We start from the raw sequence: 288,358 nt of genomic DNA, 5'->3' as shown, positions 1-288,358 counted from the left end.
GTACTGAGGTCTAAGAACTGTATTGAGGTTTGTACAAAAGGAAACAACAATTCAACTTCAGCATTGCACAGTCTTTTTATGCTGTACTCAGAGTAAGTTATACCAAAAAACAGACATACTTAGCACCTAACACCACCAGAGAAATCAACACAGATATAAACAAACATCACTTTGCACTATTGGATGTCTTTTGGAAGTTATATGGAAATCACTTCTAAAAACTGCTTATCAAAATAAAGAAAAGCTGGCAGAACATTCAAAAGCCTAATGAAAATGGTAAAAACATGCCACAGTTGATAAAAAAATATTTGTACTTTGACAACATGCCAGTGACTTAGAGATCCCATCATCTCTGACTTCCTGGGATTGTTTCTTTTCTTTGTCTTTTCTTGGCAATTTGAAGAAAATTTAAAGTGCAATAAACTGGCTAAAATGGAGCAGTCAAAAATCACTCAAAATCTAATTTAAATACTTTAAATACCAGTACATGTACAAAGGAAAATATAGCACAAAAATAAAAGGATCTCTTCAAATATGAACCTGTAAAATTCTCACTAGTGAGACTGATTTGCTGAGGAAGCTGTCACTTCTGGTATGTTTTGGTGAAAGCCATTCACAAGCACAGGGAGCAGACACTTCCAGGGGACAAAAGCCACTGCACATCAGCCACGTTTGTGCATGAAGTGCAAGCAGATGCCACTGAAGAGCCAAGCTTTGTACTAAAGAAGAAGAAATTAATTGGGTGCCTCAATTCCCTTTTTCCTTTCTCCTTGTGTGTCAGACTGGTTGTTAGGAAGCAAGCTGGAACTAGCAAGTAGTATGAGGTGCTTGTTTTCATCTCTTCTATCTTTGTTCTATTTTAAGACTTGCCAAAGTGGTTATTACTTATGTTCATTTAATTTATATGCCATCTAAAGTATGAAGAGTACTCTGGGTAATAAAAGTTATACAATCAGAGATCTAATTCCTTTGTCACACAGTTTACATTAAACTGCTGCTCCTTCTCTTCTTGGAAACAAAGTCAACATTGGACTGGCCAATAGCCCTGGGGAGCAGAAACGCTGCCTGACTCATGCCTGTGGGTGCAAGGCCAGGGCCTGTCCTTGATTATCATCTGTCCACTCGTGTCCTGCAATGCTGCTGTTACCTGGCTCTCAGCCAGCTGAACCCAACCTCCCTTCCTGACACCTGAAAAGTACTGGAAAAATGCTTTTAGGAGGGTGCCTCAGGTGTGCTCAGACTCTTTCCTATCCATACGCAAAGCTCCTGCTGGAGAGTCTACATACCAAGAGGGATCTGCAAAGCTGGGTGAAAGTTTTCAGCTGAAATTTTTTAAAGAAAAAAAAAAGATTCAGCAACACTGAAATGTTTAGTGAACTGATACCTGCTCTGACACTGGTAGCACTTTATTTAAAACTGTCATTCATATTCATTGATATTTTAAGAAATACTCAAGCTAAATTTTGTCCTTTAAAGATCGAATCATAAACTTTTAGGTTGGAAATAATCTTTCATCTACCTTAATAACTTGAAAAAATTATAATTTTTTAAAAATTATATTAATATTTTTCCATAACTATACTAAGTTCTGCATATTTCATTACTTATGATACAGAATCTGCAGTATCTAAAGGCCATTAGCTGTATTGAAGACTTACATAGCTATCTTATATGCAGCTTTTTTTATAAATATACTAACACAATCAGCTGCAGTAAAAGCAGCAAGCTTTATTACTATTATCATCTTATCATCATCATCATTATTATTTTCCTTGGAAAACTCTCATAAACAACAGGTTTTTGTCCTAGATTAGGTTTCTTGCTTTTTATTTGGATTCTGTTGCTAATAGTTCTATTTCTAGCCAAAAAAAAAAAATTACTGAAAAAACTCTCAAAGCTTATCTTCCCATTCACATGTAAAAGTCCTAATAAGATTAAAATAATTCTCTAAATCTAATGCTTCTTTGGATTCACTAAATGAACCTTTTTTTAAAGTCAGCCTACCAAAATCTTATCATCAAAAGTATGATTTTTAAAAATGTTCTATAAATGAAACAAGAAACAACCCCCCCGAAAAAAACATAACTTCCCCACAAAAAACATACAAACAACAACAATAAACCACCAAAAAAAAACCCAACACAAACCAAAGAAACCTTCAAGATTTTTTACAAAGTCAGTTTTATTTCCTAAAATTTACCCAACTACATAATTTCTTGGCCCTACTGAATTTAGAGATATGATACCTGTATCTGAAATATTGTGTTGAACAGGCTATCTAAATTAAAAAAAAATAAAAATCAAAGTTTATGTTAGATAAGAAAAAGACTGCTTCTGAATGGAAAAAAAAAATCAGGTCTATCAAAATTAAATTCAGTCATCTGACTCTAAACAGAGGTTTATTCTTCCATGACAAAGGAGTGAATTCCTGCGCCACAGAGGAAGAGCATTTTTCCTCTGAATCACTACAGGTACTCTAAAATTCTACAAGTTCCAGAACACAATCTGTGGATCTAATCAGGCATGAAGTATATGAAGAGTAATAAAATACAAGTTTCAGACTGACATTCTCTTAAAGAGAGGCACTTAAATAGAAATTTTTAATATTAAGATAGTACAGTTTTCTTCCCTCTTGGTAGTCCTTTGGCACCACTCTATTTCCTTTTTCTGTCATAACTTTGGTATCATTTCAACTCTGTGTTTATACTTGCACAAAGTAAAACTTGTGAACATAGTGTGAATCAGATAAGAAAGCAAATAAAAATCTTCTTTAAACAGAGCTCAGTTAAATATAGTCATAACTATAAGTAGGCCTTTTCCTAAGACCTTTCATAGAAAATACAATGTAAACATAGCAGTGAAGCTACGCTTATTAAATACATTTGGCATATTTTGAAATTATACAAGACATGCATAACACAGTTTAGGCATAATCAAGATTATACTTTTGGAAAGCTATAAGTTTTCCTAAACCCCAAGCTACTTACATATTGGAAATAGCCCTAAGAACAGTTATGGCTGCAGTTATATCTGTATTTAAAAATCTAGGGAGAAGCTGCGAATACAAAAGCGGAGCAATACTTTTGAGTACAAGTCAGGCAACTGCATAATAGGAGAAGAAGTCACAATTTGCATTTCAGGAAAAAGGAAAAGAACCACATGTAGCACTAATTCAACAGAGCAGCGGGACTTTGAAAATACTAGCCCTTATTAGGAAATCTTTTGGAAGATGAGTAACTGGAACTGAACTGTGTTTCTATTCAGGGTAGTGAATTCCTCAGCAAGACGGCAACAGTAAATAAAAGAGAACATGCTTGCATTCACTCAAGAGTTTCAAAGAATTTAGTATCATTACTAGAAAAAAGACTTCCTCTCATGAAAATAATTTGGCATTTTTATTTTTTTTTCAATATTCTTCATCTGTTTGCTCATTACCCTCCCCTTCTTCCCCACCCCTTGCTGCAGAAATATTTGGGTGCAGCAGCAGCTCAGAGTTTTTCTGGGACCAGGGTTGCTCTTTCCTATTGGGTGTCAGGTGCAGAGCCCAGATCCTGAAACCATCCCTAAGGCACCATGACCATCCCTGCTGCCTCACTAAAGACTTTTTTAGATTGGCTGAAAAGACAAATCTTTCTAAATGTCACTCTTCCTACATTCTTCTTTTTGTGAAACAGAGCCATTTTCCTCATAGATCATCACAACTGCGCAGAGCAAGCTCTAAGGGCCTGCTCTGGCTAAAAAACCCGACCCAGATAGGGAAGACTGCCACAGAGATAATACTGAACAGACAAGCAAGGCTAATGAGGGAGCTGCAGGACAGACCACCACACTTCTGCTAGGCTGCTGAAACTTACTTTTCAAGTACACACAGTCTAAAGTTAAGGAAAAGAGTTTGAAACCCTATAGACTTAATGAAACAGAGATGGCTGTAGGTAAGGAAGCTTATGTGTAAATATGAAGCATTCTTGCAGAGATCAATGCCCAACACAAGCAGATACTTGGAAATGCTCCTCTAAGAAAACAGAAAACAACACTTGATTTACAGTAGACCAGGTTAAACCTGTGAGGTAAATCTATAGCTGTAAGACTCATGTTAATTCTGAATTCCAAGCTAATTTTCTGAATCTGCCATTAGAAAATCTGGTATCTTGTAGCATTCCACTTGGATTAACAAGAGATGGCAATACAAAAATGTAATATCAGAAAAGAAATCATCCTAGATAAGAAACAAACAACAAGAAAAACACGGTGCTTTCCCTATTGTGCTAAATGCTCTGAGAGGTTTAAGATACTTCTCTCTCTCTTCTGACTGTTAGAAACTTTGTTGTAATTTTGATACAAATATAAAAGTTATTTGTAAACAATTTATACCGATTTGCTATTATAGCAGTTTCTGATAGTGTTGTCCTTCAGATTCAAAAACTCTTCTGCATTTTTTTTAATCTGAAACTTTTCATTACTCATTCCGAAAGGAATGAACTTGCAATCTAAATTGACACAGCTTTTCACTCAGCTTATTTTGTGAACATTCTGTGATTCAGTGAGTGCTACTCAGAAAAACTATTCTACCCTCAAGTTCACCCATCACTGAATCCCAGAATGTTCACAGAATAAGCTGAGTTGGAAGGGACCCACAAGGATCATCAAGTCTAACTCACGGCCCAGCACAGGACCATCCCCAAGGGTCCTTCTCCTGGATTACCAGGAACTGATATACTTTCTAAATCACTTTCATCATCATATTCTAGCAGCATAAACACTAGCTCTCAATCAAATATCAACAAAATCTGCCTGTGGGTTTTATCTTTAAATTCAACTAACAGACATTCACTGGCTTGTTTTAATAAATGCAGTTGATGCCTCCCTCCTTGCTAGTTTCTTCTTGACATCCAGTATTCCCTACTGATTCCCATGCTTTCTATCCAGTCTAATAATAATAGATGATTTATTGAATTCTAGATAAAGTAAGTATTTTAAACTTTTGTCTAGCACTTATTTCTTATCAAATAAGCACAATTTCTTTCACTACAGTAACAAAAAAAATAGTCACATTATGAGGTAAAAGAATCATGGTTAGAAATGCATCCTTGTCATTCAATCAATCAATCAGTCTGAAATGTCAGGAGAAAATAAAGCCTGACCACTTCATGAAAAGGTTGCCACAACCCTTGTAAAAAAGAAACAGAATTATGCAAAGAAGCAATGGTGTTCTCAAAAAAGACAACAAACAAACCATCCTTATCCCAAAGGCCTTCCCCCTCTAGCACATTTTATTTCTTATTTATTATCTGCTTTTTGTGTCCATACTATCTAGACCTGTAGGAAACCTCTCATTTTACCATAAAATTACTACAAGGATGGACAGAAAAATAGTTCTACCAACATTTCCAAACAAACAAACAAAAAAAACCCTGAGAAAATTAAGAACTGATTAACAGACTGGGGGTGGGGGGGGGTGTGGAATGTGTGGTTTTGACTGTTTGTTTGATTGTATTTGGTTTTGTTTTGTTTGTTTGGCTTTCATTTTTTTTTTTTTTTTTTAATGCCAGTGTCTACTCTGAAATGAGGTAACTCTGAGCCTGGAAGGCTCAATTTAAGCATTGCTTTGCTTAAATTTCCATGTTTCCCAAGCAAGGGGGTTTTTTTGCACAACATTGACTGCTTGTTAACAGTCACTAAGTACCTCCAGTGAACGATCACAGTCTCCAGAAACAGAGTAATGGATGAGGTTTTATTTTCTAAATCTTTACCTTAACTTCAATCATCCAGCCATGAGAGAAAGCTGCCTTGAGACCAATCTTGGAAGGTGAAAGGTGGGACAATCAATTGGATGAGGAAGAGCTCTTTAAGCTACAGTGAGCTCACAAAAAGAGCATAGATATGCTGTGGGATGCACCACTATCAGAACTTTACTGCTCAGCAACAATTTCCTCACTTAGATGATACAATTTTATCTGAAATTGGGAATTTGGAGCTTAATTCAAAAGAACATAGAGTAAGTCACTTCTTTATAGAGCAAATTACAGAAAATGACAGAAAATATACTTTAGCAGGAAATTCTAGTTTTTATATAGGGAAATATGTTCTAAGATTGTGTTTTTGCTCAGGTTGCAAGTTACTTCCTGAGGGAAGCAGACAAACACTTCAAGATTCCCTCCAAGTATCCACTTCAGAGACACACACAAATGAAAAGAATTTTTCTTCATTCTGTTTTCACCTTGTGACAACACTTGATTTCAGTTCTGCTTCATGGTATGTAATCTGTCTCTGAAACATTAATGCCTATGGCTTCATATCAGGTTGTTGACGTTGAACTTCACCAACAGAAGATTGAAAGCAAATAACTTTGGTTCTTACACACAAAAATCTCATTGTGGTTCACACCATAAACATGGCAAGGTATGTTCATTTAGAAAACTGACCTGGTATCAGTGTAATGTCAAACTAGAAATGCTGCCCATTCTTCTAATCTCCTTAGCTCTCCTTCTCTACATCTCTTCCACCCTCATCTGTGTCAAAATAGTTGCAAGCCACTGCTGGCACTTAAAGAGAAGTGTGCTTCTTCAAATAGATGATCTTTCTGAAGCACTATCTGATGACCAGGGGGTAGAAAGCAAAAGGGAGGAATAATTTTGCTTTCTTAAGGTGCATGTCTGCACGTAGCAGGAGAACTGAAAGGGATCCAGGGATGGGAATACTTCTTTTTATCTGAGATGAGGGTTTTCCTTCTCTCCAGAACTCATTTAACTGATGATACCCCCCCATATTGTCTCTATCCACTTTGAAATGCATTATTATGTCTCTATATATGGTACAAATTGTGTGATAAAATTCTTCCCTCCTATTATGAAAGTTTTCATCTCATTCAAAACAAACCCAGAACCCCAAATCAAAATGGGGTATGATCAATACTGTCACTCATTGATATGGAAACTACAAGGTAAGATTTTCTGTAGAAAGGAACAGTGTTGTAACACAAAATCAAGACAACTAATGATGATTTTTTATTCTAAGCTAGTTCCCTATAATTTTTCTGTGATTTAAAGTTTAGTTGGTGTATTCAGAAAATTGGCAGTTACGTATTTCTTCTGTATATATGTGTATATTTATTTACCAAAATAAGGCTGACAAAAAAAGCTAGAAAAGTTGCATTACAGCTAAAATGGTTATGTATGCCTGGAGCTATTTTCAATTTTCTGTGGTCATTTGGAGAGTTTTGCTTCTTTTTTCTTCCCTTTTCCTTTTCTTCTTTGTAACTGTGATAACATAAGAAGAGCTGGATTTTCATTATTGTCAGAAGAAGATTAAAAGCTTTTCCTGGTGAACTGTCTAATCTATCCAATTTGTAGGCACAACGAACAAATACATAGTAAGTAAGGATTTCACAGAACAGTTACTACAAGTTTTATGAAATCTTAAACATAAAAGGAAGGTGCAGCAAAAATACATAATGTCATTGCAGGTTTACATAAAAATAGAAACCAATTCTTTCACTAATCATTTATAAGGCACATATTCTGAATAAATATTTTCCAACAGCACTGAACAGGGTGTGTAAAATAATGATTACTGGACCCTCTAACTTCAACATGCAAGGATCTGCTCCACATGTGCAAAATACACGTGTGTATGTGTAGACACAAACATGTATGCACAGGCTCACGCACACACACTCCTTTTTCAGCTGAATAGAAAATCAAATCTTATAAATAATAGCTACCTTGCAGCAGTTCCATACACACCACTTCCAGTTTTATATAACATCAAGCCCATGCAGTATGTTAAAAGGAAGAATTAGCTACAAAAAGTCAAATTCAGCCATTATTGACCATTTCTTCAAGTGACAAAAGCAAGACAGTGTGCAGTATGTTAAAAGGAAGAATTAGCTACAAAAAGTCAAATTCAGCCATTATTGACAAAAGCAAGACAGTAATAAACTTTACTGGCTTTGCAGACAGCAGTAAACTAGAATTTCAGATAAGAAATAAGAATATAGAACCTACACTTAAAAATAAAAAAATCAGCGTTTTTATTTCTGATCTCCTATTTTGAGTTTTCAGAAACAAATAACTGTTTGTCATGCTTCCCTTACTTACAATCATGCAAGTCATATAAATAAAATCTGAACAACCTATGGAGGGCACATATTTACTTCTATATTTTTACACTTCCTTTAAAATACATATATTGCATCAACAGAACACCTCCAGTTCCTGAAAATTTGTCCCAGAAGTTCCTACTTGGCACCACTTTTTGAGGCCCATAAATTTTCACACCAGTTCCAAAACTTCAGACCTTGACTATTAGAAAGAATTTTCACATAATAAATTTAAAAGAAGTACCCAGTATATTTTATATTGCCAAAACAGAAATTTTCTATGTCTTCTCAATAGTGGAGACATTAATAAGTTGCACAACACATTGAAATGAAATAGACATTTTTAGGTTTCTCCTCTCATCTTGTATAATATAGGAAGGAAGGGAAGTGGGTCCCTGATTTAGAACATGAGTACTTATCCATTTGGCTAAGTACTCATGTTCTAAATGAGTTTTCCAATGTCATTTGGAAAATCTATCAAGTCTAATGTGCATATAGTTCTAAAAAATGCATTAATTTAGTTCACTGATTTTTGACAAAACTCAAAATTAGTGACTGACAAAAATTGACACATTTTTATTTGCTCTGATTATGCCATAGATAATACTCTTAGCCTGAGTCAAAACAAGACAAGGTAAAGATGATTCTGAACTGTTTTACAATCATGAATAATACATAATCATGTTTTTCATATTTGATTTGCTCTTTGAGTTTCAGGAAAACTTTAGAAGTTCCATTCCTTGCAAAATTCCTATTGTTTTGAAATTTACTCTAAGCCAAACTTGGAGAGCTATAGTACCTTTCTAAGAGGATTAGGAAAACATGAGCTTTAAATAGAAGATACTGTGAAGTGCTTGGAAGTCACAGCTCAGATTTTAAGTGGATCAAAATATCAGCATAGAAATCCTTTCTACATGACAACACCACTTTTTATTACTTACAGAGCACGCCATTGATTCTGATACAGCTAAAATAGCATCTTACTGTGTACAGCTATCTCTATTCTAGTCTCATACTTAGTCACAGTGCATTCTTGAACACAACATTAATTACAGTTCTGGGCTTCAAATACACCAGTTTCATTTATCATTTGGTTCAACTGCACGATTATATACTTTGTGACTTAAAATTCATGAGTAGTGTAGAAAAGTATAACAATCTTCTTATTAGAGCTGACCAAGCTTTAATTGTGAAAGGATCAATTCCACTGCTCACCTGGCAATCAAAGAAAACCAGGGGAAAAGGGGGAAATATTTGATGATATAAATAAACAATATTGTTACTTACCTTATTTTAGATACCCTGACTATGTGAGAGGCATGCTGAAATATGAGTGCATTGCATGCTAGGCTGAAACTTTTCCTCTTTGTTTTCCTTCTCTTAGTAAGAAAGGACCCTTAGGGTCAGGTCCTGCTCCCAATGAAGACAAAAGCAGAAGTCTTCACTGGGGTTCAGGAGCAGGACAGAGACTTTAAACATTCTTCTTCCCTTTTTTATCTTTCTGTATGGGCTTTTGTTCCTGGAGGCTATGCTGATATGAAGCTTTTAAGATTTCTGGAGTCACAATAAAGAGTTGGAAGGCTTATGCTCCTAATGAAGCATCATGTTATCATCTAATTTATCTGAAATCACTGACCCCAACTTGCCAGTATTACTCACAAAAAAAAAAAGTATTCTATTAACTCTTGACTTAAAAAACAAAAGTAATCTTTAAAAATGTATTTTATGCCACTACAGGTACAACCTCTGATCCGAGTTGCATAACTGCCATTCATTTGCTCAGATTTCAGTTCCCACATTCATACATAAAAAGATGGTCTTAGCAAACCATCATCCACTGCTGATACCAACATGTTGTCTGTTTGCATTTCCTGGCCTACCTGTAAACAAGGCTTCTAAGAGACAACAGTTTCCATTGATCAGGACAGAAAGTAACTACACCACATATTCTAAAAGACATTTGTATATTGTTTCTTGCAGATGTTTAATAATCAAAGAAAATTATTATCTCAGAAATTTATTTACAGCTGGAAAATCTTCTCTCTTGAGTGGTCTATACGCATATACATGTAACACAGATGCCACAGATGAAATTATGGTAAACCACGTTTGGTGAGAGTCCTGTTTCCAAAGAGTGTGTGTCTCACTCACCTGTTTGGCTAAGTTGAGATGTGCTTCTGCTCCTTCGAGACACTATGGCAACCACCTTGGCACTAAAGCTGGAACGCCTTTTCTTCCCACCTGTTCCAACCATGCCGACAGCCGTGTCCGACTGGCTCCCGTCAATGTGCTCCAGCTTGTACATCTCTCCGCTCACACTTGTGCTCTTTGTGATTCTCCCTGAAGTCCCCATCCGTCTGCCTTGCATTTTAGGAGTAAATGTACTACAGTTACAAAGTAAAAACAAACATGTTAATTTGTCTGCGTAACAGCATTTGCAAAAGCCTTACTTTTTTTTAATCAGTGAATTAATTTTAAGCCTTGATACATTTCCTTTTATTTGGTTCTCAAGTAAAAGCTTAATTTCATGCTCCTCGGAGTACATATTTCCAATACTATTGTTTGTCCTCCACTTTGAGGGGAACAAATAAAATGAACACTTCCCCATGTTTTTCAGAGCAACAGAGAGACACTTAAAAGTTATGAGAAGCTTTCCTCTCTATATCCCCACAATACAGAAACAAATAAAACAGCAATTTTACAAGCAAAGAAAATTAATGTGGGGCAGTAGTTTAACACATGCATCTTATCAGTGCTGTTCACCAAAGCCTTAAGACCTAACAGAAATAAAGATATCATCTAAATTTTCATACTTTTCACAGAGATTATGTAATATGTAGTATATTTTAGGTCTTCAGTCTCTCACTTAATTAAAGGTAAGTGCAATAATCACAGTATGAAGGCAAAATAATTTTGAGGCAAAATCCCTAATAACCCACTAGAATTTTCATTGATTGACAGAAAAATGAATCACTCTGGCAGTTCTGTTTGAGTTCCTTTAGCTCTTGCATTGCATTTGAATGTTTCTATACAAATCCTTTTTCTGCTCCACTGTATAGAGGCAGGATAAAGTGTTCACAAACACGGTTTAGAGAACAGTCTCAAATACACACAGGACATACTAATACCCCGTCCTAAGTCTGCTGTGACCAAGCAATGCCCTAGTTCTAAAGGCAATATAAAGTTAGTTGCCACTCTGTAGACATGCAGAAATTTAAGTTGCAGCTGGACTCACTTCAGATGCAGTTGTTAAATCAGCCAAGCATGTAGGAAATTCCTTGACCTTGTATTGCTGATTAATAGACCTACTGGTAACATGATATTTTAGGAAATATTTTTTTTCAGTTTTTCAGTATTTTGAAGTCAAATTCATTTGTTAACCAATAGTCCTGTGGTCTCTCCCAGCAAGTTCCGTCCCCAGCAGATGCAATGACCCGCTTCTGGCCCCATTCCCATCCACCCCTCACTACCTCTCCCCCAGTCAAAATTAGAAAGAGTGGAGTTAGAGGCTTTTTTGTCATGGCAAGTTTCAGACAGACAGGAAATCAGGCCAGGAAAAAATGAAGGGTCAATGAGAGAAAATATGATATCCTGTAACTTCTATGGATCTGGGCCCTGGTGGAGTTTGAATCGGTCCTGTCCCAAGACAGAGCCAGGAAAGTATAAAAAATTGTATCCCTAAACTACAATTAAAACAGTGTTGCCCTGTTTTACTGGCAGTTTCCAAGAGTTACTAAAGTATGACCATAGGTAAGAGCACATAAAAATACACAGTATTCTTTGAAAATTAAGTCGGAAAAGTTAAGTCTTTGACTAGACAACACTTAATAGAAAAATCACTATCAACCTCTTCATAGGCTTTTAACCATCTTCAGCACTTAGAATCTGCTATTGTTGCCAGTATTACTCACAAAAAACAAAAAAAAAAAAAAAAAAAAAAAAAAACCAAAAAAAAAAAAAAACAACCCACACCTATACCATCAAGAAAAAAAAAAAAAAAAAAAAAAAAAAAAACCAAAAAAAAAACACCTACACCATCAAACAGAAAAAGCTGCTTGATGCACCAAAGTATTCAAGAACACATTTTAGTGGCCAATCTGAGGTACACTGAGCTTAAAACAGGTTCTGTTGTGTTCCCTCCTGTCCCAGAGAAACTTGATTGACTGGCTTTTGGGTTTGAAAGGCAAAAATATAAGACATATGTATTTTAAAGTTTCTATATAGAATTCCTTTGTTTTATCACCATTCTCCCCACCACACACTCTCTCACATAAATGTGAGCGCAAACACAAACATGTTCAATCATTCTAGGAAGAATTTTAGATGGGGAAAAAAAAACCCTTCAAAAAATGCCATCTTCCACACATATGTACACAAGTCTCAATGAAAAGTCCTCTAGGGTGAGAGAAGGCAACACGGCTAAATGGTTTCTTCTCTGGAGCAAGAGACACTTCACTGTTTCAAGGTTCTAGGAGAGGGCAGAATCACATGGGCCTCACTTTGAGAGATCTTGCTTCCTACTTTGATTGGACACGGACAACTCCTTTCCACGTGGATAATTTCTTTCCAACAGCACTGGGAATTGTATTTCAGTGACTGCTTCTAGGTTGCCAACAATGTCCGCTCCACAAAGCCCCTCCCCTTCTGTAGTCGTTTTGTTCCCATTTTTGAGCCTTGGGGTTGTCAATTCTGTCAATTCTTGAATTTATGCATCAATATGTCAGTAAGAGAGAGGAAAGAAACTGAAAATACTTCTTTTGAGAGCATCTCTTGCTACATTAACATGTGTTTTGCTGACATACTAATCTATAAAGCTATAATTTCTAGCACTAAAGTTCAATGGACTATAAAATCTGCCATGCAAATAAAGAATTATTTACCGTATTATTGAATTTGCTCTACTCAATTTCAGGTGTTTATGAATACAATAAATACTAAAATAATGATGTTTTTATGCCAGCCTTCACTTTTTTTTTTTTTTTTTTTTTTTTTACAATTTACCTGAAATACTCTAATCTCACTTTATTTAATATGTATTTAGGAGGCAGTGATCAGCTGAGATCATCAGCTGAGAAATAAGAAAAGATAGCATGGTAACTTTTGGAAAAAATATTTTTGACATATGAATTCACTAATTCAGGGAACACAGAAAGCTTCTGAATAATAGAAAAACATGCTTTTTTTCCAAAGACTCATATAAATTTCATTTTTGATTCTTTGCAGGGAGAGGGAACTAGAAGATTTATCTTAATTTAAAAAACTGAGAGAAATTTAGAATTTAAATTAATCTTGTACTTGTTTTTACCTTGCAAATATGAAGTCCTACTCTCCTAGGAAATATGTTCTAGTGTACTAGTACAAAATGGCTATAAATTTACTAGACATGGGCATAATGGGATAGTACCAAGGATCCTTCAGCTTCCTCTTGTCATAACAAAGCAAACAGATTAAGTTTTCTTTGTGTTCATCTAATCCCTGTGCTAGTTTGTTATTTTTCATTAACTGAAACAGGCTCAAAAGAATGGGCATTTAAAATTCAGCATTCTTATACCATCTAATTGATTACCCTTAGAATACAATGTTTTACCATTACATTACTGATTATCACATGAATAAAAAGATCCTTCCTTTATTCACTACTGTTAGAGCTTAATTTATGAAGCACAAACAAGAAAAGGACCTGCATTAATATAACCCTTTGCACTTAGCTGTTTTAATAATAACATACCTAAATTTTTATTTTGCTTTCCAGACTTGCTGGGATTGTTAAAACATTAGTTTAAATGCAGATGCAAGCTTTTGCAGGCTTATGGCTAAAATTGATAAATTATTAAATTATATTTAAACCTAATTATCCTAACAAAATAAATAAATATTGTTTTCTGCAGAAGTATAATGAATATTTATCAGCATAAGTCATAAATTAATTAATTCACTAAATTTTAATTTACAATTATTTTATGATCTTTAGCAATTCTTCTGATGAATGGTTCAGCAAAAGTCTTATGTTATTTCTGAGAATTTCTAATTACAGTCATAACAAAATAAGTGACGTGCATATTAAGAATGACAATCTATATGGACCTGTGTATTACTTCACAGATATTCAGCACAGAAAAAGTGTAATTGGATTTCTAACTTATTTTTTTTTAATTTAAGTTAACTTCTAAAAAAAAACTTCCCTCTAACCCCAGCAAGAGCAGAGGATCCTCCCCAGCACTGGGGTCAGACACTACCCCCAGGTTCCTGCATCAGCAGGGAAGACACTGCTCCCTCTACCAAGAGAAAAATGCTCATATTTTCTGCCAAAACTTATGCAGTTGAGACAAATCCCATCTAAAGTTGTAGCTGAACTACACAAGACATCAAGACTGTGTATTCATGTCAGCCATCCGAGTTCTGAAAGAAAGCAACACATTCAGTTTTGCAAGCTGCCCCTAACTGAAAGTTGTATCTGTGGGAATGAAGAATGAACTTTTAAAACAAAAAACTTAATCAAAGAGTAGTTTGAGTTACAAGATAGCATAAAATTAACCCTGAAACAAATTTTATGAGCATGCTATAAGAGCATTGTGGATTATACTTGCTTATATTAAAGTACAGCACACTCAACTATTTAGAACGGACATCAAGCCAAGCACCTCTATTAAATCATTATATATACATTTCTATGTACAAAGAACTACTCTATACATATTAAAGATCCATAAAGGCATACTGGACAAATCATTTCATTTGAGAAAATTGGTGTATAGACATACACTCAGTATCTCTCAGTAATTACATAAAAAACCTGCACATTCCACCTGAAAAAGAAAGATAGTAAGACAGTGGTAAGAAAGCTAAAAAAATACTTGTCCATAAACTCACCAATGTAATATCTGGAAGTATATCCTTTCACAGAGAAAATCTGAAATTATTAGTCATTGCTAAAATAACAGCATTTCCTTCATTCTCTGAGAATTACTGATGATATATAAAAGAATATTTTAGGTGTTTATTTTCATGGGCCCTCATTTTTACTCCACCCATTTTCCCAAGAATGCAAGCCATGAGTAAATAAGTGATGCTCTGTATTCCTTGCTGTGCAGATGATGCTGTAAGATCTTTTCAGGCAGTTGCAGCAACTTGAATCTTCCAGCAGAATCCCTGGCCCCCACCAGCACAAGCCACTGAGCCTCCCCTCTCTCCTGCCGACTGCAGCACCACGTTCTCACTCACAGCCCCTGTGGCACCCTTTTGCAATGAGGTAGCTCATGAATACTAATAATCTCCTAAACACATAATAGCTCTGGACCAAAGGGAAGATATTTTTATAATGAGAAACATTACATTTCTAAAAATGAGCATCTTGTTATTAATATTATATGATATATAATCAATAAATACAAACAATTAATTAATTATCTATTAATTTATCTGGCATTCTAAGAAAATATTTATACTTTATATTATGTATGATATATTGCATTTGCTGCAAGATAAATTACTGTAAATTTTAAAATAAATATTTATAAATATTCATTAGCATTTAATAAATTAATTGAAGCATGGTGCTTTATGAACCAAAGGACAAATATATATCCTATATTATAATTCTCTCTAATTAGTCAAAATAATATTTTAGACTATAAGAGTTAGTTCAATCAAATAATAATTTCGTACAGTCTGTACCTACTGGAACTACATATTGATTTTACATGCACATTGATCATATATTAGATTGTCCTAAGGTGAAATATGTCCTATGAAATAGCTACTAAAATCACAAAAAACCCCTTGCTTCTGCTGCCAAGTCACCATATTAAAGTCCTATTGGTGTATTAAGATCAGTAATTTGTAAGTTCTATGTGTTATGGACAATATTCCTATATTGCATGGAAGTGCCTCTCAGTCCCTGTGGGATGACACATCCCCAGCCCCACTGTGTTCAGTGTGCAAATCTCACTGAGCAAAGGGCTGGAGAAGATTCCATTGCAGCAGCCTCCTCTGGGAGCTTAACTAGTTAAAATCCTACTTTGGAAGATCAGGAAATTTCCATATTGGAATACTGTATGCCAGAATCTGGGCTGTGACAATGCTTTTCTCAGGAGCATACTGACTGCTGAACTGCATCAACTTCACAGCTCTGACATATTTCTACTGCTTAAACTTGGAAAACTAGCATTTCTCTATGAAACAAAATAACAATTCAGAAAGTAAGCCTGAGCATTGCGAAAGATAAGCAGATCTTAACTGTTTACCATGCAAAAGATAAGAAGATTTTTTATTATTTGCCATGAACATTTCAACTTAATTTATACTCTCTGAAACAAGCAGAGCAATTGTCTCTGTCTGTGGGAGCCCGTGTGTCTGCCTGCACATACCCAAGGCACCATCAGCCTGAAGCCAACTAATGGCACGAATCATAAAATGAAACCAACACAAAAGCAGCCACTCCAGGGGCACTGCTCAGGGTTAACCATTGCTCTTAAAGCTGATGTGGAAAGGCTCATGTGAATCAAAGGACAAACAGCTCAAATGGCCCAAACTTGACTGCATGTAGCCATGCATATATTCAGTTGAACTCTACCAAACATAGAAAGGATGTAAATCTGTATCAAGAAAATAGATATTGGGGGGGTGTGTGCGTGCATGCCAAACACAAAGATGTGTAGGTCAGCACTGAACGAAGCTTTTTTCAGTATCAAGAAAGTTGAATTCACCAGTTTTTCTTTCTCTGCATGACATTCAGGAATAATGTTATTTTCCCTGTTGTTTTTTTTCCCCCTCTAAAACACGAGGTACTGAAGTACCTGTGGTGTAGCTGCTCTTCATGCAAAAAATGCTACATCATTGATAAGAAATAGATTGCTCACGGCTTCTTTTCAAAAGTAGATAACAGCAACAGGCAATAGCAAAAGAAAGGAAATGCAGGAGGAGAATCTGAAAAGCTGAAAGTGCAAGGTCAGGACTAACAAAAAAAAAGCAGACAAAATTTTAAAAATATAGTAAACTGAGATGAAGATAAAGCAAGTGAGAAGTACTCTGAGGTCTGAGCCATGGCTAAAACTATTTTGCTACATTTCTTTAATCTAAAAATAACAAGTACTGCCTGTTTAAAATATTAGCATAATGTACTTAAACTAAAAGTTTATGGATTACACTTCATCTTTATCAACTGCAGTAATTAAATGAAAAATCAATTAAAATAATTTTTCAGTCTTTTTGAAAGCATTAAGAATGACTGCTGGGGATGTGACAGTTTCTTTGAAAGAGGAAACATAATTAGATAATTAAAAATGCAGAAGCAATGCTCTGTAGTACATTTTTCATGTACAGATGTTCTGACGGGATTAAAGACTCCATCTCCCTCCCTCTCTGACAGATATATAAAGCAGTTTATAATGATGGATTTTCAAAAATCATTATCTTTAGATAATGAATAATTAGAACATTAATTACTCTGGTTTCACCTTGGTGTTGTATATAAATGACCTCAGAACCAGAAGTTTCCATCTGTAATAGACTCTTTGGGGGAAAAGAGGATACATTCTATTTTTTAAGCAGCTTATCTAAAATGTTTTCATTTATATTGCCTTCATGGTAATAATTTGGAGGCTACTGCCCTCTATTTCCCCCTGAAAAAAAGCAAACGTTGTGACTCAGGTTACATCAGAGTGCCTGTCCTTGCCCCGAGACAGATCACCTGAGCAACAATATTAACTGATCACATTACATGCTCAAGGTGTTTCTCCCTAATGAAACTGGGAAGTGCACAGTTAATGAAAGTTTTTTGGAGTTTGGTTTTTAGCTGCAGTGGCTTGGATAATCAGAAACAAAGTAGGATTGGCAATTGACTTCAAGTGTTGCAGTGGATGCTTGCACTGTGGGGATTTTAGACAATAATTGCCTTGCCTGTTACCTCTATCTCTTCTGTTTGTCAAATGTGAAAAAATTAGGTAGAAATTTTTCATACCTGGTTTCTGCCATGGTCGAATTTCTTCTTTAATCTTTTCTAAGTTCCAGCTGACATACCATGGCAAATTGCCTAACCCTTTTGAAGGAAATTACAAGAAAAAAAACCCAAAACCAAAACCAAAAAAAACACCCCAAAACCAACAACAAAACCAAAATTACCAATTCACTTCACTTTGAGAAGTGGCCAATGCCTGACTGAAAGATTCCAGTGAGGTGATCCTTCTGTTTGGCACAAATAGAGTACCTGCCAGTTCCTTAGAGTACCTGTCAATTTGGTAAAACAACCTCTTTAAGTGACACCTCTCATGTTATAAGATTTCAAAGAGATCAGCTGTTTAGATAGCAGGAAACTTTCCTGTTACGAAGTGACATTGCACTCACTCATAGGCCCTATTGCTAAATAGAGCATACATTTCCTGAATATTACTATTTTGCCTTCAGGTCAGAGGCAGAAAATCAGCACCTCCCAGGAATTGCACCTCTTGTCTGCTCTGCATTTGGGAGAAATTAGCTGGACTGTCCAGGATGCAGGGAGGCTGCAATTGTTGGCCATCACGCATGACTCAAGACAAAGTCACCTAACTGAAGTACAGGGAGTATAAAGGACAATAATTCCTGGGAGGAAAGAGTTCATGGTGATACTGAAGTAGAAAGAGAATAAGAAAACTGAGGAATAAATTATTTTTATCACTCTTTCCAAAAACAGTTCCTAAAAATGCCTGTGGAAACTGAACAAAAGAAGTCTCTTCTATGTCCTATCACAACTATTTAGTATATTATGACCCCCTCAAAGGATGGCCAGTTTATTATTTGTAGCCACAAAACGCTCACTATGCTCTCTGCTTTTGCAGAGAAAGCTTTTTCATGTGCCACCGTCCTATTTTGCATGCTGAACTCAGCAACCATGCAACCTCTTACTCTGTCATTGGGTTAAACAAACCAAAACCCTGAAGAATCATATGTGTGAGTTTTGCTCCAAACTTCCCTCATGACGGGAATGCTGAATCCACAGCATCAAGACACAATAAAGCCCCATGCAAGAGGCAGCATATGAGCACCAACAAAGACATGTCTGAAATGACTTGTCACTAATCACATAAAAACTATGGGGCAAAGAATGACTTCCCAGAGCAGTAATAAACTAGGCAAGTGAGAAGACCATTCTTTATCTTTCTACAATTCCTGCCTCATTCTCTAAACAAGTTCATACAAGACTATCCCTATGGCTTCACCTCAAAATCTTGATCAGGCTTTTTGCAATGAAAATACCCTTTTTTTTTTTTTCTTTCAAAAATGAACATTATTACCATTCTGAAGTTTTAAAAAAACCCTCCTCATTTACCAGTTTTGATGACAGCTGAACACAATTGTCCACATCTCTGAAGCTCTCAGTCCTTGCTAAACCTGCTAGGGAATTTGCAGTAACTACAAATTACATTTTGCACTGTAATAAAACTGCATTATATTTCAAGGCCTGCACTGTTTGCTCTTATATCCATGTTTCTTTATTTTAATTGTTGTATTTTAAGCAAAAGAGCAGTCATACTATTGCTACTCAACACTGTTACATAAAGACTGACAAGTTTTCCATCAGCTCAAGCTTTTGGTGTACATAAAAACTAGACAAGGAGTATAAAGTTTTGTTTGAAATGCCTCTCTGTGTTGGCAAAGATCATTTACTCCTCCAGGAGGAAATTGAATTAAGGCATCAATTTGTTAAGCACACACAGAAGTCTCCCGTCCTTGTTTTTAAATAAAGATATGAACTAGTCTTCTTTTTAAACCCAGATTTAAAATGGTACCCTTATGCCAATGTGTTCCACAGCATGTTATTAATAACCATTAAAAGTGTATTAATTATTGAAAAAATGTATCACTGTCTTGAGTGTAGACTTGTTAAAGAGCTTAATGGGCTATCACTTTCCTGTGAATTCACATTGTTTTTTGGCTTATACATTTCCAAAAATCCAGAAAAAAAGACTGTTATTTGTACATTTTAAAACAAAAGAAATATTGTATTGTAAATATACAAATTACTTTAATTAGTGTAGACTGGTTCTAGTATCTCTCTTTCTTAGAAAGGAGGAATTCCAATTTACATAGAAGAGGTAGGATTTCACACTTATGAGAAATATAGCCTAATCATCTTAAAAAATCTTGCACATTAAAATTGCAGGATCTACAATTTGTCACAAGAAAGAAATACCCAGGTCAATAAATACTCTTAAGTCAAGTTAAATTTGCAGAGACATAGTTTTAAAAATAAATTGGGAACTTAGTATTTTGACCACTAAAATTGGAAACTTCAGAATAGAGAACAACAGCATTATGTCCCCAAAACCATACCAGTTCACATTAAGAAAAGAAACTAGTAACTTCTCAACGAGCACCATTGCACTGGAGCTTTGACAGCTGATTAAAACCAAATCATATTGAAGCATTGATTCTGGTGACCCATAGCCCAGCAGATAAATTGCAAGTGCAGCCGTCTATAAATTTGCAAGACCTTAGCTATTCAGGCTTTGAAGCAGGTATAATATGGAAGATTAATGGCAGATGAGAACTTGGATCAAGATTCTTTAGAAATGTGACAGCTGAAAAGGTTGATCTGATTCATGAGTGAATCTATATGCAGCAGAATTCATAAATTCTGCTGCTGCTGCAGGTATGTAATTTGACTCTGTGGTGCTTTAGGCCTGAGAAATATGGAACAGACCTTCCACAGTGATGCTTTGAAATGCTGCACATGGCAGAAGTTAAGCAGAAACCCAGGAAACATCCCTTTGAAAATGCCATTGAGGGCCAGCTTTCAACATGATACAGATTGATATTGGACACCACTGCCTGTGCAGCTGTGGAGATTTGTAGGATCTAGCTCTTCATATATTGCTAACACCTACTTCTAAGCAAGAGAGCCAGCTGCCAGAGCACTGTGGTCATGGTTACCTGATGCACACAGCTAGGCATGCAGGAGGCACGCAGGGGATTGGGTTTCTTTAAGCCTGCTTGGCAGTGCCACAGCACATACAGCACACAAGGTGATCTACTGTGCCTTCTCCTGTGACACCCTGAAGGCTCTCAGGATCCAAGAATGAGGAACCACCTTGACTTCAAGTATATGATGTCTCCTTTGCCAGACAAGGATCTGGGTTGATAACACCTTCAATAATTAAAATAGTATTTATTTGTATACAGAATACCAGTAATGCGAGCTATAAACCATAGGAATTTTACCTAGTATACACAAACAGATCCCTCTTATGCTGGGCTCCAGAACTGCACATTCCACTGCAAATTTATATGGCTCAATCCTTCCTTTATATAATGTGAACTTACACTGGTTCGTTAAGAAACATGGGATCAAACTTAGGCAGGGTACAAAATATTTGTTATACTCCACACATTTTCAGGATCTTCTCCCGGGTTTAGATAATGAGTGTGGCATAGTGAATATCCTCCACAAAGCCAGTCTGAAATTACTTGTGAATTTGTTCCTATTTTCCAGGAGATTTACTTTTATTGATGAATAAGTTTTAGTGTTCTGTTGTTGCCTCCACTAGTTCTGCTTGAAATATTTATATCAATAACTAAACTATTTTACATTTCATTTTTTTCATGAGTAAAGTGTCTTGACTATACCCTTAGTCACTGTAGCACAAATTCAATATAAAGATTTTAATTACTTTTGTAATTAAAATGAAATTAATGGGTTTCTTTATTTCAACACAGACCTCAGTCTGATCAAATGCATGAAAAACCTTGGTGTGTTGTTTTCCTTCACTGTTATGACATGAAGTATAACTTTGTTCAGCCAGTTCTGTGGTGCAGTAACGCTGCATTTTAGTGAGTCAGTGTGCTGAGAAGGGTGGCTGCAGACCTGGTCTACAGAGAGGGTGGGAGAAGGAGTGAACAACTATATTGCACAAGTCACATCACATACATTTATGATGTAACAAGCAGCATTATTGGCAATCCTGAGAAGAGGTCAGAAGACCCTTCTCTCTAGCCCCTCATCACTATAAATTGTATCAAACTAGATGTACTACATGGGGGGATGGAAAACCAATGGGAGAAAATCTATCTCCAATCCAGAGAGTGATCTCTGGCTAAATCATCCTGAGAGATCTGTAGCTCAATGCTGCTGTTTGTCCTCAGCGAGATGGCAAACCTCCAGTCACTTCACCTGGCTCCAAACTAAAGACACTGAGCATTTTGCACAAGAGAACAGCATAATAAGCAGCATGAAATGAAAATCTGAAAGAGAGTCACAGAACAGGTGAGGGTGGAGAACCCTTTTGGAGATTGCAAGGTCTGACTCTCCTGCATACCGCAGCTGTGGTAAGAGCAGGTTGCTCAGGGTCATATCTGCTTGGGGTTTGGATATCCCCAGATACTGGGACCGTGCAAAATCTCTGTACCACCTGTTCCAATGTTTAATAAATTTTTGCAGAAGAAAGGTTTTTCTTGTGTTTTAGTGTGATTTGCCTTTTTCAGTTTGTGCTCATCCTCTGACTGAGAAGAGTCTGGCCTTTTATCTCCAGTCCCACTCTGCAAGCATTTATGCATGTTGACAAGACCTCCCTTGAGACTTCTCTACTCCAGGGTGGACACTCAGCTCTCTTGGCCTCTCTTTGTATAACAGACACTCCAACCCCTTCACCATCCTGATGGCCCCTTGCTGGACATGCTCCATATCCCTTGTACCAGGGAGCCAGCACGGGACTTAGAACTGCAGAGGTGTCTCACTAGAGCTACTCAGCTCTAATGAGTGGGAAGGATCAGGTTCCTCAGCCTGCTGGCAACACTCTTCAGCCCAGGATGGTATTGGTCTTCTTTAATGCAAGGAGGCACTGTTGGCTCAGGTTCATCTCAGCCTCCAGAAGGGTTTTTCCTGAAAAGCTGCTTTCCAGCTGCAAAGCTGTGCTCTAGCTGTGTGTGCCCAGTGTGCAATGGCACGTGGGGTTACTGCTCCCCAGGCACAGGATTTTTTTATTTCCTTTGTTGAACCTAATGAGGTTCCTTATGGCCCATTTTCTCCATCATTGGGGTCCCTCTGAATAGTGTCACATCACCCTACTATATCAACTATTCCTATCAGTTTTCTGTTGTCCGGAAACCTGCTGAGGATGCATTCTGCCCCATCATTCCAAACACTAATGAAGATGTTAAACAGCACTGCCTTAATACTGACCCCAAGCATACACCACAAACTATTTGCCTCCAGGTGGACCTTGTGTCACAGGTCACAATGCCCTGAGCCTGGCATTCACAGTTTCCAATCTGCCCCACTGCTTGCTTACCTAGGCTGTACTTCCCTAGTTTGGCTATGAGAGTATTTTAGAAAAGTGTGTTGAACTTAGCAGAGACAAGATAGAGAACATCTGATATTCTTCTCTCACCCATCAAGCTAGCCAACTAATGAAACAAGGCCATCAGGCTGGTCAGGCTCGATTTGCCCTTTGTAATTTCATGCTGACTATCCACAATCACACCCTTGTTCTACACTTATGTTTGGAAATAGTTTCCAGAATTATTTGTTCCATCACATACCCAGAGAAGGAGCTAAGGCTGACAGGCCTAAAGTTTCCAAGATCCCTTTCCCTTTTTGAAGATAGTAGTGATGATTTTTCTTCCAGTCTTCAAGAACATCCCCTGGGTGCCACGTTACAAAGATTATGACTGGCTTTGCAATGCCATCAGTCAAAACCAGCTCATTTAGTATTCATGGGTATACCTCATCACATGTCAATAAGTTTTACATGTCCAGTTTATTTAAATGTTCCTTGATCTGATCATTCTCTGCTGAGTCCTTGCTCCAGACTTTCCCTTTGGTCATCAGTGTACTACAGAAACCTCCTGGATTACTTGTGCCCTACTGCATTGCTCAACCAGCAGAAACCAGGATGATTTACGTTCTCCATGAAAACCAGAACCTACAACTGGAAGAAGGCTTCATCTAATTCTTCCTGATCAAGAAGTCCATAGCAGACACCCACAATATCATGGCATTGGTTGGGCCTCTAATCCTGACCTATAAACTCTCAGCTGGTTCATCACCCATCTCTAGGCAGAGCTCCTTTCATATTCTCCTCTCTTACAGAAATGGCTTGCTATCCTGCCCTGTGCTTCCATGGATTGCAGCACTCCAGTAATATCAGCTATCCCACCACTTCTCTGTAATCATGATGAGACCATAGCCCTGCAGCTGCACAACAAACCTCTAATTCCTCTTGCTTGTTCCCCATGCTTTAGAGCACAGGCCATCCAGAGAGCCACACACTTGTGCTGATTTCCCAGAAAAAGCATGAGAGCTTTCCCTAAATGCTCTTCTCTCAATCACATCCTTATTCAATGTGCATAACTCTGGGTGGCTCCTCCCTGCCCTGTTTTGTTGTTTATGAGGTCCTGGCTGTCTCCATCTCTGCACCCATTGCCTATCAACCCATCAACCACTTCCTCACTTCATCACAATCATCATTTCTCTACTCCTTCATTCCTGTTTTAAAGCTCAGGTGTACTGGAGTTAAGTGTCAGTGTACTGAAAGAACAACAGCTACACAGAAGTTGTATATTCTGTTCTGGAAATCAGGGAAGAAAATGTTTGTCAGGTAGAGTCTGACAGTACAAACTTCAGTGACATACAGAGAACACAAATCCCAAAAACCATATACGAGTTTGTGATACAAGCTGTTCAGTGGCATGGCATAACATGTGAAATCAATTAGAACTGGTTTAAATCCACTATTACAACACATTACATTATCCTCTTTCCTTGATAAGCTCATATAAAATATTTTAATTATACTTAAGAATTCAATATAAAAAAGCATGCAAAAACAGATTAAAATTTGGCACAGACATAATGATATTATATCACACATTGATCAAGATAAAAAAACATAATTCTTAATAAGATGTGGCTTTCAAATTTAAAATTACAGATAACAGTAATATTCCTAATGCAGGGGCAATTTGTTTGAAATCCAGATACAGTGAGGCACATTCACCTTAAAAAAAAGTTATTTAGTCTTTCATAAATTTAGCAGATTTTATTAAATCAGATTTAAGTTAAACACCTTATGGTAGCTTGTTATTCCTCCAAAACAGAAGCCTCCACCTCACCTTTACCATGCAGGACAGCTCCCTACTTAACAGCACCAAGAAGTCCAGGTATCTTTGCATAAACAGGCTACAAATGAAAAGTGATGCAATGACAGACTCTGGCATGATTTTTTATTAAGTCAGTAAATGTCCTTCTTTGTCTGATCAAGTCCATATGGTGCTGATTAATTATCATGGGTTCTTACTTCTCAATCATTTGCATTAAACCACATTAAAAACATTTCCTTCACTTCATTTAGGATGTGAGAAATGTTTCAGAGCCGTACACAGTGACATCTCCAACACACGCAGGCACAAAGTACTGTGTGACTGTATCACAAATCCATAAAGACGATGATCAATAAAAGCAAATCTCCATAAAGAAGGACTGACTTCATTCATTAAATACACACCAACTCCATATTCACAAATCTGATTCTGATTAAAACCAGAAGTCCCAGAACTTTTTGTTCACACACCAAAAATTCCTGGTATATTTTTCTGCATTTCCAACTAGAGAGCACAGCAGCTAACCAGATTTCCCAGAATGGTAACAAGAAAAATGCTTTGAATATTTTCATATACAGAGTAGCTTATCCATGCAAAGTCATTTGTTGTAACACATACCTGAAAATGCTAAACAAATTAGAAAGCAAGAAGCTATTTTATATACTTATATTTAGAATTGCATCAATCACTTCAGGTTACTAATCTGAACCCCAGACTACTCTTCAAGGTGAGGATACTTATTGAATGACTTAATTTATTGAAATGGCTAGAACTGAGCTACTTCATTTGAGTTTCTATATGCTTAATAACTTCATCTCTAGAACATATCTGGAGAGCAAAAGTAAATGCATAGAAAAGGCAGTTCAGCAAACTTTGTCCTTAAACATAACATTATGCTCACAGTTGCCATGGCCACTGGCCTGACACACTTCCAAATGAAGATGATTCTGGATAGGTGATTTCAAAATGACAAAAACAGGTAGACAAAAAGTGCTACCCTCCCTGCTCAACCATCCCACCCTATCCTATCCCATCCTATTTGATAGATGTTAACATTGGGTTCTTTGGAGGCAAAAAAAAAAATTTGAATTTCAAATTACTAATCAAACTTGAACTTAAAACTTCTAATTTCTTGACCTCAAAGAAACTTTAGTAATTGAGAGAAAGAATCCTTTTAATCTTAAATGTCAAAAATTAAGGCAACCAATCTAAATAAGTCATCTAGGGTTTTTTCAACAATTAATACTAGAAAAGGATGATTCCCCTGCCTTTGACACCCGTCTGAAGATGAGGGGAACCATCCAAGATAACGGAGGCTTACGGAAGCTAAAAAATAATTTAATAAAAACCCATTTTTAGGTGAATTCCACTGAAGATACATAGCTTTTAAGGCTGGATTTACACAGCATGAATGTTAAAATGAAAAAAATTGTTCCTAAAACAATCAACACTTTCCCCAATCTTTCAATTTCTTCCTCATATTTTTACTAAAGGAACTGCATTGTATGTTATTGCTACACATTTTGTTCACTATGGAAGTACTACCTGAATTTAGAGAAGATCAAAGCAAGCAACCAAAAAGTGTCTAATTTCTGATTATTGATTCTGATTATTGATCCTGTGGACAGTATCAGGAAGGAAAGGCATCTGAACTCCTATTACATCTCACTTTACTGGTCTAGAGTGAAGCTGAACTGGAACTCCCACTGCAGACACTTGGCTTTGTGTACTAGGTCACCCAATCCTGCACCCAAAGTGCTCTGCTACTCCTAAGAATGGAAGAGGTTGAGGATTTGAGTCCAGGTTTCACCCTTGCCAGGCTCACACAAGGTTACTGGCTCTCCCAGTCCTGATATTTATGATCAGGTATTTGGAACTCAAGGACAATTTCTGATAAAATCTGTTAAACATATCTATGGGAAAAAAAATCCCATTTTTGTTGAACCTGACAAACACACTGTGAGAGAATCACAGAATTTCTAGGTTGGAAGAGACCTTTAAGATCATCGAGTCCAACCCACATTCTAACACCTCAACTAGATCATGGCACCAAGTGCCACATCCAGTCTTTTTTTAAACACATCCAGGGATGGTGACTCCACCACCTCCCTGGGCAGACGATTCCAGTATTTGACCACTCTTTCTGTGAAAAACTTCCTCCTTAAATCTAGCCTGTATCTCCCTTGGCGCAGCCTGAGACTGTGTCCTCTTCTTCTATCTTTGTTCCCCGGAGAAAGAGACCGACCCCCAGCTCACCACAGCCACCCTTCAGGAAGTCGAAGAGAGTGATAAGGTCGCCCCTGAGTTTCCTTTTCTCCAGGCTAAACAACTCCAGCACAATTCTGAGTCTATGAAATAAGGTATTTTGGTATGAAAAAAAACCCTTGTAGGAGTCAAATACTGAAAAGCTAAGACATGACCAAATGCAGCTTTTAAAGACATGAATTGAAATTACTTTAAATGTATTTATGGTTCCACTGCAGTGTTCTGCTGGATCATGGATTACTGCAGCTGTCAGCTTATACCTCCACCAATCTGAAATATGACTTTAAACATGCTTGTGAACATTCCTTGAAAAGAAAATGAGGTGTATCTAGCTCAAACACAGAGGCCAGTTTCTGAGTTTTCCTAACATCCCCTCCTTTTGCATAAACATACCAAACTCCTGCAGCTGATCTTCTCAGACACTGAGTCTGTCTACAAGTGTTCTGAGTGGCAAATGATGCCTTCCAGACTTATATTAGGCAGATTTCCTGGTAGGGATAATTTTGTTTTTTACAGTTCATAATTCTTCTTGTGTTTTACAACACCTAAAGTCAAATTTTTGACAGTTCAGGAACTGGCAAATGTAATCAATGACTATCAAGCTAACCCTAGAGCCGTTGTAGTTGCTGAGAGTTTTGTCATGAAGTTAAATGAAAACAAAAACCAATGTGTGCATCCAAAAAAGCCCTAAGCCCAGAATAGAGTAGTATCAAGGATGAAAGATGTATTTGATTATTGATAATGGAAATGAATTAAACTACTTTTGAACAAGAAATATCAAAATTACTACATGAATAATAGTTTCAAATCTAGTAATTTGTCACGCACATGAAAACAGCAAAATAAAGGCATGTAGATAGCGAAAAATATATTGAGGAAGAAAAACCAAGCTTTTATGAAAAAGCTGCTTAACCTAAAAATCTAGTAATATTTCTGGTGTAATGCCTTACTGACATACTGATTACTCTCATTCTTAGCCAACAATGAGAGGACAGCCTGTGTTCAGGTTCAAGTGGGATATATACATTAATCTATCATCTTCTCATGGAAGTTTGCTTTCTGTTTAGGATGCACAACTGCAAAAATATTGTCATCTTAGGCCAGTCATGGAAGACAGTTTATATGTGCATAACATTTTTCACAAATTCTCATGTTGTGGTTATCCAGTTTCAAGAATTTCTGGTTGTGTTCTGGCACTCAGTGAAAGCAGGAGTGGGATGCAATGGAAGCTGCATGGAGAACTCACCTGATCCTGCCCCGAGGGCGCTCAGATTGCTCTGACATAAAACTTGTGCTGCTGAGGCGAGAGGCACTGCTGGTTCGGGAAATGGCTGACACGTCACTGACATCACTATCTGATGATTTGGCAGAGACGTTATCACAACTTCTGTACTGATCTGTTTGTATATTATACTAGAGATCAAGAAAAGAAAGGGTGAGCAGTCTCATCAAAACAGAAAGCATTCATTGAGACAACACATGACCTAGGTATGACAATTCTCTTTAACTGCTTTTAGATATAACAAAATTGTATGAGATTCAAAGATATGCCTACATTAAACAATGCCTTTATGTCTAGTGCAGAAATGAAACATGTTATTTATGGACAAAAGAAGATACTCGGAGTAAAATAACACACTGGAAATTAAATAGGCTGTTGGTTCTTCAGCGCACTAGAACTACAACAATGAAATATTTATATGAAATATTTATGCAGCAGACAGACATCTCAAGTACATGCATACCATCTATTTGGCTATAGACTATTTTTTTAATTTTTAAAATATTAAAAATATATGCTATGAAATACCTGTACATAGAACTGCATATGAGCCTGAATTAAATGTAATGCTACATGAAGGTATTAGGGACTGATATCAGTTTCTAAGCGCTATAGAAAAATAAATTACATTTTCTATGTCAAAATTTCTCTTTTGTTATGTGATACTAGAGGATTAGTTAGGCAGAATGCTAACTCAGTAAATACAGTATTCTTTTCCAGGCAATTCCCTGATCTAGTTGCTTTTACATCTGCACATGCCTAAGAGCTAGAAGGAGGAATATGTGGACAGATATAGAAGGTAGTTCACTTTTCAAATCAACTGTGACACCATCAGTCAGACAGGTACAAAAGGAAGCTTCAAGCCTAGCAATGTCACACTTACCTAAATCTTCACTCATACAGATATGAGGACCAAATAGTTTTCAGGCTCACAAAACTAAAACTCACTGTCATTAGAGGAAGGTAGTCTTGGCTGGAAAGCAACTAAACCTGTGATATACTTCCCAGGGTATATTATGGGAAAACTATTAACACATAGGAGCCCTAGGCAGTTTTTGACATGACACTCTAGGGAGTTCATTTTTTAGATCTGTGCTCTGTAAAATTACAAGTCATAAAAGTTTATTTGAGAATAATACACAAATCGGTGGCTGTCTGTGAGTATACAAACTCCAACTAGGCACTGGGTTGCTGGCTGAATCACTCAGCAGATGCCATAACTTAATTTCAAAAACCTGGCAAACACAAGCTTGAGTTTGTACAGATGAATGTATCAGGTCTCCTTTCCTTAAGCCAGGTTTATCTTCTCTTGCTCCAGTGCCTTTCAGCAGCTACGCTTGTGCACACTCGGAAACCTCTTGGTAAAACATTGAAGATAAAATGAGGAAGTCAATAGGAGTAGAGAATGGGAAGGAATAAAGCAATTCTAAGCACCAATTGTAAATATAGACATCTAAAGGACAAATGGAGGTTATATACATTTACTGTCTCACTGTGTTTTTCAGGTGTGCATTAGAACACTGCTTAGCAGAAACTCTAAGCAGTACCCAGTGAAGGGTTTGCAGTGGCTGAGTAAAAACATCTGCAGGAGACAAGGCTGTGAAAGGACTCAAGTACCATGATGTTCAAAAATGTTTTCAACTACAATGGGAATTTATCGGGAGGTTCTCTTTACAAGTGACTTCTGACTTTACTGAATATAAATGCCCAGCTGGGTGAGACTATGCTGATATGTTTATTCAAATCACCTTTTGTTAATGGCTTGTAGAGTCTGTTAAACAATTTTGCTGATTGCTATCCTTCAGACTGCAAGATAAAATGGTAACTTCAAAACTGAAACACAAAGTATACTAAGTCTTATCAGACCTCTTTCATAATAAGATATCATGTTTTCCTTCTAAAGTCTAAAAAATATTCAAAGCAAGAATACAAGTTTGGAAACTTTTTACTTAGGCTAAATATAAACATTCAGAGTTTATATTTATGAATGGTGAATTCTCTCCAGCTTAAGTTAAACTGCCCCAGTCCTGAATCAGACTTGATGTTTTCTGCAAAATTCCTAAAGAATTCCTAAAGAATCCTTCAAGCTACTCTAAATGAGACATATAAAAATATGAAAACCATCTGAACACATGGAATGATCTGGCTTTCCATTAAGCTAAACAGATTTGCAATCTGCAAAATCATCTCATTAACTATTAAATTTCTGTTGATTTCAGTGAAATAAGGATTTCACCCATCCCACATATTGAGATTATATCTACAATTATTCCTTTGAAGTTGAGGTTTCAAAAATTCTTTGTTTAAAATATAACCAAGCAACCTCTCTCAAATGCATGGGGTTTCTTAGATATAGTATCAGACTGTATCAGAAATACCTCCATGCTTTTTTTTGTATTAGCTGAAGACAATCTGACTTCTTCTCTCTACCATTGTAATGTCCAATTACTTCTATTCCTCACCAATAGTCCATATTCTCTTTGTGGCTTTTTGTTTGAGAGTGTGCACAGTGAACCTGCAGTGGTAGAAGACGTAGGTGGTCCCTGAGCAACCATGACAGGCTGCTGGAAAAGGCAGACTCCCCCACCAGAGAACCACCAAGGCCAGATGCAGCGACTTCTGGAAGCTGTCCTGCTGGAAGCATTTCTTCTACTTATTGAGGGAGGTTTTGGCTGCTGGCCTTTTTTCCAAGCCACACCTGAATCTAGCTGTTAGCACTCAACTTATGATTCAACAGATGGACTGGGTATATCATGAAAAAGACTCTCTGTTTCACTTGCACTGAATTTGTTCCACCTTTCATGGGGTAGCTAGGTGGGCTGGGGAAGATGGGGAGAGGGGAGAGAGGGAAAGCATCAAGCATGGTTGTGCATCTTACTGGTTAGAATACTGGGAGAGAAGTTAGAAGTACCAGTTTGTGTATCAGTGTTTTTTTAGAAACTCAGCCTCATCAACTGACTGTTCAGTATCAATATGAAACCATTTACTGGAGCAGAGGTCTTCAGTCCTTTATGGTATCATCCTGTAAGTGGGGGCTAGGTAGATACCCTCACTCTGTTTTGCTCCCTATAGTCCAGCAGTCTGAAAAATTGAATTGTTTTGTAGATATCAGACTGGCTTAAAAGACAGTTTTTAATATTTTGGTAAACAGAGAATTTTACAGTGAGATGGGACATAAAGAAAAAACTGAATCCATGTCTTCTACTTGCCTTGTATTGCAATCACACAGCTACTGCAAAAAACATGGAGCATCCCTTCCTCAATGAGATTTTCATGGAATGGCTGAGCTTTTCCTATCCCTTTATACTGTATGCTGTGGCTGTGATTCCCAAGAAACTGAAAACCTTTCCCTTCACAGAAATAGAGATTAGCACAAAAAGTAGTGATGCTGAAAATTAATGCTGAGTGCTACAGAGTTTACATTTTACTACCACTGCTTCTGGATTTAGCTTTTTCTTCTTATACCTGCTGCTCCTAATTAATTCACAGACTTTTACAGGAGGCATACAATTTGTCCTACTGATTTCCTACCTACCTCTGATACAATCTGACAATCAGTCATCACAGCTAACAGATGAACAAAATTAAGGCAATTTTGAAGTTACCCTTTTTTCCCTTCAAATACAGAGAGAAATAAATAGCACTATTCCACAAAGCAGTGCTCATTAAACTGAGAATATTTTACTGCTGCAATACACTTGAATGTATAATTCAGAAGAAAAATAACATGGGCTAATATCCTCTTATATGGTACCTGCAATGAAGTAATGCTTGCAGGTTTCCAACTGAGCTCAAAAATAATATGATAAAGTTCTGCTGCAAAGCAAAAAAACTGCTGCTCTTTGAAACCGCTCATATATTTGCAATAAATTTCCCTGAGATGTTATATTTAAACATTACATCATTTTGAAGTTTCAAAATGAAGTATATTTTCAGTGTGACCACTTCTCTTTCAACTCTCTATCTTAAAGCTTATGTAACATTTCTTTTCCAAGGTGTGCAATTCATCACATTAGGAGAGTCACTGAAGTTGGCAGCAACTTCAATGGCAATTACTAAAGAGTAGGTCTGTTTTTTTAAACATTAATAACAGCTAGTTTCAAATGCCAAAAATATCTGTGCTTTCCTTGCCTGCATTACAAAAACAGACATTTATAAACAGCTGGAATGCAGTTCTTCCATTCACTTTACCACCTGTGGAGCTGCTGCTTCTTGCCCACCAGCAAAAGGAGAAAAAAGGGGTATGATGAACTGCAGATGTGTTAAAATCAATGGAAAGAGCATAGACACAAACCGAAAGAATGTACTTCACAGATTATTTTACAGCTCCTTCATGACTAACAATGTTAGCAATTTTACTGATTATAAGGCACATCTTAGAAGTCATTTAACAGTTCATTATAATTGGATTATCTTTTCTATTAGAAAGTATTTCTAGTATGGAAGTATTCATATTCCTAGATTTAACTTCCAAAACCATGAAGAATACAAGAGTTCAGAGCTTTGAAAATTAAATGAGTATGCTGTCCTTTGACTGCAAAAAAAGCCCAGGTGACTAACCTTGACAAATATATACCTCATTATGTGCTTAAAATGAGGAAATGAAATGAGAAAATAAAATGGGTTTAAAATGAGGTCATTAACATGAGGAAAGGGAAATACAGACCAGATGCACAGATTCATCCAGGGACTACACAAGTCTTGAGATCGCAGCTATCTTTTGAGGCAGTCTGATGAGGAATTTTGTCAGAAAACACTGAATCCTGCACAAAGCACCTTCAGCTTTATGATTGCTCACATGGGGTTGCTCTGAATGCTGCTGGCATTCACAGCCCAGCAGCTGGCACCTTAGGGTGTTCAGGACTCACCACTGACTCCCACCAGCTTCTGTCTTAGGAGCAGCTGATGCCATGGTCCAGAGGCCACTAAGCACCAGTGATTCTAAAAACCCTTCCTACAATTGTATCCAATTCCTATGAACACAGCTCAGCTCCCAAACAGGGAACAGTAGAATTGAGTAAGTCAAACTAGGAGGAAACTCCAGTGAAGCTCACAGGTCAAATGAATGGAATTCACTACATTCTATGAAATCCAGCCAGCACTGGAGTGACTGTCATCTTAACACAACACATATTAAAGATTTTTTTCTTCAAGGTGGGTGAAGGGGACAAAAAGAAGATGTCACATCCATGTCCAAAAGCATTTTCTGTATACAGCCCTAGATGCCTTACCCAGCATGATGTAAAACTTAATACAATCAGCCTCCTGTCAGCCCAAGTATCCTACCCAGCTTTAGACATTAACTGTTAACACATAAGCTAAGACAGCAACTATTGAGTTAAATCCACATTGCCACTGAACAAATGCCATGATTACACTTTTATGCTACATGCTTTTCAATCACATATAGTCTTAAACCAGTACTGCATCTAAATATAGAGTGATGTCCTTTTTAACTACACGCTACAGTGCTCTAATCAGTAACTCTCTTGAATAAACAGAACTTCCAAAAAAATGTTAAGCCAGAGCCGCTGCAAGCATCGTGTTTGTGTTCTATGTGGGGCATATAGAATAAAAACACTTACTGTATTTTGAATTAAAAGCATAATTGAGTTACACTGTAATTCACCTCTGTGCAATTCCAGAATTATGCCACCAAATGTTTTGATTCTTTCAAGCACTGAAACAGCACAAATATGTGCACACTAGCCACTACAGCCTCACCAATATATAAGAAAGAAGGCAGACATGTATAAAGCTCTTCTTTGAATGCTTTTCAAAAATCCTCCAACATCTCTGTTTAAAAAAGGCTTGTTTCAATATAAGAGAAAATTTATTTAACTTTCAGGAATTATTTTGTATATGCATAATTAACCATTGCAAATATGATCCAGTCCCATACTGAAGGAAAATTTTTGAATGGTTTAGAAAATTTTGTGTGTAATAAAACAAGCATATTTGCAAATACAAATTTGCAAAATTATTGCAAATTTTGCAAAAATATTGGAAGAATCAAACCCATGTGAGCTGATTGCTCTGAAATGCAGAATGAACTATTTTCTCAATGTTCAGAACAGTATAATTTCTCTAATAAATATATCTATTTTCTGGAGCAATGGGAAAACACTGCTATTTAGGAAAGAAAGAAACATTTTGGTTAAAGAGGGAAAAACTCTACTTGCAATTGCTATTTCTTGAATAGTCAGAAAATATTTACTTTTCACTATTCCAGAATGCCTATTATACCACTTAATTTTTTTTCTATTTTTTTATTTAAAGTTAGTCTTGTTTCTGCAGCTTTCAAACATTTTTCACAAATTTTGGCATCAGAAATTGGGTACAGTCTTCAATTCTGAGAAGTCTCAGTCATCAGCTTTACCACAATAGCCGATATAACATACTACATTTTCAAATGTCCAAATCTTCATCTGTCTTGGTTATTTTCTTGACTCTTTCACCATTTTCTCAGGATAGAGAGACAGTAGCATAAGGTTTGCTTTGGTAGCATTTTTAAAGTGATGACTGTCACCATAGTGAAATGAAGCAAAATTCTGAATAAAATAATTTCAGTGTTCTTTTGATTCAGTACCCATCATGATTTCTCTTTTGATTTCCACATGCATTTAAAACCAAAAGAAGACCCTAAAACCTCAAGATTCTAAGGATAAGAGAAATTTGTAACATTGCAGGTTGATGTTTTCTAACAACTATTTAACCATACATTGGAACTACACTGATCAAATAAGAAAAATATATTGGAGGGTCAAAACGATGCTTATCATAAATATTAGAGAATTAGGATTAAAAAATATGTTTCAGAATGATAAATACAAAAATTTTAATCAATCTGTAACATATAGTCTAACTCAGAAACCTGGCCTTTGACTCTGAACAAAGGTCTCTGATCATCCTGGCAAAAGTCTTCAGATTGCATATTGCCTCTCTCAAATGAAAATTTTATCAACCCTGTTTTGACTATTTTTTTACCTTAAGTGGTTAAGTGGTAAGTTTACCTTAAGTGGTAAGTTAAGTGGTTGGGAAGTACCACAGAGACACTGCATCTCACCCTCTTACCCTGAGGACCTCTTTTGAAGATAGCAGCAAACCCAGCAGCAATTGAGTTGTTTTAATTAAACAAATTTCTTCTCCTGAGAGAAGATCTCATTGGAAATTTCTACTGTTGAGTTTTTTAATAGCACTGATATCCCACAATTTGGCCATTCAGAACTTAAAGCCTTGTTTCTCTTGTTTCTCTTCTTTTTGAGAACTGTTCATTTAAGTTCTTTTTAAAGTTGTCCGCATATTTAACTGCAACAAGATCTTGAACCAATCCTTCAAATCTGTTAGGTATTAAAATTTAGCTGTCAGATTTCCTATTTAACCATTCCTAAGTAAATTTGTGATTTTGTTTTAGATGAGTACCTCAGTTATACATTATTTTAACCTGTATCTTCAGGAGCATCCAGCTCCTCACAGCTTGATTTGTAAGCAGCAGTGCAGATGTGCAAGACATTTTCATCAGTTTGCTTAGAACCCTATAGAGTTTAAATTACAAAGTTATGGTCTATCATTTTAGCCTTATCAAGAAAACAAAATCCCTCTTTACAACTTTGTTAACGTAATTTCAATATATGCTATTATCACAGAAATTCTTTATGCTTTTATTAGAAAAGGAAACCACAGTAATCAGTAGGCACTTCAAGAAAGGAAATAATTTATCTCTGACACTATTAGGATGCAAAAACATTATACAAATATGTGAACATCTGCGTGAGATTGGACCTTGTTCTGTCTAGCTTTCTCCACATCAGACAGGAACAAGGGCCAACCTACTCCTTCATGGCTCTACTACTTTTCCACACTCCAGGGATTGGAAGTGTTCTGTCTAGCTTTCTCCACATCAGACAGGAACAAGGGCCAACCTACTCCTTCATGGCCCTACTTTTCCACACTCCAGGGACTGGAAATCTAACAACTTCATAAGCTAGATGTGATAAGCCTCTTTTTAACAGCTGTTGAAGGAACTTTCTTTCCTGAACTTTTTAATTCTGAAAAGCTTTCCTGAAGTTTTTAAGCACATTGGTTTTTCCAGATTCATTTTAGTTGATGTCAAAGACTAATACACATCAGATGGGGGCACAAGTGATGCTAAAAAGCTGTTATTTGAAAACATTTCTGTCAGGATTTAAAATACAGTGTTCTTGAAGGTTACATAATATGTTAAATAAACAAGTCTATGCCTTCAATTTTAAAGCCAAAGTATCATTCCAAGACTACTGACTTTACCTTGGTATATTGCTCACGCTCATGTTCTTGGCTAGAACCAGACCCTGATGTCTGATTATAACGGTGCACTTTCATTTTCATCTGTCTCGTTCGCTCCTCCACTACTAAGCTTGCTGCAAAAACACACAATGGAAATCAATTAAAAATAGAGAAAAAGTTTTGGAAAAAGCAAATGGTTTTAGCAACAATTTTAGTTCATTTCCATTTCAACAAAACAAAGAAATGTACAAACATGTAGAACAAGCAGGGTGTAAGCACAGAACAAAGGAACACTAATGTCAAGAAATCAACCACTTTTATTGCGCGAGTCTTTACCTGAAAATGGGCAGACATCCCAATTTCTACACATAATCAAGCTGGTGCAACAGATATGAAAAGACTGAAAAAATTTAAGTGGCAGGCTGAATGATACACCTGTTAAATATTCTGGATGCAAGGGATGTAAATCCATGATCATCTAAGCATGTGCTTGTTTAAACATAGAAAATATTACAGTAGCATTCTAACAATTAATGCATGAAACAGGTATTAAAATTTATTTTTGGAGTAATTAACTCCTCCTACTATCTTGAAACACAGCTAAGACTGTTTGAGAGGAATAATTTCTCCATTCAACCAGTCATATCAAAACCACAGTAATCTTCTAGTAGTTTGGTTTTTTTTAACAAGACCTCCTTTAAAATCACTACTTTGTTCTGTAATAATCACCTTTACTTCAAATAATTATTTGTTGTGTTTTCAACTTCCATATGGCAGTGTTTCTTTAAAAACAGGTATCTTGCACCTTTCAAGGAGTTGTGGTGCTATAAAGAGCATCTTCTTCAACTTGAACAAGTTATGGCAATTCATATTGGCTGTGCCTGCCACAGGCATTCGACCTTGCACTAACAGAGAGAGTGCTGCAAATGCCCCTGGGCCAAGGCTTCCTCCAAGCAACTTAACCTATGTGGTAGCAAATAAATTTCAGAGGGATCTATATATTCTGCTATTCTTAAGCTTCATAGCATTTTAAATTCAAAGCAACACAGGTAACATCAATACCATGAAAACTGTCACTTTTTAGCAGTTCTATAACTAGACCAAAATATTTATCAGCAACTATTCTAAATCACAGGAATTCGCTACGTTCATTGTGGTTTAACAGGTTATAACATCTCAGAAAAACTTCTTTTAAGTTGGAATTTTTTATGTGTCACAAATTCAATTTTATTTGAGGCAACGTCCACAAAATCTTCTGCTTTTGTGCCAATCATGGATTTATATTGCTCTCTACAAAACAACTATTTTGTAAGTGAAAGAGCCCCTCCCCAGATCAGTGACAGGAGAGAGACACCTATATTAAAGCTGCCTGTAATCAACTTGCAATCACAAAACACAGATAATTTTAAATTACTGGAAAATAAGTACTCCATGTATTTTCAGTTAAGAAGTACTAAAGTTCTCATGTGTGGCTTTTATGGTGTTACTTATACACTTTGTCCTTTCCCAACAAAAAAAAAAAAAGAAAAAAAAAAAAAAAAAAAAAAAAAAAAAGCACTACACTCAGGATTGGATATTTTGAACTATAAGCTACTGCACAAATCATCACAATTGTGCCTGCACATACCATTTGTAACATGCTCGTGGAAATGATAGAATGTCTCTGTGCTGGTTGGGTATGAAAATATATACAAAGGCATCATTGTGAATTTCTTCCACATTTCTTATTTAAAAATAAGAAAATTAAGTACTACAAACTACATTAAAATTCTACTACAATTACAAATCTAAGGCATGAAATAAAGTTATCATTATCTTCAGTCTCCCATAATGCAGAGTCCAATCTAGCAAATTCTGCACATGCAGAATGTCACACTGGGCCCAGCAATTATTCCAGATGACTAATTATGCCAGTAAATGTGTACCTTAATTGCAATGAGTCCAGTTCCACCATCAGATATGCAGGCACAGCTCCAATTACTTCAATGGAAGTTGCATGGAGGTATCTGAAGGCAAAATTGAGCACTTTAGGTGAAATTTTTAAAGATGGCCTCTTATTTTAAGGACAGATATGAAAGGATTAAGATAGATCAATTAGGGACTGAAGTAAAAAATTTGGTATCTTAATCCTATCATACGTGCATGAAATAGACTGAGGATATGAAATCAGAGGGAAAAATGAGACCCCTTTAAAAATTTAGCCCTACATGTGTATGGTGCACAGATTAGAGTTACTCTCTAATTTCATTGTGTGAATTTTAGGTCCTTTAGTCTGTCAACTGTATGTTATATTAAATAATTTATATGATATATTATCCTGTATTACCTATGGTACTTGGGAAAGGATATTCTGTTATGTAATTTAATGCTATTTCAGAGGTTACTACTTCAGTCAAGACTGAGTAAATATTCAGTCTCAATTCTGTGATTCTTGATTTTTGTTATGTTTAAATCCTTAAGCTTAACACATTTATGCTCTGGTTTTCCTTTATATATATATGACTATATCAAAGAATGTGAGAACAATTAATGAGCACTGTGAAGTAAATCTAAATTCTCTAATGAAGAAATTTGATTTTGTGAAGTATAATGCAATTTAGCACCAATTAGCTGTGAATTTATTTCTAAGCATGCAGTTGCATGAAACTACTCTAGAAAATCCAGCTGTGCTCTTTCCAGCTTTATTTACCATCTGAGTATATGTTAAATGTAGCTTAGTTGAGTGATGGAAAATTTTATCTGCCTGACTAGTGGCTTGGGAAAACCTTTACAGGTTAATCATGAGAAGCAGAAAAAAGTCTAACACAGGAGCAAAAGCACATTAGCAAAACCGTAACAACCATAGGTAACAACACCATATGATCACATTGCTTTCTTGGAACATGGCTGGTTACCACAGGTAACAAAAACTTGACATAAAAAGTACTTAACTTGTCTCAGAAAAATATGGATCTGCTTTCTTTTAGGGCATCACTATTTACAGAGTGCTTTTCCTGGAGGTCTTGAGAGGTAGAACTACACAGTAATTTACAGATCAAAGCACTGTAATCTCAAGACCTTTAGAGTGGCTCTAGCATTAAAAAAAAATGAAGATTTACCATAAGTTTCTCAAAATAGTGGTACAAGTACAATCAGTACCAGTTGTGCCAATGTGTTATTCTCTGGTGTCAGAAGTCACACTTCAAAGAGCTGTAACTCTCATGTCTTCAAGGGCTGATAATTCAGATGTGAGATTGATCAGTGTAAAAGTAATTGACAGAACTCATTGATCAGACTGCTTAAATAAAGGGTACAACTTTGCAGCCAAAGCTTACTACTAATAAACCACGTGAAGGTTAACAACAGGATGTACATAAACAATCAAGCCATGCAGGAGAGAAGAGACACACATATGAATGGAATCAAAATGTTATATTTCAATTCCATTAATCTAAACCCATCTGACTCCTGTAATCCCAGGGGTACTGGGTCTGGCTGGGATGGAGGCAGTTTTCTTCACAGCTGCCTGTTCTTCTAGTTGTGCCTAAGTGTTGATAACACACCAGTGTTTCAGCAATTGCTGAGCAGTGCTTGCATGGCACCGAGACCTTCTCTGTTCCTCATGCTGCAGCCCCCTGCCCTGTCCTGGCTTGCCCCTGCCCCCAAGGAGGCTGTGAGAAGAAAAAGGTGGGACAGGTGACCCCAACTGACCAGAGGGACCATTCCATACCATATAGCATCATACTCAGCAATAAAACTGGGGGTAGTCTATTATATACAATTCTGTAGGACACTACTCAAAAGAGTCATGGAATAAACTAAAGAAAATAGCTACAGATCTTATTTTCAGCCTGCAATCTACTCTCCAAGAAAATGAGGACAGACTAACAATTGTTTTTTCTTAAAGGAGATAGCCACTTAATTTTTCTAAGACTTCACCTGTTTACTAAGATTTTATGTGCTAGGCACATTCCTTTTAACATATGACTATAATGTTAAGATTTATAGAGTTATATGTGGTGCCACTAACTACTTGACAGCCCTCACCTTTATTACTAACCTCAGAAAACTACCAAGGGCATGTTTCAACCCCTAAATGATGTTCAACTGAGGGAGAAGTTAGAAGTGGCTAGAATCCTAAATGCTCAGAATATACACTACCTTTTCCATTATGTAAAAAATAACACAATAATCAATGTACTATACTAATATATCAGATGTAGTAGGGCAGATAAAGTTTTCCTTTTTTCTTTAATGAAACCTTTCTAGACAGATGTGTCATATGGCATATTTCTGTTATCCACAGAATATGAATCTAACGATTCAAGAAATATGACTTTATAAGAAATTAAACTTGCATTAGCATCAACAATAGACCAACCCTATGAAAATCATTGAGAGCTACAAAAGCAGCACTAATAGTAGTGGCCAGTGCAAAAGAAAGAGAAGTAATTTTAAGGTCTAAAGTTCTCCCTTTAAGGTTTAAAAGGAGGTTTAAACTCCATGCTAGATACAAAATTCCCAAACGACATGATGCCTTAAACATCCATCTATTAGGCTAACAGCATAATGCATGAAACTTATGTGGGATCATTTAAATGAGGATTGTATAACAGACAGCAACAAGGAACTAGCAAGAAACAGCAAAAATGCTGTAGCTGCCTTTCTAGTTCTAGTTTTTTATTCTTGAGCTCTAACTCTTTGTAAATCCACTTCTTTCATATTGCAACATTCATCAAAGAGACTCTACATTCTGAAAATTTTGGAAAACAGTGTATTTTGTCAATAAATAATATCTAATAAGAATCCCCTCATACATTTCAAAAAGGGTAGGTTAATCAGATAAGTAACAAGATATATGTTTAAAAGTCAGGTGATTAAGCCCAGGAACAAATTTCCATCCCTTGCACTCATTAAGTGAAAATAACTTTCTAAAAGGACATCCTTGCTGAAAGCAAGTATGGGCTAAATGCCAGAATGACTGGTGACATTACATGGTCTGTGATTCAAACTGGTAACCACACTGTGCTTTTCTAGATGGTAGAAAACCTATGGATGTCTTAGCACTGGCCATACCATTTTCTGTAACGATGAAGTCTGCAAAAAAGGCAGACTTTTCTCTTGAGGCACTTCATATTCAAGATGGTCAAGACAGAACAAGGAGGTGCAGGCAAACATTATGACTTGGCAAACCTCCAAGTCTTGCCTGCACTATTGAATATCAGAGTAAGCCACATAACAAAGAAACTGGCATCAAGATTTCAGATAGCTGCAACTCTTTCCAGAATATACCATACATCCATCCTTTATGATGCAAACTTTAAGAGAAAAGGTCTAGAAGTCTAAAATGACACAAAGATTTCTTACATAATGAAGTACTGAAAATTAAGTTGAAGTTAAAATTTATCTCATAAACTTATAACAACAATACTTCTGAGGCAAACCAAACAGGTTCAGGTAGGGGAACAAAGAATGCACTTATTCCAGAAGACAAGAGATTTTGACCTATTCTTCAATTTCAGTCTTCATATTAAGAGGAAAGGTTGAACAGTGACAAACAGCTACAGCTGTAGTGCCATCTAGAAGCATGCACACAGACTTTCTACACAGCAAAAGCTAGGAAATTAATCTGTCAACTTAGATGCTCTGTGGATGGGAATCGGGGGGAAATAACTATCTGGTTTAAGGAATTATATATAAATAATAAAAAATATCTGGTTTGAGAAGTGGCAGCTGAGGAAGAACCTAGGCAGAACTTATGTCCATATCAAAGGCAAGGAAATAAAGCAGCAACAAGATTTGGATGGGAGAGTTCTCTAGTGCAGAGATGGCTGTGTGGCACAGAAAAGTCACACTGGTGTTGGACCAGGATGATCCATTTCAGAAATAACACAGAGAGTCTCTAGTTCATTTCTACTGATCCTGCAGGATGAGATTTGCAGTATGCACACACAAAATATCCTTGCAATACATTTCATGGCTTTAAAAATTCACAGCAAACTCTACCATGAAATTTAAAAAGCACACAAAATCACAAGCAGATAAATGTTCTGAAATATAAGGTAAGTAAAACTGAAAAATCAGTTTGTTGCTAAGATGAAGAACTTTCTACGACTTCTTTGAGTAAACAACTTCAAAAAATAATAGCAACATGCAGATAGTGAGGGAGATGGCTCTGAACCCTGCTCTTCCTGACCAGAACCTACTGTAGCTACTTCAAGACTGTGTGCATGGATTTCCTTTCCATAGGAGCTGATAGTTCTCTGGACCTCCTCCCAGTCATAACTAAGGCACAGCAAGGCACATAGTCAGATTTCCAAGCTGGGAGATGAGCTCAGATCTCTCAGTACACACAGAGGCATGGTGGCCACCTTGAGATTAACAACTCACTCCAGAAGGAAGATATAGAAACCTGAACTGGATGATGCAACATTCAGTTCTTTCTCAAAGAGCTTCAGGGGTGATCCACAGAGAAGCTTCTATGTAAAAGGAAACAACAAGAAAACAAACACAGACCTCTTAAAATTAGGGGAAAAGAAAATCAAAAAAGCAAAACAAAACAACAAACCACTGGTTTTGGCAGCAAAAAACCCCCAGCATTTTCGTAATCTGCTGAAGACTTTATTGCAACCTTTTCCATTGATTACATGGAACAGATGTTTGCTGTGTTGCAGACTCATATGGTCAGTGTTCACTTCTGTAGTATATGCTCTCCCTCACATTTATGTCTCCTTTCATAAAACATCCTGTAACTCCCCCATCCTCATCTCTAACTCACCTGTCTATTCTTTTTACCTCTTGTAAGAAGTTACAGTGGGCTACTAGTGTAAATCAGCTCAAATTAAGATATTTATGGTCCCCCAGATCTGCTGGCACTTCACTCTTCTGGCTGCTCTTTTTTTGCCCAGCTCTTTTTAGCCCCTGGGTTTCATCTGCCATCAGCTCCCTTGAGCCAGAGGAATCTGTGCATGTAAATATCCCACCACTTTCTACACATGCCCAGATATTGAGCCAGATCCAACCAAATCTTGTGTAAACAAGTTCTTTTACAAACCTGTTAGAGACAGTCTAGTTTGTCTGCATAAAGTCCATTGTTTTAAACAAAAAAAATCCACTGCAGCCCAAATCTTGACAGAGGCATAATCAACAAACAGGTAAGATTGATTTGTACTGTCCTGTTTGAGAGAAATATAAATACTGAGACAGAAATAATTTGAAAAATCAACCACTCTTAGCACTTTCTTAAGACATTTCATAGTATATTCGAAACACTGCAAAAATAACATATAATTGCTAACACCTAAGTTACATATTTCTTTTTAATCTCTTTGTAGCATTATCATGAAAACATACTTCTGTATGTTTGACATGGGTGTTGGAGTTCATACCTAGTGGAGAAGTTGCTTTATTTTTACCTAAACATTCATCCCTTCAGAAAGTAAAGTAGTTGCAGGAAATACTTTGATTCAAGTTCAACTCAGCTTGGCTGTGACCCACCCAAGCCTGTATTCAGATCAGAATTTCCCAAGATGAGCAGGACTCTGGTATAAAGGTTAAAAATGTTAATCAGTGCTAGTAATATTTATGTAGCATAGTATTTTGATTTTAACATTAAAAGGGTGGGGTGGGTTTTTTAAATTTTTTTTCTCTACATGCTTCAATTTGGATTTTGAAGTAATTTCTACCTTCAGCTAAAAGGAAAAAAAAATAGGACTTTTCTGCAATGTGGCTTGGACAGAGATGTAACAGACTACAGTTTCCACTTTGTGGGACAAACCTGTTGTTTGAGCTCACTAATTCTCTGGTATCAGCACAGGCATAAATTCATAGGAGGTGAGCATTGTATGTCTGCCCCTAGAACCTGCCCCACAACGGGAGTAACTTTCTGACATGGGACTTGCAAGTAGGACACAGCTCATTCTTCAGAATGTCTCTGCATATAAGAAATAGTTTCTGACCATCATCACCTTTAACTATTCCTAAGCCCACACTTAGGAAACATCCTTCACTGCTGCCAGGGACCATGGCTGCATCACTAGAAACATGTGCTGTGCAGAACTCAAGAACAGTTTAGGAAAAATCTGAAGTCTTTGAGTGAACATTAACTCAATCAAGCACCTTCTGAGCTGTGTAAAATATCATGATTACCTTTGTTAAATCCAGTATATTGCATTTCAATAGGAGCATGAGAAATCATGAGAGAAACCATTGTCAGATTCTAAAGAGGGGCATCAGATAGCATAGAGATATTTGAGAAACAACCTTTTTGTACATTAATGCTGTTAATTAAAACCTATACCCTGACATGGAGTATAATGAAGGAAAAGCCAGTCTCAACAGTTGCCAAACATTTGTAAAAAATTACATAAATATTTACCTTTTGTGGAAGAGTTAAAATTCTCTTGCTCTTCAATGAATTAAATGCACGGAATGATGGAAACAGAAAAAGAAATCAGCAAATTTAAAGTTAGATAAAGAAATGTGTTACATGTGACAATGGCATGTACAGTAGGCAGTACTCCAGCATATGTAAAAGTAATGTAGAAAATTAAAGTGATAAACCATGACAAATAATAAAGCCTATGACTTTTTCTTTAAAATTAACAGGAACAATGATGTTACAGAGAACCAGATTGTGGAATCTTTAAGTATTCTACTAGAGAAATATCATCATACCCAAATTTGTGAATGACATAAAAACCTTGTTTTAAATATCACTCTTACTTCTGAACCACACAGCACTATTTGGAGCCTCTTCTCCAATAATGAGTATTACAAATTTATTTTCTGTTAACTGAAATCTATAATACTCAAAAACCACCAGACTATTAAAAATCCATTTTTAAGGAAAACATAAAAGATTATGAGCCTTGAACTCATTTGTGAAAGTTAGCAGTGCTGAGAAAAATACTCTTCAGCATGAGTAAAGATTCCACAAGCTGCCTCAAAATATGCAGTGCCACCTAATAATTTAAAAATAAACCAGAAATATGGAGACAAAACAAACAACACTGATAGGCTGAAATCTAAAACCGAAAGGACTTATTTTTTTTCTTCTGCCACTCAATTTTTATACTGATAGATTTGAAAAATTTTTTGACTGAAAAGGTTTGATCTTTTACCATTACCACAACCACACTCTCACTGCAATGACATTTCAATGATCAAGTACACAAACACAGAACTGTTTTCACTATCACTTCTTTTTCTTTTGGGATCTTAAATTGGTTAAATATGAAAAATGAAAAAGATACTTGCAACTCAAGGTATTATTTGACAACATACTGATTTTCTGTATGAAATTCTGATTCTTATTTGTTAAAAGAAAAAATACTGGACATCAAAACACCTTGTTCCTCTGTGACGTCACCATTGTACAAATATCACACACATGAACTTTATATATGTAGTCCCCATTCAGCCCCAGCAGAGTCTTTATGTTCATGGAGTTTTCCCTCATGTAACAGCAGCAGCACACACACACACATACACTTCACCTTCCATACAAGTGCTGTTCACAGCTTTTTCCAACATGAGCTAAGGTACAGCAACACCTAACGCCGGATGCACGTTTGCTTCGCTCGGTGCCCCCACGTGAGCCCTACTGCTGCAAGCAGATGCCACTGGAAACACACACAACCCCACTGCTCCAGTCAGCTTTACAGATGCTCTTTACATGGAAACAGACTGCTACTACCACAAACCTTACTTTCATTATGTGGCTTCTGAAATAGGAAATTACATTGTCAAACCTATGTAACAGAAACCCAAAGACCTAAATAGAAGGTAGATAGAGGGAGTAAGACCTGTTTTGCACAAATTACCTCTGAAAGATTGTTGCTATACTACAGCCACTGCACATTTATATTGCTGGTTCATTAATTTCAACAGTGTTGTTTTGTTTTGTTATTTACTTGCTAAAGTAATAATATAATCCCTACTATCTGCTGGTGTATTCACTTCCTTGATCAATAGAACAATCAACCATTATGCAAAAGTGCAGAAACCCACCCTCAAAGCATATTCAAGCAAGAATCCCTGTGATGTTTGACAGCTGCAATGACAGAGGACGGACTGAGTAAAGATCACAGATGTACCCTTTATACGAAAGTATAATTTTAAAACCATGCAGCTACACCACAAAGTTGTTACAGAAACAGCTAAAAAGCAAAGTCAATGCAGAATGCCCATCCCTCTTAACAATTGCACAGTTCCACTCAAACGTGATGCAAATAAAAATACAGTGATGCAAACCTCTTAGAGTCTAGCACAAAATGATATCTTGAGAATACACCATTGTCCTTACCATGGCTTAGAATTTCACTGCTTTAGTCACTGAGCCAAAACATCTTCATAGGATTAGGTCCTTTTTTAAAATCATCCATTAACACAGGAAAAATCAAAACCACTTCTTTAGTAGCATAAGTTAGGGAAATTACTATTAAATTGTGATGTCTTGAAAACACACACAGACACATCTATACAGGATTAATTTTCCATATTGAAACTTCTCAAGACCTTTCAATACAACAGCATCCCAATCTTGCATTCTAAGAAATACTGCTGACAGGGTTGCAAAGGAAATAAATACAACTATGTTTTCCTTGAATATGACTGTAATAAAAATAAAAATCACATTGCCTAAAAATGACAGACGCCTACAGTCTTAACTGCAACCACTTTTTAAAACTTGCATGCCCTCAAGTTGCTATTATTTAATTTGTATTTTCTCAAATATAATATAACTATGCCTCACTTGCACTCTAAAGTTATACAAAGTTGCTCTCCTCTTCAGAACATAATCACCAAGAAAACCGCTATTTTTTTCACATTTTTTCTTTCCAGTGTGAATTATAACACTGTTTAAAGGTTTTAGTCCTTAAACTTGACCTTTTCCTCTACATTTAAGGTTGTTTTTCCATTCCTGATCAGTAGAAACTCTGTTTCTATAATGGAATAAAGATCACTACTTTGGTCTCCTCTGTAACAATTACTCCTGTGAGTTAGTTGTTTATTTTTTTTTTTAAGAAAGTATGTGTATTATTCAGGACCTTGTAAAACTACCTTGGTTTCTTGTAAGTTGAATTTCTATGATTCTCAGACTGCCAACCAGAGTAGTAACTAAGACAACATAATTTGGTAGAGATAAGGAAACCAGCTTTTGTATAGTTCTAAAATCGACAACAAAATGGAATGTCTGAAATACGTCAGCCAAGCCAATTGTAAGTGATTGTGAGCCAATCAATTGTAAGTGATCATGGATATGATCACTTAAAATTGATAGTTAAAGATTGGAGATTAGCACTTAAAATACCACTCTGTTTCTCCACATGAAAACTGCTACCAGTCAGTCGCTCCTTCATTAAATCTCATTTGTTCCATAATGAGGACGTTAAAGAGTAATAAAATTACTTCACCGGATTCTTCTATGTCTCCTGAATGTGCAAGAGAGCAAATAAGAAGCCTATTCTTGATATATAAATATGCAATTTTTATTCAGCAATCACTATGCCTTGCATAACAGACTTAAATGCATATATGTATCTATATTTAGATTCATAGATGTATATATTTAGATGAGTATTTGACCCTCATAAAACAACATGATTCTTATGGAACGTAAATAAGTACTTTACTATAAAAATGACACTTTATGGCATATCATACAGGTTTTCCTTGAAATGCATGATGTCAAGATGACCATCAGAATGTAGGAAGAAAATGCATTTTGAAATATTTCCAATGACATTTGGATATTGCACTAGATTTTGACATCATCTGTATCTACAGTGACTGTGAATTTAAATCAATAAGGGCGCACACCAGTTCCAAGCACAGTTAATGCAAATCTTTTACAGACCTCAATATGTTTTGAGTTCAATACTACATTAAGGTTGGATCACTTCTGGTCACTACATTTGACCCTGGTACCCATTTGTCAGGGATTATAGAGGTGAAACTAATATTAAAATCTGGTACTGTAAATCAGAGCAAGTACTGCGGTCTTGTGGCCTTAGTGAATTTAATTTCTAACAGTAGTATTAAGTTAGACATACTAGTATATGTACTTCAACACATACTGACACAATTTTTTAAACACATATTATAAAATCTATTCAATTTAGTGCTCCTCTGCAAATGTTCTGAGCCTGAACAGAGCATTAAACATGGGTAAAGTAAGAAAAGTTCCCTTTCAGAAGCAAAGTCAGTCACGCAGACGAAACCAAATACCATGCAGAGAAGGAAATGTCTTTAAGCACTGATTCCATGTGCTGTGAAACAGCCCCAGTGACAGGCGGCACGATTTGCAACAGCAGCCAAAGCACGGCGCATCTCACCTGCTCATTTCACGTGAAAGGCACGAGCGTAGTAAGCACAAGTGTAAACAGGAGTTCACTGAAACAGCATTACTTTACACGTGTTCATGCCATCAACAACTTTATAAACCTAGAATAATTTTGGCCTTCTGCTCAACTTTCATTTTTTCTTTCCTCTTCAGTACACATCCCATTTCTACTCATTTTCATGGTAAGTTCTACATTCATGTCCAATGCCTTCAACAAAACATAAACTGGTATTTTACTCTCACACACCAGTTACCAAGACCAGCAGAAAGATGATATATGAATATGCAAAAGAAAGCCAAATTAAAATTAAATTAAAAGCTAATTCATCATTATATATTGTGCCAAGTTCTGAACTGAAGTAGAAATATTGAAGAAAGTTGAAATTCATTACTTATTACATTTCCCTATAAAACTTCCAACTTGCTAATATGCAGAAATAGAAACTCTGAATGTAGTTTGTAACTAGTCTATAATTCAGACAGTACTAGAGCCACTACAAAACAAGAGGACCTGAATAGGAAGTGTAAAGTTAATAAAAGTCACTTATATCAGTATATTAGTCATTCAAAATAAACACATTTATAAAACAAGAGTACATTTTATATGTGCTAATTCAGGGGTTTGTATGTCATCACAGCTCAAAGCCTTAACATAAATGCAAACTGATTGCAGATTAATGCAAGCCATCATACAAGAAAACCTCATTGGTAATCTGCCATGATAAGGTGGTCATGGTCAGCAACTTTATCTGCTCGAGAATGTGATCTGCTAACAGTTCTGCAAAGCATTACAATATTTCATCATTATAAGCATTTCATCAATTTCCACAAAGAAGAAAACTTCTAGTATGTGGCAATCTCGATTGTTGCTTGTAGTCAATGAGAAAACAGGATTTTTTAAACACAGAAGAAAACATGAATGTACAAATACTATCCATTGTGCTACTTCATTTTACCATAACAGCTCATTCTCTGTGTGTAGTATGTTGCCATAAAAGGAAATAGCAATGTACATCCTTATTTGATCTTAGTATGTAAGAAACTTCTTCCATAACCATTGTCTTTTTCAGAAAAAAAAAGCAGCACTCTTTGCCTGATCAGTTTATTCTTAAGCAAGAAAGAACTGGTGACCTGTGCTTTCACATTTCCCATGGTAATTGTTTTCATTGTTTATTCAGTGAACTACGAACCCCAGAAGAAAAACAGATCTGTGACATTTATTATTAATCTATGTTAATAATGCACAACAATAAATATAAATCACAAAATAAGAAATTAGTAAGACTGTCAAAAAACCTTGCCCCAGGATTTTGTTTGTTTGTTTTTGTTGATAACATACTAGACATGTTGGAAACTACCATTACTCAAATAGAAAATTTAAACATGAAAAGGTACTAGAAAAGTAAGGCAATTAAACCACATGTAATAACACACCAGTCAAACTTCACTGGATTTCCCAAACTACAAAGAAGCCTTCATTCTCTTCTATTGCTTTACTGGTAGAATTATAGCATTGGACATATAGATATGCAAGAAGACTTAAAGAAAGGTAAGAAATCAAAGAGTCTGAGCTATCACAAGCTCATTATTTGATACCTTGCTCTATACTGCCACTTCTTACTGGAACTTGTGGTAGCTGTCTTCCCCTACGACTGCTGAACGAGGTGTCTGCAGGAGGAGACTGCGTGGGACTTCCTTGCTGATGAGTTCTGCAAATGAAATTGAAATGAAAACGAAATAAGGCAAATGAAGACACATTTTATATTCTGATTTTTAAACACAAAACAAGTTGCAGGTACTGAAGATGGGTTTGAAAAAGTTCGCATTTGGTCTATGCCATATGCACATATTCAGGTCTAGATACCTAGTGAACTTATAAGGTCTTACATTTAATTTATTTAACTACCTTCAGCCATAGAAGATCTACTTTCTTTCAGTTTTTTGTTTGTTTAACTTATTCATTTATTTGTGGGTTTGCTCTGGTTTGGGTTTTTTGTCATTTTGGGAATTTTTTTTTGATAAAGTAATATTGAAAAACCATTGAATGGAAAGCAGTTTTCTAAGAACCACTTAAGGATTATTACTCACAATTTATACACATTCTCCTGCACTGGTACAGGACAATATAAAATGCCACTTTTATGTTTTATTAAATTTAGTATTCCCTTTACAGTGATGCAATAATTGCACAAGGCCACTGGACAGCAAGCATCTATTTCCATAGGACAGCATATGTTTTTTCCCAGAACAAAATGAAGGAAAAAGACATTTAACATTTGTATTGGGGTGGGGAAAGGGAGGGTGTGTGTGCATGCAAAAGACTTTTAATCTTCATATCTAAGTAAATATCCTAAATCACTTTGGCTGAATTCTAGCTAGCACTGTTTCAGAACATTTTGGCTACTTGATGCCTTATTCATAGATACAGTTTCAGAGTGTAAAGCACCAAATACCTTTGGAACCTTAACATTTAAAATAAGTATGGGCACTTATAATAACTATAGGGAAAAGGTTTGAGAAAGTAAAACCAAGATGAGAAGCAGCAGGTTACTGAGGAGAGCTTACTGTGAAATGCCCTTGCCAGTTACAGTAATGTCACACTCACTATAGTGCACAAGCACTGTTTATCCCGTTGCAAGTAGATAATTTGTAATTTAAAGTAGCACATTTGTGCAACTTCAAAATACTGTTGGCTTTCACTAGGTAGATCAACTGATTTTCTCTCAGCCTGTAAGATCAGAGTTTGCTGTGTGAACACAGCAAACACGAGCTAACAAAACATAGAACAAAAGCAGGAGCACAGAGTAGGCTATGAATACCCGGGTTTACCACACAAGCATTTCTGTTTCTAAAACACACTTTTTCTTTTTATTAAAAATATTAACTGCACTTCAGTTACTGACCTAAAAAAGGACAATATGGAAGCACACCTGTGATTTCCTTAGTTTCCTTTACAGTTTGAAATAGAAAATCTATTTAAGTACCTGTAAGTACTTAAACAGAAATATAGTTCCAAAGAACATCAATGAAAGTATAACTAATATTATGCAGTAAAGTGATTGATCACGTTAGTATAATAGACCATAATTATTACTAGTTCCATAGACTAAAAGATAACCAGAAGCATTTCTAGTTTGTAGAGTGCCAAAATATTCTAACTGTACCTTTTTACTCTTGTTTGGCTTTCCAACAGGGCAGCCTTTTGTGAATGGTAATACTGAATCAGAAATTACATCAGAAATTTCAATCCTCATGCCGTCATTTGGGGTGGTGTGTTGGGTTTTTGTTTGTTTGTTTGTTTGTTTGTTTAATTTCTGCTGACTTATGAAATCTCCCTTCAAACACCCAGCACAACTTCCCCACAAGATACAGTCAAGGCATCCAAGGAACTGTCTGGTTCATATGACTATCATACACTAATAAGTAATCCTAAAAAAAGCCCCTATATATGAAATAACACAAGGATGCCTACCAAGGATAACAAACAGGTTTGGATTCAAAATAATTTCATCAGTAACAGTCCCTGTGGAAGACCAGTCACAATGCATAAAAACCGAAGATTCTGTTGCTTGAGCTTGTATTTTCTCTTTGAAATCCTAATATTTCTTCAGCTAACTGCTGGCTTGCCCTAGTGATAACCATAACCTTCTTGCAGATACTGAATTTCCTGATTCTGAAAGATGCTTACAATAATAAAGATGACCTGACTTCTGAAAATTTCTGTTTCTCTATGCTGACTACAAAAGTAATCCATGCCAACTATTGCACATAACCAGGTTTTAAGCATCCATCAGATGTCTAAACATCATAACATCCATAAGGTAAATATGGACCTTACTCTGCGCCAGAAAGTTCTTGTTTGTTTTTCCTATGGATAAATGCTTCAATCTAACAAAGTCATCATGTTATCAGTTCTGATGTTTTTCCTTTGAGAAGCTAAATATCCAGGAATTTATGTGAGAGCCCAACAAAACACTAGATGTCTGTCCTGCCATTACAGAACAGGACAGGACTTACCTGCAACTCAGAAACTTATCTCCTTCTCCAGTAATACTCTTTTTACACACATGCCCCCCTTCCAAGAAAAAGACAGAGGATCTGCTTAACTCAAATGAAGACAAATCAGGCATAAGGTTTGCATTACCTGGGGTATTACAACGAGATTAATATGCCTCTTGGGGTGCAAATAAAAAGAGAGACAAAAGGCAATTGAAGAATAACTAGAACGGCATTAAGGACTTGCTGCCCTAGGAGAAAGATCTGTTGCTTGCAGGAAGAAGCCTGTAAATGGCTGATCAGAGGAATGAGACAAAGAGGAACATGGAACAAGCATGGAAGACAAAAGCTAGCGAGAAGATGAGACAGAAGCGAGATAAGAAGTAGAAAGAGAAGAGGAATCTGGGAAAAAAATGCTACCTGGTGAGCAGTGAGACTGCAATGAGCATGTACATGTGTTATCTCCTGGTTCCTCACAGAGGAAGGAGACACTGCAAGCAGCAAACCTATTAATTCAGCTGGAAGTGCCCTACAGGGGAATCCCAGAGGTTCCAGCTCTGCAAGTACACAAGAAAACTCAAATTCCTTTCCTTTCAGATTGATGCCTCAGTGGCATGCTGCTACCTAAGAAACTCTAAAGAAAAACTAAGAATAAGTGAGAGTCACCAATCCAGCTCAGCCCTGGAATAGTGTCCTATGCCAAATATAGAAAATACAGATCAAGACTGCATGTATCCTAAAACATGGCAGGTAATGTCACATATGGTAATTCGAGGGTTAGGGCTGAAAGAAAACATTTTTGAATTGGGATAAACAATTTTTTGCTCATTCATAAAAGAACAGAAAGTTATTTTTGTGTAATCAATTCTACTCCTCCAGAACAGATTACTGAATCCTATCTAGAAGGCTTATCTCATTGAATTAGAAGAATTTCTAGGCTTTATAAACTATATTCAAAAGGCAGTTTTTCTCTCTTTTATGTACATTTCCTAAGCAATCACACTACACAGAAAACTTAATCTTACATAGCATGTTGAAATGCCTTATAGAGAAGCTGACAGCATGTTGATAGGTTATTCCAGCAATCTGCTTAACTAATAGTAGACAGGATCTGCAAATGGTAAAATAAAGCCCAATTGTAAGAGAAAAATGAATATTTGAAGAAAAAAGAGTCTCAAGTTATATTTGACAGGAAAATTCATTGCCTATCATATTATTAAAATTTTCTGGCACTAGTGCAATATTACATCTATGATGGAATACTGAACTACAGAATTCAGACTTATTGAAACATTTTTGTCTCACATCTAATGCTAGTGAATCATTTTATGGAAACAGAAACCTACACCAGGTACCATGGAGATGTAAAAAGAAGCAGTACAATTTGTGTTTCCCTATGCTCTTGTTCCCTGGATTCATTGCTGAATTACCAAGAGCCAAACCCCTTAGGCATCATTTAGTTTTCAGAAGTCAGAAAAAACAGTGAAAAAAGAAGTTTTTAGTAATCTCCATGGCACAAAAGCCCCTGATTCAATCATAGCAAGGATTTCAGTCATCATTTAGGTAATCTCTCTGACTCAAATTGAAAAAAGCACCTGGGTTGTTGTGACAACAGAGTCATCTGACTCAAGGAAAATGTAGCCATTACTTTTGGATCAGGAACAATTATCTGGGACTAGGAGCAGTAAACTAAAAAAAGTGCTTAAGTTTTGCGACATAATGTGCATTTTCATTGAAAATAGAGATGTCTGTGTTGTTCAAGGGAGTTTTAAAGCTCTCACAATGTAAACAGATGTACTCTCCACCTGTGTGAATCAAAATAACATCAATCAATTTCTGACAAAGGCAGGATCTCATCCCTCCTCCCTGTATACTTCAGTCAATATACAGGGTTTAAAAGTTAACTAGATGTACTTATTATTCAGTATATACCTTTATTTTTTCTACACATATATCTTTATCATTTCTATATATTTCTATTCTATTTTATTAATATATTTATATTAATATATTTCTATTCTATTTTATATATCTATATTTTTTCTATTTTTCTACTTTTTCTAAAGATTTTGAACATGTAACCCCATACTACTGTAACATCAAAGTTAAAAGATATAATGACAATATAAATTCAGAAAAATTCAATTAATTAAAAAAGTACCAGTCTTTCTATTAATTTTATGAAGTTATATATTTAAATGTGTAACTTAAAATTTTTATACATTAAAGTTGATACATTGAAATTGATTTGATCAGGGGCATTTTGAATTATTTATCTGTTATAGCTGTCTACCTATTTATATAATCAATTGTGGTTTTTCATCCTCAAAGTTAAATAAGGATTTTTTTGAAAAAGAATCAGTGTTAAAGTGCAGAAAAGCACTTCCAGTCTTTGCCACTGAGCTTATCTGCAATGATGGAAAATGCCAGAAAAGTTCCACATGTATGCAACAAAGTGATAATAATACAGATACAAAACATATAATACTGTAAATTATAGCAACATAGCTTTCTGTCATAGATGTTCTAAAAAAGCTGTATTAGAGGTGTATTCCAAAATCTGGGATCAGACTGATAATAAGAGATGCTTACACATCAATCAACACTCCTACCTTTCTGCTTCAGCTGCAGGGCCTTTCCTAGCTTGTTTTTGGCTGCTATATCTTTCCACTTTTCTGGACTGCCTGCGAAATGACATGTCAGAAAAGAAATAAACAGAGAAGAAAAAGAATACAGAAACATGAAGATTATTTATAAAGGTAATAAAAGAAACAGTTGGCAGATGAGAAAGTGACAACTATCATCATAAACAGGCTGGTGAAGTCTAGGTTTGAGAGACATTGCATTAATTAGGTTTGATTGAGGCTCACAGTGTGCAGCTTATGAGGTACCAAACCAGGGAAGAAAACATTAATCCTGACTGAACCTGCAACTAGCTTCCACTTCACAGCCTGCATTTGACTATAGACAATGACTCCTCATAGCCCTATAAGGCATCTCTCAACAGCATGAGAAACAAATTCAGAGTAGAGAGCAGGAAAAAAACCTTACAGAAAGAAAATATTATTTGAAGGTTTAAATTGATTTAAAAATTGTTTTTAAATCTAATTATATCAGATTTAAAAAAGGCTGTCACCATATTAATAAAAACTTGTTTTTTTCAAAAATCTCATTCCATTACCTTTTAAAGTTTTTAAAAACAGATTAAACCAATTCTATTTTCTTCTTAGTCAATATAAGTTAGAAATTATTTCACTCCTTCATTCCTTTCCTACACAAATCTTTTACAGAATTCATCTGACATTTGGATAATGAGGCACTAGTTACTTCAGACAATCCAAGCACTCCCTTTGATATTAAATAATAACAATGAAGAGGAATAGAAGTCTACACATATAAGAACAAAGGTAAAGCCACGTTTCACCATTATTACCCAGGACTATAAATATAATAAATAAATCTCTGCAAGTCCTGTGTTCCAAAATTTTCTGTACTATCCATAGTAATGTTAGTATTTACAAATTAGGATTTACTACTTTAAACCTCAGAAAATCACCAATATGTATTATTTTTTTCAGAACTAAAAGTGCATACAGTGTTTCAGGGGCGGTAAAACCAGGGAGTGATGATTATTCAATCCTAGACCAGAAATGCTGACAAACTTTAATACATGCATGATCTTGCAATGATACAATCAATGTCATGTATTAGGCTAAATAAATTACTGTGGGCAAAACAGAGAGACAAAAATAATATTTAAAATAGTATGTTTTCCTTTTAAATCTTTGTGGCTATAAAGAGTAATCCAGTGCCTGAAGGGGAAGAGACCTAAACAGCTGTGACAGTAAACTATGCCCAAAGAACATAATCACACTGTATTTTCATTATTTTTACCCACTGCAGTATTTGATGAGCATTTTATTGTGATGCAGTATATTCTACAAAAAAAGAAAACACTGCATCAAAATACAAAATACTTTCTGCATGAGCAGAGGTCACTACCTGATGCTTGTGGGATTTTAAAAAATGTATTTTCTGACAAAAAATAGTATGTCAGATTAAAACCAGAAATTCCTTTTATCCTCAATCTATTTTAATTTTTGTATATTCTCATTGTTTTTCAATTTTTTTTCTTTACCAGGACAAATATAAATTGGATACAGAGGAAAATGCACATAATAAATGCTGCAGCTTTACTTAAAGCCTATAGTTAGCAAAGCCCCTAAAACTTATGGCTAGATCCACTGTATGCAGCAGCATTACCATTCAAATTATGTCACCCTCTTCATTTTCTGTTCAGTTGGTTCTGTTTGGGGCTTATTTTTCTCTTACTCCTTATGTTGCTCGCTAGATTGTGACATTGCATACAATGGAGAAAGAGCTCATAGTGAGTGGTTTCAGTTGGATGGAAAAGCCAAGAGCAGGATGTGCTTTGCTGTGACAAGTAACACAGTAATACACAGCACCAATGAGCTGAGTACATTTATTTCTCTGCTCTCAGGGCTGCCTTGAGAGCAGCACATACTAGAAATTATTGAAAATCAGTTTCCTTTTTGGTTCCTCCCTCTGGCTAAGATGATGCTGTGTACATTTCCAATTAGCTCAACATGCTCTGACTTACTTCCTAAACATACTTCATAGGAGAAAAAAATATTATCCATGAATGACACATGCACATATGTACTAGTACATAAAACCAGGGGAAAAAAAAAAAAGAAAATGCGTGAGAGTATGCAGAACATATGAAGAATATGCTATAATCAATACCTCTTTTACTTTGATCTATGATTTGAGCAAATAAGGATACCTCTGTGCTGCTCCAGGTTTAGCACTTAGGTGGTCTACACTGTCCTGTTTTGGAATGCAAGACTCCAGCGTCCTTGTTCTTCACAACATTTGGAAACATGGATGTGAATTTGGACGGAATGAGCAGAAACAGAGAGATGGTCACATGCAGTGAAGGTGGAGACATGCAGGCAAATATATAAACAAAAAAGCATTAAGTCACTATCTACTGAAAAAAGCTGTATTTTTCATTTTCCTATTCCAAACACTATAAAATTTTAGATGTAAGATCAACACTCTAAGGTGTAATGAAGTATAGAATGAAAGCCATGACAGTATTATTTTTAAAAACCTTTATGCTCTACATGCTGAATGGCAGCACTGTTATTTAATAGGTGCTATTAACCTTCTTGAGAATATATAAACATATAAAAAACCTCTTGCTTAAGACAATGCATATTTTGTCATTATATTGTGAAATTCTCCTGAAAATGCGAGTAAATTTCCTAATTTCATGCATTTTGATGACACCTTCATGTTCTATTGCCACACAGTCTGCTACAGTAACAATTTTCAGTGACTCAAGAGCAAAGTAGAATAACTGAATCAGATTTTCTTCTAATAAAAACTGTATAGGAATATTTCTGAATTTCCATGGAATTTTAATTTCTGCTGAAGTCACAGAATTTCACAGCTTTCAATCTGGCAAAAAATACTATTATCCTGTCGGTTTATTATTGCTTTTTAATGAAGTATATTATAAGATCTATGAAGGGAATATTTTTTTTTTCAAATACCAAATTTGGATTTTAATGAGAAAACTCAGCAATATTTGTGGTTCACTAATAATCTAAGTTTTGTAATATATTTGCATCTATACCTCCATTAGAGTCAGGAAAGGCTAAAATTTCTCTCTAAGATAATAAATCCTCCAACTGTCACACCAAATCACTGAACAATATATATCATATTTAGGCAAGCACTACATATTGTTTTCTATACAGACAAGCTATTTACAGTTCATGTTCCAAAGTTCTATGTGCCTCAGTGTATTTACCAGATCTGTGTTAACAAATCTACACAGAGAAATTTGACAATATTCCTACTGAAATGAAAAATTAGTACTTGTGAAATGAAAATATAACATTTTTATACAATTCAGTGTCCAGTATTTTTAAATTATTTATTTCTGTATTGTAATTGGAGGAACCCTCAGTGGTTTGCAGTGAGTGTTACGTTATGTAGCCTTGAAGCCACCAGGAATGTCATGTTCAACACTTCCTGACTTTTACTGAGGTTTTCTTAAAGGCTGGGTCTGCATGGTACCTGCAAGTCCCAGGAGGGCATTTGCTCTGCAGCTGGCTTCAGGAACTCTGGGACAAGCATTCTTACACATGCATGCATGACTGACAAAAGCTACTTCTCCTAAATGAAAATATATGAGAATTCCTTTTTAAAAAAGCTTATTTTATCCAGTCTTGGTTATATGTTGATATTATATGCAGATTTTTCCAAACAAACAGTCTGAAAAAAAATTTTACCTACCATTAAATGCTTTCATTCACCTTGTTTTTATCATCACTTAAATTTCACAGACTCCAGATACCCATCTGTCTACACTGTAGGCATTAGACATTTAGACTTCTTAATTTCTAATATAAAAAACCAAAAAACTTTCAAGGAATTATGCTATCAAATCCAATAGAAAAAACTATCTTTCAAAATATTTTATAGAAATAAATTATACCAAACATTTGCAAATTTTTAACATTGAAATAATACATAACTCATGTCTTCTTCTCATCAATGTATCAAGGAGTCACTTCCTGATATGGCAAGTGAGCAAATTTCAGAAGAACAATTTTGCCAAAACTTTTAGCAAAACTTATGTTCATAACTATTAGAAATAAATACAATGTTGCAAAAAATTAATTTATCAAAATTAGAAATAATGCATAAGTCATAGATTTAAGAAATGTGTTCAGAAACAGATCTTGATTCCACTCTATATGCAAATTGGACTTATTTGTAATATAAATCTGTAAGGTACTCAAATGAAGAGTAAGATGAAGTCTGTCAAAGTCAATTAATCCGTGAAATGTAATTCAAAAGCTGTGATAAGCAGTTAGTTTGTTACCCCTGCTGATCCATCAGTCATCCCCCAACAGCCACTACACTTCAGTTGTCAAATTGATATAAGCATATCTTGAAAAAACTTACATTAATCAACTGAGTAGTATTGGCCCACTGCAATTACTATGTGAATTAATCAGAACAAATGTAAACTTACAGAGTAGAGAACAAAGGTAAAGCACCTTTGATTCCCCCACTGATGTTCTCTCTACAGATATGCAAAAAACTCAATGTTCTCAGAACATCTCTTAATGTCGGAGAAAATCTGGAACTCACAGGCTGCAAACACTCATCAGCATTGAGGGTAGCTTAAATTCCTTCTGTGCTCATCAGTGCCTGACTGCTCAACACTGGGTTTTGGTGACCAGATTGCATGCAAGACTTGCAAACACAGCTAGGCACTGATTTCACACAGAAAATTAGACTGCTGTCTATCCATCTCAAAAACCTTGCCATTTACAGATTCCATATCCTACAGATGTTTCACTGTAAAAGGTTTGCTGGTGGGTGTTAGATGATTTCAGCCTTTCTGCACAAAATTTCAGCTGATGTAAAAAGGCTTACTATTTGGCATTGAGAATGGCAGCATTTAGATTAAAACCTTATTTCACTGATTTTTTCAAGTCTGATACCCTGAAGTCAAAGGCAATCTTTCAATTGACTCAAAAAATGAGAACCAAAATTACTTAAAAATGCCTAAAAGACATAAAGTACATTTCCAAACTCTTAATAGCTGTCCCATCAAAGGGATGTGTTGGCAAAATTTCTGGAAATGCAGTATCTGTAAGGGAGGACAGCTTTAAAACCATGTTTCACTACTTTAATTCTGTAATTTATAATGCTGTTTAACTCAAATTAAAAAAAAGGAAATACTACCCACACACAGTTACACTCTTCCCACCTGGTCTGAGTGGAATATTTCCAGTATCAAGCAAACAAGATGAATCACAGTACAAATATCAGTACTGTGGGTAGACTTTAGCAGAAGGTCAGGACTGGCACCACTGGTATTTCAGTCTTACGGTTTTAAATGCAACTCCATAAGCTCATGTACAGATTATTTACATTCACCTGTATTTACATTAATCTGTGTCCTGTCACTTACTGGAATATAAAATACTTACGAAAATTTTTGAAACTGCACTTAAATAGAAATTAAAATTTCTGCTTAAAATAAAGCCAGATCTATCTGGAAATAAAATAACAAAGAAAAAATTACTGCTGCCAAAGCAATGGGATACCAAAACTCAAGTGATTAGAAAGCTTGTGAAAAGTAAAAAACAAAGGTGCTTCTGTTAATCACAGGTGATATTAAGCATAAGAATTTATTTAGAGCCCTGATGTTCTTAATCAAAACCTACCTTATTAGGGAACCCTGCTCCATGGAGGTCATCCTGATTTGGACAGAATTTACAAACAGTGCCAATTTTTACATATATCGACTAGAAATTGTTAACAAGACCTCCAACATATCAGCCTGTGGGGTTTTTTTCCCATTAGGAACAGTTTGAAAAAAGGAAAACCAAAACCAATGAAAACAAACATATATACAAGAATATGCTCTAGCAACAAGTATTTATCACATTATAAAGCACCACAGTGAAAGCACCAGCACCATTTACAGAAGCAGGTAAAAACAGACTAAAGAACATTAACACAGATGATGTTCTGTTGCATCAGACATCATATTTCATGTCTTGTGACTATTAAGACAAACAGAAAACTTGGAAAGATGTTCATTCTTCTGTGCTTTATAACAGTTCAACAAAATGCAGAGATGATATCTAAACTGCTGTTTTATTTTGGGCTTCTGGAGGTTGTAAGTCTCCACACAAATGCACACTTCTAAATGTCAGTGTACTCCACTGAGAGTGCAAGATGCAGTAAGCCATTTTTCAACTGGGAGGAGTTGACTAGTACCTGTCATCCTCCGGAGATGCATGCTGGATATGAATCCTGGGACTAGTAGGTCGTCTCCTCTCTAGGGAGGGGGACCATCTACCCCTGTTTGCCCGTTCAATAAAACAGGAAAAAAATACGGTATTTAGTTTGTGGTAAAATTAAATATATGGGATTTGGGACTGGAAAAATACCCCAAAAAAGTAATGGAAGAGTGTAATTTAATTATTTTTTCTAACAGCTTTCTAATACCCAAGTACACTTTACTTAAGGCTGCTTAATGCAGACACATCACATTTGAAATGAAGAGAAGGTGTGCCCAAAGATGCAGAATTTACACCAATATAAATCTGCTATATGGTGTACCATTAAGTTTTCAAATAGTCTCAAATGCTTGACTACCTAAAAGCCTGCCATTTGTGTAGGAAGTTGCAATTCCAAATTAGCAAATACTTTTAAAGACTGTATGATGATCATGATCCTGGTATTTTGCTAATCCCATCTCTCCTAGCTATTTACATGGGAAAATGTAATCTCAGTAAAAATGTAGGACTATTAATTATTATAAAAGTTCTAGGGCATAAAGTCACCTTTTTCTGGAATGCAGTGAAAGAATACAGGTAAATTATTTAGCTAAAAGTAAGATACACACACTTGTGTACAAGTACGGGGGTAATTTTTTATCTTTTGTAAACATATACTGAAAGTGTGAAAGTGCAGCCAGCTTCCTCTTCTGTTCATTTCTCTTCATCCGCGCAGTACATGCAAGGACATTATGTTACACTACTAAAGCCAACAAAAAGGACCTAAATTGAGAATGAAAACTGATGTATTATGAGATTTTTTTTCTCAAAAAAGCTCATTCAATTCAGAATTATATATACTATATTATGGACTAATGCTTATTTTTTTGGGATGTCGTGTTTGTAACGCAAGAAGTGTATGCATAATGATTTACAATAACAAAACAAACTGATTCATTGACAAATAACAAAATGTTTGCATAAATTCAGCACAAGTATCTAATATTTCCCTTTCTGAGGCATTCTTCCAGTCCATGGAATAAGGAAAAGGGTTTGATTTATGGAACATGCAAATAACAAAGGTTTCAGGGACATGAACATTATTTGAACATTTAGGTAGGTCTTTCAGATGTTTTAAGAGCAAATAGGTTGTTAGTAGTTAGTTTCTTTTTCTCTCCAAAGCAAGAGTTAAAGAAAATGTTAATGCATCAGTGCACTCAGTCAAAGCCCTTAATATGCTGATATCCACCACAGATATTAAAGAGCATTTGAAAGAATTAACTAGGTAATTCAGTAGGAAATTTCAGAATATGCTCCTTTTCCTTGAATGCTGAATGACTGTGAGCCACAGTACAACACCAACATGTAACTACCTACTTCTTTACATGGTTGGAAAGAAGCAGAAAGACAGTATGTCACAGACCTAATGCAAACAGTTATTTCACTGTAATTATTTTAAATGGAAATGGGGGTATTCAACATAACGGTTAAGGGCATGCAATATTAAAATCAACATGAAATCAGGACAAGCTTTAATTGGATCAAGCTCCCTGGTATCTGTTTATGATTAGGTAACAGGTAACTGCTGAGCTTTGTCTCTTGTTTAGATAGTAGTGGCCAGCTGATGGCAAACATCCTGTTTTGATTCCCACTGCAGTGAAGCACCTCAGAATAAATCTAACACAGCTGTGGGACCATATTTTGCAGGTTTGCTGACCCTTGTACATGACCTAATCTCTGGGCGTGCTCCTCAGTTTTAATTGCTCAGACCTCCACTAAGTGATGTCTCAGGCCAAAAGCACACTAGAAGTACAAATCAGTGCAACTTTCTTGTGCTAACACACATACAACTGCTTGCAACAGCAGAAATTTAGAGGGTAAATAATAGCCACACTACATATTATTAACTATCACTGATGCAATCTTAAATCAGTCTGGGGAACGTGCTATTATGATGAGAAATCATTCCTAAATCAGTTCAGAGTCTGCCCTTGAACCTCAGGTCTAAGTGTTCTCCTGAGCAGAGACTGGGTGTTGAAAAGAAATTTCTCCATTCTAAAGAAATAGCACTCAATTTACAAGAAAAAAAAGCAGAAATTTTGAGACGCAGAGAAAAGGATAATAATGAAAAAAAACCAAAGCATAATGAAGTAGTAGCAGGAAAAACACTTTCAATGGCAATATTATAAACTTAAAGATGCCTTGCAGATCATCAAAGGAACTTCAACCACAAATCATTTTGGAAAAAAACAAATTAAGAAACCAGCTTGGAATAAATAGAGGGTAGATGGTCGGAAGAGAGGAAAAAAAAAAGGCAGGCATGGTGCAACTGCATAGAGGTATTAGTAGGGGATCAATATTTTTGAGTGTCCTGGAGTATACTGTGCAAAAGAAAAGTACATGAAGGATTAAACTCTGTACAAAATAAGTCCATTTAACAAAAAACTTTATCAGGCATGTGTCAAAGCAAGGTTAGTTTGCCAGTCAAGTTATATGGACTTGGTCAAATGATGGAACTTTTAGGAGGATAAAAGGATTTCTGCCCTCGTTGTTTTGGTTCTGCTATACTGAAACTAACTAGACTTTCATATCACAAATTCAAATATAGAGCTTAAAGTAGTTTTCTGCTGGTATAAGCAAGTCAATAGAATGACTTTTACTGGCAAAGCAGTGTATTAAAAACCAGTAACTATTCTGACCATTCCAGATGACATGAATTATATTGTATAAACTTCAAGGATCAAAACTGTTTCCAGAAAATCTGTGAGAGAGAGAAATAGGGCTCTACTGTCCATCTGTTATAACACTACCATTTTGTTAAAATGTGGTTTACTTTAGCTCTTGTTCTCAAATATAATCTAATTCACACCCTCTGAGTTTACAGGGAATAAGCAGAAGTAATTTTCCATAGGTAAGTATATTCCTAGTTTTGTAAAAGAAAATACACACATGTGTATTTAGAAGTCTTTATTTAGAAGTCTAGACTTTTAAATAATACCTACAATGCTGTCATTCAGGGAGGGGAGAAGGAAGAAGAAACAACATGAAAACAACTAACAACGTCTTCAACACAAGTGTCTCAAATACTGATAAAGGGCTGTAGATTGGACTTCACAAAACCTTAGAGTGCTTCTCTTTGATGGACCAATTCTAGACCTGACAAAAGTCTCATCTCCTCTAAGTGTCCAGTAATGAAACAGCCTTTTCCATATTGTCTATTACATTCCAATTTTTATTGTGTTTAGTATTACATTGTAATTACTTTCAAAAGAGATTTTTTTTACCACTTAAGGTAAACTTGTCTTACTGTAATTTAAATCTTCTTTTCTTATCTTGTCCTGAACAGAACCAAAATGCTTTCTACAGACCCTGAATTTAATTCTGTGTTCTTCAGACTGAAGATGACTCTATCATCACATGCAACTGAGGACTAACTTCACGTTCAAGTGTAAGCAGTTCCACATTCAACAGAGGAGAATTAAATAATCTAAAATTTATATTCCCCAAAACAAAAATATTAATTTGGTGGGGTTTATATATTAAATATAATATCCTCCTCCCAAATTTGGGCTGCATAGGAAAATCTTCTATGTCACAAAAAATGAAAAAAAATCCTCTGCCAAAGCCACACATACCTTATTATTTTCAATTAAATGATCAAGAAAAAATTGAATATCAACTTCCTTAACAAGAGCTTTTCTGCTCTATAAAGGATCCCAAGTCAAAACCTCCTATTTAGGACTTCTAAAAGCTAAGAAAAAACTTTCACAGTGATGGGGAATTTTTTCTGCATCAGATACACTGATGATTTGGCAAAACCACATGTTTAGTAGCACCAGATGCCACTTTACTTTATGAGGAGCTCGTGCAAAACTATGCAGATTCTGCACAGTGCCCAGTGGACAGAGGTGGACATGAATTCTAAAGGCATGCTAGAACTACTTCACATCAGGACAGATGTAGTTTTGAGTACAAAATTTTTAATAGATAGTTTATAATTACCAGTTAGTGTTTCATTGAATATTCAACTTGATGGGTGGCATCTTGAAGCAAGTACAGAACACACTGCTCACATTTACACGCAATTACATTAAGTAACTGCTTGTAGATGAAGGCAGCTGTATGTATATACACATTCAGTTATTAATATGATGTTACACTATTTTTTAAAAAGATCTAGAAAAATACCCATATTTCATTCATTCTATATCAGCTGATTTTTTTTTTGGTTGTTTTTTAATAACCATGTTCATAGTGTCTGTAACGTCTTGAGCTCAGACTTAAATAGGAATAAACTACTGTAGATCTATCAGGGATAACTCAGCAGAACATTAGTCACTTCTCTGTAACAGGAGCACAACTTAAGAAAAAGCACAGTTCCAGCCAAGGAGCAGCAGGAAGTGGGGAGAAAGGAAAGGGAAATCATAAACAAAAAACTCAGGTGAAACCCTATCTCAAAGAGGAAAGTGCATTCTTAGTGCTTTTCTTCAGGCATCCTGCCCCACAATAAAGAAAATAACACAACTGTTAAAACCACCAGTATTGACTAAAAAAGCACTATTAAGTTCCATACTAGTTAAACATGTACTGGACAGAATAAAATGTAATTCTGTCCTATTCCCACTCAAAGGGAGCCTATTACTGCCCTTAGTGAGCCTAAAATCTCACTCTAAAGTGGTATAATTCTTAGCCAAAAATATGGATAGTGATGAAAAATTCTCTTGTGGAATCACCTTTTTTACACCAGTAGTATTTGATTCACCTAAAATTTTGAATCAAGCTATTGTAATTGTGAAAGTACAGAAAGCATCCATAACATGCCTGCACAATGTATGTGACACAATAATATTTCATTTAAATTGTAAACATGTCATAAGACTTATGTGCATCTTAATATAATATCAGAGCAAAAAAACCTTAATGCAGTTATCCACCTTGCAAAAGCAGATACAGCAGATTAAAGAAAGCAATGATGTTTGGCTGTTTTGTAAAAAATATATCAGTATTGATACAGTTCTGGTTTGAAATGTGAAAGCTTTGTTGTATTTCCTAATTTATGCCACCGCTTTATTAGCAGTCCATAGAACAAGCAAGGAACAGATGCAATGCTTTTTGGCAAATGATGATGAAGATTCACAACCAAGTGGTAGTTTCAAAATACTTAACACTGCAATGCTATTATCAGCATACTGAGGACTTTTGTAAACAATGAACATCAGCTTGAACCAAAACAAAGGAAGTAGCCAGAAGCAGTCATAAACTCCAAGACACAGTTTACATGACATACATGAATACAGGAGCAAAAATGTCTACAAATACCAAAGCAGACAAGAATGTACAAGAATGTGGAATACTCATGTGAAGAAAAACAAAACTTATAAAGATCACCAGCACAGATGACAAGAAATTCATAAGTTTTTATTTTATACCTTTCTCGTTCTGGTGAATGCAAACTAGTATCTGGTCTCAAGCAGTTGGTACTAGCACTCCTAGCCCTGTCAAGGGAGGGCTGCAGTTCACTAGTGCCAGTGCATTGCATCCAATGGTAGAAGAGAAAGAAAAAGAAAACAAAGAAAGGAATACAATGTTAGATATTAACTCATAAAATAATGCTCTCTTTACAGAAAATGTAGAACCACAATGAATTAATTAAGGAAAACGTAAAAGCGTTGACTGGATGAGAGTGTCAAGATTTGTTTAGAAAATAAAAGCAAACAAAAGGCTGCGAGAAATTTTTTGCAAATATCATTGAAATGTTTAAAACTGAATGAGACAGAACAGCATCCACTTGTAAGAAAAGTGGAATGAGAAATACCAAACAATAAAGTTATATCCTTATTAACAGCAGTAAATTTTAAGCCAACATAAAATAATGTGATCCACTATATGTCATGTGAAATCCCTTTACAGTGAAGCTCATTTATTCTGCAAAATCCATATTAGATACCAAACAAGTTGGGGGATTAATCCTCAGTGTCTTACCTAACCAGTAGATCATCTCCAAATTTCGATATTCGTAAGTTAAGGCAATCATGAAGGAGTGAAATATCCTGTCTAATCACGGGTTTGGTCTTAGCACATGCAGGAAGAGTTGAGCTTTGTAAATTAAAATTATTTAAACAAAACGAAAATAAATTTAACATGTAACAGAAATCTCATACATAAACAAAAGAATGTAATAGAGAAAAAAATGCAACATATAATTTTAACAGTGCAGACAACTCCAACCAATACAAAGTAGTTTGGTTTAGTTTTTTTTGTAACATAGGTGTTAATTTAAATAACTACATTATGTTACTTTAGGATTTTATTCCTTATCTCTCAGTCACAAAAATGTATTAAACATTTTGGTTTTTTTTTCTTAGCAAGGGAAGTCTATTTATTTTTTTTAAAAAAGAAGCTAACTACTTAAAGGGGACTCTAAACACTTCTTACCTGTATAGGTTCCAATGAGTACCATTTTCTAGTAAAGGCATCTTGGGTGGTAATGTTTTATAGTGCCTAACAGAACTTCTGGAATGTGGTGGGTCAGAAAAGAACACAGGACAACACAAAAAAATGCCAGAAATAAAAAGACAGGTAAAGGCAAGCCAAGACTGACCAGAACATAAAATAAATGCATAATATTTTTTATATTGTATAGCTGTAGGAGTAGATATCTCATTTACATTTTTCTCAAGTAGCGTGACAGCTATTAGGGGAAAAAATTTAGTATTAACACTTTTCTTATTAAAGTTCATGAACTTAGGCCAATGCTAGTACAGCTCAGATGTTTTCTTGAAATGGAAGTAATATATATTCCATTTATAGATACTTTTAATTAAAATGTACAGACTATTTTAAGTTGATATTAAATTTCCTCTTTATTTCTCTTAGTGATGCGTTACTTAGACCTGCAGAGATTTTTACCTCTTCCGTAGCTACGCATGAAATTCTCATTAAAATAGGGATATATAGTATCAAAAGTTTAATTACATATGTATTAGCAGTTGGCTTTTTTGAATGTGGAAGTCTTTTGAAAGTGGCATATCAGCTTCAAAATTTACCAGTAATAAATATTATTAATTATAAGCTAATTAAAAAACTGAGGAGAAGTACTACATCAGCCAATACAGCACTAAGTTGTCACATGACAACTGTCTAATATCATCACAGATTTTAGAGAAGGAAATGTTTATTTTATCAGCCAGCTCTACCCATTGAACCAGAGAGAAATTTAAAGACAGCAGCTGCTGAATGGGAATTATGGCCGTTTAATGGCTAAGGGTTAGTAACAGCATTCTAACAATTTTCCACATACCCTACTAGGGCACAACTATGGAACTACTAGGAGAAGAACCAGCAGGCTTGAGGATTTTGCAACAGTCTGTCCTGATAGGACATTTGATTCCTGTTAAGCCTTGGACCAAAGCACAGCAGGATCAACATTAGAAACGTGGCTGTGTCACAGAGAGATGAATCAACTCTCTGCCTGGAAATATCAGTGTTTGTAAAACCCTAAGGGATTTAACAGAGGAACTTTGACCCTTCTTGTATGGGTTTAGTGGTCACCACTGGTGAATTCTCTATCAGAGGTCACTGTAACATTGCCCAGGAGGAATAAAGGAATGGCTGTCATCAGGCCAATCCTGGCACATGAGCAGATATTACCAATCAAAGTAGGGGTGATCTAAGACATGGAATGTGGCAACCCGTGATCTGTAGCATAGGTACACACCTTGCCACCATCTCTATTAGTTAATAATTGCATACAGAGCAACAGGATGGATAGCTAGGACTAGTATTCCAAACTAGTGCATTAAACTCACCATATATCTTAACTCTGTAGCTTGTACTACCCAATTTCTTTCATTTAACATGAAACCATTAACATTTCTTTCCCATTTTAAGCTGAAGCTGTCTCAAGGACTAATTAATTAGCAAGCTGTCTAGAAGACAAGGATAAAGCCTTATAAAATTTCTAACATTAATAAATGTCGAGTCACTAGAAATAAGAAAGGACAGAAGATGGCATAGAAAAAATTTTTGCTGAAACTCTTTCCAAAACTATTTTTTGAGAATGTATATTGCCAGTCTCGGGGTATTATTTGGAATTGGGGTGTATAAGCATCAGAGTTACATTTCAAAGAATTAGTCTATTGTCCTCTATGGCTTTTATATTCATCTTCAATACATTATTATAAGTACCATTCTGTTTTATAGTATAACACTACTATTACTTTTAAAGGGTGAAATTTTTGGGTTTTTTGATCACAAAAATGCTGTAACAATAAATGGAATAAAGAAAAAGGCAAGGAAATGCTGTAGGCTCTGAATTCAGTGTAGCTATTACCTAACTCTATTGCTGTCCTTGCAAAAAGGACACAGCTTGTGAAAAGTTGTGCATAACTGTTTGCTCTGACCAAAAAAACTGGTTTGGTAGATTTGTAAAACTATTGGAAAGCTAAAGGTTGGGCAAAGTGCACCAGAAGTTTATAATGCTGTATTTACTTCATTAATCAAGACTTTAAGCAATGTCATTGAAAAACTGTATTAACAATTATAATCTTTAAGAGGGAAAGGAGAAAGCACAAGGCTGGGGACAGGAAGAGAATGAAGCTACAGAAGATGGAGCAAAAAGGACATGGAAAGGAGGCAGGAAGAATTGCTATTATCTGACTATAAACAGACATAAAATAACAAGAATTTAAATAAATTATTAAACCCTAAAATCTTGAGGAAAAAGCCTTTTTAGCTGAAGTACAAGAATGAAAATATTTCTACTGATAACTTAAAAAAAACTTAATTTAGCAGCTTCACTGGTGCAGATTTTTTTGAAAGCTTACATATTTATTATTTTAGTTTTATACTACTCTGCTTTATAACAAAACCCTATCACAGCATCTTCAATACTGCTTCAAATTTGATGATGAAAATTAAAGCAAGCCAAGACATTTTAGAAAAGAAACAGTACTCTGTAGGAGAAAATCCTACATTAAATAAATGAATAATAGCACTAGACAACACGGTTTAACATTTGATGATTTTAAACATTTAGTACTGACACAAAACTCTCATCAACACCCAGATCCTGAAGGAACAAAGGACAACTACCTGATTGAATCAGTTGAATGGTTAACTACTTTAACTTCAAACAACATTTTTACTTATTGTAAATGAAAGACGTTCTACACAATGTCATGGATTTTTAACACAGTTAACAGACATGGTGAAAAAAAAGGTGGGGGAGCAGACTTTGATTTTTTAGGTAAAGATATTTCAGTCCTGTTTAGTTTCACAACTCTGGAAAGTAGTAAATCAGGGAGCTCCTAGCTTTGAAACAAGAGATTAATGGGCCCAAACGACAAAGTTTACATGTGGTTCCAATTTATAGAACAATTTTTAGATGTAAAAAAAAGTGATACAAAACCCCTCAAATCTGGGACTTCCAGTAAGCCCTTGTACTCAGTATTCCCCTGCAAGTGACTAAATCAGCATGAGATTAGGTGTCACACAACAAAGATTGATTAATTGTGCATGGCTGTATATAAACATAAAAATTCAAATAAAAGAAAGCAAAACCAACTAAAAAGCAATGTTTGAAATTATTACAGTGCTGTCATGCATTGGGAGATCAGGACTTTTGTGACTAGACAGAAAATCTACCACACAACACAACTGCAAAACCAAAGTCTCTTCAGCTCCTTTAGTCCTTACTTACTGAGGTTCAAAAACAGATACACACATCTGAATCTGAATTAAAACAAAGACAAAAGAATGACTGACATCTAGATCACAATGTACTCGTAAGTTCTTTACGTACTGGGACTAAACAGCACCATGGAAAAAACGCTGGGCACACGAAGTACGCACAGCTACCCAGATGTGTTTGTGATTCCCACACTCCTGTATTTACCTGATGGTGTGTAGGCACTCTGCACTTCTTCCTCGCTTTGCTCTGGGCAGCATAAGAAGCTCACTGCACAGACAGGATGGGTGGTGAGTGAAACAGATATAGTTATGAAGCATTAGATGACATGGGTTATGCCAATGATAAGCAAATGAAAACATCAAAAGAAATGACAAGCATTCACCCAGATAGATAGTCTGATAAGACTGCATGTCTCAAAAAATGAGTCAAAAAATGCATAAAATAACTACATTTTCAATAACAACATTTTAGTGTGGCACCTCCTTCTGCGATATTTTTCTTTTAAATTCAGAATTACTTTTCAGAGCTCTTCATGATGAAACAAATAACATAAAATGGCTGCAGTTTTCTAATAACCTCCTGTCTCATGAATTAATTAATGGAGAACTGCTTTAAAAAAAAAAAAAGATGCCTGTTGTTTGTTTTGTGTTGGGTTTTGTGGCTTCCTAAGCTGCAAAACCATACATGTAAAAGCAGTGAAGGTTTGATAATGATTTAGTGCAGGTTGGTTTATGGGAAGAATAACCAGTCACCCTTTAGGGAAAATCAAAAATATATGTTCATTTGAAACATTGTGTTTGGCCAAATATAAATTCTGACTCGTTTCTCTCAAGAGGTATTTTGTAATGACAATCCTATTGAAACAAACAGAAAAGCTAATCAGCCATCAGACTTTTTGTTTCTTGTTCTTTCAAATTGAGGAAAATCAGTCATCTATTCTACTGTAATTACACTGTAAGCAAACACGTACTATAGCCAGCAAGATGATAAAATTAATGTATATTTATGCCTATGGTAAATATGACTATGACATGAAATATTCCTTGAATTAAGCCTGTAGTTTTATGCACTTCAACACAATCAGAAAGACCAAGCTCCAAAACTCCTATCACTGTAAATATGAAATTAAAGATAAGCTTCATGGAAACATGCTAATTTTAAAAGAAGCAGGGAATCCCATGAAGTACTATGGCAAAAAAAAAAAAGGGAAACCCAAAAAAAAAAAAGGAAAAAAAAAAAAAAAAAAAAAAAAAAAAAAGGAGAGAAAATATTACAAAACAGATAAAGCAGCACTTGTTCAACGTGTTTCACACTTCATGTCATTATAAAATAATGCATTTCATTGATACACTATAGGCATTATTTACCTAAAATCTAAAATTCTAAACAGGTCAGATTGAAATAATGCCTTGTGAGTCATATAAGATTTAATTACATCTGGAGCCACTAGATTGATGCAACAATACTAGAGTTGAACTGAATTTTTCAATTTTCTTTCTAAGCCAAATTTCTATTCATAAGCTCAGAGGACTGGCAGAATTTATATGCATCTTTCCAAATTAGAAACAACCATGGATTTTAGGAAAAAAAATTACTATTTTCTTTAGAGTTGCAAAGTATATGCAAAGTCAACATTAAATCATTGGGTACTTTCTTAATATTTACCTTTCCTAAGCCAAAGAGTATCTATTGTAATTGGCCCAGAGCAAACACTAATAAAAAAGTCATCCTGAAAAGTGATATAAAATAACAAATCCACCATGAAATCTTCTAGTTAAAAAAAAAAAAAAAAAAAAAAAAAGTAAAAGAATCCATCAAGAAGATTACCAGTATTGTGATTGTGAGAATATGCAGTTCTCTGGTAAATTAAATCTGTTTTGGGAGACATTTAAAGTAGAGATTACTATTCCCAAACAAATGTTTTCTATACTCATAATTAAGAGATTTTACTTAGGAATAAAATCTTTACTTTTAGGAATAAAAGAAACACAAAAAAAAAAAAAAAAAAAAGGGAAAAAAGTGTCATGTTCTTGAAAATTGGACAATGGTTTTCTAATAAAAAGCTTTTCCTAACAGTTTATATATATTCATATATGTGTGTGTCTATGTATATAAATATATATAACACTGTTGAAGTGGACAAATAAGTTCCACTGGAAACTTATTGCAACAGATGCTTCTGTAAAAGAGTGGTAGTAACTATTTTTACAAGACCTATGTTATGATTTAATATTGATTTTGAACCATTAACAGATCATCGAGAAAATTATTGAAACTAAGCAGCAGCCGTAATCTCTGGCATGCAATTATTGGGTAATTCCTCAGCTTTCAAGCCAAGTTTACATTAGATATTTAAGTGAATGTACTTCTTTAGGTGAAGGGTTCAGTAAATGCACAACACATAATATCTACACTACTGATGCTAATCCATAATATTTGATGAAGTTGAATTTTTTCAATTCTTGGATGTGACAGAGGATCTTTCTTAACAAAACCTGGTTTGGATCTTTCATATGATGCTATTCTTTTCTACTGAAAGCTGGCAAAACCTGCCAGAATTAAACAGTATTCACAACTGATGAAATCTGGAGGAAAAGGTGAAAAGGGAAATGGGGAAAAGGAGACCACTGCAGACAGCATTATCCAAGGACATAAGGACATGGACCCATCTTTAAATCCTACAAATAAGACACGTACATCCCTCATGTCTGGTCTCTAAACTTCCAAAAAAGCTTTGTGAACACTGAAAAGAACTGAAGACTCTGAACAAATCCAGCAGCTCATTGCTCATTCCCAAGAAAGGCTCAGTGTAAACCCAGCTCCTCTCCAACCATAATCCATGCATATATCACCAGTTATGTCCAGGTTTGAGGCTTTACTAAAAGAGAAATTTCTAGACAGCTAACTGTCTATATTTATACTGACAAAAGCTACTTTTAAAAGCCTTTTTCTCTTCAAATCTGATGAATATCAAATAAATTCAATAAATATCTTCAGGAATCTTTTGAATATATCACTGCCCAAAATAAATAATAACAGAAAAAAATTGCAACAAGTGGATCTTACTTGAATTAGCCTAACTATAAATCTGACTACTATATCTAAAAACAATTTTAATTCACTTCTGAAAGAAAACTCAGTGCAAAAATCCAACTTAGTCAATTCTATACACACTTCTTGCCTATTTGAATTTTTAATGTACCAGATAACTCAGTAATTCCCACACCTATGTTACCACTACAAAGGTAAAACAGGCAAGATCATATACAAAACTGAACTAGCTGAACTACAAGAGCCATCTATTATTCAGTCTTTCTGTTGCTTCAAATCTGGCCAATGATTTCCAGAAATTTTTATGATTTAATGTTTACATGTTTTCACGTCACTATGAAATGTATGTTCCATATGGAATTTACTGGATTTTAGGGAAAGATTTTGTTATACTTAGTTCTAAAAGTAGTTACTTACTACCAAGAAAAAAAAATCAAACACATTACTGTGACAATTGATCTTATCTGAATGGTAAGTTTGCTATTATAGTCTAGATATGATTTTTTTTAAAGTAAACAACATCCCATAAAGATTGATAATCTACGCGACTGTCATTATTTTTCACAACTGCTGAGCTGAAATACCTTTCTAAGCTTTTTTTTTTTTTTTCAGGTATAAACTAAAAAGAAATCCTAATTTCTTCAATTTTATCAGAAGACAGACACAAAAACAGTGCCTACGAGAGTAGGCCAAGCGTTCTTTGGGTGTAGCCACTCTGTGTATTCCAGGGAAAGATGTGTATGTGTCACACATCTAAGACTGGAAATCTTTACACACTACAACTAGTACTGCAACTATCCTTGCTATGTCTGGGTAATGTACAAAATTCACCAGAATGTTACATAAGATGCAGGGAGACTGCACTCATAGGTGTACAAAATGTGTAAGCATATGAATCCAAACTAGCATGCCTCCAACTCCCAGCTAGGAGGAATTAATGTCTGGTAGTTTGCTGGCCAGCACAAAGAAGAGCTAGAGCATACATGAAGATGCATGGGTTTCTAGCAAAAATCTCTGGGCTTCATTTGGGAAAAAGCAATAGAATATCTAGAAAAAACAGACAAGATTAATTTGTCTAGATACCTGCAATTACTGTCAATCCAGTACAGAGTTTTACCAAAAAAAAGGTATAGATAATTTAACCATGGCACTAGATCTATCAGTTATGATGAATTCTCTCCCTTCCCCATTGCTATCAGTCACATTTCTAATGAAAATTTGAAAATTAGGCAAACTGACAACATTTCTAAACTTTTTTCCATGTTCAGGCTGACAATGTACCTTTCTTGATCAGACAAATACTGACTATCCATCTCTCTGGATCTGTAATCAACTGGAGTTCTGGAGGCATCATGGTGTCTAGTTGGAGAACGTGATCTTCTCATCTGATGAATTTCATCTAAACTCCTGAAAAGCAGAAGTATGTTTTCTCATGAATAACAATGGATCACAGTACAAGTTGGTTGAAGGAATTCTTTAATCATAAATTATTAATTCATGATTTCTGAAAGAATGCCATTAAAAACTACGCAATTTATACATGCCACTATTATCCTAGAAATATTCTTAAGTGGCTTCATACAAGATTCTGCTGCTGAGTGAAAAAATTTCCAAACCTATGTATCAGTTATAGTACACAGATGATGAACCACAGATAAAATACAAGTAAAAAGAGGTAAGTCTCACAAAGTTATGATTTATCCCATGAGTGCTCTTGAGTGAATAACGAAAGCATATATCAAGTTCAAATACTAATAAATTCCGATAGAAAAACCAAGCTATAAAATTGGGAAAATTCCGGAACAAGAGAAAAGTTAATAATGACACAAACAATTATACAAACATGAAAGCACGCTGAGTTCCCCTTGAGGTGCCTACCTCTGTAATGGCACATTTGGTAAACGTGAACGGGGCCTGCCCTGATCGTCACCACGGTGAGGAGACACGGAACGTGAACGATGATGCGTCGTTGTTCTTTGCTGCTCTGGCACAGTTAGCGTTGTGGATTTACTTTCTCTAGTACTAGACCTATAACCTACTGGCAAGAGGGTAACAAAAGGCAATTAGAGAATAAAGGTCTGGCTTTAGAGAGAATTCAGATGACTAGTCTTCCAGGAGCAGCTATCCAAACACTTACACAGCTTTCAGGTCATCACTCAGCTGTTGTGCATCCCGATGTATCATGCAGAATAAATCACTAGCATTACCATTAAATGTCTACATGTACAGAGACTGAAAAAATGAGACTTCTTGATGTACTGGAAGATGTGGAGCGGTTTTCTTATTTGGGGAAGAATATTCTTGGTATTTTGCGTATATAAAAAAATAATTGAAAAGAACCTAAACAGTGCAGGTTTACCTCATCTAAAAAATGGAGAAACCACACTTGCATACAACAGCACAGACTCACACAGGGCTGCTCATATATAAAGGATTTTTCTGCCTCTTGTTTTAATTAAAGACTGAAGCTGGCCACAGCCACCTACTTTTAAAAACTACCAGGATTTAGAGTACATTGTACTGAATAGTGGGTGTTGCATACTGTGCAGAATGATATTTTCCAAATATTGTGATTAAGCAGAAAAATTTCTCACAGTATTTTTAAATAGGATTAAAAATCAGTAGAATGCTAGCACATTTTCAATATTTCAACATTGTTGTGACTGTTTCTAGGTAGCACACTCTGTGCCTTGTTATACATTTTGACTCCCATCCTAAAAAAGACAATGAAGCTCAGTAAGATAACAGCTTTCAAAAGGTACCTGTTAATTTTCCAAAAGAACCTAAGGAGATCTGCTCAGTCTTCACTTGCTCATTTCTAGACATTTAAATGAGATTACAAGAATCCCTTGACAGAAAATCCCTTAATGATACAGAAAGTCATCCCTTTAATCATCCTTTAATCACTTGACAAATTCTTGCTTAGCTATTGAAATAATAATTTTTCTTCTTCTCTGAATTTGTCCAGAATTAAAGTTACTGTAATACGTGATTTTGTTCAGCTAAAAAAACAGCTTCTATCAGAAATGTTCTTTTCATGCAGGAAAAGACTACAATTTTGCCACCCAACTGTCAATTGGAGAAGTTTAATAAATTAAATAAATTGCACTTTTTATGTATCTCATTACAGGGTTTTAACGTTGGGGTCTTTTTCATATTTTATAGAATTTGTGTAATTCTTCTAGTTCTTCTCTGGTCTTCTAACAAATTACAAACAGTCCCTCTTTTAAAAGTGTGCCCTCTATGCAGAGTCTGCATGAGTCTTGATCATGTATTCAATGACATTTAATAACCTCTTTAGCTGCAAGTTTGAACCCTGACCACAAACATCAAAGTAGCATTCACATTTTTTTCCCAAAAAGAGTAGAAGTTTATCAATGCATCCGAATGGCCTCTAGAAGTTGACAACATGCATGAAACTATCTACTGGGGTTTGTCAACCATTTAACAAATTAGGACTCCAGTGTTCTGCAGGTTTTGATATGTTGTGACGCTAGAGTACCTTACCTGCCAAAAAAGTGTTTCAGAGTTCTGTAATAAAATTACAAAGAAACATGAGGATTTCCCTGATCTCAGGACAAGGATTGGGTGCAAATTTTGAAGCAAAAGGGGAGCTCCCTCAGGACTTCAATAGAGATTCATAAACCAGAAATTGTCTGGGTCTTTTGTGAGAGGAAGAAAATATGACAAAAGGTGGGTGTATTCCCTTTCCCAGGATAACTAAATCTAAGCTGTATTTGCAAAAAAGATAATTCATTTTCCAAATAAGCTTGTGCTAGAAAACATCCTGTCATCTCTTATGAGTAGGAAGAGCAGTTTACATACATTAAACACTAAAACCAAAGAAATCCTAAACATCTTTTCAATCTTTAGGCAATTCTACTAAAACACATACAACTTAATTTTAAAAAATGAAACACAAATTTAAATTTAGAATGTATTTATAGAGCGTTTCTAGTCTCCCTAAAAAAACTGTACATAGGATTATTCTGTAAACCCAGAAACCTAGTATAGAAAGATGATTTTATGTTATATACTTTGCACAGTCAAGCTATCTCAGGAACAATACCTGACTCTTACGCAGTGTGTGCACACAAAGCTTACAGAACAGAGACAGTAATTCATACTTATCCCAAGTATTATTTCTAGAATTGTCAAACTGGTCACATCACACCCCTACTTTCAGTGACCATGACAGTGACAGCAACAGTAACCTTTCCTCATATCCTCAAATACGAAGGCTCTGTGCTCTTCAGGGTGATGAGAGAAAAATTTTGCATGGACCAGCATGATAGCAGATTACCAAGATGATGGTAATTTATGCAGAAGTTTCTCACTTGCTCATGGGAAACTGTCAGGTGTGATGGGAAATGAATAGAGGACAGATGATGAAAATGGATCTAGCAAATGTTCAATACCAGAATTATATTATTTTTTCTTAAAGAAAATACAGACAAGGAAAAGGTAGTGCATTGATGCCACCCTGCTGCTACAGGAGGAAGGCAAATACAGGTTTATACATTTATACAGGTTACATGTGACAGAAAAATAAACTGCTCTGAAGAGTTACCCATAGAATAAACAATGCAGCTTGTTAAAAATAGCACTGGGGATAATGCCAGATGTATATCAGGGTTTTGGATTTTTTTTTGGTTTTTTTTTGTTTTTTTTCTTAATTAAGGAATCTGAAGATTTGGTTAAACAGATTGGTCTTAAAACATGTACAGATTTTATTAAAACCTTCACTGACCCTTATGGAGTACTGGGCTGCCCAGTACAATACAGACACAGAGTGACTGGTGTAAGAACAGCTCAGGACCACAAACTTACTTAAGAAACTTGAGCATCTCTCATATACGCAGAGGTTGAGAGACTTAAAAGAATATTTTCTTTGTGTAAATGGATGTCAGCATACCACAAAAACACTGTCAAAATCATTTTTCTTAAATCTGAGCTTCAAATAAAGTTACTTTCAGCTGTTGATATAAACTTTTATGAACACATCTAAGAGCTGATTAAAAAAATGAGATGTATATCATTGCAAGGTACTAGTAATAAGGGAGGCTTGTATAATTACATGAAAGATAAGATTTGTTAATTAGTGATATGACAAAGGAAAAATACATTTTTTAAATATTTTGGAATTTATTAAAGTAGCATTTTTGATGTAATGATCTTTACTTTCACTGACAAGAAGTTATTCTTTACAGCTGCTGAAACTTCTAGGAAAATAGTTTTCTTTGTTATTTCTAAATTCTAATACTGCAATTGCCTTAGCAATTGGTAAAACATTTGAAACTATAGTATTATGGATATTCAAGGTTAGTTAAATTAGGAAAACTATTTTCCTTTATATTTTTAGCTTGCATGGAAATGAAGTGAAAATTTTGGTTTTACATTTTATAGTTATGTGTTTATGTATTAGAAAATGAGCAATAACCTTTGTGAAAATCTTGAGATATTAAGGGGACTAAATAACTTCATTTTTTTCTCAATACTTCAGGAAAAAGAGCAAATTAATAATTTTCAGGAAGATTCTGCCTGACTAGCCTGATCTCCTTCTATGACAAGGTCACCTTCTTAGTGGGTGAGGGAAAGGCTGTGGATGTTGTTTACTTTAAATTATTACAATCTTGTACACTGTTTCCCCAGGATTCTCCTGGAGAAGCTGGCAGCCTACAGCTTGGACAGGTCATCAAAGGGAAATATTTTCTTAAGTGTCAAGTGTTGCAAATTCAATTTTGATGTTCGTACTTCCCTTGAGGAGGAATATCTCGAAACTAGACTAATGTGGTTGAAGCCAATAAAGGCTATTCCAAAATGGTGCATCACCATATTACGTTAAAGGGAAATACGGATATTTTCTGTTCCTTCCCACATGCACGCTGTGCAAGAGATTGAGTGAGAAATCTGAACCATACAAGAGCTGGGCTTCACTCTGGTGAGGACCATGGTACTGAAGGGCAGGAGGAGGGAAGGGGTAAAGGCCCTGCAGAACATGAAGGAGCTTGCATAGAGCTTAGTTTTAACAACAGAGTCTGTTTCATGGAGAAGATACTGCAGTGCTCATTCAGTGCAAACAAAGGGAGCAGTCCAAAGGCTTAACAATTTAGCCATTAGGCAAGTCAACAAGGTTGGACAGGAGGGTAGAAATGCATACATATGAACTTGATCTCCAGTCACATTTGTGAATCTCTGCCTGCAGTTCTCAAACAATTTGACAGACATTGGGACTGGAAACCTTTCCCACGTCTTATTGCAAAACACATTTCCATGCACCGTCCAGGCTTTCATAGATTTGTGGCTGATGACTCAGATTTTCTTTATCCCTGTGCCTAAAGTCTAACTCCCTTTAAAGAGTTCAGGTTGTATATGCAAACAAACCCCACACACATATGCATTTTCACTTCACACAGGAATCACGAACAGACAAACTCCACTTAGAGCTGCCAAACAAATGCATCAATTAAAGTCACAATGGACAAACTTGTGCATGGTCAAGTGAACTAGCAGAATGTTTCTGATTAGGCGGACTTCAGAAGGAGCTTCCTCACTATGCTGTTCCATTTTTAACTTGGAGACTCTCAGATCATTGCAAATCTTGTTTTAAAAATTAAATCCTGCTATTTTTACAGTGATCGCTGAAAAAGTTTGGATTTGTGCATTCGTCAAAGGCACACCTGAGCATGAAGTCCAAAGAAATGTCAATAAGACTCAGTTACTCAAATCCTGGCCCAGCGAACAAAAGTCCAACACACGCAGCTGGACCACTTTGAATGCATCCTGAGAGGTGGAAAATAATATATTTCAAATGGATGCAAGAAAGGACTGGCAGCGGAAAAAAAGCCCCAGTTCTTGAGAGAATATACTGAAACTTTAAACATAAGTAAGTCTACAAAGATATACCAGTATCTACATTTTCAACTACAAAAAAAACCCCAAAACCAAAAAAAGAAAAAGCCAGGAAAAATATTTAGAGCCTTTTATTTATATTTAATTTTAAATTCTCACTCTCTCTGTTGATGTAAAAATATCAAATATCATAACTAGGCATACAGGAATGAATTTCTCTCTTAGCGACTGAGGTGCAAAGTATATAAAATAAGAAAAGAACCCAATCAGCATCAAAGGAAGGAGAATTTGTCCCAGTTAACATCAAGATGATATAGCATTAATAAGAGATGTGATTTATTTGCACTGTTATATCATGGATAAATAAATTTTGAGATAATCTTAAGCACAGATTGTGAAGATAGAAAGCTTTCTGAATCCAACCACGATTTAATTCAGTGGTTTTCATCAGGAAGATCCACAGAAAAACTGATTTAGTGCTGGCAGTGACATAGTGACTCTTCAGTTAGCTTGTGACAATTGAGAAATATATTTATCTGACTTGTGGCAACAGTGAATGAGAACTAGAAGAATGTGGTATCCAAGATAATCGTCAAGATTTTCAGTAAGTAGGAATGCTGAACTAAAAGTCAAACCATGACAGTCTCTACAAGTAAATATTTGTGAACATTTAGGGTAATGATAGTTCATGAAAGCTTATGAAAACTATAAAAAATATAGCCATGCTACATGCATCTTAATCTATAGCCATGCATTATCAATAAAGTCCATGGAAGACTGCATTAAATCTAAGTTTCAAGCAAAAAGCAAAATAATTTTAAAAATGTTTTCAATAAAAACTGAAATCTTAACTATTTTAAAATGTGGGAGTCTTTTACATTTAACTTGCATTTTAAATAATGCTTGGAGCACTACACAGTAAGAAATTAACCAGTGCGTCCATATAAAGAGTGAGAGGCAAAATAAATATAAATGAATGAATAGAATCTTTTTAATTTGCCAGGTATGGGACAGGTACCATGGAATAATCAGGAAAAACTGTTTTTTCCACAATGCACTATCCAAAACCAGTATCCTCAATATTCCAAAATATTATAAAGAAAAATAAATCTAAACAAGCAAAAAAGAAGAAAAAGAAAGCAGGACCATGCTGTTCATCCACGCACCTGGAGGAACAACTCCAATACCATCATCAACATCAAAATCTGAGATGTCACTATCACTGATTGGCCGAGATCCTGCACAACAGTAAGGTAAACAAATACCTGAACATCTGGTCATGTTATAATATGTAAGAATATGTTCATTCAACATAATAATGAAACCAAAAAGATGATTTTAAGTCAAAACAATAGCGAAGGAGAACTCAACTGCAGTGACAAACTGATGCTTCAGAAGATAGCTGAGACAACTTAACATCTTACAGCTGCTGCAGCCTCCTTTCCCTTTCTCTGCCTCTCCAGTCCTCAGTAATCCTCTACTAGGATAGTTTATCTCTGTAAGCCTCCAAAAGCAAAACTCAAGTAAAGGAAAAAAACCACTTTTGTTCTACTTCAGTGAATATGCTGAATCAGCTTGCTGAACAGGAAAGGAGATGAGGCAGCATATGGTGAGAGAGAGGAAGAGGAAACAACACTGCCAGCTTTTAGAAAAGCTCAAGTATCTCACAAAAACTAACCTCTCATTTGCTCTCTTTATACACATCCTGCATTTGGGCACCTATGCAGCAATTACAGCAGTAACACATATTTACAGTTCATTCCTGAATATGCACTGTTTCCCTACACATTGGCTGGAGTGAATGACTTTCACGTTTTAGAAAAGTCAGAAAAATAGCTTGGAAATCCATTTTAAAATAATTCCCTACATCTTTCATATTTCTAAGTAAATCTTAGTTTAAATGGACAGAGAAAAACTACAATGTTGATATATCTCCTTTTAACGTGCCTGATACAAACCTGAAATCAGACTCATGAAAACAACTGTACCTCCCAAACACATTCATTAATAAAATTTCTCTTTTCTGCAAAAGTACACTTTAATGAGCATATTGGAGGTTAAGACTAACTTTATGATGAAAAGTGGTTTTAAGCCTTGTAAGTCTTTAAGGACATTTTTAAAAAATAAAATACTTTAATTTTTTTTTTAATTATTCAATAATTATGAATTTCATCTTTCTATTTAAAAAGAAGTTTATGAAAAAAAATCTTTGAACAATTTTTTTTTGCTAATGAAAGCCAAATCAAATCCAGCAGGTTTCACGCACTTGAAATAATAAGTCACACTTGTAAGGCTGACATGTCATAATGTCATAATTTAAATTGCCTTTCTGCCACACATTTTCATTACTTTCATTACTTTTAAAGACTATGAAATAGTATATTTTTTATTTTATTTAGAATTTAAGTACCATTACACCATATCCAGAACTTCTAATTTAAAATTTAAGAGACCTTAATGGAATTTGGACCTACTTTGTAATTTTTTGCTAGTGCTCTCTCCACCATGAACATGTCTTCTTGGCATGAATGGTGATGGCTGAGGCAGAGGTAGTGAAGATTCATCATGTGTCTGTAGCTTATACCAATGTGGTTCATCATCTAAAAGTGCTGTCTCCAGCTCTATAAGAATCTAGCAGAAAAATCATCAGGTTTCAATTTTACTTTGAAGTCACACAGAGAAACACACACACAAAATACATATGCAAATATACTGAAAACCAAACAATGAACTCAGAAGAAATGTGATTGTATGCATCACCTCTCCAAGAAATTCACTCTCTTCTTCTTGTACTCTTGGCTGATCCCATACTGTGATTTCAAGCATTCGTTCTCTAAAATCTCTACGATGTACATGTGAGTAGAGAAAAGTTTGATTCCATTTTGGCTCTAGACTTTTCTTTACTGTTTTGGTCCTTCTTTTACTTTTATCACTGAAACATAAATATTTTTTGTTAGTTATTCATAGAGATAAATCCAAAAATCCATGTATTCATCAGGATGTAACTGTTTTCATTTTCTGTTAGGTGATAATGCCTAAATGAAGTAAGCATTTTCTGCACAGTGGTTCACATTCTTACAAAAGACCACAAAGTTAAATTGATACTGACTTGCATGATTCAAGTGTAATTTTTTGTTATAAATAATCTAGCTATAAAAAATTGTAAAAAGGAGTTCTTCATAAGCATTCATTAAAAGTTGATTCAATATATGGTATATTAAAACATAATTTTATAAACTGGAATACTGTTACCTTCTGTCTGGAAGAAAATACATTTTTACATAGGGATTTCTGGGGCGTCCATCTACTCTTGGTGGCAAATCTGTTGCCTGCAGAACATTTACTATTAACTGATGTCCCACTTTGTCATACCAGAGTTTAACCTATAGGAATCAAGTTACCAGAAAACATTACTGAAAATATAGAAGAAACAGAATTTTCAGATTGTATCAAAAATAACCACAAAGCAAAAGTAACTGTTGTTTCCTTTTTTTTCCCCAGAGACAATGAGATATATTGCATTTAAAATCCCTTAATATTTAATTAGGTTAGATGGAAAAGATGATGGTATATACCAAAGCCTGTTGTATTTATCACAGTTGAATAATATTATGGTGCCTGATTATACTTCCATTGTTTATTGTACTCACTGCATTATCTTGTAACTGTAAGTGCACCTAAACCAGCATGTCTTAGCTCTGCACCTTAAAAGCTACATTAAATAGAAATCTCTGCCTATCTTATTTCAAGGCATAGTTAAAATCTACTCAGATTTGTGACCTTTACAAAAGTGCTTATGGAAACTATAATATAGAGCTACATAATTTCTTAAGAGAATCATAATGTCAGGAAATTTTTAAGCCTGCTGTATGCTCCTGAATTAATATGATCAATATAAAAAAATAAAAGAATGTAGAAAACAAAGTTTAAGTATCAAGAGTATATTTAATAAGTAGGACTTCAATTAATATTACGTGAAAGTTTCGAGATGTATCTAAATTAAAATGCATTACTGAATAGTGTAATGCTTAACAAATATACAGGCCTTTAAATGCTCCCATAAAGAAAACAGTGATACTATGCTTGAATCTGCAGATTACTGGACATGTACAGCAAAGTCACTATTCTCAATGCAGAAGCTACAAAATAACAAGTTTCAAGGCACTTTTATGGGCTCTTCTCAATGTAAATTCCTGCACTCTTTGGTGTATTAAGACAATGATTTCTTATGTCTGCTGTGATTACAGTCATGGCTTGTTAGTGCATCCAGAGGCTGCTAAAAAACTTTTGAAAGATGTTAATCTTTACCAACACTGAACATTTTTCTTGGCCTCCCAACAGGCCTTGGGAATGTGCAGGGCTGAGGGACCAGCACTTCATAGATTTTCATTAAAAACCCAGGAAAAGCAAAATATGCTCACAGAAAGCTGCCCTGGTAGGACCTGAGGTGCATCCCGTAGGGCTCCAGGGCTAGTTGGAGATATAACAGAAATAGAAGGCCGTTCCATCTTCTGAGATTCAAAAGAACTTGAACCTAAAACCACATGAGAAACACACGAACTTACCATCCAAAATTTGGATAAATTGTGAACTGTTTTTTCTTTGAATTGTATAAAATTGATGTTGAAAATAGAGTGAAAAGACTGGGTTTTTTACCCCTACAACCCAGATTAAGCCTGTCATTTTTTGGTTTATTTGAAAAAACATACAAAAAGAGGGTTCCTCATACATCATTGACGACCCATAGCAGGTGTTTTAAATAAAAAAGTACTGTTTTCTGACTGAATTACACATCTCCCTCCCCATGCAAAGTACTCTGATTCTATGATCCTAAGTTTTTGATGAATACACCACATCTGTTGTATGGATTCTACTCCCAGTAGCCTCTGATATTTTAATACGAAGAATGCAGGAGATGAATCTGGCATGGAGGATATTTCAGCAACTGCTGGACATCCTCAGTTCTTCCCTAGTGAAACAGAGCCCTCACTAATGATATGAGCTTGTGACATGGGATCACAGCTTCCCTCTCCCAGGGAAGGTTTTTAGTTGCATCTCAGGAAAGGCTCAGATGGGAAAGGACTGGGAGCCATGGCCCTCAAATACTCTGGCTGAAAACATTCAAATGACATAGTTAAAAAGAACACCAGTCTTCTGAAGTATCAGCAAAAAAGTCACCTAACCAAAGTTTTCTTATTAAAAAAAAAAAAGAGAAACAACAACTCTGGACTTACTCTGCTTGGTGCAGGAGGTGATATCCTGACACCATTTGTACCTTTGGCAGTCCCTTATATCTGTTTTCTCTCTTATGTTAGGGGAAGTGAATTATTATTTTGGTAGTAACAACACAAGATACAGAATGAAAAAAATAAGAGTTCTGCTAGCATTTGAAATCTGTATATGTTTAATAAAATCCATATTGCTTCAAATTTAACACACAAGGCCAAAACCCATTGAATTTTGTCACACAAAAGCCTCAGAGCCAATGCAATTTCCACAGATCATCTTCCAGAAATGTCACAGCTGAAATAGTTTTGCTGGGTACAAGATCATGTTTAAAGAAAAGAACAAGGTGTGTACTCACTAGACTCTAATGGGGGGTGGGAAGTCTCGGGAATCCGTGGAATATCACTAAAATGTGAACACATAGTAATTAGAAACAACACAGACTACTTTTGGCTGTGACAGATACACCACTGGGACATTTTTCAGAAACATGGATCTGTTTTTGTTTTAACAGGCTACAAGGAAAGAAAGAGGAAATATCTAAAGACATACTTTCCACTACCATTCATGAAAATCACACTAACACAAACTACGTTCAAGTTAAGGAACTAGCAGATATAACAATATGAGCACCACAATGTTAACATTGTGGATGGATTACTGGATACTTTTACAACTGGAACAATAAACAAAGAAAAATTTTAGGAAGAGAAAAATATACAGTACATAGCTGTACTTCCTTTGCCAAAAGGAATGACAGCTATGGTTGTTCAATTATTTTTTGGAAGAACAAAAAGTCAAAAAAACAAGACAAAGATTAACTCACTAGTAATTTTTATATAAACGTCTCAAGGAGTTCAGAGAATGAAAGTGATGAAAATGTCTTACAATAATAAAAAAGGAAAACAAAGATCATTAGCAATGTTAAACAAACAAGTGAATAATGCATTTCTCCAAAGGATAAAAGAAAATGAAACCATATTACAACTGGGTATGGACATTTTTCAACACATACATGTCCAACACATATACAGATATAAGTAAGATAAACTGATTAAATCCACACGCATCTATCAGTGTTTTCTCATTAATAAATTTATTCTTCCATCAAAATCTGGATGATGCTAGCTCCTGGCTCTTTCTATTCTCAGCCATCATTGAAAATACATTACAAGAGCAACAATCATCTAGTAATGCACAAATCTTAACAAAGCAGCAGAGCAGGGAAATGAAAACAAAACTCTTCAGTGAATTACTTGAATGCATTTTCATCCACATAGACTAATCCAGAATTGGAACTGTAATAACATTTCTGAAGAACATTTACAAGATTTTAAGTCTGTAGTTGAGAATTTTAAAGCTATTCAGGCAGTCTGCTCAGTGAAACACAGAAATCTTTCTGACTTGGAACTCAATAAAACTAAGACTCCTAGGTATATAAAAGTCACTTATGAAAAAGAAACAGACACTTGTATCAGAAAAAGAATGCAACAATGCCCAATCACTGAGCCTTAAAGTCACTTTTCGTGTCCTGAAATTTAAACTTGTGGTGCCTGAGTTTTAAAATAGACTATTTCAGCTCTGCATTAATGTCTCAAATCAGCTTAAACCTCACATCACTAAACAAGAACGTGCTTCTCCCTGTCTTGACTTCATGAGTCAAGAATAATGTGCTTTCCTCAAACTCATGGAATTATAGCTGAATTAGTCATTCTTGACACGGCACAGTACTACTCTACAAACACGTGAACAGATTAATGACCTGTGGCACAGCAGGGCTGCTGCGCAGTCTTCTTCCTCTTAACATTTTCTCTTTTTCAGGTCAGACTTTCCAGGGCATTTCTCATCAGTCTGAAGTATTTACTTACCATAATCAAACAGATTTTCCTGTTCAATACAATGTTAAATTTGCAGTATTTTCTTGTGCTAGAATATGAACACTCCCATCTGCAGTATAGCACTGTTTGTAATACCATCACTTTTAGCATGTCTAAACAAAGGTTCACATGTGCAAGGACTGTTTCAACGTGGAAAGTGCCAGCCACAGTGCCAAGTTCTATAGTCCTGGTGTGATTAAAGAAAGACACTAAAACTAATTCTGTTTGGATTTTTTTTCTTGTATTGTCAACAATACAGTAGGGAAAAAAAAGGCTAAAAATAAACTTCAAATATTAATTACACATTAATAATAACTTAATAACTGATTCAAATTTCTGCTAAGGCACAGTCACACTGTTACAACCAATATAGAAAAATTTAATAATAAATCAACATGAGAAACATATCCACACAGTTTAAAAGAGGATTAAATGTTAGCATTTCAATTAGAGAATGAACATTCTAAAAGGAAATTATAATCTAAAACTTTTCATGCAAGAAAACTAGTCTTATCTAGCCTGCTTTTAATTTTGCACTGCAGAAAATATTCTGATATATGATTTACAAAAAAAACTATTTAGAAGAAATAGTAGCTCATTACTTAAAATATTCAAAATTAGACTAGTCAAAGAAAAACAAAGTGAAAAGTTGCACAACTGCTTATCTAATACAGTAACAAAATTTTACACCCCTTTTGGAGCAATATGAACTTGAGAAAAGTAGTGTCACACACACCTCCAGCAAAGAGGTGCCAACTTCAAACTCTGTATTTCTATCTCTACCTTGTGTGGTCTTACATGATATTACATATTGTTATCTTATGTCTGAGCCTTTCACGCCTCAATGACTATGTAAATTTAACAAAACTGTACCTGAGGTTGAAACTCCTCTGTGCAGCTATATGGTTTGTGAGAATCACTATTTTGCACAGGAACAGCCATAATTTCTCTGAGGGATATAGTCAAGAGGTTGCTCACTGAGGAAGAACCAAATTCAAATGTGTTTGTAACCCACACTTTTTCAGATGTTCTAGGAAGAGATGTATCACATTCTTCACCCCAGACAGCTTCTAAAGAGTTTCTGAGTACCTCTCCCCAGTGCTCATCCTGCTATTTCCAAAACCATTCCTTGCCATCAGAACCTGTCGATCAATCTGCAGTTTGCACTAATTACTTGGGCAGCTCTGGAGTTCAGCACTGCCTGGTTTATGACAGAGGTTCAACCTCCTTGCCAGGACCTAGACCACAGTAACCAACCCTGCACAGAGGCACTGAATCATATCAGAGAAACAACAGTTTTGGCAGCATTATCTGTGGAAATCTAAGCAAAGATAGCTAGCATCTGACAAAGAAAACAGAGACAAATGAAAAAAAAAATTGTTTTACCTGCACTATCCCATAGAGCACACAAGAGATGGTGAGTTAGTTACCATGCCACGCTCCTTCTCCGAAAAGTATACTGCCAGAGGACTTTCTGTGCTGTCCTACGTTAACCACCTCTCACATTGTATGCATATTCATAGGTAATTCTTCTCCTCATACTGAGATAGCCAACCCATTAATTCTACTTTTTATAGGTTTCTTATCTACCTTGTATTGCAGCCATTAGAATTAGTGTCAATTAGTTTCTATGGACTTTCCCCGGTACTATTGTGGTTATACTGTTTATTGTTGTTATGCCTTTAGCTGCTAATAGTGTTATATGCTTCACATTTTTCTCTAATAAACATCCTACAATTATCCCTTACTTAAAATTACATTTGCTGGCAGAGAGAGAAATCCAAATTTACAAGACTGAACAAATTGTTTAGACCGCAGTTTTGTAACTGGCAGTCTAATTTGTGGGCAGTCTAATTTGTGGACTTACAGTCCTTCCATTATTCACTTAAGGCAAACTGTGTCATGTTTGGGCTTTTTAGACCTAATATGCTAGGAATTTTTAAATCAAGACCATTAAAAGTGCTGGTACATTATTTGCATTATTAATACTGAGAGATGAAAACACTTCAATTATCTAGATGAAACACCATTTTCAAGCCTTTCGGGAACTTATTCCCTCACAAGAATTTTTTGCTGTAATGGATTATCATTTAATGCTGTATCAAGCAACTTAAATTTTGCTTAGTCAGCACCTAGAAGTACCCACCAAACTTTGACAAACTAGATGTGTTGGATGGGATGAAGTAAAATTCCCTGTCACGAATCTGAAACCATCACACAGTTTGGAAAACAAGACAAAGTGGAGCTAGGGACAAAATCAAAGTAATTTGTTAATCAAGCAATTAATTTTCCATTATGCAACACAATTACATAAATCATAATTATTAAGAAAAAATATAAAAAGGGAAAAAAGACAATTCTGTGCAGCATGCTCTTTCTTTTGATAACTACTATTAGGATTTTCTCTGTTGTACAATGTCTGAAATTTTTGGCTATTCTCAGATGACAGACAGGTAAATCCCAATCTAACATAAAACAACTGGACTTTAACTCATTACTGCAGGATAGAAGGGGTCTGTCTAAATTTTAAAGTTCTGTTCTCTAGAGATATTTATTTGTTCTCATAAAATCCCCAAAAAACAACCTGATCCTCAAGCAAAAGAAAAAAAATATTAAAAATCTATAGAGACATAACTCTACAAGAAAAATGTTGTTCTAATATGCAAAAAAAAACCTCCATGCCAAGACTCCATTTATCTCAAAACGAAAGCAAAATCTAGTGTGATCTACTTTCGACTACATATTATGTATGAAAATATATGTATGGGTCATCCAAAGAAAAGCTTTACATTTTATTGGTCCTATTTCTGGGTGCACTATTCTAATGTAAAATCCACTGTTCAGATTCACAAACATTCTTTGATTTTCAACAAACTTCAAAAAAAGGGTGATAATTTTTCAGTTTTTCTTCAGGAATGTGGCACTGGAATGCAGTCACCTTGTACTTAATTTTTCTAAACTAATAGATCTATCAAATTTGTAAACTAAAGAATATATTTGGTTTAATACCAAAGTTATCTTAGGAGTTTAAGGGCACACAAAATTTGCAATATTGACAGCAATAAACATGTCTAGTCCATTGTTTAAAATGCTAATCTAGCTCTTTCCTTTTACATCAGTTCTACAGTTGTACAAATACATTTCCATGCTTTCTTCAACCGAAATGTGGTATTCAAGCCATGTCCAATATCAAGATATTTCTTTTTTGCTGATTTAAATAGAAAAACTAGACTTCCTAAAATCTACTTAAGGCATATTATTTTTAATAACAATGCGGCACAACTGAATTTGCAATTTTCTTTTAAGAGTATCTCCTAATTTATCTCAAAAAATGCAAAATAAAGCTTCTACTTTCCCAGAGTCTTCAGCTGGGAATGGTAATTATAGCATTTAACAGCCACTATTATTGCATCAGATTTTCATTTTCCATTAGAAGGTCAAACTGATAGGTAGAATTACCTATTAATGTCAATTTTTTAAGTACTTTTAATAGAGATTTCCATTAAAAAGGCAACATTTATTTGCAAAATACAGCTACACTCTCATAGCACAGACAGAATCAATAATCAAAACATAAAAGGATATTTTAGTCAGAAAGAAAATGAATTGTTTTTTGTTTCTAATACTGAAAAAGTATCATATTTGAGACAAGCAAAAACCATAATTAAGATGAAAATAGCAAATTTAAAAGAATCACTTCTTATTGTAAATCATGTGACTCTGTTTCACAAGGTAAATGTGAATTTACAATTAATTATTCATATTCAATTTTGTAAGACCTAGCTCAAAATATTCTTGATATCACTAATGCAGGGCCAATCCCCCTAATTTTATCAACTTGAACAGATATTATTTTCCTTCTAAGGTGTATTCGGGGAAACTGAGACTATTAGAATTGTTGTCACAAAACTCTGAACCTCGGTTCATAATTTAAAAAATAGAGATTATAAACATAACACATTTATGCTTCCATGTTTGACTTCAACAACAAAAATTTAAGGGTAAATACAGTCTTTTCAATTATGAGTTTTGTGTTTCTTTTTTTTAGCTTTTTTAAGAAGGCCTGTTTAAAATCCTACTAGTATTGGCTTACTACAATCCTGCAATGCTTCCCTCCACTCATGAAGACATTTATACTCTGATCTAGGAGACTGAAAGCCTGAAAACGAAAAGTTTGTCATGCACAGGTGTACCTAATCCACTTGGAAAAAGCCTTTATAGTACTTTGACCACACAGAAAACAATATTCATGCTTATATGTCACTGCAAAGGCACAAATGGTAGCGAAGAAAACAGACTATACAGAATGTCAGTAACAGAAGGAGAATTGTATCCCATTTTTAAGCAATAAAAAATAATTAACTCACAAATAATCCTTTAAGTTTTCTATTAACAGAAGCAATAACTATGCTAAAGAAGCAAGTCTTTAGCCTTACCCAATAGGCCTTGAAACAATGATTTCAACTTGAGGTTCTGATTTTGATTCTAAAATAATGTTGTAAACTTCTTCATTTGTAGCTCCAGGCAAGGGTTTACCATTCCATTCTAGAACTTCATCCCCTTGAATTTAAAGAGAAGTTTATCTCACTTTCATATTCTTTCACAAAGAATGAAATCTGTATTCTCAAGTAACATAAAAATAATTTAAAATCATGAAAGAGCTGTACTGAAACCTTCAGACACTTTCCTGCCAAGGTGGTTTTTAGCTGGTTGGCTCCCAGTGCTTACTCTTGCACAGGGATGTTCTGTTTCTTGTGCAAGACTTCCTATTTGCAATTATTAAAATTATTGAAGTTTGTACAATTACTCCAAGTTTTATCAACTACCCAAAGTTTGGATGTTTTTTATAAGGAAAAAAGTGTTTTTTCTAACTGCAAGGATTCATCCATGCCTTTTTTGTATGCTCTAGTCCCATGCAATAGGACTAACAGACTTTAACTCATCGGAAACATGCAAAACAATATATTTTTTCTGGGAAATAATTATGGCTCTAAAACTAGAAAAATAGCTTTCATTTAAAAAGCCCCCCCCCAAAAAAAAAACATAGACCTGAAATAGAAAATTGGGATTTCAGCCCAAATGGTTTAAGATTAGTGGAGACAAATTTATTTCCTATAACTGTAATCTGCATTTAAAATCTATAAACAACTATAACAGTTGATGCTGGCTTGGTAAGAAAGAAAGAACTAAAAATGCCAAAAAAAGTAGAATTTTGTTAGAGACTCATCATCCTTTCTGGTTCCTTATTACTATCTGCTTCACACAATTATCCTGAAGCCATCCACATTGGCATTGGAGCTTCTGCGTTATTAAGGCACTACATAGGTACTTTGGTTTGCTAAGACAACATTTGGAAAGTAGTCGCTTAGAGCTATAGTAAAAATATAAACCATTAAGAAGTGACTATGAAAACCAAATGCTGTGCATAATTCTCACTTCCTTTAGAAGCATGAAAAGTGCCATTAGCACAGTCATTTATGTGTAAGTGCAATATATACATCTAATAGAAATGAAATATTTTAGGACCATTTTTTTGGCTTCTTTTCCATTTTCATTTGTAACAGTTAACACCGAAAGGAACACTAATAAAATCCACTGTGTATGCAGTGTGTCATCCTTCAGTGATGTGAATTTTGTTTGCCACAATCAGTTAAAAAAAGAAAGTTTGCATTGCTTCTGTGGCATGTAATAAGCAGCTCCTGACCTAGCAAACAAAAATCTACCAGTGTCACTCAGTCCTCTTACCAGCATTCCTCACGAGTGTCTTTTGTTTTGCTCATACATCCAAGCAATTAATGTTCATAATAAATTAGAAATGCATGGCATTTCATACTAACATTACAGTATTGTTCTGTATTTAAAAAATATTACCATAACACATGGAAAATGTTTGTATAAATGAAAGGTTGCATGCAATAGGCCATTACTAAAAGACAGTATATTTCATATGCAACTGATTGATTTACCTGCTCTGAGATGCCCCACCACATCAGCCAAGCTACCTTTCTTCACTTTGGTAATGAAGGCACCGAGTCGTCCTAATTCTGTCATTTTTCCTCCAACAACCTAGTTAATCACAAATTTGTGAGTCTCCAAGCCACCAAGCAGATGTCACATAGAGCACAAATAAGTTTGTATGAAAACTAATCAGTTTTCACATTATTTTTTAAATTACACCTGAAATGTTCATAGGCAAACTTACTGTCAATTTGAGTTTTAGAGAGGCTTAAAGACAAAAAGAAATAAAGCTGACACAGAATAAAATTAATATTCCTTTTACTGTGTTTGACAAATCAATCTTATGCAGTTTGCTAAGTACCTACATTTGTTGCAGAAAGAACACTTCTCAATAAATAACCAGGCAAATGCACTTTTTACAAATAATTGTCCGTCATGTACTCAAATTTAAATTGCAAGTGCGCATCATTTCAAGCGTATGAAATCCCAAAATGCAGCTGGCACATCAGCTGAAAACTCAGCAAATACACTACCATTAAATATGGGCAACAAGTTCACAAGAATGCTGATGATGCTAAAACATAGGCACTCTCATCCAAGAACATGACAGGACAAACCAGCAACTTCTGGCTTTAGTAGAACAGAAGAGAAACTAAGCTGAAGATCTGTTTTTGAAGATGACTACAGGATACAGAGATGAGGACCAGAAAAAAAACACGTGCCCTCAAGAGGGCCAGATTTTAAATAAAATACAAAGAAAATGTAGTCTTGATGACTTGGTATCTCTTTAACTGTCTTACTCTCTCCAGTCAGGTGAGGGTTTTTTTGTTCTGGTTTATTTTTCATCAGGAAGATCCTAGAGGAGTTTTATAATAAAATGAAAGAGCAGGATGATGGTTCATTAGGTATTAGTTCCTCAGGTTGCAATCACAACAATTAGCAGGAGATTTTATACCAAAAAAGTATCCAGAAGCCTATCTGCCAATGACATTGTCACATGATAGTGTGTAAAATTTATCAGTGAGGGCCTTAGACCATATTACATACAACTGAAACTTGAAAAATCAAAGAGAAACAACTCCACAACCTACATTTGATTTGAAAAATCAAAGAGAAACAACTCTACAATCTACATTTCCTACTTGGCCCAGCCTTTTTTTCTAACATATTGTTTGCTGGCAGCAAAGATGAGCTTTGTGCTATAGACTACTAAACATTTAGTAGAGTGAAGTTGTTTTCATCTTTTGTATTACCATGCCACACTATCTCATTCTAAGGTGGGAATATTTCAGATCTTGCATTCTCTCTGTTGTTCTCAGTGGAAAGGGGAAGGCACCCAAATTAAATTCCATCAGTCATCTTTGTTGCCCCATGGATTTAAAAATATACACAGAGAGAGAAATGCTTGAACTGGTACACTGTATTCCCCGCTAGCTTCAGAAACAGAACTCTCTTTTAAGTGTTCTGGCAATTTAGACACATGAACCTAAAAGTCCGCTAAAAATGTAAATCAGGGATTTAAATCAATTGGACAGTGTTGCCAATATATCAATTCTGGAGTACTAGATTAACTGGAATTACATTTAATATAACCTCTACTATGATTTAAGAGGATTTTTGTGTAAATATTTGGTTTCTTTCTACAACATTTCTGTTTTCAAATGGCTGTGTGGCTTTTAAACACTGACCTTGTACGAATTTGCATCCAGACGACATTTATGTATGTGGATTATAAGATGAATTACTTGGCTAAATTGCAAACAGCAGAGCTAGAAGAGGCAGGACTCAATTAATGCCATGTGTAGTTACATGTCTTGCAGACAGGAAGCTAAATAAAGGTACCCTTTTTAATCAAAATGGTTCAGCTCCTTTGCCATGGATGACTGAAAACTGTATAGAAGGAGTAAATGTATTTATAGTCATAATTTATCTGTATAACTTTCAAAATTTAGGAAAAGAGAGGAATACATTTTTTGTCAAAAAACCATATGATTGGAGAGTCCTCTGATTTAATGTGTAAGTCTAAGGTCAGCGACACTTTTTTCATTTAGCACATAAATCATGTAATACTTACTTTTAGCCCCAGTAATGCACCTGATTCTTTGGGCATGGTTGTTCTCTTGTTAAGAATAACACGCCCAATTAAGCGATCTCCCTCTTTGGAAGGCTGCCACGTTACGGGATGCTGTTAAAAAACAAGCAATTAAATTGAATTGGAATTTAAAAAGTGTGACCATCCTCCAGGATTTACATGCACATGTATAAACCAATAAAATTACTGTATCATCATGTCACAGTTGACACAAACATCCTTCAGATGTGTTACATAGTGCACCTGAGTTTTCTATGAGTATAGCAGTTGGACCCTGGCTACAGTAAACATTTATGCCTCTTCTAAGAAAATCTCTGCATTAAGTCTACAGATAGAACTATAATCCAGTTCAAACTTCAATACAATTAAACATTTTTAAAACATCTTAGATAATAAAATTAAATATTTATTTTTCAATTGCACAGCTCTGAAAAGCACATTCAGAAATTCTGTTCTTTAGAATAAGACATGGTATGCAGGTCTACTGTATGAGGGTTCATTATATAATAAAATCAAAATGATGCTTTCCAACTCCAAGTCTTAAAAAAAATCACTAATCTTTCCCAGAGCAGCATCACATTCACAACTGCTTTTTTTTTTTTTTTTTTTTTTTTTTTGGTTCATAGTGAAATTAAGTGCCATATTTATAAAGGAATTAAAGTCAAGTTAAAATTCAGGCAATTTTACAAATATGCATTTTGATAAAACTTTCTGATTTCCATTTCCTTGGTAGTCTAAAACAAATTTCCATATGATTTGTGTAGAATATTTTTTACAATCAAATATCTATGCTGAACTGAAATAATTAGAAAACATTTTAATTTATACTTATGAATCCCTATTTTTCTATTTCTTACCGAGCTAATAGGGGACGTCTCCCTGCTGTGCCACGTGGCAGGATCCAGCCAGTAATAATCCAAGTCACCTGGAAGAATATGAATAGAAAGAAATGTGTAATCTCTCAAACAGAGAAAAATGTATGAATGATTACTTCTGCATGCATGAATTTTAAAGTGCAATCATTTGATGAAGCAAATACAAAACTTTTACTATGATTCAAATCAATATATCAATTTGAAAACAATATAGTGTATTAATATAAAATAATGCATTTATTTGGACCTCTTCTTTTTCATGAATTGCACCTTAGAATTGGTTGTGCACACTGTCTATTTTTACCTTTTCTCAGTCCAAGAACGGACCCCAAAGCATCACATTCACAGCCCTCCTCCTCCCCACCATCTCCATAGTAAACACACAGGACTACAGCTAATGATGACACGAGAGGGAACACTCCACAAAATGGGCACTCAGCTATAGTTAAGGACAGAACAGTCAGCCACGCTCTAGAATCTGCAGAGATCAATGTTGTGACAACAGGTACTGTACAAAGAGGGAGAGGCACAGGAGCAGGAAATAGAGTGCCAGAGGCAACAGCCACACAAATACAGCAAATAGTACCAACTGCAGGTACAAAGCTGCAATCTTCTCTTTCACTTGGGACTAACTTATATGCTGTGTACCTCAAGAAAAAGACCATGAATTACAGTGGTCTGGAAGCTTATCAGGACAAGGTGGGCACTTTTGGCAATATATCTTAAATATCTTACTTTATAGAACAGATCTCTATAACACTATTGTTAGATGCCTGTGTTCTAGTAAGAGCAGTGACCTAATAGAAGCCCAAACAGACCATGCAAGGGAGAAGAAGATACCTTTATGTGCAGAGATTTTTTTTATTCTTTCTCTACAAATTCTTAGATGCAAATTATGAAATACAAGTTGTAACATTCTCTATAACTCATACTACCTTTAACAGCTTACCATCTACATGATCATATGCCCACGTTTATTTTTAAACAGCATATTACTATCATATGCATAAGTGCATGAGGCAGTTTGTGGTTTCATTAGCTACTGCAGTTCTGCAGATTTGGAAAACACATTAAATCACATTAAAGATGTTTCAGTTTTATTTTTAGGATCATTCCTTGTGCCTCTATAAACTGCAAAATTACAAGAACAACAACAAACTCACAAACTACCCTGACACCTGCAGTGCTGGCAGTAAGCTCAAATCTATGGTACAGAGCTCCCCAAGTTTCAGTAATGGACTCAACAGTAACACCAAAAATCAACAGTCTCCTGTGTGGGCTGACCTGCCACATACCAAACACAACACACTTTTTCTTCTTGTTTTAGAGTTATTTGCTTAGCAATAGAGAAATGTTCAGGAGGGAATAAATGTCAGCTCCAACATGCAGATGAATGTATCCAAGTCCTCAAACACATTTCTGCTGACCCTCCTTGTTCCCTGCTTTGTTTTCCTCCCTTCCTAGATTCTTGCTCCTAGTTTCCTTGCTGGTCTTCCTCCTGGTTACTGCAAATCCAAGACCATTTAATTCACACACCTAGCATTCTTCTCCATCAAGTCCCTGCTGTAGCAAGATCCTCTCATACATCTTCTGTCTTGTCTAACCTGCTGATTTTCCTATTCTCACCATCTACCTACCCTCTGCTGCCTTTTCTTCCCTGCCCATTTTTTTCTGTCAACATCTGCTTCTGCTTCTGGCTTTAGTGTCCTTTCTTAAGGTTCTGTATTTTAATCCCTCTTTAACCTCAAATCCTTTGATGCTAAGCTACATTCCTGCACCCTCCCACCCACATCTAAACCGTTAGGTGTCTGTCCCTTTCCCCGCTTCTCTCTGCAGAAGCTCGCCACAACAGCAATTCCCTCACCCTCTCCTTTCAAAAGCTGAGAGCAGGATCTGCACTGCAAATGCAGCTCTGCTGAGCTGGAACATGAAAGATATACTCAGAAGCTATAAAGACAGCCATCAAATCAAACATCTTGACTGAATGTCACTGAAAGTGGTAAGTCTACCATTTGGTGAATACTCTAAAAGCTGCAAGAATATGTGAACTGGGGAGAGAAAAGTACACATTCTTTAAAAATTACTCAATTTTAAGATTACCATTGAAATTCAGTATGATACAGACCACTGGCACACAAACATCTGGGGCAATTTACAACTATAAAAAAGATTATACAATGGAAAATGTCAGTTAATCTATTCATAAACACTCTTCAAATAGAACATAAAAGTTAAGACACAAATGAAAAAACTCCCCAAATGGGCATTAAAAATATTTTATGCCAGCAACACTGATATTAGGGACATCTGCAGTTCAGTACTCTATTATATCTTTGAAAATAATTTCTCCTTGGTCATCCTATGCCATCGCTGCTTCCTTGCCTAATGTCAATTTAAGCCATGCTTGCACTGCCCTACTCCAGAACTCACTCTTTGTTTAACTACGCAAAATATCTTCACTGCAGCAGCATTACCAAGATCCAGGAATAGGCAAATAACATGCAAAAACTTACTAAGAGCATAGTTTCAAAATTTCAGGTTTTCTCAAAAAAAACCCCACTAAAACTGAAAACAAAAATCCCTACACACAGAGAACACTCTCCACTGGTAAAAGTCATTAAAGTTACCAGTAAAACAAGAAAAATTTAAGACACTAAAGAGAGGGAAAAACTACTTTTATAAGGAGCAAATAATAGGCTTAAACTGCTTTTCAATATTTTTTAAACCATTCTATAAAAACATGAACAACTTAAAAATAATAAGCCCCCATGAAAATATACATATACTGTATCATTATTTTTATACATTAGTGATGCATTTCTAAAACATATTATTAAAAATGCATTTGAAGTTTTAATGTTTGATTTCCTTAACACCAACTGAGTAAAACAGAGTATTTGTAAATATTTGTAAAACCTTATTTCCTAAGGGAAGAATTAAGAAGTTGTATCCTAACAGCAAGGAAATGTATTTCCTATTAACATGCTGCTGCTCAATTACTTTACTCTTGGATGCACATGGATGCAATAATAATTTACAAGACACAAATGTGTGGAGCTTTTTCCATAAGTCTTTTGCAGCCTACCATCAAAATTCAAGATGGAGAGTAAAACTCTTAATAAAATCTCATTGTTTCTATATCCACAATAAGTGTGCTTTCAAAATAAAGGGAAAGCTAACTCATACCACCAAAAATCCATTTTCTCAAAAATACTTTGTCTTCAACAGCACTCTCCATACCAAAAACTAATGCTGGGATACTGTGATTTCAAGTGACATGCTGAAAAGCTGAGAAGTTCTGGAAAAAACAGCTTTGCCCCTTTTGCAAAGCCAAAACAAGCACAAAATATGAAAGGGTCTGTTATTGTGTATGAACAGTCGTGCTGATTTCCAAAGAGTCTTGAATACTGGGGATAAAATACCCCAAGATGTTTTCCCAAATCCATCCAGACGATATTCAGAGACTACTGATAATCAGCAAAGAATGTGCTTCAGTGATTTACTCAAATCCCTGTGTGCTGGATTTGCAGAAGTTACTTGAGACAAGAAGCAGAATCTAATGATAAGAGTCAGCCTGTGTTATGTACTTAATTGACCATTAGCAGCATGTATCTGCTAATTAATGCAGCAGTTCCACCAGATAACTAAGAAACTTAGACAAATATTTTTCAGAGGCTACATCTAAAATTACTCTGCAAAGTGAACAGTCAGACTACGTTTCTCTAACCCATAGAATAACAAAATGACTTGGGTTGGAAAAGCTCTTAAAGATCATTTAAATCATTCCAACCACATCTTCCACTAGACCAGGATGCTCCTAGCCCCATCCAACCTGGCTTTGAACACTGCCAGGGAAGGGGCATCCACAACCTCTCTGGGCAACCTGTTCCAGCACCTCATCCCATTCACAGTCAAAATCTTATCTAAATATGCCCTTTTTCAGTTTGAAGCCATTCTCCTGTGTCCCATCACTACAAGTGCTTGTAAAAAGTTCTTCTGCAGGTTTGGTGTAGTCCTCCTTTAGGAGTGAAGAGCTACTAGGTCTTGCCAGAGCCTCCTATTCTTCAGGATGAACAACCCCAACTCTCTCAGCCTGTCTTCACAGGAGACATGCTTCCATCCTCTGACCATCTCCATAGCCTTCTCTGGACTCACTCCAGCAGGTCCATGTCCTGCATATGTCAGGAGCCCAGACCTGGATGCAGCACTCCATATGGTATCTCATCACAGTGGAGTAAAGGGACAGAATCACCTCCCTCAACCTGCTGGCCATGCTGCTTTTGAGGCAGTCCAGGATGTATTTGGCTTTCCAGGCTACAAGCTGCCAGCTCACATTGAGCTTTTCATTCACCAACACCTCTCAAGTCCTTCTCCTCAGGGCTGCTCTCAATCCATTCCCTGCCCAGTCTGTACTTGGGGTCTGTTGATCTAATCCATCTCTCCCCAGTTTAGAGGTAGGGATGCCATATATGAGACAGTGTCAAATTCCTTGCACAAGTCCAGGTAGCTGATGTCACTCTTCCTTTATGCTGTAACCTCACTGTAGAAGGCAGCTAAATTGGTCACACACTATTTGCCTTTAGTGAAGCCTTGTTGACTGTCACCAATCACCTCCTTATTTTCCAGTTTCCTTAGCACAGTTTCCAGGATGATCTGCTCTATGATCTTGCTGGGCAAAAAGGTCAGGCTGGCCTGTAGTTCCCAACATCTCCCTTTTTAGCTCTCTTTTTAAAAATGAGGGTTATGTTTCCACTTTTCCAGGCAGTGGGAACCTCACCAGACTGCCACAACTTCAGAAATATGATAGACAGTGGTTTAACCATTTCATCTACCGGTTTCTCAGGAGTAGCAGATGCATCTCATCAGGCCCCATGGGCTTTTCCACCTGAATGTTCCTTAGATGGTCTCAAACCTGGTCTGCTAGAGCGGGCACTTTCTTGATCTCCCAGTTCCTGCGTTTGCCTGTGGCAGCCTGGGCAGTGTGGTGGGAGCACTTCTCAGTGAAGACTAAGGGAAAAAGTAATTCAGTACCTCAGTCTTCTCCATATTTCAGTCAGGTCTCCTCCTTCTTTCTGGAGAGAGACTACATGTTCTCTAGTCTTCTTTTTATTACTAACACACTATACCCACTTTCTTTGTTGCCCTTTATGTCCCTAGCCAGATTTAATTCTAGCTTTAATTCAGCTTTCCTAACCTGATCCCAGGCTGCTTGGACAATCCAAGTCCTTCTCCTCAGGGCTGCTCTCAATCCATTCCCCGCCCAGTCTGTACTTGGGGTCTGTTGATCTAATCCATCTCTCCCCAGTTTAGAGGTAGGGATGCCATATATGAGACAGTGTCAAATTCCTTGCACAAGTCCAGGTAGCTGATGTCACTCTTCCTTTATGCTGTAACCTCACTGTAGAAGGCAGCTAAATTGGTCACACACTATTTGCCTTTAGTGAAGCCTTGTTGACTGTCACCAATCACCTCCTTATTTTCCAGTTTCCTTAGCACAGTTTCCAGGATGATCTGCTCTATGATCTTGCTGGGCAAAAAGGTCAGGCTGGCCTGTAGTTCCCAACATCTCCCTTTTTAGCTCTCTTTTTAAAAATGAGGGTTATGTTTCCACTTTTCCAGGCAGTGGGAACCTCACCAGACTGCCACAACTTCAGAAATATGATAGACAGTGGTTTAACCATTTCATCTACCGGTTTCTCAGGAGTAGCAGATGCATCTCATCAGGCCCCATGGGCTTTTCCACCTGAATGTTCCTTAGACGGTCTCAAACCTGGTCTGCTAGAGCGGGCACTTTCTTGATCTCCCAGTTCCTGCGTTTGCCTGTGGCAGCCTGGGCAGTGTGGTGGGAGCACTTCTCAGTGAAGACTAAGGGAAAAAGTAATTCAGTACGTCAGCCTTCTCCATATTTCAGTCAGGTCTCCTCCTTCCTTCTGGAGAGAGACTACATGTTCTCTAGTCTTCTTCTTATTACTAACACACTATACCCATTTTTTTTTTTCAGATTTAATTCTAGCTTTAATTCAGCTTTCCTAACCTGATCCCAGGCTGCTTGGACAATCCCTCTGGTGAGCTGCTGTTACAGATGTGGTGCATCCTATTGTTAAGCAGGAAAATATCTCTACACCCAGGAAAAAACATGGTCTCATTTTATCAGAAAAATAATTCAGTGTATAAACAACATATGCTAAAATCATTCTAGGTCAAGCTGCTAACTAACCCCATAAAGAGAATATGTGAGTACCCTGCCTTGGCAAACAGCCCTCACACTAATATGGCAAGCAGAGAATTCAAAAGCTACCTACTGCCTATTTATGTAGAAATACAGAAAGCTTCACAAAAATGCTCATTATCTCTTAGTCTCAAATCAACCCACTTCAGATGTGTACAGTTAAGAACTTAAATCCTTGCAGGACAAGATCTGTGTTTTATCTTCATAGTTCGAGGATTCAAGGGCAAGCTGGCTCATTGCAGTTTGTGGGAAGAATGCACCACAAGGCTGTGAAATGTAGGATTTTCTTTTGTAGTGAAAATACATAATTGCACTGGACTTTAGTTCCCTGCTGGCAAATGTCCTAAGCACTGAATATTAACATGCTGTAAGATTCCAAAGTTAAAATAAAGACTAGTACTCCTTAGAAGTGACAATTCTTATATATAATACTCCTATTTTAGATACAAATGTGGCACACAGCTCTCAAAACGAGAACTAGCCTCTTAAGTTGCTCCCTCAATTCTGTATTTATTCAGATATTTTCATTTAATGATCAGATATAAAATTACTTTTCTGTATCTTAATTAAATTTCAAAGTAACAAAAAAAACAATTGGAAAAGGCTGTACACAGCTTTATCAAGCTCTAGGCTTTCAGATTTAGATAACTGACAACTTGGGCTTATTGAATACAAACTGAAAATAAATGGTTGTTGCTTACTCTTGCATTTAGAAGATAAGGACATTTCATACACTTTCTCATACAAAAGAAACACTTTTTTATTTTGAAACAAATCCCTTAGTTTAGAAATTTTTTTTAAAGTGGTAGTACATTGTGAACAAAGTGATGCTTACTGATATTTTCAAACAAGAAATACAGAAATAGTTAGGCAAGGAAGTAGTGAACTTATGAAATATTATGTAGATATTTAAGGGCACTAATATTAAGCTAAAATCTAGTGAAAAGGAAAATCCATTTGACTTTTCCCCTAGCTACCATGGCAAAGTTGATCCTTTACAAGAGTTTTCAAATTCATAACTATTTTTTATTTTGTGAAGGAATGATTTGCCCATGGCTGATTATGAAAAAGTTTTTCAATGTATTCTTTTTTTGTCTGGGCATAAAGGACAATTTTCTGTGATCTCTTTAAAATGAGTTTCTTATCCAGATATTTATTCAACAAAGAATTTTTATGTCACAGACTGTGGTTTGCTTTTAACTAGGTGTACAGGTTAGACATGTACTTTTTTATATTGATACTGCACATGTTCATTGATGAATGAAGCTTTCTCTAAAGACAGATTTCCAAAAAACCTTCCAACACAAACACAATTGGGCCCATTTCTATGTTTCACAAAATGGACTTCCCCACCTAAATTATTTCAGTGTTGTTTTAAGGCTTTATAAATTACTGAAAACAAGGGTTACTAATCTTGCCAATGGAAGCTTAAAACAAAAAATCACAGCCTATCTAGTAGTAAACAAACTGAGGAGATTTGAATGTTTCCAAAATTTTTAACATGAACACAAGGGACATAAGGAAGCTGTTCTAAGTTTCTTGAATGTCTAGGGAATCTTCTCATGAACTCCCTGAGCCAACATTTAGTAACTTCACTCAAACACCCAGAGTCTTCAAAAGTTCATCAACCCCTTCCCAGCTAGATTCTTATTTTTACCTCAGAGACCATCTAAACTGCTATTCTGAGGATGTGTGAGTCTTATTGAAAGCATGTGAGTCCAAGAATGTGTATGATTCACAGAGGGATGGTCCTCAAAAGCATATTCTGTAGGGTTATGACAAAGTGTGACAGAATTAAAGATGTAAAATATTAAGCAAGATGCATGAACTTCTATTAACCTGAAAGTTATTTTACAAGTTTCATTAAAAATATTTTCTTGAGGATACCAGAAAAATGGTTAGCATTAGGAATTTAAAATCAACAGGAAAACATTTTGATTTTGATACTGTGGAATGTAAAGATTTAAGGAAAATTTTGCTATCTAATTGTTGTCTCTGATTTTGCTGACTGAGATCGCTCTTTTGAGTGGAATCTAATTTTGCAGATGGATAGAAGAAGATGTCCTTCTGGAAATTTAGAGCTTCTCTGAATAAATTCATTATTTCTGTTTAATTCCAATTCAATATTGACACTAACTTGTGTCAATAGTTTCATTGAATTCCTGTTTCATATAATTAACACTTTCAGTTTTGATATGATTTTTTGATAACATTTTTGTTCAGCCGATAATGAAATTTTTAAAATGTATAGCAAGTCATCTCAAAAAGTCGCATGGTCTCATAATTTTGGATACGTATGTACACAGCTACCTAGTACACTAAAGGCCTGACAAGTTCTTATTATTTTTTCTGCTGTTTTGAAAGAATTCCCAGCACTTCAAATAAACCATGCTGTTCTTCAGCATAATGCAATTTTTTTTTCCCCCTGTGGGTTGGTTTAGCTTTTTTTTCCTGATCTCCTGTGCACATTAAAACAATTGAGTAGGTTTTGATTGCAAAAAAGGTAATATTTCTATTTTAGTCTCCTTTGGTATTTTTCCTCTGAGAGTTTAAAAAATCTTAAGTTTTTGTTTATTTTTTTTTTTTTTAGTATTTGTTAAAAACTGATTTATTAAAAAAATTATCATAAAATCAAAGCTGAAAATAAACTCTCTTCAAACCCCAGGCTGTTTCTATACTCCCAATAGCTAGAAATTTTAACAAGGATGAAGAAAACACAAAAGAAAATGGCTGTAAGGCTGTAAAGCAGCAGCCCACGCATTACAAGTACTGTGGGGTTTTTTGGTTTAGTTTGTTGATTTGGGGGTGGGGTTTTTTTGTTTGTTTTTTTGTTGTTGTTATTGTTTCTGTTTGTTTTGGGTTTTTAAATAATCATTCATGAGTATCCTCAGTTATGCTGCATTAGAAGATAATAAGAGGTTTTGTTTCTTCAGCTCAGAGGGGAATAGTGCAGGGAGAATCTTTTGGAGTGCAGTCTGAGGGATCACTGGCACTTGCAAAACAAGGAGCAAAGGATCTTTGGAGCTTTGCTTCCCACCAGTAGAGAGGAAATAGTTAAGAATGTGATCTTGAATAAGCTCATGATCTTCAAAAAGAGAACGAAGCTGGGCAGAAAAAAAAGCCAAAAACCTTCCTACACAAAAAAACTCCAAAACCAAAAAATCCTATTGCCAAATAACCAAACAAAAACATTCCATCCTGAGAGAAAAATAGGAAGCAGCCACAACAGCAAAAGGAGTCCAGCAATCATGGAAGCATTTAAGAATTAATATCAACATTAGAACTAGAACCAGGCCAATTCAGAAGAGGAAGAAATGCAGTCAAAGACTGGCCAACTAAATCACAAATATTTCATTTTCTGGAAGTATCAATGGAAAGTTCCCTTTGAGTGTGTACCTTACAGTGATCGAGTACCAGGAAGAACACAAGACATAATTAGAGACACAAAATACAATGTAAACAGAGATGTATACAAAAACAACTGCGATAATTCTGCAACTATTTAGTCCCTACTACTTAGTATTTGGTACCAAGTAGTTGCCAATCAAGAATACTATGTAAAGAACCTGCTACTATTTGGCTGTATAAGCAGGTGTCAAATACATTCATTTAAGCAGGAGTTTTGTTTATGAGCATGCCGTGTTAAGAGCCACACCAGAAAAAGTGTCTAGCATAGGGTGAAAACCTATTTAGAAAATAATATTCTAAATATATTCTAACCATATTTGGCTAAAATTGGTAACAAATACCCCCTGAAGTATTCATTAAGCAGGGTCTGTTGTGTTTGTCTGGAACACAGTAATAGTCAACACTCACACAACTGTTCCATGTAATAAAACAGAAACATATTAGACTTGTAAGCGACTTGACTCCAAGGACAAAGGAATGGCTTTTTACAGTAGGCGAGAACCAGACTTCAAAGCTATCCTGACAAACAGGAAAAAAACAATCTGGAAATAGAGGATCAGGTTCAGAGTAGCCAAGGAAATGGCTCCACACTCAGATCAGGATAAACAAGTGTAGAAACAGGGAGAAATCCACCAGTTGAGAACCAGCAGTGCAGAAGAGGATGAGGTGGATATAATTGGTCTCAATGGTAACAGGAGAGGATGGCACGTAAGTCTGGCTGCTGTTGGAAAAGCACTATCCTTGCCTTTTGGGAGTTACTGGGTTGGCCAGAGACCAAGACTCCAGGCCTTTCCTACTTTTGCTACAAAAATACCTTCAAAGGTCATACTGGTGAGGAACTGAAGGTTTTGTTGTTCATTTTGGGGACTTTGTTTTGTTTTATTGTCCATCATGGTTTGTCTTTTGGGAAGCCTTGTACTTAACCAATACCCTGACATAAGAGCTGACCTTGATGACAGCTCATTCTCTCAGGTTCTGTCCTTCCAGCACACAGTTCAGTATTCAGAGAGGAATATTTAGGATACTGTGTCATTATGGGGGAGAGCTGATACAAATTTAATGGACAGAGAGCTACAGATAGCCTGGTTTAATAGTCCATTATAACACTATAGTCAGGGGGTGTGGGGCTCAGTGTGATTTTGAAGCATCTTTTAGATCTGCCAGGTCCATGCTATTCCAAAGGCTGGAGACATGCTGCTGATTGTCCACTGCCCACAGCACAGCCTTGAATCACGGCAGCAAAGGCTGTCACTGCTCTCTATTTCTCAATCCCAATCCTATTTCACCCTCTTCATCCACTTTGCCAAGATGTGCAAGAGACCTCTGGAATGCAGTTTACAGCCATCTACAGAGTGAACAGCTTGAAGAAGAAACAGGGATTTAGCTACTTTACGTACCTATAAACAACTTACTAAGTGTGAGAGAGTGCAAGGCTTTGACCTTAGCCAAAGGTGTTCTCAGTCTTATCCTTTAAACTCCATGAAGAGCAAAGGCTGACCATTGGCTGTCCCAACCTCAGCATTCTGTCTTCCTGACATTCCTGCTGCTGCTTCTGTTCCATCTCTGTTTTGACTGCTGTTAAATCACATTTTCTCCAATGCATCCCTCAATATTCTACCCTCAGTAAACTCTAATTCTCCTCTAAACTCTGTTGAAATTACATAGATTTCTAACATATATATTTTAAAATATAGTACCTGAAACTTTATTTTCAAGAGCAAAACCTCTTTCATTACTTATTCTATCATGCATCTTTAGGATTAATTCTTCTAGTGAAAAAACTGCTTTTCAAAATCAATTTTTATAGACAGTGTTTTCAACTACTTAGATGTAGGATTTTAAAGGTATTTGTTATTCTCAACACACTGCATAATCCCCAAGGAACTTGCAATGGTGAATCTTTCCTCTCACTTTCCCCTGTGACCCTTCAGTGATTTAGCTGAGGATCTTATTTCAAATACAAAAGGGAAAAGCTGATGTCCTTCCCTGAGCAGAAAGTGCAATGCATCAATATGATCATGCAGAAATAATGTACAAAATAACCAGAACTGTACATTTATTATAACCCGTATATTATTATAACCATAACTGCATCTTATGATAAACAAACATATTTGTATTTTTGTATTCTACATACATCAGTTTGATGATTTTTCCCCCTAAATAATATGCAAAAAGAAAAGTAACAGAATCACATTCCATTCTGAACTTTTTAAAGCTCCTAAGAAATGAATAATTCAGGACACTGAGGACTTGTCATTTGTCTTCTGCCGAAAAGAAATAATACACAGGAATTTCCATTTGTTTCCTGAAGTAAATTTCTAAATTCTTTGTCCTTGACTTCTCCAAAATACAGAAGTCATAATGCAATAGGACTATTATTATTACTTTTCAGAAACACATTTCTATTTTGATGTGCACTTTCCAAATACAGATTTTTGTTTAAAAGCTCATTCCATATAGCATCGCTACTGTCAAATTATATTTAACACAAGAGCTTTCAAAATATAAACATAACTGAAACACGGACTTAAAAGCAAAATGGTTCTTTATTTCCTCTTTAAGCTGAATATATGCTACAATTAACACTTTAACATTCTGAGGATACAACATCTCCACTAAAACTGCACAGCTAAATAAATCTGTCCATAAAAGGATATAATTTTGTTTAAAAATACGAAATATAAAATTATAATTAAAACCTCAGCACTATATAACTCTTTATTTACCTGTCCCTGAATGCAACGTATGGAGCAGAAACTGAAGAAACCCAGCAAACATAGCAGCTTCAGCAAGAGAATGTTTAAAGCACAGCTGGCATCTAGGAGGTTGCTGAATCCAGCCTGCAACTGTAGCAAAACCGTAATGCCAGCAAAAATCCACTTCAGTGTGAAGGAGAGGATGGAAAAGAAGTCATGAGGTCCTTGCGTCCTGACTCTAAGCCAAATTGTTCTGCAGTGTCAAACACTCAACACCAGTGCCACCAAACAGGGCTAACGAGAGCTCTTGTCAGCAAAACAAATCTCTGCAGTGTAGAGCAAGCATCGATTACTGCATTAGTTCCCTGCAATGACAGGGACCTTCAGCCTTTAGGAACAGTTAATGGTTTTAGGAATCTGGAATCAAGGAATCCTCAGGAAACAAGATAGGGGGGAAAAGCTCCTTCCTCTCTGGATAGAACAGGAAAGAAGTTTCTTAGTGCTTTTAAGCCTACAGGGGACACAAGCTCAGCCACCTAAGTAATCAATATCACTGCTGCAGTTATTATTTATATTCAGCAGTGGTGCACTGAACAAGTTTAATCAACTGCATAGACGAAGCAATTGTGTTTAGGAAATGTGGCTTTTTTAATTTATGTAAAACATCCCAAGCTGCAAATTTACTTCTAGCACACTGAAAACACAAACGGCCCTTGAGACAAACTTACCACTTTTTACAAATTAATAGGACAATTTAATTATTTTTCATATGTAACAGATGTGTGCATGGGAACATAATTTTATATAAGAAAAATATACTCCAAACAAAAACCCCCAGGAAATAATATTTTGTATTCCAAATTACATGTTCAAGATAAAAGAGAAAAGCAGAACTTCTATTTGCAAAAGCCAGATGATTAGAGAATTATGGCTAATAAAATTTACTAAAGTATTAAATCTACTGTAATCGTATCCAAATGATACAACAATAAAACTATTTCTGTGGCAGAGATAGCCTTCCTCTGCACAAACAGATGGTTTTCTGCAGCCTATCTACATACTGCAGGACTCCCAAAATACAATGCAGGACATCCAAAATACAAAAAACCTGCTATTTAGAAACTAAAATGTGAGAAGGCAAATAAAGAGAAGCTTAGAAGGGATAAAATATAAACAGTAAAGCTAATGAGAGCTTACAGCTCTTTCATACTCAACAATATATGGATCTATTAGTAATAATTAAAATAAGCTTTTAATCAAGTTGTTTCCCTGTAATTCTGGACCAAACCCAAGGTACTGAACACTCTCACATTCCCACATGTCAGTCAACAACAAAAGCCACAGAATAGCCCTGGCCACTGCTGACTTTAAGTGTAGCACTGTATCAGCAGAAGGCAGAAAGAACATTCAGCTGTCTAACTCCGCTTTATTCACAGACATGTCCTTGTTAGGAGATGTTTTTTTTGGAGGAGAACAGTGTCCCATCTTTATATATTTCAAGAGAGAGTGATCATCTGCTACTGACCAAGGAACATATACCCAGCTTTCTCCTAAAGCCAGAAACATTTCTTGCAAAAGAAACAAAAGACCGTGTACGCCAAATGCCTGATGCTTCCACAGCACATCCACTGACCCTTCTGCATTCCTCATTGAAGGATGACCTCCTCTTCTGCCAGGGCAGGATTGAGGGCTTTGTGTCACTTTCAGAACACAGCATACCTCTGTCCTGAATACACACCTCTCCTCACCTGCACGTACTAAACAAGGCAGGGGATTTTGTCATTACAAAACTCAACAGATGAAAAATTCTTGCTTGCTACAAGCTCAGAATTTGTAAATGAGACTGTATTGTGTGGGGCTTGTTTCCTGGCTTATTTCAAGTTTTACTGTCATTCCCATGGCATACATGTGTCTGTGAAAAAAATAATGAACTGTTTTCCCAAACACATTTATAAAGATTGTCTGTGCCTCATGGTGTTGTTAAAGCTCTCACTGTCTCCCACTCCCCTTTGTGATAACTCCTCCCTGCTCCTCCAGCAGGCAGTTCTCTGTGCCCATTTTCCCCACTGCTATCCCTAGCCATGAGCTCTGCCCAAGTCCTGCCTAAGTAGCCCAGCCTAACAACTTCAGATGGCAGAGGTGTCTGCAAGTATTTGCTGAAAATATGGGAAGAGAGGAGCAACAGAAAAATGTTCTGAGGTCAGAAAGGCATTTTGCAGAGAAGAACAGTACCACCAACTCCTGCATGCACTGCTCATCCATAAGGGTGGATTTCATTCCTCCCAGCCCCAGAGACATCGAGTCTTTCTGGCTGCCCCAAAGGCTCATCTGACAGCTTAAGAATAAAGTGCTGATAATTGGTCTATCTACTTTTACATCCATTAATAGCATCAAAGAGTAGGAAACTAACTGTAAAACAGGACATCATTCCATTTTCCTAGTAAAAATACATAATTATGTTATAACACACTTTCAAACTTTGCACTGCCTTTGTAATCTCTGCAGGTTTTTACGCTTGCAAATGACTTTATTGCCACTATCTTCTGAGGCATGTTACACTACACATCTGATAGTTAGATATTGACCACCATATTTTGGCTCTTCATAATCTTCCTGCTAATAGCTGGTCTAGATCTTAATCTGTGTATGGTACTCCTGCAGTTATAAAAATTTCTAAGACCATTAGAAAAGCATGAGATTGTTCAATCTCACACAACTCTACCATTATTCAAGTTTTAAGAGAACAAATTTCAAGCTTTAAACATACTGTTCAGCTTTATGCATGGGTGAAAATGCAACTGTTCTCTAAACCAAAAGTTTTACAAATTTTTTGGAAAGAGGAAAGTCAGAGAATGGTCCCAAGCTTAATTCTGTAGCACAAAAAGACCAATTCCAGTAAATAAACCCCTACGCTTAAAGTTGGAATTTAAATTAGAAAATCAGAGAAGCAACAAAAAAGATGTGTTGCAGTCTCCAGACCTCAAAGCCAAGTGACAGTGGGGAAGATATCAGGAGTCTCAGAAACAATATTATGTATTGTGTGTGACATTTTGCACTCTAGCCCTGTCTGATCTGCTTCAAAAGGTTCTGGCTATTGTGGGAGATGAACAGGGACTAGACAAACCACATTCCACACTTCTACAAGCAGGGAAAGAAAAGGACCTGGGAAACTACACACTGAGATGGTTACGGAACAAATCCTTCTGGAATGTAGTCCCAAGCACGTGAAGGCCAAGAAGGTGGCTGGGAACCACCTGCACAGCCTTACCAAGGGCAAGTCTTGCCTGACTAGTATGGTTTCTGGATGTGCAGGCAAAGAGGCAGCAGCAGATATTGTTTAACTGTAGCACAGCTTCCAACCAAGGCTCTCACAATATCCTTCCAGCCAAATCAGAGAGCTATGGATTGACTGGTGAACTGTGAAGTGGATGGAAAACTGACCTCACCACTTGACTCAAGTGATGGACTAAGGACTGGAGTTTGACTGGTGTAAATTGTTAGACACATAAAAAAGGACTAGAACAAAGATGCATGGGGCAGAAACAAGGCTTTCCTTTGCTCTGCTAGCAGCATGCCAGACCACAAAAAGCTCCACTGAGATCATAGAAAACTTGAAGTAGTTTTTGGCTTTGCATCCAGAATTAAACTCATTAGAAAAAACATACTTGCTTCTAATAGGCTTAAGTACATGTTTAGCTAAGACTGAGCTAATTAAAATCCAGCATAAGTACATCTTCTCTTCAGTAAAGTATTGCCCAGTGAAGAGAGTGAATGTTTTTCATTCTTTTTTTCAGATTCTTTGGCAAAATAGTTACAACTTTGCAAAGAAAATGTTTGACCATTTACCAGAGAAAGACTTCTATACATAAATATACAAATATATAAATTCACACACTTCTGAAGAAGGCGTTATGGATTGACATAGGATCAATTGTGAATTTTTTCGTAACTACTGAAAAAAACAAGAGGTTAAGAACCTCTGGTGAAAAAGACATATAGCTCCCTAAAGGAATGTCTGCCTTTAAACACACATCAAACTTCTTAGAGCTCATCAAAGTTCCTCTTCTTTCAGGCATGAGCATATTCTGTTTATATTCCTAGCCAGGTAACAAAAAATTTTAAAAAGCACCAAAGGAGAAATTAGGTTTTCAAATCAACAGAGTAATATGCTGAAGCCAATAAGTTTGATCTTTTATTTAGCTTGAGCTAAATCTATGTCACGCTGTTGTTGCTCCACAGCTTTCAATTCAAACCTTGATCCAAGCTAATCAATTCAAAGTGAAAGTGAAGTAACTTGGCATCCATCTGAATAACACCATGTAAAAGCACCCACTGGGAGCAGGCTGTGGTGTGCCTCCCACTGGCATCCCAGAATAAGGGCTTAGTTACCTTATCTACTAAAAAAAATCAACAACTCCTCAGATAGATCATTTTGATAACTGGCCTTGACTGAGGAGAATCTATGGACAATCAAGCGAGAATATCAGTGCAAATCTAACAGTGTAGCCACTGCCAGATTTACAGATTTCTGGACTTCTTCTGACATTCGAGGATGATGAATTGACCTCTGTGTGTAAGGAGATTTTGTGGAGTATTTTTGTTCATGACAAGGGCAGTAAGTAACATATTAACTTACAATATCCATAAAAGATCTTCTGGATAGCATTTTTTAGAGCCAAAGGTCATTTTAAACAAACCTAATTCAAGCAATTTGCTCAGCTATCCAACTTCTAACCAAAGCCAGATGTTTTCACTTAAATGGTGATGAATCTGCAGGCACTGACTTTACAATTTACTGATCAATGGCATCAAAATATTATTTTTGTTCCCAGCTAAACTACTGTTTGTAGTTGTTGTGTTACTGTACGCACAGAGCCAGCTATCCTCCAACTTCCACACCCCACAGCACAATGGATGTGGAAGACCCATATTCCAAGCCCCTTCCCTGCCTGATGCAGGATAAGCTGGTTTGAAGGGTTGGTATGCCAGCACCACTTTTGACAGCCATGCTCAAGCACAGGCTTGAAGTGACAGAACCAAATTGCTGCAATCCATTCTGCCTGTAGGAAGAGGCTGCAGGCATCCACCTGCACTTGAGTTTTCCTGCCAAAAGAGAAGTTGAGCAAAACGCATTCCATTCAAACCCAACCACAGCAAAAATAGGAGCATCAACCTAAGGTGACAATGTCATTACAGCTTATTTAATTCAGCCACATAACCTTACAAAAATTCCTAAACCCAACATTTTTTCCCCCTTCAAATTCTGTTTCTGTATTTCAGGATAATTTTGACAATTTAACTCACATTATTTCCTGTTATTTTCCTTACTAACTAAGTGGATGTAGACATGGTTTAATTTCTGAATCCTTCTACAATTCAGATTTCTCCCAGATCCTTTAATTCTAGAAAATGTCTAGAAATTAAAGGAGCAGTACCATATGTACTGACCATTCCAAAATGCACCTCTATTAAGCAGAATTTTCTATTACCTTAAATGTTATATACCATTCAGACAAACAAAAAATAATTGCTAAACCACACATTTAAATGCAGGGTTTAACGGTGACCATGTCATTTGAGCATTGTCAGAAAATTCACTCCTAATCCTTATAAAAATTTTCTAGGGCAAAGAAAGATTAGGTGCACAATAGCACAGATAACTGATGTTATGATGGCAACATGCCTAAAATTCATATCAATATTTGTTGCAGCTTTTTTTTAAGGGAAACTATGCTGGTATATTAGAATTTTTAAGGATATATTTGAAGAGAAGTCAAAATGTAAATGGTACATTTGTTTAAGAATAAAACAACTGCAAACTGGAAAAATGAAATGTCTTCCTAAGTGTTTCAGTGACTTGTAGGAATAGTCATTCCCTAAGACTTTCCTAGCAGTGATCTTTAAAACTTGGTGACAGGAACAGATTAACAAACTTGTTTTATAACTGAATTCAGAGCAACCTTTCTGTGGAAAAGAGCCAGCAGCAGCACAACTGGATTTATTCCCAAACATTCAGTTCCAGTTCCATTCATAGGGGACTGTTTTGCCCTTCCCCAAACATTGTCTGCCTAAAGAGAATGACAACTCCCCTGCTGCCAAATCAGTAATGCCTCTTCCATGGGAGATAACTGAACCTACCTGGGTACACTGGTAAGGTTCAGCGTGTTGCACAAGAACTGGCAGAAACAGCAAACACCAGAAAGTTTTGAGAATCTACATCTATTTAAAATTGCATTTTTGAGTTCCTTTGTAAGGTCCTATTTTATCTGTAAGTGCAGGTCACTGTTATACTATATTTTAAGTAAAATCTGAGCCTGTAGAGAATACAGAATTCCTAGGCATACCATGTACTTTGATATAAACTGATACCAATTTGCTGTGGTAGTGCTCTGGAACACGACAGGCAAGAGCTGGTATTACAGTGCTCAATGACCCAGGGCTTGGCAGAGTTGAAAGAAACGTGGCTATCACTAGCCTGAGCTCATGACACTGGTTAGGATTCACTGCCAGAGCAGAAGTTTTTGCTCACCTCGTAATTCAGCTGAGAACTGTACGAAGTGCACGTGGGTTAAAGGGAGCCAGCTGGGGAGCACTGCTTTGCAAGCATGAGCTTCCTGCTCTGCAGTGCTGTGTGTCACTCCTACCCAAAACTGACAGGACACCAGTGCCTGGTGATATTCCCACCTCAGAGGTGGGAGCAGGGCTGAGGCACTCCAAGGACTGTATCCAGCTGCTTCAGAATGCTTCAGACCTTTCCTCTCTTGTGACACCTGCTGACGATCTCTAATGCAGAACATTCTGACTTTCAAAGACATGACAGAGGCAAAGCATAAAACAAAAATCTGCAGGATTTTATATTCAAGCATAGCTCTATTCCCTGCCTCTGGGATAATGCCCTGTTAATTACATATAATGATCCTTGAAGTATTTAACTGGAACAGACTCACTGGAGTGCCTTCTAGTAGCACACATACATTCTATTTCATATGAATATATATATTCACAAACTTGTGCAGCTCCCAGAAAAATCTTGTCTTAGTAATGCTATGAAACTGCAGCAAAACAAAGAATATGAATACATTCCTTCCTATACATTATTGTATATTTTCTTTTTGCTCCTGAACCCACTTGACTGCAGCATTCCTGAAGCAGATAATGTGGTCTCCTTAAACAAGTGTTTCTTATGCATTAGAAAATCAGGTTGGAAGGATACTTAGGGTAAGTAGGAAGAGAAGATGCAGCTTCACAAGATTCCTTAAGCACAAACATAGAGAGTCATGTGTAAATGTATAACTCTGAACTTCACAAATTTTGAAAATCTGGCTTGTGATCCTCAAACATGAGTATGTTTTCCTTGTTATGTTTTGTGTTTCTTCCCTGAGGATAGGACTTAATTCAAGAAATGAATAACTGCTTCCATAGAGCTATTTGAGTCAGTGTAATTTCCACATGCAGAACATGTCCCATATATCATTTGCAACATTAAAGCTGCAGGACAACATAAACTTGCCTATGGAAAAAAATGCACATACAGACAAGAAGATCTGAAAAAGGATTTCAAATTACTGGTTCAAATACTAAAGTGTGCTTGCATTTGCAGATTCTCTCTCTGCTGAGAGAGAAACTGTCTTGCACAGAGGCTGACAAAAAGAGTGAGATTTGACTGCTCCATCTGGTGGCTCATTAAGCACAATTTTAATGGTTTAAGAATATGTGGCCTTACAGTTTAAAAAGGGCCACCTCTGGAGTTTTTGTTTTCTCTGAGCAACAGAGCAATTCTTAAAACAAATTCTTACAACCTAATTATTTTAATAGCATAGCATAAAAAATGTAGAAATATTTACCTACTTTTAGAACATAAGTATATTAAACTTTGATATAGTCTTATTTTATATTTTTAGATTATTTCTATTTATTAGCTGATTTATGCTATTTAGTTAATAAACTTTATTAAAATCAGCAAAGTTTTACAAATTGTTCCTTTGAATTTATAGCAAGTTACTTTTATATTTGAGCTTACATTTCCAGGGAAAAGGTACCTATGTTCTCACTAAAACAACAAAATTAATAACAAGCCAACCATTAAAACATATACACTACTGACCTGTTACTACAAGAAGTAAATTTCAAAGCTCACATCTTATTCATCAAGTGACTTCTATTTGCGACTGACAACTTCTAAGCAGATCTAGAGTACCCACAGAATTTTAGAGAAAAAAAGAAGTGTGTGCCCTTAAGTCCACAAAAATCTATTCCATGAAAATTCTAAAAAATACTGAGGACTTGGGTTCTTTAGAAAAATAGTAAAATAACATGACAAGTTGCTTTAAATAGAACTTTTTTTCCCAACAATCATTTTGAGAATAGCTAACTAGACTTGAAGCCCATATTGCAGAGGAAAGAATTACAAAATTGAGGACTAGGTTACAAATACTGGAACTTCAAATTCTAGAAATTATTGTGTATCTGTTGCTGCATGTCTGAAAGTATTTTGTCTTGAATTACACATGCCTGAGAGGCAGTCAAGGAATATAAGATAGAGGGAGAGTGACTTTTTACACAGGCGGATAATGGTAGGAAAAGGAGGAATAGTTTCCAACTAGAAGAGATTTAGATCAGATGTTAAAAAGAAATTCCTTACTCAGTGGGTAGTGAGGCACTGGAACAAGTTGCCCAGAGAAACTGTGGATCCTGCAACCCTTGAGGTTCAAGGGCAGGTTGGATGGGATATTGAGCAACCTGCTCTAGTGGGTGGATCCCTGCCCATAGCAGATGATCTTTAAGGCCCCTTCCAACCCAAGCCAGTCTGTGAATAGAACCATTTTACTCATTCCTTTACCACACATAGTTGCCCCAACTAATATCATATATATTAAGCTAGGACCCGATATGCCATCAAAACCTCTGTGCAATGGAATTTAAATACATCCTTAAATTCTCTGCAGACCTGCATTGAAAATTGCAAAATAATCCCATGCTAATTATGGCCCAAATGAACCATACAATACACATTTCTCAACTTGCTCAATGGAACAAGTTAGACTTGGTCCAGTTTGCACGTAAGGTACAAAGACAGTGGTGATAAAGTAAAGAATGCTGATATTTTCTTTTTTAAAATAGAAAAGGTCATGAGAGAGAGGAAGAAAATGCAGGAAGAAATTATTCTAAATATAATGTTTTATTAGCAGTTCCTTCATGGCTTAAAAGAATGTGTAATAAAATATTTAATTTTGAGGGTCTAAAACAATACTGATGTGAGCATGCATTTACTGCACAGCATCACAGTATTTCCAAGACATCCCCTCTCCTACAAAAAAAGGCTGAAGTTGTTTAACAATTCGAAAGCTCTTTAAATACAGTTTTAGCAGTCAGTCAAGGGTATATGCTGAGGAGCTCATGCGTAAGAGAGAGGTATTTTTAAGACATTAGACATGTAAAAATGCAGAGATTTAAAGTGCTGGAATACCTAAAAAAGTAACAAATTCAACTCTTAACATCTACAGCAGCTGGGTATCTACAGAGGTAATGGTGAACTGACTAACAGCATGTTGGACCAGGTCCTGGCTGTCTACTGTGCTTTAGCCAACCAATAATTACTGTTGCATATTACACTTTGCACATGTCGTGCTTGCAGACTTTCTATTCTCACAGCAAACTTACTCAGGAAAGACAAAAATGCCTATCAAACTGAAAACTGAACTGCAAAACTCTGCCCCCTCCTTGTGTGTATCTTCAAGCTGAACCCTTTGAACTAAAACCTTAGAAGAGTCATTTTTTTGGACCAGAAAACAAACATGATAAGTTGTCAGAATCATTATCTTAAGGTCTTAAAAATTGCAGAGTGGGGGTGTAGAAAATGAAAAGAGCAGAAAGGTCCAATGCATACAAATATCACACTGTCCTATCTTTTAGAGGTGGCTCCATCAGTAAAACAAACAAATCAACAAAGTCAAAACAAAACCCTCAAGCACATTTTTAAATGGCCCACAAAACCAAAATAACCAAAAACAAATGGAAAAGACACCAACCCAAAGAATGAAAAAGGTTGTAAGAAAGAGTTTTATATTTATAAGCATAGAAATATACTTAGTATACATATATTAATCACTTTGATACCTGGTAAGAAAGCCAAACAGGCAAATAAAAGGGTAATTTAGCTGATTAGCAGCAAATTAGTATGTAGTGAAAACAGGTATCTAGGCTCGTGGAGGCAACCTGCAGCTATCTATGAGAGAATGCAAGCATGTCAGAGGACACTAGAAAGTAACCTGAAATTCTGCTGGCTGCTGATAAATGGACCAAAAAGGTACTTAGCAATTATACATCCTTGCACTAAATAAAGCATTCTAATTTATTATCATCAAGGCAAGTTGGAGTCTCAATCACGTACTGAAATCTCACAGAATTAGACAATGTGCAATCATAAAAAGAAAATCTGGACTCCACCAAACTTACCATTTAAATGCAAGGCAATAAACCAGCAGACAAATAGATAAGGAACAAGTGACTACAACTTATACCATTGTGTTAGCCAGTGCCAAATGGGTTGTCATTCATACTGTGCCTTTAGAGTAATCCCTGGAACAGCTGTGCCCTGGCCCACTCTCTGTTTACTACTAGGCAGGACACAGGCCAAGAATAAACCCTAACAGGCAGCTTCCATACACTCCTCTCTTGAGGAGCTCCAGAAGGCAATTCATTACTTGGCCAAACCACTCAAAGAACAGCCCTTTCATTTGCTAGTCAGTAAATATCACCAATGGGATGGGCATATTTGAAACCATAGCACATGTTGTGCTTATCATCATGGGAGAAATGGAGATAAGCTCCATCCAGCTTAAGAGATTACAAAGTGTAAATCAGGAGTCCCTGATTTTGAAGCCCCTTGAGCTGATTTTGAAGCTCACATATTGTACAGGAGAAAGAAGGAACAAAGAAACCATCAGAAGAATACAAAAAAACACATGAGCAGATATGGGAAAACAGTTTTCAGAGGGATATTCAAAATGGACAGTACAGGATGAAACCATGCATATTTATTCAAAGAAAGCACAGGCATCTCATAATTATTAACCTTCTTTCTGACACAATCAAGTTTTTCCTAGAGCTGTTTATCATTATACTGATTTTAGAAAACTCATATAGACCAGTCTATCTATTCAAAGCAATGCTTAAAGAAAGAAACTGGAATGGTTCCTGTGTATTACAGTAATTAAGTGTGCTATTGTACACTAAAAATTATATGGAAAGGTATCAGAAAAATATTAGCCAATAATATTCAGTACCTCACAGTATAACCCTATGTTTGGGTTCAATAGCGTGATCAGAAGGAGTACACTAAGAAAAGGACACAGAATGAACATCTTCAGAAAATAACAGAATCAGATGCTTGTTTGTTCTTAGTTAACTCATTAAAATTAAAATCAATAAGAGTGAACATATTATTCTAGAAGCCAATAATTAGTTTACCTTTTTCTTTCAAAAGCTTTCATTTTGCACCCAAAGTGGGACAGATACAGGTGGAAAAATGCGAAGGTTTAGATTTCAGTTCCAAGACCACAACTCATCCTTCAATACACTGTACAGACCATCCAGTTATGCAGCTTTACCAAACTCACTTTGGTTCATCTTTCACATTTCATCTTTTTCTCTGTGTTCTCAGGTCAAAAGAGTACCAGTAAACACTGAGTTCACATAACTTTTATGGTATACAAAAAACACATGCATATAAAAAATACTGAATGGCAGAGGTGCAGGAAAGAATTAACCTCTGGCTATAACACCATGCCATGTATCAAGTTACTGAGTTTTAAGTCCAGTTAACTTCATAGCAGTACTCTGAAAAGTACTGCTCAGCAGCTCAAATTAGGGCAAGCTTTACAAAAGCTTTTCCATTCTCTCTCTTAGACCCTTAAAAAGTGCTCCATGACCCAGAGCTCATGCTCACATTCTCATGCCTGCTACCTGCCATGGCTTCTCTATTGAAAAACTGACTGCTGAATGCTCTTGAGAATTGATCTTTCATGGGGGAAACCTACAGAGCCCCTGGGTTTCTCTACATGTTCAAACACTCTCATAGCTCCTGAAAGTAAAGGTACCCTGATGTCAAACATTAAGTGTTTTTGAACATAAGACTTCAATCCAACCATGCTTCAGTATCTGCCCTCCTGTAATGAAAATAATCATCTTACTACTGGGAAAATTACTATCAGGACAAATTTGTAGGTTTTTCATGAATTAGATGTGCAGAAGAAAAGTAAGTGACAAAGAACAAACAACTAATAAAATCATGAACTTGTGAAAAATCAAGCAACCCAGAAGACAGGGCGTATTAATAGTAATGAAACATAAGGTCTTGCCAGCTGTGAAAGATATGAAAGAAATCTAGACTTCATTATTTGTGACATCATCTTGATAAGTCAAAAGGTGCATTTCTTTTTTCCTTTTCCAAAATCAGATTATTACAGAATTTTTTTTTACTGGAAATGGCTCACAGGCTGACAAAAAAAGAACAAGATACAGATAGGGGTACTGTGAATTTAGCTCCAGATGTTCCCAGCTTAGCTCAGATCCTGCCACAGGAACAGTAGCAACATTTCTAACATAGAGGAATCTCAGTGCAGGCTCTTAAGAAAATTATTTTCATTTTCAGGAATCCTCCATTTCAATTGAGTAAGCAATTATGATTACAGTTTTTCTTAACTTTGCTTATCTACCCTCAGGGTTAACATAGTTTCTGGCAGCAAGCTTCAGCCTTCCCAGCAGTAACTCAGCCTTCCAGGGGAAGAGAGCACTCACTCAACCTCTCTCCCTCTAGCTACTTCTTTCTGTTTTCTTTTTTTCTCCCCCACTTCTTTCCTAAACTATTCAACCACAATCCATCCCACCTTTCCTGATTTATCATGTTTTATAGACCTAGGTGACACTTTGCTCCTTCCTCTGAACTTCCTCCAGCATGCTCACAACTCACAACCTTCTTAAGGTAAACTAGAAAAACGGCTGTATTACGATTTTTGAGGAAAATTCAGCCACATATCTTCCACGACATCCTCATTTATAAGGTTACATATTTCTCTGAAATGCAGGATATCTTGGAAACAATTTAACTTTTTCCACCCACTCATGTTCAGCTCATCTCATTTGTATATGCACATACTTTAAGTAATTTCATATACACAAACCAGATTTTTTACTGTCCCACTCTAATGCAACAAGCACTTATTTACAGCTCCACAAGCACCGTAAATGATTTCAGGTGCTCAAAAAGACTGTATACTGATAGCATTAAATAATGTTAGCAATGAACAAAACTCTGAAATTAGAGCCATTTTAAATTGTATTTCCATTAAAATCTGAATCAGATGTAGGTCTAAATTACTGCACAAGGACTAGAAGATAAATTTGAACTAATTTTTAAAAACCAGCAATCTTCCTAGGAAGGGCATTATATTTTACACTAAGTTAAATCTCAGCCGCACTTTTAAACAAATTCTGCTCCAGTTTTCAAACTCTATGCCCAACTCTCCAAACAAACAGATGTTAAAACATGATCTCAGCCGCACTTTTAAACAAATTCTGCTCCAGTTTTCAAACTATGCCCAACTCTCCAAGCAAACAGATGTTAAAACATGCTAGCAGATGTTACAGTACAATTTGACTTGCCTACACTCCAGACTGAAAATACCTCAGTCAAAAGGTTTAACACCATTTCAACCCAGCCTCCTCTTCTCCACAGCCCTTTCCTGAGTTTTTTTTGGTTCCTTTACAGGCCCTGCTGCACGTGTGTGGTTTCTCTCTTAGCCCCCAAGCTACCTTCTGTGTCAGCAATGCCTACAGAGCTTGGAACAGATCCTTGGGGCAAGGATATAATTTATTCTCTCCTTCCCCTGGGAGCACCCCCAAGCACAAGCACCCAAAGGGACCCTCTCAAAACACCAGAAAAGGATGGAGAAAGGGGCCAGATCCCTTCCTCCTGGAGCTGAGCCAGCACTGACATATTTGTCAGCAAACCACAGCATCCCTTTCTGCTCCTCACCTCCATGTCTTCTCCTCCTGCTCACAACCCCGTCTCACAGCTGGGAATAAACAAAGAAAACACCAAGATCCCTGCCCATTACATTTTCTAACCAGCAATTAATGTCTTAAGAATGAAATCAAATTAAATTGTGTCACCCTGTTCCTCACAGTACCGTGAGAAAGGCATTATGAATGAAACAGTCATGTCTTCACTGAAAGGAAACAGAAAGCCATTTCAGGACTTTGTTTTTCAAAGAAGGTGCCAATTCTATCATGCTCTCCTCACTCCCAAATAAATCCATTAACAAGTACACAGAGTGAGTTTTACTTAGGTTTTCAACATTTTACTAGCAATTTGTGAGTATTAATCGTCATTTCAAGCCTAAAGTGTGTGAACAAATTGCACATGTAGGCAAATATGAACAATGAATGCAAAATGTAAAGTAATTAGTACATTTATTTACATAAAAGTACTGGAGCAGTACCTCCTCCACACTGCTCCAATTTCCAACAATATCTTATCTTCCAGGTTTAAAGGTTGCATGACAAATTCTGAACTATCTCTTGCATCCATCAACGGATATAACAACGTTTATACAACTTCATCTGGAGATAAATCTACTATTTTTACACAAATTCTTATTTTTCAACTTCAAAGAAAATACGTTTCCTCAAACTTATGCCAAATACAATTTGCATTCTTCACTGGATCGCAGTAGACAGAAACTGTTACTTTTAAAGTGAGGTCTGGATTTAATTTTTAATAGTCTGGTTTATGTTATTCTAGCTTGTCTTTGAAGAAAGTATGAAAGCAATTTATGCCTTCTACAAGGATCTCTTTCACCTTGTTAGGACTTCACTGGAAACACAGTCCACCTATTGTTCAACTATTAGAGATTTCAGAAAAAGGGATTCTACAGCCTCTATTAACAATAGAATAAAAATGATTATCAGCATTCTGTAGTGTCCTGTAAAGGGTGTAGATAATTTAATAAGAATTTGAGATGACACTCATCAATTTTTCTTTTTGGACACTGCAAAGAGCTCTGTCTCTAGATTTACTCCAACAAGGAAACAATTTGACACAAATCTTTGGATCTTCCACCAAAGAAGTAAAATCCCAGCAAATTTCAAAAGACATTTATTTTTTGGAAAGAAATCTCCCAGTGCTTGTGCATAATTTTTTTGACAATTTTGAAGAAATACATATTAAATGATGACAGTAAATAGCAGGGGACATACTAGCTAGATTAGGTTGCTTTTTTGGGCTCAGAAGATAAGGTAATCAATATTAATCTGGGAGATTTCTAGGAAATGCAAATGTTAAAAAATAACTCTTGCACAGTATCTGCTTTATATGACATTTTTGGCTATTGATTTTCAATACAGTCTTATACAGTCTTATCCACTCTACCTGTACTGTATCTTTCTCTGGGGCATCATTTGCCTTTAAACATCCCTGTAAGCTGTTTCTCACAGAAACTTCTATTTTATTTGTTCAACAGAGAACTGAAAATAGTACATCTTTATTACTTAGTTGCAGATCATTTCACATTGGCATTCACCAAATGGAAACATTACTTTTAAGATCTTGGGGTTTTTTTATAGGGCCATTCAAAGTTTCTAGCTTCATCTATATTACTTTGGCACCAGGTTTCTGACTGAGCTGACATTTAGATAAGAGAGGATGGATTCCAGACCCTCCTGGGCTTATAAAGTAAAGCGCTATAACTTTGAACCTGTGCAGTATGTCTCCCAAGTTACAAGCAAAGAACTGAAGAAATTCTGGTGAAATTTGGTTTGGAACAATGCTGTTAAATTGCAAAGAATGGGATTATGACCAGGGTTATAATAGCAGCATTTTAAAATTATTTCTATATATATATACATCTTTAAATCCTTGTACTGTAGCATATTTTTTTAAGACTAGTGGGAAATTTCTAAAATATTTTCTTAGGTAATAAAATCTCCTGCCTTTCCATCTATTTTTATTAAATACTCCAGAGTAATTCAAGTACTGATGAAAATATAACTGTAAAAATAATTGGATACTTTACTATCAAAATTGTTTCTGCTTTCTCATTTCTATTCATATTTCCTATCTCTTTTTTTACAGGCTATACACCCCCATCTTCTAAGGCTTTCCATCTACAATCCTTGTTATGGAAAAGCCATATCAAAAATCAGGCAAAAAAATTAATGGCTAAATATCATAGCTATTAAATTAATAAATATACCTCTGTAATTAATGCACTGAATACCCCTCCATATACACACATCCACACACATATACACATATTGATGTTGACAATTAGATACAAAGTCCCAAGGAACGCTCAACAATATAAATCATGTATGTGGAAGTCAGTGGTCAGGCAGGTCCTTAACATACCCCTATCAATAATCTTTATCTAAATACAGTGAGGTAGCACTCTGATATGATACTATCTAAGGTCTCCACTCTGTAAAGGGGGACCCTAAACATGTGCCTAGGAGGTAACCAAGAACACAATCCAGTCATTGAGAACATAAGCCTTTACCAACATTCAAAATTCTCTGGAATTCATAACACTAAATGAAAACAAATCCAAGCCTTAATGTTTTAACAATACACTGGGAAATTGGTCAAAAGCTGAGATCAGTGTCATGAGCCTGAAAGCAGCTACTGAAAGATTTTACTTATGAAAGACTATTACAACACCAACTATATCAATGTAATTCTATCAGTATAGTACCTTTCAGCCTGGACTTGACTTACATAACAACCTTTCAGTTTATAAGAATAACCTACACTGATTATGGGAAATTCTGTCTACTTCATAAGCAACCTCAAAAAGATAAGCATAATGAAAGCAAAAGACAGAGATGAAAAGAAACACTACATTACTGACTTCTACTACCAACAAATGGAGTCAGGGAAAATTACACAAATGCAAATGTCAACTTAAAACATTGCCACAAAATGAGGGAAAGAGATGTATTGTCTCAGAAAGACAGAATAGTTGAGACTGGAAGGGACATCTGTTAAGTCTCCAGTTCAAACACCCTTCCTCAAAAGTTGTGTCAGCAGAGCAGATTGCTCAGGGCCATTTGGGTTTTGAGCATGTCCAAGAATGGAGACTGTACAAATCTCTGTACAAATCAAATACATTCCAGTATTTGACAAAAGTCAGTCAAATAAGCGAGATTTTTTTTAGTGTTTGAGTGGAATCTGGAATAAAGTTTCAGAATATGATCACCTCCTTAGAATATGATCACCACCTTTCAGAATATGATTCCTCCTTAAAAATGAGCAGAAAACCAAGTTTCCATATTTTGAATGGAAAAACTCATGCTTAGAAAGTTAAAACAAGTAGTTATTCAGATGGGATAGGAGAGAAATCTGCTATCTTTGCTATGTACTCCTGAAGCTTTAGGTGATGCTAGGAGACCACAACAGATAAAGACAGACAGACAGGTTAGCATATACGAATCACAGACACATCAGGAAACTAAAAGGCAATGCAGACAAGCCTTTGGCATTTTCAGTATAAATACCAGCAATAAACTTCCAAGGTACAAACACAGATAGTTAAACTAAGGAGCTAAAAGCCAAAGACACAGAAAACTTTCAGCTCACTGTACTGTCACCTAAAGACAAAGCAGGATTCTAAGACTGTTGCTAAATTCTGCCACAGTCTTTTCTGACAATGCTTATTTTATCTGCTTACAGTTCCTAAATTTGATTAACTTCTTCAGCCAGAAGAAAAACTTTGTTTAAAAGCACACAGTGTACTACAGCTACTCCTTGCTGCTGAGTGTTACCATCAACAGATGAAGACAAACCGAAATAGCAGACTTTAAACATACTTCTTAGCTCAAGAGAAAATTCATCTAGACAACAACTTTGTCAATTCTCATTTCTTTTCTACATAACACTCCCTTTGCCCCATATCTGCTTGTCCTTAGTAACAATGAACTCTGGCAGATTTTTGATATTTTATTAAATGTAGTAAAAATTTGCATATCTTATGATGCTTTATAATGGTCTCCTCTGATTGTTACAGAAGTCAGTTTTAATTTCAATCCATCCACAAAAAACCGTTCTACATACAGACAAAAGAATGAAGTAACGACCAAAGGAGTACAGATATAATCAAGAGAGTAGACTAGAACCCTTGAATTCTGTCACTTCCAGGTGAAAGAGGGAAGAGAATGAAAAGGAAACTCATCAGCTGATGCTACCTGTAACCACCTCATCTAATGCAAAAGGAAACATTGTAAAGCACATGTAGTCAGGTATAAGACACTTCTCAGTTGGCAAAAAAAGGAAAGGCAAGGGGAAAAAGTGTATGATTAAAAAGAGGAAAAGAGAGAGAAAAATACAGATTTTTTTTTTTTTCCCCAAATCATGGCCATGTGCAGAATATACAGAAAAGTCCTTACCTTTTTCACTGACACTTTCACTTTCTATCTCCACATCTTCACAGCTAGTATATTCTGGTGTTGATGCCCCTTCTTCCTCTGAGCTACTAACTGACATCTGCCTTTTCTTTCCGCCTCTTTTTGCTCTATGAGGCTTTGGAGGGGATGGCCGCACTGATTCCGACTGGTCAGAGCTAAGGGAATCATTCCTTAGCATGGTCTCCATTTTCTCCCGCTTTGCTTTTCGCATGAGAATAGCAGAGCTAGGATCAAGGCGGCTCTGTTTTATAAAGGAATCGTGGTTCTTGTATTCTACGTGTTCTATAGGAACTGGACTATGCCTGGGAGTTGGTGGGCTATGATTAGTTAATTGTTTAGAAACAGAAATTCTTACATCACCTGTTCTGTCTATAGAGTACGACCTCTGAGTTTCCACAAGAGATTTTCTGTCCTGAGTTCCCTGTAATTGTGAGCGTTTTCCTAATTTATTCTCAGGTACCTCCGCTTCCTCCATTTCTGTGTGTGGCAAAGCTACATCACTGTGTCTTCTCTCGTGTCGTGCTTTAGAAACTTTGGCGTGCATGCGCATCTGCTGCTCCTCAGGGTGTGGTTTTACAGGGTATCTTGCCAGATTGGGGTCACTCTTGTAACGGGTATGATATTCATCTTCCTTCCTTTGTTTGTCATCATCAGGCACTTTGCCTTCCTCAAGTTTCTCTGGCAAGTCTGGGTAATCCTGTGACTTGCCTTTCTCCAGCCTTCTACCTTCATGCCGCTCTTTACGCTCCCTGTCATCTGTTGGTCCTTCTTTTTGAAGTGAGGATTTTGGCACACGCTTACGCTCACTCTTTACACCTTTGCCATTCTGGTCAGAAACCAATACTGCCTTCTTCCTACAACGAAAAGGAGTACAGTAATATGAAGAATTGATTGGAAAATAGAAATATTCACATACAGTTATGGAAAACAAATTCAAAACAAGGGTAAGCAATGGCAAAACAGAAAATACTGAATCCATTACTACAAATTAAATGTATTAATCCTTCCATCTTAATTTTATTTTTCAATAGCAAACAACTTCCAAAGTCCACAAAAACATAAATTATGAATGGTCCAATTAATGAGTAAAATCAAAAAAGAATATTGACATGCATAATTTACCCATGTAAGCAAGAAGACCCAGAGCTGTCTTTGTAGTAACTGCAGCATTATGACAGAGTACTAGAGTATGTTCTCCATTTTAATGGCAGCAGTCATGAGAGTTACAGACTAACCACACAATTCACTTCAAGTGCCCTGACAGCATAGATAAAAATACCACCAAATGGAGTATCTACCACAATAATATCACAGAAAGAAGTAATATAGATATAAAAAAATGCAAAAGATAATATATCCAGAAATAATATTCAAACTAGTTTATCTTTGAAACTTTAAAAGTTTCGGAAGCATGCAAAGGAAAGCAAATTGATTGCTTGAGATAAATTAATGGTATTCCTTTCTCCAGTAATAAAAGAGGATGAAAGTTTATTTCTCTATGCAGACATAAGTACAAAACAATAAATAATGAAGTTGCGTGATTTTTTTTCTCTTTCATATTCTGCAAGCCAATAAGCAAGCCAAATAATCATAAAATTCCCTTATGCTGGATATTTTTATTTCTCTCATCATTCCGACTGCCCTTTCATTTAGCAGTTCACATATGAATCCATTGATTTTGAAGAAGGAGGAACACAGCTATACAGCGTATTTGAGAAGAATCCACACCAGGACAAAGTCACTAGGACTATGTTCTGTGGCACTGAATCTTGCCTTCCACAACTGACACATCTTTGGATTACATATCAAAGACCCTCACAAAGTTGGACATCATCCACATTAAGTTCCCTTCTCTTTTTTTTTTTTTTTCCCCATCTCCTGTTCCTCCAGAATTTTTGGTAATTAATGGGACCTGAGCTTACTATAGATAGTCTTTAATCAGAATGCTTGGAATTCATTTGAAATTCTCAGTGACAAGTAAAGAACACTAATTTTGTATCATGAATATGAACATCTCAGTTTTGGACAGCAAAGCAGAAATCTAAAGTGTTTCCCTGCCCTAGAAGTTACAGCTGCTCCGGGTGCCTTTCCTGCGTTGCGGGACAAAAGTCAACAGAATTATGGGAGAGCATCACTTACACAATACATATATGTAACACTAACCTGAATTTAATACAGTTAAATCCAGACAGATCTCACCCACACAGTAAGTTACTAGCCACTGCTCATCACCCATTTTCAGCTCCAATAGCTAGGGGGAAAAAAACCATCAACCATTCTGGCCAGAATCTGGAGAATCTTCTATGGCAGACTCCTGTTTTGCTGTCACAGGCTCCCTCCTCAACTGCTCTGCCATCTGCCAGCCAGCAGCCAAAGGAACAGCAACTGTTTCATCGCATTAGCCTCTGCTGATTTGCTACTCCTCAACCCATTCATCACACGGAATGCAGCTCAGGAATTACTTCTTTAACTCATTTAAAATAGTTTGCTTCTGGTTGCTTGCTGTTCTACACGAATGTTAACTTCACACATGTAAATGAGGTCTTTTAACTGTATTGTTTCTAACAATAAAACTGGAAATATTATTGATGACAAGATAAAACATAAGGTTATCTGAAAGAATTCCACAGGGTGTTTTCTGATTGCTTAGGTGCGGATTTTTCAGGAGAGTGTTGCTTTAAAAACTCAAGAACGCTAAAGGCTCGCTCTTTGCTTAATAACATTGAAATACCAGTCAAATTTAAAATTTAACAGTAACCTACAATTCTATATTCAAAGCGCACATTAAAATGCATCGAAGTATATAGGAATATCCACAAAATACTTTTTTCCCTCATTTTTGTTGCACAGACCAAAATAGACAATGTATTTGCTAGCAAAAAATTATCCTTCCTTGGTCAGTAAATCAATTTACTTTTTGGTTTGCCACAGTACTAAACATATAGAAGGCCCAGCTGAACTAGCACTTAGCGTTGTAGGCTCTATCTAGACAGAAAGCATTACCTCTCTTTTGGAGGTTCACTTCTAGACCTTGAAGCTTGCTTTTGGTCCGGGCCCATAGCTGGCTGCGACACTTCTGCTCCTTTCCTACGGTCAGGCTGCACACTGGAAGAAGAGATTTCCTGTGATGAGGCAGCTGCTGTACTTAGGGGAGTCTGTGACCTCGATCGCTCTTGAAGTCTTGCTTTCTTTTCTCTGGGTGCATCCGAGCTCGCGCCCGTCGCCGTGTCACTCAGCGTTCCGTCCTGACTGGGCGACGGCTGTGGTCCGCTTCCAAAAAACCACGCTCCAGATTTCGTTAGGATTTCTTGTTGCTTTCGACATAAATTGCATACCCACATAACCTAGTTGAAGACAACAAGAAGAGTCAGTGCAGCTGCCTCCCAGAGCCCGGCATGCATGCTCACTCCCGCCGAGCAGGTACGACCTCTGGCTCTCTGAGCTAGCGAGGCCGGTGCCATGACAGGACCCAGAACATGCTGCTCCACTGGCTAGAGCCAAGCATCCTACAGGCACATGCTATGCGAGCTTCTCCAAAATGTGTTGTCAATATACATCAGTCCTACCTGTGGCAATCCTCCCTCAGCCCAGCCCTAGTTCTCCTCTGAACAGACACCATGAGCAGTGCTTGTTGGGGGGGTTGATGCAGCGGGGAGTGAGTTGGGTTTTTTCCACTGGTGTGGATCGCTGTCAGGACAGACAAGCCCACCAAACTGTAAACAGGACTTGTACCTCAGGGAGCAGTGTCCTGCCCAGCTAACTCCCAACTTCTGTGGTCACAGAAAATTGACATGGTATTTTCTTGTGAATTAATTTTCTCTCATTAAGTAACTCAACATTATCCTGCAAATAAATTCATTACCGTGAATGATTTTAGCTACACCTACTGCAACTACTTAGAGGTGTAAAGTAAAACCTTAAGACATCTACTAACAGAAAACCAAATACATCAATGAAAAGAATGCAAAAGTACCATATCTTGTACTACTTGCAAATTATCATCATTATCTCTTTCAGTGATAGCTGCAAATAATAAATTAACAAACATGTGCCCCTGTAAATCACAATTTAACTAAACTGTGGTGCCTAGGATTTTTTTAAAAAATTGGGGGGTTTAATTCCTTACACACACATACACAGGAGCACACACATTAAAGAAAGACTCTGTGTTTCCAGCCTGTATACTGTAGAGACTGTCTTGTGTACAGGAGCAACTCAGCAGAGAAAAATAAATAGTTAATCAAGACTGAAGTATGTGAAAATTTAAGAAAAAATTTAGACAAAGAAAAAAGCAGTTTTCAGAAAGGAGAAAAAATAGGCAAAATGTATGAAGGATGTAGAAGAGAGAGGATTTTTTGTCAAAAAAAATAGAGATGAGAGGAAACAAAGCCGATTATTATTAAGGAAAATGGTAAAGAAAATCTCTTCATTTAATATGGAAGGTATATAGGAATGGGTAAAATTGCAATGAAGCTAAGAAGAATGGCAGAAGTTGGAAGGAAAAATATGCTTGAATTATTTTGTAAACACAGGAATGATGCAACAGTCACAAAATTGTACACTGCTGAAAATTAAAAAGAAGAAGAAAAAAATACAATGGAAGAAACTGAAACAGGACAAAGCTCTGTTACTGAGCTCTTTTACTTTCTGGCCTGTGGAGGTAAGGCATGGCTTACAAGGCACAATGAAAACTTTAAGCATTTCACATATTTAAAATAATAAACATTTATTTAAAACACTCCAGAATAGACTATCTTTGTAGGTTTGAAAACTACATCAGAACTTCCAAGTGCATTCCTACACTGTTTGACCAAACCACACAGAGAAGACATCCAACTCTTTACCCTCTGTCAGGATTGTACCTTTATCAAAAGATGACTGTTATATTTCTTCTTTTTAAGAAGGATAATAAAGTATCTACTAATACTTTAATTAAAAAAGACCCAACTTAATCAAAAGCTACAGTTATTCCAACAGGGGCATAAACATATATCATGATAAAAACAAACAACACTCAGTAGGATAATAGAAATGACAATTTTGACAAAGATAAATTCTAGACCTTTAAAAAAACAAAAAAAACCCCTCGATTCCAAAATGTCTAATTGATTTCATCTAGTACACCTTGAAAACCAGCAATTCAGTTTATTAGACTATGTGTTCTAAATAGAACAGACTATCAGATTATTATAACAGGTATTCAAAAAAGCCAGCAAGGCTAAAAGGAAAAAAGACATATTTTAAAATGCTTTTATGGGATCTGCCACAGCTGTTAGTTCACTAGACAGCAAAAGTGTGCATGCAAATGTGTCTGTGTATAAAATCTATGTCAATGTTATAAACCAAGGTCACTAACAAAAAATGTCATTACCTGAAAAAAGTGTTAATAAAAAAATTAATCAACTAGAGTTTGTTTAAAGGATAAGGAATACTTAAGTAAAAGTAAATTATCCTAATTAAATTGTATACATGTGTATATATGCAAGCCCAGTAACATACTTCCTTTACAACTTAATGCATTCAATAATTTTAAATATGTATAAATTATGTAACAAACTTCAAGAAAATACTGTAATTTGCATAATCACCCTTGATACTGTAATTAATTTTATGCAAAATATTATGAGATGCAAACAAATGAGAATAGCTAATGCACAAAGAGACTCGGAAAAATACAGAATACTGAAAGAAGAAATACTAGACAAGTAAATACAAACCCATTTTCTTACAGCTATTTTTAAACTCTGCATCTTGGACACAATACATAGCAATCACCACAGATTACACACATAGGAAATCTGTATTATACTCACATAGAAGCTATACTACCACCCATGTTTAGGAATCTCTTCAGGAATTAAAAAATGCTACCGTCGCCTTGAGAGCTATTCAGTCCAAAAGGAAAAATAATAAAAGCTCTTCTTTGAGAGGAAAAAAAAATCAAAAATTGAGGTGACAGAAGAGTTTCAGTGACAAAACTGTATATTGAAAAACATTTTTAGAGAAGTATGTGGAGCAAGCAATTCAGCAGCATGCAGGAATTATATCCTGATTGAATATACTGGGATGTGGTCCAAACTAATCTAAACTAAAGCAAGTCTGTGTAATAATTTATCTTAACAATCCACAGATGTTAGGCAACCAAACAAATGCTCTGATGAAGGATTACAGCTCTCTAATGTGGCTTCTGGACCTCCACGCGATGCATCAGTAAAATGAAGAGTGTAAGACAATTTTACTCTGGCCTGTCACTCCAAAAATAGTTTCTGTTTACTCTCCTTTGGACAGTGAGCTCTGATGAAGTGCTACAGTAAGTCATTCAAGACATCCAGAGTCTGGTTTTTGTTTCTGCGTTTGTTTCTGGTTTATTGCATCCTTGCACATGTCAATGCAAATTCACATGTGAAGCTATTAAAAAGAGCCAGAAAAAGGGGGTTCTTCATTCAAAGGGTTCATATGCATGGCTCTGGAAAAAGGTGCATTTTCACAGCATAGCAAAGGGTTCTGGGCTTTACTGCTGCATAACAAAAAAGACCAGTGGCACACACAGGACTCAGCACACGTGGGTCAACAGTTCCCACACAGATTCATGTGGAAACTTGACAGGCTGCGTGAAAACATGCTAGAAGGATCCCATGCTTGCCTTCATGTGGAATACAGAGTATTTCATTCACAGAAAAAAATATTCCTCAAACTTACTCTTACAGGTACTGCTGAATGTGATCCACAATGAGGAGGAACAGTATTCCTGTACTAACACAACATGAAATTCCAACTTGAAAGAGCCCATAGTAAGGAATATATATATATATAACTATACACACAGAAAAAGCATTTTCAGTTACAAAAATAAGAACATTTCTACATAATTACGTATTTCAAACCTGCATTTTAAGATGCAGAAAAAAGGCTTTTTCCCAAATTCAAATTTGGAAACTTCCAAACATGCACTGGTAAGCTAAAGTCATGTTGTGGGGGGGCACAAAAGCTATACCAAATTTATGTGACACATGCCAGGCAAAATTCAGACTGAGGTCAGAGCAAGTTCCCCAAATCCTTCACCCAAGCCCAGATTCTGAGGAGGGTCCATAAGGAGGTTTATGCTTCCTGAGTTTAGAAATTGAAATCCCACAGTTAGTATGACTCCCATGCATCTTGCTTCATCCTTGTGCAGCAAATTAGGTAACAAGTGTGCTAACAGAGCAGGCCACAAGCTATTCCTTACTGAACCTTCACACTACTTTAATTATAAATGTTGTACATACAACATTTTTTCAGGTTGTTGATTTAATTTACATTCCTTCTATGCACTTTTGGAAGGCACTAGTTATTTCAGACAGACCTAATTAGGCAGACCCTCTTCACTGCCTGAGGCACCTTTAACTTCAGCAGAGCTCTGCCATCACCCTACAACTTATTTCTTGAAAGTCAAGAAGAAATTATAACAATTACTTCCTACAAAATTTTCACTCACAAAATTAAGTTAAATTATGCACCACTTAATGTTTCTGAGATAATATAAAAACATGCAGCAAACCATGAAATTATTATACAGCATTGCATTTATCTCTTCTGCTATATCAAAATGATTTTTGTAATAAAATCCTAGCTAAAATGTCGTGCTCACTTCACTCCATTAAAATATAAATAAATAAAGCTGAAAATCTGCTTGAATACTTACATTAGTCCAAAATCTTAATAAATAAATAACTCTGCCTTTCTAATGAATGTGTGCTCACGAGTCCAAGTTTACATTAAATATATTTTTCAAAATGTACAGACAGCTGGGTGCATCCAATAGCTCCTGCTCAGCAAAAGGGAAGGTCTTCTCCCCAACTCCCTCCTCTCTTGTTCTCCTTTCTTCCTGTCTGGCTTTGTTCTCTCCCTTACTTGCCCACAGGAGGGTTCCCTGTGCCACACACTCACATGTATACTGTTTCTTGGTGGTCAGGTTCTCCCAGGAGCCACTTGTATCCAAAAACATTGCAGAAACCTATCTGTATTTTCTTAAACTGGTTTCATTCTCTGTCACATCTATTTTTTTTCACGGAGGGAATGATGAGTAGTGAAATCATACGACCAGAAACAGAGGCAAATGGGGATAAGGGTATGTTTACCTACAGTCCTGTCTCAGCATCTCCCATTAAACTACATCTTGAAATGACACCAATACTAGCACACCAGACTTGCACAGAAACATTTTTGAGCACTGAAGCCAAATGACACAAAATAATCAGTATCTGGCCAGGATCTCTGCTCTATTTCAAAGCAAGGTGACTTCAAACAAGTTGCTTCCTGGAGGTGTACCACAGAACACTCCAACTCTCCACCGCCCAGGAAAAGCTGATAAGAAAATGCTAAAGGCAGAAGACCAAGAGTGTGCCAAGTAGCCTTGTGTCAGTTTACTCACACTGGTATTCTAAAACTTGGGAATAGTCCCAGATTATGTTTAATTTATTAGTACAGAAGCAACTGAGGAGTTTAGGTTCTGATTTTTCTAAAGCCTCTCCCAAGACTGAAGTGTTCAACAGGACTACGCAAATTCTCTGCTGCCCACCTCTCCAATCAGGGAAAGGCCCACTTTGCCCATGCTGATGGTCATCAGACATACAGGGCTCAGCCATTTCAGGACAGTGACAATAAGCCATTTTAATTTAGTACTCTGTTCTTCCATTCCTATGGAATCTGCTTCTTCCAGAGGAGATTTTCTTCAGAACTTAGGTTTTCAGCTAGATATTTTTATTCCAGTTTGGCAAGAAAAGGAAGATTTTGCAGACAGCTGATTGGGCTCTTCCCTATTTTCTGCCCACACCCTACAATAATGTGCTACCCCACTGGACAAAGGCAATAAAAAATTGCACAGGCATGGAAGTTTTCAGGTCATTATATTCTTAAAAATTACATAAAACATGCAGCTCTATAAAATTCCTATAAATATTTCATTGGTGCAATCTCTTTTGGTGTCACAGAATTGACATGGCAATTCAACCACAAGACACGTTCATAGGAAATGAGGCTGCTCACAGAACTACCTGTTGCCTTAAAGCCTGTGGTGCAATTTACAAGCTTAACTGAGAGCTTCCAGGAGGGATGTTTAGAAGACTGTCTTACCAGAATTTTCCACTTGCACAATTTTCCTACACTTTTTCTGCTTGCCTTTCAGTTATTGAGATGTTACATTTTCAAATGAGATTCTATGTGTACAAATAAGGATTGAATTAAGATCCCTGAATTGTTTCTGTCTGCACTAAAATGACTATAGGCATGTCAGGTATTTAGGTCTCCAGCCAAAGGGAGTCGACTCACTTTCACGTAGAAACAGTGAAATAAAATAAAATCCTATGTCTAATGAGTGCCTAGAGCCTGGAGCAGTAAGTCAGCACATCCCAGCTCACTGCCACAGGAGTCAGGTCCCATGTGCCAGTCACATGTACGTGTCTTATGTACGCAGGGCATAAGAAATGGCATTGGATGCCTACTTTTAGGCAACTGAGCACAAGGCTCATGTACTGATCCTAATCATGTTCCTGGCCTAGGTTCCTAAATCCACAGCTAAAAACTGCCTGTAGGAGAGGGAAGAGATGCAGTGGAGCAGTGATTCAAGGAGTTAACATCAAAAAGGCATTTCATGCTAGTTTTGTTGCCATTGCTGTTAGCAACAATGTTACTAGTCATTTTAAGATTTAAAAAAGACAAGAAGAAACACCTGACTTTCTTCACATGCACTTCTGCCAAAATCTCTCAGCTACTGCTGCCAATCTTTCAGAAAGCTGCCAACAACTTTCCCAGAAATCAAACATTACTAGAATAATCCTGCAGCAAACTGAGTGTTGGAACTCAGACACTTAGGCAACTATAAAGTAACAATATGAAATATCACCTCTAAAACAGCACACTGCCATGTTCCAGACACTATAGCAATGTACTTCTCTGAGAATATCGTTGGAGTTCAAGGAAGAAAACAAAATCACTAGTGGTGAAGGTGGTAGTTGTGTCTAAAAATTCACACCAGCACATTTACATACACTAATTTAAATATTCTTCCCCTGCAAGTTCTTTTCTAAATCTGCTACACAAAGAAATTAGTATTAACAAAATACCACCAAAACTGCATTGGCATAGTTACAGAGTGATCTTCTAAAGAAAAGACTATAGCTTTGGTCTCTTTCCTCACAGCTTAGATACTTTTTCAATTTTATTTCTCTGGCCTGAATTTCCTTTGGTTTCTTCTGATAACATAGTAGCCATGAATTGCTAGTCACATTTTCTGTAACATCAATCTCCATTTTTCAAAGACCATTAAGTTACCCTAGAAATTATTATCTCACAGATAATTTTTGTGTATTCTTCTAACCTTCTTAAAAAAAAAAACCTAAAAAGTTTTGTGTATCTATTTGAACATTTGGCTGCCTTGATGAGCCACAGAAGCTGTTCTCCTCTTAATCACTGCATGGTTCCCATAGTTACAAATACACATAGAACACAAATATTTTTTTTTTTTTACATTACAGAAATCAGACAAAATAAGATAAATGGCATGAAACAGCTTTACAGTCAGGATGGACATAAAGTTTTAGTTGCTATTCATAAAACAGAGACAACTCTGTTTATCCACTTCTACATTTACAAACTGCAGTAAAAATATAGAAATGCTCAGAACTAGACTGTCTTTAATTGTGGATGGGTATGTTCATCATTTCTGTGGGAGCTTTCATTACAGCACCATTATTTATCTTTTTATACTCTTCTTTTATATAATACATCTTTTATATATATAAACATAATTATTTATAAAAAGCTCATGGAAAGGAAAGCAAGTGAGTCATGGACTGGTGTAGGTCATAGGGGAATTGATAAACATTAAATAAATTTTGATTTTTTTATTGTTAGTGATACACCAAAAAATATTAAAAATAGCATTATGGATTCTACGTCTTTGGAAATATTCAAAACCCAAAAGAACACAGTCCTGGCAACCTGATCTACTTGGACCTGCTCTAGGCAAGTATTTGGACTCGATGATCTCCAGAGGCACATTCAAACATCAAAAACTCTGTGAAACTCTAACGAATAAAGCACTGATAACAGCCTTATTGTTCTTCAGCTATGTTACATACTTTACTGCTAGAAGGCCTGCCTCTTTCTTGTCTCACTATCTTACACAGGTTTCTGCCCTAAAGCAAACCATGCAAATAACCTGAAGATCTGAGTGGAGAGGCTCTGAGTTCACATGAGGGACTGTGGAAAGCCCATAGCATGTTGTCCCATTTTATTCCCAGAGTACACACTATGATATATGAACATAGCTACAAACAGAGTTGCTTCCTCAGCCATCCATGAGCTTAAGATTACTTCTACCAAAAGCTGGTGGAGTGACTGAGTGCTGGAAAACTTCCAATATGGTATAGTGAGAACCAAGTCATCTTATATTTATATAATATACGTGCCTGTCTGTGTATATATATGCACACATCTCCAGAGATTCCAGAGGTTAGGTCTCTCTATCCTGTGCTGAAGTAAGGTGTGGACAGCTGATGGCATCCCCTCCAGGTTTGAGAGGTTGTCTACCTAAAACAAGTATTTGAGGTTCCCAACCTGTACAATGCCTATCACTGCTGAGTTAATGAGAAGAACACACTGGCCTTGACAGCCACCAGGAGCATGGGGTCACCTGGAGATCTCTGCTGACACCTCTGTCTGCAGAGGCAATTCGGGGAAAAGGAGAATGAACACAGGAAAGGAGCAACGCTTACAGACACTGCCTGGAACCACAGGAAGAGACGCTGGAGCTCAGACTAACAGAGCACTATGAAGACATGATGCAAAAACTCAGGGGCTGTGAGGAAGAGGAGGATTATTACTGGCTCTAAATAGGGATAGAAGGCAACAGAGAATGGCTGGCAGTTAAGGAATACTCCTGGTGGGAATGAGCTGAAAATACAGCAGAGTGACAATCATGCTAAGACAAAGATTTTTATGGATGATGTAACAAGCTGCCAAAGGAACATAAGGGAGCATGTGCAGCACATTTGGATCTGTCAGTTATAACAAATGCCCAAAATCCTCTTTGGAAGAACAAAATGTTTGGGAGAAGAAAAAAGCATGCTTTTGACATATTGCAGGATCATCTCATTGCAGAGATCTCTGCCATGCAGCTTGACAGAAATCTTCACTTGGATTGATCATCTTTCCACTCACAGAGAATCATGACTTATGAACGTGAACTCTGCTCAGACAGAATTTTCCTCTGTTCCCCACCAATTCCTGTGATGAGAAGTTCTGGCTGCTGAGTTTTCTTAGAGCTCCCACACTCCCAAGTCCACACAAAGCCTAGAATAAGTCCGTCAGAGCCTTGCAACCAGATTGTGAAATTAGGCATCTAATTTGTGAGTGATACAGTGGGAGGAGAGTGGCACCAAGCATATGCTTCCTCCTGTGCCTGGGCAGCTCCACACACAGCCCTGGCTCATCACCACTGTCTGGGACAGTCCTCCTGAGGCTGAGCACAAAGATGTGAAATGATTTCTGATCTGTTACAAACACTTTTTTTTACATCACATAAAGATAACAGTACTAAACATAATCCAGATAAACCTGGAAATGTAAGCTTAAACAAAATCATTTTAAATCTCCACCAGATTGATCCTGCATGTTTTAACTTTTCTTGAGAAAACAAAAGAAAGCTCTCAGTGAAAGAAAATAAATTCTCAGTGAAAGAGCAAAACTCACAAATTAATATTTGTGAAATATTTTGTTTCAGGAAAAAAAAAAGGCATCATGGTGTAAATTAATTTAGCTGAACAGAGCTTTTCATGTTGAGCATCATATGGTACCTTCAGTATTTGGCACAATTACTACTACCCAGCAGGATTTTGACAAAGAACCAAATAGGATTATGCCCTATACATGTTATATATATATTTAGGTTTCACCATCTATCCTTAAGTTTATAGGTTTTTTTACATAATTAGAAATACTTAAGCCTGACTTTTTGTTATGAATGTAAATGCTTATATCCTTATAATTATGTAAAGCATAATTATATGCTTATAATCCTTATAATCCTTATAATTACAGAAAGCAGATTCTTCCCACTGATATCATCACAGCAACTTCTCATATGTTTAAAACCAACACACACTTTATTTGTACAATATTCTACCTTACATGGACCAGCAACCTGATCTCCAAGACAAAAAAGCTACCAGAGTATCCTGAGGAAACACAACATTGAGTTTGCTCAGCATCTGATTTCCCTTACCAAAAGGATGACACAGGTTTTTTGGCTTTTTGTGGTTTGGGTTTTTTTAAAATTTCATCTTTGTTGATCCTACCTTCTGAGATGTCCATGGTCCTTTCTTTTAATTCTCCCACCTCTCGCTCCAGGTGCAGAGTCTGAGGCTAAGTTGATTAAGTCTGTGCTATCTGTGCTACCAAGCTCGAGCACAAAGGAACCTCAGTAAATCTGGGATGGAAGATTTGAGGAAGGGGAAGAGAGAATATCAGTGTTCTACAACAACTCTGAGTGGATATTTCAGATTTATTAAAAAAAAATTGGGGGAAACAATGTTTTTTCGTATGGAAAAATGTAGATTTTTAGGAAAGCAAAGACCATGGGAGACTGAGAAAGGGTTAAACAACTGTGGGTCTGAATATGGTAGATTCCAAAGATAAGGTAAAGGAAAATGGGGCAGGAAAATGCACTAGGAATTTTGTGCCAGTGTGAGAATATTGCAATTTTTTAACTGATCTAAACAGCACATTGTTGACAGCAAATATACAGACTATACTCAGTATTAATATCAGAGGTTTACTGTTCCGAATTTGCAATACTACTGGCAGGCCACACAGGGAAAGAGGGAAATTTCAACAAGGTAAGATGATGTAAAGCAGTGCAGAACAATACACTTTGAAAAGTCAAACAGGAATGACATTTTGTTATCTGATGAAGATACTGTTACAAAAGCAGGTTAAAATTTCAGATCAGAACTTTGCTAGATGGGGAGAATCATTCTGATCTTCTACACTTACCTGTATATTCTCAGATATCTAAGGAGGCTTTGTAATTCCTAAACAAATAAAAGGCATATAATGCAGTGACAACTTAAGGCCATTTGGGGAAGAGGCAATAGTAAAGGATATTTTGCCTCTTTATCATCTGAAATAGAGGGATGCCTACTCCATAGTGGTACAAATGCAGGGACCATGAACTGGACTTGTGCTCACATGCCTGTTCAACAGAAGCAAGCAATCTTTTTCATCAGGTAAGGCATTTGTGAGTTGCAGGTTTCTGTGTGTGTCAGGAGTTAAATTTAATGGCTAAAAGAAAGAGAACCACATCAGCAACTAAGAGAACTTTCTTATTCCCTGCTTGGTAGAAGGTAGCTTTGCCTTAGCAACATCTTCCAGAGCTGATGAGGTCCATCTACTGTTGCCTAAACTTGGATCACCTTTCCTGCATACTGATATTTGCTCAATATTCAACCATATTTGATGTATCTGAACACTAAACACAAACGTGGAGTTTGCAGGAAGCAGGAGTACCTCTGATCACGTTGTATATCAAAAAACAGCTTTCAGATACATCAGCCTTCTGCTGGGTTCAAACACTGTCCCCCTTTTGTGAACTGTAAAGATCATTTTCACCAAGATGTGTGATAAATATTCTATGCTCAGTTACTGCTCCTCTTAGTTTTGATTTGATCCTTGCATGTTCTTGTGACTCTATCTTTGAGCTTTTTTAATTCAGATTATGTAACACTGCCAGCAGAATTATCTCAGCCAAACAAATCAACTTCAGTTATTTAAATCCAAAACAGACATAATAGACAAATCAGACAATTCCACCCTCATCCACAGTCACAGGGAGAGGTTTTCAAGAAAATATTATTTCAGTAGTATCTACTCTTCCCAGAATCTGAGTTTAATAATTGCTTTGTATTTCTCTCGAGTTTATAATTAATTTTAACTTTACACTGAAATCAGGTCAGTAGACTACATATTTATAAGGTTAGTTTTATTCTGGTTGTCTCTGTAAGTTTTAGGTGATTATACTAAAACCAGCGGTTTATCCCAGCTTAAATACAACTGGTTTACTGGAGGTCAGGCTCTTCCGGCCCTGTTGTCTTTAATAACTTTCCCTTAACCACTTCAGTTCTTTAGACAAAAGAGTGCAGGGAAGAAGGGAAGACTTGTGAGATGAGGTGGCCAAGAAGGACAAATGTCCAAGAGGACATGGATGAAGGGACAAAAAGGTTCAAAGTAGGGTGAAGAGAAAAGATAGAGAGGCAAGTTGAGGAAAAAAACTGAGAGATGGACATTAGGGAGAAAATAGGACAAATATCAGAGATTATGAGGAAACTAGTGTGCTGGAAAAGCAATAAATTTGGATTGCTTTGTTGTCACAGAGCCAAAGTTATTGCATTTGGAACAGAGATGTGACATGGGCAAATAAAACTTACTTCAGAGGAAACTCTACTTCCTTTTCTTGGTTTAACATTTTTTTCTTTGGGTTTAGTTTTTTTTGTTCAGAAAAGAAAGCATTTGGGGATTCAGGGTTGTCTTTCTCTTTTAAGAGAAATCCTTTTAGGTGAGCTTTACATCTCTTCAGGCAGAACTGGCATAAGACCTTACCAAGCCTACACACACGTGCACTGTGACAAAGCACCTCACAAACGAGCTGACCAGGACAGGGCACAGCAGAAAACAGCTCCACGTTGGTTGTGAGACACTAAAGCTCTAAATGCAAAGAAAGCACGTCCAGCAGCTTTTGTAATAATCATGTGGCACTGCAGTCTTTTATTTGCAAATCCTTCACTTTTTTCCCACCTGCTTATTTTAAAGAAATAACCTATTCTGAAGTTTAACATTCAACCACTAGAAGAGTCCTCTATTTTTCTACCCTGAGCACAAGTGATGAGAGTATTGCTACCCTTGTAAGAATCTGCTGCTTGCAGACTATGACAGAGCTGAAAGGTTTAAGACCTGCACTGAATGTCATGCTCTGCCTAAGTCATGCTATAGTACCAAGTCCTCTGTATGATTTTAGTGGCTGTCCTTCAAATTAAATCAAAGCAGAAATGACTCTTCAATTTCTAAATCTACATATCAGTATTTCTCACCCTCTCTACTATGTAATTAGATCCAAGCATTTTGTTTGAAAAGGTTGCTGAGACTATGCCATGTCCCTTGCTGTGCAAACACAAGGAGCTTTTGTTTTTGAAACATTTATGGTATTTGCTAAACTTAGCCATGTCAAAATGTTTATTACACAGAAGCCTAAGAATCACTGTAGAGTACATTAATCTTGAGCAATGCACTCTTTCCTTGCTGTTTTAAGTACAGGAATCTAAGCTCTTTACACTAATTTAATACAATAATATGTGACATTTAAATTGAAAAAGGAAATTACTGGGCAGCTAAAGTCAGCCATCCGGAAAGCTACCAGAAATAAGAAGGAAAAAATATTGAGAAAGTACATACCTTTCAGATATTCTGTAAGACATACTGCTAAGAAATAGTAATTACTGTTAAAATATATGCTGGAGAGGTTATATACTTAAAAGGACAGAAAAAGAAAACCAAAATAGAAGCAAGGAGGAAAAGGTGATTTTCTCAGCCAAGAAACATTGTGGTAGCTACATTTATAACATAGATATGGCAAAAATTAGAGATTTTATTTGGCAATGATCACCTAAGAAAACACTAAAAATGCAGATTCCTACCAAACAAACCCAAAGGCCTTAACTGACTGAAAGGGCACAGGGCACCGTGTCAGATGACTTTTGAGAACAGAGCCAACTTACAGGTAATACATCAGGTATTACCAATACTTAAGGTGTTGTACATCAGAAAGCTATTCTAGCCATAATTTAGCACTTCTGAAAGAGTGGCTTTTAAAAGCAAATGTTAAAATAGTTAAACCCCAAATGTGATCTTTCTGGGGCTAAAATAGAAACACAGCTATTTAATGTTGATGCGAGTTTACAGTCAGCTCTGTGATCATCATTTAATTCATTTTCATCCACATGGTGTATTCAAAGCTGCTTTTGTATGATTCTAATTTATTACACAATGTATAATGTAACAGTGGAATGCTAAGTGCAATGTTATTATATACTAAATATTTAAATATAAATTAGCTTATACTGGAAATAAAGCTGTAACACTGCCTCAAAAATTGCCATCATATGGCTTCAAAATTTAATTGTAATCAGAAAAATTAACATAAGTTGAGAAAAAAATGAGAAATGAAAGCAAGTGAATAAGCATAATTGCAACCCATGTGCCACTGACTGCATAAAGGATAGAAAATAAAGAAAAAAGGGAAGTCTTCCAAAATAATGTTTTAAAAATCTGCATAAATTGCCCTGAAAACAAGCTATTGTTTCATGCATAAATCCACGAATTAAACCCAGTCAGTTCACAGAAGACAGCAGTAACTACAGGTACTTATGGCCAAAGAAGAGAAGGTGATTAAGTAGAACATGGCAAGCTGAATCCCATGATATGATATCCCATTTCTACAAAAAGAAATGGGCCTTGCCAGCCCCAAGGTGAGGGAAGGAGGAGGGGAGGAAGGTATTTAGGAGAGGAAGTACTGCAGTCCCTGAGCAGGGATTCCCCTACATCCTGCAGAGAAGACCTTGCTGGGAAAGGCTTTCCTGACAGAAGCTGCAGCCCCTGGAGAAACCACATGGGAGCAGGTATTTTTCCTGAAATGTGGCCCATGGAGGATTCCAAGCTGGAGGAGGAGGGAGCAATAGAGCAGAACTATTATGGACTGGTCCCAGCCCCTGCCTGATGGCCTGTGCCACGTGGCTGGACAAGGCAGAGGAGTCGGGAGTGAAGTAAAGTTGAGACTGGGAAGAAAGGAGGAGCAGAGGGGTATTTTAGGTTTTGTCTTTGCTTCTCACAATCCAACTCTATTTTAGCTGGCAGTAAATTAAATTAAGCATCCCCAAGCTGAGTCTCATTAACCCATAGTGATAGTTGGTGAACCAACTCCTTGTTTTGATGTCAGCCCATCAGCTATCTTATTTTCTCCCCTTGTCCTGTTGGAGCCTCCAGGAGCCAGACAAGGTCAATCTACCACAGAAGCCTCTCTAAAAAGACTTAAAAATTAAGAAATATGCAAATCTTGTATTTGTGAAACAAAATGCATAACAGTTTTTTACGAATAACTGAAAGCCCATCTACAGTCCTTGGAATCTTAAATTTATCCTCATAGTTTTCAATGGGAGAAAAAAAAAAATCATCTGGATGCATTTCAGCAGCAGCCTGGACAGATTAAACAGCCTTCTTAATCAAATTTAACTTAGTCATGAACTTCCATATCAAGAGACTTAAAATTCAAGTTATTTTCCATGTAATTACAGTCACTGAAGAATTAATTTTTATTTATCAGTGGGCCTTGCAAATAGAAGGCCAGATTTGTCAAGCTTTCAACTCTTTTTTCAATGGATAACGTGGAAATTTAGGCACACTGTCTGGAGAGAACTGAACCTAGCAGTGTGCAACAGATGTTGACACTCCATAAAGCTTTTGCTGCAGTAACTTTGGAAGGTGTACATCTCTCTCTAGCATTACAATAGGAGCAGTTTCTGAGAAACACACACTAGGTTAGCATAAGACTGCCTGCCAAACCTGCCTGAAATTTTCATAGCTTGAAGCATTGGGCTTGCTCCTTGACTTGGCTGCATGGCTACCTGCACCTGCCTTCTGTATCTAATTAGCTGCCTGTCGTCTTTTTTTTGCAAAAAGAAGCAGTTTCTCCTAAGTCAGCTAGACCAACTTGGTTTTTCTCCAATCACCATCTAACCCTCATGAAGGCTAAAACATTCTATCCTTGATTAAGGCTTTTTATTCCCTTAGCTGACTTGACCTTTATGAAGCTGAGTACTCAGCTGAACTCTACCATTCTCATTATCTGAAAACTGTGTATAAGCAAATTTTCAACAAGAATTTATGACTGTCTCATTGCATGGTCAGAAAGTTAAAATAAAAGATTTTGGTCTTCACAGGCCTATGAATTATACTCAAAAAATGGAAAAGAATTTACCAACATGAATAAGCATATCCTAAATTAAATATTGAAAATTTAAGTGTGGGTTAGTACAATTTTCAATAATATACAACATTTGCTTGTCAGTGACTGTCTGTAATGTAGGGGAAAAAAAGCCAGATTGAACTCTCTCCACTGGAATATATTCACAACTTTCCACATATCACAGACTGCATAAGACCATACACCCTCTTTTAAGGAGGTCAATTCATGTAGGAGACAAAAGGTTAAAAAAACTAGCTGGTGCATGGATTGTCAGGTTGCCTGTAGAGGAGAGAACATGTGGGTTTGCACAGAAGATTCAGACTGAGCGTGTAGAGTTTCATTAGAAACAAGACTAAATATAGGTTTCTAAACATGCCTACAGACCATTGATGCTCTACAATTTCCTACTGTAACTGATGAAAATCTGATGTAGAATTCAACTGCCTCAACACTGGCCTTCATTCCTACCTTCAATGCCCTAAATTTTCCAAAATACGAGCGTGGAGCTGTAAGGTACAATGTGGGTATCACCTGAGAGCCACCCTGACTGGGGCAGCTGCTGGCTGCCACAGTAAAACTCTGCAGTACCTTACAGGACACTTGGTGACTCTACCTGGCTAAACAGGAGCCACAGTTGAGAAAGATGCAGAGCTGATTTAGTCTAGTTCAGAGCAAGCTGAAGCACTCTGGGGCATGCTGATCTCCCCCCATAAGTATCACAAAAGCATAAACCCAGCTCACATATAATGAGCTGGGTGCTCATAATATGAGGGTTACTCATCTGGAACTGGTTCCTACTCTGGCAGGTAAATGTATTGACTTAATCTCCTTCGGACACTTCACCAGTCTCCTCTTTAATAGTCTACACAAATGACCAAGAGGTAAGCTCCTCTAACATCAGCATTAGGCTCTACTAAACACTCACTGGTTGATTAGGAAAACATCAGGGGTATGGAATGAAGGGGTACAACCTGCAACACAAGGACATTCACAAGAGTATGTTTATATCTATGCTGAAAGCTTAGGGGCCAAAAAAACCCCAGACAAAAACATAAAGTAGATTAAATCTTCCTCAGTTTAATTCCCTTTTTCTGCTGCATTAAATTTACATGGGCAAGAAGCTGCCTCTGTGGTCTCTTGACCCATCCACAAAGGCAGTGAGTCCCTGAAATAGTCTAGAAAAGCAGGCTTCTTTACAGCTAAAAGGACTGATCCAAATAATCCTGAGGGGTACAGCTGTCAGAGAGCTGACAAAGCTCTTTAGAACAGTTTGCTGATGAACTTTCCACTGCCCTCTCTCAGTTTGTAGAAGCTGTTTGGTCAGAGAAGAAAAAGTAGAAAGATTTACTTTGCTGATGCATACACAGGTATGAGCTTTGATCACTTACCACATGTTGCAGAGAAAAAGTTTCACGACCAGTATTAAAATCCCAGCAACATACAAAAATTTCCTCCAGTCATGACAACACAACCATCATTCCCATGCTCATCTATTTCCAGAGAGTCCCAGCAACATTTGCTCATCTCTATGATTAATCTGCACCTCTCAGTAATATTCAACTTTTTAGAATGTAACATCCCAAAAAATTGTCCCAAAACTCACCACTTCAAAGTGTTTTGCTATGGGAGCCTGTTTTTTATGAACAAGTTAATAACAAATGTAATAGATTATTGAGAAAGTAGCATTTAACTCCAAAGATTCCATAAACCATGTAAGTTATTTGACAGGGGTTTTAGCTGGAATACTGAAACTGCAACTTCAGCCTAAATAACACACAGCATTTTGGAAACCTCAGTCTGGATTAGAAAAATTATTGGGTTTTATCTGCTCCTTAAGGAAATTCGGATTACATTTTGTCCAGATTTTCATTTATCTCTGACCAGTCATTAAACAACTTGTAACAGATACTTTATATCATTTTATAATCACAGTTTTGGAGAGAGATTTAATTTATCTCCATGGGAAGGCTGACTTGAAGATGGGTCCTTATATTAAAGGAATTTGAAGAAATTCACAAAATATTACAGAAACTTTGTCTATAGATTTCCTTGCTTGAAATATACACTTCTATCTTCAGTAATAAAACCATGTACCTTAGGTATATGTATGACAAACTATCCTACATCCTCTCTAACTGCAGCTCTGAAGTTGTATAGACAGAAAATGTCCATCCCTTAAGTAAAAGTACAAAATGCTCCAGAATGCAAAATATATAAAAACATAGATGGAAGTATCTTTTATCTAGGACATTACATGGCTAAAAATACACCGAATTTTAATCCTGGATGAGGATTAAGGTTATTTATGATAAAAAGAGAAACAGCAAGAGAGCACAGATTACATTTAGCCCTCATAATTACTTTGTTCTCTTGAAATTTTTTCAGCTACTTGTTGTTTTTTTCATAATGCATAATAGGTCAAAAATCTTACCAAATCTCTCTTTGCAGTAGGATCTCTTTTTGGCTAAAATGCGTCTGGTTTTGTGGTGCCAGAATAGCCCAGGAATTCAGTTTACCAAATTTAGTTCTATTTAGCATTCCTATGTTATTTTATAACTACTAAAACCAAACAGTTTTGCCTCAGCAGTGTACATAGCTATGAACATTTCAAATATTAGGAGTCATACTTAGTCCTAACCCCCACATCTCACACTAAAAATCCCATCACATAGAAGAATCTTACATGAATGAGGACTACAATGATTCAAACTGAAAGACATAAATTCCAAGAAGAAATAAAATGATCAAGTAAAGAATTAATTGGGCTTAAGGGGCACATACTGGGCTGTGAAATCAGCCTGAGCTTAAATGAGTGCACTCCCACATGCCTGGGAGCTGGCATCTGGTTTTTTTGTGACCACATGGAACAAGTGTATTCAGAGGCTGAACAAGGGTATTCAGTTAGTTTTGCCAAAAGTTCAAGTCTTTTAGGGAAGGATGATGCATGATTAGAAGACATCTTCCATTTTATAGGATCCTTTTACAAGAAGACTTTTCAAAGTTACCACAGCTGGGCACAGTTTGAAATAAGGGACATGATGCTAGATTTATTGTCTTCTAGCAATAAAATAAACCCAAGTACATCTAGGAAACAGATCACTGCTGAAAAAACTGAAGGTGCACTGCTCAGATAAAAACAAGTCCCATCAGGTGCTGCCACAGGACTACTAGCTCTGACTGAGCCCTGCTTGGACATCAGCAGTCAGCTCTGCTGGTGCACCATATCCCCTCAGGCATCCCACAGAAGAACACACTTCTTCAAATCTCCTGAGCCTAAACATGGCCCTGGACATCTGCATGTTTGCTGCTCAATGTTTTTGAGGGAGGGACAAAAAAAACCAAACCAACAAAGAAAGGAAAAGACCTAAAACTAAGCTTTCATTGGAGTATCAATCAGAAGAGATATCACGGTTTCTTTCTTCTTGGTGAATTAGATTAAAGTTTAGATGGTGTGAAATATTTGCCTGCCTGGCTTGTCTCTGTAAAGTGTTCCCTTCTCTTTAGCCCTCCACAGCAAGGAGGGCTTCCAGATAATATTTTTCTACACTTCCAGACTATTTTTTTTGCACCACAACTTAAACTGCAGATGACAAAACACAAACCCACCTCTCTCTGTTTGCCAATAGATGGCACATTTTTATGCAGCTCTCCATCCAGAAATAGATGTGTTAATTTTGGATACATTTACCTGAAGCATGCAAAAAATAGCTCAAAATTATGACATTCAGGGCTCTGTCTGACAGATGCCTCCTCCATTGCTGGGCCACCTCTCACATGAACAAATGCTGGGTGAATATATCGACTGTCTGATTCTACACAAGTACACACATCTTATGGTAGCCAACAGTAATAACAGCGTTTTTACTTAATTTCTATCTTCAAAGCACTGCACACTGCAAATTCATTTCATGAATTGAAATGAATATGATCAGACCTGCCATACAGAAGCACACTGGAAAAGTGGGTTATATCCAGACTCACCCCACCCTCATGCAGACGGACTCCCCATTCCCCATTGTCCTCCACTAACATTGCAGACCACCACTTTCAAAGAGCTGCTAATCTACCCAATGAAATGAACTTATTCCCTAAAATGTTGATATAATAAATACATGCAAAGAAACCAGGCATCTACAAATTAAATTCACCTATATGGGTCACAATCTCTGGATGAGTTATTTATTCTAAACTGACATTTTATTACTCCAAGATGATTTCTTTATAAAATGAAAAAAAAGATCGTTTGTACCACAACTAAGGCAGGAAACCACATTCTTAAAATTTAAATTCTTAAGAGAACTGAGATACTTTTTCTATATCTTCTTCATTAAGACAGTGTTTTTGCTTATATTAGTTCTGCATTCAATAGCAAAAAAAATAATAGTATGTTTATTAAATGTGGTATAGAGAGATCTCTAATCTCTTCTAGGATTTCTGCAGTGCCAACAAGTAACAAATTCCATTACAGAAATGAGGATAACAGAAATATAGTAAATACACAATACCTTGCAAAGAAAATTTTTGGCTTAACTTGAAATGCAATAGGGCAAACTGAATTCAGAAATAACAATTGCAAATTTGAAGTGGCAATGAAAATGCCAGTGGAGGTTTGGATTATAAGACACCATAAAGGCAACAGTCCAATATTAGTAGTAGTGAGATTGGATTTAACTTGTTAGCAAGAGGCAACAGTAAATTCAAAGCAATTCATATAATTAATTAAAGGACTTGAAAAAATATTCCCAAAAATCTGAAAAAAATATACAAACCTGAAATATTTACTGTATGATCCTTAAATATTTATAAGACTTATTATTTATGAGAATGTTAATAATGATTCAGTAATAATGATTTGTTCATAAGAATAAAAGGTTCCTCTTATAAAAAAAAGCCCTCATTAAACAAGAAATGCTCCATTCAAAACTAGGATTTTAATTTTATGTATCATTATTATTACAGTTATCTACATTATTGATGGCACAATTGCAAGCAAAAGGTGATAGAATACTATTATTGCATTTACAATCAATCAGAATTAGTAACTATAAGCAGTAAGGTGTAGAAAGAATATTTTATTTCATGCATATAAATATACAATTTTAGCAATTTTTAATTTATTTTTTTTTTTTTTCTCCTGAATTTATAAAATTGTATACATATTCTGACTAGTCAGAGATGCTCAGAATTGTGTCTGGTTTAAACTCTTAATTTTTTCCTTTTATCTTACACCAGATATACATACATTATCATATTAAATCTATAAGGTCATACTTGCTCATTTTCAACACTGTATTCACTGGATAGACAAGGATCAAAATCTACTATAAAGTTACAGTCTACAGGATCATATTGATTATATTGAGGTATATGGACACATATACCTTTCTCATTACTTTTTAGTGTTGTGTTGCACTACTAGTATTTTCTTTCATTATCCTCTTTCTTCTTAAGGTGCACTGCATAAAAAAAACCCTCAGATTTCAACTGTTATAACTTGCTTAATTTACTTGTTCTTTCAATATATATCTGCAGTTGAAACTAATTAACTAAAATTATCTTCCTTTACACATGACCTTGAATCGCATCTCTTTACTTACAGATATTTAGGTCATAGATTAATCATATTCGACAAAAAGTGAATAAAAACATTTCTATATTGTTGTATTTTCTGAAACCAGTACTTATTAGAAAAGTGCAATAAAATAATTTCAGCCAATATCTAAATACTAACTCAAAGTATACTTCTGGACAAACACACAAAAAGAAAAATAATTTCAAAATTTTGTATTCTGTCTTTGTAGTGAGATTGACCCAAGTCTGGTAGGAAGATGATCCTCTTCAATATTGACAGCACTGTATCCCATCTGGAAAAGCAGCTTTTATCACAATGGAGTTCAACAGTGATCTCCCATACCTCAGATAGTAACTGAGCCAGTAGGATACACAACATTTTTGGGAGAACCACTGGAAGGCTCTCCTGCTCTTGCTCCTCAGCTTTATATCATCAACTAAATTGGACTAAACAGAATGTGAGATCATGAGTGTCAAAATTATAAAAATAGTACATTGAAGGAAATGAAAAATTTAACCCTAATTTGGTAGCTTTGGTTTTTCTTTCTCTCTGAACACTGAGCTGAAAAAAAATCATCGTAGCGTTAGTGTTCTCTCTAAAGGATTCTGTAAAATTCTGAAATTCATTTGTCCAAAGCTGTAAGCCACAGAATTATTCCCTAACAGAACTTAAGGAGATTTTGTGTAAACCTATAATGTGTATAGTTACAACAAGCAAGCAAGTGACAAAACTGACATGAAATATCTTTGAGTTTTTCACTGTTCACCCTGCAAATCAAAAGACACATGAATATGCCAAGCTGTAAGGACCAAGATCCCTTAGGTAGCCCTGCCTGAACAGAGGGCATTGGATCAGATGACCTCCAGAGGCTCCCTCCAACCTCAATCTTTCTGAGATGCTATGGCACAACATCTCCTTCTGTCCAGATAAATGGGCACATAAATAATAACTCCTCAGGTGATTCACACACCTTGAATCGTTAACAGATTTCAAAGGTCAAAAAATTGGGTTGCCCTGTACTTCCTGTATTAGGCTATGTAGTAAGATGCACATTTGTGGTATGCATGTATATTCACCTATAAAAAATCTGTACAATATATGCTTATACATACATATACTCTACACATATATATATGACACACATGGCATTAGGCAAGAGGAGGTGGAATAAAGCTTCTCCTGAAATGCCTAATTGACCTTTACAATTTTTTTTTTAATGCAAGTTTTTGGAGTGGAAGGAATTATTACACTCAAAGGTATTGCTTTAGCATTCAAAATAATTCCCATATTCTCAAATCAGTTAAATTGAAACAACAATACTGAAAATACAAGAGTAAAAATAGGATTACATGGCAAGAAATAACACTGTGGTGGATTAAAAGTTCGGGGCTTCTAGGCCCTGTTATACTAAATGGAATTTCCACTATTTTTTATGTCAGACATCCACAGATTGCTGTTACCCAGCCTGCATGACAACAGCAAGAAGAGACGTGAAGGATTCAGGAGCCCTTTATCACAGCTAAAGAGAGAGGGTTGCAGTAGCAATAGATTTCCTTGGTCACAAAGTGTAGAATCACAGGACAAGTCACAGTTTAAGGGTCTGGCAAACAGGTAAACTAAACCTGGGTAAACCACAGAGCTTTATCAAGTGGTTATTGATTTAGTAATGATTTAAGGCTACGGTGGAAGAAAAACCCAGGTGTCTTCTACAGTCCCAGTACTAAATGAAGAAACTCCAATCCGGTTAACTTCAGAGCATTAGCATCACCTGCCTTCTTTTTTTTATTTTTAAATATAACAAGGAACCAATAATTTTTGCTAGCTGGACCCTATAAAAATTGTATTTCAAGCCAAACATGTTTCCTCAGCAAACTTGGCGAAGAGCAAGCTAATTTTAAGGATTTCCTTAAAAATTTTATACACTTACATTTGTTTGAAAGCAAACTAACTTCCCAGAAGCAGAGGGCACTGATCCCCACCTTACTTGAAATTCCTCAATTTCTTGCTGGTCTTTGTTTTTTTTTCCTGCTTGAAACAGCAGTTCTAGGGAGGCATTACTGAAAAGCAGTGCTTCTTTCACGATGCATGTAAATTCCATATCTTTTGGGAAACAAATTATGTTGAATGCCACAGACAGAAAATGTATCTGCTATGAATTTGCAATTTGCTATGTAATTTATGTCCTTCTGTTGGTTTTTTGGTTTTGTTCGACAGCTGTGTTAGTCAGAGCATACAGAAATTAGCCTTTTATTGGACAATTTTATTTGACCGAGGAGTTCTGTTCAAGTGATGTAAAAAAAAAATCCTGACAATCCAGACATTTTGTTCTGACAATATTACCAACTTCTGCTAAAGCATTAGTACACAGCTGAATTGCATGGCGTATGTACTCAAGTTGGTAAGGCTTAAATTAGCAAGCCATTATGTAAGCAAATTTTAAGCATAATTTAAAGGAACTAAATGACAAACTCCCTGAAAAAGCCACCTGACATACAATTAAGCAAATGTTTCCAAGTTGTCTTTCTTTCCAAGTATAAATCACTGACATTATACTAAAATGAAAACAATCTCAGTGAAAGCCAGATCAGAAATAGGACTCTCTTCTGCACTGATTACCAGCATTATTTTCTGCAAGCACATACTACTAAGTTCAGTGACATAAATTCTCTTATATTTATAATATATTTTACATCCGGATTTCCCACCAGTTGTCCTTTACATATGTAAATAGAAAAAAGAGAAAATAAACTGCTCTATTCTGCAAAATACAGGAAAATTGTAACAACATTTACCATTTGCTCCCAATTTTTTTCATTTGAAATTTGATAAAAAATAGTAATCCAAATGAAACCTCTACAATGGTAGACTGATTGTTATGGATAATTATATGGCCTAATCTGGAACATGGATCTTCCACCTAATTTTGTCAATGTCATACATATTTCACTTAGTTCAATACACTCACAGCCCCTCACAAAATACTTGAATTTTGAGCCAAAGAAACTACCTTTGCTCATTCTTTTTTGTACCCTAAAATGTATCTCCTTTTCTATAAGGAGAATGAAACACATATCAGGTGATCACAAAGGAAATACGTATTTTAATGTATTAAACCTAACCAAATACTGTAAAAAAATTTTTACAGGAATGAGGAAAGAAAAGAAGTTGTATTTTCAGTCATTTTGCTGCTTTACAAGGTTGTGGTACCATGGCAGGGAAGAACAGAGAAAGCAGTGGCATCCACGCCATCAGGAGGACTGAGGTTGGACCCTTCCCACCCCTTACCAAACTATGGGCAACAACTAGTTGGGCATTTTGCTGACTTCTCCGCTGCCCAAAAAACCAAAATATTTCACACCACAGGGGAGAGTGAATAGAACAGAAGGAAGTAACTTAAATGCACTACCATTCTGGCAATTAAAATCTCGGCGTACGGAACACAACTAAAAGGATTTGAAATGAAAGTGTAGGCCCTCTATAAGGAACTAAAACCGCATAGAATATTCTGCCAAAACAGAAGTGTGAACTTTCTCTCAAAAAAAAAAGAAACCTACCTGACTTCCTTCTGAAATGTTATCTTGCATAAAATTGAACTAAACCCATTAAATGTGGTCTGCCTGCAACTATATGAAAGGAGAGCAAACTCAGATCAGAAGTACAAAGAGCTAACCAATACTCAAAAAACATGAAAGAACTTCAGAAATGTACTTGAGTATGCATTTTGACATTTGAGAACAAGAATCACTGAAATTCATGTAACTCATTAGCCGCTAGAATATGCCAGTTATTGCCAATTAATTTTGGAAGTGTAATGGAGTAATTTCTTGATCAGCCTAGGATGCCTACTAACTCTCACTACAAGATGTTTTGGGATGTCCTTTATGATTCTAAATGAGGAGAGAACATATTATGTTCTGCAATATATATTTGAAAAAATCCTTAAGAAATATTTGGCACATATGTGAAAAGGTCAAGAACAGCTTCAAAGCATTACATTTTTAAAATATTTAGCTACAATCAAGAACTGCAAGGACCTCTTAGGGACCTTGTACATTGCCCTACAGCCAAAAGCAACCACACCATATAAATCCTTTCCTAACCTCATTAAATTTAGCCTTTAAAGTTTTATTGGGTGCTCTTCTTCTTTCCAGTAAGCCACATGAAATAAATTCTCAAGGCTTTAATGCTTGTAAACATCTTTTTTCAAGCAAGGAGTGTTTAGGACCAAGTTGTACACATTTGGTCTCATGTATTCACTGTCTTCTATACTTATTATTTAAATTTTCTGCATTTCTACATACCAATTCCATACTTCCAGGTATCAACTATAATTGCTTTAGGTCTCGTCCCCTTAATCTCTCCAGCCTTCTCTCACATGAGCAGCTCTCCATTTCCTGAATCACCCTCTGATTGACTTTCTTTGTGCCTGTCAGAGTTTGTATTTCTAAAAGATGGGTAATGCATGGGAAACAACACCCCTGGTGAGGTATCATCCATTCTCCAACTCTTCAGGAAACACCTTGAATCTAGGTTAACACTTGACTTTTCCTGAGCTGACACCTCGGTAATTCACACTTCAGCATCCTTTCCAAATGATGCACCCTTAACTTGAAGAAACTTGGTGCATGGGTTTTGTGTCAATATAATTTATTGTGGTAAAATATTCATGTGGATATGAATCTAAGGGATAACACTAAGGGATAAATATGTTTTAAAAGTTTTTACTGATATGAAACTTGCCATATGTAATTAGTCAGGAATATTGAGCCATTGAAAATAATTAAGAAATGTTGCTCATGTTGCTCTATTTTAATTATAGCAATTGTTCTAAAACATGTTATTTTTAGGTATGTATTAATATTTTGAAATGAATTAATTCTATATATTACATTAACTTTTAAAGAGAGACACAACAAAAGCAATGGTATTTTAAAGAAGTGATCCCCATGTTTCTCACACACTCAGGACTAGTCATTATCATTAACTTTTCAGCTGTTAAAGCGAAGTAGCTCAGCTTTATCACACCATGTAGAATTTATTTTCACACATTACTATTATGACATTTTCTTGGCACTGGAAGCCTGGAGTTCAACACCTAAACCAACCTAAACCTTTAGGAAAACCTGAACTGAGACAAGTGCACATGACAAGGATGCATTTAATTGAATTTAGGACAATCCAAACAAGTCAGACATGTCTTCAGAGTAGCACTAATACTGACCTACTAAAAACCTACTGCAATACTCAAATGTGATAGAAATAAACTTCTCTGGGAATTAAACAGTGCTAAATTTCAGGTTACAGGTATGCTAGTATTTAAATGGGGGCATAACATCACTTCATATAAGAAGCATAACTCAACAAAGAAAGCATCAAAAACTACACTGGATTGTAAATAATTTACACTTGTTTCAGCTGAGGTGCAAGAAAAGCTAGCTCATTTCCACACTTAATACTCCAGTTAAAAACCTGGTCTACCACTTTTGGCAGAACTGCCCCAGAAGAGGTGGTAAATGCACGTGCACTGTTCTGCTCAAGCACTGCCACACCTGATGCCACGCACAGGGTGCAGACATGAACAGGGAGCTACCCTCACCTGCTTGAGACAAGGCACAGGCAATACTGGTGAATATGCCTGTACTTGATCATAAAAGTTCTGCCGATTTTTGAAATTATAACTATGCATTCAAAAAGGATTCGCTCCACCTTGCTCACAATACTTATGTCCAGTTTGTTTGCCTATATATAGTATTAAAAATGTCAATCAAAAAGCTGTTTTTACAAGAATTCCCTGAATATCTGCTGCAACCAGAAGTGAAACAAAGCAAACAATGAAAAATCACAATTAAAATACTAAATTAGATTTCCTGAAGCTGATGAAAGGACATTGCATGCAAAAAGTCAAAACTGTTAACTAAAGACGTATTTATGAAAAAAAATTGCATTACGCTTTTCTTGTCTCCTCTACCTTTTAGCCTATAAGTAATTCTCAGTTCTTAATTTCTTTTATTGTCATAATTTTGACAACAGTCTTGGGTTTCCCTGTAGAGCTGTCTTCAAGGCCTGTGTTCAGCTAAAGGATGTGTAGGGCCTGGGTGTCAGGATTCCTGTTTTCCCCCCTCCCCTGTGGATGATTATGAAATTTCAGTTAAGTTTTTCACATTAATATGCATCCCAGTTAACTAACAACATTATAACAATAAATTATAAAAAGCATGGATTCTAACCACTTTGTCCTCCTTTGGGAAAGCATCCAAGGAAGCAGAATAAAAAGAGAAAAGAAAAAAGAAGAGATAAAGAATAAAATAGGCAAGTGTTAATAGACAGATTTCAAAGAAATGCAATTCTAATAACTCTCTATGAAAAGACAAAAACACAAAATTAAAGGGAAAAAAAGAGTTTTAAATAAAAAGATGACATTACAGCATATGTTGAAAACATGTTTTCCCACCCTGACCCACAGAAGCATAAACAATATAAGAAACAAAACGCAAGTTACAAATGAAATGACACTCTTCCATTTCTGTGGCTTGAAATAGGGGCTGAAAAATTGTTAAAATATATATTCAATTTTTTTTCTGAATAAAGTTAAGCTGTGTCACATGCACTCATTAATAGAATAAAGTAATACATCAAAGTAAACTATATTTTCAGAGACTTGCTCTGATGACACCCTCTACAGGTGACACAATGCAATGCATCTATTTTTACTAATATTAATACAGGCACATTTTCATGTAGTTTTCTTCAGCATGTGAATTTAATTTAATTGACTCGCAGGTACATCCATGCTATGGAAAACCTCTAAAATAACTATGAAATGCATATTTTTGAGGGGTTATTTTTGGTTTACATGAAATTTCAGAAGGCCTATTCAGCAGATGTCCATCTTAAAGAAAGTGAAAAGGCCACAAAATAGTTCCCTTGTGAACACAACTATCTGTTATACAATCTGCATTCACTTTTAAGTGAATTTGTGCTGATACCTATAAATTCTATAAAGAACACCTATAAATTTACCCTACAAAAGCCTGCCATCTTAAAGCCACACGAGAAAGTTGCCTCATCTCATGACAGAAAATGAAACTGTTCATGTAATAAACTGCAGGAGCAGTCAGAGGTTTGGAAGGGACTGACTGACCAGAGGGTACTCTTGGATAACATCTGGCTTTGTGGAAAGCTGCTGCAGCTAACCCATGCAGATCAGAGGGAGAACCATTCGGTTCACTTACCTGAAAGCACAATGCTTAATCCAGACTAATATGAAGTTTCATTCTTCAAATAAATTTTAAATAAATTGGCATAACACTTTTCTGTGCTAAGAAAAGTGGTTGTTTTTTGGTTTTGTTTAAACCAAAAAAATTGACTGATTTCATGTAAAAGCAATCTATAAATGTTTATGACACGCTCTAAGAAAATAAAAATGTAATATTAAATAAGGCTTCAATAAGAATTTATTAATGTGGAGTTGTACCTGAGCAAAAGGATTTCTTCTTTTATTCTATGAAAAACAGGTATATTTTCTACAAGCTTTCATTCCATAGAACTGGGCACTATTATTCTTTTCCTTTAATTAATTCTGTGATTTCCAAGTACCTTGGCAATCATTAAATACATTTGCTTTACTTGTATGATTTTACATTGATTTACGTGTATGATACACACATTATAATGAAGCAATGAATGAAACATTTCAGTAAAATGAAGCACGAAATGCCCAACTTAAAGTGAATAACCTGCAGCAGGACAATGTCACGAGGCTTCTTCTTAAGAGTACACATCAGAAAACTTACATTGTTTGATCGCAGAGAGACACGACCTCCACACCGAGCACAGAACTTGGTCCGGCAATAAGAGCATAAATGGCCACAACCATCTGCAAACTTTGTTTTATGACAGATTCCACATGTTGGAGCATCATCCTTGTGCTCTCCCTGGTAACGGCGGGCTTCTTCCCCTATCTTTCTTACTTGCTCTTTATAGCTTTCAAATTGTTGATGCAACCTCCTGCATAGATGAGAAAAAAGTTTATATAGCATGAATAGGAGGAAAGATTACTACTCTGTAGTTCTTTCAGTTTGCAACTCCACCTAATATTCTGGGCCTGTTCACAATACTACACGTACCTCATATCAAATACACACTGCACACAGAAGACTGCATAGGAAAATTTACAGGAAAAAAAAATAGACATCTTTATTCTTGAAAGTTTACTTCAAAAACTACAAGTAAATCATTTCAATTGACCAGAAATTGATCCAAATGCATATACCAAATAAAATGCCTACCATGTACTGAATAAAAGAAATAATTGTGTGATCAAATTTGCATCTTTTTAACCAACTTCATTTATACATCAGGTGTAATCAAAATATGTAAATAAATCTCCAGTTTCAGTGCTTTCAAAATCTAGATTACTAACACATGTAACAAACATTTCAAAACATGGTTCACAATGACCTTACAAGAACATGACAACATCTTTTTATTTCAAATGTATATATTAACAATCGGTTGTGTTTTCTCTTGTTAAGTATGAGAGACTACTTAACGCTTGCTACCCCTCATTACAGATATTTCTTCCAGCTTAGCATTCGAGGTTCCTAGGATGAAGACCAGTGTTGAAAGAAGCAGCACTTCTCCTCCAGCTGTCCCCAACAACAAACACCCTGACGCTATGCCCACCACCTGGAGAAGCATGCTGCTGCACAACAGACTCACCTCCTAATCACAGCTCAAAAAGACCTGAGACAGCCTAAGGAGGAGATTCCAGAAGGGCAAAACATGGTCTTTGCACCATGCTATGTAGAACCCAGGCTTTTCCAGATGTTGCTTCAAATATACATCTCCGTGGATAAAGTTTAAAAATCATGAACAACTACACAGATTATGAATAGAAAGAGGCAATCTTGAGTTTGATAATTGGAAACAGTAGGTGTGTTGTATATAGAGGTCTTGGTGATATCCTTTATCTCTGCTCTGAGCTACCTACTTCCTTAATTAGCACTGACTCACACCATTTAACCAGTGTATTTTTAGTGACACAATTCCATGTTTCTGTGGGCTTGTGCATGTGCGTGTGTGTGTGTGTGTGGAGAACTTGTCTGGAGTTTTAAGGTGTAAATGATCTGTGTTCTTTGTATGAAATACTTTTTTGGTGGTGTGGATATTTTTACTTTAACGTGATATTCAAGCCTAAAAATAATTCAACTTAACTCACAGGAATTGTGGCAAAACACACATAATTCAGTTGGACAGGAATATTATTGCTTGTAAATTGTATTTCAACCAGCTCTCACACTAAAACCAGTAACATCACATGAGTGCATTCTAGTGAGAATGCAGCAAAAGCTAAGTAACTAAATATTCTATTCTCCCTAACTACAAACATGATGCATTATACTTAATGCTTTAGGCAAATCAAAAGCTTGGCAGGAGCAGCAAGAGGGTTTGTTTTGTTTTATTTTTTACTAACCTGCTTAAAAACCTTTGCAGTATTGAGTAAGATGAAAAAGTAGGTCAAAGAATTAGGCAAAATACTGGAGAAACTTAATACTTTTTACCATATAACTGGATTACACATATAAATTAAGTTATCTTACACAGCTTCTCACTTATAATGCATAAAAAAACAGAAGACATTCAGGAATTTTTATAATAACCAGCTTAAAGAATGCAATTAAATAATGGAGAAGTCTGTAGGTAAATTTCTTATTGCATCAAATATTCTATTAAAAAATGAAACCATGGAAACTAAATTCAGTTCTCCTCCACTAAAGTAAAACCAAGAGCCCTGGCTGTTCACTAACATGGAAAGGGAAGGTAACAGCAGGCACTGCCCCTCTTCCTGTTCTTTTCCAATTAGACCATCTTCATTTGAACCTTTTTTTATCTGAAACGAGGCTTAGGAAGAGTATTAACACAATTATATTTCTGTCCTTCTGTGTGCACCAAGGGGTAGATGAACATGCTACAAACTGGGCAAAACTTAAGTGAGATGAGATGAAAGTTCTTTATAAATAAGTGTCACTTGTTTATAGATTTGTTAATTTCTGAATCCATGTAAGACACATTTTACTATGAGGGGTTTGAAATCTTTATCTTTCATATCATACACGGCACTACTGAGGAAACGCTGACATTTTATCTACAGCAAGAACGGAACTGGAGAAAATGATTGCACATTTCACAGAGCAGAAAGAATCTTGCCCTGATCGCAGCAGGTATGGTTCAATTAGCTATTTTTTTAACCACCTTTCCTACTTTTTTGAGGAAAAAGCTGGATCTCTGTATCTTCGGCTCTTCTATAATGGTGGCAGAAAATCCTTCTCAATGGTTTTGCCATATATAGGAGTATTTTAAGCACTAAGCAAGAACTAAAATCCACATGGTAGGTTTTGATTTGCTCCTTAACTTCCAGGCTATTGAGCACATTTTCATCAGATGCAAGGAAAATTTTAAACTATTAAATATTCCTTAATGTAGACAAGCACCTAAAGGTTAGACTAAAGACCTAATAAGAGCATATGATATAATGTCTTGGCAGACCCTTGAGGCAGACACCAATTCAATGCCCTCTATCCGAAAGAGCAACCAGACCACTGTGTAAGACAGATATATGCACACACCCGTGTGATTTTCATCACGCACCCCAACATTTATCTGGTTCTGCTGGTGAAGTGAAGGGCACTTGCAGGATTAGCTTGCTCTGAGACATTACTGCAGCGCTTCACTTGTGCAGACCTCCCAACACTCTGAACAAAAGAGCTGCATCCACACGAGCTGGGGGAGGGCGCTGCTATTTCACACTCACAGACACGGCACATACGCGTGAACAAAAAAAGATCCTACCACGGGAGAATCTTTGGGCACACCACATCTCCTATGACTAAACCACTCTCTTCTGCTGCTAAAATACTGGAAGAGACTGAGCAGCTTGGAGAGGGACATCAGGCTCGGGACTTTAGTGCACCTGTGAGGGGTCAGCATCACCACCCACAGTGCACAAAAGCCAATAAACACCCTGCATGTCTACAGGGAAAGACTTAACCCGCTCACTTTTACAATATACATAGAACCCAACATATGTTCAGTTTGCTGCTGGTTTTTTCTCCAAGAAAACATGATGGCTTCCTCCTCCCTTTTTTTTTCAAAGGTATTTCACCAAAACCCTGCTTCAGCTGTGCTATATATGTACCATATTTTCATTTGAATATTCATTATTTTGACAGTGTAAATGAGATTTCACCAAAACCCTGCTTCAGCTGTGCTATATATGTACCATATTTTCATTTGAATATTCATTATTTTATTTTGACAGTGTAAATGAATAAAAAATTACTGATAGGTAATTCTTCAAAGCTTTACTCACATCTTCATACACTTAGCAAAAGCTGTAAGCCTTGGAGAACACTTGTGATAAATACCTTACATAATTTAAAGCTTTCGGACAGATATAATTAGAAGGACAAACAATGAACATTGAGGCCATTTATAACACTGACTGATCAAAAAGTGTTACATAAACACAGAGAAATTATCATGTATGTTGTTGGGTTCTTTGGAGCTGGACCAAAATGTATATTTATTTTCTTATTATGTTCATTATTTAAACTACAATCGAAAGCTGTATTTTTTAAACAAACTATATTATTGCTTCTTTTGCTATTTTAAATTAATGTATTAAATTATATTTTGCTGTTTCAAACACCTACCTAAATTATTTGCACATATATGCTGAAGAGTAGAAAGCTTCAAAATAGCACATTTGCATATATATACTCTGTATGCACAGATTTTACAAAAGATTTACTAAGATTTGTGTCTCTTTCATGTAGAGTTACATTCTAAACGACTTTAATTGTAGCATGAAATTATATTTTGTACTTCCTTAGAAATCCAGTAGATGGCAATGCAGATCGTATTTTCACTCCCAGTTCAACTCAAATGGTTCAGTCCCAAAATTAAAGACCTGATGTAATGTTATAAAAATATTATGCCCTGTCATGAGTTCACGTTAGTTGAAAAAGTGCCGCCTTCTAAGTGACACAGCCTTAAGTAACTATCCACCAGCAGCTACCGCATGTCTGAAAAAAAGCTTAGTAAAATGCAGTACTTTGTCCTCTTCACCCACACCACACAAACACATCACCACACAGAGCTCAGACAAGTTTTTCCATAAGATAAGCAGGCGTTTTACCAACGCCTGTTCTTGGCATTCTTTTTTTACGATAAATAAATAATTTAAAATGCAAACAGCAATACTGCATATGCCCACGAAGGCAACAGCTAGAGCTAAAAACCTGTTGGTGATCTTTAAGCATCCACATTGAAGCTGTGACCTGAAAAACTTCGTTCAGCTGCTCCATAAAGCTGGAATTACCTCAGTTGCACCAGATGCCTTGCTGGTGTGCCAGCACTGCAGCACCCATCTATCTCATGGAGATGCTTCCAGAGGGAACCTGGCTTTGCCCTCAGCCCCACCAGCACCTGAGCTGGGAAAAGCTGTCAACTTGTCACGGCTCTTGGGAATACACACTTTACACAGTAAAGTCAAGACAGGCCATTTTAGCAAGTTGCTGTGGATAGTTTTGTCTCAATAAAGAGAAATGAGGGGTTTATGGGGAATCTAGCATGTGTTGACAAGAAAAAACAGCTGAAGTTGGGTGGAGAAGTCTAGATATATTTATTGGTTACTTCATGAATCATCCAATGACATATAAATCCATTATTAATATTTATATCCTCTATACAGGTAGGACAAGTTAAGGTTGAATAGTAACAACATATCTAACTCTTCAAGCTCCCAAGTTCTTGATGTAGCAATGTTACTGTGTTAGTCTATTTGAAGTCCAGGATATTTTTAAATGTTTGGGGGTGTGCTGCTTTTTTAGCATGGGCAATACTTGGTTTGGTTATTTCATAAAGATGAAATAACTTCAGGATGTACTCATATTGCAAAATATTGGACTTCTGTGAATTTGGATGTTAATATTTCTGTGTTAATGCTATTATAGTATTTTTAATTCAGCGTGAACTGTTGTTTTAAGAACGAAAGGCAAGCAAGACATGGTTTCTGTAAGCTGTGAAACAGGTAGCAATATGATTAATCAACTGATCTTTAGAGGTAAAAAAGGTCATGCTTCTGTAAAAGAAATACAAGCATTAATCAAAGGATTTCAAATGGTAGAGTTAGCGGCTTCCATATGCACATTTTCTCCTGCACATACTGACTGCTTCTGGTCCCTTTGCTGTTTCCTACTGTCCAACTTGTCACTTTTCTGTGACTTTACCTGGCCCTAATCACATTTCCTGTAGTTCCTGCCTCTCACTCCTATGCATTTTTAATAAATATATCAAAATAGTTACTATAAACATATAGTATGTTCTATATCCAACAATAAAACAATAAATATTCCTCAAAATTTCAGATTTTACCTGGCCTGAAGCTTTCTTCATTCTTCCCTGTTCACTCAACACACAACTATGTATCAACTCCATTTTCTCTCAACATTTTTCACCTCACCAGCAATCACCTTAATCCAGCTGGACATCAGCCCTTCCTTCTCCACATGCCAAGATCTCTTCTTCCTCCCTGTTTCATGGTGCAAACACAAATCTCACCATGATTGTAACTCACAGGCCTGTCTCTCTACCTCACATTTGTCTCCTCTCCAAATGGAAGTGTTTGGCATAGATACTGACTCCTGTCAACGGTGACCTGTACACCAAACTTCATAAATTGAAACAGAAATTTCCTTCTACCTCCAGCACAACTTACCACCATCTCCAATGTGTTTTGCACTTGGGACCAGTAACCACTGTGCTACACACTGGAGTCAGACCTACTTAAACCTTCACCTAAACTGTTGTATAAGTTGTGGGGGTAATTTTGCAAATTAAAATCAAACCAAACAAAAAAAAAAAAAAAACAAACAACCAAACAAACAAAAACCCACCAAAACAAAAATCACAGAGGTTTAGCTGATTTAATATCTTTCCAGCTTAAACATTCAGCTATCACCAGCTCATCCCTCAATTTCTTTCCTTGCCAGTGCAAGCCTGTCAGTCTGATAGTCTAATCACAGCTCTGCAACAAATATAATTTAATTTATTTTACCTCTCTCTTTGTATTCCTCCGATGAATCTGCTTTTCTACTGCATAAAACATAAATGGCTTATCTTCACCTTCAAAGACTTTGACAGCCTATTTCCATCCTGCCTATAATTTCTCATTCAGTACTGAGATGCTTCTGCTCAAGTTAAACTTTCAAGCAAGAATCACAGAACAGTTTGGGTTGGAAGGGACCTTAAAGATCACCTAGTTCCAAGCCCCCTGCCATGGGCTGGGACACATTTCACTAGACCAGACTGCTCAAAGTCCCATCCAATCTGGTCTTTGAGGACTTCCCTTTGTTGCCTCTATCATGGGAGTATTAGGAACATCACCATTATCACATTATCCTCTTTAAAACTCTCCTTCACCGTGATGCCTGCAAACATCTGGACAAAAATTAGGTATGTCAAAACCATGTTAAAGCTTTTACTTAGCAGGCCAGGCAATACAGACTCTCCTGTCTGTTCTTATTGTTCTATTATTTGCCTAATAGCTACAGTGCAGGCTGCCCCTGTGACAAAGATCACCTTTTTTTCTACACATGTGAAAACCCCCACTCAGAAGGGTTATAGTCCACGAAAACTGCTTCCAGGCAGTGTGGTAATACCAATCTCCCAACATGATTCAGAAACACACGAAGTTAATTTTTTAAATTTCTTTTCATCATGTTGTGATTCTAGTTATTTACTTTCTGCTTTGCAGCCCTCAGGCAATACACTTAGAGCTTTCCTCAGGTCCATGAGGGGCAATGCATTTTTAATGACTTAGTATTTTCCTAAAGGTCTGTGACACCAGTCCAAGAGAAGCAAAACCACGAAAAATTTTATTATGAGAATCATGATAAAATTCAGACTTGGCCAAGACAAAGGTTTCATTTACAGACCTCACACAGGAACTTAGACTTGGCCTTCATCACTGGAAAGTTGTTCACATGTAGCAGGTACCTTTTCCCTCTACACAAGTTGTCTTAATTCCAATTCCTTCCTATAATCTATTATCAAGCACATACTACCTGGCAGCATCCTCACTAGCCTGTCCAGGCTGTTGCAAAGATGTCCCACACCTTGTCTAGAAAGTGTCCCTGCTCATCACATCAGAGAAGAGACACACCAGCAAAGTGGTGTGGGCTGCAGTTTATTCCCAGGGCTCTTATCTGGTGCCTTTTCACCAGCACAAACAGTCATTTTCAAGTTAACATTTTACTTAGGCCAGGTTTTCTGCAAGCATATAAATGAGCTCATTAAATAACTTGTATAAAATGCAATTTTTCATCTTCCTGGAAGATTTCCTAATGTAGATTATTGGAAAACTTTATTTTCATATACTTCTATTTGTTGGTGGTTTTTTAAAATAACTACAGCCCACAAGCAGACTTTTTCCTTACACAACTGAAGAACTGTGAGTCAAAAATGTGCAATATCTACAATAAGGAATTTACATTCCAGCTTCCCACAGTTCCTCCCAAATGACCGATATCCTTTCTGAGGTAAAAATGAGAAACCAGAGAACAAGGCAAACAACACATAATAGTACTAAAAAAAGGCATACCTGAGGAATTCAGAAGGAAACTCTGCATGTCTTGTATTAAAAAGCATTTACATGTTGAGATATACTTAGTACTGAAGGAATCAGTGCCTTCTGCTCAAAATCAGCTGGCAAAGTGACATTTTGACTGGAGCCAGTAGAAGGGTGGTGACAACACCTCACAATGTGTCAGTGCCTCTTCCTTTGGTCTTAACCAATATGGCCATTCTAACACACCTCTTACCTCTGTGGGCAACCTCACCAGTATCAGTTATCCCATGAAACCACCACAGCTCTTCCTGTTTAATTTCTTCACCACTCAGCTCTCCCAACGCAGATAGCGCAACAGGAGAGCAGCTGGTTTGCTCTGAGAAATTGTCACCAATTGCAAGTGAGAAAGTTCAAAAAGTTTCAGAAGTTCATACAGAGCTGTTAGCAGCCTGGACTTACCAAATGTAACACCTAAGAAGTTGTAGAAATGTCACTAGTTACAATCCCACTCTTACTACAGCATTAAAACACACATTCAAGCCAAGCATCGTCTATCTAATAAACACAGTGCTTATGACCTATAAGCATATTCAGCTTTTTACAGACTGCTGAAACTACTCATGCAACAAAACTGCAGAGCTAAATGGCTGTATTACTTTATTTGCCATTATTCATGCAATACTTGTTGCAGAAAAAACAGCCATAATGACCAAGGGACAGCAATACCCCTGCATGCAAACACATGGTCAGTCACTCCAGGAAACTCAATGGGGTCAGACACGACTGAAAGAAAGAAAAGCTGACTCCACACAGTTGCATTAATGTTTATGGATTTACAAAAAAAGCAGAATAAGAAACTGAGGAAGATGATTTGACTGCAGTTTGACAATCTCTTGCACTTGTACTGTCAAACCCAGGCATTTTAAGAAACAAAGCTCTAGCATAGTACAAGATGCTAATATTGCTTCGATGTGACTTTATCAGGAATAGGTATCTCCTAGAAAAAAAGGCTAGAAAAAAAAAGCAAAATCAAAATAACATGATTTTCTACAAAGATTGTCTTAAAACCGAATTTGATTTTCTACAGACATTGCTTTAAAACTGAATTTCAGTTCCCAAAAATTTGTCAGCTTAAGTCTCCGTAAGATCCTCTGTAAAAAAGGCCTGAGAAATTTTCTCCTGTCTACCCACATTATCAGATTGATGCCTTAAGTTTTAGCTTTCATATTTTTCACATTCTGTACTGCCTCAGTGTGGGACTCTGAACTTCATGTAAAGTGTTAGCAAGTTCTCTTCACAGGGTAGTTAGACAAAGCAATCCTTTTCCAGACTGAGAACCAAGAACATCTTTGCAGCTTTGGGGTCAAGAAGTGTAAACAACAGCAAATTGAGCAGAGCAAAGCAGGAGGATGGGACTTCATAACCTGAAGCTGTAATTGTACAATTGACCCCAATATGTAAATGGACCAAAACTTATAAAAGTGTGAAAACTCGTGACCAGGTGTCCATCTTGTGTCCATCTTGGGTCCATCCTGGGTCCTTCCTGGGCAGAGCCCTGGCTGGGCTTTTGTGCTGCCCAAGGAGTATCCTTTGAAGGCCTTTCAATAAATACCTATGTTATTCCTTTAACTCTATCTAGCCTCTGTTCCAGGTAGGCTCTTTAGGCATCAAGACCACAACAAGGAGAGCATCTTCCAGCATCTCTTCAATTCACAACACTCTTACAATTTAACCCCTGCTAAACTGGAAAGTAATCTCAAGATTCGTCTCTTCTCAGCTATTTCAGAAACAAAGATCTATTCACCAATAATATTTTATATATATATATGTAATATATATATATGTAGTTATTTTGTTTGATTTTTTTAATAAATAAAGTAGTTTTATACAAGGCTTACTTAAATTATGAAATCAGGGCTTACTCTAACATGAAGAGAAGACAGACAAAAATAATAAAGGCAATTAATAATATTAATTTGCCTTTGGACTTTCAGTGAAATGCTTTCATTCTCTCCGTTTTCTTTATATAGCATAACAGAAGAACTGTTTTTTGTGTACGTGTATGGCAGAAAACAAAGATCCCAGAGGCACCCAGCCATGCCAGTACCATTTGTGACATTACAGAGCATATCCTTTTACATTATTGCATTTGCAGATACAAATAATTTTCATACACAGTTGCTTATTTAAAAGAACAAGCCCTGAAGAATGTTAGACAGAGCTTCTCTTACACAAACTTCTAAAAAGACTGCTGGAAAGTCCCGTAATTTTTTTTCCTTATCACTGACTAAGTGATGTCTTCATTTATTTAAATATTACTGATTACCAATATTACTGATCACTTAAATATTACTGGATTTAATCCATCACCCCACTCTCTTCCCCATGTTGTATAATAGACCACAGAACTTGTCTCCTGAATGAGCTGACCTATGTCAGCTTGCGGTGACATAACAATGCTTTAATGCCAAGGAGTGATCCTTTAAGTAGGAGTCTCTGTACTCCACAGGAAATTTCTGCAGTAAAATACTATTTTGTGAAGTGGCTCTGCCAGCAAATGCCTCTTAAAATACATTAAATATATGAGTAAAGAATGATTCGATTTATTTTCTCTTCAAAAAAACATCAGTTTCATTTTATTATGGAATACAAATATCATTTATTTAAGCTAAACTTCACCACAATCAAATTTTTGAGAACAGACAAAACCTAATCTGTTTTCAGACTGATGTGAAAGAGAATTAAATAGTGTTCTTTTCAATTTATTGAATTAATTTATTGAATCACATAATATGCTACTGCAGGCACTTTTTTCTCTAAGGATGGTCATCATATCGCAACCAACCAGCCATAAAACTCAGAATATCAAGAAAGGAGCAGGGCAGGGAGAAGAGGATGCGGGTGGGGAGGCAGGGTGCTACAGTAGAAAAGCTCAATATAAGAGTCACAGAATGAGGAAAAAAGATTAATGAAAATATTAAAGAAAAGTTTTTAAAAGGGAGGCAGAGACTGGCACCTGCACAAAATCACACACACACAGGTACAAGTATTTAGCTCTCTTGTACTGAATACAGAACTATTAACCAGCAGACATATTATTGAAGCAACACATGAGAAAGAGAAGCCCATTTATCCAACTGAACCAATTTTAAAAACAGTTTCTTAATGCTACCCTATCCAAATAGCAATTGGCAACCAGAGTAAGAACAGACCCTGCTACACTCTGACAATATTGGTTTTGCTACAGTCACACAGTGGGAAAAGATGTTTAAACATACTATCATCTGCTGCAAACAGTACAATGCACATAAGGTGGAAAAAAGTTTAAAAAATCCTCAGTGCTGGAATAGATCCCTTCAGTCAGTTGGCACCTGGTAAAAAGTTTGGAAAGTTGAGATGTATGGGTCCTAGTTCAACATTAACAGGAAATTACTTGGGATCAATGCTTATCAAAACAGCATTCTGAAACAGTCTTTCTCATACATGCATTTGGAAGAAAAAAGAAATCTGAGTATTTTTGGCATCCAATGTGTTAAACAGATGATAGGTATCAGATGGCAATACAGGGTGAGTAGCAAAAATATGACAAACCACAGTGGTCTGTAAACAGAGCAAAGCTACTGAAATTCTAACTACCATATGGTGGTAACAAACAGGACACGTGCAAAACAGGAAAAGATCTCACAGTGAGGGGTGTGATAGGAGCCAGCAAGATGCAGAACTGAAAAAAAATACAATAGGACTGCAAGCGCAACAGTGATAATGTTTCAAATTAATTATATTCAGCTGAGGCTCACTGTGTACAGTATGTCTTCTACCTAAAAATAATTTAACAGCCTTGCTGAGAGCATCTCTAATTTATCATCCTGTTCACCTTCCTTTATAATTTCCATATTACAAGGAACAAAAATGGCTCACACATCTATTTTAAATATACCATCAAAGTGCTTGAACACAAGATAATGATTAAGCTTGTCTCCAGCAATACTTAATTCTTTTCATTCTTCTGGATGCCTAAGTAAACACAAATGAAAAGCATATGGCATCTTAGTGAATTAGAAAATTAGAAAAGGAGAACATTAACTGGTTTATTTTATGCTTTAAGCATACCACATGGTAAAATTAAAAATGTCAAGGCTCTTTATATTTATGATTTATTTTAATTTCTTCTTTTAAGGTGTTCTCTGTTTAAGTTAAATGGCTGTGGTGGTCACTCCTGGAAAGGACAAGCTGTGAAACAGCCACACTGCAGATAGCAGTACTTTGAGAGGCCAGGATAGATAACATCTAGTTCGGTTATGGTGAGAGGTGGGTGAGAAGAAGAGAATGGTGGGAACAGTTATGTAAATTAAGTTATTCCTTATGAGGTTATGTTCTGAACCCTGCCCTCTGATTGGTTCCATATAAGGTATTGTTTCTGTTCCTCTTTGTTCATTGGTTCCCTGCTCTGAGTTAATGTCTATGTAAGGTTGTGTTTGGCTCATTTTGAGGTCTTCTGGAGTGGCTCCCTACAGCGTACAGCTTACGTTTTTGCTTCTCATTGATTGCTAGTGCACCTTTTATTTTACTTAATTAAACTTTGGTTTTTGAGCACTCCAGTCATACCAGTCCCTGTTGTATTTACTGCCATGCTCCCGGCTGATCTGGTCCCAGGGCTGCACTCGCCTGCGGCAACGAGGGCTCATCCACTGCGCGACGCAACCAATATCCTCACAATACTACTTGTGAAAGAAAACCAATAGCATTTTTCTTCACATTTTTAATGCCTACTTTTTCTCCAGAATATCACTGCTCATAACTGTTTTATTAACATTGTCTTGAGTCTGAAATTATTGTCAGTAGAAAAATGGAGCCTCTTTTGTGATGAGCATCCTTGCTTCTTGATGCTCACTGAGACTGTACAAGCTAAGAAATAAACCTGTGTCAGCAAAAAAATTTTCTGCAAAATTGTGTCACCTGATGAAGCTGTTGAGTAGAAAGGGTAAGTCCAAAATTAGTGTACACTATTTTTTTCTTTGACCTACATTTCCACAGCAAGGCCTACAGAAAAACTTGACATTCAATTTTGGGTTTTCTTCTCCTATTCTTCCTGTATCTATCAACATTTTGATTGATTCCCAAGCCAACTATTTATGCCCAAACTCTTATGAAAAGACATTTCCATAAAAAAATCTAGTCCACACAGTTCAGTACTGCTAATATTTCAAAATATGGATTTTATTTCTATAATAATGCATATTGGAAAAATGCCATTTGGACAACATAGCAGAAGGACATCAAGAGGGATGCTTCAATAACCATGTGCTCATTCATCACATCCAGCAGACCCATTGCAGTTCTCTCCTAAGGAGTCATACCCATCACAGGCACGATTTTAAGAGAAGAAAAGCTTCTGCCAACCTATTTACCATTTAAGTCCTAGCAGAAAACCCCTAAGGCTCATTTTAAACCAATAATGTCTTAAATAACAGGAGTGAGTGTCCCTTGGGAAACACTGCACAAAGTCTACTAAACTGTTTTATGATTCTGCCTGCTACTCTGAAGTACACATAAATTTGGCAGAGAGACATTTCTCCAAAGGTTTTCCTTGGTTAGTATTTTTATGCTGTTCCATAGTGGTTCTCACTGCAGCCCACTAAGCAGTGTGCAGCCACAGAGATTCAGGCTCCCAGATCATTTTGGATCACCACAGAGGTCCGCAGGCTGCTGAGCCATCACATGCCATAAGCTCAGACCTTCAGAAAACTTGGTTCAGTCCCACAGAAGGCTCTAGGTACAAATCTGATACTCCAGTGTAACTGTGTCTGTAGACAAAGCACTGAAAATTTTGGAATTACCAAGAATTTGTTCCAGAGCACTTGGATCTAACCATACCATCAGTCTCCTCCTTACTCTCTAGTAGGAATAGGTATTTCATTCCCCTTGGATAACCCTTTGCAGAGCCAAACACTGTAAAGATTAAGTTCCAGTCATAACTCAGTATTTTCTTAACCTAAAAATGGATTTCCAGATTGAGTTAGATGTAAAGGAAGAATACCAATCTTTTACATCAGCCTTCTTATTGCTTGAGCCAGCAGCCTCTACGCAGAGTTCTTCTCGTTTTGATGACATTGACTTGCCTTTCTGCCAAATTCACAAATTTATCACAATAACATGGAAGAGTCACAGAAAGCAACCACTATTTTGCAGCCTTGTTCTGCACCACGTTTTAAAAGGCACTCCCTCCCCTTACATGAGATACCTAATTTAAAATCCAAAGCTGTGAGTCAAGAGTGCTCAAGTGACATTTTTATCCAGTACATTGTACCATATTCTCTAAAAGCTGAACAGAATGATGAAGAGTGGAAGCTGTATGGGTATCCAGAGTGAGATCCTTCAAAATGGATGATGATGTCTTATCAGCTCCCTCCACCCAAGTGGAACAACTAAAATTTCTTTCTGTCAGCTATAATCCGAACAGCCACAGCGCATTTCTGTAGTAGAAGCGAAAATCTGGAGGCTTCAAGAAAATTCCTGGAGCTGGCCAACAGTAAAAATAGTGAGAGTTTTTCCATGTTGCAAAGAAAATCACCTACCAAGCCATCTGTGCATCGCACCACACTTTGGTCTGTCGCCAGGACAGCAAAGAGGTGAGCTGGACCCAGAACACTGACATCATCCAACCATGTCACTGATGTGGCCTCATATGCGCCAGCTTCACAAGAAGTAGGAAGCTAGGTACACTTTGCCAGAAAAAATTGTTATATTTAATGATGAGGCAAAAAAATCTGACTTGGCTGATGAAAGGCAGTAATTTTCCTTCCTGAAAACAAAAAAGGAGTAGGTATCTCTGAGTAGCAGCCACTCTCACCCTTTTTTCCTCTAAATATATTGCCAAGATTATCAAAATATATATCCTGGTATGACCAATAATATGTGTATATTCAAAAATCTTTCTACTAGGATTGCACCATGTGAAATGCCATGTCTAGCACTTTAGGAAGAGGTGACTTAGGATATGGTGCACTGAAGGACAGACAGGATCTGTTTTTCTGTGACAAGGACTGGGATGTCTGAGATTTTTTGTGTGCTAGATTTTCTGTCTTTGCTCACTGCCACTGCTATTATAATTTAGTTATGTCACAGGTCATTAAAAGGCCAAAATATATGTGTGAAGAAGACTGCAAGAAGGCAGAGTGTTAGGAAGTAAAATAATAATATCTCTAGATAAGAAGTTTGAACCAAAATCTACTAGGTACTCTATTTTATGTAATTATGTTAGATCAAGTCACCAGGGGAATAATTTGGTATTTGATATGGATTCCTCAGCCAAATCACTACACTGTTAGGAGCCTGGAAGGATTACTTCTTAGCCTGGAGGAGTGTGGAAGCATGGCTTTACACACTTTGTGTCTTTACCTAGTTGAATACCAGGGAGTTATGACTGGTGGTATGTATGGCTGAGATGGCTGAGAAATAGTGGAGTGGTTGCAACCATTATATTGTAAATATTATCATCACCTACAATTAAATATATTAAAGCTTTAAGTTTAGGTGAGTTGTCTTTACTAGACCGTAAAACATCTATTAATGCTCTTAGAAAACCTGTTCCTGAGTTAGGAAGACGTACAATATGAGCTCATTAACATTCTTGCAACGTGGTGACATCAAAAGCTTTAGTTCTAGTTAACGTAATAAAAAATGGCCCCTTCTGTCTCTTCTAGAGGAATTAAAAAACAAAATTAAAAAAAAAATTGAAAAGATAAGAAAAACAAAACTAAAACCAATAAATTATCTATGTCCTGGAGTTCAGGAAGTGTGTAACACTGTATTGATGGGATCTGAAGCTATGTAATGCATTAACTTGAAGATAAGAGGCAAGTCTTGTACAGGGAATACTGAGAGATCAACACCTACTAGGTGAATCACACTCACCATTAAAAATGCATGCCCTGCTTCCAAGGACAGTCACTTCAACTCCCATCCCTCAGTGCTTATGCTGCCTTTCACCACTAGATTAAAAAGCTTTTAGTGGTGAATACTGTGCGTGTATGAAAGTGTTTACACTTTATAATTAAGTCACCTTTTGATCTCCTGTGTGATAAACTAAAGAGATTGAAATCTCTAAATCCTCCACTGCAAAGTAGTTTCTCCAGCATCTGAAACATTATTGTAGCTCTTAACTGAACCTTTTGTGACCTTTCAACAAGCTTTAAAAATATAATGCCCTAAGAATTGTGTCCTTCCTTTATCCTTTTTCCAAATGCTGTACTACAAATGCCAAGGGTGAATGTCGGGCTTAATGGTCCAACAGTCTCCATGGTTATCCAAGTGCCCCTTTTGAATACTGCCTCTGTGTCAGGAGTCTAATAAATTTACAGACTATTCCTAATTCCCAAAATTTAACAACGGAAAACAGATCATGAGCCAGCCAGAGACTTCTGCAGCCAAGTCTTCAGTCTTCTTGTGCACAAATAATTCAGGCCTATTTATTTAAAAATATTTATCAGAGGCAGGTGATGGCACAAGTTTTGTTGCGTTACTGTCAAAGTCAGAAATGACTTCTTGTCCTCACAGGATGTAAATACAATTTTACATTTTTCCCTATGTACAAAAAGAAAAATTTAGCAAATTTTTGTACAGCTGAAAAATGGCCAACATCTTCCTTAGGGTTTCTTCTGTCTAAAACATATTACAAAATTATTTATTTGCTATCTCTTACCAACTCCCAATACACAAAGGTATTTTGTACCTTATAATTTTAAACAGTTTGTGTTTATAAGGAATAAAGACAAATAAAGATGAATAAAGGCAGTTGGTGCTGCAACATTTCTAAGGTAGATATCAGTTATTCAGTTAAAATATCACATTCCCTAGAAGATATTCCATATTAAACTTGACAGGATAATGCTGAATGCAAGCAAATGAAAGTTTCAAAGTCTTACATCAGTATTTTCATCTCTGAAAAAAAACCAAAAATATTGCCCTATTTTCTTTTTTGTAGTGTCTACAAAGAACTGCATGAAATCTTTTCTTCACATAAAATCTTTCCTATTCTCAGTAAGCACATTTTACATTTATAAAGTACAAAAATTAACTTTCATTTTTATGATGCACAGGATTTACAGATGAAGAGTCCTACACAAGTACTTAATGAAAATTAAGATAAAAACTAAAAACGCAACATTAAAAGTGGCAATAATTTCTTATGAAAAAACCCCCATCATTTTCTTGGCCAATCAGGTGTATGTTTTTCCTGTGATCATTTGTACTACTAAAAAATTTTCAAAGTCTGAAATAATAGCTTCTTTTAATGGAAAAATAAAAATCAACTGTCCCTCCTTAAGAAGTCTCTCGCTTCTAACATAACTATTCTACCCCTCCCCGTCAAAAATGCTAGACAATGTGAATCACAATAGAATTTAAACAACTAAGCCTTATCTTACTTTCACCAGAAAAATTACATCTATTATTTGCAGCAAAATGCTTCCCTGTGTTCTCCCATTATTTTCTTCTACTAATGTTCCTTAGCTAAATCCCAAAGTCTTCAGCTGGGAAATTCCTTAGAAACAGTTCTGCAATCCTTCCTTCACCCTACTTCCTATTTTTAGCTTTCAGATGTTGGCAGGTAGAAAAGTCGATTGCTTGCAAATCCTGAATTTCAGCAGTGTTCCTTTGATTTCCTTCTTCGAGGTTGCAACAGACAATTAGTACGTCCCCGCTGTCAGAAAAGTTCTTAATTGAGTTCATGAAAAGGCTTTTGAATTCTTGACTGAAGTGGAACGTTCTTGTTTATAGCTCATGGTGCCATCATCGCTGCCAGGCTATGAATAGCTCTTCCGCTTCCCCTCGCGCTCTCCAGCAGAGGAGAGGCTGCGGCCCCTCGGCAGCTCCGCTGCCACAGTCGGCACCGCCGGCAAACCTTCCGTATGCCTGGCAGAGATCACCACCGTGCCACCGCTGGAGGCATTCTCCAACAGGCTTGGGCCTTCATCTTAACTCACACACATACAGCTCCTACAAAATCCAACATGTCACCATAAAGAAAAGAAACCCTGAGTAGCTGTTGCTCAATTCTTCTTGCCATCTTCTATGAACCAAAATGACCACTAGCAAAAACATCTAAAAAGCCTAATTCAGAAAAAGGATATTTCTATGAGCTGCAGTTCTGACATTTTTAAATATAAAGTTTTAGACCTCCAAACAATAATGTGGCATTCTGTGATTTTCTTTAAATTAGTCTCAGTTTTAACCTTTGAATATTTATTGTGATTTTACTTAGATAAGTGTTTAGTTCTGGAAAGGATATGATTTGCATTTTATTTGTAAGGACAGCAAATATGGATTAATACAATTAGAGAGACTTAGAATGACAAGAGTTGAGAGACAAAAAAATAAAATTTCCAGATTAAACCTTTGTAGATGTTGAAAACAAAAAGGGAGTAGATGACAATACAAATACTGCCCTAGGAAAAAACAAAAAAATTTAAAGTACATTGTCAGACAACTTTTGTCACTTATTCATTTTTAGCACTTTCAGAATCTTGTCAATATACTGCTCTGCTATTCAATTTTCTTCTTCTCTGTTTAGAAAATACTAGCTGCACTAGCAGGCTTCCACTATGTCAAGCCAATATCGCTCTATTTGTTTTACTTCCTTCCTTATTCATTAGCTGAAATGATGAAGTCAAGAGGATTAATAAGTAAGAAATTTTCTGTTTCTGGAACTGACAGTGCAGCAAATTTCATAATGTACTAGATTATTCAGAGACACATTCATTTATAATGTGTCTTAGTTTTTTAAGAGACTGGTGACTGTATAAACAAAATAAACAATAGCTGCTTAACTCAGCACCTTAAACCACAAGCCCCTTCAACATAGATGTTCCCAAAAAACGTTCCAAATAGCATGTCAAAGGGATGTACTACATTCCCAGAGTCAGGCAGCTGAATCCTGCCCCTAGTGGAGTCTACTGTGTAATTGTCTCACACTAAAGCAGAAATCTGCTTTTGATTGCCCTGGCCCTGCCTGAGCTGCTTTCGTTTTAGTTCTGGAAACGACTGTCTAGCAGTCAAAATAACAAGACAAAGCAGAAGCCTGCTACACTCTTTGAAAAATCACTTATTCTGGGGAAAAAACCCCAAACATCTCCCATGCACATAGAGACACAACTCCTTCTTTCTCCCCTCCTCAGAAAAAAAAAAAAAAAAAAAAAAAAAAACCAAAAAAAAAAAACCAAAAAAAAACAAAACAAAAAAAAAACAACCAAAACAAAAACAAACAAACAAAAACAACTACAAAAAACCCAATGAAAACAAGACATCCTCTTTTGAAAAGGACGAGTATAGCAGAATGCTTAATTCAGACAATTAAATTACATCAGCACTTTTAAAAAAATCTCATCCACACTTCAGAAATTAAGAAACACAGTAACAGCATTTGTGCAACTCCAACCTAACAGTGTCTGTTATCAAATTTGTTATTATTTTGAAGTAACCTAAATTCACATTGATAAGGCACAAATCCACACTCAGTCTAAATATCGTCTTTCTGCTTGTGCTTTAATAACAATCACATATCATGCCATCCTTCAAAGTTGATAGTAATGCTTAATTATAAAGGACTGTGCTTTACCCATGCTGAAATAATTCTTCAGTCTAATGTTTCATACACTGAGTTAATGAAATAAAAATATTTCTGCCACTTTCTATGTCATAAATTCCATGTGCTTACAGTGTCTCTTGGGATGTTGTATGCAAAAATTTCATTCAATGTATGTACAGAACATCTGTATGTCCAATACTGTTCAAGCACTTGATCATATAAATGAGTAAAACCATTCTGATCAGATATGGCTGTATTAGGACAACCCGACAATTACACATTCCACTCTTGGTGAAATGCTTTACTGTTCCCTCATTTGAGGTCTTACATATATGTACATCCTCAATCTGCAAATGAAAAATGTTTCTTCTTGGGATAGCAGAAAAGTAGAAGTAAGCAAAGATGTCACAACTAATCAAATACCTGATTCAGATGAGAAGAAAAACAGGGATCTCACAACTTCTGAATTACAAATGCACATGAATTTTGTTCTCCAAGATCTTTCGTCCCATGCACTCTCACTATGATTAGCATATGCTAGAGATTTGAAATTACAGTAGTTTCCTCAAGGCCACAAAGGATCCAAAGCCAAACCCAAGAATGTTACTTGAGAATGGATGGTCTTATCATGACCCTTAATTATTTCTCCAGCACAACTAGATCAAGGAATCCACAGCCTAGCACACAGCTAGCATCTTCGTGCTTAAACATACAGCTAAGTGTATTAAAAGCTGGAGGTGAAGAGGTGGCAGGTCTGCTCATAGTCAAGGGGAGGATGGTAAGAATAGTAGGCTTTTGGTTTGCTGCTGAGTCACACTAATACAAATTGTGTCTTGTAGGTACAAGAAGAACAAGAGGTGCCTACAAAACTGACTGCTGTACTGGATGGAGTGGGAGGTGAAAAGGTGGACACAAGAGAGTTGATGAGTGAAGTTTTATTGCTTAGAACTTAACTTGCAGGGAAGAATTTTTACTGATTTAAAGGTAAAAGGGACTGACCCAAATAGAAATGCCTGCTGGAGAATCATCTAAGATGAGATAAAAGGCTGCACATGGTCAGCTAGACAGAGTTTAAAAGCAGGAGAGTGGACCAGAAAAATGCAGTAAGCAAGGTACCAAAATTCAAAAATATAAGATGGGGGGAGAGGGGCAGGGTTATGTGCTACCTTAATCACTTAAATGCAGTTCTGTCATTTTTATGAAGTCACCAATTTTCTTCTATTTTTAAAAACAATGTATTCTTTCTTTCTACTTGGAGACTAACAATGCCTAGACTTGTCTCAGAATCTTTCAACTAAATATTATTTAGTTTCTTCTGGTATACAAGATTATACAAACCTAAAAATGCCTACCTTCCTTAACAGTTAATTAAAAGAGGAAGGTATCAGCCAGAGTAGGTCATTTTCTGAAAATCTCTTCTCCATCTTTTACATAAGGAATTAGATGGATATATGGATATCCATATATGGATATAAGTGGATATATGGATATATACGGAACTCCAAGAAACAATATGGATATAAGTGGAACTCCAAGAACAGGCACCTAGAATTTTAGCGAAGTCATACCTATTTATGAAGCTGAACTAAGGAATCTGAACACTTTATTGGTCTTTGCTGCATGTTTCTTATGCATGCATTCATCTTTTCTCTTTGTGGGTCCTGCTGCTTTACTAGTCTTTTATTTCTCATCTTCATACAAGATGAGAGTCCAGAGTCATACAAAGTCATCCAGAGTCACACAAACCATCAGGATAAGACCTACAGGATCATGCAAATCCTCTGCCCTTCCCAAACTGCCATTCTCTAATATGTTTCATTAAAGAGCTTAAAACTAACCAAGTTTAAAAGAGCAGTTCTTGGAATTTTTTTTCATTCTCTCACAGAGCTTTCTAACAAATAAAAAAAACTCTTCTTAATATTACTGCCTAAAATTATAGCTTGAAAACAGACCTTTTATCCTTTCTTTTTTTTTTTCTTTATCCTTCCTTGCTTTTCTTCATTGTAAATATTCACAGAGGATCTTTTCAGCTATTCAGTACTGTATAGTATGTGATATTTTTGAAATGAAATGACATTCTGAACACACCATGGGATTGCAATGTTACAAGTTACTACCAAGAAACATAAAGTCAGAAACCAAAAAGATGCCATTACCAACATGCAGTCCATACCCTGAGAGAACCTGTAGTTGATAATTTATAATTTCTACAGAAAAAAACTCTGCAGCAAGTGGTTTGAAGGATATCCTTAAAAGAAAGGAAGATGAAACTAGATTTGCTTGAAAACATAATGAATGAGGGCATGCATTTCATTCAACTCTTTTCCCAGAACTGTGCTTCTATTCATGAAGGGAAAATACTAGAGGTAGTTCAAAAGTGTCTTTTACAGCTTCCAAAGTTGTATTGGGTTTGCATGGCCAGGTTTTGGTAGTGGTGGGGTTGGGGTGGAGGCTGCAGGGGTGACTTTAGTGAGAAGCCACTAGAAGCTTCCTACGTGTCTGGCAGAGCCAATTCTAGCTGGATCTAAGACAGATGTGCTGCTGGCCAAGGCTGGGCAAATCAGAAATGGTGTAACACCTCTGTGATAACAGACTTAAGAAAAAGAAATTATTACACAGTTGTAATTGCAGAGAAGAGTGGGGTGAGAACCTATGAGAGGAAAGCTCTGCAGACACCACGCTCAGTGGAGAAGTAGGGGCAGGAGTTGCTCCAGATATTGGAGCTGGGATTCCCCTGCAGCCCCTGGTGCAGCCCAGGGTGAGGCAGCGGTGCCCCTGCAGCCCATGGAGGCCCACAGGGATGCAGAGATCCACCTGCAGCCCATGGAGGAGACCCACACCAGAGGTGGTGGGTGCCTGAGAGGAGGCTGAAACCCATTGGAAGCCCATGGGAGCAGAGTCTTGCACACCTATGGAGAGAGGAGCCCACACTGGAACAGGTTTCCTGCTAGGACTTGTGACCCCATGAGGAAAGCATGAGCTGGCTGTGCCTGAAGGACTGCACCCTGTAGAAGAGTGGCACATATTGGAATAGTTTGTGGAGAACTGTCTGCCATGGGAGGGACCCCACAGTGGAGCAGGGGAAGGAACAACCTGTGGTGAACTCACCAAACTCCTATTCCCTGTCTCCCTCTCTCCCTGCACCACTGAGGGGAGGCAGCAGAGATGAAGAGGAGGGGTGGGGAAAAGGGGGTTTTAAGGTCTTATTTTACTTCTCATCCCGTTCTGATTTTGTTAGTAATAAATTCAATTAATACCTCCAATTAGAGCCTGTTTACCCCACTATGGTATTTGGTGAGTGATTTCTTCTGGTAAGAAAGAAAATCCATAAACCCTTCATTATATTTTCCCTGCGCTGTCCAGATGTGGAAAGGAGTGATAGGGAGGCCTTGGTGGGTGCCTGACTCACAAAGAAGGTCAACTCACTACAGCAGAATAAAATAAAGACATTTCTATGATTGCTAAAGAATATCACAATTATTCCCCTATTTCTGATTTTCTTTCATTCTTATTACACCACAATAAAGTCAACAGTGGCTTCCTACTGCAAGTTAATACAGAGAAAGGTATGAGGGAACCAACCCATACCCTCCATCATGAAAACATAGGATGCCATCTCTAACACGTTCCCTCAATTCGACTCTAGGGTGTGAAATGTATTCCTATGCACTTCTCTTTGACAGATTAATGCACTGAATATGGTAACTCATTAAAACATTTTAAAATAAAGTATGGTTTGGGGATTTCTAATGTGAATATAATTTCCAGAATTACCTCAACATGGAATTTCTCCATTGCAGCATTTCCCCAGACATCACTGCAAGTACAGAAAACCAAAGCACCAAAGAACACTTCCCATTTTAATTTGTAATTGCTCAGCACCATAAAGTTGCACAGGGAAGGCTGCTGGTGAATAACTGTTTGGTGCACATATTCAGTAACTCCTCACTACAAGCAAATGAAATCAACAGTTTCTATTAATGGATAGAATATCAGCAGTAAATGATGAGCTGAATGTCCCTGTTGCTGCACAATACAGAACAAAGAAACGGAAAATGCATGAAGATGTCTCTGCAATGATGGGCAGAGATGCTCTGCAAGTTACTGCCTGCCATCTCTATACTTGTTTAGTTAACAAGTATAACTAAGCCTTACTGACCAAAAGACCAAAAAGATATGGTCTTAAACAGAAAGAACAGTCTGTGAATAGCCATCCATCATATCTAGAGTCTTGGTAGGGGAAACTGATTTCCTTCAACTTTTTCATACCAGAGAAATGCATAGTGTGGAAAATACAAAGTGAAGGAAAAGGTGGACTATGTAAAACAGTAGATGAACAGGGAATTTATGTTTCCAACTATTCTGTGCTGGCCACAAAACTTGCTTCCAGAAGGCAATGATTTCAAGAATCTCCAGAAGTTAAACCTCAGCTAATAAGACCAGATCCATGGTTAGGCAACTAGAATACAAACACTATTTTTAGATTAATTTTGCTAAAACTGGACCTTTATGTCAAAGAAATTCCCCATACAATAACTGGGAGAGTTAACGTCCCTGCAGCCACTTCCCCACATTGAGCAGTGAGCAGACACATTTAATACTACAGGCTATTTGTTCATATGCAGGTAAGAATAAAATAAAGTGATACATTCAGGACTCTGGAAAATTAACTGCCTGACAGAAGAGGTTCAGGACCAACATTTGCTCTAATTATTCCTCCTGTAAGCAGGAAAAAAAATGACTGCCATGCCTTTGGTCTAAAAATCTAGAAGCAGTCTCTCCCCCTCTCATGCCCTCCTTATTTAATTCCCCTTTCCACTCACCTGCTCCCCCTCCTTCTTTGTTCTATTTCCACCTTCATTACCACCTCCTCCTCACCTCTCACATTCTCCCTTTTGTCTCCCTCACTCCCTCTCACTTTCTCTCCCCCTTTTCTACTCCTCATCCCACACGCCCTCCTCTGTTAGCTTCACTATGTGAGAAGTTAAGAGGAAAAGAAGAAAGAGAAAAGACAGAAGGATTTACGGAGGTGGAGAACTACAAATAAAGACGGAGAGACAAAAAAAGAAAGATGTGCTAAGCCATCCTATTTGTGTCAGTGAAAGCAAGGATATGAACCCAGAGCCCCTGATCCTGCAGACAGATGCTAACTAGTAGGAAGCAATTCTGCCAGCAGGGACACCATTTAAGAATTCAATCAATAGCAAATCTCTGGTGAAAACAAATAAGCATGCAATATTCAAATGTAGATTAAAAACCATTAAAATCACACTGGGTTTTAGTGGCAGAGTTGGAATTACAAACCATAGTACAAATGAAGTGATTCCCTACTCAGAAAAGCTTCAAATACAAAACTGGGTGCACAGTCAGCTTGCCCCAAAAATACATGCTGCTGCTTATTTGTGTACAGACCATCACATGCACATCTACTTATTCATATAAATTATCTGGAAAGCATACTTTTTAATATTAAAATTTTACTGGCAATATTCATCGTTACCAATCCAGTTTATTCTTACATATTCTCCGCCCAGGATTCATGAAGTATGTGTCAGAGTTTGCAGCAGGGATCCTCCAGAATTGCAAAGCTTGCCCATCTTTCATGACTTTAGAATCAATCAGGCAGTATAGGGAGTGATGATTGGTTTGTTTTTTTTGTTTTTTTTTTTTTTTAATTAGATCATATCATGATTATAATTAGCACTGTGTAGGAGCAGAATTAAGGTAACAGCAAAATGCAGAATGATTCCACCCTGCCTGGCATGGCTAGTGCCAGCAGTAAACCAGCTATAAGCATCTGATCATTTTTTCTTGCCACACCTGCTTTCCTGTCCAGCGTAATCCAGTGGAACCAGCTCCAGGAGGAGCGAGCAGAGGGTGCTGCCCCAGTCCCCCCGCTGCAGAGCTAGGGGGCTGCAAAGGTGTCAGGTCACTTTCACTCTGAGTATTTCTGGCTTCCAGGAGCAACCGCAGACCTGCTGTGCCATGCACAAATAACGTGACTTTGGTGTTAGGGGAAACACCCCCCTGGCTGCAGGCACCTTTTCTCTGACGTGCTGTAAGTGAGACCAAGGTGCTGGAAGCGGGCTATGCAGCACACACTCTTTCTCACCCTCTCCCACTGTGAAACACAGTTAACAGCTGAACAGAAACACATTGAGCTCCCTTGTTGGCAGCTAATCCCTCAGGGCAGCCGCACAAACACCACGCCATCACAAGGTGTAAGACATGTATGGCAAACCTCACCTGTTCCTCTGCCACACCAGGAGACAGGTCTTGTGGAAATGAAGCTGCACTGAGAAAAGCAGCAATCATGACAGAGATGCCCACTCACCACAGTTTGCAGACCACTGTCCTTGCAGCTCTGGCAGAGTGGGAGGCGGTCCCTTCAGAGCTCCTCTAGACATCTCCATTGAAATCTACAGAAGAGCCCCCACTGCCCTCTCTCTTTATTTACATCTCATTATGAGATAAAGTAAAACGAAGTTCACCTTGTTCATTTTATTTCAATAAATGGCTGCCAGATAATCTGTATGTATTTTAACAAAAAATAACTAAATACCAACAAGTAAGGCCTCACAAAGCAGTCAATATGATTTAAAGCAATGTGACTACTGTAAGAAAGGCAAGTTGGAACACAGCCACATTTCACAGAATAAAAAAAAACCATGTAGACTGTAAGGGGTCTCTGGCCTTCATCTAGTCCGACACCCTGCTGACAACAGCGTGGTTTTTGAAGATGCACTGCTGTCTGTGAGCAGCAAGAGAAGCTCTGCAAGGCAAGGGGAGCCAGCCACTGAGCAAGATAACCAGGCAGGCAGACATGGCAGCCTCGGTGACAAGGCAGACAGGCCCTGAGCCCAAACATGGAGAGCAAGAGGTGCAGTGATGGTAGCCAAGCTCAGCCAAGAGTCCAGTGATTGCCAGGTAAGTCTGTAGTTATGACACATGTCCCATTAAACAGCATTGTTCCCACCATCAGTTCCTGAGGGATAGCACTAGTAGCCAGTTGTCAGTTGTATTTTGGATGTAGCAACCTTGGAATGTAGCAATGCAACCAGCACTCACCAGTCCTCAGGTTGTTTACCAGAATACTACTGAAGACTTTTCTGGAGAACTTGCTGAAGTACATTTGAAACAACATCCAATGCACTTCTGTTGTTTACAGAGCCAGTCATTTGTAGGAGGCAGTTATGTTGGTCAGGAATGACTTGTCATTAGCAAAGCCATGCTAGCTATTCTCAATACCTTCTTGTCTCTCATGTGCTCAGAAATGGGCTCTAAAATAATTTGTTCCATAATCTCCCGATACTGTGGACAGACAAACAAACAACCCTATAGGTGTTGTTCTTCTACAGCATAGGTGCAACACTTACATTTTTCCTGTCATCAGGGATCAATCCTGACTGCCAGATGATAAAAAGCAATCTTGTTACATTTACAGGCTTTCTCAACAACCTCAGCTGCACCTGTACCAAGATTTGTAAGAACCACTGCAAAAAAATTGCTTCCATCATTTCTAAAATATGTTCTATATCTAGCAAAATTTCAGATCAATTCCATACTTTCCACAGATTTTATCTGACCTGGGGTCCAGAAACTGACATTTTCACATGCCAGTAGAGACTTGAAGATCCTATTGATAAAATTAGCATACAGATTAACATTTCATCAACCAACAGCATTTGAAAAGCCCACTGGACCAAGGACAAGGATTTGTCTCTCTCATCTAAACAAAATCCCTTTCAGTTTGATGGATTACATTTGTTGTCAAACAAGTTTTCTCCAATGCCAAAGACGTCCCTGTGAAGTTGGATAAGCTGGCTTTAAAGATATTTTCTGTGAATGCATAGCAGCATGACATCTTCCAGTGGCTCAGATGTGGTTAATCCATGTCTGTGTGTGCAGAATGCACTTTATCCATAAATGCATCTTCTGGCTAACTTAGGCAACTGCCCATTTGCATATTCAGGGGAATGCTCCATGCCCAGTCTCTCCACTGTGATCAAGTTCCTATGTACTTCCACGTAATGGAATTTCAGTAAGATATGGTACTTTTGTCAGATAATCAGTTAATTCCATTCCATTATTCTTTCCATTTTACTGAAGCCTGGATAGAGGCATTTTCTCCATCCTGTGGAGAACTGGCTGCACTTTTCTGCTTCTGTTCTGCCTTCACTACAAAGGGAATTACATTAGACTGGAAGCAACCATCTCATGGCTTATTAGTATTTTCTTTGCTGATCTTTGAAAGGTTGTACCCAGAGAGGAAGCATTTAGCAGCTAAGAAATGAGCCAAAGAAACACAATACTTGAAGACAGTTCTCTCTTTCCCAAACTAAAAAAAAAAAATATTTTACTAGCTTAACTAACAGCATTATACACCCTACAAAATTAATTTAAGAAATCAAAATTTATCCAAAAGATAAGAGAATATTCATGAGATTGCTCCACAAAGTCCATTGCCTGACATGACCTGTAAAATTTCTGTCATTTCTTTACATCCCATTTTCTCCCACATTATCCTCTTGAATCAGAACTATGGACTGAATCTTAAAAATTAATAACCAAGAAGCATATAATATTCCTATATAATATACAAAAATATATAATATAACATACTTTGTGCCAAGTTTCCCACTTACCTTTCAGCAGATACTCATGTTTTCATATTAATGAACCAAAATAGATCCCAGGTGACATGATTATGATTATTAGAGAAGTCATCCTTTTTCTTCCCTTACTCACTGTTGTCAAATACTCAGCAATAGTTTAAATCATACTACCTGATTTTTGCAATTTCAAACAACTGTATAATTTATACATTATTTGATAATCACATCACTTTTATTTAGCTTAAATTCAGATTCACAATAGCCCCTAACAACTAAGTGGGGTTTGTTGTCTTCTGATCCCACTGCCTAAGACTTGTCAGGAAAGAGAAATAAAGAAATCATGCAAGTGTCTTCTGGATAGAAATCCTGGAGAATAGTGGGGCAGGAGGGGTAGTTCACCTGCTGATTTTTTCACACCTCTTTGTCTCAATGTCAGGCACCATCACTACACCAGGAGAGCTGGTTTTTGGGTCACTGCAACAGTTCTCCTGAACTAGGATTTTATTAACTCATAATCAGTTGCTGAGACACACCTAAGGGGCATCATTAGACTGACATTTCCTCTTCACTACAGCATGCAGGAATTTCAAGGAAAGCACCTTTTTCCCTGAATTGTTTCAAGAAGTCACAAAATGAGTACCCTTGGATGTCTGGCAGATGCAGATCTTCAATTAAAAAAGAAATTCTAGGCTGGTATGTATCAATCAAAAAACCTGAAGATTTTAAGTTGTGACTGCTGAAAACATCTGATTCTATTAAAAATTGAGTGGGAGGAGGAAGGGAAAAGAACACAGAGAAAATGGGCTGAACCATGAACAAAGAGACCAGTACTTCTGGAAAACCTTAAAGTTTGACTGTATCCTTCCTCACTTTCAGGAAAAGCTTCTAAATATCCTATTGTAGGCAGTCCTTACAGTATGTCAATTTTCACCATTTTCCTCTAACATGTTGAAGAGAGAGTTCCTGTCCTGGATTTTATGTATGTGACCCAAGACCATAGTTCTGAAGGATAATTACATGCCTTCATTATACAGAAGAAGTTAGCCTAAGGTCAGCAGGGCAATACACATCAACTACAGAATACTAAAGAAATTTCAATGTATTTGATCTGCCTAGATCAATAAGAATTTTAAAGGTTTTCTCAACCCCATGATGAAAAAGGCTGGAGAAGCATGTGGGCAGTGCCTGCACCATCTGTGGGACAGCAGTAGCAAAAAAAGAAGCTTAACACAAAAATGCCATGATATTGTTAGAGATAAGACAAACCTTAAATCCTCTGTTTCTTCACTAGGCTTAGTAGCTGCTACCCAGATAAAGAGTCGATATCAGACATACTCCGAAGATACTGTGTCACATTATTCAGTGACACTACCACATCATATAAAAGCCACTACCAGAAAACACTGATTTGAAGTGGTGGTTGGTTGATGAAAACCATTCTGCATGCTTTGAACAATCTCTGTAAGCTAGCATATACATGGTCTTAGTAAAAAGCCAGAAGACTGAAGTCCCAGGGTGTTGAGTTAGTACCTATTTTGGTTAATACAGAAACCTTTAAATATTTCATTAGAAAATAAAGTCAGCGGGATGTTTTACAACTTAGAATGTTCTGATATCCAGTGTTCTCTAAAAAAACCTTCTCAGCACGCTCCTGTAAACTGGGCCTTCTGCTAAATGGCATCAATAAAATGGCAACTCCCATGGAGAAAATTTAAACTAAAGAAACAATTCCTTTAAAAGATGGAAAATATAATCCAGAAAATTCACACTTTAATTTTACATATACATCCCAGAAAGATCAGAACTTCAGAGGTGCTTTAATGACATATGCTAATCCAGAACTCTATGATCTTTAGACGTATATTTAGACCATTCTCTGGGACTGGTCTTAAACACAGGAACCAAAGAAAAAGGAAACCATTTGCAGATTCATGTAAGAGAAGTTCACATTAACACTGACTTGGTGATTTTTTGATTGAAACTGTTAAGTGTGATCCAGGTTCTGCCAGAAGGAGAAAAAAATGTATTAAAAAAAGGCAGCTGATATTTCACCAAAATGAGCATCCAGCCTCCAGAGCTCAGCTCTGGTAACAACAGATAAGGTTCCACAGCAGTATCAACAAGCTGGATCATTTAGGTAATAAGTACAGTCCTTATTTACACAGACCATTAACTAGCCATATACACACACACACACGAGAAAACACATGGAAACTTTCTTTTGGCTAAGGTTTTATTTTACAATGAACTTGGGGAGAGATGGGGTTTCATATGAAGTTGCAGAAAAAGTCCTTAAAAAGCATTTTGAAATGAATGTCAGAACATCTTCTATTACAGATTATTTTTGATGAGTAATATATTTTACTTCCTCCAAAATATATTTTAAATTTTTTTTCCTAATAGAAGCTACTTCTAAATGACAACATATTCCATCTTTATGCATGCCATGCCTTTCAGAGGTCACTGTGAAGGAGGAGTCAGGGGCTGCACTGGTTTTAGGCTAGCAGGAAAACACCTCTTGCAGTCAGCCCAGAGAAATCCTGGCACTGGCCACCTTAGGGCTGCCTGCACCACGATCCCAGGAGAGCCCCTAGGCTGCAGTCCAGCAGGACATGCCCTCCTCACACCTCTGAGTGAGGTGCACCCCAAGGAGCTGCCATCCTGTGCCCCAGCCCGGGGTAAGCCAGCCCGGCCTCAGGCACAGCAACAACACCCGCTGCTGACAGCTAATCAAACAGCTTTATATTAATACATAATTGATTCTTTTTTAGAAAAGAAACTTTCAAAACATCAAACCATCTTTCTCGGTCATTAATTCAGCCCTCTGAATATTTCATATCTCCAGACACTTCTACTTGTGCATACTTATTTTATTTTAAGAGCACTTCATCACAGCACTGATGCTACTTGTATACATCCATTGCTTCTTAATTTCATTGTGTACACAAACACAAATAGAAATGCCTAGAGTTTGATGTCATTATACCACCCAAACTGTACTGGAAAAATGTGAAGCCACTTTTGCTAGCAATGGTGAAACTTAGAAAACAAAAATCTGTCTGATTCCATACACAGAATAGCTAGGCCTACTTATGTAAGACTATTCCTGGCAAACGGAACCTTTTATTATTTATAAAACAGTAGTATAAAACTCTTCTTTCTCCTGAAAAGAAACAAAATTTTCCCCTGTGTGAACATCTTATTTTGACATAACTACCTTCATAATTTTTTAATTTACAGCATAAATCTGTTTTCAAACACCAAATATCTACATTATTAATTCAATACAGAATAATTTATATGGGATGATGGATAAAAAAGCAGCCTGGAAGACAAGATCTTCTTTTGGGTTTTATTTCCCAAGTGTTCTAGAATTGATAATTTTATGAAAACTGAATAGTCAGTACCATACACATAATCAAACTACCAGCTTCACCTCCTGTATCACCTTCCTAGCCTGTAAACCAAATTCCCAAGGAGCAAAGCATCATCCACCCACTTCCACTCTTCGTGCATTTCCAGCTTCAGATTTTCTACAGATTAATAAGTTAGAGATGGGGCTCATGTTACTACCTCGATCAACTATCTGCAAAAAATATAATGCACTGTTTTCTTGGTAATCAAGGAACTACATCATAAGAAGAACACCCTGCTGAATTCACCTGCTGGCTTTTCCTCCAACTCATCAATTCAATTGCTTGCAACTGCTGTCCCAACTTTAATCATCTAACTTAAAGCTCAATAAGCAAAAAGAGGACCAGATATAATGAACATGTCCCCCAGTGGCTGCTTTTTAAAAGACTTCTTAGAAGTCTAATTTTAAGAGCAGGATGGGAAGAGAGGAAAAAAATGACAGAGGAGCAGTGGTGAGGAGTGGGGAAATAATTTGTATTCTTTTCTGGTAAAATGAGTTCTATGAGACCTGCTTCCAAAAATAGAAGCAATGCTAGTGGAAATAAATATTATGCCACTTATGTTCTGCTTTTCCTGAGCATCTTCTCTCTGAAGGCACTGAAATATTTTCAGTAATAATACCAGCTAAAAATTAAGTGTTCCACCAATTTTTTACTCTTCTCAACTCTGCACAGAAAAATTTAGTGCCCTAGTATTGATCACACAGTGCATCATCATCAACGGCCAATGAGAAAATACAAGATGATGAGATAAACTGGTGATGGAAAATACAAGAGGATGCCAACAGCGGCACTGCATCATACCAGACTTGGTTGTTGTAAGAGGCTAAATTCTCCTCAAGGATTTAAATGTTTTCCCATTAACAAAGATCTACATCAGCTCACTAAGAAAACCCCATGGAACCCAGAAAAAATATTCATGACATCAGTACACGCATAACAGAGTTTGGCAATTTGTCACATCTAAAGCAAGAAAAATAAAAGGAATAATCTCATTTGAAATTAACATCAACACACAGTTCTTCACGTTGATGCACATATTAAGAATATTTTTAAATTAATTCAATTATTAAGAATATTTTTAAAGAAAAAGTGCACTGAATTTACATGTGGTTCCTCTAGGAAAAACAATATTACTCTATCCAGGTAACTTTACATATTAAAGAGTTAAACTCCAGCCCTTTGCTATTGAGACTTAGAAAAACAAAAAACTTAAATGAGAGGCTTACAAACTTTATTTATTTATTTTTTTCATATAAAAGGCCAGTTTTCTCACCTCGCTAGTCTCTCCCCAGGAAAAATCAGCATGTTCCAGCACCCTGGTGGAAGAGAATGCTGTAGTGCAAATAAATGACTAAAAAAGAACTTGTTAATGACTATAATTTTTTCAGGTAATATGCACACCTAGATCACACAATCAAAGCTGACTAATCCTTGTCAATTGAGATAAATCAGAAAACTTTGCCACTATTTTTTAATTCTTTTTTTAAAACCTAGCAGCCTTCCATAACACCTTCTAAAATGTTGGGATTGGCAATTTTTTTTCAGAAAATGTCTACAGTGAGGACCTGAAATCACATAACTGATACATAAATGAGCAGTTTTCAACATGATTCTCTCACAGACAGAGATGGCAAATGCTTTTTTCCAACTCTCTCACACTGCATCTTCTTCCTCCATTAATTATGCCTTTGATTTTCAGTTGTGCTATTTCTTCCCTATTGCTTATTCTGCCATGCTTTCCCACTTTGTATTTAATTTTTCAACATTTCTTCCCACTTTTTTTTTTTTTAAACATTATTTTCTTAAGATTCCCTGCCTATTATTGGTAGGGCCATAGGATACTCTTAGAAAACCATTGCAAAGTCTGAGAGAAAATTTGCATAAAATTACATATACCAACATTTTGCAAATACAAATATCCCACAGCTCTACCTTGCTACATCTTCCGTAAGTCTACTGACCAGCCTAAAATGTCTCTCTCTTGTATCTTCCACTAATAAATTCTCCTAACTTCAGTTCCCGTTCACCTAAGTCCATCTGTCTCTCAAATCACAGTGTCCCTGTCTCACTTTCTTTGCGCTTCCCTCCATCACCCTGAAGATACCTTCTTTCAGTTCTGCAAGGTCTCCCATCATAAAGTGGGAAAAAAGTCAGAGCCAGAAGGCAAAAAATATTTGAGCTGGAAGGTCAGGAGAGAACCACAAGTGGACCTTCCAATTTATTACAGAAACTTTCTTTAGCTGCTCAGAATCAGAAAGGATGCAAAACAAACAAATAAACAGAACCTAGAAGCTCCTATCAAAACCCAAAGGCAAAGCAAGTCTGGTATCTTCAGATGAGAAGAAATCACGTGTCAAAGAAATGTTGATGCTTAGGTCGGGATAAAGGATGGTTGCACCAGCAGTGGCAAGAAACCCACAGACAGAGAAAATACAAGTGAGCCCAGGCAAAAGATTCCAGGAGCACGTGGGAGGAAAGAAAGTCATCTTCAAAGCCTCCATTTTACCAAATGGGGAATTTAAGCTGTTTATGAAGATAAGATCTCAAAAATCTCCTTTTCGTTTTGTGTTACTTCTCTGTCTCTTGAATGTATCACTTCAATAGTATGTGTAATGCGTTTTGGTCCTCATGCAGAATCATTTTGTTTGGTAGGGATATCTTGAGATTTTCTTGTTCAGCCTTGCTGCTCAAGCAGGGTCAGGTAGTGCAGGTTTCCAAGGATGAAGTCTCCAGGTCCGCTTCTGGAAGACTGCCTTCTAGATGTTCATTCCCTAGCCTGTACCAGTGCCTATAGTTACTACTCTCCAGATGTAAGACTGTATATTCCTTTGTTGAACTTCATAAGTCTTCTGCCCAGTTCTCAAGCCTGTTCAGGTCCTTCTGAATTGCAACACACTCATCTCATGCATCAGCTGTTCCTTCCAGTTGTGTGTTATCTGTGAACATGCTGCAGGTTCATTTTGTCTTGCAGTTCAGCTCGTTAATGAAGAGGTTAAACAGCACTGGACCCAGCACCTAGCATTGAACATGCAACATGAACTGCATGGGAGAGTCTTATGAAAAATACCTTAAGGTTAACTACTCACTAACTTTGCTGAATGAGTTAGCTGAAATAACCAAAGTATCATTTACATTGGGTTCCTGTTTACTAGAAAATTGACAGTACTGGACTGCCAAAGCTCACAGGCAACATTTATTAACACCAACACTAAGCTTTCTATAATGCACATTGCAAGGCAACTGCTTAACAGGCTGGCATTTTCTTTGCAAAATAGTTCAAAAGACTAAACACTGCTGCAGTCTGCAGCAGGAAGTACTCCAATATACAACAAAAAACAAAGGAGGGTATGCACAGCTAAAAGGCTGTGTCCTGTCATGTGTACCTGAGTGCACAAACTTTATGTCCATCCTTCCAGTTGACTGCTGGAACTGACAGAACTGGAGGCCAACTTTGGCACATCTGTAAACCCCTCTGTTGAGGACAAACCACCTCCAACGAGGACAAGAAAAAAATTCCTTCAGTTTGAGTAGACTAAAATAGCCTTTCCTTGAAATGTTCATTCTATATGATTCTCATTCATGAGAATCATCATTCTATATTAAACTCTTAATTCTTTATTAGCAGTTAACAAGCAAGAAACAGTTTATGCTCTCTAAGAGACACATACTGCAGTTTGAAGACCTAATGGATGACTTGAAGAGCACAGAGCAGATTGGGTCAGCAATTCTTACCAACAGCACACTGTGTTACTTATCACCGCTTCTCTCATTTGCAAGTATGATGTCTCTTGACTCAGTCCCAACTTTAGCACCACCTGGCTTTCTTAAAATGGTTTTCGATTCATGAAAAATATGTTCTTAATTATCATAATGCAATAAATAGCCCATCTGATGTACTTTATGAATAATATTTTTCCACATTCACACTCTTAATTTTAGGTTAGCAGTTTAGGATATTATTTTGTCTTTTTTGCACATACACATATTTATAAATACAAATATTATTGATAAGAAAGAAATCTTCAACAGGTGTTATGTCCTTCTCAGTGAAGCACAATTAAATCTATTCAACTAGACAGACATTATTTAGTAAGTACATTCCATAAGCTACTGATTCTGAAATTATGCTGTAATACAAAGGAACCAATTTCCACATTAATTTGTATTAATGCAATGACTTAAGATCAAGAATTCTCTTTATCCTGTTTTTGCCTACTGTGAAACCATGGCCTGAATTCCAGAAACATCTCACACTTGAAAGGCAAAGCCCACAAAAAACTCCCATATTGTGAAGAACAGCTTTCACTCTTGAAGAACAGATGTTTTTTGTCATTCTCACAGGATCAACACTATTTATCCTAACATTTTAGCTAAGGAAACCTTCTAGAAATTGTTCTTTGCCAAAATTTGTGTTTTCTTCAGAACCAATCCAAAGAATTTAGAGTTCAGCAACATGCCTTTTTACAAACACACACAGAAATTGCATAGAAAATAAAAATCATTACCCTGTAAAATTTTTTTTTTTTAAAAAGGAATGTAGAAGAGTTTGGTGAATAGCCAGTCCTTTGGTTACTACACTGCTCATAAACACCCTTAGTCTCTTTGAAACTTTCTAAAAGATCGCCAAGATTATCATAAGTAAACACATAACCAAAAAATCTATATCGCCACCACTGTAGATCATGTTTGATCTCCAGGTCTTGCATCTGAGTCTGTGCTAAGTCCCACTACAAAAATCCTTGTCCCATGACCCATTTCATTTGCATATCCTGTGTAATACAAGAACAATTCTCTATATAAATTATTCCTGTTCGTGATTCATCAAGCTCCTTATCACAGACATGGTTTTCTGCACCACTGGACAGAAAGGCTCCTACAGGGAGTGAAGTCAGCCAAAAGAGAAGCAACTCGAGCAGAAACAAAAAGATTAATTAAAACCACCCATTTATGGAAGAAAAGAGGGCAGCAATACCTATATGCTGCAATTTACAGAAGTTGTATTTGTGCATCTATTCAGGGAGAAAGGCACCTACAGAGCCTTCCCTAGCTCTCTGATGACAGTGACTATTTGAAATGGTATCTGGATAAATTTCTCCAATTCTATTTAAGAAGCTGTAAAACCATAAACACGTCAAAAATACATGACTTAGTTTTCCCATGACAAGCTATGTTACATAAACGTTCACCTGCTTACTCTCCAAACTGCACTATATTTTTAAAGCTATTATGAGTTCATATTTTATCCTACTTCTGTTTTGACGGCTTGTAACAGATGGTAGAATTATTTAGTTTGTTTTCAGTTTATCATGTACGTACCTTATGTGTCTTTAACCCAGAAAGGAAGCAAGCGAAGAAGAGGAGGAAAGCCATCCCATTGCATTGCTCTACCTACTTCCCTGGGGCCACACGAGAGGCTGCTTTGCTCCTCAGAGTTCCTCTGCACTGGCAGCTTCTGCCGTGGACCATCAAAGGGAGGGCACTGAAGACATCCAAATTTGAAAACCCGCCAGGGAGACTTCCAATGCACACCTCTGACAAACTGGAAGGAAGGGCATTTTTCTGGAGATGAGAGGAAACTGCATGGTTTGCATGGCTCAGGAAAATTCTGAAGTTGGACCAATTCCTCCTTTATAAGAGGGTCAAATAAGATTCACCTGGCAGACCACAGTTTCCCCCAGTTAAACCATTATCTTATTTTAGATTATCTAAGTCTGGCCTAGTCAAACATAAATTTAGCTAACTGGAGGGTTTCTGCTATCATTTAGTTTGGTCAGCTTGAAGAAAGTTGGGTACCTTCAACTCTGAGTAGAGTTTCGTGGTGGAGGTTCCCTACTTCTATGATACATTCATTCCATTTCTCCTTTTGAGTTGGAGAAGTAAAGACACAAATAAATTACCTACATAAATACAACATCTGCCAGTGCTAATATAGAGAAGTTTCTTAAGGCCCTATGGTTTGGGGGAGAAATAGTGATTCAGTTATTCTAAAATAATTCTGTTCTCTAAAAACAAGGAACTAGTCACCTGTAGTCTCTCAACAGTTAATGGTGAAAGACGAAGATACAAAGGATTACCATTCAACTTATTACAGATGCTTTTCTCAGTATACAAGCCCATTAAAAGTACTTTTTAACAGCACTAAGAAGAAGTTCAGATAACAAGAAAATGTGTGTGAGAAGAATCTCACTCCAAACCACCTACAAAGTTATGAGTTTTCAGACACTGACTTTTCCTTGCATTGTCTGTCATGTTATATTAGAAGCAGAAACAGAGGCCTACATGTGCTTTCATAAGTGGTAAGTGCTTTATTTGCTGTAACTTCAAAAAGACGAAAGCTCCTAAGGGCAGTTAAGGTCCCCCTAAAATATGCTTGGTTCATCTAATAAAATCTACGACAGTAATAATGGAAGTAAAAATGGTTTGCATTATTAAAGTATTTATCTTAAAAAAGAAACTAATATTTGAGGCCAACACTTACATTTGTACTATGTTCCAAGTTCTTCCAGTCAGGAGGTCTGGTAGGAGAACTAGAATTACAGCAATGGGATTTACCATAATGCAGACTTTAAGAAAAGGCCATTAGAGTAGCTGTTCTGAGTACAAGTACCATTAATGACTTCAGACTGGCAAGCAGCCTGACACAGACATGATCACTTCCCATGCCAACAGTATTAGTTGCTGTCAAGACCACTGCTAATGATGGTGTCTGTCACTTTTGACACTGTTGACTGTGACATCCAGTCAACAGTAAAATGGTTTATGAACCTCAGGCTGAATGTGAATCTGGCTGAGTAAAATGATTATGCATTATGTGAATTCAAAGCACAACACTTATTTAACAGGGCTGTAAGAGATACTAATGGAAGTTCCCAAGAAATAAAGCATTCTGTGTACCTGATAGTGAAGCATTACAATAATGAGGATGCTGAAATGTTTACACAGAACAGTAAAACTTTAAATATTGTTATCTTGATGATATATCTGAATGAAAATAAAAGTCCAGGAAAATATTTTGACAATTTCATGAAGAATTCCTCATTTAAGAAGACAGAGACCTAAGAAAACTAATGCATACAGACATGCCCTGATTTGGGTGAATTCTGTTGAATTTAATTTTAGAGAATCACAGAATCCTTGAGCTTCAGAAGGACTGCTTGAGGTCCCTCATCCAACTCTATCCTGCTCAAGCATGTTCTACTACAGCAGGTCACCTGGGACTATGTCCAGTCAAGTTCTTCATTATCTTCAAGGATGGAAACTTTATGAACTTCACATGGCATGAAGTTAATAGGCATTTGGTCTATCGTACTATATTTTTCTGACAGCTTTTTCATTCTTTGGTAGCTGAGACAGCCAGCTCAAAAAAAACCATGCACCATCTACCATGCAGTTACCAATAAGGGAGAGAAACATTGCTCAGAGCAGCACATCCCACAGCATGCTGGAAGGCTGGCAAGTCTTCACTTCAATGGGCAAGACAGTGGGAAAGTGGTTTATTTTCCATTTTAATGCTTTTCTATTTTGCCATAATTGCTTCATTGAAAAAAGTTTTTACATTCAGCATCTTTTTCATGTTTCTAACTTTAAAAGGCAACCAAAATTCCAGCTCTAACTACAATCTTCTGACATCAGAATCAACCCAAGATTTGATACAGTATTACCTATGTCAAAAAAAAGCTACCATGATTGGTAATTTGTGTTGCCTCACACTATGCTTAAGGCTTAAAATATCATTTGACTTACAGTAGTACAAAACAAATCTAAATTATTTTAAAATAACTTCTTAAGCTGCACATAGCTTAAAGAGGCAATCAAATTTACCTGAAACATATACTCTAATGGGAAAGAGAAGTATATTATCAGAACAAGTAATCTTATTAAAATTTCAGCAGCTGTAAAGAGTTTAAATTATTCCTTTCAAGATTTATCAAGATGCTCAGAGGAAAGACAAAGACAGATAGACCACATACTGCAAGACAATAATAGATAATTCACCATACTGAGGCCGGGAGGGAGGGAGGGAGGGAGGGAAAGGAAGGAAGGAAGGAAGGAAGGAAGGAAGGAAGGAAGGAAGGAATTCACTGTTTCAGATGGCTCTTATTTCAGTTGATAGAGTTCAAGATGCTTTAAAAAAATAGAATTATCTCCATTCTATTGATAAGGGCGTTACAGTCCACAGGAATAAAAATAACTCAGTGCATATGGCTGGACAATTGAACAATGAAGAACAGTGTAATCCAAAAACCTGGTACCATCTCAGGAAATGGGAGAGTGCTCTATGCACAGATTTTGTCAAAGGGAATTTTTTTCCTCTCTTCTCCAATATTGCTGCTTGCTTTGCTGGAGGACCACAGCATACAAAAGCAAGCAGAACATGAAATCAGATCACATGTGCAGCACAATAATGACAAACTGTGTGAATTTCTGAAGAACAGGACAAATATTTTAAAACATGTATGGCTTTGGTAGCCAATGTGCCAAGCTGATGCTGCATGCAATATGATCTAAGGGCACGCCAAATAATTGACTTAGTCAGCTGCTGAAACACTCTCCACTTCTTGCAAAAAACCATGCCAGTAACTTAAAAGGAATATTGCTTTCAGATTAAATTTTAATTATGTAGTTTTAAATACTTACTTTTTCTGAATATATATATAGTGCAGTACTATGAAATATGTCTATTACAATATACCACTCTGAAGTGCATAAGCAGAAGTGAAATACATACCTCGAGCTTAAAAAGTTACATTTTTAAAACATTCTTGAATTTATAAGAGGCAAAAGCCAGAAAATCTTGAAGCATTTATTCCAAAAACTGACAATCTCAAACAAAGTATCTTAATGAAATTTAACAGCTCTGAAGATATATTTTTTAACAATGTATGATCAGCAATAGCTTTGGCTTAAGGCTATGCAAAGTCCTAAACCAACAGAAATTACTTTGTTGTGTGTAGCAGAGTTTATCAACAAGTGAAAAGCAAGCATGAAAATAAAAAGGTTACTGTATCAGAATATTGTTAACGAAAATGAAGAAAAATCCTCTTTCTTGCTTATATCTTAGAGTACCTTCAGAACCCCACTCTCTAGGGTATCACTAAAATCTGCTGCTTAAGATCTCGTCTTGGTTTGATTCTAAGTATGTAGCTTACTGCTCTAAAAAAAATTGGAAAAAAAATTGGATAGTGTAATTTCTCACTCTGTAACCTGTTAAGGGAGGATTCTTCCCCCTCTGAGCTCTGCTTCTCTTCAGCCAGCCCCATACATCCTGGACACTTCCCCATCTGGGCATAAGTCCCAAAGTAGCAGCAGAGTTAATTCTAGCAACTCTATTGAGATAACATCAGTGTAAGGGAAAATAGTGAGAAAGTGACTGTTTCCCCCCAACTTGAGAATACCAGCTTCCCAAATCAAAGATGTGAGTGGCACACTAAGGAAGGAAGGAAGGAAGGAAGATTGCTGGTAATTAATCTATCACTTTACTAGCTTTTGGTAACAAAGGCAAACGCTGACAGGAGTCTCACCTGGTTTCTTGTACGTGGAAGATGAGAATCAATACAGAATTACCAAAGGAAAATTCTGAGACATGTCAGAACTAAGCCCCAAAAACTCAAACCAAAAAATTCCATAATGAAGGGAAAGCAGCAATCTCTCACTTCAAATCACAGTTTGTAGTGCAATGTAATCATTCACCCTCCAGAGGTAGCCAAGCATTATTTTGATTCTTGTATTTCAGCTATTCTGAACAACTTAATTATCATCCTTTGCTAAAATGGATGCAGGAATGATGCAGGTTTAATTCTCTAGCTATGTTGTATGGTGTGTTTGGTTGTTGATGTGAATACTGCAATTCAGTAAAGCAAGCAGAACTAAACAAAACTAAAGCTTTTTTGCCTGTGCAATGGCTTTAAGAGATTTCTAAATAACAACACTGAAATGCAGAAGGACATATTGCAAAGACATGTTGGAAGCAAAACTACTGACATTTGCAAGCCTTATATAGCAAATATCTCCTTCATCTTACTTCTTTTCCAGATCTGCTCCCTTGCTTCAGCATTAGTTCCATGCTTGTAGTGTACATGTATGTGGAACACAGCAATTCGAAATACTTTGAAAGCACCAAATTTGATTTAGTAACTAACAGAATTTATCAAATGATCACTTCATTACAGAACATTCCCCCTTCCTCTAGGAATGTTGAGGTTTACTTATAATTTAAAGCACAAATTCAGATCTTGTTTCCAAAACACTTTATATATTACCAGGCATACTTAGTTTCATTGATTTATTTTACTGATTCATTTTCAATTCTGCTTTATTTTATCACGTGATTCAAAGTGACAGCCTATTACTGAGTTCATATTGTCTGTCTGACTTTTCTGGAGTTTAGATTAATAAATGTATTTGTAGTCATTATTTACACTACCACTTCGGAATTATATTTAACATGCTCCATACAACAATACATATTTACCTATGGCAGATCCACTTTGCCTCTGTAAAATATTGACTTTCTATTACCACCATGAGAAAAGACAGAATTTTAGGAAATTAATTTCTCACCCACCTACAGTTTGCTCAGGATGCTCATAAAAGACATACCAAGTTACAAGATCAATGGAGTAAAAATAGACATAACTGTTTAAATGATTATTTGTCCTTCCAATGCTTTATACTCATAATAGATTATAAATTATTTATATTTGTGACTGAACCCTATTAACACAGACATGACTAAATTAGAATTACTAATTAGTTTTTTTGTTTAAATGCTAGTAATATGGAGACACTAATTAGTTTTTGTTTAAAATGCTAATAATTTGGAGGCAGGAGTGCAAACTAAAACTGTATTTTAAAGTTACATGTGCATTTAACACTGAGATGCAAAATTTTAAAGTGTGCTTATTTACCCAGAACACTGTTAATCAATGAGTCATTTCTGTGATACTGGTCACAAGCCGATAAAACATTGCCTATTGCTTTAATTGCAATAAAAATGCTGCTTTTCTATAGATTTTTTTTCTTCAACACTGACTGATTTCTTTACCACAGGGGGGTGGTAAAGTGGTTTAACACTTTTGAACTGTTCTCTTCCTCAGATATTTTAAACCTAAAAAATAATCATTATCTTGCACTCCAAAAAGATAATTGTGGTTTATAAGGATGTTTTTGTAAATTTCTTAGCTCCTTTGTCCACAGAGGACTGGAATATTTTGTTGGTCGACTGCAACAGTATTTTGATGAAGCACTGTATGTCTCCAGCATAGATGTGTAACAGGCTGTCATTTTTGTCAGAACCAAAGAAATTCTCCATCTGATTAATATTGTAGGTTTTGATGTAAAAGAACTTGCTAAATAGACCCTCAGTACAGTCAATTTGCTCACTTAATTGGCTCAGTATTCTTTCCTACTTCTCTTAATTGGGTGAGTAACTAGAATATAGATAATGCAGTATAAGGATAAAATTACATGTGTAAATTCTGCTACAAAAAAGTGATGGTAAAACAGTTCAAAATGAAGCACATTTCAATTATATAATAAAAAATACATTGCAGTGACATTGCAAGTCTCCCTGTAACTGTTCCTAGCATGTAAAAAACAGTGGAATGGTTACATTTGAAAATAACTTATTAAATCACATGGGTCTAAATGCAGAGTCAGAACACCCAGAATAGCATTAACTCTGACCACTGAAAACAATAGATGACAATTACATGACTAGTTCATTTTTTGTGCTTGCAGTCTAAGAAAAAAATTAACTGGATTTTTTATTTTTAAAAAGCATTTCTCCTGGCTTCTATCATTACATGCCAAACTCACTGAATTATCTTTCTTAAATTGCAAGGTCCAAGTAGAAAAAAATAAATTAAAATATCAAATTACATCAAGACATGGCAGAAAGGTGGTGATAATGACAACCTAAGAAAATCCTCTAGACACTAAGCAGCTGAGTAATTACTGAGGCATTCTCTCCTTTTCTACTACCTAGACAGATCTCCTGGTTTTCTCAGATAATACAAAGAAAATATTGTGGTCCTAGGAAACATTATCAGATGCAGACAGTATCAAACACACAGAACACCTTCTAATCTCCTTTACTGCCCTGGAAATTCAGAAGGAGAGGTCATCATTCCTCTGCTAAGAAGGAGTAAAGTCACACTGGAGAGATTTTTTTCTGCACTACAAAACCCTCCATTAAGCCAAGCTGCCTCTGTTCACTCTCTGAAGGGAAAACCTTCTCCTACACGAAAGAGTCACAAAGGAATCTTCTCAAACAGGCTTCCTGACCAACATACATGTAGCAGTAGTACAAAGCCTTCCTCTGAGCTCAAGCTTTGTTACCATATGACTTTTTCCAAAATTACCTTTTTAAGGAGGGCTGATACACTGTGGATATGTACTCCTGGTCATGGTAAGTCCTGTCAGATATATCTGCCCAAACTTCAAGGACTCCAGGTACAAAAATGAAAAACCAAAATGTGGTCTAAGGCATCATAGCTAAACTCAGTCATTTTTTCTGCCTGACTTCTGAAACACTCTGGCTTGTGGGCATTTCTGTCTTCTTTGATAAAAAAAAAAATATATAATCCCTGAATATCAGATGATATTCACAAACAGATTTGCTTGACTGAAAATCCAAAATTCTTTCCAAAGAACCCTTAAGGGGTTCTCCTTATCTATTGTATATAACCCATACCTATGAACTAAGCAATCTGTTTCTCCCAAAATTAATAAAAAATCATGACCCCCCTCCCTCCCCCAATTGCTATCACTATTTCTATTTTTAAATCTAAGCAAAATGCAATGATGATAAGTGCCTTGTAAGCACAAGTAAGAAAATTACAGAAGAACAACATAGCATATCCCATATAATTTCAGGTAACTCCCAAGAAATGGCCTGCTTTTCTGTTCAGGTCTTGCTTTATGCAGATCCCTATGGTATCTGAAGGCTATCTCTCATCCATCAAACCTAAAACCTTCACAGTTACAGATGTGATAAGCAGCAAGTCCACTTCTCAACTCAAGGTACACTTCATTTTAAAGTGCTTTCCAGTTCAGAATTCAAATGTGTTCTATATGAACAAACGCATTAAGCTAAAACATGGCTGGCACTGCAAAAAGATTTAATCAAAAGATTTAGAAGTCATGTACGAATCACAGCTCAAATATCACAAAACTTCATTTGAATAAGAAATACTACACAACATTTCCCAAACTTCTGGTGTTAACTACTTTGTGGTAAAATTTTGTATTTTGTTTCCCTTCCATGTTAACAAGTGTGGTCACACTGTTTCAAGCCTGTCACTCCATTCAGCTTGTCTTTTAATTTCATTGATCTTTTAAATCATTAGATTCCTACACTTTAAATACTACCTGAAATGTAGTTTTGGGTGCTAGCATAGAAAGACTTAAAAATATTCAGAATAGCATGAATATTCCATGTGAAATATTTTCTCTCATTCATGCCTCCCTACTACTCTTACTAATGGATGGGGATTTTCTGTGCACTTATTCAGTGTTGCTGTTCCCCTGATTTTAAAGGTCTGCTTCATGAAGATGGACAACTTGTGCACGTTTTGAAACAAGCTATCATCACCATCACCTGCAGAAAAGTTTCGAGGCATTAAAAAGCAAAGTAATTTAAACTGCAGTAACAATACATAGTAACATATCACCATTGTTTTAAGACAGAACCATCTGACCAACTGAAAGCAGTTTTCTCCCCTGAAGCGGTTTTGAAATCATGTCTAGAGAAGTTACTAATTCCACAGGTATCCAAGCTGAAAAAACAAGAGAAAAGTAAATTGCTTATAAGCCAGTAACTCTTCTTTTAGACCAAAGCATTACGTTACTACTGCTACGATTTGATTGTCTTTCAGCATGACAAACTTTTAATCAGACAACTAGGTCCTGGAGAAGCATGTGGCATGGCGTATTTTTGTTGCAAACAATCAAGATAAATTATCTTTCCACAGACTCATGTGACAAAAAAAATGATGCCAGGAAATAAACTGTTTGGAGAATATAGGAGGAAAAGAAGTACTTCTTTGGTAAGCAATGCTCACAGAGATTCACAAGAGTCTGCTTAAAGAGGGAGCTTCAGAATGTATTTACAAGATGTAAATTAGAAGCCCAACTTTAATTTCTAAGGGCATCCTGAACAAATGATCCTTCATGGTCTGCTCCTTTCTCCAGAAATTTCAAACTTTATAGCTTTACAAAGATAATAATACAGAAAATATCTGTGACTTGTCAGCTGCCCTACATTGCACTGTAGATGTCATACCAGACCAAGGATGCAAACCAGTAAATTCTTGGAGGGAAATACAGAAGGGCCTCCTCAGAATAGTGGTCCTTCCTCCTCAACAGCAGACAAAGCCTTCCAGAAAGCTTGTAAGCAGCTTTCCACTCTCCTGTCTAGGCCCCTCACAATTACAGAGGCTCTGCAAAAACATGGTAAGTAGATTTGCAGTAGGGTCTTTCTTCAGGCTTTCTTATATGCTGTAAATGAACAACATCACAGAATCATCAAATTGTTTAGGTTGGAAAAGACCCTTAAGATCACTGGGAGTGATACAGTCTCCCCTGAGCCTCCTTCTCTCCAGCCTAAACACCCCCAGCTCCCCCAGCCACTCCTCACAGGACTTGTGTGCCTGACCCTTCACCAGCTCTGCTGCCCTTCTCTAGACAGCACCTCAGTGTCTCGAGGCATGGCCTCATCAGTGTTAAACACAAAGGAAGAATCACTTCCCTGGTCCTGCTGGCCACACTATTGCTGCCACAGGCCAGGATGCCATTGGCCTCCTTGGCCAGCTGGGCAGACACTGGCTCATGTCCAGATGCTGTTGACCAGCGCTCCCAGGTCCTTTCCCACTGAGCACTCTGTACCCCCAGCCTGTAGCTCAGCATGGGTTTTTGTGACCCAAGGGCAGGACCCAGCACTTGGCCTTGCTGAATCTCATACTGTTGGCCCCAGGCCCATGGATCCAGCCTGTCCAGATCCCTCTGCAGAGCCTTCCTGCCCTCCATCAGATCAATACTCCCAGCCGACTTGGTGTTGGCCACAAACCCACTGAAGATGCACTCAATTCCCTCATGCATTGATAAAGATATTAAACAGGACTGGCCCCAGTGCTGGGCCCTGGGGAGCCCATAGTGATAACTGCCTGTGACTCCATTCACCACCACTCCCCTGGGGCCAGCCATCCAGACCATTTTGTAGCCAGTGAAGAGTGCACCACCAATCCATGGGCTGCCAGCTTCTCCAGGAGTATCCTGTGGGGGGCACTGTTAAAGGCTTTACTGTGTACAGGTAGACACATCCACATTCCTTCCCTCATCCACTAAGCACATCTCTGTCACAGAGGGACCTGCCTTTCCTAAACCAAGGCTGGCTGGCCCTGATCCCCCGGCTGTCCTGCATGCCCCATGGCACTCAGGAAGGTCTGCTCTATGACCTTCTGTGGCACCAAAGTCAGACTGACAGGCCTGTAGTTACTCAGATCCTCCTTCCAACCCTTCATGTCAATCTTCATGCACATCCTTCCAGTCAGCTGTGATCTCCCTGCATATCCAGGACTGCTGACAAATGACGCAAAGTGGCCCAGTGAGCCCAACTTTTGCCAGCTCCCTCAGTACCCAGCAGGGCCCATAGGCTAAGTAGTGTAGCAGGTCACTAATAATTCCTCCTGGCTTATGGAAGTCTAACTGTGCTCCCCATCCCTCTTCTTTCAGCTTAGGGGTCTGGGTATACAGAGAGTAACTGGTCTTGCTGTTAAAAAATAAGGCAATAAGAACCTCCATTTTTTTATCATCCTTTGTCACTATGTATTGTTCCTGTGTCCAATAAAGGCTGGACACTATCCTTGGGCCTCCTTTTATTGCTGATTTTTTTAAACAAACATTTTTATTGCTTTTTATGGCACAACCAGATTAAGTTCTGCCTGGGCTTCAGCCTACACCAAAACATGACCTAGTCTGTGCTCCAGATAAATGTTACAATGGGCAAGAAGAGAAACCCAAACCACTCCCTCTACCCTAGCCTGACTGAAAAAGACAAAAATACCAGCCAATATTAACCGAGAAAAAAACTAGAAAGATCAGGGAGCAGTTGAGGACATTTTCACAGTTATTTTGGCAGAATACGATCTTTTCCATCCACGTCTGTTTTGCTCTGGTGGAGCAACAGCACTCGCAGTGCTCCATTCTCCTCCACCTCAGAGCTGTCTTATCAGCTCCAACTCCCAAAGAACGTAAGAGCCTCGCCCGTATTGCTGAAGTGCCTTCCCTGCATGTGCCTGGATGACCTGCTCACTTCTCACCAGCTGATGCAATGTGCGAGGCTGGGGTTTGGACTGCCTTAGTTGAAGAGGCCTTTGGGACAGACCTTGAGCACTACAGCCATGAGCAAAAAGAGCATAAACTAAAGCATGGGGGATTGAAGCATGAGTGATGGCTGCCAGACTATGGAGAAAAGCGCAGCTGATATTCCAATGAGAATGATGCAGAAGCCTGATTCCCAGCAACCTTAACTGTGTAGTATTAATTCAGTATTATTTGTCGTTTTTGGGACTTTATTCTTCTTTTTGTTGTTGTTTGTACTAATAACTTAATGTTCTTCCTTTCATTGTGCTACATAAATTATCTTTTGTACTGAATAAAGTCATTCAGTAAATAATAAATGGAAAAAATGCAAAGTCAAAGAAAATAGGAAAGCAGCAAGATATAAAAATGGGAATACCCTCAAAAGCTAGAATGAAAAACTGAATCAAAATGACATGCAGGACAATGTGAGGAGTGTTTTTTCACAGTCTTGCATACTCCAAAGGTTTACTTTCAGTCAAGCAAAAAAAATGTTAAAGTTTATTTTGTAGAAGAATTATGAAACAGATCTCTCTCACCACCTCCTCCACCATACAGACCACAAGACAGCGATAAATGGGACAGGACGAGAAGTGACTGGCATAGACTCCGTGGATAAACTTAATAATTTAAGAGCAAGAGAAAACCACCATTGTTCACAATACCATATTTTGGTGCATTTAGATGAGATGCATTCAGAAATCTGTTTGTATGGCAGATGTCCCATGAAAGAGCCTGGAACAAAAAGCTTGTTTTAGAAATGGGCTAACAAGCTACTCAATTCTGAGTCAGTGACTGGCTGTTTAGGGAGAATGCCTTAGATTGCCTGGTACCATATTTTATCTGAACTCTAGGGTACTCTCAGCTGCTCTAAATTTATTCTGGCTTTGGGTTTCACATCTCAGTATACTCAGGTTCATTTTGTTACAAGGCACTAGAAATAAAAGCCACAGAATACAGGCCATCTTCTAAGAGGATTTGTTTTATGAATTGGCAACTGATTTTTCAAAAAATTGAAGAGATGTCAAAAAGAAGAGACATCTCTTCTTCAGTTGGAGAGACATCTCCAATCACTTCACTTTTATCTAGTCATCAAACCAAAAATCACTGGGAGCTAAGAGGCATTAACTACTCTTTATCACTATTTTTTTAAATTTTATATGCATGATATGAATTATATTTTATAAAAATATAAATAATTTCTTTTTCCCGGGGGACAGGATCAACGCTACACCGGATTTTTACCCAGCAGCTTCAGTTTTTCAGTGCACTGAAGTAGCATCACTGATTATAAATTCAGCAAGTCACGTGTTTTACTACTCCCCTATTTCTGCTCTCGATGATGAGAGCTGGACATTATTTGGGCAAACTACAGCAGAAGTTTTCCCCTTCTCATCTCCCTGTGGAGGAGCAATGGCTTCACTTTTGTGTCTATAAAATCCCACACATGCCCACGGATGCGTTCCTCAAAGAACGTGTGAAATGCGACCACTGAGTGCCTCGGGTGGCCGGAGCAGGTGCGGGATGGCGCGTCAGATCATTCACTGCACGCGCACAGTGCTCGCCTGTGCTCTCTTCTGCACAGACTCCACAGACTCCACAGTGAGCATGAAACATCCCTGCACTCCACATGGGCTGATTGCAAACACATAGTAATTATTTGTCTGGGATTCCTAGTGCCCCATCAAGAAGGGCAGCAGCCCCACAAACGTCCCACAGAAAACTGCCAATTCCTTCCTTCCCCATCTCAACCCGAACCTGGATGATGCTTTTTAATATTACACCTAAGCAATCAACTAGGGAAAAGGGATGGTTTCTGTTTATCAGGAAGGCTACAATTAGGGGTGGGGGAGGGGAGGGAAATGGATTTTTCTTTTAAGTCCTTTGGTAGGAAAGGGAATTCTGTGAACAGAGCACACCGTTGCCATAGGAAGCTCATGGTAATGCAGGATTTTAACCCAGGGTTTACATTTAAAATGCTTCAGGTCTGGCAGAGTCTAAGCCTTAGTCTAACCCCTAGCACATAAGGCCTGACACACTGAATCATAGCACAATGACAGTAAATGATTTATCAAAAAATATTTAATCCACAGATGCGCAGAGCCTTCACTTACAGGTGAATCTGTTGTTTGGAGAACTCACTGACTCGGTTGCGGTTTCTAGATGCTAAGTTCATGCAAATTACCCTTACTCCCTGTAGATAGAAGGATTACAAGTCAGGTCCCCATATTTATACAAGATTTATACAGTTAGGAATCTAAAATAAACATGATTTTCTTCAAAACTTAAAAATCTTTGCTCTATGAATTTGTTAGAAAAAATTATATAAAAGGTGCATTTATTCTGATTACACCTTTCCCCTTCCTCCCACCTTAGAATTAAAAAGTAGCCATTTCTAATCACAACACAGTTCATGCAAAAGCATTGCTTTTGCAGATTTTTCACAGACTGGTAGATTTATACCTGCTAAGCAAAAAACCTACAGTACCCTATGGTTCAAGGAGTGAAAAACCACACACATTCACACAGTATATGCCTTCATTCTTCCTAATCCCTATCCTTTGCATCCTCTTTCCATTTTCTCATGTGTGCCCCTGGGCATTCAAAATTATTCTTTACAATGCAGCAAATACACTTTTTTGTGCATCTAAATCAGCTTTTCTTTTTTTGGTTATTCAGTTTTTTTCTCTGTAGTAAAAAACTATTGAGACTGCAATGTTTTCTACAACAAGGCCAGTCTTCAACATTTAACTTAGAGTACATGAACAGAATGGACATTTTTGTACTTGATGTTCATCAAAGTTCTCTCGGATCAGACAGTATTATCATCTTCCCCTCCATCATGTGACAGGACTGTGGCTTACGTTTATGTCACTCACACTATGAAAAAAGCCTGGCTATCATTTTCCAGCTCCGTACATTTGCAGAAAAGCAGATATAGGTTTCCCAAAACCCACACACTACTGAGAGACTAAGCTATCTGCTTGTCAGATTATATTAAATAGTAAATATAAACAGAAAGAACTTGAAAAGGATTTGAAGTTCTGCCACTAGTTCATACAAACCCAAAATGGAAAAGGTGCTTAGAGGGTGCATATAAGGTCAGGCTCTAATTTCTGAATCTCAAGGAGGGTAATACCTGCCTTTCCCATCCACTCAACTGTCAGAGAGGGCTGGGTGCTAGAAGCAAGCTAGGAACACTGCCGTGGCACAGACGGTGCTGCTCTCAACCAGCACATTCAGGTGCTCCCTTGCCCCCATGTCAGAAATTCCTCCTCATCTCCAGTTCTACTGGAGACAATTCTGCAGTAACTTCTAGAATCAATCAGATGAAGACTCTCTAAATCAAAAACAAGCAGCTAGTTTGTTTACCTCAATAGGCTCCACTACCCTTCTTCTCAAAACCACACAAGGAGATATTAGCTGTCTTAAACTTTATCTACTCTACTGTAACACAAGAAGAAAGGTCAGCTTTCCAGGAGTGAAGGATTCTGAACCAGATTGCATGGCACTTCCAACAGAATAAGCTAAGAAAATAGCTCTTACTGTGGAGGGTTTCTTTATGGTTCTCCTGAAAGCCTCCAAATACAATTTTCCTGGAAATCTCCATTACAGCCATACAAGACAGAACTACAAGGAGAAGCATGCATAAACACGTACTGTCTTCACACAGAAACAGGTCCTTTGTCAATGGTTTTTGAAAGTAGTCATGCTTAAAGGGAGGTTTAGGAGTGGGTTGGTAAAGTCTTATCAGGCACGTAAGAGATTTCAGTAAAGAATCTATCTGAATTTTTAAGTTCTTAAACACTGTCCAGATTTTTGTCCTTGCATTTAGGCTACAACAAATGACAGAACACACAGCTACTTAGCAAGATGGAAAAGTTACTTGGCTTAGGAAATAAGTTCACTAGTCTATCTCAGAATGGTTTGTTCATATATAGAGAGACTTGACTCCTGTGACTTTACTCATCCACATTAGAGCCAGTCCCTCTGTGGTTCTTGCATAGCCAGGAGATAAAGGCACATGTAGGAAGATCACATTTGTTGTCCATATTTACTTTAGACTGAGCCACAGGGAGTCTAGATACAGAGTTTCCTATTGCTTTGAATTAACCAGCATTTTTTCTTTTCATAACAAACCACCCTAGCCAGTCATGTTGCAGATGTTTATACATAGTCTGAGGCATCCTATTTTAGCTGTCTGGATGGCAACTGATCACAAGTCAGTTAGCCAGTACTACCAGGTCTTTCACATTTTCCCATTTTCACATGAAAGCAAGCAGAAAACCACAGTAGTAGGCAGAAGCAATTTGTAAAAATCTGCACTGAGAGAAGATATCGGTTAGAATGTGTACTGGCAGCAAAGATAAAACATAAAAAATGTTTCTGCAAGTAGATTTCTCAGCCTTGCAGCAGCCATGGCACTTCTGTCACAGAAGAATTTGTATGCTTTTTGGGTTATTTAATGTTCCAAGACAGAGACTCAAGAATCAAGAATCATACAGGACTATGATTTTTCTGATCAAATAAATCTATTTCTGTAGTTAGTTGTTAGCACTGGACTCTAAGAACAACATATAAGTACAAAAAATACTTTACTGGGTTGGGCAAGTGTTCCATCCAGTCCTATATTTTGGGTCTAATACTAATAAAAGATGGTAGATGCAGCTACACGGGGAGAGCACTTGAGCTGCTCAGCTTTACTTAGCCCTTTCCCTTCATTCTCCAGAAGCATCCAATGCCGTTGTTTAAGGGATGCAAAAATAAGATGGGCCTCCCAAAAAATTGAGAGGATATTAGCTATATCTGAAATGTCACAGAAAGATGTAACATGCTACATGGGGAAGTTGCCAAGTTAAAAATAGAAACTGCCAATCTGACTACAGCTGTGAGATGCATTTCACTGACAGACTGGCTTTTATCTCTTTTATTTAAAAGGATTAATCTCTTAAAAAATCCCCAATATTGTAAAATGTTACCTACTTTGGAACACCAAAACCTGCAGTGCTGACTGCAGAGACAAATTAAAAGCAAACCAGTGTATTGCAATACATGTACTCATCAGCAGTAGGTCAGCAGAAAGTACTGTGATGGATCTGCTGCTGCTCCTGCTTTTCTACTTTCCTACTGTTGCAATAAAAGAGATCATTAGGAATCTAAAAAGGTATCTTTAATGGCTGGATGCTCAATTACTAAAGTGGGACTAGCCTGCCTGGGTTTCAGTCTTTTCAAGGCACCACATTCCTCTACATAATGTTTAGAGCTGTACATAAACAGCTATGTATCACTCATCTCTAATATCAGCTGCTCTCCAGTAATAGATGAGGACTCCAAGCCAACCTCCAAATATCACCCATCTGAACGGGCTTAAAATGAACAGACAATATATTACCTGAAACTTCGAAAGATGAAATATCAGTAAGGTGCAATGCAAGCTTACATTTGATTTCCTTCCTCTATTCTGAAATGTGTCTTAAAATCAAAGAGAGATGGCTTTAAAAATTGTATTTGTACAGCACCTCATTTTCAAAATGAGGAACCAAGCATGCTCAATTAACACCCACATAATCTTATGAACAGATATTTTTTAGGCATCTGTAAATCACTTTGACACAGTAAATTAATTGCACATGTATGTATGGGTAAGAAAGGCATCAAATCCCTTGCATGCTGCTAAACTTGAGCAACTGGCCACTTCTCCATCTCAGAAGAGGAAACTAGTCTACTGCAGGAAAGTGTATTTACTGGTGCATGAGACTCTGCCAGTCCACTCTATGAGAAAAAGTAACACACCTGGAGAAGTCTCACCTCCAGCCTGATCTTGCATACACTGATCTCTCAGCAGGTCACATAGAATATTCTTTCTTCAAGTGTGTATTTTTCTTTGATGTACATAGATTACACTTGTTAATACTAATGAGAGTACTGAGAAGTTCTTGAGAACAAAGAGAAACCAGAGCCCCAGGGGATATGCACTCGCTCCTACTGAAAACAGTGACTACTATAGTTTGAGCTGCCTGAACTACAACATGAAGCTTCTCAAAAGGAGATAAAGCATACATGCACTTTCATTGGAACACTGCCATAGTGATGTTTAGCTTATATATATTTTAGCCAAAGCTTCTGAAAAAGCTTCAAAGAGCCTACAGTGTACAATTTAATTAGCAATTTATTAAAGAGAGACTGGGGTCGCTTTGAAATTCTGCCATCTGATAAGGAACAAACACATTCAGTGCCTTCTAAACCATACACAGAACTTAATTTCAAATGAAATCTCCTAGCCCAGCATTATATTCTTCCAGACCATGCTTAGAGCAGTACTGGACACAGGAGTCCATCTGCAAACAGGTCAAATACAAGAAATTCAAGAGTGACTATCCCATTTCTCAATTAAGATTTTTGGTTCTGTAAAAGAGTAAGTGTTTTGAGTTTAGGACCCTAAGCCTCAACTTAACAACCAAGGAGCTTCTACTTTTAGGTGAATTCTTGATATTTAAATGCAATGGCAGCCTGGACATAAACCCAGTCTAAAATACCATGTCCCAGCCAGCTGTAGATCAGCCTGCAGTGACAGCTCTGCAGCTTTCTGAGAAGCTGGGAAATGCATAGTCCAAACTAGAAGAGAGAGAACAGCTGATACAATAGCTTTTACTCACACCCAGTTTTGAATAAATCACATTTGTAAATTAAAATTTAAGTCTTTTAAGCTGCTGTAACTGCCACACTTTGGATAAAAAGATAAAATAAAATCTTGTCGAGACCGTCTATGAGATTGGCAGTCATTGCAGCGATGGGAAAAATATAGATGCAGCAATTTTTAGAGTGAGAACATAAAGGATGGCTTGCTGCTTCTGACACAGTCTCTTCTTTAAATTAAACGTTTGCTGTCATTTTTTGTCTCAAAATTATGAAGTACAATAATATATTCCCTACTCACCTCAAAATTTCCCTTTTATCTCTGGATCAAGATCCATTAATTTCCTAAAACTGCTTATTTTAAAGGCAAAAGACAGAGGTGTCACATAAACTAGAGGGCACTCCTTGAAAGTGATTTATTGCCTTTACCTGAACAACAGTAGATCTCCATGTTCACAAACCACTGTAGGCTTGAGAAGAAAATAATTGAAACATTTTTCTTTATTCTAAGCAGCTCCTTTTAATTAGATGCATTTAGCACACATCTTCTCATTACATTCATCATACCATATTTGAGCAGCTTCTCAAATCGCTTGTGATTGCACAAACTCGTCTTCTGCAATAGCCTGAAAGGCGGCTGCTGCTGCTGGCTCCACCTCTCAGCTCTGCAGTTTTTTATGAATGACTAGCAATCACTGACAATGAATGACTGCCAACTGCCCACTCAACCCTTTCTACTCTTCCCTGCACGTACATACTAGAGAAGCAAACAAGCGTCGTGACTGCAAATGAGCCTTCAGTACACTTTCCAATATACGGCATTCATCTTTCAAAACAGGAACTAAATGTTCTTCCGGATACTTAGAGTATAGAAATTAAATATTAAAAGCTTATGCAACATCCTTTTTCTTTCTGTCTTCCTTTTTTTTTTTTTTTTTTATCAACCAGATAACTTTTTAAGCATTTAATCAAAGTGAAATTGTCTTTTTCTGAATGCTTCACTGCTTCAGCAACAAACAGGAAAACTGGAATTAAAGAGCCCTCACCTTCTTCCAGCAAACAGATTTATCTGCAGCCAAAACACAAAAATCTTTCAGTTGTTTTGAAATACTATTTGGTAAGGTTTCAACATAAAAGATACCTTCTATCCAGAAAGCACTTCTATAAAACTAATTTCTTAATTTAATGGATACATTAAAAAAATCAGTACTATTTTGCTGGTTTATTACAATGAGAATGGCCTATAAAAAACAATAAATGTCACAGCTACTATTATAGCCTGATCAATCTAAATTTGTGACTGTAAGCAGAGGGTAAAAACCCACACAGGAGAAACATTTTAATTACAGAATAGTTACTACGGTGAAATATAAATTAAGAAGTCACTCACTGCATGCTCTGAAAAGGCTCTGCAATAACATAAAATTAAAATAAAATAAAAAAATAAAATAAAATAAAATAAAATAAAATAAAATAAAATAAAATAAAATAAAATGCAAGGTATGCTCTATTGCCTACTGCTTAAGTTGCTCTTTCAGTTCTTGCAACCCTGCAGCCCAGTATTGCCACTTCCAGGAACAAGTCATGGGCTTTGCACTGCATTTTCAAGGCTTCAGGACAAACACTCGTCAGGCCTGCTTTGTCTGAACTGCCCTTGGCCTGTCTTCTGCTTGGTTTGACTCAGTTTAGCTACAGCAGCAAATAACAGAGCTTTGTATCTCCCGTTATCTAGAAGAGAAAACTGGACATATTTGGGACATGCAAAGACTAATGAGCATGAGCAGATTGTAATTAGCACACTCAGAAATAAGAAAGCAGCACAGGTACAGCAATGTCTTCACCAGGCATTATTCAATCAGGACAAATATAAAGGATCTAGAACAGAAACATAAAAGTTGTCAGAAGATTCTGTGTTCAATGTCCTAACACCTAACAATTATCAAGAATAAACTTGAAGATGTAATTTATCATATTGGAAACTTTTACACCATGTTTCAGCGTAATTATTGCTAAATAATGATCATAAATCACAGGTAAAGGCTGGGGGAGGATAGGAGGGACTTGGGACCTAAAGAGATCTTGTCAGTATCCTTAAAATATCAGTAAATTTAAGTAATTTAATTCACTAACAAGTATTTTTAATGTAAACGTGTTGATAACCAAATAACAGTACACAGGCTGCAAATCCCATTCTCCATACACTTTCTCTAATTCCACTGGGCTAAACGAAGCTCCTACTCATGCTCTGCTCACCTGAGCATGAAGAAAATAATGTAAGAAGTAATGTAGGTAGTGACAGAAGTATTTCAACACCTTTATCTTCATGTCAAGGGCTTAACTGCAGCTGAGACCCATGAAGTCATCACAAAATCTATCAAATGGTTTTAGTGAGCTCCTCCTTAGGTGCTGTGCCCTAAAGGAAATTGTTTCCTCTTCTCCAGTTCCCAGCAAATAGTAATAAATACAGGACATGTGAAGTGTTATGAAGGAAGGACAGAGCTAACATTTCCATTATGTTCTGAGAAGCACTATTAAAATTAACCCTTAGCAGAATTTTTTTTTTTGCTGTGATTTGGGTTTTCTGGTGTCTGGGTGGTTTTTTTAAGCCTTTTTGCAAAAGAAATAAAAATACAAAGCTGAAAAAACAGACTAATAGTTTCCCTACTTAAGGAAGATCAAATGGCTACAAAGGAGTAGCAGTTAAGGAGGTCTGACAATAAGCATATTTTTACCCAATTACTTTGTTTTCCATCGCTAGCACTTTTAGGCAGTGTTGTGATGATCACCACTTTTTTTTTCACCATGCTTACTTACATCATACTGTCACAAGCTAGCACAAAACTGCTATCAGAAATGTTGAAGGTACCAGTTATAGACACAAGCTTTGAAGGTCTCTAACCCTGATAGAAGCTTTGTGCCCTTCCCATCCCACCACGCTGACATCCACCTGTAAACAAAGCACGTCCCCTCCTTGATGTTTGCTGTGCACAGTCTTTGAGAGCTGATCACTTTGCACTGGCTGGTTTCTAGGCCAGGCACCCAAGAGAGATGATCAGCCATTAAGACTTCAGCAGTCAAGTAAGATTTTTGCTTCTGTCAAAACAAAACCCAACATTTTCCACACAAGAACAGCATTACTCAGCTTGCAGTTCCACTGGTCATCCGCCAGCTTGAGGCACATCTGATGATCCCTACAGGTGTTTCACTCACTATCCCACAGAAAATATCCAAACTGCTATTTCAAACAGTCAATACATCCCCAAATTTGTTTTCTTTTGTATTGGTTCCCCTGGGTATGTTGCATTTTCAGTACAGCAAACATGACTGCTTAACACATTCACACTAGTGCTATTCATAGCAAGCAAATCTCAGTAATTCCACTTTTTCTTTTGATCTAATTTTGCAGGTGTTCTGATGCTGACATGATTAGGTTGAGAGCATACTTCTTTTTCTAAAAGTAATTGTGAGGTAAAACCAAAAAACCTTTACCACTGCAAGATCTGAAATACCATCAGTCTTAGGAACATAATTATGATTTTTTTCTAAGCTATTTAAGATTCTTATGACAGATTATGACTAAATAGTACTAACCATTCTTTCACATCCAATTCAAACAATATGATCACGGAGAAAGCCAGCATATTAGGCATCCTAACACATTCAGGAAGACAGTTCTGTTAACATAGCACAAAATCAGCTCTTCAATTATTCTTGATTACATCTATGCTGCCCAGTTGGAAATATTTGAGAGATGCATTTATACTGCATTAGGGGACATTTATTGTATGAATTATTTGCAAACTGTCAAACACCAGCATGGTGTTTACCTAGAATACATGTATCACCTTTACTGTCTTCACTTTAATAGACATGCAATAATTCAGGTGTTTGAAGGGTTGTCCCCAAATAGAACAGCTACACTGATATTTTGAAAGCTTTTTTTTCCACCTTTCATGCTCTATTCACTACATAAATGATGTAAATGGAAGTCATTTATTAAATCTTTCACAGAGATGAATTCAACATGAATCCAGACAGGCAATGTGTGCATGAATATGGTGACAACATTTCAGACTTTGCTGGTTCTGGGCTAAAATAAGATCTGCAAAGAACTGGGAAGGCAGAGAAGAGCAGATACAGGGAGTTTTTTACATTTTATTTTTCCTTTCACGGAAATCTGAATATTCCTTATTTTAAAAAGTATGTATTACTTGTCAAAAGTGAACCTTTGTGGCCTCTGTAAAGACCAACTATAAAGTTCCATATATAGTCTCCAGAGAACTCATTCTGTACGTAATCTATACATACTCCTATATACAGGATCACAGGATATTTGAGGTTGGAAGGGATCTCTGGAGATTATCTAGTCGAATCAACTGCTCACAGCTCTGACATCGTATCAGGCTGCTCAGTCAGTCTTGAAATCACAAAGGATGGAGACTACACAGTCTTTGGGCAGTCTCACTGCTTGACTATCCTTAGGATGAGAAAGCTTTTCCTTATATTCACTCTGAGTCTCTCAAGTTTCTTCTCAACTCTCTTTTTCTCTCAAGTCTCTTCAGTTTATACCAAATGCCTCTCATCCTCCAATCAACACAGTCCTTGGGAAAGCCTGGCTCCATCTTCTGAATAAATTCCCTGTAGGTACTAGAAGACCAACAGGTCCCCCCTAAAGCCATCTCTTCTCCAGGCTGAGCCTCAGCCTCTCTCAGGACAAGAGCTCCAGATCAATCCCTGACCATTTTGGTGGCCTCTGCTGAACTCACTGCAGCTCATAATCGCCTCTCCTGTATTGTGGGGTCCGAAACTATATGTATTATATCAGGGAAGATGGAAAAGGTACAAAAGATGCAATATTGTAGATGCCACCTAGTGAGTGCTGACTAGAGGACAATACCTCCCCTTGGTTTCCATGAGCTGCTGCATGCTGTTGGCTTTTGCTACCAAGGTACACTGCTGGCTTATATTCAGCTTCCCATCTGCTGGGTGGCCAAAGCATTCTGCTGAACTGCCACCAGTCAATTTTCAGCCCATGCTGGTGCATTGTTTCTAAGTAGGAGCTTGCATTTGCCCTACTGAATTTCATAGGGATACCGTCAACCCACTACTCTTATTTACTCTTATTTATCAGAGTCCCTGTAGATGAAAATCCTGTCCTATCTACTGGCCCTCCCAGTATGGCATCATCTGCAAACTTAAACCAAAATGCATTCTGCTGCCTTTTTCAGGTCACTGAAAAAGACATAAATGGTAGAAACCCCTGTGGCACTCCACTGGTATCCAGGCAGAATATGAACCATTAACTGCTACACTCTGAGCCTAAATATCCAGCCGGGTTTCTATTTGTTGCTAGTTCATCCAAACAGTAAGGCCCCAGTTTGGACATGAGAATATTATGGGAAACTCTATAGTACTTTCTGTTAAAGCCAAGGTCAATAACACAGTACTCTCTCATCCAAAACAGTGATTTCATCATTGCAATGCAACTTAGGTGGTCAAGAATGATTTATCCTTAAGAAATATATTCTGACTGTTTCAACCACCAATTTGTCCAGAATCATATTACAAAAGGACTCACTCCATGATTTTCCCAGGGGCTGAAGTAAGGCTGACTGGCTTGTAGTTCTCCAAGTTAAAATTCTGGGATTTTTTGAAGGTGGCCACATTTGCATTTATCCATTCAACACAGAAATCACCTGACCTTCCTTTTCAAGGTGAGAGAGCAGCCTTGTAAGGACAACTTCTGACAGAAGTCATAAGCCTCCAGTGTTCCTCAACACAGTGTTCCTGCACTTATATAAAAACTGCCCACAGACTCTGGCTGCCCTGTTTTGCACAGTCAGGACATTCAGGTTCTCATCTCTGCAGGGTCTCTGTGAAGACACTCTCAATCCTTTTTCCATCTTCCCTGATACCATACACAGTTATGGAGCTCCTTCAGCTCCATAACTTGGCCACAACCTCCCATCTAGCACCTCCAGCAGACACAGTCACCACCTCCAACTGCTCCAGCCTCAGTGAGCCTGCTAACAGGAGACTAACATAGATGGGTTCTTCCACAGGGATTCTCCTGCAATTGCACTGCTTCCCTGGGCAGTCCCAACCATCAAGCAGGTGGGCTGCAAAAACCTCCTTCAGATATGATGTTTCCTTCAACACCCACAAAACAGCCTGAAAATTAATCCTGCTAGCCAGAGCATTCAATCAACTTGTAAGCTGTTTTTCAGCATTCTCCTAAACTGAAACCTCCAGAACAATCAGACAATTAAGTACTCTTTTAACCACGGGGACCCTCCTGGAACATGGGAGCCTGAAGTGATTTTTGGCCACATGCTGCATGAGAAAGAGCTTCTAAACAGCAATGGCAGACACAGAGAAACTGGGGCCCACAGGTAACACATTTCATGTGGCATGGGTTTCTTTAAGCCAGCTAAAAAGACTCCTCATCTGAGAGATTTTGCAAATGTTATGAGGCCTCCTTTGAATTTTTCAATTATGTTTCAAATTAGAACCCAAATCAGACTACAATATGTTGAAGAAAAAGGAAGCGCTGCAATCATTGTGTCCAGTTCCCTTTTGTTTACGAATGCTCATTTCTTTAGTTTTGGCAGATCAGAATGGACCTCCAAATATATAATCAGTATTGAAGATCTGAGACAGGAAGTAGGACCACCATGAAATGAAAGATCATTAATGAGGGCCAGACATAAACTTCTGACAACATATAATCACGGACAGTTATGATTCTGGGGGAGGAAGGAAGCAGAGAATAACTTGCTTCCATGCATGTTTTCAGATAAAACGTTTAGGTCCATAATTCATGTAAACAGCATATCAGATATCATACAAACAGAATGGTCTGGCTTCAAAGGGACATTAAAGACCACTAGTTCCAACCCCCCTGCCATGGACAGGAACACCTACAAATAAGACCAGGTTGTCCAAGGCCCCACCCGACCTGGCCTTGAGTACCTCCTGGAATGGGGTATCAACAATTTCTCTGGGCAACCTGTGCCAGTGCTTCACCATTTTCTCAATAAAAAACTTATTCCTAGTATCTAATCTAAACCTACCCTCTTTCCTGTTAAAGCTGCTCCCCTTTGGCCTGTCACTACATGCCCCTGTAAAAAAGCCCCCCTATAGCTTTCCCATAGGTCCCCTTCAGGTACAGGAAGGCTGCTATAGGGTCTCTCCAGAGCCTTCTCTTCTCCAGGCTGAACGACTCAAATCTCCCAGCCTGTCTTCTTGGGAGGGGTGGTCCAGCCCTCTGGTCATCTTCGTGACACTCCTCTGGATTCACTCCAATAGGTCCATGTCATTCTTATATTAGGGTTCCAGAGCTGAATGCAGTGCTCCAGGTGGAGTCTCACCACACTGACGCAGAAGGGGAGAATAACTCTCTTGCCCTGTTGGCTATGCCTCTTTTGAAGCAGCCCAGGATGTGTTTGGCTTTCTGGACTGCAAGTGCACATTGCTGGGTCATGCTGAGCTTCTCGTTCACCAACACCCACCAAGACCTCTTCAGGGCTGCTCTCAATCCATTCACCACCCAGCCTCTACTTGTACTTGGGATTGCACTGATCCATCTGTAGAACCTTGAATCTAGCCTTGTAGAGCTTCATGAGGTACACACAGGCCTGCCTGTGCACATCTCTCTGGACAACATTCCTTTATTCCAGCGTGTTGACCCCACTGCCTAGCTCGGTGTCATTGGCAAACTTGCTGAGGGTGCACTCAATCCCACTGTCCATGTTGCCAACAAAGATGTCAAACAGCATCAGGCACAACACCAGTCCCTGAGGAACATCACTTGTCACTCGTCTCCACCTGGACACTGAGTCACTGATTACAACCCTTTGAAATGCATCCATTCAGCCAATTCCTTATTCACCAAGTGGTCCATCAGTAAAAACCATGTCCCTCGGGTTAGACACAAGGATGTCGTGTGGCTGAAGGCACACAGTAATACCAGGGTACAAGTGCTACAAAATGTAGCATATAACCACAGGTATGAATGTTTCATGAGCTCCAGCAGAGCCTAAAAAACATATTGCAAATTGGGTGGAAGAGAAAATGGTGCTCAAGGAAGGGGAAAGTGGGTCTTCAGCACTCAGGTCCTTAATCACCCAGCATGTGGGGAAAAAAAATCAAAACAGTTCTTCATCATGTGCTCATGACTAAATAACTGGAAGCAAGGGAGAGGGAAAACCCTCCCAACTATTTCTTACAACTGGCTTTATGCAAAGCCAGTAGCAGGAGTATTTTAGATATGTAACCAAATACAACTCTAATAGGAAGACAGTTATATAAAATGGAGCTTATACAGAGAACTCCTGCAGGCTGCAGCGTATTATTTGGTAACTGGGTAGCCTACTAGATGTCCTAGTCCCTTGCCCACTGCCATGCCAAGGCTTATTCCCAGGCCAAGAGATTTCCCAAGAAATACGCTCTGGTGGTTCTTTAGGTTGCTTTCATTGATCACTGAAGCCTCTGTGAGCAGTTGTCTCTTTCCCAGATTGACAGAGTCTCTCCTCTAGCTTACTAGCACATATTGTTCCCTTCACTGAGGCCATATTTTGAGGCCAATAAAAATTTAATTCAAGCTAGTTCACTCCTTTTAAAATTTTATTTCTCTCTAGTGAAACCTGCCACACAATACTAGACCATATAAGCTTCACAAAGAAGGTCAACACCATCCTGACCTGCATGAGGTGGGGGCACTGCCAGCAGGTCAAGGGATGTGATCCTGCCCCTCTACTCAGCCCTGGTAAGGCCACACCTGGAGTACTCTGTCCAGTTCAGGGCTTCCCAGTATAAGAGAGACATGGACCTACTGGAGCAGGATCTGAAAAGGATCACAAAGACAAGTGAGGGTCATACAAGGGGAGGCTGAGAGAGCTGGAACTGTTCATCCTGAAGAACAGAGGGTCAGGGGATCCAATTAATGTGTGTAATATGTGATGGGAGGGTACAAAGAAGACTGAACAAGGCTTTTCTCTGTGGGAGCCTGTGAATCGTGAAGGGCCAAATGTCACAAACTGAAATACAGGAAATTCACTTTGAACATAAGAAAACCTTGCTTTTTTAAATCGAGACATTGATTGAACACAGGTTTCCTGCAGAGATTGTGGAGTCTTCATGCTTGGAGATACTCAAAATCTAACTGAACATGGCCCTGATCAATCTGCTTCAACTGCTCCTACTTGAGCACATGAGCTGGTCTAGATGATCTTCAGAGGTTCCTTCCCATCCTAACTATTCTATGAGTCTGTGTGCACTGGATGCCTCACAGGTATGTGTTCTACAATATTTTGCACTGTGCTTAGATTTTCTCATTCTTAATGTATATGCTTCATTATTTCTCAGAGAACTAGTCTAGAACTACAGCAGTAAAATACAGTAGTTCAAAACTGTTCATTCAGGAATATTGTTTCAGAAGCTGAACATGGTTGTTTCATCAGATGGTGCAGAAAATTCATGTTTCATTAGCACTTCTTTCAGTGGTCCCACCTCTATTGAATATACTTGTGAAAACATAGTCAAGAAGCCCCAGAACACCAGCACCAGCCTCCTGCATGGTCAGCAATGCACTTACTGTAACTCTCGTTATAGTCTCTACACTAAGTTCATGTGGGGAAGGAGGGAAAAGGGCTCAAATCCCTCATTACCAGCCAACTGTACACTTACATCAATTCTGCATCCAGAAGTCTGGTCTATTCCAGGGAAGGAGGTCAGGAGACTAGCTTGCTGCTAGTTAATAAAAGTGTGTCTTGCCCCCAAACCATAAACTGTCACATGCATTATTTTCAGGTAAGCAGTGGAATAACTGGTCTGTGCTTTCTGAGTTGTGATGGAATCTGGACAAAGCACAGAACAGTTCAGACGGCCAGTAGCATCTGAGCTGAGATAGCCTGTATCCAGAGAATAGGTTACAGTAGCAGCTGCTAATCTGCATTAATTCAAACCTTTGCCTATAGTACCTGGATCAATCAAGAAGGGTGTTAAAAGCACTGTCATTTTAAAGACAAAAGGGTTGTATATCTTTAGGATCCGAATTGTGGCAACATCCAAGTTAACTTCCCAGGCTGAACACCCTCTCCTCCACATGCAGTGGGTGATCAATAGTATCTTTAGCTAAATGACATCTAAGTGTGCCCAGCTAAGTGTGTCTGAAAATGGTTAATAAATCCATACTTCTACACAGTTGATAACCAGGTTTTATGTGTATCAAAAATACAAGTGCTTTCCTTGCCATTCACACCAACTTCTTCTATTGGTAGCAGAAGGTGGAAAAAACCACACAGTTTTCAGTAAGTATCATTTTGACTAATTGTCAAAGGTAGAACCAACTTAAGTTTTTGAAAGCTATTTGACAAATATAAAGGACTAAAAACTTCCTTTTAATAAAATCTAAATTTAGCTTTAATAATTAGAATTTTTATAAAAAGGAAATTGTCTTTCAAAGCAAAGATTGGCACTAGTTCATGTTGTCAGATTTGACAGCATGAAATCAGGGAACAAATGACGAAATTCTGCAGCTGCTAAATACTGTCAAATACACTTTACAAGTTTTATTCTTATAAATTAATTATTAGGAAGTCCTGTTCTTGCAAGGAACTGTCTCTCTTCCCAATATACAATTAGGGCAAAAATAGTTCTAAAACACTCCTCACTGTTGTTAAGATGGCTTGTGATACTTTTGACATTTTTTTAAAAGCCTTGGTCTGCACACAGCATTGTATCAGAGCCCTACAGAGTTGGCAATAATTTGGAAATAGCTGTAAGAGTTTAGGAGCAAGTTCCTGCAGTTGTTTTCCATGAGAGACTGAACAACCACACACACCCCCAGCAAAGGCAAAAGCTAACCCAGCTGACTTTGTACAGAAGTAGGTGACAACAAACCCAAATCACTAAGGCAGCTCAGCGGCTGACTGTGACCTTCTGGTGGCAGAGAACAGCTACTGATGTATTAAACCACTTAAGCTACATGAGCTGGATTTCATTTTTCTAGGTAGAAAGGGAAAATATAAACTTGTGTAACAGATATTGTATGTGTGGAGTCACATCAGCATTAGCCTGATGCAGGCTAAACTGCTGTACCTGTGTGGTTGGACACACAAGGTAGCACGTCTTTAAAAATGTAAATGCAATTCCAAGTATTTTAATATATAAATCAGATACAAATCCTTTGAATAATTATACTGCAAAAAAGCATATTTATTTTAGAATAGCAAGAAAGTGCTACATTAATTTTAAAAATACCATTGGTTTCTCTTCATTGTTGTTAAGGAGAACTCAAAATCAATGTGACAATAAAATCGTTTTTAGAAAGCACATGCTAACAAAATATCTTATTGGACTATTGAACCATGTTTTTCTGTATGTTCCATCTGATTTGTTGAAAACCATTCACAATTCAATGTTTCAAAAGTCACAAATATAATCTATTAATGTAAATCTTGAAAATGCATTCAAGGCAACTCTGGTGCACTTGAGTGGTGTCCTTGCAATTGTCATTTTTAATCAGCTGGACACAAACAAGCCCTGCTTCTTGCATTCTGCTCAAGACTGTTTAAGGTATTTCACTTCCTTCGACTAGGGCTGCAGATACAACCTGTTTTTTTGCAGACCTCATTGCAGCAGTTTACTTCAGCATCTACTGACTACATTCATTTCTGCCTCCAGACATCATTGTGGATCACCTGACTGCTCCTGAATTCCTCAATGAAAAAACACCAGTGCTGCTTTACATCAGTTCATGCTGGAAACTACTGCAATCACCCAGATCCTCTAGAAAGATTCTCACAGGAAACATCCATCCTTCTATCTCTGGGCAAGGCAACACAACCTGGTGTCCTGTAAAAAACTTGGACAGGTCATTCTTATACCCTGTGACACATATCCTGTGTTAATAGCAACAGAGAAAATAAAACACTATTTCTATAAGGTCTAGACAGGGAGAATTTGAGACACCAATAAAGAAAGCATGATGTTCTTGTAGAGGTTAAAAAAGTGAAAAAAACATAAAATGTAAAAGAACTGCTTAAATTAAAAGCTCAAGCTCTATGATTTAAGCAGAATTCATATATGGAAAATGGAAGAAATCTTACCATAGTCACTATAATCAAAAATCACATTAAATCACATAATCAAGGAAGGTTTGTTGGCCTCTGTCAGATAAGCCAAGCATGAACATGGATTCAGTTCCTCAAGAACATATTTTATTTTATCACTAATAGAAAAACCTTCATTAGAAAGCACATGTGCATTATTATCAACATGTTTTAATTAGTTTTATGTTGATGAAGATATCTGTTACTTTAATAAAATCATCTTTTCCTTTTTCTATGAAAGATGAGCAAGTCTATTTTCTGTTTATGATTAAGCTTGCTTCCTGACCTCTGCATATTGAAAACATGGATTATTTTTTACTACTTTCAGTCACCTAATTTCCAGCACAATTAGAGCTACATTTGGTATATTCTACCTGTAAGATTTTTCTCTCATCATTGGTTAAGTTGCTGCATCTACTCATATAATATTTCTAATGCTATCTTATATTAAGACCTATTGGGTAAAATTAAATGGCAGTTCTACAGTACTTTTTCGGAACTCCATACCTCTCTAGGAGAAAACCCTTCAGCACTTGCACAGAAATTCCTCATTTGGCCTGAAAAAGAGTGTCTTAGGTAACCCAAAAAATGTGTATTGTATTCCATATCTTTCCATATCTTGTTTCTTCTCATTCCCTAGGCAATCCACGGGAATCAGCACCTTTGCATCTAGCGATTTTTACTGTTATTTTGCCTGTTATTGTTTCAGTTTTTACTAAATTTTTTTTTTTTTTTTTACTAAACTTTGGTTTTTTTCACATTTGTCTCTCCTTTCTCCTTGGTGAAAGAGTAGACCTTAAAACTAATGGGTATGTAGCTTGTTTCCTAGGCACCACCCTGTGAATTTGTGAATTTCTTAAATCAACACAAAGGCTTTTGCAAGAAATCAATGCCTTGTCCACACTATATTTACTGGGAACTGGAACTATAACAAGAAGAAAAAATATTTTCAAGGTCATCCAGTAAGATACTGGAGACTTCTAATTTTTCTAAGTTCCTCGTCTCAGACCTGTTAGTTTGAGGGATGGGTTACCTTGAGCATTTATTGGCAGTTCATGTTTCTTCTCCTTATATCATCACATCCAGCTCCAGGCAGTCTTTGCCAGATCTGTATCCATAGTCCTGACTGCAAATGAGAATGTTCCCCTTAATGTTATTTTTATATTTTCTCTAAGTGTTCATTAACACAGATTTTGGAGCAAGATATCCCCCTGTGCTGTAACTCTCTGATGCACAGGACAGGCATCCAGGAACTGCTTCCAATTTCCTGAGCCTGAGAAAGAGGATTTAGCTGTGACACATAGCTACTGGCAAGCAGCTCCATGTTGCCTCACTGCCACAAGGAGGGAGATTCAACTTGCCTATCTTCACACATCTACAAAAAAAATGGTATTACTAGCTGAATTACTCACTCTAGGTTACTTTTGTAGTCAGCACAGAAAAACATGGAGCTTAGGATGAGATGAATCTACCCTAACAAAGGCCCACTCCTCTCCAATGACAACTCCAGAGAATTTCATGTTATAAACTTGCACAGAGATTTCAGGTACAGGCATGCACTTAAACTTGTTAAGTTGAATTCCATTGATGGTTTCTAAGTGAGTACATACTACCATAGGCTTGGATTTGGATGTGGCATAGACAACATACCAAGAATATTTGGGGCCAGATTTTCTTCTTTTATGGTGTCTGAGCAGCCAGAGGACTGGTGTATACATGCCAGGGAGCTCAATCTTTACACATGTAACAGCGATCAGCTAACTCCTCTCAGCTCCACAAGGTTTAAGTAAGAACAGCATTGCTCCAGCCTAGAAAAGACACTCTCCCTTTGATACCTCACATCTAAGATCAAGTTTCAAATGTGTCACTCAGTTTTTCAGCCCACAATCACAAATTTAACCTCCTATCAATCTGGCGGGGAATTCCACATGCCTGGATTAAACAAGCTCTTAGACAGAAAGTTTTAGACTTTCCTTTCTACAACATAAGAAGAAGCCTGAACAACATGAATCTAAGGCTGATCATCAGGAGTTCTATGAATTCAGATGGGAGAAAGACTGAGAAAAACCCAAACTCTCATGTAAGTGAGATGTAAGGTAAATGTAAGGTTATTCACAAGTGTGATAAATTCTCTCCTTTCCTACATCTAAATTGAACCAAATCTGCATTATTCCAAACCATAATTTTCTGTCTTGAAAATTTGAAGACATATATTCAGGATATCTCCCTAGCTAGGCCACAGGGATCACAGGGTGCCAACCCTGGATAGTGGTGAGGAAAAAGGTGCCTTGGTAACAAGGTACCCCAGAAGAGCAGCCAGGGACTGAAAGCCCACCAGTTAGAAGGCTGGAGAGTGTGGATGCAGTGCTGGCACCCTGGGGGAAGGGAGCACCTTTCCTACCTTCCATCAGAGACTGTAGAAGTCACAGTCTCGTACCACACTCAAGGAACACACACATGTGTAGGAGAGGGGAGGAGAAGTACAACCCTATTTTTTCCCTTCATACCTGGTCTTTATCCTCTCAACACACACACCAAGTCCTCTTTGACCTCCGCCACTCCTGTTCCTGTGAGACAGAAGCACGAGTTGCCTTCAGCTTCTGCACCCTATTTTTAAAATCAGTACTGCTTTCTGATTTTTTCAGGTCAAGCCAAGCTGCCCACGAGTCTGTTGATGCTCCATATGCTGCTGAAAGCTGGAGAGGAAGAAGGGCAAGTGAACACTGGCAGAGATCAATCAGAAGGAGCCGGTATTTCAACAGCATCGCGTGTGACTGAAGGTGGAAGTCATTCCCAGTCAGTACTTCCCTAGAGGAAAGTTTTTTCTTTTACAGATCTTTACACATAAATCCTTGGTGAATATGTTGCATACTAAATGTAAATGCTGAACACTGGAGGACTGGGCCATGTTTTCCACATACAAAATACACAACTCCATTCAGCAGAACTACATAGCACACTGGAGTCCATTTTATTCTTCATGCGTATGCGGCGTGTGGGAGGGGATGCATGGATTCCTAAAATTGTGAAGAGAAGTCACTGCCACCATCACTAGCTGCTTAGATCTGAAAAGGAAAAGGCTGTTTTTTCACTTGGCTGAAATTGAAATCTCATGAGAACAGCTGCTGTCATTTGAGTTCAGGCCAAGATGGCAACATTTGAGAAAAAAACAACTGATCTTGTGAATTTCCCACCACTTGGAACTGAAATTTAGAGATGCCAGCATCCGATATTTTTAAGTACAGAGTCAAAGCTTAGGCAGGAAACTGAACTATTGAAGCAGCTACGTAGCCACCACCTGTGTCATCCTCTCACCCACACCTCATCTCCAGGGTCTTTAAAGGCCCAGGAGCCCCAGAAAACTCCATGTCCAGAAATGGTGGACAACAATCACCATTGATTGTTGGCCACCATTTTGAACCATGGTTCCTTTCTGGAGATTGCAAGGAACCTGACACTTCAACAGGAAAACTCCACTTGGCAGGAGCCAAATTTTTCATAGATCAGCTGAAATGAGGACTTTAAGTCTCACTAGATACATACACCATCATTGCCTTCTTCTTCAAGGACACGTGTTCAGGTCTGTCTTTTCTAATTCAGGCATACAGAAATACAATTAAAATTAACTCCACTAAAATAGTTATCCTACGTACCCAGCTTTCTAAGGCTGACAGTGAAGCACACACGACAGATGTTAATCGTGCCACTTAACACATGACTGGGTGGATGCTGTGGAAATGTGGGTGGCTTAAAACTGGATATAATACCAGCCTACAACTGCAGAAGTAACTGAACTCTGCCTCTGCTTTAACAGCAGATCCATTATTTATGTGGACTTACTCCTATAAAAGAAAGATCCCTTTAAAATGGCCTCATATCTGAAAAGTATTAACTGAGCACTCAAATCACTACTGAAGAACCATAAGATAGGTTTTAAGAGGTAGTAATTGGTAATGCTAAAAAACAAAGATTATAACTGACACACCTGAAGAACTATCTATACAGGATTGAGTGAATTCCTTTATTTTTGCTCATTACAAAATCTTACCTAAATATCAAAACTCTCTTTAAGACCTTTTGTTATTGAAAGCTATTCACATTGAAAGATCTGCAAGTAATTTTCACTTCAAACAAAGCTTTCAAAATACTAATTATCTTAAATTTGAGTTATGTGAATGATTAGAATGCATTATATACTTCTGCTCCCTCACTGAATGAATCTGTAAGGCAAGGCTGCAATCGAAATAACTGGGATAAATTCACATTAAATATCTGCATCAAATATTTGTAGGTATTTCTTTAAATATGCAGTCTGCTCAAAGAATCCTGAAGTAAAGGTGCATGGAAAGCAAAAGTAAAACAGTTATCAACGCAGTGAAAATTAAATTTGGTTTTAAATGGAAATGAAAATGTGTTGGAGGTGTTTCACTCTTTTTCTAGTTCTCAGGGCACACAGCAAATATTCAGTGAAGAAATGCCTTTGAAATAGGAAAGAATGTAAGTTTTTCAGTGTTCCAAGTGGAAAACTGCTACATATTCTTTCACCTGTAAAAGCTACCCTACACTCTGTACCTACAGATGCCAATACTGACTTTTAAAGAATAGTTATCCTAAAAGCTACTAGCAGCCATAAAATTCTCCATTTGGAATACAGGCAGCACTCTGTGGGCAATACTGTCTCCATGTCAAAATTTAAGTCATTTAAATTATGAGTTCAAAGTTCTTTCTTGGCTATATTTTGTGTACTTGAAAAAAACACATCAGATGACCGTGATTTGACCTCAACCAGTCAAGACATTCAGTTTTACATCCTGTGGAATAGATGGCAATAGCAGAGTAAAACTAGATTTTAAATTTCAAATTATATTATAGCATAAAAGCTTACTTCAGAACTGTCACACTGTGTGTGAAACCTAATAATTTCAGACACAGTGGTAGGTAAAAACCTTTTTTCCTTTCATTAGAGATAAGTCATTAGTATTTCTGTGATAACTACAGTACATCAAAACAGAGTGCATTAATCTGATCAGTCTCCTGACGTGCTTCTAAATTTTCAATTGCTTTCTTAAAAAATGGCCAATGTAAATTGCATTATAACAGTCTATCTGTATTTTGGTTTTAATGTTTATATCACTGCATTCACCATAACAATAGGATATCTAGGTTTAAAGTATTATTATGTGAAAGTATTATCAAAATCACTACCAATTAGTGAGATTAATTAGGCATGAATAATCACTCTGATATATTTCCTTAAAGAAGACTACTTTTAATAAAAAGTTATGATATTTGACACTATGATTAATTTAGTGGAATTTTTTCCATTTTTTGATCAAACGTCTAATGACTCAAAGTAATTTTACAATCAGTTCTGCAGTGTGCACTTTTGTAATTGAGGGTCTCTGTTTCAGACAAACTATTCTAGGTAAGAGTTAAAAGCTGAGAGACTAAGATAGTGTATGAAATTTGAGGGAGGCTCTTTCTGCAATATGTGTGATCAAAGTCTCACTGAAATCAGATGGAGCTTGCTCAGCATGGCAAGCAGGAAAGTCATGTAACAGATGCTTAAGGTTAAATCATTCTTTTTCTCAATTTAACACAATTGCAGGTGTGGAGAAAAAGTGGAGAAAAATCTACACAAAACTGTATCAACTTTTTTCCTAGACTGATTAGAAGTAAGTAAGTAATTCACATGGTTTTGTTCAGTGACCTGTAAGATAACCCATCAATACTAACTGTACTAGTAATGAATTACATTCACAATCTTTTAATATAACTCAGTGTTCTGTAGAAACAGATTCTGCAAATGAACACATCAAAGTGCTTTAAAATTATTATTTAGCAATAATTTTACATTCAATATTATTAATTGCTACATAAACTAAGCTCACACTCCCCTTTTTTCTGCAGTGGAGGCTGAAGCACTACCCTTCTGAGTGGGCTTAAACTCATAGCCATTAGTCTATCATCTGACAGAGTCTCTAAAGAATCATGACTTCCTAAGTTTTATCAAATATGCAGCCAGAAAAAGATATGTCAATCCAATTATGTATTTTTATTTTTGCTAACAAAGTCATTAAGTTCACTTTTTTTAAGGATCTTGTTTTCTTTTTTAATTGGCCTGAAATAAAGTGGGGGCAAAGTAAGGAAGCTCACTCAACAACCAATTTACTGCATTTCAACACATTCTTACATTACTTATTTGCAAATAACCTGGTAGTTATAGGGGTTTTTGTTCATTATTTTCAAGTCAAAAGAGTTCTGCCTCTGCACAGACAATTAAAGAGTATAATTTCATTGCAGACCAGCTTCTAATGAGCCAGAAACTGGCCCTTATCAACCAGTTCAACAGCTGTTACCAGTAGGACATTCAAAGCCCTTGAGACTTATGAATTTTTCAGTGTTCAAGGCTTTGGACCCACACCCAGAACATCACAACTGTGAAGCTCACCAGAAGCACTTTGCTCATGCTTCCTTCAAAGCAAGGAAGGTCTCATAGGATCATAGAATCATTCAGGCTGGAAAAGGCCCCCAGGAGGTCATCGAGTCCTACCATTAAGCCAGCACTGCGAAGTCCACCACTTAACCACAACCCTATGTGCCACATCCACAGACATCTCATGGACAAGATGTTTGTGCTACACCTCACACACAGCACCATCAGGTACAGGACACCGCAGTGAACAACAGGAGACCAAAAAGTGAACAGGGAAGCAGCTGCAATTCAGTGGGATTGAGCCTATTCCTTATTATTTGCTCCTGTAAGTACTTCAGAGCTCCAGAATTCTAAAACTCAGGATTCTTGACAAGAGCCAGAGCCAGCATGCACACAATGCAGAGATGCCAGCCTACATATAGTTGAGGTTTACTTGCATGGCTTAAGTGGTTTTGTGGGCAGGGTATGCTGTGTAAATACAAAACCAAAACAGAAAGGCAGATCAATTTTTGCCTCCTCACTTGATTTTGAAAAAAAATAGAATGTTTTTAATGCCAAAAGGTAAATAAAATAGGAGCATCCCAATCACTAAAGAAGAATTCCCCAACTATACTTCAGACTCAGTAAGTGAATACTAATTACCAGATAAAATGACAGCAAAATTGTAACTTCAGTGTTAGTAAATATTTTGATTTTATTGTTGTTTGAATTACAAGTAAAAAAAAAATATTATTTATGACATTTTTTTAATGCAACTAAGAAATTGAGGTACTCAAATAGGCCTTCCTTTAAAAAAGGAACAGGTTTCCAAACACTGACAACCTTGAAAGTCCTCTAAGGTGTTGCATCTAAGAACTATCTTATTTCAATGACAGTTTTAAAAATAAAGGCCACCATCCTTAATAGGCACATTTTTTTTCTATATTGGGGAACAACTATGGGGTTCTGGTCTGGAAAGTGCTAAAGGACTGTGAGGAATCATCAAAACCAATTGTCTTGAACAGATACTGCAACTATGTGCTGAAGTGAAGCACGTGAAAATTAAAACTACAATGGTAATAACAGAGGCATGTTTCAACTGGGAGCAAACTAACATCATATTTCAAACACCTAATGGTAAACAGCAAAAACAGGTAACATACAAAATCAGCAGGCTACTGAATTGCATTACAGGTAAATGACATTTACACTTTAAAAATAACAAAAGAATGATTAATACTGACATCTGTCCCCCTTTAACTTTCTTTGAATTCTAAAATAGTGGTTTTCTTCTCACTGATTAATGACATACTAGTATGGTGCAGGACTTTCAAACACATAGCTGATAAAGAGATGTACAGATAGGTTAACACATTACAAAACTTTTTAACACTATGTATCTTCTAATTTTAAGTAAACACACATTTTGTCCTTACACCTAACTCCCACTTACCAGATTTTCTATACTGAGAGAGGTGCTGTTGGCTGCACAGAATTCAACATCAAAGAGCTAAAAACCAGTCTCAGCTGGCAGAGACTGGCATATTCTCAAGTACAGGTTTGCAAAATGACTATGGGAACTTCCTGGGTAGTGACTCTGTATGACTACAGGACAAACCTCCTTGCTGACTCTGCACTTTCAAAAGCAGTCAGATTTTGCTTGAGTCTCACTTGTTGCCCAGTGAACATGTGCGTTTCAGAGAACATTGAGAAAGACTTCTTCAAAATAAATTATTTGTTAACCTTTTCTTACTGCCTCTGGAACAAGTGGATTTTCTTTTATCCAGAACAATCTTTCTCAGGTAAAGACCATGAAGCTTCTGGATATTAAAGGTTATCTTCCTCCTTTGTGGAGCTAAGCAATAATAAGTTCTTGAAACGAGAAAGAACACAACTCCATACATCCTTCTCCAAAGATAGATGACATCAAACACACAGGACAAACTTCTATCAGCTTTAGAAGGAGCTACTAAGGGAAGTAAAAGCTTCTCCAAACACAAGCCAAAAGCCAAAAAAATCAAAATCTGACAAATCTTATTGATCATACCATTTTAGCCAGAGCTGTGGATGCTGTAGGTGTGCAGTCACAAAAGCACAGCCCCTGACAGCAGATTATCCAAGTACAGGGAACACCACAACGCATGGACACCAACAGATGGGAGAACAGAAGGAAAGCATGAGTCAATATTGGCCCATGAGTCAAAAGAGCTGGCACATGAAATTCCAGGTATAACTGCAGGTCTGGCAGGGGACAGTCATATAATAAGGAATAAGAAAATTTACAACTATGTGCAGAAGAGTGATTAAAGCTCTCAGTAGCCTGGGCATCCAATGTTTTAATACAACCTATGCAGTACATGTGACTTTAGCCAGGCCTCAGTCATACACTTTGGAGGGAAATGACTATCAAAGATGAAGGTAAATACAAGAAAATTGAAAAGAAAGAATTTATGAAAGTACACGTTAGTCCTTCTAAATAAAGGGAGACATAGTTGATGTAAATTTCAGTAAAGCATTTGATACAGAGTCAAATGAGAAATCATTGGTTAAACTGAAGAAGGTTACTTCAGCAACCAAGCTGAAGAAAAGTCAGGAAAACATTTATCTGAGAGGGGTACTACCAGTCAAAAGAAGGATGACTAATCAAGTTTAACAGAACTGGAATTGGGATTGCCTGTATTTATCATTTATCTCAACAGTATTTCCAGAATAAGTATAACTGTGATGAAAAAAACTTCTTGTGATACAAATTTGGGAGGCAACGATAATTAAAGGAAAGACTGAACTGTACACGAAGTCAAATGACCTTGAGTAGCACAATAAAATTACATTCAGTAGTACAAAATGTATTGTCAAGCAGCTACAGATTAAGAGCATCTATTACAAGCTGTGAGTTCATTACCTGGAAACGAGTGAGGAAAGAGAGAAACCAAACAGCCCAAATCTGCTCATTCATCAGAGCATGGCTGTGAACAACAAACGCAGACCCAGAATATAGTCAATATAGCTCATTACTGATAGGGATACAAGAATGCTACCACTGTAAAAGTTCTCTCAAAACCTCATCTGTACTGAGAAATGCTGCAGAAAAGCCAGTGAAAGGCTAGCAATATACCCAGCTTTAAATGTAGGTTTTTGTATTAACACAGAAACAGTCAAGAATGGCCTACAAAACTGTATTGGACATCCTGTTAAAGCATTTTGACAATGTTGCATATATTGTTCCCTTAAAAAAATAGGTATGTTTTATGTATTGTAATTATATACATATTTAAGTTCCACCTAAAGGCTTTCTAATCCCTCATTAATGCAAGGTGCATTAAATAAAGACAAGAAAATAACTAATGAGAAAGCAGGAAACAGTGGCCTATGATGTCTTGCTGTAGAAGTGGTACAGGAAGGTTCCCCTCCCTTTGTTATGTTCACATCCCAATAACATGTAAGAGTTAGTGATTAGCAACATATACTCTCAACCAGTCCTTAAGAATTCAAGGATTTATGGAGTTGAAAAATGTAATAAAAAATATATGAGGTATAAGGGCAGAATATAAAACTAGAATGGAAAGAAATGAAAGGCACCACTGAAATCATCAGAAAAAAGCATAAGAGGAATGAACTTCCCTACCACTCTGAGAGCTTCCTCAACTGCAGTGATTATTTCAGCCTAGCTCAGATGATGAATCTGTCTGTAAGCTGCATATCTTGGTAGCCACCCACTGACAATTCTTGAATTTCAAGAATACATTATGACTCTGGCCAACCTCCTTCTGCATTTGTAGGAAGAAGGGAGACAGGAAAACCTCTTGGAACATTCTGCTGGGCAAAAAAATGCAAGTAGAAAGACTTGGGAATGAAGCCTGCCTGAGCAAAGCAGACGCAAGGAGCTCATTTGGTCCCCCAAACAAATCTTGAGAGAACGTAATACAGTCTTTAACTACATGAGGATAAAACGCACAGAGCAGGAGAGCTGAACAATAAATAATACATATACACTATCTAGAAAATAAATTCAGCCTGAAATTTATAATATCTAATTAGGACACCAGATGTGATGGTCTCTTCTAGCCAGCATCTGGGAATGTGGGATTCCTTGTGACAGAGGAATCCTTTTGCAGAGATCTGAATAGTTATGAATGTATGCGTTCAAAAAGCATCACTCCTAACACATCTGAAAATACCAAGCCCTCCTCTGCAGCTGAATACTGGAAAATGTAATTTTTATCCAGTTTCTAAAACTGGTATATATCCTATGAATATCAAAAATAAAAGTTACAGAGCTACAAGAATGGCCAGCCTCATGTATTTTACTCTTCCATAAGTACATAGCAGCCAGAAGTACACTGGGAACATCATTGAACAGACCAAATATTTAGATTGAGCTTTTCAGGTCAGGTAATAAACACCGCACAGAAAATCTGAATCAGGCTATAGCATGCAAGTGGAGGAGGACAGAGAGAGTATGGGAAACACCAACAGAATTACATGGTTACTCAGTTTAGATATAAATATTATCCTTCTGATTCAGATGTGTGATCATCTTTTCATTGCTGGTCCTTTGAAGTGCAAACACATATAAAATCATGAAGAGATATTTTTATCAGTTATCTGAATTATTTTCTACCATCATAATACCTGAATTATAAAGGAAGCCACAACTAAAAGCCTATTTATCACATAAAAGCAGTATTCTGAAGTAGTTACAATTCAAATTAAGATCCACCAATATATAAGAGTAGGAATTTTAAATGCAGGAATCATTATTGTAAAGTATCTTTCAGAACAAAAATTTAATTTACTTGTGTATGTGTACAAACACATATATATGTTTTTTCTTCAGATAAGGATTTTAAAGACCAGCAAGTAATTCAACTACTATATAGTGGGCAGTAGTTTAGGAAGATGCTGTCTTATAAAAAGTCTTTCCTCCAACTAGCACAGACAGAAGCAGGCAGCATCCACACTGATCATCTGAGGTTTAGCACAGTGCCTCTCACCTGGAAGAGGCACATCATCTTTCCAGGGACTGGCAGCACTCCAGCCCTGCCTTCGCAGGAGCTGCTGACACACTGATTTGAGCCGCTCGGTTCTGTGAGCCAGCACACGGCTGTCCAGGGCAGCTCCCACGGAAGGCTGCTGGTCTGGATCTGCCTGCCTGCCTTTGGCTTAGAGGTAAGGTAAGAAGCAAAAATAGCCGGCTGCTCACTGGTGAGGATTCTGACCAAATGACTTGAGCACAAATGACTGATCGGTGCTGACAAAACACTAGCAGCTGGGAGAAATTCAGTGCTGTAGCCAGTCCTCAGCTACCTCCACAGCTTCAATAAATAATTTAATCTACAGCATGGTGTTGAACTGATCTAGCCAGAACAAAAGCCAGTGGAGGCGCCACTTTAATTGAACTCTCCTTGATTCAGAAAGATACATTGGGTATTTCAAACATAGATTTCATAATGGCTCCAACACTGCTCTTTTCTGAGGGCTTTCTTCTTTTTTGGTAGTGAGAGGATGGTAGAAGCAATGTTGGCTTTGTCTGGAAGTAGGAGGGTGTTGAATCCAGTGATTGTCCATCATTCTGTGTCACGGTAAGACTACAGTCAGGCCACAGTCAGGCCACATCCTACTTAGCATTGACTGAAACCTTGCATGTCTGGCTTCAAAACAGATTCAAAAGCATCAACAAAGCAAAGTGCCTTCTAAACCTAGTAGGACTTTGCAGGGAAAGATTTTCTGGGAATTAGGATCCGTGATCTGCAGATTTCACTGGGAAGACTGCAGATGCATTGCTTCTCATACACCATGGCTTTATTCATGCATGAAAATCAGCTGTGATTTACAAAGCTACCCAGAATATATCTCCAGGGTCTGGATCTGAGTAAGTCCTAGTTTGCAGCTTTGATAACCAGAGAAGGAGGAGCTGTGACCCTTGTGTTGTGTTACCTCTTTTAGGGTATCTGTATGCTGACTACATCAGAAATTGATGTGTTGAAATCTACTTAGTAGATCATGCTCCTCAGGCCAGGTGCCTAGAGTTAGGGGGTGCAAAAGCTCAATTTCTACCAAAAGCCATCTTTCTGGACATACTCTAACTACAGACCTAAGCCAAACAAGTTTATTCTCTCTATCAAGCAGAAGTTGCTCAGTTTTATTTGTGTCAGTCAACCATGCATATGGTTATGCATACAAAGCAGAAGCTAAAAAGGAACCATAAATACTCTATTACCGGGCTATCATTATTTGTCTTGTTTCATTGGCCATTTCTATTTTAATATCATTCACCTCTTTGTGGGAGGATCATATATCTCTCACCAGTGTTTTCAGCTGAGGGGACTCCACACAGATTTTCAGTGGCACCAGCACCACTTTGAACACAACTTGTTTCTGAGCCCACCCTGGCTCACACCCCACATGCTGATGCTGATGATATATCAAAAAGCAAAGAAGGGAACACAGATTTCCTTTCTGCAAGTAGTATTGCAAGGTCTTCATATTCTCATTAGCTGACTGAAGACAAAGTTAATTTGAGGGAGACATATTACGTGGTTTGCACACAGAGAGCAGAGACTACCTTAGATGTAGCAGAAAGAGCTCACAGTTCCCTACAGCATCTGGAAAGCATCAGACACATCTCCCTAAGAGCAGAGGGCATACAATTTCCAAAGGTGACTAAACAAACAGTGGCACCATTACCTACAAAACTGATGTGCTGCCAAAGTTTTGAAAATTTCCTTACTAGAGTTTTTCAATTATTTGCTGATGCATACTGAGAAATGTACATACAGGAGAAACATGCTAATTCAATTTACATATTTCCTGATTTCTGAGATCTCACACATAAAAACCTAAAGTTGTCTCTGGTTTTTCAAGGAATTTCTATGTGGAAAACTAGTGAGTTTTTTGCCTAGGACTGAATACTTGCACAATCTGACAAACATGTACATGTGAGCACACAGGTATGCACCAGAGCCACAAAGTGCCATGTACCTCTCATCTAGTTTTTGGGGCGCAGAATGCAGCCATCACATTCCAGTTGTTACCCCAACCTCCTTTACTAGCCAAATGGGCACTTTCAGGCTGTGAGTCATTTTGTCTTAGCATAGAGGTAAAAAAAAAATAGGTTCTTCAAGGGTGTGATTCATCTGTCCTGTTTCTCTCCATTCCCCACACAGGGAGCCTTGGGTGACTAACTCAGATGTAGATGTCTACATTTTGCCATATGAATCCCACTCACAGTCTGTAATTTCCCAAGCATATCATACAAGAGCATGAGATTTAAAAACCAAAGAAGGGAGGTAAAAGAGACAATTTCCCTATCCTCCCCCCACCTGTGCCAAGCTAATTATATATGTTGCTCTTGTACTGTATGTGGTCGCTACAAGACTGACAATATACCTTGACTTGTAAGACTATCAAAATATTTTCCAAGTACTACTTTTTTTCTGATACTCAAGTTGAATGTTATTATAGAGACAAGAAAAAGCTCACAAAGAATATCACATTTTCAGGAAAGGAAGGAGTTAGATGAAACTATAATTCAATTGACTAGATGAAAATTGTTTCAGGGGAAGGAAATCTGCATGTCAGAAGGTTTCAGCATCTCTGAGGACAGCCTAGATTCAGGCAATCTGAAAAGAGAAAGAGGGTTGATCTGTATTCTCACAAACAACCAGAGTTAATCAAATTTTCCTAAACTGATTAATAGAAACAAAAGAAGAAGCAGGGGTCCCTGTAACTGCTCTGAATATTAACTTGAAAACTGTAATCTCAAGATGACACTCAGTCCTGGCAAAGCTAAATTCTCAGTGACACTGGATTTTTAACCTTCCCTGGAGGTGGCAGCAAAGGGGGAAGAAAGAGAGAAGCCACTATTTCCTTTACTTGCAGAGACACGGAGAAAGGAAGAAGAGATAGCACCAGGTGATGTCTGAGGAAAGAAGGAGAATGAAGCATTTCAGAGGAAGTTGAGAATCATCAAATTTTTTACTTACAGCAACGAGGAGAAATTTTAAATCCTTCTATGCAGAATATGCTCACTCTAGAAGTTGAAGCAATATCTACTTGAGCATCCTCAGCTCAAAATAAATAAATCCTTCTCTTTTTCCCCTTCTGACTTTGATGCTTTTTTTTTGTAATTTCCACTTTTCTGAGTAAAATCACTACTTGCTTTTCTGAAATATTTAGTGCTGTTTCTCAGTATACAAAGCCAAACCAGATGACAGATATTTTCAAGAGGAAGAAATAACAATAAAGCAGTGCTCCACACAGGTATCTTTGAAGTACTTAAAAACAAAGACATATCTCAGGATCCCAAACAATAAGATGTCTTCCTCAATAATCAGAACACTTCTGTTTGAGGAAAGTTGTCAGATGAGAGATCCCTATTAGTGAGTATTTTCAGTGTTCCCCTGAGAAGAGGCAGACAATGAAATTACAATTCATGACTTTGGGAAAACTGCTGTCACGAAAAGCTAATGATATCACCATACTGTGTGAGATATTAGTACATTACCTATAAATATACTTTACAGGAATACTGGACCACCACTAGAGTCCATGTACACAGATCTTGTCTGGAATCTCTATAAGACAATACGCCTCTGCTTTTCCTTCAAGACATTGATTTGAGCTATTTTACTTCTTTTTTCTTCAGTTTTGTCATTAATCTTACAAGAATTTCCAGAGACATTTCCATATTAACATATTTGTCATTTTTAAAGCGAAGCACAAGAACATTTCCATTTTTAGAGGATTTTTCACAACTTAGAGCAATGTATTCCTTCTATTAAAATACTTTGCAGACTCATTTTCTTCCAGTACGCATCTAATGCATTTAGGTCCCAAACCTGCAATGAGCACAGATGCAGGGGTCTGCCCACACACAGCAGGAAAAGGGCCATAATTCTGACTCATCTGGTAATTTATGCTTCTATACTGGTGTTACAATAATGTTAATATTGCATGAAAATATTTCTATAACACTTATAATATTTGTCAAAAAATAGTATTCAGAAATTGTCAAATTGCCACCATCATTCCTACAGGATCAGAATATCTCATCTTCCAGTAGGCTGCACTGGCAAGGGCATGTAGGAACGCAGCAAACCTAGCACACACACTTTGGTATTGCCACTGTTTGTAATGACCTGAGCCACACACAGAGCTCAGAGGGGCAAGGAGACAACATGCCAGCAAATAAAAATATCCAACTAAGTTGCAGTGAAATGCCTCCAAATTCCATGGCATAAAATGCTTTGCCTGCTGCCAACCATGTAGTTAGCAGCAGACCTTTAAGGTCTACCACCACTGTTTCTTGTTAAAGTGTACATTCAGCTCATGTTCTCATAGAAATGCAAAAGATAACCACAACTCTCAGAAAGTGCTTAGCAAGTAAAACCAATAAATTTACACTGACCTATGTGTAGCAATGACTGTACAGAACAGGTCTAATGTATAAGCAGGATAAGTCACATGTAGAATAAACATGGGAGTTTTACATTTATGTATATATACACTTGGTCTCAGCTAGGATAAATTTAAAGCTTGAGACCGAAATTTAAACTTTTGAATGGTATTCCTACTATCTCTTTTAATCAATTAATTTGATCAAATTAAGAAATGTCCCCCATTATTTTTTTTTCTTTTTTTTCACCTGTAGCATCCATTTAATCCATGATGAAATATATGGTATAGGAAGTTTTGAAATTTTTACTTGGATGCACACAGCCAAATGTATGCAAGTTTGCCAGTTTGATTTCCTTGTGTATTCTGCCTTCCGTGCCTGCATTTTAGATATCTTTATCTTTTGTCATTAAGTATACTAGGAGTTACACAAATGCAGCCCCTAAACTCCCAGTAAGCAGTGATGGAATTGCTGGGATGTATTTCTTTTTATTCTATGCCAAGAACACAAAAAAAAAGGTTCTCAGAAAAAAAATCAACAAACCAAAAACCCTCAGGATGGTCTCAAACTGCATATCAAACTAAAAGGAAATAAGCAAATGCACAGGCAGTGGAAACATGAACAAGTACCCTGAAATTCAGTTGTGTGGGGATGGGGTGTGTGGGGCCACAGCGAAGCTGGAACTGAAGCTGACAAGAGATGCAAAGAATAACAGCAAGGCCTTCTACAGGATATTAACCAGAAAATGAAGGTCAAAGAAGGTGAACCACCCGATAAACAATGCTGGAAAACTGTTAACAGTGGATGAAGAGAAGGCTGAGGTGCTCAGCAAATTTTTTGCCTCAGTATTCAACGGCAACCTGTCAATGGGGTGGACTGCAAGATGGGGACTGGGAGAACAAAGCACTTCCCACTGAAAGTTGAGATCAGGTTCAAGATCACCTGAGGAACCTGAGCATACGTAAGTCTATGGGACACAATTAGGGCATCCCGGAGTCCTGAGAGAATTGTCTGATGTAGTTGCCAAGCCATTCTCTGTGATATTTGAAAGGTCATGGCAGTCAGATGAAGTCCCATGTGACTGGGAAAGGAAAACACTGTACCCTCTTTTGAAAGAAGGACCCTGGGAACTACTGACCAGTCAGCCTCCCCTCTGTGCCTGGAAAGGTCGTGGAACAGATTCTCCCAGAAGCTGTGCTAAAGCACATGGAGGTCAGGGAGGGGATTTGGGACAGCCACCACGGCTGCACCAAGGACAAGTTCTGCCTGACCAGCCCAGTGGCCTCCTATGAAGGAGTGACTGCATTGGTGGACAAGGGATGAGCTGCAGATGGACTTTATCTGGACATTCTGTAAAGCTTTTGGTGTGGGTCCACACCACATCCTTCTCTCTAAATTGGAGATAGAAGGATTCAATGGGTGGATTGCTAGGTGGATGAGGAATTGGTTGGATGGTCACATCCAGAGGCTTATGGTCAGTGGCTCTGAATCCCGATGGACATCGCTGACAAGTCCTGTCCATTAGGAGATTGTACTGGGACCAGTGTTACTTAATGTCTTCATTAGTGACAGAAACAAAGGGATCAAGTGCACCCTCAACACATTTGCAGATGACACCAATCTGAATGGTGTGGTTGACACACCTGAAGGACAGGATGGCATCCAGAGGAACCTGGACAAGCTCGAGAATTGGGCCTGCGAGAATCTCATGTGGTTCAACAAGACCAAGTGCAAGGTGCTGCACCTGGGTCAGGGCAATCCCTGGTACCAATCCAGTCTGGGGAAGGAACAGATCTAGGGCAGATCTGCTGTGAAGGACAATCACTGCTAACCCATGTGTTGCTGCTGGAGAAGAAGCTGGACCTGACCCAGCAATGTGGCCTTGCAGCCCAAAAAGCCAGTTGTATCCTGGGCTGCATCCAAAGCAGCGTGGCCAGCAGGGCCAGGGAGGTGATCCTGCCCCTCTCCTCTGCTCTGGTGAGATCCCACCTGCACTGCTGCCTCCAGCTCTGGGGTCCCCAGCACAGGAAGGACCTGTTGGAGCAGGTCTAGAGGAGAGCCACCAAGTAAACTGGAGAGATCGAGCACCTCTCCTATGTGGAAGGACTATGAGAGAAAGGGAATTTTCAGCCTCACCTTCCAGGACCTAAAGGGAATCATCAAGAAAGCTGGAGAAGGACTTTTTACAAGTATATAGTGACAAGGCAAAAGAGAATGGCTTTAAACTGAGAGTAGGTTAAGATCAGATTTGGCAAAGAAATTCTCCACTGTGACTTTTGTGAGGCACTGGCACACATTGCCCAGATAAGTTCTGGATGCTCCATCCTTGGAAATGTTCACGACCAGGCTGGATGCGCTTTAAGCAGCCTGACCTAGGGGAAGGAAGATTGGAACGAGGTCATCTTTAAGGTCCCTTCCAATCTAAGCCATTTGATCACTCTACGGTTGAAGCAAAACTCTTGCTCTGAATGACTGAGATGAGTTTATTAAAAGAATCTTTAACACACTCAAATGGCAGACCTAAGTATAAAAGATATGACTGTGTGTGTGAATGCATGCATGTGGCAGAGTGGGAAGATGTAGATATGTATGTTATTGGATAAAACAAGATCATATTTGGGAAGAAAATAAAACAGATGCAATTTCTGTGGTCTTGAAATCTTCTCTTGGAAAGGTCAAATCATTCAACTCTTATAGGTCCTTCCCAAGTTTTGCAATTATTGGGTCAATGTCACTCAAGCCATAACACAATGAAAAACATTGAGTGCTTCTTTTACTTCCTCCTCAATTATTAAAAACCCTTCTCTGATTCATTTCTGCCCACATGAAATTACAAATAAACCAAAACCAAATAAGGCAACACCTTTTCCTTCCACTAGGTGAGCTGCAGCCCTCTGATGTGCAAACACAATCATTGTCATTATACTTTGAGGGCCCATATGCCAAGGGAGCTGTAGTGCAAGGAGGAATGCAGAAAAGGTTACTTACAGGCTCATCATTCTGATGCTAGATGATTACAAGTTGTTGCTGGAGTTTATTAGTTCTTCAATCAGTCAAAGTCATTACTTGACTTTTTTACTTACTTGCATTAAATTGAGATTGCTTAAAGGCATATGGAGCAATTTACCTTACATGAACTAAATGAATTAACAAAATTGCACATGGAGAAACCATTATCTGATCCCTGGTTGCAATACTTCACACTTCCTTAGCATCTGTCGTGCAAGATCTCAAAGCATTCAGAAGCCGAAATCTTCTAAAGATGAGTCCTACCTTGCTCAGAGGTTACTGCTTGCACAGGTTTGTGTCTACCTCTCCCTGAAGGTGTCTGTGAGGCCTGTAGAGGTCCAAGGTCATATTCACAACAAAAGTCTGAAAGTTTGAAAAGAGCAGATCTGCAGGCACAGGTACATGCACGGCTGGAAGGGGCACCAGGAGGGATGTGGGGACCAAATGCACAAGCAGAGCATTCTCCTTACACATCTCCACAGCTCTGCTTGCATAGGTCTTATGGCACTTGACAGGGAAAGCACTTGAGAGCAGAGTTTCTGCAAATGGCTGTATTTGAGACAACTGTTTTGGAAAGGGCAGACACACCCACCCATCATGCTCCACTCATCCACACACACACATCTTTGGATTACTGTATCCCTTTTCATTTCCTGCAAACAAGTTTGTCCTTTCTTTTTCTCAATATACTGTAAGAAGATAAAATTGAAAATTAAGGAAATGAATAAATAAGAAAAACTAAGAACATTTGTTAGGATTGTTTGGCCACTAGGGAGTCAAAATAGGAGTGTCCACCACAGGGTGACACATTATGAGGCTTCATGAATGTAAAAGCCATGGTCTCACAAAGAGAAGCATTCCTCCAAGGAGTGTAGACAGGGAACTGTGGGCAGAGGATTGAATTTTGCATGCTTTTAACTACTGGTATTTTACTTCCAACACTGAGCTCCCTTAGTAAGAGATTAAATTCTCAAGGTGTGACACTGAAGAAGACTCAGGATGGTGAAAGCTGAGGACAAATCTCTGTATTTCTGAGCGTCAATGTCATACCTGTAGAGTTGATTGCAATGTCTGAAACAATCCAGAACTGCACAGGTACAATGCTGACATAAAGCTTTAATAATTCTCTTCCCTTTTATATGCAAATTATTTTCTGCACATCACAGAATCTCATCCAATGACCTGATTTCATACACTGAAATTTCTGAACTAATTTACATAAATACACAGGTGGATGCACACACACACACACACACACACACACACATATGTGTGTACATATATATGTATGGATATGTATGTACACATTATATAAAACACACTTAAACATACCACGGAAAAACTGTAGAAATTGCCAGTAAGGAGTGGTCAAGACCCTCCTTATAGATATGATGAGTGACATGATAACACTTTGCATCAAAAACAGATTTTAGGATTCAAATTTACATTCTTCTTGCAAGATGCTTAGCCATCAGGATCTAGAGTTATCTGGATATATTCTCTCCCACAGCTGATGCAGCTGATATAAAAAATACTGAACTTACTAACTCAGTGTAGTTGAACTTATCAAACTGACTCCATGTCTCACTAGTCAACACATATACTTAGGAACCTGAATGATTCAATCAGAGAATGATTTGGGGGTTTTGTTCTTTGGCTTTGATTGTGGGGGTTTTATCAGAGGGGAATATGAGTGCAAATTTTATGATTAAGCACAATTCTAAAATACACTATTTTTTGCCACTGTGTATCCAAACTTTCTTCTTTTCCACATAGGGACTATATCCCAAAGAACAGCAATCAGCACACACACAGCAGTACTGCTCAGAGGGTGTGTCTTATTCTTTTTAGTCTACATGCACGACGTGACACAGCAGGGCAAACATTCAGAAGGGTTCGGTTTTTCTTTCAGACACCAACACAAGTCTGATTTCACAAGTATCTGGCCTGCTAAGTGAGCACTGGCGCTGACTCCTTGGAAAAACGAAGGCAAGGAAAGGACAGGCACCCCTATGTTTTTGCAAAGTACAGCAGACTCCTGCAATTCAGCATGCTGGTGGCTTTATCAAAGCTACAGCACATGGGTAGATACCACCTTACCAGTAGATACCATATTATCACAGCACTCTCAGCAGAGGCATTCAGTACATTCAGCATTTAATTTCTCTTTCAGAAACACCACAACTGCACTGCAAGTGGTGAGGAGAGTGCCTACTGACTTCAGTGGGCAAAGGATATCACCATGAGTCTCTGCAGAGAGTATCACACTTAACACACAACACTTTTCATACCTGTCATGATATATTACAAGGTAAACTTTCACTGTTTATTCACTATTAGATTTTTCAGAGACAGAAAATACAGTCAATAAATGAAATACAACAGAATATCCTTTTTAAAAAGCCTAAACAAATATCAGCTCTTATTAATAGGCTGTCTTTCTTTCCTTCCACAACACCACATTCCAGGATATTTTGAGTGACTTCAGTTCAATTTTCATTGAAGTGGAAGACTCAAGGGTGTCCATATAATGTAATTTAATAAGTACATTGGAAAGAAAATATTAACCCTTCCACTCTGTCTACAATCTATTCCTACATTATAAAACATTTAGCTGCAGAACACTGATATTTTAATTTAAGATAAAACTCAAAAACATCTTAATTTGAAAATAACTGGTATTTAATTGCATGTGTATTTAGCCATTTGTGAATTCCTATAAGTTAAACTAATACAACTGACCACTTACTATGGTTGAGTGGATTTCTTTGGAAAGTTCTAGTAAACAGCTTTGAAATATTTCTCTTAGAATCACAGAATCATTTTAGATTGAAAAAGACAATTTAAGATTCTCAAGGCCAACCATTAACCTATTCCAGCCAAAACCAGCACACTCAGCACTTGCTAAGTCCACCACTAAACCACGTCCCTAAGAACTGCATCTACCACACATCTTTTCAATACCTGTAGGAATGATGGTGATTCAACCACTTCACCTCCCCATGCAGCCTGTTCCAGTGTTTGACCACCCTTTCAATGCAGAAATTGCTCCTAATATCCAATGTAAACCTCCCCAACATACCTTGAGGTTACTTCCCCTTCTCCTATTTCTTATTACCCAGAAGAAGAGGCCAACCTCCACCTGGCTGCAGCCTTCTTTCAGGCAGTTGTAGGGAGGGATAAGATCACCCTTGAGCCTCCTTTTCTCCGGGCTAAACACCCCAAGCTCCCTCAGCTGCTCCTCACAGGACTTGTGCTCCAGACCCTTCATCAGCTCTGCTGCCCTTCTCTGGACTCACTCCAGCACCTCAAAGTCCTCCCTGTAGTGAGGGGCCCAAAACTGGACACAGCTCTCAAGGTGTGGCCTCACTAGTGCCAAGCACAGGGGGACAATCACTGTCCTGGTCCTGCTGGCCACATTATTGCTGACACAGGCCAGGATGGCATTGGCCTTCTTGGCCACCTGGGCTCACAGTGGCTCATGCTCAGCCGCTGTCAACCAACATCTCAAGGTCCTTTTCCCTGGGCGGCTCTCCAGCCACTGTGCCCCAGCCTGTAGCATTGCATGGGGTTGAATGGTTGGTTGAATAAACAGTGACTAAGAAAATTGTTTCTAAGCCGTTATGGATGGGGCAATATGTCATTAAATTTAGAACAGAGCATACTGGTATTGCAGAGATAGCTGAAAGAATTGTTTTCAACTTCTTGACTTCAGAGGAAAACAGTTTTCTTCATAGGCAAAAAGAACTAGATAGGTCCTATGAACCAAATATTAAACAAATGATTCTACATAAAATTTCCTTACCTAAATTATTCCAGTGGGTTCCCTGTACACAGGGAACATAGGGACATCACTGTTGCTATCTTGTAAGCAAGGCACTCATCAAATACACCACCAGAGACAATTTCTCTCTCTAGATTTGCCTTCTCAAATCCTTTCTTTATGTAATACCTTTGCAGTGGTTACTCCCTATTTCTTGCAGTTTATTGTAAATAAGCATTCCCTACTGCTATACTGACTTTTTGGCTTGGGAGAGGCAGTACATCGTGTTCTGACAATTGTCACCAAGGGTCTCATTCCACCCTAACATAAGATAGTCATCACTTAAAAGTAAAAAGGAAGGGGTTTGTTGGGAAGATAAAAAATACACTCTTCAAAACAAATTTGGTTTTCTCTGTAGCTTACAACTAGCTTATTTACACCTATGCAAATATTTGTCTAAAACCAAATAAAACTCCAACAGGTATCCTGGCTGCTAGAGCAATAGCATAGGGGGTCACAGTAACACATCATTAAGTCTCTTCAGTGCAATTAGTGTTTTGATAGATATAACTCTCTTTATCCTAATAATATTCTTTTGTAGCTTTGTCTGGGAAGTGAATGCAGTCACTTCTGATGCCACCTAGAACTGTGCACCTGGAGATTTCAAGGACATCTCTCCTTCCCAGGTCATATCTAAATGACCACTGCATGTAAGGCCTACATAAATATACATGAATATTTCTAGAGCTGTGTATCAGGGCACTCTGCATCTACTTCCTCTCTCAATTTTCTTCTATCAGATATTGTTGGGACTAATTCCACTAAATTATTTAAAAATACATTAGTAATAGGCATACTGTTTCAATTTGTGCAGAATTCAGGAATAAAATAAAAACCCTAACAGTCCTCCTTTGAAGTTATAAGAGCAGATTTTAAGAAGTTCAGACCATCCTAGAAAAATGGGAAAACACACGTATATTCAACCCCTCTTTTATAACAAGGATCAATAAAGTCATTATAACCCCTCTTTTACAACAATCTCAGTAAAGTGATTGAGAGCATCGGGAGCCATTGAGCTTTACCTGTCAATACCCCAGCAGTAAAAAGTTCATGAGTCTGTTACCAGTCACAGGCTACTTTAACAGGTTCCTCAGAAAAAAAACACATTTTGGGTCCTCTTCTGATCCCAGCTTGGCCAAGCATAAAGATTGTATCTAAGTAACTCTCACCTTATCCTGGCATGACTTATCAAAGCTATTTCTAAGTGGTTTGGTTATTTCATCTTCATTAAAGATTGACCTACAAATTCCTTATTTGTTTCATTAGAAACAAAATACTTTTTAGCATGTTTGGAAAGGGGCTATTTTTGGGAATACAAAGACACAACTGTTCCTTTTACAGTTACAACAGAAGGATGCTTGCTGTTTAAAATGTGCATGGTGTTACACACAGCTGCTTGCCTCAGCCAAAGGTGTGGTGTGATTGGAGGAAGGATGGGAGTCTCAAGAGCAACAGCTTTCTCAGTCTCTAGCAGATTGTTCTTTGAGGAGCTGAGACTACACCAAAAAAAGCAGGAATTGTCAGAACAAGATGGCTGAGGCTTGGAGAAGAGACGATATTAAGCTGGACATGAAGAAAAGTAAATGGGAAAGAACAAGAGTACAGAAACAACGTGTGATGAAAGATGAGGTTAAGATGACAGATGGCAAGCAGAAATGCACCATGGCTTATATCTGTGCCAGAAACCACTAACAATACAAGGATGCCAGCTATAGAATCATATATATGCATATTTTATATATTATATATTATATATTATATATACACACGCGCATTCAGAAAAATGCTTTAGAAGGCATTTAAACAATACTTGGACAGAGGTTTCCCCATCCCTCTGTTCCCTCAGCCACTGGTTACCAAACTACATTAATGAAGCAAGCCTCCACCCCAAACATGTTCACTTGAAACCAGCAGTAGCAAGTATCTTTCTCCCTGCTCCTTCTGGGCTTGTAGAAAACAAACACTCCTATGCATATTTTCCATGCCAGCCTAAAGGAAAACTTGGTGGCGAATTGAAAATATGGGGGAATTGCTGAACAAACAGCACACTAAAATATTTAGCAAATGGTGAAGGACTTTCAGAAGACTCCATCTAGCACTTCTTAACATGCTGTATTTTTAAATAAATCATCATCTTAAAATAGAGCAATGTATGAAAAAAAAAATCTGGACAGAGGCTAGTAAAAGGCCCAAACTCTTCCCATTTCCATAGCATCCTTCATTCCCTCACTACCAAAGCATCCACTCTTATCTCTGCTTCTTACAGTTGTAAAAATGTATGCAAACAGTAATGGAACAAGTGATTGCAAAATCCAATTTTCCTGCTCCTCATACAAATTTCCAATACACCAAAACACCCACCTATGCTATCTTACTCACAGCAGGAAAGCCCATGTGCTAGCTGCTACAAAATATATTTCAAAATACAAACTTGGACCTCTAAACACACTTAGACACACACACCACCACAGACCATTCAAAACAAAGAGATCAATGATTATGCTTCTAAGATTCTGTTCCATCACCATAGTGTACTTTTAAAAATATCAACTTCTAGGATTATTTAATGTTTTAGATATTATATTTCAATAAAATCCCTGCACTTACTAAGCCATCAAGTACTATACCCAGTACTTCATTTTCACTGCAGAATAAAACAAGAAGGAAAACGAAAGTGTAAGCACTATAAATTAACAATGGAGGCAAAAAAGGACTAAAGACAATGAGAACTCACTGGGTCCTTTAGAAGTCCATTGCCAGAGTCACAAACTGATATCTTTTTCACAGATTAAATATTTTGCCTTACACTTCTATTACTTTTTCATGCATTTTTCTGTTGTTCCAGACATTAAATTCTCTGGACATTGCTAGGTAATCCCTTCAAAAAGCTGACACAGTTTCATGGCTCCTTACAGGAGCTCTGAGGAACTCAAGGTTTTTAACCTTTAAATGAGACACTGAGTCACAAGTTCCTCAAGTTCCTATTATCATCAAAATACCATCAGTATAAAACCACACACGTGTATATATATATATATGTATGTATATTCCCTTAGCTGAGTGCAACACGGTGTACATTTGTTAATCTGCAGCATGCCCTCCCTACTGAGATTAAACAGAAAAATTAAGAAAATTCCTTGATATGTGCAGAACATGTTTCTCATATGCAAAGACTATCACTGCCTATGAGAAAGGAATTTTTGCAAGCACCACTGCTTAAACTTCTGAGCCACTTGTTAAGCTGCTGAAAGCCTGTAAGGGCTTATGGCTTCTAAAACAGCCACTAATTTTTCAGTAGCTTCCTGTACTTCAGGGCATAGAAGACTGAAACAGCTGTACTTGGAAAGAAAATTGTATTTTGGAGTATGCACTTTATTATACACTAAACCAAGGTTTATGGTGTTTGATTAAGGGCCAAATAAGGTCTAGAAAGTAGAGAAACTATTAATTCTAATACAATTTGAATTCTACATTTTAATACAGCTTTACTTTAAGAAGCAAGGCCCACAGAAAAAGAATATTAAAAAAAAAAGAGAAGATCCCATTTGAGGAACTATTTTAGTTTTCCTTTTTAAGCAGACAAAAGAAGATCTTCATATTAAATGTCTCATGAAGAAATAGGGCCTTGGTTTCAAGCTTTCAATGAAGTAAAACAATAAGGAAAATTAACAAGATGTCAACAGTATTTTTTAAATCTCTCTTGTTAAAGTTGGAGAAGCACAAATTCTTAGTGTTATCTGCAGATCCTGTGTGGCTAAAAAAAGTATAAAAATCACCTCTTTTCTGTATATTGATTAAATTTGTATGTGTAAAAGTCTGCAAAAAAAGGTTTGTAATAACTCCCTTTTTTGGATGATTTGAAAATTAAATTATATTTTAAAAAACCAAAAAACTTGCGCTTATAGAGGAACTGAACAAAGCAGTCCATTATCAGAAGAACTACATGGCCACCTTGACGAGCGCGGAAAACTGCTTTGGGGATGACATTTTTCTGAAGGCAGAACCCAAAAGGCAAACTCATGACAGTCCACCAGTGCAGTAGGGATCTCCATTCAAAAAATAGCAGATATTGCCACTTCTTATAGTACAGGCTTGAGTAACATTAAAAATAGGAACTAGAGGAAAATGAAATATCATGGTATAGAGGACCAAGCCTGCACAATCATGTAAGAAATAACAATTTACCTTTAGATGAATAAATAGTGCAAATCTGCGCTGTTAAACAATTTGAAGATGACCAAAGAGCAGTACATGAATTAACACTGATTGTCCCCTGTACTCGGCACGGGTGAGGCCACACCTCAAATCTTGAGTCCAGTTTTGGGCCCTTCGCTGCAGGAAGGACATGAGGTGCTGGAGAATGTCCAGAGAAGGGCAATGGAGCTGGTGAAGGGTCTGGAGCACAAGTCCTGTGCGGAGCAGCTGAGGGAGCTGGCAGTGTTTCGTTTGGAGAAAAGGAGGCCCAGGAGAGACCTTATGGCTTTCCACAACTGCCTGAAAGGAGGCTGTAGCCAGGCGGAGGTTGGCCTCCCCTTCTGGGTAACAAGAAAGAAGATTCCTAAGAGAAGACAAAGTGGCCTCAAGATATGTTGGGGGAGGTTTACACTGGATATTAGGAATGACTTCTTCATGAAAAGGGTTGTCAAGCATTGAGCTAGACTTCCCAGGTAAGTGATGGTGTCACCATCTCAAGAGATATTGAACAGATGTGGGACTCAGGGACATGCCTGAGTGGTGGACTTGGCAGTGTTGGGTTAAGTTGGACTCAATGATCTCAAAGGCCTTCTCCAATCCCAATGATTCTGTGATTCTTCTTGTGGAGGGAATTTTAATGCAAATCGAGTTTTGTTAAACATGCTGCCAGCTCATGCAGGAAACTATTCCCTGCCATCAAACACCGAAGCATGAAATTTCAAGAAGAAATGTTGGTCACTAGCTGTTTCAGACGTGCATGCAGCCTCAAATAGCTTCACAATATGCGGGGAACCCACCTATTAAATCCACACCATGGGATCCTTTCCTCTTTGGGTACATTACAGCTGCATGGCTGGATGTACCAAAGTACAAGGCCCAAACTCTTCCCATTTCCATAATATTCCTCATTCCCTCACTACCACAGTATCCACTCTTATCTCTGCTTCTTTGGAGAGAAAATGCAAGTGGAGAGATTCAAGGATATTCTCAGCAACACATTTTGTTAAATGACAAAATTATGTCTATGTGGAAGATGTGTTACCTAACTGAATTAGGTAACTGAGATCACTGCATCAAACCTCTGAGTTTAAAAGCAGCAAACCTGAAACTTTCCCATGAGCTCAAAGTGTTGAACTTGCTGTTAAACTATCATTGTAAAATAGCAATCCCTAGTACCAGGTATCGTGTACAAGAAATTTATATCTTTCTTTGCCACCATTATTTATTATATATGAATATTTGTATTCATATCTGATTCTTAAGAAATTATCACCCTGAGCAAAGAATAAGGCTTCAATATGCAGGAGGTAGCAGGCCAGACAGCATCTTGAAATTCTGTATTCTGGCACAGAGGGTGAAGTCAGATCCAGCTGCAGACATCAATGAATCTGGTTATCTGGATTTTTTATTGTTATTGCTTTGTCTTGTAGCAGAGAGCTCTGAAACCTCCACTGAGACCAGGGGTTCTTGGGACCAAAGCCTAGAGATTATCCAAACACATAGGAAAGGAGTGATATTGAGACAAGAAAGAAGACGGACAACTGAAAGGAAAAGTATTACTCAATTTAACAAAAGCAGACCTGAGGTACAGGCAGACTCCAACTTTCCCAGAGTGGCAGCACACACAAGTTAATTGTATCTCAAGTGTCTGTCCAATAACTTAACATCCAGACTGATTTTTTCTTAAAGCGAAATCAAGAAGTATGGATCTCAGAGTAGCACTACCAGAACAATGACAAATTTTCTGGATGACAGTGACTGATAATTGCTCCTGCCACTTGTTATAGGATTACTAGAAGTCTTACAGCTACAGTTATACCTAGCATCACAGCAGCACAGTGCACCTCTGCAAAAAAATCAGATACTCTGATTATAATTTCTGGCAAACAAGCAGCCAAATTAGCAAAAGCCCATCACAGTTAGCACTTCTGGCTAAATCCTAGTCTCTAAGTTCAACCAAAAGTACTGAAGACATGGGAAATAAACCATTAAATTGTGTTAAAGTGACCCCTCCAGAAGTGCTGGATCCCAGCAAACAGTCCAATTGTTGACTATCCATTGTGGTAGACAACTCAATATCAAGGGCATTCAGGTGTTTCACATAAATTAAACTATAGAAAAAAATTGTTTTCAGAAGATTAGTATCATTAATTACCCTGCTGTCATGATGGATGACCACCCTGATAGACATCAATGACAAGTGGTGTCCATCAGGTGTCTGTATTGGGACCAGTGTTACTTAATGTCTTCATTAGTGACAGAAACAAAGGGATCAAGTGCACCCTCAGATGACACAAAGCTGAATGGTGTGGTTGACACACCTGAAGGACAGGATGGCATCCAGAGGGACCTGGACAAGCTCAAGAATTAGGCCTGCGAAAGACCAAGTGCAAGGTGCTGCACCTGGGTCAGGGCAATCCCTGGTACCAATCCAGTCTGGGGAAGGAACAGATCTAGGGCAGATCTGCTGTGAAGGACAATCACTGCTAACCCATGTGTTGCTGCTGGAGAAGAAGCTGGACCTGACCCAGCAATGTGGCCTTGCAGCCCACAGTGGCTCTGAATCCCGATGGACATCGCTGACAAGTCCTGTCCATTAGGAGATTGTACTGGGACCAGTGTTACTTAATGTCTTCATTAGTGACAGAAACAAAGGGATCAAGTGCACCCTCAGATGACACTAAGCTGAATGGTGTGGTTGACACACCTGAAGGACAGGATGGCATCCAGAGGAACCTGGACAAGCTCGAGAATTGGGCCTGCGAGAATCTCATGTGGTTCAACAAGACCAAGTGCAAGGTGCTGCACCTGGGTCAGGGCAATCCCTGGTACCAATCCAGTCTGGGGAAGGAACAGATCTAGGGCAGATCTGCTGTGAAGGACAATCACTGCTAACCCATGTGTTGCTGCTGGAGAAGAAGCTGGACCTGACCCAGCAATGTGGCCTTGCAGCCCAAAAAGCCAGTTGTATCCTGGGCTGCATCCAAAGCAGCGTGGCCAGCAGGGCCAGGGAGGTGATCCTGCCCCTCTCCTCTGCTCTGGTGAGATCCCACCTGCACTGCTGCCTCCAGCTCTGGGGTCCCCAGCACAGGAAGGACCTGTTGGAGCAGGTCTAGAGGAGAGCCACCAAGTAAACTGGAGAGATCGAGCACCTCTCCTATGTGGAAAGGCTGGAAGAATTGGGACTGTTCATCCTGGAAAAGAGAAGGCTTTGGGGTGATCTAAGTGCAGCCTTCCAATACCTAAAGGGAGCCTACAAGAAAGCTGGAGATGGACTTATAAGAGCATGTAGTGACAGGACAAGGGGGAATGGCTTTAAACTGAAAGAGGGCAGGTTTAGATGAGATAATAGTAAGAAATTCTCTGCTTTGAGGATGGTGAGGGACTAGAACAGGTTACCCAGAGAAGTTTCAGATGGCCCATCCCTGAAGTATTCACAGCCAAGTTGAATGGGGCCTTTGAGCAGCCTGGTCCATGGAAGGTGTTCCTGCCCATGGCAGAGGGTTTGGAACTTGATGGTCTTTAAAGTGCCTTGCATCCTATTTTATGTTTCTGTGATTCTCTGATTCCAAGATATGTGAGTGATCACTACCATATTCTGACTTCTTGAAATTACAAGTTCAAAATTAATAGACACATGTTGGTACAGGAGCAAGATACTGCTGATAAACCTGGTAGCTGATGTCAAGTTTTGTTTCTACAAAAGTGTTTATTCTGTAATTTGGGGCAGAAATACAAAATTGTCGGTCCCAAGCTACAACATATTACAGATTTGAAATACCCATCTCTTTCTTCCTTTTCTTAGTACAACCCCAAGGTATCCTAGGTTCCTCAACCTCCTTCTCCAACTTAACTTGTGTCTCCCAGCCTCCCCCTCATTATCTCACATTCAAGAGCAGGGGGATTTTTTGGGGGGTGAGCTGCTGCTTCTACAAGTGCACGCTTGTGGTCAGCAGCACTCCATGAATAGTAGCATTTGCTTGTGTAGCTGTGAAGACATGATTGCTTCTATTTCAGTTTGAGATTTCATTGTGCATGCCTTATAAAGCACACTGGGGCAGACACCTGTTTCATACTAAAGCCCACATCCTGTAATCCTTAAGGTCATTCAAAACAACCAAAACTGAAGTTTAGTCCAAGACTGTGTCCTGCTGTCACCCCTCCCAAATATAGCACTGATATACTTCTTTGCTTCTTCCACATCCATCTTCTGGCTGCCAAGACACGACAACACTACTGCTTATCTCTTTCTCATCACTTTGGAAAACTCATTATTTTCTCCAACATGTAAAAAAGAAAGAGCTAGGCCAGCCCAGGAGAGTCAAGGCTTAGTTATGTGTTAATCACAGTATTAATGTGTGGCAATCTTTAATTGTGAAAATAAGATTCATAGTGTAGCCAAATGGGAGTTTCTACACTGGAGGGGAAAAGGCAATAAAGAGCTGGACATGCTCCTCCTCTCCTTTCCATCTCAGAGGAAGATGGATCACACAGTGCAGGATCAAGGCAGAGACTTCTATGTTACCTCGATAGGACTTACATGTTCTCTCCACTCCTCTTCCATTGTGCCACAGGGGAGAATGCAGAGAGGAACAGCCAGACATTCCAGGTGGTGGGAACAGTGCTAGAAGTGGCCAACCAGCCCCATGATACCAAAGCAGGAGTAAAATAAGACTGCCTTAAAGCATGCTTCCTCATCCCAAATGACACTATGCAGCCTATGAGATTATGCACCTATGTGGTTTATCTTAAAAACTGGAGCAAAGTTTTCTGATGCTAACTCCTCTATATGATAGCCATATGCACAGCCACACACACACCAGGAAGACCTCCACAAACTGCCTGGGGATCAAAGAGTTATCCCTACACACCAGAGTGTGGTACTGGGGCAAAAACTACAGAAAAGGGCCAAGGAGTTTTCCCAGCCAAGAGGAGCTGCTGATTTAGCAAAGCAGGGACATTTACACATTCTGATTAAGGCTTCTGCTGTACAGTGAACTCGTTGGCCCCCATTATTCACCCTTCTCCTCACCTGCTGAGGCTTTAGATGTACTTGCCTCAAATGTCAACATCCTTTACTCCTATTTCTTTTCATTTAATCAGTTCTTTTTAGCTCCGTTCTTCACCTACCCAAAAAAGCAGAGATGCCACCTTTAATTAAAGACAAAAACACACAAACACACACCATTCCCTCAGGCACTGAGCCTGCACAGATTAATATGTACATGCACATAACCTCCAATATGCCAGGCTGGAGATGACAAGGCTGGACGGACGCAGGGGACATGGCACCCTGCCTATAAACCCTGAGACTAACAAAACAGATCTACTTGTGCTCTTTAAATCTCATCTCACTCCTCTCTGCTTACTCTGTTTGGAAGGTAATCTCCTGGTTCAGGGCATTTCTAAACTCCACCATACAGCTCCTGTGGTAGCAGGGGCCCTTCCCGAAACAGAAGGGGAATTCTTATGGGTAAAAAGATTAAAGCAAATTCCAAGTACTCAAAGCCAATTCTGGAGCTTCAAAAAAGATCCAAAATCCTGAGACCGAATTAACATAGCAAATTGCTTTGAAAAATAATAATGTGGATTACTACCATCAGGTTAGGAACTCTAAGATGTGGTTGAGCTTTGGTTTTCAAGTCCTCTGCTACAAACAAGGAGACCTAACCAACCTTTTTTTTTAATTTTTTTTATATCAGACCAGATCTCTTATGTGGATCTATCTTTTAGCGAGAAGGTATGGGGCAGCCAAAGAGTAATCAGATAATGCTATAAAATTATTGTTTTCTGGGAATGTTGAATTCAAATGAACTGAGTTGTGCACTTCCTTCTTCAGTCAAACTACTCTCTGTTTCCAGATGCTCTTGCTCTACCACCTGAGCCTGCTGAGATCTGTGAAAGCAGCTCTGCCAAGGCTCAAGTGTCTGAACCTAATGACTCAGACCCTTCTTTTCACAATCTTGAGGCTGGCTTACACTCTGAGGATTTCTAAACCTCTGTGTTTTCTACTTGCCTTCTAATTTATTTATTATCACACTGAAAATAAATGTTCACATCCTTCTGATTTGTGTGCTTAACCATCTCCAGTTCAAGCCCAAAGGGAAACAGACACATAAATAAGCAAGACCCAGGTCTGCTACCAGAGGATCCATCACTTCTCATTACCCAATTCTCAGTGTGAAGAAGTGCTATTTTACACTTGTTCTGTACTAGACATACAGTCAGCTGCAGCACTCACAGCCTACTTCCTGACTCCCATCCCAACTAACTCCAGCCTACCCCTAACATCTTGCTCCTGTCATATATTCCTCCTCTTCTGATCCCCACTGCCTGTAATCCCCTCTGAGTCTATCTTGTTGTGCCTTAAGGGACGGGTACTTTCTTATAGTTTCCTACTTACTTGTGTCCTTTCCCCTTTCCTGCTGTCCCTCACAATGCCATGACTGCACTCTCATCCTCTCTCTTCATTTCTCTTCTCCCATAGCAACTAAGCAACCACATCTTTTCTAGTGAATAGCCTTGCCAGCACAATGCAAAATGCTGACTATTTTTCAGACTTTTCTCATTAATCTGGTGGTTACCTTCTGAGGGCATTTAAAACACCTTAGCTAACATGAAGCTTATGTTTAATGCAATAAAATAAAATAAAGATGTTATCAAAGAATCTCAGTTTCACTGATGGCAGTTTAATGATAATTCACATTGAAAAGATACTGCTTCTCATATGGAAGGAAATATGCTCTAACCTCAACAGCCATAATGCTATCTGAGAAATGAAAGATCCCCGAAGGAAAGATAGTGATCTCAAAAATTATACAGGAGGGATCTGAAGTAGCACACTGCTGCACAGGTCTGAAAACCCAGTCAGAATTGCTGACAGAGCTGAAACCTTTGCCACTGCTGTCTGTGTCCAGCAATGAAATATGAAGGGTCTGGGAACCACTTCCACTTGAGGAAATACCCAGGATGGGCTCAAGGGAGCTCCCTGTTGGTCAGCTCCAGAATCCAACACCTGCTTCCAGGCTCCCTCCACTCCCTGCTGCCCACAGCTACAAAAGTGGGTTTACAACAGCAACCAGCTTCCCACCCACTCCTCACTCCTAAAGCCAAGGATTAGTACCATTGGACATCTCAAACACCAGCAGTGTTGAGACAACCAAATTCTCTCCTGGGAAACAACAGCACGGCTTCAGTGCTGTCTCCACACTCCCAGGGACAGTCAGACATACCCTTTGCCACGACTGGACAGTGCTTTGTATCTCTGAACACTGACTACAGTTTGTCCTCTCAGCAACTTTTTATGAACTGAGCTTGACATTTGTATTGAACAACACTGCATTTTCCTTATAATTTTCCAGGAAGCTCACTTTAAACAGAAATGCAATTTATTATGTTAAGAATGGCTCCTTAACCCAGCTTGATTTGGCTAAGATTTTATTTTATTAAGAATATGATTATAATGCCTGGAATGAGGAAAAAGAAAAACTACACATGTTCCTAAAATATTACAGATTGAACTCTGATGTCCTAGATACACTGTATGTAATAAGTCAGAAATAGACGTAATATATATCCATATAACCACCATGATTAAAACATCTGGAAGGTAAGTAAAGTTGAAAGCCTTAATGAAAAATACAGTGTGAGATAAAGAATCATATATTCTAACTTTATAAACTGCTATGAATTCAGCTGGGAAGAACCATATTACTATAGGTCATGATTTGAACAGTCTTCTAGAGAACAAACTCTAGTAGTACTTTTCAGGCTTACAACATAAAACAAAACATATTTTGGGAACTTATAAAAATAGGATGCTGACCGCCCTGGCATGCAGCTCTCCTAAGGATATTTTGCTACCAAATAAGAAAGACTTAACTTCACAGTATAAAAAAACTTTCAGACTGCTAGATTCTGACAAACTGTGGAACTGCATTGAGTTTGTGTGGCAAGGTTTTGGTAGCTGGGGTTCTACAGGGTGATTCAAAGTCTTCCCCATGTCCAACAAAGCCAGTGCCACCTGCCTTCCAAGATGGACCGATCACTCGCCAAGGCCAAGCCCATCAGTGTAATTGTTAGGGCTGCTGGGATAATCATGGAATCATAAAGTCATTAAGGTTGGAAAAGACCTTCAAGATCCCTGAGTCCAGCCTTACACCAAATGTCACCCTGTCAATTAAACCCTAGCACCAAGTGCCACATCCAGTCCTTTCTTGTACACTTCCAGGGACAACAACTCAACCACTTCCCTGGGCAGCTCACTCCAATGCTTAACCACCCTTTCTATGAAGAAATTCTTCCTGATGTCCAGCCTGAACCTCCAATTGTACAGCTTGACAACACCTCCTGTTCTCCTGTCGCTGATTGCCCTGGAGGAGAGCCCTACTCCCACCTGGCTGCAAACTCCTTTCAGGCAGTTGTAGAGAGGGATAAGATCACCCTTGAGCCTCCTTTTCTCCAGCTAAATACTCAGGTCCTTCAGCTGCTCCTCACAGGACTTGTGCTCCAGACCCTTCACCAGCTCTGCTGCCCTTCTCTGGACTCACTCCAGCACCTCAAAGTCCTTCTTGTAGTGAGGGGCCCAAAACTGGACACAGCTCTCAAGGTGTGGCCTCACCAGTGCCAAGTACAGGGCTACAATCACTGTCCTGGTCCTGCTGGCCACATTATTGCTGACACAGGCCAGGATGGCATTGGCCTTCTTGGCCACCTGGGCACACACACTGGCTCATACTCAGCCAATATCGCCCAGCAGCTCCAGGTCCTTTTCCCTGGGTCGCTTTTCAGCCACTCTGACCCCAGCCTGTAGCACAGCCTGGGGTTGTTGTGACCCAGGAGAAGGACCCAGCTCCTGGCCTCATGTTGAGCCTCGTACAGTAGGCTCTGGCCCATTGATCCAGGCTGTCCAGATCCTTCCTGCCCTCCAGCAGATCAGCACATCCACCCACCTTGGCACTGGCTGTAAACCTACTGAGGGTGCACTCAATCTCCTCAACCAGATAAAGACATTAAACAGGACTGGCCCCAATACCAAGTCCTGGAGAACACAACTAGTGACCAGCCATTAGCTGGATGTGACTCCACTCACCACAACCCTCTGAGCCTGGCCATCCTGCCAGTTTAACCCAGATAAGAGGTTACCTGTCTAAGCCATGGGCTGCCATTTTCTCCAGAGGAAGTCAGTGTCAATAGCTTTACTGAACTCCAGGTACACTACATCCACAATCTTTCCTTCATCCACTAGGCAGGTCACCTGGTCATTAAAGGAGATCAGGTCAGTCATGCAGGACCTGCCTTTCCTAAACCCAGGCTGGCTGGGCCTGATCCCCTGGTTGTCCTACACGCACTGCATGATGGCACTCAAGATGATCTGCTCCACACTGGAGCAGGGGAAGACTGTGAGGAGTTCTCCCCTGAAAAAGAAGGAATGGCAGAGACAACATGCGATAAACTGACTGCAGCCCCCATTTCCCATCCCTATGCTGCTCTGAGGGAGAAGATAGAGAAAATCAGGAGTGAAGTTGAGCCCAGTAAGAAGGGAAGGGTGGGTTTTAAGATTTGGTTTTATTTATCATTACTACTACTGATTCTGACTGGCAGTAAGTTAAATGGATTTCCCCAAGCTGAGTCTATTTTGCGTGTGACAGTAACTGCTCAGTGATCTCCCCTTGTTCTTATCTGGGCCCATGAGCCTTTCATTATATTTTCTCTCCCCTGCCCAGCTGAGGAAGGGAACAACAGAGCAGCTTTGGTAGCCACCCAGCATCCAGCCACAGTGAACCCAGCAGAGCACACAGCAATAAAAGCTTTCCTGTACTCTCTGTCGCCTCAACTTCAGCCTGGAGGAAAATGTACTTTTCCTTTTCCTTCAGGGAAAACACTTTTAATTTTCTTGTTCATTCAGTTCTTGGCCCCTGACAAAGGAGTCAAAAGGGTGGCAGTTGCCAAAGTCACTTATTGATTTTCTTGGTTTATTTATGAATTCCAGACATGCAAGTGCCTGTCTTCAAATTTTAACAACTGGTATTTCACACCATTAAGTAAATTGCCAGGAGGACTACTTCCTTTCCATCCCTGCAACTTCCACATAACTAGTGAGCTGCCCTCACAAAAAGTTCAACAAACTTTGGCTTTCATAGAAAGCTTTCAAATTTAGGTCTTCTTCACTAGAGCTGTATGTAAAAGTTACCTGCCTTTTCTACTTTAAATAAGGCTCTCTTCTGTGGTCTTAGTCTACCAGTACACGGGAAGGAAAGCTTTGTATTAAGATGAAAAGTAATAGGAAGCAAAGGGAAAAGTAAAAAGGAACAGTATGAGATCAACAGGAGGTTTCAAGGCTAATCCCAGTACAATACTTTGCAGTAATCTAAACAGAATGAGACAAAAGCCATGAATCACTCTGTCCAGGTCTTGGTTTCAGAGAAATGTGGCAAACACTTATATGCAGGCAGAAAAAAATACATGAACAAAAATTTTTCAAGGATAGAACTGAAAACAATCCCAATCTACAAACCCTGTAAAAAACTAAGGGGGCAAACCCCCTTCATAACAAGGAGCATTCCTGTTGTTACTGTTCTCCTCAAGACCCTTCCCTCACATTGTTCATGTCATTAATTTTACTTTACATCACCAAAATCTCAGGTTTTTTTTTCCTTTTGATCCCATACAGAGCAAAAACCAAGATAGAAAGACTCAGATCACCTTGGCTGAATGAAAGATAGAGCACTGTCTCACCAGCCATGTAACCAGAACTCCCCAGCTCCTTTTGTACATGAACTACTTAAACCTGGTCAGACAGGGACAAGCTTAAAACTAGAAACAGGCCCACCAGAAAAATGGAGATTACAAGTGAACAAACCTGTAAATTCTTGCTGAATCCCTGAACTGATCAGTCAACTCCCAAGAAATTGTGTTGATAGTTTTTTTATATTAAGTGGATAATTGTTTGAAAAATACCTTTTTAAGGGGTGATGTTTTGCTTTAAGCTAATGAATAAAGATATAAAAACCCTTTGCAAGATAAATTATGAAGATATTTTTCTTGAAAAAGTGAGTTTTTAAATTTAAAAATCTACAATCAATATAATATCATTTAAAAACACAAAATACAAGAATCATAATATATTAGTGAGGTTCTATATTCTTAGAATAGATTTCTCATCAAAAAATCAATATCTAATTTTGCTCTGAAATACACGAAAAATGTACTATGCATTTAATATCAAAGAAATTTACACACTTTTTACATATACACTAGCAGAATCAATTGATATAATTCTGCAATTTCCACCTTTGAGTAAATACAGTTCCTTTCTGTGAGTATATTGAAAAACAGCCTCTTGGAGAAACCAAAGGAAAACAAACTACACTATTAAGACTGCAGGAAGTTGGGGATATGCAGAACACAAAGTAATTAAAAAAATACAGGTACACTTCTGAACAGTGGTAAGTAAAGTGGGGTGCTTTTTTGTTTGGTTGGTTCTGGTTTTGTTTTTTTCAGAAAAGCAGGTAGCTATGCCTTGGTTTCACTTTTCTTAGGCTTACTTTCTATGTAAGGCTTGGGGTGTAACTGTACAATTACTGGAAGCCTTTTGGTAAAATGTACTTCGGCCTGCAAAACACAAGATTTACACAGAGATATTCCATTTCAACAGACTGAAGAACTCTTTGGTTTTACTCCAGTTAACAGATGTGCTTCCAGTGAGACTTGTTCAAGGCAGAGAGTCACCACAGTTAATCAAACTCAGCAGAGACAGAGGGCCACAGAAATATAATGTTTTGCTGGTCCATGGCAGCAACAGTGTCACTTGTCCTTAAGATATGATTGCAGGCAAAATTGTCCCTAATTTTCAGCTCTTTAACAACTTTCACCAACGTACTCTGCATGTTTGCAGCAACACTAAGCAACACAATGTTGCAATTAAAGTCCATAAAGCAACTTGTACATATTTCTGTACTGCCTAGTTCCATATTCTTAGGCACAAGCACAAATACACATATAAAACCTCTTTTAATTCTCATCCATAAAATGCAAACCCATTACCCTGACACTTCGCAGGTAGCATCCTGGGCCAAAATCAATAGAGTTAACCTAGGATGATCTAGAGCCCTCATAAATTCTGTCCTTTCTTCTAAACTGCCTCAGCTCATGCTCCATGTGCTCCATCAAACAGCTGCCTTCCCGTTCTATGTCTATAGCTAAAAACACATGACCAGCAGAACATTAAGCTGTACCGCTGAAGTTTGCCATGCAATGTCAAACTTTCTGCAATAAATAACTGTACCAAGGAGACTCATCACTAAAAGTAAGTAAAATACTTATAGCTTTTTCACATTATTTTACTGCTCAAGCTCTCACATTTTTCATATACACCTGTGCAATATCATTTAATCAGTAAAAAACTTAAGTCTCCCAATGTCAAATGTTAAAATAATTCTAAATTTAATACTACAAATAAGCAAAAGTGCAATGACTTTACTTTGAATGTAACTTCATATAAAAGGCTAATTAAAAATGTAGAGAATAATGAATATAAATTTAAAAATATTCTGCTTTCTTAAGATTTTCAAGTGCTAAAGAAATTGTGCAAAGAAACAGATGAGAAAACTCAGACAGTTATTACATGTGATTTTGCGTAGGTCTTGATGCTTTTTCCAAGACCAATTGAATCACTAAAAGAAAATAGTTACACTAAAAAATCGTGGCTCAAAACACAAGTAAAATATTCAGTCATTCAGCTCTCAGACTGGCCTTTTCTTACATAAACTGCTTCATTGTAATTTCTTTCAAAATCCTATTACTAAACATTTAATCTTTAACATGACTAATACCCACAGATGTAAGCAGTTCACAGTGAAAACTTTGGATTGTTTGCATAGTGTAGGACCATAGATTCTCTTAAGTATCTGGAAAAAGAATGATGTATCAATAGAAGTATTACAAAATCTAGTCTATAGATACGATTTTGAACCCTTCACAGTATATTCAAAGATGTTTAAATTAATATATATGTTACAAAAATACAGGCAAAATCTTCATGAGCAGTGGCTACAAGATTTTTAGTGTTTGCTAAGCTCACAGTCCAAAGAAAGTTAAAAAAAAAAGGTATGATCTTTTATTAGACCTTTATAGAATAAGATGTAGACAGAGTTTTGGATACATAAATACTTTGATCAATTCAGAGTATGCCATACTGGTAACCTAAAGAAACACTTAAGAAGACACTTCACACTTAGGTCGTTCAAGCGTGTGAAGACTTCCATTAGCAATTTTCAGAACAAACAGAGTGCTCTGCTTCTTGCTAAAAGCAGTACCCTTTTTCTCTCAATATAATAGTACTTACACTAAAATAGTGTTGTTGGGCTGTGCTCCATTCATGACCAATGTCCTAATAAATTTCACATAATGAAGTTTGAAAACTAACTCTCAATTAAGGATCTTAAAGTAAATAACTATTCTGAAGCAAGGCATTTAAACAACCATTCTAGAAAGTCACTAGAAGTTAGTGTTTATCTAAAGCCCAAAATACATAGAAAATTATTTTTTCATTACACCTCAGATCCTCAATATTTGAAACAGTTAATTTGCTAAATCCACCACGGTTATCACTAGGAAGTGTAGTTCTGTCTGCTAGGCTCATCCCTGATCAAAAAGCAACTCTCAGGGCACATAGTGATCTTCAGTGACTCCAGGAGGCCTTAATATAGGAAAGACAGACGAAAACATTAGGAGATTTCTAACACTACATTTTTATTACGGATATCTGAAAAAACTCCATATACAGACAGCTACATTCCCTTATCTTCAATAGTATGAACAGTGCTTACCATAGGCAAAATGTACAAAGTCCTGACACTGAAAATGAGACACACATAATGTGAAGAAACTCCAAAAATTTGTACCTAAGTAGGTGTTCTACTTCAATCTAGAACTGTCTGGAAACAGTTACTCATCATGCCGTGTCTCTTCATGCCTCTGAAGTGGCAACTGCATGAACGGTTTTGTATGTCATTATTCTGAAAATTGCAGCTAGCGCTTCTTGCCTCTGTAACAGTGCCAGAAAATATATTTGGAATATGGCTTTCTTGCTTAAAACTGCCTGGACGTAAGTATCTGACATGCAATCAAATTTTGAGGATGATTACTTCAGTTCTAAGTACAAAGAACTACAATGCTATCCTATCAATTGTCTTATCTAAGAAACCATTAAATCAGACTCATAAATTGTATTATTTTCTGCTGCTTGTTGTGAATATCAAAAGTAAGTCTGACTAAAATTTACTGTCTAGATTCCCAAACTAAGCTACACATTGCATAATATTTTACCATATCTATGAAGTATAAAATAAGGAATAAAACAACCGTAATTCTTGACAGATGTAGAGATCTGATAAGGTATCTGCATCCTTACAGATTTAATACCTGGATTTGACTGAGGCAAATCATACAGAGGTATAAATCTGGTGAGGTGTAAATCATTTCAGTAATTGTAACTTTATGCAAGTATTTTCAAAAAGCAGAATGAAACTACTCACTCTGTGTTTGTAACTGACGACATAAGATTTTTTTACATGTTTTATCATTGCTGGGAACTGAATTCAGACTATAGGCATGCAAGCTTTTTCCCCTAAAACATAATTGCATGCTAACATCTATTAATTAAAACTGATAGGCCCAGGGGAGTAGACAAATGCAGCAGTCACCAGTGGGTAGAGCGAAGAAGAAGGTAAAATGAGCTAGAAATTATAATTGGCTCTAACTATTGGCAACCCAAAACAGAATTTCAGTTTTGTCATTTTCCATCCTCAATAATGCCTGCATTTCAACAAGCTTGAATACAAGGGCAGCAGTATTTTTAAATACCCTTTTCTTAAGGCATTAATCTCAAGTCTTAAAATGCTTAGTAACCACTTGATGAAGGAAGCACGCTACATCTTTGTTAGATGCTTTCCTACCCAAGGATGCAAAAAATTCTTTGTATGAGTCTTCAGAAAGAAAAGGGCATTGACAAGGCTGAGAATTTCAAATCTGTCTTAATGCTGTTCTCCCTCTGCTATCTTCCAGAAAAATAAACATCAGGATAGTACCCTCCCCCTCTAAGAAGAAGCCTCTTCTACATAATTCCTTTTAAGATAAGGTTTATAACAACTCTGTACTTTGAGAAGTTCCTGCCCAGAGATCATGTTTTTTGACACAGTCTTTGTCTTCACCCTTCTGCAGGGCACAGATAATGCCCTGAATCTGAAGAATGACAGACTTCTTAGTTAGAAAGTATTACTGCAATGTCAGACAAAGCTGGCAATGAAGCTCCGGCAGAATCTTGTATCAAGTGGAGAATCATGTGGGAAGACGCATGCGCAGAAATAATGCCCCGTGCATTCCAATAAAGCCACTTAAACTGGGGCCAGAAAAGAGCTCTGGACAACAGTGAGCACATCAGACGTTCCAAAAGCTCAACATTTGCTGATCTGAAGCCTGTGTCTAAAAGATGGTAGGAATGTTTATTACTGTCTGTCATCCCCTATCACCTCCCATTCTTCTGTAGCTTTTAAGAAATGCCTATCAATCTGCTATTGTCTGCTGACAGTCTCCTGCTCCTCCTCAGCAGTGAGATGGCTGCCCAGTAGATCAGTCAATGACTGCCTCATAATTGCCTTGCTAGTGACTGTGTTCAGTTCTGAATACGTTTCAAATCCTTAGTCTCCTTAGAAAACTCAGTCCACCCTCAAGTGAAAAAATCACTATCAATTCTCTAAAATACCCCGAAAGGCATGAAAACACTCCTTGCAGTTCTGAGGTCACCACAAGTTGTCTGCTTTATCAAAACACATTTATGGCCATATCTGCCCTCTCAGACTGAAGAAAACCTGAAGCTTCAAATGTTGTAAAATTCCTTCTGATGCTTCCATTGGCCAAAAGGCCACAAAAGATTCTGCACTGTTCAAATTCTCTCTTGTCCTCTCTGAGCAAAGGCCTTGGGCAGTAAAGAGGACAGGGTGAGGAGCCGTGACCAGGGTAATCCTTTCTCTGAATGATTTGAGAACATGTTTAGATACTGGTCTCTCTTGTAAGCCTGAAAACATCCAGCATAAGTCTTGCACTAGGAGAAAAATCCCAGAGTGCCAACCAGCTGGAAAGAAGCCCTGCAGAGAAGCAACTGAGAATTCCTGGTCAACACCAAGCTGAACGTGAGCCAGCAACACACACTTGCGGCAAAGAAGGCCAATGCCATCCTGGACTGCACTGGAAAAGCATCACCAGCAGATTGAAAGTGATGATCTTTGCTTTCTGCCACATCTGGATGATAAATCTACTTCTGGGCTCCTCAATATAAGACATGCTGGAGCCAGTGCAAGAAGCCATAAATACAGACAAGGGACAGAAGCACATCACATGAGGAAATGCTGAGAGAGTGGGGTTGTCCAGCCTGAGGAAAGAAGACCCAGAAGTATTTTTACACATGTAAATGCCCAGTGGGGAGGACTAAAGCAGACAGAGCCAAACTCTTCCCAGACTTGCCCAGTGACTGGACTAGAAGCAGCAGACACAAACTGAAACAGTTCCATCTGAATTATTACTGTGCAGCTAGCTGAACACTGGAGAAGACTGTCCAGAGAGGTTGTGGAGCCTCCATTCTTGGAGATACTCCAAAGCCACCTGCACTTGGTCCTGGGCTACCTGCTGCAGGTGGCCCTGCTCTCGGTAGGGGGTTGTACCAGACAATCTCCAGAAGTAAAATGGTTTCATCGTGGTTTTGTACACTTGAGTGTCAGGATCAGAGTTGGCACTGCCAGGAAGAGGTGCAAGGCAATATTTGAACAGTCTTTCTGGGTGATTTGACGCTTAAAACACCCATGCACACAGTAAGCAACCTGCACTCTGCTCCCTACACCACCATAGGGTCTGAAACATCGTGGTTCCAAACTGCTTTAAGTACAAAGGAAGAAATAAATGCTCTCAAGCAGAAGCCTCCATTCCTCCTGCTCCACTGTAGAGAAAGTGAGATTCATGCAGCCATGGTAAGAATAAATAAGAGCGAGGCTGAATCGGGTATTGTTTATCTATTTCATCCTTTAATTCCTTGGTGCCAAATGCACAACCAGTTCCCAGAACTCTCAATTCCTCCATTGTTTCTCAGTGGAATTAAAGATAGGCTTTCGACCTTTCAATCTAAAGATAAGATAAAGCCAGACTTCCTCAAGATGGCCCCTTCACTCTCACTTTTATTTCTGGAAAGTGGCCCAGTTTCAACAGAAAGGAGGAAGAATGATCCTACCTCTTCCTTCCCGGCTGTTTATGGAAGCACAATTCTTACCAGGGACTTACAGCATACAGGCTAAGAAGGTGCTGGAACCATACTTCCTCCTGTTGCCCATAGGTGCTATACAAAATGAGGATGGCAGCAGCTGCCCCTTTGAGCAGTATTCCATGTTTTCTAATCATGTTAGGTGTGGTCCAACTTGTAGAAAGGGAGAAGGAAAGACACTGTCTCCAGAAAATTGGTTGAGAGCACAAGCCTCCTGGTCATTGCTTAATCTTCAGTTACACAGTAGTGAAGGCTGGAAGCTTCCAGGTGCCCCAAGGAAATGATAGAGAAGTCACTTTGCAAACCCTGAAACAGATATTCTCATCAACTGCAAGTGACCAGGATTTGGCAGCCCTGAAAGATGAGCAGCTGCAATATCCCAGTTGATTCTAGAGATCTGAGTTTTATTAAAATTATGCTTGTGAGCCAACTAGGTGGTCAAAATAGGGTGTTAGAATGAATTTTTCCCTAATTATTAACTGCCATGAAAAATCCTGAGATAACTTTTAAGATGGGAAGGTTTCAAGTACATGCTACCCCTCTACTGAAGCTACTCAATTAGAGTTACAAAACTACAAAGCACCTTCTGTGTCTTAGTTAACTTTCCTACTACTGCCACTATCTCAGCCAACAATCTCACAGCCTCCTTATGTCCCATCAGAACCTTAGCAAGAGCTTTTATCCCCCTTAAGTTTGCTCCAGCAAATGAATGCCATGGTAACTAGGCATTCACCTAATTATTGGCCAAAATTTGAACAGAACTGGAACTCAACTAGCTGTGTTCTCAGCCGCCACTTTCCACTTAGTACTTGCCTAACCCAATGAGATAAGGCACACAACTACATATAAGCAAACTTCATCGTAATACACACATATATATAATTCTGTGATTTCTCTGTGATTGAAGTTTGCTGTACATAACCGTGTTTTTTTCAGCTCAAGGCACCTTATACTCACAAGCAAAATAGTTCTCTCAGGCTATCTAGTGTTTAAATGTACACTCTAAATTTTCAAATTATTTTTTCTTTCAATTTTACACACACTTTTGCAAATGACGGTTTGTTTTGCTCTTCAGTCTCATTGAAAACATACCCTTTCATGCTTCTTCACAATTTTTTAGTCATATCAGTCAACTGTTGGGCAATATCTGGACTTCAGGCTATGCATCAGCCACTCAACATTAAACTCTTCCCTTCAAGCTACAGGAGTATCTACCAAGTAAAAAAGGAAAAAATGCCTCCAATGTGAATTAGTCTGCAGAGGAGGCCATGTTACTACTGTTCTATGCAAACATTTATTCATACAAGAACAGCAAAAGCTTGGGTGTCTAAGGCCAAGTACTATTAAAAGAAATAATAAAGACTATAGTCTTCAGAGATATGCACAAAATCTAGCAAAGTCAGTGTGAAACAGGGAAACAAGAGTAGATGAGAGTTGAGCATAGCATGGTAAAGCCCCATGTACCCAACAGACTGCTCTCCATGCAGTTTTCAAAGGTGTGGCAAATAGGAAAGTGCTGTTCTCCCAGCCACAGAGAAACAAAATACAAAGCTCTGAAGCTCCAAGATGAGATAGAGGACCTACTTCCTACTCCCAGACTGCGAGACTGCACTGAAGAGGTTTCAGTTTCTACTTAGTGCCTTAGTACACTTAAAGTGTTTATGTGGATTTGAGTCTTCAGTGCCATGCAATAGACTGGGAGCAGAGTTCATTGAATGAAGGCATGGATACGGTCTCAGGAATACCTGGTGACACTGTCCCTGTTACAGAAGGAATGCAGAAATTGCCTTTGAATGTGAAGGCAAGTTCAAGGCAATCAGTTAATGGCAAAGTGCTCCTCAAGCCAAGGAACAGCTGTTCGTAAAACATGCAAAAGCAAGAACCTTCACAAAAGCCCAAATTCCTCAACACATTACTCCATTGTATTCAACAAGTCATAGGACAGCAAAGTGTTCCCCTTCCACAAACACCACCCACAGCAGTGTGAAATCCAGGATCAGAAGGGTGCAGGGAAGACAAGGTCCCTGCCGCTGACCAGGTGTGCCTAGAAAAAAAAAGTCACTCTGGCCAGTATAAGATGTACACCTTTATCCTAGGGGGGTGACAAGCTCTGTTAGCCCCACACAGCTGAAGGAAACTCAGCAGACCAACAAAGTGACAGACAGGCAAGTTCCTGGAAAGCAGCGAGCAGGTGGTCTCAGACGGAAGGATGCATGTAATGCTCCAGTGCAGGCAGTGAGAAGAGCTCAGTGTCCATAGTCCTGCGCCTGTAAGAGCGCCCTGCTCGCGGCTGGCACGCTGCAGTACGTGCTGATGTCAGCATGAACTGGCAGAGAGGGTTTACAAGGAGGCTTTTAGCTCAGAGTCACAAACAGGGATCAGGAAGACAGAGAGGTACAGACCTGAAGGAGAGGGACACAGCCTCTTTACTGATGACCCTAACTGCTTCCACTTCTCCTGAAATCCATATAGTCCACTCACACAAGCACTTCAAATTCCCCTGGATCCACAATTTTGTCACCAATTTTATGTGAAGAATATAGTCATTTAACCAGTATTTCTTCCTATTGTTTTCTGCTATGAGGAGTGCTGGAAAGGAAAATTACAAGTACTGTTTTAGAAACTTTCATTGCTATCAGGACATCCAGAACAGGAGAGAAATGCTGCACCCTTTTTAGCCCTTATGATTCATGAGACAGCACATATCCGGCCTCTGATCAGCCCAGGATTGAAGGTAGCCTAGTTTGCAGCACTGATTCTCAGCTTCACTTTCAGGGAAAATTACAGATTTGCATGTGGGTGTTACAGATGGAAACATTTCTCCACCAGGTGGTTTTAATGAAAACTGGTGGCAGTTTTGTTGAGACATTTGGATAATCAGAAAATCTTTTAACAAAGATAATAGGAAGGGGTGGTGATGATATTTGACTTTTACAATATAGCTGTGTCATCTGATAGCACCGCTGTATATTTGTAACAACTCATTATAAAATTATGGAAGCAAATTCTTGTCAAAATTCCAGTCTTAAAAGAGTTACTCCATGGAAAGGTGTGTAAAACTCTTATGCCAAAAAGAAAGTAAGTGCTCAGCATACCGAAAAGGCAAATAATCTCAGAAAATCTAGTGGCTCTCTCTAAGAGTTGAATCATAACCCATTAAAAAATGTATATACTGTGACTTGATTTTTACAAACTAACAATACAGCTAAAGCGAGTACACAGGTTTGTATGTTTTTCAATGTATTTTCCCTTAATTTCTGGCTCTTTAAATAAAGAGAGAAATCTATTTAAAATCACAATTTCTCAGGCCAATGGAGAGTATAGACTGTTATTCTCATTATTTGAAAGAACTTTTGTAGGGAAATAAACTTTGAAATTTGGGCATTACAAACCTTTGAAGATAATGCAAAGTAATTTCTAGTTAAATTCACAAAGCACCATTTTTGTCCTCTTCTAAAAATTATATTTTAAGTGTCCTAACTTTGTTTAGTGAAACTGCTGAAGATTCCCATAATCTCATAGGAAAGGAAATATCAGTCCAGAATTCAGAAACACAAATGCAAAAGAAAAAAAAAAAAAAAGAAAAAAAAATAAAGGGCGGGGGGGGGAGAGAAAAAAAGAAGAAAATTTATTCTCCACCCAGTGTTAACAAGAATAGGGCTGAGAAAATATCATCTCTACAAAAGGAAGTTCATTCTCACAGTGACTGTAAGATTTATAGCATTCTTCTACAACAATTCTCATCACAGAACCAGTAATCTTCACAGAATAAAAGCTGAATATTTGTAGAGAAGTAGCTGAGCTGCAGGACAAGGAACAGAAGGATACATATAGTTTAGAGCCTTTGAGCTACTCTTTTATTTAATTTTTTTCTGATTAACAGAAACTGAGGAGGGATCCTTCACTCACGTTTCCCCACGGTGACTAACAGAATGCATTCTCACAGAACATTTCTCATTCCAATCACCCCACCTCCAAGGGTAGCCACACCCCAAGCACAATGAACTGCAACAGCAAACTGAACTCTTCGTCTTGAACTGAGATCCAAGCACCACAGTGCCGGACAGCTCCCAGCACTGGCAGCAGGGCCTCAGTACCCACCATTGCACGGATCTCTAGCAGCCCCTGTAAAAATTCAGAGTCAAGAAGGAATAGGAAGGGACAGGGACAACAACGTACTAAAACGCCGTCCCAGCTTCAGCACGCACAGCGCACGGGGCGAAGCCGGGAGCCTGCGGGGCTTTGCTCCCAGCCGTGGGGACGCGCTGGCACCTGCATGGCTCAAGTGGGTATTTCCGATGCAGCCTGAAGAAACACCCAGATCACGTCACACCTTCAGCGCATCCCTTCCGAGCACAGGTGCGCGCAAGCAGGCGGCAGTGAGGTAAGGATACACCTCCTGTGGCACGGAGGGTCTGCGTGGCGTCAGAGGCTCGCACTGTTCCAGTCACCTCTCCCACCACCTCCCGCCCGGAGCGAGCAGGCCTGACGGGCTGTCAGAAGAGGAGAAACCGTGACTCTCCTCCACAGGCCACGACTCCAATCTGTTTATTCTCATCACTCGCAGTAGGCGATTCAGCAACGTTACGTTTGAAGCCTCCGACTGACGGAGGAGGCTAAAAAATGTGATCACATGCGATGTTCGGCAGGGACGAGGGGGTGAGGGAAAAGGTTCAAAAGAGGCTGTGGGGATCTGGTTTCCAAACATGGCACCTACCCACACCCCGCGCTCCCCGCACCCCTCCCCGTGCCGCCGGCAGCGGGATAAACCCACTCCCCCGCCGTCCCGCCACCACGCACGCACGCCCGCCCGCTGGAATGAGCAGTGCGACTAATTCCATCTATTTCCTAATTACGAACGCCCTGCTGCCCCACAGTGCGGTGCTGCCCGTAGCTGCCCGCCCTGGAGCCGGCAGGCGGGCCGGGGCCGGGGTGTGCCGGGCGGGGGCAGCCGCCCCAGCCCCGCGGCGGGCGGCAGCGGGGGCCGAGCCAGGCGGGGGCAGCACGGCAGCCGCGGAGGCTCCCGCACGGAGGGAAACCCCACCCAGCGGCCCCTCCTGGCAGAGGCGGGGTTTTGGGGACCCCAAAGGAATCCCACCTCGCCCCTCACCCCGTGTCGGGGTTTCCGCCCGCCCTGTGCCGCCGGCTCCCTCGGGGCGGGGAGGGCCGCCGTCCCGCGCCGTCCCGCCGTGCCGGGCTCCCCCGGCGGTGCTGCCTCGGGAGGAGCTGCCCGGGGTGGGAGAGGAGGAAGTTACGGTCCGGGAGCGGAGCGGGACCGGGGCTCCGCGGCGCCGGCCCCGCCGAGCAGGGCGAAGCCGGCCGGCTCCGAGCATCGGCCACCTCCCGCTGTGGCAGCGCCCGCTCCGCCCGCCGGCGATCGGTGCATGAATGAGTGCCTGAATGAATGAATGACTAGCGTCTGCTTACTTGAGCATGGCCTCTTCTTTTTCTTCCTCCTCTTTCTGCCGGTCCATCACTGCCATGATGATGTTCCTCTCCTCCTCTGTCAGGTGGCTCAGGTCGGGCAGCTCCTGCATCGGGGGGGGCACCGTGGGCGGGCGAGGGCCGCGGGGCCCCACCGAAGAAGACATTTTCTTGCCGCCTCTCCCTTACACCTTCTACCTTTGCACGGCGAACCCAGCCAGCCTCTCCTCCGCCCCCTTCACAGGGTAGTCCTCCGAGCAGCGGCAGCCGGCAGCTCTCTGGCAGCAGCGGAGGAGGCGGAGACCCAGCCTTTCATGGTTGCTTGCATCCACCCCGGCCCGGTGCTGCCGCTGCTCGCTCCCTTTGTTTCCGCGGCTTCGGGGAGCTCAGGGGCTGCCGCGCCGCCGCCCGCAGCCCATCCTCCCGGCGGTGGGCGTGCGGGGCGGGGGTGCGGTGGCGCGGAGGGCTCCGGATCGCCGCCGGCGGGCTGCGTGCGGGAGCGGGGGGGCGGTGCGCGCCGCCGGCCGGCCGGGAAGGGCGGGTGCTGCCGCCGCCGCCGCGATGCTCCGCTGCTGCGAGCCTGGCGCTGGAGGAGGGAGCGAGGGAGGGAGGGGAGCTCGGTGCCGGTGAGGCGGAGTCCGAGGCGCGGCGCCGCTGCCTCTGCCCCTGCCCGCGCCGGGCACCCGGGCCGGCCGCGCCTCTCTCTCCCCGCCGCCCCCCGGGCTCGCCTGGCGGCCGCACGGCCGCAGCGCTGGCTCCGGCACCGCCGCCCTCACGTCCTCCTCCAGCTTTCCTCACCGCAGGTGCTCGCCCGGGTTCCCGCCAGGGCTGCAGGGCCACTCGTGGGAGGCGGGTGCGGGTTTGCTGCGGGGCTGGCTGGGATGCTGGGAAGCCTTGGGCACCCAGTGCTGCCGGCGCTCCCCCGGACGTGAGGCGTGCTGGCCCCAGCTGCAGCCCTCTTGCCTTAAGCCAGCGCTGTCGCCGCTCCACCGTCCCTTCCTTAGAGTCCTACGCTTCAGCACTTTCTTCATACGCTTCTTAAACTCCGTTAGTGCCACCCATGTCATAGTCCACACACACCTCTCATGTGGGTGACAAGGGCTCTTATCGATCAGACCCATTTTTTAACTGCTGTGTCCCACCAAAACTGTCAACGAAACATATCACAGTGCCGACTGCTCAGCTTAGGGGTTAATGAAACAAAACGTCATGTCCAGACACGGATCGCTTCCCTGCCAGTTTCTGGTCTACTAGCTCCGAGTAACTTCATTTTGAGGAGCTGGAAATGAACGCAACAGCTTTTCTCTACAGGAGATCACCTGCATGTAATCCACTGGCCAAAAGCTCATGCCTCTAGCTCTGAAGTGTCCTCTGCTCACACATGTGCCTGTCAGTGAATGAAATCATTCAGGCTACTTAGAAATGCGAAGTTAAAATACAGAGAAAACTGCACTTTCAGGTAAAATGTGAGGTAAAACCTACTGCTAACAGGTGCTGATACTTAAGACCTCTCAGTTATGCTTCTGCTGAGGTCACAGCATGGAAACAGCTCTGGTTTCCAGAGAGATCATCTGATGAGCACAAACCAAAGAGAAAAAAAATATATGCTGGCAGTGTTCAATGCTTCTTTCTGCCAAATTTGCCAGGTTTGGAATAGGGAGAGGGACCAGATTTCTCCCAGCCACACCAATACCTCTCACACAAATTCTGAAAGCCATGAACCTTCATGACCCTTTGAATTTGAGAGGAATTACTGTGGCCATCTGCCTGTGTCCCCCCAAGAGATTTTCTGCAGGACACAATTTTGATAATACAAATTATAAAGAAAAAACATAATAAGCACTATGGTTACCAGCAGAACTTTAGTAGGATAATGTCCGAGTTCAGTTCAGAAACTGAAGTCTCCCAGCTTTTCCAGCACATGAAGAAAACAGAAACTTGAATGACCGACAGATGGCTCAGAAGAGATTACAGTGGTGTTAATAAGCACAACACCATGAAAGGCTGGTAAATATAATAATGTCACACTCAGTTTAAGACACAAACCCTCTACTAACTCGTGTGGTGATTTGTCCCAGGGCCTGGCCACATTATTACTGCTAGATGTAATCCTTCTAGCTAAGTACTAACAAATCAATAAAATCACTTCCCACCATCTGTGACCAGCAGGGAAGATAGCCTTCATGTAACAGGCTGGTGCTGAAGAATTTATCCATTCATTAACAACAAGCAGCCACTTCAAGGAAACAAAGGAAGCTTCCACTAAAGGAAGCAAGACTGAAAAAAATAAGATTATGAGAAGAAGGTGAAGTACCACCATATGTTTACCATCAGAAATAACTAAAACATGACTGGAATGGTACTACTAGATATAATGATCATGTTGTTAGAGGTATACATAGGTAGTCCATACTCAACCCTTCAGATAATTTGGGGGGGGTCCTGAATATGCCAAGTAAAGGATGTAGCTCAAGTAACTGCATTCACTAGAGCAAGTGTCCATGAATCACAGCTTTAAGCACAAACTAACCAAAATATAAAAGGTCTAAGACCATAAGATGCAAGTGTCTCCAAGATAATTTTATGAAGAAAATATTACATGAGGCTATCCTACTCACCTTTCTGCTTATTAATTACTGACACAGTTATTATATCTGTTCTGTATTTGTATTAATTGCTTTATACTGGGTCAAGCACATGAAATCTTACTGCTCTGTGGAAAGTACAAAATGAACACAAAGAGTATAGGTTCTTATATACAGTTTCTTATAACTTAAAAGGGAAAGCTGAAAACTCTTGCAGAATACAGGTTTCGAAAGTTATGGGAGTTGGAGTGTAGATTTGCTCCAAGCCAATATTGTGACAAAAAATGTTTTGCTGAAAAGCACATAATCACAGAAACATTCAGATTGGAAAGCACCACTGGAGGACATCTGGTCCAGCCAACCTGGTCCAGATGGTCAAGCAGGGTCAGCTAGAGCAGGTTGCTAAAGACTTCATCCAGATGGCCTTGAATCTCTCCAAGCATGGGGACTCCACAGCCTCTCTGGGCTACCTGTGCCAGTGCTTAGTCATCTGCTTAGTAAAAAAGTGTTTTCTTGTGTTCAGACAAGACCCCCTGTATTTCAGTTTCTGCCCATTGTCACTTGCTCTATCACTGGGCACTGCTGAAAAGAGCGTGGCTCAGTGTTGCTCACACCCTCCCATCAGATATTTACTCACTTCTATAAGATACCTCTGAGCCTCCTGTTCTCTAGGCTAACTAGTTCCATCTCTCAGCCTTTCCTTATATGACATGCTCCAATTCCTAAACTATCTTCCTTGCCCTTCACTTGACTCGCTGTTCTATGTCCATGTCTTTCTTGAGCCGGGGAGCAATAAACTAGAATTGTCACTCCAGATGTGTCTTTAACAGTGTTGAGCAGATGGGAAGGTTCACCTCTCTTAGGCTTTTGGCAATGTTTTTCCTTATGTCTAAAAAGTCCTAGACACAGCAAATTATTTTGCATTATTTTGGCACAAAAGCAGTAGAATTTATTAGAGAGAAATAAAGAAGAAACCGTAAAAGTAATCTCATTTTTTGATGGGTCTCTATGAAAAGATTGAGCTGTTATTGACAGTATTTCCAACTATAAGTGGTCATTTTCTGCTTTGAACACATTTATTTTGTAATGATTAAACATCTGACACTGTTGTCCAATCAACAGTGTGTGGGAAGCCCAGTGTAGTTCAATATACTATATCCCAAAGTTGGAATGATACATGAAAGCCTTCAAGAGAATTTCATTGCCTGGTTTGTACAAGTTACCCTTGCCTAGTAACATCCGAAGTCTTGTCACCTGCAGGCATTCTATTAGATCAATTTCTCTGAAGTCCTGTCTAGAGCAGACTGCTGTGAAATCTAGAAATGGAATATCAGTACAGCTATTGTAACATATCATGTAAATGACTTTCCTAAACTTGAACACCCAATCATTATAATGGAATCCATGACCTTTTCTTCTCAGTACATAACAACAAATGTTCACTTGTTGTCTTGCATAGGGCATCATAACATATGCCCTTTGCATGACCAATGCATATTTCTTTATGATTCTAGACCTCCCCTCATCTTAGGAACCTTCCTTCTCCCCATATCTTCCTTTTGTATTGACCAAATGCCACATTCTAAATTTCTCAGTTCCATCAATATTCCCTTTTCATCACCTGTAAGCAATCATGATTTTTTCCTTGCATGAGGCAAACTGAAAGAAGAAACAAACCATTCAGAGGGTTTTCCTGTAGGTTCCTTGTTTAGCAGAGTGGTGCTCTTTCTCAGACTGATGGAAGACTGGGGATGTGAAAGCTGTGGAGGAGTTTTCAGCTCAGTGGGTTTGCCATTTAAGGGACAGCCATGAAGGATGAAATATCCTGTAGTACCAAGGGCTCAAAGTATTTTCTCACAATATGCTAATGAAAGTGGAACATTGTGACTTCTCTCTCTCAAGAAGTTGAAGGATTTTAAAAATTTCAAAGACTAACCAAATCCAAAGGAAAATATATTTTATCAACATATCATAATTTTCAAGAGCAGGCATTTTTTTTGGCATCTGACTCATGACTTTTCATTTCTTTAAGGTTGGTGGCACCACAGTACTTTAAGAAAGAGAAAAGGGTCAGAGCTAGCTTTGGCATGAGGAGAAATGGAAACAGACCTTTCCACAGCAGAGAGAAAACACTGGCCCAAAGGGATTTCATTTCAGGTAGGAATTTCAGGACCTGTTCTCAACAAGATCGGGTATTGTGAATAATTTTATAAAGAGTGCCAATGTTCTGCAGCAATGAACATTTTAAAAATCATCTCAGGCATAAGCCTTGGGCTTCTTTTAAATATATTTTATTTGAAACAAACAAAAACCCAAACAAACAAACAAGGAAAAAATGTCCCTGCCTCTAAATGACAAACAAGTAGTTCCATTGACAGCAAACCTTATGGAGCCTGCTTTTTGAAGACAGTTTTGGATTCTCTTGTCTCAAATAATGCAGCTGGGTTCACACTTCCACCTGTTCTTTACTGAGCACACAAATCTGGGTCTCCTCTATCTGGCTGCTGATTTTTGTAAAACTCACGGGAGCTCAGTGTTTTTAAGCTTCTCCTTTTTTGTCAGGCTTTTTTCAAATTGGTCAAGAGATTCAAATGTTATTGTGGCATACTGACAGAAAGCAGGGCAATTGCATAGCTTGGTTTCCTTAAGAGAATAAACTTGAGACCTTGTCCCACCCCCACAGGTCTCTAATTATTCCCTTTGCTCTTCCCCCCTGTTTAGCTATGTATTTCTGGCATGACAGTTTCCAGAAAATCATCCCATCCTTCAGGTGCAGCTTGCCAAAAATGCATAAACAGGAATTGTCACCTTCCTCCTCCCCAGTATGATGCTTCTGTATGTGCAGCTCCAAATCAGACCCTTTTAGTGCGTTTGCAAACTCCTATCTGATTTGAATCCATTAGGAGTTGATTTTTATTTCAGTCAGACTACTTTCTAAATGTGTTTGTTAAATGATGATTTTTTTAACTCAGAAATACTAACAAGGTTTTAAGTTCAACATCATTTTCCAAGATACTAAGATGAGTTTCTACTTTATCCCCTTTAACTGGAAGAAAGTGGAAAAGTGATGTAACTGACACCACCCTCCAGCCTAAAAAATCATCTGCTTTTTGTTTCTCTTCTGAACCTATTGTGTAAAGCTGATAGTGTAGACAGATTCAACTGCATTTAGTTCAGGTATATGACCATTGCATAGAAAGACCTTACATTTGTAATATCATTTTATATATTACAGAAAGGATGAGAAGTGTTAGAGCTCAGAGACAACAAAGAGAAGCTCAGTACTTATAGTCAGCAATCTGGAAGTTGGGAAAGTTGGAAAATTTTCAATTCAAGCATTGAAATAATACAACATTTACTGTAGTTGAGGCCCATGTCTTTTTGGAATTAGTATTTTATTGTTGCTTCAGTGTTTTTGGCAAACATGTCTAATAATAATAATAATAATAATAATAATAATCTATTTACTTCCAATTGAAGTATCTTAACATTATTTTTGCTCCAAAAGAAAATCTTCAATAAAATCTTAAATGTTTTATGCTATGACTGCAGTAGATAGTACAGTAAGGATAAGATCTAGATGACCTAAATCACCAAATAAACAAAGTGCTAAAGTACACCGAGGTCTCTTGCTGTACATGTAGGCACAAGCCCTCCAAAAGCTGCCAGCAACCCAGAAATACTGTTGCTGAGAGAATACAGGAAACTCCTGCAGTTTTATCAAGCCTAATTGGCAGTAAACATCTGGTTCCCTAGACAGGCTGTAAAGAAGCAGCAGGTAAGAGGGCTGCAGTGAGCAGAGAATGGTGTCATTTTCCAAAGCTGTTCCTACAGTGGAGGATGTGCTAGAGCACGTTCAGTTGTACAATTGCAGCCTTATCATAATCTCATCCATCTCTATTCATAAATTGCAAGATACTTTAAAAGTCAGTTTTAGTATTAAAATGGGCACAAATATCCTGATGGAACAGTTTGCCTTAAAAAGAAGAGGGGCAAAGTTTTTAGGAGAAAGTATCTTTAATTGTCGAGTGGATATAGTCAGAAGAGATGAACAAACTTTAAAGCACATAAGGCCTTTTACATTCAAAAATTTGCATACATACAGCATACAGCAAAATTCACACTAAACAGAGCCTGGAAACAGTTGCTTTGAACTTAACTTCATTATTTTAATCAGTCAGATAACATGAGGAGAAAAAAAATTTTGAAATATGTGGAATAAATAGGATATTCGTAAGAGGAGTAAAGCATTTTTGGAAAAGAGAAGGAAAGACAGAAAAATAATTATTACCTGTGAAAGAAGATGTCAGATGGGAGGCAAGAACAACCAGATATCATAAAACCAATATGCATACCGAGTTAATGACTTCAAACGAAATGTAATTTCATCAAAATGAAAGCATTTGTCAGGAATGTGTCAGGATCATCTGCATTGTTCAATGGGAGAACAAACATTTTATTCCTGTCGTGCAGAACTTCTTAATTTTGATTCATTTTGTTTGAATTTTATACTATACTAAATTCTTGAAAGAACAACCACTGGTGAAAAAGACGTAACATACATATTGTATTTAAGAAGTCAAACACTTCCATTTAAGAGGCACAGCTGTATTACAGAGAAAGCATGAAAATCGAAGTTGTGATAATTCCAAAGCAACCTTTTGGCAAATGTTTGTTTTGCAAATATTTTTTTTTTCTGTTCCAATTCCGTATCCTGGAAAAAATAAAATAATCACATCAGAGATAACCCCAATCTTATCTAGTTGTACATCTTTATAGCTGGGAAACTGAGGCAGGGATTGAGTAAGTGACATTATCCAAGTCAGCAAATAAGTCACGGGAAATAAGAAGAAAATTGCAAAAGGTTACATTCAATTCCTGAGGTCTTACTATTCATTTGCCTTCCATATCCTAGGGTGCTCTTACAATCAAGCTGAATAATCTATGCAGTTACTTCTGAATAATCTAAGCAGTTACTTCCCTTAGTATTTCTTCAGTTGCTGTAATCTGAGTCACAACAGACTTGTAGTCCACCACCATATAGGGTAAAACATGTGATCTTAAAAAGGTGATTTAAAGTATTTGTTTCTGTATTGTTCTGAAATATTGATCTGTAAACCAGCTGTTTTCTTTTCTTGTTCAAAAATTTCATTTTTGATACCAAAAAGCTGCTTCTTATTTACGTGCTAAATATCTTTTAGCTACTTATATTATCCTCTCTATTTATTCTGAATCTTTAGCTACACACATACTTTTTAATGCAAAAGGAAGTACCAAACTGTGAAGAGGGAGGAAATTCAGAACCATCACACCTAAATCAGTGTGTCCCCAGTGTGCCTTGCCCTGAATAATCTTGTTTCATCATTCAAACAATACAATATAACAGTTTTTGTGAAGTTGCATGCTTCATAAATGGAAAACATAGGAAGAAGTTTGAAGTAAGTAGTTCTCTGATGCCTGGAGATTATGTTCTGAAAATTACTTCCCATTGGTCTCCAATAGTCATTTTCTGCCAAAGAATTATGCTCACCGATTACAAGTCACTTTTAAAAGCTGAAATGCTGAAAGCAAAGATGAAACTAAAGCTGTTTTTTTTCTGCTTCTCATGGTGTATGAAATTATGTACTGGTCTTCTAAAGAAGAGGTCTGTGATGTCTCATCAATACTTGGGATTCAACATGGAAAGGAATATCTGTGTAAGTGTAGTTTTATGTTTAATATAGAATGAGAATTATATATGTTGAAACACTTTTTGTGGTGAAAGCATAATTAGAGAGGAGATTTTTGCAAGGAGCAGAATGTCTTCAGTTACAGTCAATATTGTTAACCTTTGGGCTAAAAATGAAATTAAAGTGCCAGAACAGAAGATTATCAGGATGAGGAGAATGGAGTAGAATTAATGATTTTGCAATGAAGGTGAAAGCATTCAAGTCTCAACAGAATAGTAGAGAAACAGTAGATGGAACTCAAAATGTTGGTAATAGTAGAGTGAGAGTAGCAGGCTCCAGGGTCAAAACACAATAGCATAAGCTCTGCTGCAGTCTGAAAGCAAAGGAATTGTACCAAAATTACTAATGACATAACTGAACAGTTACCAATTTACAACTGATTTAGTTCCTTATTTTTTCCTAATGGAAGTAAAACAGCCAGTGGCCTGCTGTGATCCTAGTGTTCAAAATATAATGGGATGAAAAAAGTGTACCATGTAATTGCTACAGTAGAATTCTGTTTAGTTAGAGCTTACAATCAGATTGAATTAACGAAGTGATCACCTTAAAAGGTAGCACAGAAGCTGGATTGAAGAGCCAGACCCAAAGAGGAAGGATATAGAATGGGGTCAACACTATCAGCTTTCCAACCAAGAGCAGAGACAGGCTGAATTAAGTTATAAGAAGCCATCTGAATGTGAGCCAGGGTGTGCCCAGGTGGCCAAGAAGGCCAATGGCATTCTGGCCTGTATCAGCAAGAGTGTGGCCAGCAGGACCAGGACAGTGATTGTCCCCCTGTGCTTGGCGCTGGTGAGGCCACACCGCAAATCCTGTGTCCAGTTCTGGGCCCCTCAGTTCAGGAAGGACACTGAGGTGCTGGAGTGAGTCCAGAGAAGAGCAATGGAGCTGGGGCAGGGTCTGGAGCACATCCTATGAGGAGCAGCTGAGGGAGCTGGGGGTGTTCAGCCTGGAGAAAAGGAGGCTCAAGGGAGAAACCTTATCCCTCCCTACAACTGCCTGAAAGAAGGCTGCAGCCAGGTGGGGGTCAGCCTCTTCTCCCAGGTGGCAGGGGACAGGATGAAAGGGCCTCAAGTGCAATGGGAGATTTAGATTGGACATTAGGAATTAATATCTTCATTGAAAGGGTGGTCAGGCACTGGAACAAGCTGTCCAGGAAAGTGATGGAATCACCATACTTGGAAGTGTTCAAATGGTGTGTGGATGTGCTACTTGGAGATATCATTTAGTCATGTCCACAACAGTGCTAAGAATTGGACTCTGACAACCTTAGCAGTCTTTTAAAATCTTAATAATTCTATGATTCTAAAGTCAGAGAGTTGGTAAGGACAAAAAGATGCTTCAGTTACTGTGTAGAGGAGAGAAACCTCATTCAGAGTCATAAACTGTAGATGAAATTGTCAATGATTCTTTCCTGGATCAGCTGACTAGCAACCCCACAAGAGGAAATGAAGCCCTTGATAAGATAGTAACAAAGATCTGTTCCAAACTTTCCTCTGGAAGCACAAATCTAAAGATAATTATAACTCAGATCCAACATCCATGACAAAAAAGTAAAAGATAAAATCTTCACCACAATTGTGACATCCATTAGGCAATAAAGCATTAACTTACAGGTGGTTTAGAGGCTGGAGAACACCAGAGTGGAAGCACAGTAGCATTGCTTACTGTATATTAGAAGAGAATTGGTAACTGGCAGAAGGAAGATGAAATGGCTAAGCCACATTCTTCAAATTCAGAAAGCATAATTTTAAAATCTGAAGTTTTATTTAAAATTAAAAAAAAAAAAAAAGAAAAGGAGCACAAATTTGGGTAGATTAAATGTGAAAATATAATCAAGCAGGTCAAAAAAAGAATCAGACTACCTTCCTGAAAGAGCTAAAATAAATACTACATTCTTCTCTTAAGTCATTAGGAGAAAAATATCTGGCAAACATTTTGTGGCACTTCCTTAACTGGAGTAGAAAAGGAGCAGTCAGAAGGGTAAGACCATGGAGCGAAGCTAAATAGATTATTAGCATCCAGATTTGTTATAGAAACGACAGAAGATTACAACACAGGCCTCATTTTTAAAGGGGAACTCAGTTAACCATTTTTCTGAAAATTGAAGCAACTTTGGAAGGGATTATGATTCAAAGAAATACACTGAAAAGTAGCAAATACCAGGGCTGGGTGGTATACTCCTAAAAACTTAAAAAAGAACTAGATTAATTACTAATGTCACTGTGTATTCATTCCATCCACACCTGATGAAGATTATGATCTTGAGAAAACATGGCTCTGCCTTGTAATCCTCCTGGAGTTCTCTGACATGACTAATAAGTATGAGGTTCTGGGTGATCCTGTTGATATAGTTTACTGGGATTTCCAAAAGACCTTGACAATATGCTTCAGGAATGGACGCTGAACAATCATGGCAGAGATGAAAAATTCTGTCTTAAAGGCATAGAAACTGGTAATAATTTAGGTTTGAATGGATTTCTGGAGATCATATTGTCCAACGTCCTGCTCAAAGTAATGCCTGCTAAGAGCTTAAAGGAGGTGCCTTGGGGTCATGAACAGTCAAACACTGGATATTCTGAAGGCTAGAAATCCCTCAAGCTCTTTGGGTGTCTTGGTGCACTGTGAGAAAAAGTTTTTCTTTTATCTAATCAGAATTTGTCTTGAAGCAACTCATGTCTGTCACCTCTTCTCCTTTCTGTGTGAACCTATGAGTTCTCTATAATCTCACCTTAGAAAGCCAAACAAATCAAGGAGTTTTCTCTTTAGCCTTCTCTTAAAGCTGAACAACACAGCTATAAGCAAAATACAATAGGAACTAATAGTCAAAATTCTCCATGAAAGAAGAGAGTTTGACAGAATTTTGTGCTGGGATCCACATGCTTTAGAAAAGCCTGAATGACCTAGAAAAGGGGATAAGCAGTGAGATTCCAAAGTTTCCTGAT

The 288,358-nt window shown here is 37.7% G+C and overlaps 2 protein-coding genes across 2 annotated transcripts in view; both read right to left on the bottom strand.

Moving 5' to 3' along the window:
- LOC121358848 (regulating synaptic membrane exocytosis protein 1-like) overlaps nucleotides 1–131,899 on the bottom strand; it is a 160,263-nt gene extending 28,364 nt beyond the window's left edge. The window contains exons 1-27 of the mRNA XM_041477334.1: nucleotides 131,562–131,899; nucleotides 128,541–129,412; nucleotides 97,746–97,813; nucleotides 96,871–96,981; nucleotides 94,805–94,904; nucleotides 93,275–93,398; nucleotides 87,788–87,844; nucleotides 87,320–87,366; nucleotides 86,157–86,269; nucleotides 84,988–85,118; nucleotides 84,496–84,667; nucleotides 84,210–84,366; nucleotides 82,902–82,973; nucleotides 76,762–76,921; nucleotides 76,165–76,290; nucleotides 72,037–72,099; nucleotides 68,577–68,654; nucleotides 68,124–68,237; nucleotides 67,571–67,660; nucleotides 62,140–62,223; nucleotides 58,109–58,186; nucleotides 55,914–55,985; nucleotides 50,902–51,014; nucleotides 45,337–45,366; nucleotides 37,002–37,114; nucleotides 28,680–28,846; nucleotides 10,250–10,482 (exon numbers count right to left, since the gene is read on the bottom strand). Of these exons, the coding sequence (XP_041333268.1) occupies nucleotides 10,250–10,482; nucleotides 28,680–28,846; nucleotides 37,002–37,114; nucleotides 45,337–45,366; nucleotides 50,902–51,014; nucleotides 55,914–55,985; nucleotides 58,109–58,186; nucleotides 62,140–62,223; nucleotides 67,571–67,660; nucleotides 68,124–68,237; nucleotides 68,577–68,654; nucleotides 72,037–72,099; nucleotides 76,165–76,290; nucleotides 76,762–76,921; nucleotides 82,902–82,973; nucleotides 84,210–84,366; nucleotides 84,496–84,667; nucleotides 84,988–85,118; nucleotides 86,157–86,269; nucleotides 87,320–87,366; nucleotides 87,788–87,844; nucleotides 93,275–93,398; nucleotides 94,805–94,904; nucleotides 96,871–96,981; nucleotides 97,746–97,813; nucleotides 128,541–129,412; nucleotides 131,562–131,899 (3,883 nt within the window). The remainder of the gene's footprint in view (nucleotides 1–10,249; nucleotides 10,483–28,679; nucleotides 28,847–37,001; nucleotides 37,115–45,336; nucleotides 45,367–50,901; nucleotides 51,015–55,913; nucleotides 55,986–58,108; nucleotides 58,187–62,139; nucleotides 62,224–67,570; nucleotides 67,661–68,123; nucleotides 68,238–68,576; nucleotides 68,655–72,036; nucleotides 72,100–76,164; nucleotides 76,291–76,761; nucleotides 76,922–82,901; nucleotides 82,974–84,209; nucleotides 84,367–84,495; nucleotides 84,668–84,987; nucleotides 85,119–86,156; nucleotides 86,270–87,319; nucleotides 87,367–87,787; nucleotides 87,845–93,274; nucleotides 93,399–94,804; nucleotides 94,905–96,870; nucleotides 96,982–97,745; nucleotides 97,814–128,540; nucleotides 129,413–131,561) is intronic.
- Nucleotides 131,900–159,369: 27,470 nt separating this feature from the next.
- On the bottom strand, nucleotides 159,370–277,269 carry LOC121358847 (regulating synaptic membrane exocytosis protein 1-like). Its single transcript, XM_041477333.1, has 3 exons — nucleotides 277,106–277,269; nucleotides 160,972–161,185; nucleotides 159,370–159,417 (listed from the first exon to the last, which is right to left on the bottom strand). The coding sequence occupies exons 1-3, from the start codon at nucleotides 277,267–277,269 to the stop codon at nucleotides 159,370–159,372; spliced, it is 426 nt and encodes a 141-aa protein (XP_041333267.1).
- Between the last annotated feature and the right edge of the window lie 11,089 nt (nucleotides 277,270–288,358).

The sequence above is a fragment of the Pyrgilauda ruficollis genome, unplaced genomic scaffold (assembly GCF_017590135.1).
Source record: "Pyrgilauda ruficollis isolate IOZ18807 unplaced genomic scaffold, ASM1759013v1 scaffold40, whole genome shotgun sequence".
Classification (NCBI taxonomy): domain Eukaryota; kingdom Metazoa; phylum Chordata; class Aves; order Passeriformes; family Passeridae; genus Pyrgilauda; species Pyrgilauda ruficollis.
Note: the sequence above shows the minus strand (reverse complement) of the source record. Positions and strands in the feature narration are given on the sequence as shown.

Excerpts from the sequence above, each read along its gene's own strand:
- LOC121358847 (XM_041477333.1), bottom strand. The coding sequence starts at position 277,269 with ATGTCTTCTTCGGTGGGGCCCCGCGGCCCTCGCCCGCCCACGGTGCCC. Across the intron at positions 161,186-277,105 it reads AAAGAAGAGGCCATGCTCAA|GAGGTTGCATCAACAATTTG; the intron begins GTAAGCAGACGC and ends TCATCTATGCAG. Across the intron at positions 159,418-160,971 it reads TCTCTCTGCGATCAAACAAT|GAGGACAAAGTGGTTAGAAT; the intron begins GTAAGTTTTCTG and ends GCTTTCCCAAAG.